Source organism: Eleutherodactylus coqui, chromosome 1, assembly GCF_035609145.1.
Source record: "Eleutherodactylus coqui strain aEleCoq1 chromosome 1, aEleCoq1.hap1, whole genome shotgun sequence".
In the NCBI taxonomy this organism is placed as follows: domain Eukaryota; kingdom Metazoa; phylum Chordata; class Amphibia; order Anura; family Eleutherodactylidae; genus Eleutherodactylus; species Eleutherodactylus coqui.
The window spans coordinates 375,386,977-375,675,334 of NC_089837.1; the positions used below are offsets into that span (position 1 = coordinate 375,386,977).

A 288,358-nucleotide genomic window follows, 5' to 3' on the forward strand; every position below is an offset into this window, starting at 1 on the left:
GTGAAAATCCGCTAGCGGAATCCGGAACGCTCGTGTGCAGGCGGCCTTGGCTGGTGATATTTAGTGGAGAGTTTATATTACCCCTCTGCATCTCATCTGGCATTTCATTTTCCTCTGTGAATACACTGGAGAAAAAGCTATTTAATAGGTTTGTTTTTTCCTCATCACCCTCTACAATTTCTCCTACATTATTTATTAAAGGGCCAACTCTTTCAGTATTAATTTTTTTACTATTTATATAGTTGAAGACCAGTTTAGGGTTAGTTTTACGCTCTTTGGCAATAAGTCTCTCTGTCTCTATCTTTTCTGCTTTTATCTGATTTTTACATAATTTATTTTTTTCCTTATAGAACCTGAACATATGTTTGCAAAAACTAGAATATTTATCATTACTGTGAAAACTCACTTTAATATTCTTCCGCTGTATATGCAAATCAACCCGCCTTGAGTCACAGAGCCAGGCAACCTGAGTCACAGCTTCCTACTTACTCTCACGTCCTGAAAGTTGCTCTTCCGCCTTCTCTTGCCACCGATGTCAGCACAAGCAGTGATGAAATCCTGCACTTATGCTGTGTGGTTCTCCTCCCAAGCCTGAAGCGGTCATGTACACTAAAGTGTGCCATTGATCTCAGGGTGTCTATACCTTGTCTTTAGTGGCACATTTCATGTGCACTGCAATATGGGCATTGCAGAGCAACACAGCCAGTGATTCGAAGGCTTAGTGCTCACTCCTGGAGGACCCAGTGGTGAAGTGTAAATTGCTGCAGGATAAATACATCATGGCAATGCTGACCACACTAGTGGGGGTGTGAGAGGAGGCAAGATGCTGTGACTCAGGGTCTAGGCAGCTCCACCTCTGTGGCTTGAGGCGGGTTAATTTGCATACATGGCAGAAGAATATAAAAGCGAGTTTTCACAGTAATAATCAAATTTTTACAAAGATATGTGGAATGGAGGAAGCCTAGTTCTCTGTGGTCTCATTCATTTACTATTACAAGTCTGTCTGAGAAATTGCATGGAAAGAAACAAAGGGTGGGAAATTATCGAAGAGATCATGGAAAGCAGGTGGAGACAAACACTAGGCTCTTCTGCCCTGGGTAGCAAAACCCAACCAGATAATATGGTTTCCAGTTTCATGTTTGCTATGAAGACCCTCTTCTGTGTACACTGCCTCTAATAATGAATAAAAGTAAACTAAGTGCTTTCAGCTACTGACCTCTGCAACTCCGTTAGAGTTAGGCCTCATGTCCATGGGCAGATATGAAGTGCAGATTCTGTGGATATGTCGTCTAACTAACGCACAAGACCGGGACAGGTTCGCAGAAGACCCGTACAGGTAAAAAAAAAAAAAAGTGTTCTCGGCCTTAGTCTGTACAGAGATGATAGAATAGCCCTGAGTCTACTTCCAGGAGACTCTTTCAAAAAATGTCATGCTTCTTGAGAGGTCTGGCCTAAATACATAAGACGTCAAAGAAAAAATAAGACATTTTTGTTTAGAAACTCTGCATAGAAATAATCTAAGCTAAATGAATGTGAATCCAACACAAATTACGATGATTTTTACTGTCAACATCTACATACTAATACGGAGTTCAAGTTGGCCCTGAGTTATGCAAATCTTTTCATATATCATTGAGAGACAAACTATGAATTTCCCTAGAAACAACAACATTATAATAATACACATCATACATTTTACTATATTACAGTTGGACAGTTCCCTTTTTTTATATATACAGACATCTAAGAAAAATAATGTGTCAGTGTTGGTCAAAACATGATCTGATAGGCAATATAGCTATGTCTATGTCATTTAGGACACAATTGTACAGGACATAGGAAGAAAAAAGGCGAGGCAAAAATATACAGCTAATAAATACAACTGAAAACCTTGCTATTAGAAGTTGAAAGAAAGAACAAAAGAAAGAAAATCAGAAAGAAAGTAGGAGTAAAAGACATCGATCACAAACTAAAATGTTGCTACACAAATGCACAGAGCATGGGAAATAAACAAGAGGAATTAAAAGTTCCTAACACAGGAAGAGAAACTAGGTCATAGGCATCATGGTAACTTTAATGGGATAATAAACATGATTGGAATACATGGCTTGAAGGCTAGAACCTATTTATAAGGCCTCGTTCATAGAAGTCATTGGTTTGGCGCAGTATAGGCACGTAAAAAGATCGCGGCTATACTGCACTAAAGATTGCATGAATCAGTGAATTCCAGATATTTTAATTAGCCCGTTAACACGAACGGAGGTGCATGGTACGTGTAATGTAGCTCCCATAGGAGTATATGGAAAGGACGCACCAAAGACAGGTCAGGTCCTATCTTTTCTCGCACCACGGACCTCAGATGTGAGCTTTGCAGTCACATGTCCTATCTTTGATTGGTGCGAGTATTTAGTGCGTGTAAAATTCCTTCATGTAAACACTTTTATAGGAAACCATTGGTTCTTATAGAAATTCTCTTTTCATGCGCTATAACAGCACTCATGTGAACAAGGCGTTAGACTGGAGGCCCATTTACATGCAGCAATTGATGTTTGATTGTTAGCTCAGGTGGGCATGTGTATATGCAAAGAATCTCAAGGCATGAGGTTTTCAATTAGTGTAAAGAAAAAGGCATTGTCTACTGTGGCTTTCAAATTAATCATTTTATTAGCTGGGCAAACAATCACTCCTCCCCTAAAGTGGTTTAAAGGACTGGACGACTGAATAACTGCTGTTAAAACCAAATGACAAGCGAAGGAACTAGCTACTATTATGTATGCAGACTCTAATGACTAACGACAAGTGAACGAATAACGCACGATGGCTTCGTGTTTACACGTAATGATTATTGTACATTTTTGTTTGAACGAATTTTGAGCAATAATCGTTGCTTGTAAATGGGCCATTAGACTTAATAAAAAAGGGAGGCGTTGTTCAATTGTATGCTACGAAAGAATACATCTCCACAGAAATTCACGCTTCAGAGAATAATCATTCTATAGAAATTGTTAGGTTGAGAATACAAGGCCAGAAGAACAGAAAAAGACACCTTAACCCCTTAGTGACGGAGCTATTTTGTTTTTTCCTAGTCCCTTTTAAAAAATCGTAGCTCCTTTATTTATCCATCGACGTAGCTGTATGACGGCTTGTTTTTTGCGGGATGAGTTGTATTTTTCAATGGCACTATTTATTTTACCATATAATTTACTGAAAAACTTTTAAAAAATTCTAAGCAGAGAGAAATGGAAAAAAGATGACATTCCACCATCTTTCGGTGCATCCTGTTTCTAGGGCGCACAAACTGCAACAAAAACGACCTGATATTTTTATTCTATGGGTCAGTACGATTACTACGATACCAAACTTATATAGTATTTTTTTTGCTGTAGTACTTGCATATTTTTTTTAAGATATTTAATTTTTTTCAATTATTTTCTGCGGTCATTTTGTGCGCGCAATACCTTTTTTATTTTTTCGTCAACGTAATTGAGCAAGGGCTCATTTTTTTGCGGGATGTCCTGTAGTTTCCGATAGTATCAATTTGGAATACAAACGACTTTTTGATCGCTTTTTATTGCGTTTTTTCTGGGAGACAGGGTAGCTAAAAAAGTATTTCTGATGTTCATTTTTTTTTCTGGACGACGTTCACCGTGCAGGAAAAATAATGTGCTACTTTGATAGATCGGACTTTTACGGACGCGGCGATACCAAATACATATTTTTATTTTAGGATTTAGATTTTTTAATAATAGATATGGCAAAAGGGGGGTGATTTAAACTTTTATAACTTTTTTTTTTTACAATTAAAAAAAAACTTTTGATTTTTTTTTTTACTTTGAAGTCCCCCTGGGGGACTTTAACATGTGATGCTTTGATCACTCCTGCAGTATGACGTAATGCTATAGCATTACGTCATACTGCTATTTCACAGGCAGCCTATGAAGCCACCCCACGGAGATGGCTTGAGAGGCAGTCTGCTAAGGCAGCCCTGGGGCCTTTCTAAAGGCCCCCGGCTGCCATGACACCTGCACGGCTTACCCGATCTTACCGCGGGGGGTAAGATCGGGCATTTAAAGGGTTAATAGCCGCGACCGGCCGAACGCGGCTATTGCCCACGGGTGTCAGCTGTAATAAACAGCTGACGCCCGCGCTGTATGGAGGGAGATAGCGGCGCAACCTCCTTACACGTATAGCGTCGTCACTAAGGGGTTAATGTGTTATTCTTCCTCCTCCATACATACCACTGATCCATAGGCCTGAAAAGTTCCAGTTTTGTTAAATCACTCCACAGAAAAGAATCCCAAAACTTCAATGGTTTATTAATATGGTTTACAGCATTGGATTTTTTTGTGCTTTTGGGCCAGTAGAGGTGTAGGTCTTAAGACTTTAATTATAAAGACCTCCGGGCCGGTTTCACATGGGCAACAAAATCGCACAATTTTCTCCGGATGCAACAGTGCTACAAATTGTGATTGTTCTCAGTAAGAGAAACCAAGTAATCTTGTAGATATGATACCTTTTAATTGCTAACAAAAATACATTATGTTATAGCGAGCTTTTGGACCTCTCAGGGTCCTTCCTCAGGTAAAATGGAACACATTTACAGACTTATTTAATAAATACACATGATCACATGGGAGGCATGGACATGGTAAACTTATTTTGCCCTAGATAAATACCAGAGACAGGGGGTAAGACATGTTGGGATTAATAGCATTTACATAAATAACAGGGATGACCATAACAATAATTAGTCCAGTGACAAGTCATGTGAAATCTCTCCTTCAGACCTGCAAACAAGGAAAATGGAATAATACCTCTGCAGCGCCACCTATTGGATGGCAGCATTCCTTCAAATCAATGTATGAGTTTCTATTAAGTCTGTAAAACAATGATTAGGAATAGCACCCCATCAGGGAATGACGTTGTCTCTCACCAAGGACAGCACCAAGAAGGGGTGCTATTCCCAATCATTGTTTTACAGACTTAATGTTTTCCAATGGGTTCTTCCACACCAGCGATGTTTTGTAGCCTGCTACATTGCGAGAATACAAAATCATGGCATGCTCTATACAGCCACCATTTGCGATGTTTTGTAGCCCATGTTTCCCTATGGACCCTTCCTTTGTGTTACATTACATAGCACGAAGACACGTTTTTCATGCGGTGCAACTTTTACAGTAGTAATACCCACTGTAAAAGCCCTAAAATAAGTCCTAGTTGCATCAACCCCCCCCCCCCCCAAAATAAAAACAAAAAAAAGCAAAAAACAATACATCACCTAGCAGGCGCCATCGGCTCTATCATGCGTCTGCACAGCAGCTCCGGCACACTTGCTTGTAGTTTTTAGTCAGCACTTCCTGGTTTGCAGGTTTAAAATCCCCGCCTCCAGGAAGCGCTGGCTGTGATTGGCTGAGTTGCGGCCTGAAGGCGGAGATTTTATACCTCCAAACCAGGAAGCACTGACTGAAAAATACTAGCAAGTCTGCCGGCGATACTGAGGAGACACGTGGCAAAGCAGACAGCGCCGGTTAGGTGATGTATTGTTTTTGGTTTTATGCAGCCAGGATTTATTTTCAGGGTAGGGCTTATGTTTCAAGCCTCCCCCCACCCACCTGAAAATCATCGCATAAGAGCGCTACAAAGTCGTGCGACTTTGTAGCGGCACAATATCGCTGCGAGAAAACACAGCGATATCGCATAGAACATTGATGCGATATTGCTGCAATTTTCTTGCAGCAATATCACTGTCGCCCGTGTGAAAGAGGCCTAAAGGTTTAGTATGCACCTTAATGTGCAAAAAGAAACCTCAGTACCTGCTGCCATCAACTCTTTCTGCAGGTATTTTGAGGGTTACCACTTACCTCTTCAGAACTCAAGTGGCAGCTGGAGATAGCTTTCTGCCACGTCCGGGTAGCGTAGCCAGTGTTCCTTTACCTTTAAATTTGTGAACTAGGCTTCCAACTGTATCTCTAGGAACATTTAGTGCCTATACTATCTTTTTGTATGTTTTTCCTGGTTTGTGCAGGACAATCACATCTTCTAGTAACTTTCTAGATCACTTGTTTGACTTATTTCTAACATGCAATCAAACCCAATCAACAAAAGCCAGTCCAAGTATTTAAATGTGTTTTAATTCAAGAACACCTTCTACAAATTGTAACAGGTGTACTTAAGCCAATACCTGATTTCCAAATGTAAGCTCTTATGACGGATACTTATTTGAAGGTTTGAATAATTCTGAGACTACATTAGTCAAAGTGTCATTTTGTGTTGAATTTGGAGTCCAATGGGTGAGAGAGGGAGCCCCCTTCCTGTCCACCCTCTAACATGCCGCAGTCGCACTGACAGCTATTTAACCTTTTACACACCATGGCATGTAAGTGGGTGACAGGGGGAGGCGGCTCCCTCTCTCAGCAATCGGACCCCCACGATAGGATTGCGGGGTCCTGATGGGTTGCTATGGCACACAGAGGCTTGGATATAGCCTTGGATCTGCCAGCTACGGTGATCTATGATTCTCAAACTCTGGATGACCTCATAGGCTCTCTAATGCACTACTATACTTAAGTATATTAATGCTGATAATGAAGTCCCCTAGTGAGATAAAAAAAAGTTAGAAAACTATAAAAATAAAATAAAATACGTCAAAACCACAGATTAACCCCTTTAGGGCTCAGTCAGACAAGCTTTTTTTTTGCGCTCAGCCAATCAGACATAGCCCTTTCCGGAGGGGGGAGATTTTTAAAACCCCAGCAGTAGAAGCCGCTGCAGGAGAGTGCCGGGGAAGCCAGCGAAAAGACGCCCTGGAGCCCTGACAGCAGCGGCGAGGTGAAGTTTTTTTTTTATTTTTTACAGCAGCTAGGGATGATTTTCAGGGAAGGACTTATATTTAAAAATCACTGCAGGGGTTGCCTGCATCTCATTGCTTTCAATGGGGCCGGCATACGGATGGACTTCGAACCCCAGGTTTCAATATATACCTACTGTATATACCGGCGTATAAGACGACTTTTGAACCCCGAAAAATCTGCTCTGAAGTCGGGGGTCGTCTTATACGCCGGTAATACAAAAAAAAAAAGGGTAAAAAAAAAACCAACAAAACAGTACTCACCTCCCCAGGCGTTCTGTCGCGCTCCGGCAGGCTGTCACTCCCTCCTGGTCCCCGGCAGAGCATTGCTTTCTGGACGCAAGGCTTGAAATCCCCGCCTCCAGAAAGCTAATACTGTGATTGGCTAACTCACACAGCGTCAGCCAATCACAGCCATTCAATGACATCATTGAATGGCTGTGATTGGCTGAAGGCGCACGTGTGTTAGCAATCACACCCATTCAATGATGTCATTGAATAGTGTGATTGGCTGAAGCCACGTGTGTTTTAGCCAATCACAGCCATTCAATGATGCCATTGAATGGCTGTAACTGGCTGACGGCGTGTGTATTAGCTTTCTGGAGGCGGGGATTTCAAGCCCCGCATTCAGAAAGCAATGCTCTGCCGGGGACCAGGAGGGAGTGACAGCCTGCAGCTGCGCCGCAGAACGCTGGGGGAGGTGAGTAATGATTTTTTTTTTTTCTCCACTGTATTACCGGCGTATAAGGTGAAAGTTGGGGGGGTCGTCTTATACGCCCCGTCGCCTTATACGCCGGTATATACGGTAATAAAATTAAGTTTTTCTATACTGTGAAAAAAATTTGCAATGGGGGTTGAATAATTATTTCAACTTAATGCAATTAAAGAAAAAAATCCTACTAATTTTACCTCGATTTTTGTTGTTGCTTCATGTTTAGAAAACAATGCAATAGGCTTAAGAATTACTGCCTAAACTTTGAGAAAGAAGGCAAAGTCATGAATGCAGGAGAGCCAGAAGCCTGAAATGAAATACAGCTAAAGTTTGGTAGCAATTCCTAATACATCCAAGGAACCTACGCCACCTCTGGCAGTGGTTCTGGCTTTGAAAGATTAGCTACTACATTTTGTACTAGTATGTCCAGCTCTGGGTTCAGTGATAAAGTATCACCATAAACTGCTCTGTCAGGTTTATGTTTTCTCATGTAGCCTCAGAGAATATGGCATATTGAGAGGAATAGTGCAAAATAAAGCAACGGGTTTATAAAGTTCATCTAATGTAGATGTACATATAAAATCACATTATAGACGAGTTAATAATTAATCATAATAGTTTAACAAAATGCAAAACACAAATTAAAGAAAATTAAAAGAAAAAAAAAAAAAGAAAAAAATCAGAATTTTGCATTTCCTTTCACTGCTGTAACATCACATGCACAATTAAATTTGACAATTTACAAATCAGATTAAAATATACTAACAGATACAGTCAGGATCTTTTTATTACTTTGGAACCTTTTTCTTTTCCAAAAGGGCCAAATTTTACAAGAAAGTCAATGATATAAAATGAATGAGCCAAGCATTTGCATGCGAACTTTACATTGGTGCTTTATTGCATTCGACTGACTTGTTCAAGTAGTATGGCTTATAAAACACTTTAGAAACACTAGCAATGCAAACATTGATTTCAAATGTCAAACCAGGTTTACAGAAGCAGCATTACAAAGTATGGAAAGGATATGAGCCTGTAGAAATCAAGCACATACATAATAAATGCAGAGTAGTACCATTTGATGGATATTACATTGAATTAGTCTGCTGCAGCCAATGAATTGGTATGATTGCCCCATGTATTCATTTGTGATGCTAGAGAAGTCACAAAATTCATGTATTCATCTTCCTTTCAAATGTTAAGATTTGCTTGAAAAGCGGTAAAATGGAACAGTTCCACTGTAATTCTAAAAAGATTTACAGATCGTAATTTATTGGATCTTCTAAACGCACCATTCAGCACCATCTCCCTGGTAAAGATGACATTAAGCTCTTTAAATTATTTGGTAGTTTGCACCAATGTACAAAGGATGATCCTGATTTTTTATGTAAGCTTTTCCTCGTATACATGTTCTAAGATCACAGAAGATTAAAAGATGCCATATCCAAAGTAATTCGGCTTAGCTATACAATGATATCAAAATATATCTGTAAAGGCAATTGTTCCACAAAAATTGTATTCATTACACATTCAAATGCAGTTTAGCCTAATACAAAATAACTCTCAGTATGTCAGTAGTAAAGGCCACTTTTTTTGCAGTATTTTTGGATAAATTAAAATGTTGTACAAAAAGATAATAAAATATAGAGAATGAAAAGCATTTTCCAGAATGCAATGAGGTCAGAAAGTGCTGCTGAACGTCTACAACACAAAGTTATTCATTATTTAAAAACATAATAGAAAGCAAAAACTAGAAAAAAACAAAAAACAAAAAAACATACCAGCTTGAAACAAGATAAAAAAATAATTCACAGATTATTTTAGGGAATGAAATAGGCTTTCCTATATGTATAGAACATATTTTCCAATTGTCCAATTGATGTTTTTTTTAAGTCTTTTGATTTGACATCTAACCAAGTAATCTTGGATCCAGGCTCGTAAGCGTTGTCCTGTTTTGATGGGGAAAAGAAATGCTGGAATGACAGTTTTAAATTAAGTTGATAAATGAAATCCATTCATCTGCTTCGCTCCACGAGTGAAGTCTTAAAAGCTCATTTTGTTATAGGTTTAATCGTGGACAGACTGGAGGAGGGCAGCACGCAAATTCTCTAAGTATGCTTCGGGCCACATCTACATTATTCTGAGCGATTTCCAAAGCCCTTTTGACTTCTTCGAAGGAGTAGCCCTCGCCCATTAATTTAGCTATTTTTGCATCTACATTCTCTGTTGAACAATCAGCGCTGTAAGGTCTCCTGTGGACAATCTCAGGTGCAGTTCTGCGGGGAAGTGGTTTGGGTGGTCTGGCTGGTACTTGCGGACAATCTGTAAAATGTATACACAAAAATCATTAGACAAAGGTAAACCTGATAGACGGTTTTAATAAATAAGGCCCAAGAGAAACATAGTTATCGCCTATAATAACCATATTTTACTACAGCAGTTTCAGAAATGAAAGCGGAGTTCTAATTGGTTGCTATGGGCAACAAAGGCCATTTTTCTTTTAGAGAATTGTCATCAATGAGGCTCAGTCTTAATTTTAGAAATCTACATAAAAAAAAAGACATAGCAAGACTCACATTATCTAGTATAATGCAAATGAATAGCAAGATAAAAACACTTTGGAAAACTGAGTTAGGGCGTGATTCTTGTCCGTGTGCTAAATGGAGTTCATAAGGACCCATAATAGCCAATGAGGTTATTCACACAGATGGATGATGAAGACGACTGTAGCACAAGCTCCATTCTGGTCCGCTTTCATGGACGGGAATAGCCTATAACAGAACACGGGCATACCCATATGAATAAGTTTCTAATAGGGTTGTCTACTTTGGATAATCCCTTTTTCTTATAGGCATCCCTTTTGTAATAAACTGATCAGCTGTAGTCTGTGGGTGAACCCAGCAATAATTTCCCTGCAACGCCATAACAGAAATTAAATTTTAAAAAAAAGACACTATTCAAATGAAAGTCAATACAGTGTTTGGCGTTCCAACATGAGGGACCCTAATGGAGGTGGTCAAGGCTCTGGCTAATAGAGAATATCCAATATTACCTAGTACAGCAGTATCTCATCATAGAAAAGCAGCTCTTATATTCTCCATAGTGTGGTGTTCTTTCAATTTAACTTTATTAACAATATGACATCTTCTGGAGACAGTTTGTGTGTGTTTTAACAGTTTTTGTTAATAAAAATTAACAGTTGAAAAAACACACACCCGTTTCCAGATGATAATAAAATTACATGGGGTGAAAAAAAATGCCACTCAGAGGAGATGAGGAGGCGACTATAAGAGCTGCTTCTACCTGGACCCTGACAAAGATGATGAGATGCTGTGGGTGGTAATACCGTGTGAGTTCTGATCCTCAGTAATCTACTATTCACCTATTAGATATCTAATCAGTGTCAGATGAATACTAGGGGCCACATGACAAATGTAAGAAGTTTAAACATATGTATTAGAAAAATGGATGATTCCCTGTTCTATAATTGAGTAAAACTGTAAAATAAATGCAGAAAGTAGACAATCCCTTTAAGAAATAGTTATCGAGATATAATTTATTGATTACATTTTTCAAGGCTAGAAGTCAATTTAGTAGAAATCCAGTTGAAGAGAAGAAACCTACTGGCAGAAGGGGAGCTAAGGACTGGGAGACAGCGGCATCATTTCAATGCGAGGTTTCCCAAGCCATCTATCTTATTTTTCTGTGAAGTGTGCTGATCTATCACAAGAATGCTTCCTGTAGATCAATGTACATTTTTAAGCTTATCTAGTTGAAAAATAATTGCAATGTCAATAAAATAAGGGGGGGGGGGGGGGTGAGTAAAAAAAATATGAAAAAAAAAAAAAGACTATTTGCATGCCTACATTTCCAGTAGTTGCTAGATGCTTCACACTTTAGTTTTTAGTTCCTTGCTATCTGAGTTCCAGGGATTGGATTCTCATATTTGCAACAAAAGCGATTTTTTGCCACTGCCTGCAGGTTAAGCTAGCACATGCAATTTCTCCTTAAAGTGACAGTTGTCCCATATATATATATATATATATATATATATATATATATATATATATATATATATATATATATATATATATATACACACATATATATATATATATACACATACACACATACACACACACACACCCACCCACCCACCCACCCACCCACCCACCCAGGATATCATGGGACATTCGAGCTACAAACTGGGCAAAATTTAAAGTGAATGAACAAAATAAACTAAATCAAATTACTATTTGGTGTGACCACCTTTTGCCTTCAAAACTGCACCACTTCTTAGAAGGAATGTGGCAGGGAGGTTGCTCCACACATGTCTGAGAACTAACCATAGATCTTCCGTGGATATAGGCTTGCCCAAATCCTTATGAAATCCCAGACTGACTTGATGCTGATGAAATCAGAGCTATTTGGGGGTCATCAAAGATTTCACATTTTGACTCATCAGTCCAGAGCCCCTGCTGACATTTTTTTGCAACCCAGTTCCCATGTTTTTGGGCATAATTAAGTTGCGTGGCCTCGTTTCTAAGTGAAAAGGTATGGCTTTTTGGCCACAATTCTTTGGACAGACTTCTCCTAAGAGTAAATGAATACACCTGGGTCCCACTAGTTTCTGCTAGTTCGGAGCTGATGGCACTGCTGGACAACTTTCAATTCTGAAGGGAAGCAAGCATGATTTGTCTTTCATCTGCTGCACCAAGTTTCCTTGGTTGACCACTATGTCTATGGTTTTCAATGTTGAAAGTTTTTGTGCTTCTTTAACAAAAAAGCTTGAGCAGCACATCTTAAAATCAGAGTTTGCTTTCAAATCCTTGTCTGGGAGAGACCTACTGATGCAGTATAACCTTGTGTCTTGTTGCTGTGCTCAGTCTTGCCATGTTGTATGACCTGTGACATGAAACTGTCACCCACAACCTCACCTCTGTAGCAGGAGTTCGGCTGTTCCTCACCTAGTTTTAATTAAGCCTCCTACACAGCTGTTTCTGTTTCAGTTAATGACTGTATTACAACCTACATGTGAAAATTATGCTCATCATCACCTGTTTGGCATAACTGGTTAATTATATATCTGACTATAATCCTACAAAATCCCTGATTTTGTGCACGTTTACCTAAAAGAATTGTTGTTTAATTTAGATATCCTTTTTGCTTTTTCACTTTGCATTTTGTTAAAAATAAAACTAAAACTAAACAACTCTATTTTTAAAGTGCATCCCTACTTTGCAGCATTTTTCCGTGGCGGAAGAACGCAGCTATTAGCTGAACCTAATAGCTCAGTCCTCACATGTGGGATTCTGCCGCGGATTTACGCTGTGTGGGGTGACACGTTGGATAGGCTCTGACAGCAGAGAGGCTGGCAATATACAGTAAGAGAACCCCGACGGGCGTCTGCCAACATCGGAGCTGTACAGCCTTAAATCATAATGTCTTTAGGAGGTCAGACAGTGGATTGGAAAGGGTTAAGGGAAAAACTCGGTAAAAAGCCCATTTTTCCTAAATCGCCAGCGGGGACTTTTTAAGTTTATCCCCGTAAGATTACCATGGCGTAAAACCGCTGGCGTATACAGCTCCATCTGTGGGCATGAGCACTAAAACGTTTGCACAGTACTGTATGTGTATGTTAGCCATACATTTCCACAAACCCGGATCAGTTTTATACATGTGCTTAACAGTGTATGTGTTTGTATATGCTTTTTTAATGCATGTTTAACATATACGTTAATCATACTGTACATTCAAAATGTGATGTGGACAACTTAAAATTGAAATTAGTCTAACACTCCCGCACCTATATGTATATTATATAATATAACTAAGTGAAGTATCGGAGTTCAGCTCCTGCATTTGGTAGAACATTTGAGGATATTGCTTTAAACAGATTTGTAATTCTGTATGATCAAAGAGAAAAAAAAAACATTTTTTGAGATCTCAGAAGTTCAGTGGTTTCCAATAGGATATAGATTTTTTCCCCGTTGGATTAGAAGACTGAAGGCAAAATAATTTTTGAACAATTACTCTAACAGCCGTTTAGTCCATTGTGGCATTACTATGACAACTATAGCATGCATGCTGATATTTTCTTTGCAGTCTTAAAATACTGCACTGTACATGTGGTATTCTGCTGTATTATTCTATGGGTTAATCAGTCTACTAGAGCCGAACATTTAAAAGAAAAATTACCTTTTATATTAACCCCTTCACAACCGCATAATGTAAATAATATGTCATGTGGTTGCAGGGTTGTGTGTGCTATGGAGCAGGCTCCTGAACTGAGCCTCCTGCAAACCAGGCAAGTGTCAGCTGACAGCCACCAGGAAAGTATAGAGAAAGTAGAGATCAGTCCACTTCCCCAAAAGTAGAGCTATAGACCGTCACTCTTAGGCTGCCATTACATGAACGTTAGAGTTTTCTTCATAATTGTCAGGCTGCACCTGCAAGTGTGGGGGTCATGGAAGCGGGGGGCCTTCTGCAAGGCCCCAAGGCAGTCATGGCAGAATGCCATTCCCGTAGGGTGGCTTGATAAGACTGCCTGCCCGATAGTAGTATGGTGTCAAGGCCCATTTACACCAGCCGATGATCGCTTGAAAGAAAAAAAACAAACAAACAAACCCAAAAAATTGCTAATCAGCGATCGTCTTAGTGATAAATCGGTGTGTGTAAATGTGTGCCCATTGTGCGCTTTTAGGGCACTACTGGCTGATTGTTAAATTCACTCCAACCTAAAAATCATCTTTCACTCTTAGCAGTTCTCCACGGGGAGTGCTGATAGCATTGTTTCCCTGTGGAGAACAAAGGATCTGGGCACAGATTAATAGCCTCAGGCTATTAACTGTGTTCAGGGAAGGCTTCATTTGCACACCTAATTGGTACTTAAGTAGCTGAGTAGCTACTTAATACTTTATGCAAAATGATCGCTCAAAGCTGTCACTCAAACTGCCGTTTGAGCGATCATCTGCTGGTGTAAATGGGCCTTAATGCTATGGCATTACATCATACTGCAGGAGCAATCAAAGCAACGCTAGTCCCCTTGGGGACTAAAAAAAATAAAATAAAAAAAAAGTAAAAATAAGAGCAATAAAGTTTTACTAATTATTAAAAAACAAAGTAATAAAAGTTTAAAAAAAAAACCCTTTTGCCACATTTATAATAAAAGAATCTAAATAAGACAGAAAGACATTTTTAGTATAGTTGCGTTTGTAAAAGTCCAATCTATCACCCTCATGATGAATGTCATCAAAAAAATATAGAAGGCAGAAATGCGACTTTTTTGATCACCCTGTCTCCAAGAAAAAATTACAATAAAAAGCGATCAAAAAAGGCGTATGTATTCCAAAATGGTACCAACACAAACTATAGGGCGCCCTGCAAAAAATGAGCTCTCTTACAACTATGTCGACAGAAAAATAAAATAACTATTGTACGCAAAAGATAAAAAAACAAAACAAATGCATCTTTGAAAAAAAAAACAAACAAACAAAAAAACCAAAAATATAAGTTTGGTATCAAAGATGGTGGAATTTAATTTTTTTTCCATTTCTCTCCACTTGGAATTTTTTTAAAAGTTTTTCAGTACATTATTTCGTACATTAAATAGTACCACTGAAAAATACAACTCGTCCCGCAAAAAACAATCCCTCATACAGCAACGTCGATGGATAAATAAAGGAGGAAAAAAAACGAACATGAAAAAAAAAAAAAAGCTTGGTCACTAAGGGGTTGATATGTTAGCATGGCAAATGAGAATTCCAACACAACTCTGAATGTATATACTGGATCAATTACCGGAGCATGATGGCAGCTGATCATATTCTTGGGAAAGTCGATTTAGCTTGACATCATTTGTTGCTCTGCGAGTAGGTGGTAAAGGCGCTTCTAAAGAAAAATTCATATTAATATTTTTAAATTATTAATTCTTAATTAATATTTACGGCAGTTGTAATTTAGCTCTAGCATTAAACAAGACGACAGAAAAGGCATATGGAAGTCAGAGAGGGGTCATCCTTAAAGAGCCAGAATGGAGAGCTGCTATATAAGACACAGCATATCTCAGACATTACAAGACCAGCGGAGCGTAATGCCAAATTTCCCCTGCACGTTGAAAGAGGTGTCCAGTGTTGTGTATATCCTGGTTACTGCGTAATGAAAAGTAATATCTAATAGATTTTAGGTTTTAATTCCTCATCATCGTCAAGATGCTTGCACTCTGTGAAAGGAGACATTCATCCCAGAGATGGGGAAGGAATCCTGACCTACTTCTGATCATACAGCTGTGGCTTTCTTACGATATTTTCATTCTAGGCAAAGCACACTGAGCTGAACACAGAGGCATCACACAACGTTCCCAGGCTTCAACACCAGGCTGATCGCTTTTAGCTGAAATTTGTCATAGTGCATAAGTGAAAATGGGAGAACATAGGACAGAACGGATATTTCAGACTCTGGATAGAAACAATGGGGTTCCTATTCACTGACAGCAAGCAATCATAATTAAAAATGGCTATTAAGAATTAACAAGGATGTTAGAAAGATGCACAACCTTCCTTCAGTAATGATTAAAGCAGACTTAAAGGGGTTTTATGGTTACTGGACAACATCCCTAAAAAAGCGCTCACTGTAGTAAAACAAACTGATCAGTACTTACCCCTCCTTCGCAGCCAGGATCCAGCGCTGTAATCCCGCTGAGATCCCAGTAATATAGTAGGAATCAAAAATAAGACCAGAAGAAAAGCTACCCTTGCGCTACTGGTACATAAGAGAATCATATACTGAAAGAAATGCTGAACCAATTAGAACTTAGTTCACTGAGGGGGTTTGGACTACAGCCAACTCCCCCCTCAAGTCCAGGTTCGCCAGGGAATGGAGAAGGAGGATAGTGTCATGGGTCTTCATCAACGGATTTATTTAGCAGTACAGGGCAGTATACATACAGATACAGTACATATACTGGCTATAATGGCAACGCGTTTCAGAGCGCAATATGACACTTTTTCAAGCCTCCGTGATCCCAGTCTCTATTGTGACAGCCAGTCTCTGCTTGGCTGCAGCAATCACTTGACTTCCAGGGATGTCAACTGTCACAACAGACATTGGGATTACGGCAGGGCTGCAGCGTTGGATGCTGCCGGTAGAGAAGAGGTAAGTACTAATCAGTTTGTTGTTTTACTACAGTGAGCACTATTGAAGGGATGTTGCCCTGTAACTGGATAACCTCTTTAGGACCTTGTTCATATGGGCTAAATACTGTGAGAGCCACATCAGACCTGACGGCTCAGTCTGCAGAACTCCAAGGTCGTGTGATTGAAGCCTAAAGGAATCTTTCTGAGAGTGTAAGAAATTAAAGTAAGTGGGCCTACACGACATCACTGCTGCAGGACAAGTAAACAGATTGCCGGGGACCACCAGAGTAATGCCACTGCAACGAAGGGGAATTTAAAAAAAGGGATGTCCTATGAAAAACATCATTCATAGTAAATTCCAGCCTAAATATTTTTTGTATTTACACTCATTAAAATAGTTTCTATTCCCTATCCTATATTCTAGGATTACTGTTAGACTAGCGCCACCTGTTTCTATTAAAGAGTCTGTGTCTGATTCACCTCCAAGGTAGTCACACACGTTCAGTGTTGCTTCTCTGGGTGTCTCATCTCTTCTCTGATGTCAGAGGAGATGCTGAGCAAATGTTAAGACGTCTCAACAGAAACAGCTGTTTACCGCACTACGGATCCCTCCTCATTCCCAATGGAGCAGAGAAGCAAGACTGAGCATGTGTGACCACCTTCGAACGAATACTTAGGTGGACACAGAATAGAAGCAGCAGGTGGCGCTATTCTAATATTAGTCCTGGAATATCTGAGGTTATAAACATTTTTTCTTAAAGGGGTTGTCTCGCGAAATCAGGTGGGTCTATACACTTCTGTATGGCCATATTAATGCACTTTGTAACATACATCGTGCATTAAATATGAGCCATACAGAAGTTATTCACTTACCTGCTCCGTTGCTAGCGTCCCCGTCGCCATGGTTCCGTCTAATTTCGGTGTCTTCTTGCCTTTTTAGACGCGCTTGCGCAGATCCGTCTTCTCCCTTCTTCTCCCTTCGGCTCCGCTCGGCAGCATCGGCATTTTGGCTCCGCCCCTTGTACGCATCATCGCGTAGCTCCGCCCCATGATGTGTGCCGGTCCCAGCCTCCTGATTGGCTGGAATCGGCACGTGACGGGGGCGGAGCTACGCGATGATGCGTACAAGGGGGCGGAGCCAAAATGCCGATGCTGCCGAGCGGAGCCGAAGGGAGAAGAAGGGAGAAGACGGATCTGCGCAAGCGCGTCTAAAAAGGCAAGAAGACACCGAAATTAGACGGAACCATGGCGACGGGGACGCTAGCAACGGAGCAGGTAAGTGAATAACTTCTGTATGGCTCATATTTAATGCACGATGTATGTTACAAAGTGCATTAATATGGCCATACAGAAGTGTATAACCCCACTTGCTTTCGCGAGACAACCCCTTTAAGTGTAAATACAGAAAAGTGCGCAATAGATTTGACTATGATCTATACTTTTCATGGGACAGCCACTTTAACAAGTGAATGAAAGTTTTTGTTTTATTTTAGAACCTTTCCTGCAGCTACTTTAATTTCTTAAACTCTCGGACATCCCCTTTAGAGGATCAATGGTAATAAAACTCCATATGAAAATGTGGAACAAAATTAAACCTTACAAGTTAGGAAAGCACTACTTGATCCAACAATATCACAGCTCTAAGCTCACAACTCCCCTGTGATGATTAAATTGCGTTTTACAGTGCTGCGAGGAACAGGTTTCCTGATATAAATATCTGGACTTTGTAGAACATGCAGTATTAAAGGTTTTGTGTTCACAGAGTGAAATCATCTGATGGCTATTATCTCCCAGGAAATGGCTTACTTATTAGTCTACATTCACGCCAGGGGCACAGAATCGGATTTATTCTACTAAATATAAAAATTCTAATACCATTACAATTATCCCCCAGGTAACACTTTAACCATTTCTAGACTCTTCAACTAGGATTACAAAACAAGAAACAAGCAAGCTTATAACCTTTATGCTACAGAATTTGGCTCCAAATCCTAGACGGAATCAAGATGACTCACGACAAAAATTATGGTTCATTATGTACATATACGCCACCTCTAAAATGTGATTCCTACCACATAAGATAGACAATGGACAAGAGTGCACTTATTTACATCAAGATTATCATTGACATTCACTAAACCGTATAGGATTAACTCTTAATTCCTATTTACTCTCAAGTAAACAACTGAAAAGTGTTGTTCGAAATCTATCTTTTTCGAACCCTTTGCCAACAGAGTTTTTAATTTGTGCCACTTCAATAGTTTCTTATGTTGTTGATGTGACCCACAGACAAATCAATTTTCTGCTTATTTTCCCTAAATAGCCATCAGAAATTCACAAATGCGGAGAATAAGCACCTCTTTAGTGTGCCAGTTTAAGGCAAGTGCCTCTAAGTGGTGGAGATTTAATGCAAATTTTAATGTTTTTTCAATTTAATGCATGACGGTATCTGACATTCCAGAAAGGAATCAATAAAGTACATCAAATGGAAAATGGTTTTCCACTTAATTTGTTTTTTTTCCTCCTCTTCTTATTTACTTGTACACAAAAATCTTACCCATAGGAAGAAGAAACAAGTCCGAGGCAGAGTTCGGTCTACTCCCTGACGCAGTGGATTTTGAATGTTCTGAAATGCAGGCACGTGCTGGGGGTGGTGGTGGGGGTTGTAGAGGAGGGGAACTGTCAAATGAATCGTCACCTGCATATGGATAGAGATCACACGTCTTTAAGCTTCATTAGCTATATTAATCACAACCACAGATTTACATTTTATGGCTTTTTGATTTGGTTAGAAAATCAGGAACACAATTTCATGGCAGTAATTAACCCCTTCACATCAACATGGCTATTTAAGTTGTCAATTTGATGTCAGATTTCATTTTAACAGAACACTGCAATTCTCCGGACCAGGCTGCTGCAATAATCAGCTGAACTTACTAATGTGAAAAAGTGGTGGACTTATTGTGTTTGTTACCAAAATAGCAAAAATGGTGCCAAATGTCAAAACTAAAAATAAAAACACTTTTCTCCTTTTTATAAAAAGAAAACAAGTCACAAAAAGAAAACAAGTCACAAAAAAAGGACCGAAGAATTTGAAAGAACGTACTGCAGATGCCCTAGCAGAATGCCCCTGTTTGATATCAAATTCGGCCGACAGTGTACAGAATGGAGGCTTCCCAACTACATGACATATAATTCCCATTCTCCATTAATGCACACTGATGGGCAAATACGCCGAAATAACTGTCTGTGTATGGATTCTGGCTTGGCTTTCAATTCCCAGTCAATGTTACAAGGCTTGTATAAAGAGTCTAACATTGACTTGTAGGAATACTGCCTTCTAATAGGTGGCGCTGCAGAGATTGTTCCATCTCCCTTATGTGCATATTACCCAGAGGAGCATGAATGGCCTTATAAGTCTCCTCACTCACTCACCTATTAGGAGCTCTCCTTAAGGGTGCCTTCACACTTGTGATATCACTGCGTTTTTAACGCGAATGTCAATAGGACTTTCTAATGTTAAAAACGCATCGAACAAGAACCGCAATAGAAAGTCCTACTGGCACTCGTGTTAAAAAAAACACAGCAATATCACGATCACAAGTGTGAAGGCACCCTAAGGAGAAAAGATAGCGTTCCTGACCCATTAATGCATTTACTGTCTGCTTCCTATGTGCTCTTAATTTTTAAAAAAGGGGGGGGGGAAATAAAGAAAAAAAAAAAAGAGGTCCCCAAGTGCCTTACTACCTTGTACAGAGAGAATGTAAGGGAGAGAGAACTTTATTTTGAGCAGTAATATTGACATCAGTTATCAAGTAATGTGCGCATCTCTTGTATCTTTATACTAGGGAGAATTAGAAGATTAAGTTATATGGTACATTTAATTGATTTGTTATACCAACTATCTTCCTATAAAGATCCAAATGATAAATGCAATTGTGTTCCCAATCTCCATATATGCATGCGAAGGTTGGAAACTCAGGAAGGCAGTTAGAAGGAAAATTGATGCTTTTGAACTCTGGTGGTGGAGAAGAATACTGTATATACCGTGGTTGGCAATGGTCACCAACTAGATGGGCCTAAAGCGAATCAAATGAAAAATATCGCTAGAGGGCAAAATCACCAAACAGCGGCTCTCATATTTAGACATATCCTGTGAGCCAATTCTCTGCAAACAACACTAATGCTCGGTTCAATTAGTGGGTCACAAAGAAGAGGACGACAAAGAACACGCTGGCTGGACGCAATCAAGGCGGATACAAATATGTACATGGAAGAACTGAAAGAAGAGGTCAAGAATAGGAAAGCATAACAAACGATAATCCATAAAGTGACCAAAAGTCAGCCTAGACTAAAGAGATAATCATCATCACCATCATTATCACCACCAATTTTATTAAGTGTACGAAGGGAAAGAAATGAGGAACGTTGCATTTTTCCCCAATTTTGTGTCCATTTCCTTATGAAAGTGGAACAAATCAAACAAATATGATCATCTTTTGATCCTTTAAGGCAGGCCTGAATGGTTCCACAAATAAGAAAAAGACTAAGTGTTGTCAGTGATGTTTGTGATGCGAAATGAAAATTGCTTAGTTCAGCTGGCAATTCTGCATCAAAATCAATGAGACTTTTGATGGAATAAGGTGCAAATCTGCTATTCAAAATACAGAATATACGAGGGTCGTACCAAAAGTGATGCAAAACTGGTCATAACTTCTTTATTAACTGAAGTAGATTTTTCAAACTGCACATGTAGTTGGAGTGACTCTTCCTCTATCCAGGTGTTTCACAATCTTTTTCTTCCTTGCTGGTGAATAATGGATTCCAAAGGTGGAAATCTGCTCTGATCAGCTTGAGGGCTCAGTCACACGGGCACATTGGCACCCGTACTTCTGGCGCCGATGCGCCCGTGTGACTGACAGTTAGAAGACGGCCGTACCTGCAGACGGCCGTCTCTCTCCAGCGCTAATGAAAGAACACATAATCGGCAATGAAGCCGGTCACATGTTCTTCCTCCCAGCGCTGCAGAGCGACGTCAGTCTTCAGGTACGGCCGTCTGCTAGGTGCAGTTACACGGACGCTGATGCGCCCGTGTGACTGAGCCCTCAAGTGTTTAATGCCAATGACATGTTTTTTCTGATCTGCTGAGAGGGAATGAAACATCGGTGTATCTTTATGATCAGGAAACGAAGAATCAGTCATGCAATGGCACCCCTTTTTTCCAAGGCCTAAGTAGTTCAAGAGCCAGCGATCAGCACAGAACGTCATGGTGACTGTTTTTTGGGATGACAAGGGTGTCATTCTCCTTGATTTTCTGGAACAAAGCCGTACCTTTAACAGCAAGAGGTACGTTACGCAAATACATCGCTTTTAATGGAGACTAATTCTTATAGAGCAAGAGTCACTCCAACTACATGTGCAATTTGAACAACCTAAACACGCACACATTATTATAATACACACACACACACACACACACACACACACACACACACACACACACACACACTCTATCTTCCCAGTGTCGCACAAACATGAAATCTGAACAACCATTCTTTAGGTCCTAAATAGGAAAAGTAAGAGGGATCACAACTCTATTATTCAATGCTATTTGCAAAAGTAAGTGCACCCCCATGTAATGTAACTTCTTGGTGTCGTACAAGCGTGAAATTTGGCGTGAGCATTCTTTAGGTCCTAAATGAGGAGACTGGGAGGGGTGGCGCATTCTGCAGAGTGGCATCCGTACATGCAGCCTGAGGAGAATCTAACGCTCCTTTATGTGTATACATATTTTATTCCTCGGTTACTCTAAAGTGACCATGACTTCATGAAATTTTCCGTGCAAACACGTAAACACCTGTATCAAATTAGCTTGGGTTAAGCCGGGTATATCAGTTAGTCAGTTAATAAAGAAGTTATGACCACTTTTACATTACCTTCAGTACAGAACCTTGTAATTTCACCTGTGTGAAAGGGCCCTGTAATATCCAGCACGAGCCCCGTCCAGTTCAAAAGACTGATGGAAACTAGGTGAGCCGCAGACTGTCTCGCATATTGGACCCTACGGGTCCATCCGCTTTTGTCCGTATGCAGTTTTCTACATAGAAAACGGGATTGGGGGGGGGGGGGGGGGAGGGGGGAGACTGCACTGGCTACAAGAACGCAGTGTGAAAAGACCCTTACTGCAAGAAACCCATCAGCAGCACACGTCTCTCTGCCATCCATAGTTTCCTGCTTCAGTGCATTTAGCATTCGTTAGCTTGTAGCCCGGGTGATTTAGCTCAGAGGATTGCTTAGTCTGCTTCACTTATGTCCAGTCTAAGACCATTTGGCTTTGCAGGCTCTGGATACAAACACTAATGTTTCCTTCACTAACCTCAAGCAAGTTGAGGAAATAAACTGCAAAAGAATTAGAAAGATTGACAACTTTTCATTACACAATGAATAAACTTGGTTTCCCGAAAACAAAAGAGGATTCTGTACTATGAACAAAGGGAATAAAAAAAAACAAAAAAACCTCAGTTTTACAATACCAACTGCTCACCTAAAACAGACATTTTAGCAATGATTTCCTAAAAGTGACAGATAAAATAGAAGCTTTACAGAAAACACACTTTCCTCAGTAGCCAAACATGATACAGTAGCACTCTTGTAAATAATCACACAGCACGGGGAAATAAAGCAACTGAAACAATGCAGTCAGCAAATTCCAAGACTCAAGCATTAAAGCGAAATAAAGCACTTAAGAAGAAAAAGAACAAGTCCTACTTTTAGCTGTCAGGAGTCCTTGGAGAAACCTTATCTAATCTTATTGTACTGCTGCATTTGTGGCTTACAAAAAGAAGGATATAATTTTCATGAACGTATCAGCAAAGAAATGAGGAACTTGGTAAAGGATTTAATATTTCAAGTGATGTGACACTTCTAAACATTGTACAGGTGTGATAAGCTTAAAGAAAAAAGAAAAAAAAATTCGGAGAGTCAGCAGTCAACAGAAGCTAAGAAAGCAAGGAAGGAAAAAGCATGAAGCTTCAGTCACTTAAGCGGTTTAACAAAACACTGAATGTAAAAAACGAAATCCGAATCCTCCTCTTGCCGTCAGCTGACTGACCGTGCAATGAAGTCCTTATGTGATCACTTCATTATAGTGTGTTCAATATAGTAGGAGAGTGCATGCAATAGTAACAAAAACCTCAATAACCCTGGATATTATTATAATCATTACTTGTTCCACTGCTAAACCGGGGAAAATCGGCATCAAATATTGCTGCTTGCAACCCAGTCAATATGGAAAGTCGCATTTCCTTCCAGCTCTGAGTCAAATACACGGGGTGGCCTCACACGAGCGCAATTGCGGCCGCAAAATCCGCACCCACAACCTCTAGAACCCCTTTTTTTAATGGGTACCCACACAGGTGGTGTTTTGTCAAACACATTTCGAGTGTGGGCAAAAAATAGACATGCTCTATGTTTCTGCGCAATTGTGCACGGAAGGCTGCCGTCTGCCCAAAGTGAACTTAAATGAAAACACCTGGGTCCAACGAGTCAGCTGTCCTGCTTTCAAGTAGACTGCCCCACCTATTAACTAGGTGATCCGGTCTTGGCAGCGCAATAAAGTACAGTAAAATGCACCGATCCTGGTGCAATAGCCTATGATGGTGCATCATGCATAGCACATATACGTCCTGCAATAGCGAGCGTATATCGCTTACGCTTGTATGAGGCCGCCCTTAGTGGCTGGTTTATCCCGACTACCTACTTGCTACTAGGTTGGGTCCCCTTTTCCCGTGTTACACATCGCCTAGCTAATTATCAGCGAAATACATCCAACATTACTGAGCAGGTTCTCATACATACTAACAAGATCATAACGAGCTCCAAATGCTTTAAGAAGAAGTAAAAATGGTAATTATTTTCCAGCGCTGTATAACCACATGTACAATGAAAATCAAAAGATTTTTAAATAAATGGAATAGATGGATGACTATTTTGCATCAGGAGAGAAAATAAAAGCTCAAAAATTAAAGTAAACACTTGTGTTGTGAATTAATATTCAAGAAGCATACATCCAGTGTCAAACTTGGCCGCATTCATTTTTTTCTTAAACAAGGCTTTCTTTGCCAGGAACAAAAAAACAACGGAAAAACACATTTTTTTCTCAATCCATGTTTGTGTATTTAACTAATTGGATGTTTTTGTTGAATTATTTGGATATGATCATCATGGAAGGTTAGGATTAATGCTTAAAGTCTCTTCCAAGTTGCTGCAAATGCTAATTAACAGTAACAATTGTTAGCAGAATGTTATTGTTCTCAGTAAGAGAAACAAAATAATCTTGCAGCTATGACACCTTGTAATGGCTAACAAAAAGAAATGATGTAACAGCAAGCTTTCGAGGCTACTTAGGCCTCTTCATCAGGCAGGATACTAAAGTCCCTTTACATGGACCAACAGACTGTGAAGTGACTGCACAAGTGCTGATGTCACAGCCAAGGTCGTTAGGGCTCGTGTAGTGCTTTCACACTGAAAGACTTGCCGGCGGCTCGCTGGCTTCTCGTCTGCTTCTTTGCTCCCAGCTTCCTATGGGAAGCGCTGTGCGGGGAGCTTTCACACAGCACAAGCCGCCAGCGAGTGCCAATGGGGTTGTTTAAGCTGACAGAAAAGTCAGCTGAAATGACCGCTAACGACAAGTGAAGATAGTTGTGCTTTCACATGTAACGATTATCGCTCTTGTCGACCATTTGAACGAATTTTGAGTGATAATTGTTGAGTGTAAAATGGCCTAAAGCCTGATGAAGAGGCCCAAGTAGTTTTGAAAGCTTGCTGTAACTCAATTTCTGTTTTTCAGCCATTAAAAAGGTATCAAAGTTCCAAGATTTTGTTTGTCTTAGGCATCCCTCCCATCACAGTATAACGCTCTCATTGTTTTCAGTGGGACTGCTCAGACAGCCGCTCGATCACAGCGCTTTTCAGCGCCATGATTTTTAAGCAGTGTCTGTTCTAATTGAGCGTTTAGCGCTCCTAATCAATGATTTAAATGCAGCGCTTACTGCAACGCCTGTGTGAGGGAGGCCTCAATGAGAGCAATAATAGTTTTATTGGCCAACATGATACCAGTTTGCCTTTTTGCATGTTGAGGGTTGTGCTGCTTCTACCTGCCCTCATGTATTAGTACATTGTTATTGTATGGCTGCTTTATGTCATTTTTTTCCGTTTATTCCTTGTTCAGTAATTTCTAAAATGATGCCAAATGAAGGATACCAGAATGTACCACACACAGATAGAACTGAACCATTAGGAGGTATTTCTACAAGATTAGTTTCTTTCTCTCACTTAGAGCAAGAACACTTTATTCGATTGGCTAACACAATACTAAACTTTTTTTTGTTTTTGAGCTTGTTGAAAGGAGATTAAAAAAAAACGTGCCAGCATTTTAAGGTAAAAAAAGGTCACAAATTGTGGTGTACTCTAAATTTGTGGCTTCTCTAGCCACTTGGACTAGGGGTTAGCGGAGAGGTGTTGGCGAGGCTAGCAAGTTTCTTAGAGATTTATCATTATAAAAGAATATGGCAACAATTGTGGCTCAAAGTAACTCCTGTTCATATAAGTCATAGATTTAAATTTCTGCTATTAGACCAGTTTAAGGCACACCATATAGTACACTTGGCACGTGGTTTCACTGAACTTCAGCTTAAGACTGGTGTATGAAAAAAAACATTAAAATAAATCTTTTCTAGTGGCCATGTCTATTTGGTTGACTTAGAACAAAGCTGTTGCTACCGCAAAGGGTAGGTTTATGCATATCTTGTAAAGTTTTAAGAGCTCTGCAGCTTTAAGATGTCTGATCAATGTTATCCCTTAGAGGAAAGAAGGTTTCATCACCAACATTCACTTTACTGTAAGAGCAGTGAGACTGTGGCACTCTCTGCCTGAGGACGTGGTGATGGCAGAATTGATAGAGGAGTTTAAGAGTGGACTGGAGGTCTTTCTAGAACGCTGTGATATTACAGGATATAAACATTAAATACCCAGCGGGTGGTTGATCCAGGTCTTGGAGTCAGGTAGGAATTTTCAAACGGTGATCCAGGAAATAGTCTGACTGCCATTATGGAGTCGGGAAGGAAATTTTTCCCCCACATGGGCTAAATTGGCTTCTGCCTCATTGTTTTTTTTGCCTTCCTCTGGATCAACAAGGGGAGGTGGAAACAGGCTGAACTAGGTCTTCTTTTGGCCTAACCTTCTATGTTACTAGATGGAAGGAGTTCCAAAGTTTGTTCCCAAATAAACAGATAGCACAGTTTTCACACTTATCCTAGTAAGACCAGTACAGGTCTCACAGTAAGGAACACCCTTCAATCCAGCTTCTATATAATGTACGGCTGACGACCATTTAGGGACTGAGGCCTCATGGAATCTGAGCGGAGAATGGTGTTAAAACCATTTTGGCTCATTAGGTATGGGCTGGGGGGATTTTATCTATGTCTTTTTGAGTTCACTGTAGGGTCAGTTGTGAGCAAGCTGGAAAATGCTAGAAGTCACTGGCGAGATTTCGAGGCCTGGTGATGAACGATGATTGGTCTAATGGAAATGGCGAGAAGAAGCCTGGAAGAGATGCTACTGAGCTTGGAGCCTAGCAACAGAATCTGATTGGTGGGAGCTGGTGGTGGCAGGAGAGAGAAAGTTAATAAAAGAAGGTGCTGACAGGATGGGAGCTTCAGTTCTTTCACAGCACCACAAGCTTTGTCCGGCCCGCGGTGGGTATAAAGATGGTTTTAAATTGGTTATTGGTGTAGACTTGAGTGGTTAGGACTGAGTCTACCTATTATATATATGGTTATGATTTTGTTATAAGGCCTCATGTCCACGGGCAAAAGAAGAATTAAAATCCGCAGCGGATTTTAACTCTTCTCCTGCACGCGGATCCGCACCCCATAGGGATGCATTGACCACCCGCGGGGTAGATAAATACCCGCGGATGGTCAATAAAAGGGATTTTAAAAAAAATGGAGCATGAAAAAATCTGGACCATACTCCATTTTCGTGCGGGTCTCCCGCGGGGACGGCTCCCGCGGGCTTCTATTGAAGCCTATGGAAGCCGTCCGGATCCGCGGGAGATCTAAAATAGGAATTTAAAAGAATTTACTCATCCGGAGCGGACCGGGAAGGTCTTCTCTTCCTCACGGCCGGATCTTTCTTGCTTCGGCTTGGCGGATGTGCCCGGCGCATGCGCGCGGCACGTCGGCGACGTGCCGCCGGCGTGACGAGTTCATCCGCCGGCCGAAAAAGAAGATCCGGCCGTGAGGAAGAGAAGACCTTCCCGGTCCGCTCCGGATGGGTAAATTCTTTTAAATTCCTATTTTCGGCGCTCATGTCCGCGGGGCAGGAGGGACCCGCTGCAGATTCTCCATGTAGAATCCGTAGCGGGCCTGATTTTCCCCGTGGACATGAGGCCTAAAAGGTCATGGTAACCCAGTTTACAAATAAATGCTGCGGCCTTAAAATGTCACACCTGTGTTTGTCTATTTATTTCAGGTATATGTTAAGTAATGTTATACAGCATACGATTCCATACAGTATAAAGTAAGCTGCAGAATGTCTTTCACTAGCAGATTTGTCAATAAGTCTTTGGGCTTAGTTTCCAGCCCTTCCCTCTTCTCTCCTGAAGTATCGTTTTAGCTAAACTAGGACTAAAACAAATTTCACCTTTGCTGTGGTCATAGAAAAGCTGATGAGAACAGTCAGAAGAAAAGAGAAGGGCGCATGAAACCGAGCTGAATCTGTTAGTGAAAGGCATTCTACAGCTTCCTATATACTGTGATATAAACAAGCTGCAGAAGTCAAAACTGTGCAAATTTTTAAAATGAAAGCCTGATGCAAAAACGCTATACAGTCCAAAATACATGTAAAGTAGAAGAATTGCCCCAAAGGTGTGCATAGCCTTTAAATCGATTGACTCATTAGTTTTATATCCTAGGAATTAGTGAGGCGGCATTTACAGTTGTGGGCAAGTACGATATCCGTCTGAGAAACTCGGACCAATATCGCACTTGCAAAGCTGCAATTTTTTATGAGAGTGTGATACGTTGTGTGAGAAAAACGCATCACTGCAAGTGACAAAAATATATATAATTGCCCACTATTCTCTATGGGAGCAGGAACACATCGAATGAAATTCGCACTGAACATGCAAGTCTGACACTTTTCTTTCTTATGCTCTCATAGGGAAGATTTGCCAAGTCTTAATCAGAATCACCCAAAAATAGGATATTCTGCAATTTTTCTCTGCAAGAAGAAAACAAAAAAAAAAGAAAAAACACACATGTAAAAAGACTCATTAAAATTAGGTTATTTTCCTATGCACCTCGCAATGGCCCAAATCGTGTAGGAAGCTCGCTTGTGTAAATGCACCCTAAAGCAGATGGCACTTTACATTAATCCAGCATATCTATAGCTTGCACTTACCAAGATCTGGAGTCTTTAGTTTTTTCATTTCAGAGGTGTCATTGTGCATGCCATTGGTCAAACACTGGCCATTCTCACATAACCTAAGACAGATAAACAACCCAAGCTTAGTATCACTTAACTGTATAGGCAAGGAGACCAATCGTCCACCAACCAGGTAGACAGCCATTTATAACATTCTGGGCGTTCTTTAAACTTAGAATAGCCAAAGTTAAAATCTAGAGATGAGCGAGCGTACTCTGCCACGCCCCTTTTTCGCCCGAGTACCGCGATTTTCGAGTACTTCCGTACTCGGGCGAAAAGATTCGGGGGGCACCGTGGGTGAGTGGGGGGTTGCAGCGGGGAGTGGGGGGGGGGGGGGGGGGGGGGAGAGAGGGGGCTCCCCCCTGTTCCCCGCTGCTACCCCTTGCGCCGCCACGCCTCCCCCCGGCGCCCCCTGAATCTTTTCACCCGAGTACTGAAGTACTCAAAAATCGCGGTGCTCGATCGAGTAATTACTCGAAACGAGTACGTTCGCTCATCTCTATTAAAATCCATTGAGAATCCGTCCCCACTTCTATAATGTGCTAATGAGGCTGACCATAAAACACTCCCTCAGAGGCCCAATGGGGCTGAGATTTTGGGGACAGCGAAGCATTGTTTTACCTACATGCAGATGAGCTTCTCGTACAGAATCCTAAACAATGTCTGGGTCAGTTAGGGCTCTTCACTTGTCAAATAAGTAAGTGTGTGTTACACATTACTCATATTAAAATAGAGCCCCCCCCCTTCCCCTTAAAACCTGAAGTTTTAACTCCGGGTACCGAGCCCTACAACAGCCACTAATGGGCCAAAACAACAATGGCAGAGGCAGGAAATAGCGACGTGCCATGAGACCTGCACATTCCAAAATAATGTATGAGAAAAGCATTATATAGGACAACACCATTAAATAAACACTAAAATCCATAAAAGGAAAGGAGACATCACCAAGACCATCAATCAGTATGGAGACACAGCAGACAAAGATAGGGTGAAAGCAGTGGCAATAGATGGTTCTGCACAAAGGCACTAATTTCATGCTACATGAATAAAACATAAGCCCCTGCGGATGATATATCGCACCAAGCCCACAATAAATAACACACAATTTGTCACAAGGTACATACCAAGTAGAAACATGCACTGAAAACAACAGAAGAGCGGAGGGTGCCTAGTGAAATGGCTGAGACCTCAGGTAAAAAATTGTTCAGAGGTTTGGGCAATCATTAGGCGTTACCATTTCTTATCCCCTTTTACATGGGCCGATTCTCGGTTGAACATGCTCATGAGTGAGTCACGTAAGCGCTAGTTGTTGGCGCTCGTGCAGAATGTTCAGACAGGTAGAAAATCGCTGACTCCTCGCTCAGCGCTCCCATTCCTATGTGAAACACTGAGTGGGGAGCGTTTAGACCAACAGATTTTTATGCAGGCTAAAACTTAGCGACAAATAAAGAGCAAACAAAAAGTGCCCGCTGGCTCCATGTTTAGATGTAACAATTATCACGCACTTTCCTATGTTAAAGCACATTTTGAGCGACAATTACTCCGTGTAAATGGGCCTTTACCTGATGTCTCGGCCATTTCACTAGGCACCCTCCGCTCTACAGTTGTTTTCAGTGCATGTTGCTGACTGCTATGTACCATCTGCCGAACTGTGCTTTAATTATTTGTGGACTTTGTGTAACACAGATATATCATCATTAGGGGCTTGTGTTTTATTCATCCAATATGAAATTAGTGTCTTTGTGCAGAATTATTTTTTGCCGCTGCTTACAGCCATCTTTGTATTGGCCGCTATGTATTCATATTGAGTGATATGTTAGGGAATCTCTCCTTACCTTTTGGATTTCAGCATGTTGAGCTAAATAAGACTTATCATACATTATTTTGGAGTGAGACTGTCTTATGCCGCATTGCATTTTCCATTGATATAAAGCGCTGTGCAAACCCCAGAGTAGCAGCTCAGACAAGATGGCCGCCCCAGAGTCATGTACAGCAAACAGAAGTAAAAAAAAATAAAATACAACCAGAAAGTAAGACTAGGTTTCAGCGTATAGTTTTAATTAGTACACAATGAGTGATACTTTTATTTTAAGGACTATGTTCTGTATTTACTTAAACAATAACCCCAATAGTAAAACCCCACAAAACTAAAAGAAACTATTTTTTACCTAGAAAAGGATTTAACAGTATGACAATGGAGAGGCAACGGTCTTGAAGACACCGGGTGGGAGGATGGCATTTTGTATTCACTATCATCTTCTATAGGATGTCTTACTTTATCTGACAAGGAATGTAATGATAAAGGACACCTATGAAAAAGGAAAAAGATTTCAATATCTTTGCAGGTTAGTGCTGAACGCCAGTTCTCCATCTTTCAGTGTCAATGTCAAGCAAAGAGTCATAATTCACATGCCGTTCTTTAAAAAAACGTAACCTACTATTGAAACATTTTAGGCCTCTTTCACAACTGCGTTTTTTGATCCGGACAGCTGACTGGAAACCAAACGGACCCCCTTATAGTCAATGGGGTCTATTCGGCGCTGTTCAGCTCCATCTTGAGTTGGATCCGTTGAGCCGACGCAGATGTGAAAGCAGCCTTAGTGCACCAAATTATGTACAGCATAGGAATAAGCTCTATTTATGGTCAGTTATTGCACTTTGAGATAAATTTATGAAAACTTCAGGAAAATGTATTAATGCAAGGGTGGAACTTAAAACAGCAGATAAGAGTCATTTGAGGTTTCTTCCACCGTCACATGGCTACAGAGGTTCTCTCGTTAGAGATATATGGTTAAGAAGGCAGTAAAAGATGCAGAAAAATAATTCATTCCCACCAAGCGAACCTGTAACTTTACAGAATTTTTGCTTTGAGCTGACTTAAGTTTACCTTTTTTATTTATTTATTTTTTTTTAAAGTTACAAAAGAAAAGGGGCCATTCAGACCCAATTAGTGCTGTGGGCAACACCAATAATTCCATGTTCTTTTATGATGTGCCAGATGAGATTTCTTAGGCTAAAATGATTGCTCCTGAGATGGGACACATTAAGATGAATTACAAATATACTATATTCTTTCCAAAAATCAGGTTCCCAAGGTGTATCAGAATTCAGGAAAGCTTATATAAGCCATAAACTAATTAACCTCAAACGTTGGCACTGTAATGATCAAATTGGCCAGTCCAACCTTATGGAGAACAGAGCCTAAGACTAAAAATTATTGTAAAGATATAAGACTAGACAAACTTACACAGCGTTACTTAGGCCTCATGTCCACGGGGAAAATCAGGCCCGCTACGGATTCTCCATGGAGAATCTGCAGCGGGTCCCTCCTGCCCCGCGGACATGAGGGCTGAAAATAGGAATTTAAAAGAATTAACTCACCCGCAGCGGACCGGGAAGGTCTTCTCTTCCTCACGGCCGAATCTTCTTTTTCGGCCGGCGGATGAACTCGTCACGCCGGCAGCACGCATGCGCCGGGCACATCGGCCAAGCCGAAGCAAGAAAGATCAGGCCGTGAGGAAGAGAAGACCTTCCCGGTCCGCTGCGGGTGAGTGAATTCTTTTAAATTCCTATTTTAGGTCTCCCGCGGATCCGGACGGCTTCCATAGGATTCAATAGAAGCCTGCGGGAGAGCCGCACGAAAATGGAGCATGGTCCAGATTTTTTCATGCTCCATTTTTTTTTTAAATCCCTTTTATTGACCATCCGTGGGTATTTATCTACCCGCGGGTGGTCAATGCATCCCTATGGGGTGCGGATCCGCGGGCAGGAGAAGAGTTAAAATCCGCTGCGGATTTTAATTGTTCTTTTGCCCGTGGACATGAGGCCTAAATCTTTTCTTAAAGGCCCATTTACACAGGACGAGTGTCGGGCAAACGATACCAGACACTCGTCCCTGTATCCCCGCGTTCCTGTGCTCGTGCACCTGAGCTAGCACAGCTGGCTGGGTCACAGAGCGGCCAGCGGGAGGGGCGGGGCAGTGCAGGAGATTTCTCTCCTCTCACTCCCCCGCCCCTCTCCATTGAGATACACGCGGCCGTTTGCTATGGAACGGTGGCTGTTTAAACTGCAAGATGAGCGATGAACTTCATCGCCGATCTTTCATGCTGCATAAATGATGAGTGATAAAGCTCATCGTGTAGTTTAAACAGCGGTTGTTCCATAGCAAACGGCCACTGTGTTAACTCAATGGAGAGAAATCTCCTGCACTGCCCCGGCCCCAGGCTGGCCGCTCCATGTGCGAGCCAGCTCTGCTAGCTCCCATGCAGGAGCATGGGAGCGCAGAGACATACGGACGAGTGTTGGGCATCATTTGCCCGACACTCGTTTTGTGTAAATGAGCCTTTAGACTAGACAGTCAAAAGCTATACCTAATTAATGAGCTAAGTTTGACAAAATAATTTGCCAAAATTTGATAACAATTTTCTTTACAACATTTACACACCGTGCCTTGCTTATTCAACTCCCCCTTCCTTCCATTTAGGAACATTCCCTCCTTCACAATTAACATTGTTATGTTTGTTTCTTGCTTATGTAGGTGAAGCTATATTTGCACAGGTGGCACGATATGGGCCTGAAAAACTCGGACTGATATTGCACTTTAAAATTGCGATTTTCTCTGCGAGTGTAATGCACAAAAAAGACAATAAACAAAAAAAAAACCATAGGAAATAATGGGTGAGTTTTCTAGAAAAAAAAAAAAAAAAAAAAAAAATCACAGAAAAATAGAACATGCAGTTTCTTTCATCACTGCTGCGAGAGAAAAGTTGCACATGTAAATACACACACTGAAAAAAAATGGGTCTGTGCAAGTTTTGTGCGTCTTGCCATGCACAAAACTAGCATGGGAAACTCACCCATATAAATACACCCTAATTGTTTTGAATTGTTCTACCAACGGGCTTGCAACCCCAACTAGTTTTACTTGTCATCTTTAAGACATACCATATTTTATGTGAAGTAATTGGCAAATAGCTGAACAGAAGTTTCTGTACTGTAATTTATTTTTTGCTTCTAGCAAAAAGAAGAAGTTTATGAGCAATCACAAACCTCAACCAAAGTTTGGAAGACTTCCAAATAGATACACAAAAAGTTGTTCTTTGGAAGACTTTGCTTACTCAAAATAGGTTCAACTGCTCCTGGATGGCAGTGTTGGATAAAGCATCCTTTCCTACCCAACAAGGAATAGCCAACAAACTTCTGACAATCCCGCATTATAAAAGGAAATTACCTCTAAATACACAATTACAGCTTGAATGCAAAGAAACATTTGTTCAGTGCAGCAGAATCTAAATTCATAGGATTTACGAAAAATAATATAACGAGGAAAACAAAGCTCAAGAACTGAGAGGCAAAGAGATAATAGGCTGTCCTACATCCAACAACGTGTGTCTGACAGATAGATAGAACTCTTCTTAACAGACGACAAGGACGACAGAACCTCTCTTCCAAATGATGAAATATTACCTCTAACAAACAGTGAATGGACTGCACAAGAAATGGGCTCACTGGCAGACCAATTTCAAAACTAATGGAAGAAGAACTGCATTTTATCTTCCCTTTCTCCTAGTAGGCGTAAAGAGTGGATCTTAAAGAGACGGTCCTTAAAATGGTTCGGATGCTGTTCTAAAAACACAAAAGTAGTTTGACACAACATAAAAGAAACTAAACTTTTCTTCTCTTTCTGGTCACAAAATAAAAAAAATAAAAAGCAGCGCATATAAATTAAGAAAAAAAAGTTTTGTTAGTACTGCACAAGGAGAAACTCGGTTCACATTTGTAACATGGCAAAAATATCAGAAGCCTGCCAAGTGGGAGTGCGGTGGATTTAGTAGAGACATACACTATACCGTGGCTGGGAGTGCAAATTAATTTTTTTTGCCTGCTTTTTTTTAAAGCCTTGCCAATTTCTGTTCAAGTCAACAGATCAGATTCAGTAGAAAAAATGAGACCGCAATTGGACCTGACATTTCAATAGTGGTTGTACAGCCAATTTCAATGGTCAGAAAGAAGCTAACACAACACTGAGCAAAGACCAATAAAGGTTCAAAGAGAGATCGCATGGACAATGAAAATAGATTTTAAAAGCAGTCATTTGAAAATGTTAAAAAGAGGAACAATGCCATGGAAACCAGTAGAATAAGGTTTCAGTATTTTCTAGATCAGTGTTCCCCAACTCCAGTCCTCAGGGACCCCCAACAGGTCATGTTTTCAGGATTCCCTCAGTATTGCACAGGTGATGTAATTATTGTCGGTGCCTCAGACATTGCCACAGGTGTTCTTACCATAGGATATCCTGAAAACATGACCTGTTGGGGGTCCCTGAGGACTGGAGTTGGGGACCCCTGTTCTAGTTTATCTTTTTTTACATTCTTATCCAAAATCCATCTTTTTTAGAATAAAGGCCTGTAACCAAATACATGATTAAGGGCCGGTCTGAGAACAGTCATGGGGATTACAAGGATTCATTAGAAACCTGCATGTGTTTACCGCTCTGATAAGGAATAGACCCAAACATGGAACTCTACTTCAGGGCTTCTAAGCATCCTGCACATCTTACAGCAATGCCGCAAACAAATTAAATAGACCTTCGGAGGATCCATCGCAGATGTAACATGACATGGCAGACGAAAAATCTCTGTACACAAGACTTTTTTGTCTGGTAAAACCCAGAGGGTTGAATGAAACCCAGATGAACCCCATTACAGTCAAAGGGGTCCATTCAGTTAAGTCATAATAATAATGTTTATTTGTATAGCACCAGCTTATTCCGCAGTGCTTTCAAAACATAGAGGAAAACAAACATTACAACAGTTACCGTACATATAATACTTAAATTAGTGGGAAAAAGATAAGGGTGGGGGACCTCCACCAATGGGCTTACACACAACAAGGAGGCGGTGCAGGAAATGTACACGATAGGCAAAGTGGAGAATGAGGGGTGCCATAGGTAGACAATGGTCCAGGCGTGCAGTGGCAGGGCAAGGAAAGCTTGATGTAGGGGTTTAGTTTAGGAGATTTGATATGCTTCTTGAAGAGGTTAATTTTTAAGGCACGTCTGAAGTTCCGTGCGTCGGGGATTGTCTGGATGTTTTGGGATAGTGCATTCCAGAGGACCGATGCTGCTCTGGAAAGGTCCTGGAGGTGGAAATGTGAGGTTCGTATTAGACGGGCGTTAAGTGATAAAAAGGATCCGTGCAGCTATGGGATTCCCCTTACCTGGTCCTATAACGGATAAGGAACATGGAATTCCCTAATTCAGTCCTGAACATAGTCTACTACAAAACACAGAAGGCATCTATAGAACAAACAATTAACCATTTCTTTTTCAGCCCCGAGGCCGAGCGCTTTTATTCCTTACTTCAGTAGACAAGTTTAAGATCGTTAATCTCTGAATGTTCTAGAAGTAAAAGATTTCCGGGAATAAGTTTACCAAACAGCTTGTAGAACAAGAATAACAAATTTCCCTTTATTTGGTGCCCAGAGATAAGCCATGTTCATTCCTCTACCCTATTAAATCCTCATTTATGGATAGTGAGCTCAGTATACACTTGTGTGCTGGCAGACCTCTCCTACCCTTCTTATTTCCCCTTTGGGTCTTAGCTTTTCTCCCTTGTATTAACATGTATCACCATTTTATACTTCGCTCTTCTCCAGTGCTGCTAGATGACGCATTGGTAATGCTCTTTTGTACTAATACATTGCTTCTCAGAATTTTATTTAGAGGTGATCCTTCTCACAGGTTCACCTGGTGACATTTTTACTAAGCAATTTAGATTTACATTCTTACTAATTTTTGATACACATTGTACAATGACAAATCCTACCACAAAAAGGTCAGAAGGGGGCTGTAAAGGAGAGAACATTACGGTGTCAATCATAACCTGGTCCTGTAAAAATAAACTATACCTGTTAAAGCAAAAAGCAACTATATAGCGCTGCAGAAAGTTCAATTATATTTGTCAGTGCTCTACAAAACAGACAGCTGCCATGAACAATTGTGGAGGAGTAATGAAAATATTGGTTTCTCAGTATGCAATCACATGAAGAGGGAGCTCTAATAATACCTAACAATGCATGCCACAAATCTACAATTTTATTTATAGCTGTCATATTTGAAAAACTAATAACCTAAATTGCAGCTTTTCAGAAAATTATAGAAAATATACTTTGATATGCATAGAAACAGTATATGTATAGACATGCGGGACTGTGTCAGTCTGTTTGCAATGCCATGACTTGTTCTAAACAATATATACAATATACTCCCAAATACAATGTATCTTATCTGTTTCAATCTTTCTCTTTCAATGATGTTTATGGGTAGTTTCAATAACATAACATACAAGTATATTTGTAGTTACGGACAACAGTAATAATTACGAGTTATAGACTATACATTCTTATACAGCAAATGGCCCATATATAGAGATTTGTTGGTAAATGTATCAGTAATCCGTAATGTTAGGATTGTTTGATTAGTAACATTGTTAACATTTGGAACAAGAAACAACAAGTAACCAGTGTATATCAAATTAATAATTGAGGCTTGGAGTTTTGATGGAAGGGGGCTAAGGGGAAGAGTTATGCTTTTAAATTGGAAGAGGATAATGGATAAGCCAAATGTTCCATTTGTCGGTGAAGCCGTCCAGTTTTCCACCTTGAATGGCTATAATTTTTCCGTATAGACAGTTGTTTAAACTATTAGTGTGCTACCTTCTATGGAAGATATTCTATTTCCAGTGTCGTAAGACGGGAAACATGGGGAGAACATGGCATGTGATAAGTTCTGAAATTCAGTGGGAATTGTTGGGGTTGCCTTGTGGGAAATTCTGACAACAGTGTGCTATAGTGGACAGTGCAACACCATGGAATAGTATTCTGGAATTAACTTATGTTACACAAGGGCTTAAAGTAGACACATTCACAAATGGGTATGTTGTGTGGTTCTAAAATCACATCAAATAGTATCTTCATGTAATAAGCTTGATCCTGATCCAAGTTTGTAGTTTTAATTGCAAAGAAATAGGATAAAGTACAGTACTACTTTTGATCAACATTGGCTACATATTACATAGTAGGTACGAAATGGAACAGCTTTGTAATTCTCGTTTTCCAGGAAAATTAATTCATGATTCCAAGGACAGACCTTCAATGTGTGATTAGAAATGGAGTACCGTGGCCCTTCGGTATTCTAGATGGTAGAGCATTGGTACACATAGTAGTGCCAGCTACTGCAGCTCAGCCCCATTTGAGAAAGACATTTCTGGAAATCTTTAACTCTCGTTTATTCTGTTTTAGTTTCCTGTTACTTCATACAGTACTGAACAAATCTGTTTTCACCTAGAAAATGTAAATCACGCCAGCTGCTGATCAGAGATGGTAGTACTTTTAACATGTTATAGGAAAGTGTTAAAACTTTTGATCAGTCTGAGTCACAGTGTCAAAACCCCCACCAATACTTCGAAACCCCACCAATAAAATCGAAACAGCGGAAGCACCGAGTCAAGTGCCTTCTCTGCTTGCTAGCTGAAGACAAGTTTATAGACTTTCCGTTGAACCCATCTTCAGCTACCAAGCAGGTACAGTGTTCAGATGAGGGCTTCTACTGCTTCATTCTAGAGATCGGAAGGGATCTCAACACATGAGCATCCACCAATCAAAACGTATGACACGTCTCTATCATATGTCAAAAGTTTTTTTAAAGTACTGTTACACTTTATTTCCCTGCTCATTATGATGGATCAAATCACATTTCCTACTCATTTCAGCAAGGCCCAAACTTCTGACTAGTGTGCTCGTATTACTTATCAATTTGAATTGGTCTTGATAAATTATTTCTATTCTATAGCAGTAATCAGGTCCGTTTTTATGATCATAAGTTGGTGATAGGGCATTGAACGTTTGTCAATGTGTCAATAGTTTCTTCAAGTGGCTGGCCCATAAACCTTTATCACTGATTTACCTGATGTGTTACATGTATGATCACTAGGCGTCTGACCAATGGGTTCACCGCTGATCATAAAAATGGAGCCTAGAGTTCCCAGCGTGGATACAGCAGTCATCACATGTGCACAATCACGCTCTATGAAAGTGATGGAGATAGCCAAGCTCTTTACTTGACTATCTCACTCAGTCTCTTAGACTGTGAATGGCGTAGTAAGGGTGCATGCATGTTGTTTTTGAAGCAACCCTTTTAGGAAGTTTAGATCAGTTGTGGGCTTAAAAAACATCCAAAAATCTAACACACACCACCATAGATCAAATTAGACTCACAGCAAGTTCATACCAATGTATCATTAACACAAAACACATAATCCATCTATCCACCTATCCAAACCCACCCACCCACCTACCTACCTACCTACCGCAGATCGTTGAGTTTCCAGGTAGCAGTGGTATATGTTTTACTACCTTGCACTGCATATAAAATAACAAAAAATTAAAACAATCATAAAGACTATAAGATGCAAAATTCTACACTGGTTAGTGATGAGAGGGATGCAATCTCCGCACAGAGCTGTGGAATATGTTGGTGTTATATAGGCAATAGGAAATAAAGTATTATAGCATAGCATAGATTATGCTCATATAATATGTAATATTATAGAATATATTATAATATATAATAAATACTATATATTAGTATTTGTAAAATAACTGGTAATGGACACTTCATATTACAATAGCCTGTTACTTCGTTGCAACTACTATCAGGCTGCCTTGACAAATGTTTATGAACTACCATTATTGTCAGCATAATTACAATATACAGATTAACTGCAAATAAACATGGCAGCTCAAGGCAAATTCCTTTTATTGACCGTGCAGAACTGTAAAATGTAGCAGTGCTTAGCCAAGAAAACAGAAACACGGCAGAAATAAGTATGTAGCCAATTGTAAGGCATGGGGGATAGTTAAGCTAATGTCAGTTCCACTTAGTTTCTGTAGAGGGAGCTAAAGTACATCTGAAAGTCATAAACTAACCTGACATGACGAGGACATGGGAAGAGGAATTCACATGCAGAGTGTTCTTGCATTCATCTCCGTATAATAAATCAAACAAAACATCCTAAATATCAGTATTCAGCTAAGATATGGGAATAACTATTGTGCCATCACACGCTGCAGAGATGTCTCGGCTCTGTGACTGCTACAATTACAAGTACTCAAGGTCAAACCTCCCAATGCACTTTTGAGGCAAATCATGCTTGGAGCTTATTGTGCATCCAGGCTCATTCAAAAAGTAATGTGAAGTACATAAAAGTTAGTGAACTTCCATGTGTATGGAGCCATACAATAACATTCACCTCTCTTGTGAAGGATCCTACTACTTTACTTCACTTGTTTCATCTTTTGCACATGATAACTCTGAAGCGGTTATCAGATATTGCAATAACATAACCGTGAATGCAAGCCGTCTAATGATATCCTACATACACAGGTCACTTCTGCACTGCCGTTTGGCTTGTACCGCAGCGTATAACTTGCCTTAAAATGAATCAGCCGTTATCTGTGACGACCATTCTCAGTTTCATGAAAGGAATAACTAGTTGTCACTATTAGTAACGATTTATAAAGATACGGGAGAGTTCTTCCAATTCCTGTCAGTGGAACCCTCCGAACAAAGCTCAACCCTAACCAAACTAATGCCCATCTGATTTACTTGTATATGAAAAGCGGAGTGTACCGCAATGTGTTCACAGAGGAGATCTGCAGAGTGATAACAGTTTCTGAGCGTCAGGAAGGATATCGTTTCTCCTTAGGGAGAGCACCTAGAAGGTGTGAGGAGACTTCTAAGACCATCCATGCTTCTTTTGGAAATACGCAAATAGAAGATGGAACAATACCTCTGCAGCACCACCTACTGGAAGGCAGCATTCCTGCAAGTCAATGTCAGACTCTTTAAAGCTGGCTTATTTAAAAACTCTGGCATTGACTTGCAGGAAAGCAGTCTTCCCAAAGGTGGCGCTGCAGAGGTATTGTTCCATCTTCCCATTTGCATAGTTTCTGAGCAGCACAGGCATAAGGAGTTTTAGTACAACCTATTGCATCCTTAGCTCACCTTATAATATAACACACACACATCCTGACTTCACCTAGTAAGCTAGATTTTTTTCTTTCCCAGGAGGCAGAGGTAGAATTAAAACACAGGTTAGAAATTACATCATTCAAATACTATCCCTTCTGCAGTTCAACTGCCACAAGTATTGGGGGGGCTGCGAATCCCACTCTTTGATGACAAGCACCCACCATTTAAAGAGGTTGTGTCACGAATTTTAGATTTACTCTGCGGGATCACCAAAAATAAAGTTTACAATTGGAATAATTTTTAAAAAATGCTTTCGTGTCTGGATATTGCTGTTACCCATTAAGGCGCCCCTGGTATTCCTCTTGATTGCCTTTCAGAGGGTCCGCTGAATATGTTTAGTTCTGATTAAAGTAGCGCTCTGCTTGTGTACCTGTTAGTATTGAGAGCTCTGCACTGTAGCCAGAACCACAGGAGGCTCGGGGTGGTGGGACTGAGCTACATAGCACCAACACCAGGGGGCGTCGTAAGTCTGTAACAACATCTGGATATAGGAGTTTATTTCTATTTAAAAAGGTTTGTTCTTTTTAAGCACCCCAGGGCTTTTCAGAAAAAGCTGCAATTTGTGTGCACATGAGGAACAACACTTTCAGGCCATTATATGACTTGCATCCTGGATCTTTCCCCAGTGTTCCCCTATGCAGGCTGCATTTCTAATGTTCAGTTATCTTCAGCAGCATGTCAGTGAGCCTCCCTCCTCCTCCCCACAGACTTCAATGGGCAGCATGAGTCAGCATCCCCCTCCTCCACTTCCTGTTATCCATCCTGTTAGTATAGAGAAATTTGGAATGACAACTAGAGTAGAGAGTAAATTAGAAGTAAAGGCCCATTTAGACAACAATTATCACTCAAAATCAGCTCAAAAGCCGTCTTTTGAGCGATAAATCGTTGTGCATAACTGCACTGACATTGTGCAGTTTTCGCTCTCCCGTCGCTCATCGTTGTCTTTCAGCATGCTGAAAGACAACGATAAGCCTTATCAGGGATTCACAGCGGGATACAGCTGATACTATGGTTTCAGCTGTATCCCCCTCCCTGATGACAGGCTGGGTATGAAGAACAGAGCGGTCCAGCTCTGATCTCCATACCCGGTACGGAGCACTTGGCTGTATAACAGCCGGGCCCTCCGTGCAGAAAACATCTGGATGCAGAAGACAAGCGGGGACACCCGGCTTGTCTTCTGCATCCTCTGCTCAGAGTGCTCAGCTGTATAACAGACAGGCGCTCGGAGCAGAGAACAGCTGGATGCAGAAGGCAAGTGGGGACACTCAGCTTGTCTTCTACATCCTTCGCTGGCAGTGCAAGGTGATCGCTCATCTTGAGCGATCATCTTGCGCTGTAAATAACACAACGATGATCGCTCAAAAGTCGCTTAAGCGATTATCGTTGCGTCTAAACCAGACTTAAGACAGACTGATAGAGGCCAGCAATTTAGGCTCCTTTTACCTTGAGTGATAAATCATTCACATGAGCGAACAAGGTAGATAAATCGTTTGTCAATGCGTTCACATATCGTTTAGTCATTTGTACTCACTGCACCAGAGAATGAGAGCAACTAAATAGCCATTTACATGCAATGGTGTGCAAACAAGTGAACGATTATTTTTATGCCAACATTAAATGAGTGCCAAACGATTAGTAACCCAATTCTCATTAGCCATTCAAGTGTTGGCCATTTTGAAACGACATAATTCTCACGATCCAGCGATTTTTTGAATGCTGATCGTTGCATATAAAAGGGCCCTCAGAGTAATTTTTCAGCACAAAAATGTCATTCTAGGCAAGTGATTTACACTTTTCCCAGTGGTCATGCTGCCCACCATATTAACACAAGTTCTCTCAAAGTGCATTGACCGTTCAGTGATTCAGAAAGTAAGTTACATGAACTGAATATTTAGGAATCAAGTCAGATATCTATTTTTTAAAGAATTGCTCAAAGTAGAGAAAGAATAAAAATAACTTAAGGTTATCTTAACTGCAAATGGATGGCACCTGCAGAGCAAATCGTTCATTTACTAGCTTTTTGCTCAGTCTATGGCATCAGCATGCACAACATTGGAAAGGACTTTTAAAAGGATCTGAACTCTAATAAACCCGCTTGTCAGACACAAAAGCCCTACAACTGAATTCTTTGAGCAATGAATAACCATGACCCAATATTGCCAGTTATTTGGATCTTGTTCTAAACCCCTATACGTCACTTCTGCCAAGACCTGGATACTTTCCCAGACAACTGTGCCATCCACTACAGTGGAGCATTAGAGGGCTGCAGCACTTTGTATAAGGGTTTTCAAAGCTGCCTAATTTTCTCAACTTGGGCAGGACACACCAATGCTTTGATTCTTAGAGCCATTGTGTTCCTAACAAGGCTCATTAAGAGCAAGTGTGCAGCCAAATACACTACTGGACTACAGCCACCATCCTGGCACCAATCCTGGTACACAGCAATGACCTGGCACAATCCTCCCTAGCTTTCTCCTCTTCTGTGTCCCTTTAAAACTCCAGCTGGCATCCAGTCATTTGGAACCTAATCCTGTTAGCGGCCCACAACTACAGCTGAACAGAAGCAGATTTGCAAAGTGCTGGAAGAATAGTTTACTTTAACAATACAATCACACTGGCACAAATAAAACGTAAAGAACATTCCTGCTGCTGCTCTAAGTGAAGTGTCAACAACTGATTAAAATAATCCATGTCCTAGCCATTCCAGAAGCAGCACGGGGAAGGGCAATTAATACGCTGAAAACTTTTAGATCCCTTTTCAATATGCCATAAAGCAGAGTCTCCATGTGTGGACAGGACGGGAGGTTAAATTTCAATTAAAATGTCCAGAGATCAACTATTTCCACTCACTTGGAAATAAAAGTGCTGGCCATGAAGTCATGCAGAAGAGCAAAAACAGGGAAATTTAGTCCGCCTATCAAACTACATTTGTTTTAATATTTCAGCCTTGAATAATTAAATAAAGCAAATATAGAAATATGTAAGTCCTCAGCGTCTCCACCGATGTGCAGTAGAGCAGGGTTTCCCAGCTCCAGTCCTCAGGAACACCCACGAGTTAGGTGTTCAGGATTTCCTCAGGTGATGTAATTACTGTCAGTATCACAGGTGTTCTTACTATAGGATATCCTGAAAACATGACCTGTTGGTGGTCCCTGAGGACTGGAGTTGGGAAACACTGCAGTAGAGCACTCAAGAAAAAATACCATCCTGGATTTAACCAATTGATTACAAAATAATCAACAAGTATGTTTCTTTAGAGGGCATCTGTCACCACCCATGCTGTATTCTCAATATCTTTTCTTACCGCAGACACGCTAAAAACGCTTATTGTTGCCCTCATCCACTCTCGGCTCGATTATTGCAACTCGTTGCTGATCGGCCTCCCCTGCACCAGACTCTACCCTCTCCAATCCATCCTGAATGCAGCAGCCAGGATCACCTTCCTGTCCAGCCGCTACTCGGACGCCTCTGCCCTGTGCCAGTCACTGCACTGGCTGCCCGTCAAATAGAGAATTCAATTTAAACTCACTACCTTCATCCACAAAGCCCTCCACAGCACAGCGCCCCCCTATATTGCCTCCCTCATCTCAATCCATCACCCAGCCAGGGCTCTCCGCTCTGCTAACGAAACTAGACTGCGCCCCCCCCCCCCGCCCCTAATTTGGACTTCTCATTCCCGCCTCCAAGACTTCTCCAGAGCAGCACCAGTCCTCTGGAACGCACTACCAAAGGATACCCGGGCAATCCAGGACTCACAAAGCTTCAGACGTGCTATTAAAACCCACCTCTTCAGGGAGGCATACCACATTCCCTAGACAAACCCCTCTGTACGCTGCCTGATAACATGCTCCCTGACCTACTGACTGCAATCCTTGCCAGCCACCATCAACTGCCCCTGCAGTCATACCGATTCTGCAGTCATACCGATTCTGCAGTCATACCGATTCTGCAGTCATACCGATTCTGCAGTCATACCGATTCTGCAGTCATACCGATTCTGCAGTCATACGGCTAAATGTCTGACCATTGTCTGTGTGTATAGCATCCCTCACTCTCCACCTCGCCATACCGTGCACATCTCCAGCCCCTTTACCTTCTGTATCACCCCACTACTCGTAGTATGTAAGCTCGTTGGAGCACGACTCTCACCCCTATTGTTTCCATCAACTGATTACTATGTAACCGTGGTTCTGTAATTTTTGTACTTTTGTCTTCCTGTATTCCCAGTCTTTGTAAGCGCTCGGAATATGTTGGCGCTAGACAGCGGTCAATCATTGGCTGTGGGGTGGGTGAAGCTAGCATGCACTATCAAGGACTACTTCCTGTAGTCCTTTGAGTGTGCTGCTACTGTTAAATGTAAATTTCTGCTAAACTCCTTTACAGATACACAAGACAGACAAAGGATTGTCCTAGATAGACCTCAACTATATAGTATATACAAAAGGTTCCCAAATTCAGCACTCCTCTCGATGGTTATGGTACGTTAACACATTGCTTGGGAAACACTACATTTAAAACAGATGGTATGTCAATTATATGGAATGGCTTATTTCAGCAGATACGAAACAGGATGCAGTAACCAAAAATGGCAACAGCACGCAAAATAAATTTACTATCAGAGGTATACATACCTATAATCAACACTCTAACCACATTAAATAATGCAAGGAATAATGCAAGGTTCTTGGTATATAATTTGATCGAATTACATTAGCCCATCTACCAACGTCTAGGTGACCAAGCTCTCAGATGGGTCCTAACACTAATACCAGGTGGTAAATCTCAAACTGGGAAAGTTGGGTTCCTACCTCTCAGAATGCTCCTCTCTTGGGACTAAGCCTACAAATAAAACCAGGGGAGGTAGGATACCATTCATATGCTCCAGTAGGAGGGTCAGAAGGTAAATGGGCGGCAGGTGTGCACGACCAAGTGAAGGCAGCCAAAACTTTACAATATTTGTACAAAAAAAAGATAAAATAGGTCAGCACTACGCAATGGAAATATATCTCAATAGAAATATATAGGTGCACGTTAAACCATGGTTGCAAAAACAGGATGCACACACTCTAGTAGACATGCCATATAGAAGGGTTTATAAAATAACTCCTATCAGTCCGTGATCATTACGATTTGTATGGCACTGTTTCCAGGTGAGAAGGCTGTCAATGAAATCCGTAGACATTAGAGATGAGCGAGCATACTCGGAAAAGCACTACTCGCTCGAGTAATTTGCTTTATCCAAGTATCGCTGTGCTCGTCCCTGAAGATTCGGGTGCCGGCACGGAGCGGGGAGCTGCAGGGGAGAGCGGGGAGGAACGGAGGGGAGATCTTTCTCTCCCTCTCTCCCGCCCGCTCTCCCCTGCTCCCCGCTGCGACTCACCTGTCAGCCGCAGCGGCACCCGAATCTTCAGGGACGAGCACAGCGATACTCGGATAAAGCAAATTACTCGAGCGAGTAGTGCTTTTCCGAGTACGCTCGCTCATCTTTAGTAGACATCTTAGTGTCTGGAGGCTTTCCAAATACCAAGTGAGACAATACTTTGGTATCACGGACATAACAGTTCATCACATTGCTAGTACAAAGCAAATTATTAATACAATGGCAATTATCAATTGGCGAAATATTCCCAAAGTCTATACCAGTAAAAATTATAAAGGACAACCAGTCTGACTGCTTCCATTTTATATAGGCCTCTGACTCAATACAGCCATTCGGGGCTCCATTTGAAGAATTCACCACATCTGCATATATAAATTACTGATATCGCCAGAATTGTAATCCATCACTACTGGTGTGGAATTACAGGCTGCACCATAAACTGCTCATACAGTTCCTGAGCACAAGTAAAATGCAGACTTCCAAGTTCTTTGGAAAGTAAGGAGAGCACTAGTATTGGTTGTCAGTTTTGGCTGCAATTAAATACAAATAGTCTAATAAAAATTTCAAAATGTACACTGCCCTAAGAAATATGAACGTCTCGATCCAATCTGGAGGTATCGGGTGCTTCTAAAAATGTGACATGGAATAATTGCCAATTATCCACTGTGAACTAAAGGAAACTGATGGAACTCCAGTTTTTCGGTTCAGATGCATTGTGGCACCTGCAGCTGCTGGAGTGACTTTAATTAAAACGTTTGCTAAACAGGCATTGTCTTGTGTTCATATCTTACAGCTTGTTCAGATGCATAGATTCATCTGCAGTACTTACTTTATTGCAGAGTGAATAGAAATAGAAGGTGGGGGCGGAGAAATCCGTGGAGGCACGTCATATTCTTCCATTAGAACATTTGATAAAACCTACAAAAAATATAAATTAGAATTTTTGGATATTAAAAGCATCTATATTTAAATATAAAAAAGGACTACGTTTTCTCAGCAGCCAGTGGAATATGTGCTTTATTGCCTAGCACAACACCAGTAATTACACTACATTCACAGAGTTGCTAAAAGCTTACACTACAGTGTTCTTCATATTTCCAAAAAAAGGCAAAAATACCATACAGTGTGCATTGATTTCATCAATTATATTCCGATTCTAGCACCCGACACAAAAGGAAACAAGATCCTTACCCTAATATTTTCTGAAGGTAATTCGTGATGCTTATATTGTTTGTGTGTTAATCGTGCCTCTGAATTCAAGTGTCTGATATGTCTCCCATTTAGAACGGAGTTAACAGTTTTCCCAAGTTTTGGAGAGCTATCAAGTGTTAACCGACATGCAGCTATGTGACTGGCACCAGAAATGTCTCTTGGACACCAGGCTTCAAGGGGCATTGGCTGGTCTCTACAAGGCACGTTTTCCGTATGTTGTCCATGTCTACACATTCGACTGTCAGGTGGGATTGGAGGTGGTCTCTCTGGTGGGGGTGGCGGTTCTCTTAAAGGAGGCGGTGGCGCAGGAAGGGGTTTATCTTGCTTTCGGACCATACAAGGCGATGACTAAAAAAAAACAAAAAAAACATTACATTACATTAACACATTAGGCAGTACTATGTATCTATTCTAAACATACAAAATATGTTATGCTTATATCTAACAGGAAAAAGCAACCATTTTTCGTTCGCCATCTGTATCTGAGGCTCCATTCAAAGCCTCCAGTGCAGATCTGGCACAAAATAGCACAGTACGTTGCACTAATTTGTTCGGTAAAATGCTGGGTTGGGGGGTGGGGGGGGGGGGGGGGGTATGACGGGAACCTGATGGATACAATTATAGTCAGTGTAGTCCTCTGGACTCCATTCATGCCATTCTTATGCCAAATCTGGCACGTCTTTCATTTTTATTGCTCTGTGTCTATGTCTAAGCTGAACAATGGAAACGTTGGGTGCAAGTGAAGATTCTAATACATATCATCCATTAGGGCAGGCATAAATGGAAACTTTTACAACATGGAGTGTCTCACAGTTGAAGTTGCATGATGCCACACAGTCCTGCTGAATTGGTGTAGCATAGCACCATTGTTTAACAGCTGTAAAGCAATAACATTCAAAGTAATTCTAGAAGTGGTCTACCTTATGCCAACTCTACCAAACTTTGCTTTAACGTCTGATATAGAAGTTAATCTTCAACTTCAAAGCTTTATGCATACATAGCTTTATGCGATATCCTTAAGATTTAAATGAGTGTCCAAAACCATTATCCCTGACGTATAAAATACTAGCGAGAGGCTGCCATGACTTCCTATGTACAGTACGCAACTCGCAACACAATACGATCCTCACCCCTTCTGAAGTTTACCTTTGGTGACCCGGTAGGACTGGCACAAGGGGAGCGAGCTGCTCCTTTATGAATGAGATCCAGTCGAGGAGGAACTGGTGGTAGGTTGAGGTGAGGAATTTGTAGAGGATCAGGAGGTGTTTTTTTCCTTTGGGAAAGGGGAGAAGAACCTGGAGAGGTCACCGGTGAATTCTGCCTTTCATTCATCTACAATGGAAAAAAAACAAAACTGTATTTACAAATCGTTGGCACAAGTTGTGAAGCACTTTTGAAGTGTTTTGAGTGATTCATCGATTTTGCTTTCAAAAATCTAATTCATTAATACAAAGCCCAACATTCGGTAACATTCCTAAGGAATATGTAATTAACTTATTAGGAACTCTTTAACACAACATACGTGCTCCTCTTTTGCACAGGACATTTATAAATTTCATTCAAAGCATATCTGCCATTTCATCCAAACATGAAAAGCATGTAAGTGCTTATTACTGAACAGTTATGGCTCATGTTCTACGTTTTTGTTCCTACCTGGTTTTTCACCCCTCACAGTGGCCTGATCCCTGAGCAGTGCTTCTTGACTTCCACTTCACCATATTCTGTATGATAAGCTTGTCAGTATTATGCATGCAGAGCGCACTTCCTTTCCATGGATTCCCAGCATGCAATGTGCCTCCATGGGACAAGCACTGAACAATGTGAAGCTAGTCTGTGCAGATACCAATGCTCTCGGATATTGCTCAACGCAGTGTGCCACCGAAGAGAGCAGCAGGAATCGCAGTCCTTGCTATGGCTAGTGTGCTGCAGATAATCTTGTATAGTGCAATCATGGATTAATATACAGATATACAGCTGACTACATATGATTATATCAGGCTGCAGAAGCCTTGCTGGATGTCAACCAGAAGGAGGCGTGTGATCATACAGGGTGACCATAAGGAGTAATATATAGGATGGCGGTTTACTTCACTTGCAGGGCGCACTGTGCAGAGGCTCTGTGACAGGCAATGTGAACAAAGTGTGTTTGAATGCTGGGAGCATGCCTGATATCTACTAAACTCCACCCCCCATCTCCTATAGTCAACCTCCAGGTCTGTTACTAGAGACGGATTTATCATAACAACAGGCAGTGGACAGCAAGTTACACAAAAGGTAGATACTCTTCAAAAAGAATTTTAGGTGGAAAACAACATTTTTGGTAAAAAATTTGAGAATCATTACTTTGGCCATCATTAGGGAGCAAGTGTCTGGAAATGACAGTAACCATTTAACTCCGAGCCTTCTAATATGAGTGCAAATGAATTACAGAGTTTTCAGAGCAGCAGAAAATAGATGTCTACATCATATCAAATAATGGGAATTTTATATAGGTGATTTATCAAGAAAATTAGAACCAGACTGGAGAGCAAATCCTTATCCCAGTAATAAACCAAAGTTTTGTGATACCGTGCAATGTGCTACAATTAGAATATGTGTAGAATACAGTTCAGGAATGATTTAATATTAACGGCATTACCTTTCTCACACATGCAAGCCGGGTCATTATCAAGCATTCATCCCGGTCGTCGTCATCGTCAAAATCAAGCATGGGTGTACATAAATCAAAATTAGCACTATTCCTGTTCTCGTCTCTTGGATCAAAAGGATCCACTATAATTGGTTCTGTACCCTTGATTTCACAACGGCAGAAAGGACATCCTTGTCCATCAGATTCCTGCAAAAGAACAAAATCAATAGTCAGAAGACTCTTATAAAAGTCAATTCCAATGTACAAGTTTTAAGAGTATACTGGCATGGACTATAATTTCCTTTTAAAAGAGCGGAATTAATTGCCTCTAGGGGAGAAATTGGTCCAATACACAGCGCTCAATGCAATAGGCTGAGATTTTAGCCTCTAACGTGGACCGCTTGTGTATACCGCATATTTCATACAGTGGCATGAAAAGTCTGATTGAAAAAGCAAGAAAACCGTAAGGGCTCTTTGAAGGTAATGCAGAATATAATCAGCAGCAAATTTAGTGCTTCTTTATACTAAATGTACTTTATATTAAGCAATTTCCAATTTTGAACAGATAGGAATTTAAAAAAAAATTCATACAAAGACCTTATTCATTGCATCTAGTTAGAGAAATTAGTATTTCTATGTGCCCAAGACATATCTTGTTCTGGCAGCTGCATAGTTCAAGATGTATGTAAACCAGAAGATTTAGGATTTTTTCACTGCTTACAGTGTTACGCTATGCTTCGTCTTCACAGGAATTCCAATACATGAACACAAGAAAATCCTTCCTTCCATTACTCCTTTTCTATTACACAAATGGTCTACAGACTTACAGTATTTTTTAGACTATAAGATGTGCCCATGCTTTAGGCCCAATGTCCACAGAATTGTGGAATCCACGTGGGGCACTTGCGAAGATGCGCAGTTCAAGCCGCCCATAGGGAAACATGGGTGTCCGCACCTGAATAAAAGCATGCAGATTTAATTTGCGGATGTTTGGATGCGGAAATCAAATCGCAGCATGCTCCATTTCAGTGCGGTTGCTGCACAGACGACTTCCATTGAAGTCAATGGAAGCTGTCCGATCCGCGGCACGTCCGCAAGAAAGCAGGAGTTTTAAGAAAAAAAAACCTCTACCGCGCATGTGCGCTGTACAGGCACACAACGATTATCGCTCAAAAGTCAAAAATCGTTGTGACTAAAGCAGGCTTTACTTTCAGTGTAGTCCTAGCTGTGAGAACTAGACAACTACTGAAACGTTTCAGTCTACTATGAGAATCAATGGCCAGAGTTAAAACTGCAGAATTTTGGGATTTTGTTTTTAATATACTTAGTGAAATGGTAAATTAAAAAACAAAATTTATGTTGAACATAGAAAAAAAAAGGTATTTTAATAGGTCATTTGATTTTGATCCGTCCCCTTTACGAGGAAGGCACTGTTACAAAGTCTCTAATGCTGAAACTGATCTCCTGCCAAGTCTCTAAAAGCTCCAGAAAATGTAGAATTTATTATGCTATTCTTCTTTCCTGCAGGCCTAACAGCAGCACATATACATATGGGGATTTATTTCCCTACCACGCGCTTTGGACCGATGACACAAAGTTCATTCATGAACCCTACCTGATAGGGGGGGCCCTAGCTTCTGCATCCCCTTGCGATGAAGAGAAAAAAAACCCACTTTATTTGGAGGGTAGATATGTGCTGCTGTTAGAGCTAAAGGTTAGGAATAGCATAATAAATTCTACCTTTCTTTGGATAGATTCACAGACACTTCTCCATGTCTAGGGTCCGTAAGTGCCTTTCTTCCTCTGAGGGAGGTTCAGAGCAGGAGGCTGGCAGGACCATCACCTGATTTGCTTTAGAAAAAAAAAATAGGACATTGAATAATGCCTGGATAATGCCTGGTTTAGACAACAATTCTCGCTCATAAGTCATCTTTTAGGCGATAATCGTTGTGTGCATTTACAGGGCCAGGTGATCGCTCAAAATTCGCTCTAACGGCGGTTTGATTGACAGTTTTGAGCGATCACTTTGCGCTCCGAGCGGGGTATACAGAAGACAAGTGGGGCAGTTTGTCTTCTGTATACTTCTGCTATCTTCACGCAGCGCACAGCTGGTATACAGCTGTGCGCTCTGTGCGGGGTATGCAGAACACAGCTGGAGTGCTGTCTTCTTTATACTCTGTGTTCTCTGAGTGGGATAGCAGCTGAAACAATAGTATCAGCGGTATCCCGCTGAGAACTCAGTACATGGCACTGATAAGGCTCATCGTTCTCTTTCAACTTGCTGAAAGACAAGGATGAACGACTCGTTAACAAAAACTGCACGATGCCCAATGATTCTCGCTCAAACGACGGCTTTGCGCGAGAATCGTTGGGTCTAAATGGGCCTTAAAGGCCAAGTCCCTAATCTTATTTTATCGTCAGAGAAGAATAGAGAAGGTTCTTTGACAGCCAAGGCTTGTAGCTTGCTGATAGTTTGGCTGATAGAATTGCCACCAGAAACACCACCTTTATTGACAAGAATAGCAAGTCAGTCTCCTGTAAAGGGTCACAGAGCTTTGCGATTTTACAGAAGAGTTGACTTAAGGTGTCTGTAGTCTCTGAATGGACAGTATGAATGAGTTTGTCAGAGGGTCTTTATCTAGAAACTTACCTTAGCCCTTTCTCCAATCCATCCTGTGGAAAATAGAGCATCGCTCCTAAATATGGTTCCTCTGCTAATAGCCTTTGTTCACAGCATTTATGAAAATAGACACTATACAGGTATAGGCACCTTTTGCTGCCATTTCTTGGATGGCAAAAGGGTTGAGGTTTCTGCTTCTGAAAAACCCATGTTTCTTAGCAAAGCTCTGTGAATCCTCATGCCATCAGGCTGAATGCCTTCAAGTTCTGGAACAGCCAAGTGTTCTGAAACATCAGGTCTGGTCTGAACGGAAACCTCCCACAGATTCCCTGACTCATCCTTCAGTGTAGGGGAAAAATCACGCTCCCTTAGGCCAGATTGGTATGACTACTATTAAGTAGGCTTGGTTTTCCCTGACTCTAAATAGGATTCTTTAGACCAGTGTTCTCCAACTCCAGTCCTCAGGGACCACCAACAGGTCATGTTTTCTGGATTTCCTCAGTGTTACACAGGTGATGTAATTATTGTCGGTGCCTCAGACATTGCCACAGGTGCTCTTACTATAGGATATCCTGAAAACATGACCTGTTGGTGGTCCCTGAGGACTGGAGTTGGGGACCCCTGCTTTAGACCACTGGCACTTGTTTGCTCACGCCACCTACTGAAGGTGGACACTACGTGAGAATAGACATTTATTGTTGCTCTTCAAGTGGCAAACAGGGTGGAGAATACTGCATTTCATTCTTAATGTTCTTTAGTTAGGCACTGCCAATTTCTATATTTTCAGGCCAATCACTTGAGGTTCTAAAACAGCTGGCTGTTCTGAAACAGCAGGTTCTGTTTGAGCTGAAGCCACCATAGGTTCCTTGACTCATGCTCTGGAGCAGTTCCAGGACTCTTTAAACCATATGCACTTGGTTTTTCACACTTTGTCCTGATAGTGGAAATTATACAGCCATAGGCCGCCTGCACACGGGCGGAAATCCCACGGTGGGATTTCCGCCGCTCAAAGCCTGCATAGGAGTGCATTACAATATGCACTCCTATGCAGATGGCCGCGGTTTGGCCGCGCAAAATGTCGCGCGGCAAACAAACCGCGGCATGTCCTATTTTTGTGCGGGGCTCGCAGAGCTGCCGGCACATGAAAGAGCCAGGGCCGCCGGGCGCGGGTGAGTACGCGCTCGTCTCTGCAGGCGCTCGGGTCGGGTCCCGCGGCGAGAATTCTCGCCACCGGATCCAACCCGCTCGTCTGCAGGCGGCCATAGGCTTTGTTTGTTTCTGTTCCTGCATCTAATAGGTCAGTGTTCCTGATTAGGGCTCCTCAATTTCGATGCGAGTATGATCTGGTTCTTCGACAGCTTGGCTGTTCTGAAACACTAGGTTGGACCTAAGCAGAGCCTCCATAGGTTCCCAGACTCATTTATAAAAGTTGGGGGAACTACACTCAAATTGATCAGATGGCTATAAAGGGAGGCTTGATCTTGCATGACCTTTGCCAGGACTGTTGAGACCATATGCCCATCCATGCTGTAAGGTCAAAAACCAGCAGGTTCTTGGACAGCTGGCTGTTCTGAATCACCAGGTTCAGTCTGACTCATCCACAGGAACAGAGAAAACCATGCTGTCCTGGGCAAGGTTGATAAAACGACTATTAGTGAGCCTTGATCCCCTGAATTTGAAGGAGGACACTCTCTCTTTGAAAGTCCAGAGCCAGTCACGGGCACCCCATCCTCTGATGGATGCATCAGTAGTGAGGAGTACTATCTGTGGGTGGAGTCTTGCTCTTATCCTTTTTCAGGTTTGTCGATTAGAGAAGTGAGCTCCTGGTTTGCTGACTCAACTTGAATGTCTGAAGCAGGTAGTTGCTCTGCTGGTTGCATGTCTCCAGCCATTTTAACCGAAGAGGTCTGAGATACCACTTGTCCCATGGAACGGTCCACAGCTATAACCACGAGGTCAAGTACTTACATAATTTGGCACATAAAAACAGGTCTATGTTCTACAGATTTTGCAAAGATTTCCGTGGACAGCTTTAGTGCTGAAATGCTGGCCAGGACACACAGTTATTGCACCACTTTAGTGCTGAAATGCTGGCCAGGACACACAGTTATTGCGCCACTTTAGTGCTGAAATGCTGGCCAGGACACACAGTTATTGCGCCACTTTAGTGCTGAAATGCTGGCCAGGACACAGTTATTGCGACACTGTACACGTTTGCCACTTTGAATTACCTTAGGAAAATGTGCGGGGCTTGCTGCGCTGGCATGGTAATAAACCTGCCACGGAAGGGGTTAAAAAGAGAGGGAGGCAAAGGGTGGACACTAATATTTTCAGGTCTTGAGTTTAATACATACCATAAAGCACTGTTTCCTACACTTAACTAGCCTCAGATATGGAGCTAAATGCCAATTATTTTGATAGACGTTGACAAGGTCCTTCCCAGTTAAGATGGTAGCCAGGTAGCTAGGTTTTGAAAATCAAGCAAGCTCTCAGAGTGTATGGGCTATGATCTGACTGATCATTACGCTGGCAATGAACACCCAAGCATAATACAAAATGTCACCACCTTTGTTACATATCCAATGCAAATATTTACTAATGGGCTTTAATAGGCTTAGAACATAAATAGATGAAACCTTCTTACTGTTTAATAGTTACTTCTGAGGTGCGGCAAGTTACAAAAACTTACAATGTCGTCACACAAATACATACCAATTGCTACCTGTAGCGTCCAGCCATAGAACACTGCAGGGAAACTCCCAAGAAGTCAGAGCTGAACACCACACAGCTGAGGTGTCTGTGCAGTGTGTACAAGAGTTTGGGAAAATCACCTGCATAAATACATGGGCAAGACATAACCTTACCCAAATCCAACACTAGTAGAAGGGTATAAAACAAACTCAGAGAGAGGAGCAGCCGCCTGTCCGTCTACACTAGGTAGGACAATACAAATGCACAAGGGAGGAGGAGATAAGGCCCTTCTTATAGGGGTTGTTCAAAATTTGAATTAACTTTGTCATTCGTCCAAAGCATGTTGTTGGGGAATAAATCCCCATATGTATATGTGCTGCTGCGGTAGGACGCCCGGGAAAGAAGATGCAGCCACGGAAGCACAGTTTCCCTATCCCATATAAAGGGAATGGACAAAAATATGGAAACGCCATACGAAATGGCTTAAATTACATGGTATTATAAATCATATTTCAATAAGACCTGTAGAGACCGATTTTAAGTGGAGGTAATATGACACAAATGATGCCGGTCAGAAGTGAACATCTGCCTGAGCAACAAGGTTCCAGTGGTCAGGGGTTTGAGCCACTCAGCTACTGTTACCAGCTGGCTCCCAAAACCACCCAAAGCAGGGCAAGAGGTTAAGTAAACACAAATTTGGTGGGAAAGCTCTCAGCCAAGCAAGGGTCTAAAGAGCAGCTCAGTGCTAATCCCATGCATTTCATACGAGGTTTCCATATTTTTGTCCACCCCCTGTATGTCTCAGGCTTCGGAACACCTGCAACCCAGTTCTCCTCCCTGATGCTCTTGAACCAGCCTTTGATAACCTACCCTGGCATCTGCATTATACAGAACAGTAACCTGTTATCCCATGTGTCTCCAAGTATAAATAAAGAATTGTAAATGTTAAGGGGTTGGAGGAAATCTAAAACTGCCCTATTCCCTCTCCAAAATCCTCCTGAAGAAGTTGTAATGAAGGGGAAATTTACATTTGTGTACAGTTCTTTAAAGGCACTGTGCCAACATCACAGCCCTTGTTCATACACCCTGTTAGGGAATGTGAACATCACAAACCAGGATTTCCCCATATAATACCACCTCCCACCCCCTCAATGACTTAGAATGGAGAGCCGCTCAGTAATAACAGCTCCTGTTCTGGCAGACTTCATGCTGTCTGTGAATTACAATATTGCCATGCAGGTAAATGGCCATCCTGTAATATATTCCCCCAGCACCAGGTAGATGGGGGTTCTGGGAGTAGGACCCAAGGCACTCAGAGATTCACCCTGGGTATCGCTCTATGGAAGGGGTTGTGTCTGATAGCACAACGGTTCTATGACACTAACCCAATTTTTAGAAGTGGCCAAACAAGGGCAAAATTCCCAGCAAGTAAGCAACAACAGCTTCTTAGAGCCCATGTTTCTTTGAGTGAGGCAGAAATGATATTTTCTGCAGGTTTTTGTGCTGTGTAAAACTAATTTCTGCAAGATTCTGTTCACAGTTGAGGAGTTCATGAAGCAAAGTGTCTGGAAATGGAGCATATACTGTAAACGCTAACAGATAATATTTTGGTAACAGTTTTCCCATATCTCATTAAATGAATTCAAATTCCTATTAAAAAAATAAGCTACCAACATTATTTGCCAAAATTTTCCAAAATACTTTATAGTCAAGGTAACCATGAAAAGATGGAAAAAAACCCTAACACCTAACAATGTAAATGTGACAGTAGTTAAACACAAATGACAAATCTGCTGACATAAAGTCGAGAATTCTTCAATTTTAAAGTTCACTGTATGTGTAATGTGTAATGACAGTACCTGCCAAGACGTGAGACATGAAGTACACATCAAATGTCCACATGGCTCAATCTTCACATCTTTGTCATTTTCTGCACATATTTTACATAATTGAAACGTTGAGCCCATTTCACAGTACAATTCATATTGTTCCTGGAAGGAAGAACAAAATGGTCAAGATATCAGTACAAGAATAGTGGCTACATAATATCAATCAACGAATTGCAAAATACGATGTAATTAGTAGAGGGAAAGCATTCCTGATGCAAAATATATGACACCCCATACCTGGGTAACTTTGATGTGATCATGTGGCGTGGGCTCGCAGAGACCTGTCAAGTCTGGATTGTAGCTCCGTCCATCAGGATATAGGTAACTGAAGATGTAAAACCAAGTTGGTTAATCACAGGCTATTAGAATCCTACACAATTCTAAAAACACTGAAAAGACATTTCTTTATCTTACATTTTTATAAAAAAAAGGAGACATTCTGTAAATGCACTAGTCATTAGTAACTGAAAGGGGTGTTCCAGGGCTTTGTTTAAAAAGAAAAAAAAAAAAGTTTTCTATTGATGGCAGACAGGAATCAGCTGATCGGCAGGGATCCCAGCAGTGGGTTATCATTGGCTATCAATAAATAAAAACATTTTTTTTTTAAAGTCCTGGGATATCCCTTTAATGAGTACATAGACGCTACTCAACTGGCTCTCAAATTTTCCTTGTGGCAATCCATTTGCTGGCAGACCTAGTGCAGTATCATGGGAAAAAGGCTGCAAAAAAAGCTCTCCTCCTCCAGAAGTAAAATAAAACACAGTTGTTAGGTGCCACCTATACGCTGTTACCCTGTAATTCAATCTGAAAGCACTTAAAAGGGTCTTGAAACCAGATTAGTATCATCAGCCAAACCAGAGACACATGTGTAGACTGCAATGTTTGACATGTTGCTCCTCAGTGTAGAGTAGGGTTCTGGTTGACTATGTGAGATGCCATATGCACTGGATCTCAGAAGCTACAGATTTCGCTTGCGGAGACCCAACTAGTACCAGGTCTTTAGTGCACTGTTCCCCGGTTCAAAAGGCTACTCCATTGAAGCACGTTTCTCCATCCCTGATCGTTTCACCTGATTGCCTGTCACACTCTGCAGGTCTCCACTATGTATTGTAGTAGAAATCATGTAGTGAAGCCCTTTTTGATGCTTACCAGGCGCCATCTTGAAGGCTGAGATTTTTTTTTAACTTTGTTTCACATCTATCCCATGATGCATCAGCACAGCATCAGCTAGAGGCTATACAATTTCTGCCAGCTGGGTGGACATTTTAATTATTACCTTCTATGTTCTTCTAAATAAGCTACAGACCATAAGTATACAGTTAGCAGGATGAGCTGTGATCTCCTCTACTATGAATAACAGGAACTATGTGATCATCATCAGTAGCTGTGATGGAAGACCCCGTGCCCTGTCTGCAGGATTTATGCAACATCATAACCCAAAATTGAGCAATTGACTACAAACTTCACACAAACACAAGTAGATCTGAAATGACCATCTGAGGAAAAGGTTTCAGCTACAGAGAAATAACTAACCAATGTAACACTAGCTCACTTATGTATAGTGGGAAATAGCTACGTAATGAAGGAAGAGAAAAATTACCAGAGTGGTCCTTTAAAAAGAAAAGCAAAACAAAAACAGCTATCCTACAGAAGGTAGAAAACAGTTTCTCTTGTGGCACCTATGTGTGTACCTTCTCAAAATGTGCTCTTTTTATGTATGGATATTGTATAGAGATAGGAGACTAATGGCCCATTTAGACACAACGAGAATCGCTTAAATCTTTTGAGCGATTCTTGTTGTGTCTAAATGCACCGACATCGTGCAGTTTTCGTGCACAAGTCGTTGATCGCTCACTTCGAGTTTTCTTGAATTGAGCGATCAGCTAGCAGCACAGCCGGCTGTGAAAACAGCCGGCTGCGATAAGATTCTCTGTGCTTGTGTCCTGCTGTGAATTCACAGCGGGGCACAGGCTGTAAGCCTGAAGAATACAGCTGTTTCCTTATGCAGAACAGCTGTATTGTTCTATTAGCGGGGACGGCTGTGTCCTGCTTCGGCTGCATAACTGTATAGTAGCTACTATAAGGTATGCAAAGATGATCACTCAAAACTGTCACTCAAACTGTCGTTTGGGTGACTTTTGAGTGATCATCTGCAAGTGTAAAATGGGGTCCAGTACACTCTAATGGTAACTGCCTGTTAAGCCCGAACACTGATGTGAATGTGGCCTCTGTTCGGGATTCCATTTTCCTACTTGACTATGGGAGCCTAACAGATCTGCACTATTACGGAATCAAACTGTGCCGAATAGATCCCATTAGCTTACTGTGCCATTTCAGCTAGAAAGTTATGTCAGCTCTTCGCCGTAGACTCTAAACGGAGCCTCCAATGCAGAGGTGATTGACGTCTCAGTTATCTCATCCCAACCACTGTCATGTTGTCAAGCTGTCTGGCTGGTTAATGATGATCATTAGGTCTATGGACATTTTTTTGCCAGTTATTCATCAGGTAATTAGACAGTTTACATGGATGGAATTGGTCAGAAATCTGCATGTGTAACTGCAGCCCTACATTTAACAACAGGTTTCAATTTTAGGCTCTGAGGTGTATTCACCTTTATATTTTCAAACACCTTTAGGTGGTGTATGGTCATCATACAGAATAAGGGTGCACTCCCACTTACATTGGGGTTTAAAAATCGGCAGAATTTTGTTTCCCTGTTCCATTTTGTTAGCAGAAAAATGGAATTAAGCATTTTCGTTTCCACGTTACTTTCAATAGGTTTTCAAAAAAACAAATGGGAACCTAAAAAACATTATGGAAGCAAACTGACAGCGATCCATTTTTTTAAAACTCATTGAAAGCAATTGGGAAAAAACGTTTAATTTGTTTTTTCTGCTCCAAAACTGAAACATACAGAGTTGTGACTGAAAGCCCTAACCAAAGTGTGACTGGCCCTAAGAGTTATGGTTATAAGATTCATATGAAAGATTTATTCCGTATTTAATATGGATGTTTTACTACCAAAGAGGACTATGTGATAGACTGCAGTTTGTCATAAATGACAGGGATCGTTCTAGCTGAGCTTTTAAATATGTTTTCTGGTTTTATATGAATAAAACTTAAAATCACCCTATAAAAAGGAAAAGTTCAACAACTTTCTAATCTACTTGTTTTAATATACTAGTTTGCTGTAGGGGAATGAGAACACTGACATAACATAATTAGTCCCGCTGAGAAAGGCATACAGCATTTTCTGTCTAGGCAATGCTCGGGACTTACACTGTAGCATGCTACCCATTTCGGCAGCTGCTGCGGAAATGCCAAACACTAACTAAAAGAGCCATTTTTATCCATAAAGTAAAGATAAAAATAAAAAAAGTTTATTACAGAAAAATGTCTCTACTGACATGCACTTATTCCCTCCCTCAGAATATTCTGACAAAATCCATACAAAGATATTCATACACTGAAAGGTCAAAGCTACAGCTCTAGCTCTTTGAAGTCTATGGAGGGTGGAGGTAGAGAGACAAAAACAGATGCCATGCTACTGCAGCATCTAGTAAGCTACACTGCTCCTTACGGCTATATAGGGTCCTTCATGGTGACAGTATACAATAGAGAGGCGGTGTCCATGCGATTACTCTGGAGAGCCCAGTGGCTTATGATTCCTAGGCTCTGATCCCAGACATTTAACAGGCTAAAATGGGGAGAAGTCATAAAGCCCTATAGTGACAAAAATTAAAAAAGAAAAAAAAAAAAAGGAGGGAAATTCAGATTGCTCCCCCCACCTCGAAGAAATAAAAACTAAAATTTCTCTAATAATTTAAATTTGCCCAGCATTAAAAAAGGTCATATTTCGTACTACCAAAATCATAGCTACCAATAGAATAAAGCTACTTGGCCTTTAATTACTGTAGTGTAAACAACAAAAACAAACAAAAAAAAAAGAATGCAAAAAACAAAAACCAACATTGCAGGATTTTTTTCAGCCTTCACACATAAAAAAGGTGCGAAAATCAATAAGCTATATGTACTCCAAAAATAGTAACAAAACCACACACCCGCGCACACACACACACAAATATAAGAAAGCCCTGATATGGCCATGATGACTTCTAGCAGTGCTTTTTAATACACCCCATCATTGTGATGAGTAAAAAGTGCAAAAATGCGCAAAAGTAGAGCAGGCAGCGCTCAAAAATCGCGTCCAACGCAGTGTTCGAGTGCAAGTCTGCGACGCCCCATTGAAATCAATGGGAGCATTGCACTGCGATGACAGCAGTGTTCAAAAAGCCACGGTAAGCGCGGTAAAAAGTGCATGTGTGAGAGTGGCCTACATGCTGGAATTGCTGTTTTTTGCATTACTCTGGCCACAGCGTCACATCCCTCAAGATCCTGGCATCATGCGGCCTAGAATGTGTGTGCTAATGCCAGCAGTACAGATGAAGACGCTGCAGCCTCTGATTGGCAGCAGTAACGTGGTCGCGGCCTCTGATTGGCAGCAGTCACGTGGTCACGATAAAGCCCCTTTAAGCAAGAAGTCTAATGATATTCATGATATGTAACATTCTTGCCCCCAGCCACTGATTAATAGCAAGACAGAGAAATCTGTGAATTTGCAGGGAGCATGCATGTCACAGGACTTAATGCTGGAAATACACCACAAATATTAACATGCAAGCTAAAGCTGCTGCACAAACATACCAGTGACAGGCTGCAGTCACCACCTGCCACTAGACATAGGTAACGACTCGTTAGAAGATGCAGCTCTGGTAACTGTATTGGACTGACCAGGACATATTTCCCAAACAAGGACGGTTTCTATCAAAAGGACTGCAGATAACTTGTGTATCGGTTCATCATGATTATTTTCTTGCATACTGAAGTTACATAATTTTCCAATATACACAGCTCAAAAAAAAAAAAAAAAAAAATTAAGTTGGACATTTAAATTACACATTGGATCTCGAACAAAGTATTCACATTGACTCCTTCATGACTGTCACATGTTCAGCGTGAACCTGCTCTTATTCTGTGAAAAGAATGGGCGCCAATGCCGATCCTGCCAAGACTCCAATCAATACCAATCGAGCTGCATGGTGGTGGGTTATGAGCACAGGTCCCTATGCAGGACAGCAACCACTCATGGAGGCAGTTTCTCAGAGTCTTGTCAGAAACTTGCAGACCAGTAGCTCACTGGAGCTCATCTTGTAGAGTTCTGGCAATGCTCTTCCTGTTCCTACTCATAAAAAGAGGCAGATACCGATCTGGAGGCTTGGATGATGCCCTTCTACAGCCCTGTCTAGTAGCTCCTCGTGTAACGACCCCCCAGTCCAGGCATCTGGCTCCATGCTATTGGGACTGGACTGGGGGGGACACAGCAAACCTTGCACCAGCAAGTATGTGGCATCCTAGAGGAGAAGGACTACCTGTGTTCCCCAATGGGGTTGCAGATGCTGCCTAATGCTACCAAGAGTGACAAGGACACTAACCAAGTGCAAAACTAGTGAATTATCAGTCAGGAAGAATAAGGAGAGTAATTGTCTGTGGCCACCACCTGCAGAACCCTTCTCCTTTTGGGTGTTGCCTTGCAGTTATCTCTCCAGTGCACCTTCTGTCACTTTCATTTGCACCAAAGCAGATGTTGAGTCAATCATTCATGGTTCCTAACTGGACAGATTGACATCCCTGAAGAGTAAGTAACTTGGGGTTATACTGTGATGCTTACGTTTTCTTTTAATTATTTTTTTTGAGCAGTGAGGTTTTTTAGTTTGCTGAAGAAGTCATAACCCTTAAAATCATGGCTCCTGGACTCCTGTAGTCCACAAGGTGGTTTATAGTGGTTCATTGCCTTTCCTATGTGAGCTTTTATATTAGGAGTTGCTAGATACGGAGAGGCGATTTTTCTAGGATTTTTTTTCCTTAAATGGAGCCTAATCTAACAATCTGTAGAGTACCAGGGGAGAAAAGGGGGGATACCAGTACCTAAAAAGGTACATTTGCTTTCCTAAACAGTTGCGCTTGGATTTCCAGCACTTCAGAATATTAGAAAGATGCAACTGTCTGAAAATTGTACATTCTATAAAGAACATAATTTATAGTTTGATATCTTGTGGTCTACAGCTTTGATATCAGTATTTGCCCTGAAGGTTTGTACTTGGGTTCCATTCAGAAAGCAAATAGAAACAGAGATGAAAGCGTAAAATACCTGGCAGGTACCACTTCACGCCGCTAACTGGAGAGATCACATTCTCGCTGGAAATCTTGAAACTGCGAATGATTTAAGTACTATAGATACAAGTATAGACATACACAAACACACATTAGACCATCTTCACATCTGAATTCGGAGGGCCCCACCAGTCAGACGTCTAGGCGATGAGGGTTTCCTGGTACAATCTCTCTATGAATTATTAACCGCAGTATAAATTCACAATTTGATGGCGATAATGGAGGGGTTTGCCTTTGTACAGCAAACGCCATGAAGACCTAGTAAGACCTACTGTTCAGGACTTCCTGTTTAACATCTACCAGAACTGGTAGAACTATACAAGTGTTTTTCAGTAAACACAAACAATATTCAGAACAGAAGTCCAATGAGGAGTACAAGTGGAGTAGAAGTACAGCATGTACTCTAAGGGTACTTTTAGATAAGCCGATTTATTGTTTGAACGAGCGAATGACGTCAGAGTTGGCTCGTTCGCTTGTAGAAGGCAGATACATCGTTGGCTTGTTCAAACGAGAATCTTTCAGTCTTTCACAATCCCTGTATAATTGAATGAGAATGACCGAACGAGCGCGGTTTAAACCGAACCATAAGCAAACGAGCCAACAATGATTTTTAGGTCTGCAGAAAATGAACTAGGAGTGAAAAGTGATTACAGTTTGGTCGACGGCACGTTTAGACCAAATTATTATCGCTCCATCTCAAAGCACGATTACATCGTTCATGCCTATTGAAGAATATGGTATATAAGAGGTCAGTCTGTCTCTGGTGGTGTTTAGCACCACTTTTCTGGCAAAAGTAATCAGGAGTATGGAGTGTAATTTGAAAGCCCCCCCCCTCCCCATGGTTGTACTGAACTTACGGATCCGTGTATCCCTAGGGGGCTTCAGGTGCTACATTAAAAATGTAAAGCGTCACATAGGTCTACAATATACTTGTCTTAATAAGGCCTTGATATAGTGACCAAGCACAAAATTAGAGGTCTATTAAGGAAAACATCATTAATCCAGTTTAACCCCCTTCATTGCCAAGGAGTCTCGTAATATTTATGACCTTTTTGCAGAGGCTAAAATATTGGGGCTTGGTTTCATAAAGCCATAATCTGCATACTGTAAGGATTATAAACTTGGACGGAACACGGACCTAAAACTCACCTGGGTGTAGAGGGCTTTAGAAGGGGAGGGAAATTTCAAGTGACATCACAGTCCAATTAGATTATATGTGCAACTGCTCATCTTCAATCACCCCTGCACCTCATCGTTACCTTTCTTGACTAAAACATTTGTGCCATTGAGATCTAGGAGACTTTTGGCATATTTAATTCAGGTGAATATGTGAAGCTATATTAATGTAGACATAGGCAGAAGTGGTATGTGTCAACTTTTTTTAAAATTTTCTTACATCTTTAAGTTTTGTTCCTACACCGGGCTCACAAGAGTATCTCACAGTGGGCTGCGAGAGATATGCACCCAGCACGCAGCCAGTAGCAATGACATGTGTAATACATGCCAACACAGAACATGCTGAGATTTTTCGTGTGAGATTTTGTTACAGCATATTACGTACACAAAACCCATGCATGTAATATGCTATGACCATACACTCGTGCAAGTTCGGCCTAGGAGATCTTTGATGTCTCAGGCTCTGCATGGGTCGGAATTTAAGCAACAAACATCAATGGTTTTTTTTGTGAAAATGCCACGTTACACGAAAGCATAACTTTTTGTTTTTTTAAAAAACAAAAAGCGTGCCAGGCCGATCTGAGTATAAGCCGAGACAATAAGTTTCACCACAAAAAACTGGGAAAAAAGTTATTGACGCGAGTATAAGCCGAGCTATACTCGAGTTTATACTAGGTAAGAAAGAAACCTCCATACTCACCTCCCAGCCCGCGTCTGTGTCTGTGCGGCAAGCTGGTATCCCCCGCCGTCCTCTCTGCTCGGCTCTGTCAGTGCTGTGCAAGTAAGTGCTGTGATTGGATTGAGCGCCAGCCAATCACAGCTGGCACTCGATCCAATCACAGCGCTTCCTTACACAGCACTGACGGCAGGGGATTTGAAAGCCGAGCAGGGAGATGACAGCAGGGAGAATTCTAAAGCAGCTTGATTGGCTGTGAATGATCGAGCACTGGCTGGGATTGGCTGACGCTCGATCCAATCACAGCTCTTACTTACAAAGCACTGTTGGCGGGGGATGACAGAGCTGAGCAAAGAGGATGGCAGGGGATAACAGCAGAGAGAATTCAAGCCACCTGCCGCACCGCCGCCGGAGACAGACGCCGGCTGGGAGGGGAGTATGGAGGGTTTTTTTTAAAGCCTTCCCTGACTCGAGTATAAACCGAGGGGGGCTTTTCAGCACAAAAAATGTTCTGAAAAACTACGCTTATACTCGAGTATATACAGTACTTTCAGAAAATACACCGGCATGCTAGTATAAGGCCGCATGCAGACAGCCAGAATTCACTGTGAGGCACGCAGCAAGTAAGCATTGACATTGTGTAGTTGCTTCACACTGCCAGTCGGCATACACTATCTTGGCATGTATACATGCATGCTTAATACATGCCAAAATAGAGTACGCTGTGGTTTTTCCTGCATGTGTTTTTTTGCACAATTCAGGTGAGCGTCAACATGGCGGCAAATGGGACATTGGTACAGCATATTCCACATGCAGTACAAATCTTCCACCTCATTGGGTATCTTTTTTACTTCTTCTGGATCAATGGGGGGGGGGGGGAGCAGGAAAACGGAATCGCTGCAGCAGACGTGAAAGCAGCCTTACAGGATTTATGTTATAGTTTTAAATTTTGTGTTTGTCAAAAGTGTGAAAATTGTCCCTTATAAAGGGTTAATAAGCGATTATCTACAAGTCTGCCAATACTATAGTTCAAATAAGATTACAAATCTCCAGAAGATACAGAAACAAGTAGAATGTGGCATCAGCTCCACTTTCAGCAAGTGAAGCCGTCTCCGCTGCCAACACGAGTCGTCACTTCAGAGGCCAAGTACAATTTATTTTGCATTGTGATACAAATCTTTGATATTCTGCTACATTGTACATGATAGGGACAGCTCCCAACCAGGAAATGGAAGGATTCTTTTTTGTGATAAACCATGTTAGATTTTACTTTTAATGCACAGTTTAAACAAGCAGAGCAGAAACATGTTCTTAATCACCGTGTCTACAGGAAACAAGGATGAAGTGAAACCTTTACCCCATCCACGCAGGCCATTAATATTAGTGACATTTCTTGCAGTGGATGGACGATTAGTACTCCATGTGAAGCTGTCCTATAATAAAAGGCAGCATAGAGAGAACAAAGTGGAGTGTGAGGGCAATTATTTACGCATTTATAATTTCAATGATTCTTGATCACCAATTTCAAAACTCATGAAAAGTAATGTGATCTGCAAATCTAGATGAGGTTTTTTTTACAAATTTGACACCTCTGGTCATGGAGACGCTTTATATAGTTCTAGTTAAAAGTCTTCTGAGTTTTTTTTTTTAATCCATCTGCTCATGTCTAAAATGAAAGGCTATATTTTGCCTTATGGCTACCTGTAACCCCAGCACCTCACCTCCATTCTTGCAGTCAGGTTTGTGTTTACAAGCAGTTTTCAGCCCGTTTATGGGATTTCATGGGCTGTGGCAGCCAATCATAGAATGGTAGAGTTGGACAGGACCTCCAGGGTCATCGGGTCCAACCTCCTGCTCAATGCAGGATTCACTAAATCATCCCAGACTCAGAGGTCTGTCCAGCCTGTTGGTCTATGACCTTAGTCTATTACTAAAATCTGTGATTGGCTGTAGCAGCCCGTGACATCCACTACACTTGCTGACTGCACCTGTCAACACAGACCGGGCAGGTAGAACCATGCTGGGGCGCTGGTGCAACAGGAAGGCAGGACAGGAGAGTTTAGGCCAATATTACTGTAGATAATCTTTCTATAGGATTTCCTCAAACCATAAGCTATCGTGGGGTCTTGAGGACTCGAGTTGGGAAAAGCTTAAATATTGATCCTCTAATGTAGGGTTTACCCAACTCAAATTCTTGTGACCCCCCAACAGATTATGGTTTGAGGATCTCCTATAGAGAGAACACCTATGGCAATGTCTGAGGAACAGACAATTACATCACCTGTGCAATACTATGAAAATCCTGACCGGTTGGGGGTCCTGAGGGCTGGAGCTTGGAAACACTACAACAGAATGAATCTCCGAGTGACAGCTCATTAGCTTTTAGCACTACACAAAGCAATAAATTAGGGTCAGTGAGATAATAAAAAAAAAATAAAAATATTTATATACCTAAAATCAGGTTACAATTTTGGCAGCATTGTCCCTCCAAGTACCTTGATACAATCATAAGAACCACAAATGGAAGAACCCAGTGTACATAGCGACAAGTGTGCAGCGGCCAGGTGTGCCTTGTGCACACATGTATAACAAAACGTCTTTTTAATATAAAGTCTTTATTAACTACAATTCTTCCCATATCATATACGGTACATTATACAACGTGCCCAGTGCCAACTTCAATATGTCGGATGCACAAATAGACCCTAGAAAAAATAAGGGATAATTATAATCCTGGATACCACTTTTTATCAGAGGCGTCTAAACACTTTTTATATGTGCAGAAGGGCAAAGTTGACAAAAAGAGGTGGTAATTGGCAACAATTATTTAGTCCAGCTTTTTGGATATTGAATCGGATTTAGGATATAAAACAGATTTGTTATAATCTATTAAAAACACAATAAACATATCTGTGTATCTATATCTATCTGATAATACACTTATTCCACTCCATTCACTGCCAAAACTAGGAGGTGTATGGGAGACGTGTTCTTTCCCTTCCTTTTGTGTATATCAAGGGAACAGTGCAGTTCACGCATATGCCATGAAGAACCATTAAGGTTTGAAGCGTATAAGCCATTTCTGGATATTCTTTTGTATCTAAGTTTTATTTGACGATGAAATACAGCTGCACGTTTTATCCACATAGAGCGTGGGCTTTCTCATCTTCAGAAGCTAGGAAGTCACGTTTTTACACAACTAGGTTTGAGGTCCCAGGAAGTGATCTGTAACCTTCTAGAAGTTGCCCTGAGACTTTGGTTAGAAGTGTGATTTTGAACAAATTTAGATGAGAAGCCTTGATATGCCCACTATCTCACCGGCTTCGGAATAGCATCATTGCCGTGTCATTGACAGTGGAGGGTTAAGGGCAACTACTTCTAAAGTTTTTAAAAAAAATTAATATTAAGTAAATGAAATTGTACAAACATGTGTAGTAATGCAACTCCAGTTAGAAGTAAGTATTCTCTTGCTAATACAAGTCTGTGTTCAATCAACAAATTCCCCTGCTTTCCTAATCTATGAGGATTATGACATGATCCGCACCGAGCTCATGAGTTTTTATAGCAGTAGAGTCAATAAGGAAGAAGACATAATAGAAGAAAAAAAAATGAGCTGATAAAAGACAGGACTTTAAAGAAAAGTGTTTTAAAGAGCAAATTAAAACATTGCAAGAAAAAAAATGTTTAACTGAAGTGACAATGTGGAAGGCTCTGTTTACATCTGTAATCGGAAGCCATGAGGCATTGCTGAATCTGTCGCACTATAAACAGCAGCTGCACCGACAGACCCCACTTACGTATTAAGGGTTGAACGCAAAAGCATCCATCATTTTGGTGCATACAGGTTTTTTTTTTAAATGCCAAAAATGCAACAGAGGCTCTGACACACATGTGAACATAGCCTAAGACATATGTACTTTGTAGCACTCCGAGACTGCATTCACATGTCCGCGTTTTACCTGTGGACATTGGGCATAAAACGCATCAGAAAGTACACGAACACCTGTCCCCGTCTCCCGTCCATTTTTGTTCATGGACAGTAATAAGGCGTGCAGCTATTTCTTCTCTTTTATCCATGCCAAAAAAATGGCAGTGTGAATAGCTTCATAGGCCATTATGGGTCTGCTGCTGTCCATGGAATTCAAGGACAGTATCTGACCCCAAAATCACAGTTGTCTCTATGGGTCCTAAAATCAGGCATATGCTGAAAGGGAGGCGCATAAATGGAAATAAATTTTATATTTACACCTCTGAAACTACCACTTAGCATGCCCCTATCGTTAACAGCAACCTCACATGAATACTATGATCAGAAAGAACAGGCATCGTCTGAGCAACTACGCTACTCAACATTACTAATACCCCTTTAAAGATAAGAAAATTATGATACTGAAAGGAAATTTCAAGTTACAAAGCCATAGAAGAATTTGGGAATATAAATTTATAACAACTTTTGACACTTTCAACACAGGGCTAAATTCTTCACGAGGATTCATGCGTGAATGGGAGGTATGATAAATCTATAGCAGACAACACTGCTGACTTGGTGACCCCCTAACACTAATTCAGGGACCATAAAACCTTCACTCTCTTATTAGTGACTATTTGAAGATGTTTGTATTTCTGTGGTAGTATTCTTTTAACCCCTTGAGTGGCACGCCCGGAAAATTTCCGGGGACGAGCTCCACTGCTCATAGCAACATAGCCCGGAAGATTTCCGGGCTATGTATCACTATGGGAGCTGCAGAGCACAATGCCACAAGCTGTGACAGTGTGCTCTGCCTGCACAGACCCACACAGAGCAGTGCAAGGGCTTTGAAAAAACAGCAGAAGATATTGCCGACATGTCGGCAACCTCCTGCTTTGTTTACAGGTTGCCATAGAGACCATCGGCTTGTCAGAAGCAAGCCGATGGTCTCTGTGGCAGGGAGAGCTGGTTGTTAGCTGTCAGAGGACAGCTAGGTACTAGCTCTTACAGCAGAGATCAGAGAAAACCTCCGATCTCTGCTGTGTTAACCCTTTACATGCTGCAGTCTATGTGACTGCAGCATGTAAAGGGTTGTCACTGCAGCATGTAAAGGGCTGTCATCATCGAACCCCCGGAATGTGATCAGGGGCCCTGATGGGTCCCTGTGGAAGTCCCCTAAAGGGACAAAAAATAAAAAAATTTAAAAAAAATTTAAAAAAAAAAAAAGGAAAAAAATTATTAAAAAAATAAAAAAAACACTTGTCTCCCTTTACTTTGTAAAAAATCAAAAATACAATCACACATGTGGTATCCTTGTGCGTCGTAATGACCCAGAGAAGGAAGTTAATACATTATTTAACCCCTTAATGACATGGCCCCTTTTTTTCTTTTTTCCCCATTTCTTTTTTTCCTCCCCCCTGTTTAAAAAATCACAACTTGTCCCGCAAAAAACAAGCCCTTATATGGCCATGTCAATGGAAAAATGAAAAAGTTATGGCTCTTGAGACGCAAGTGCAAAACTAGTTGAAATTCAATGATTAGACCATTTTAAAAAACCTGCCCTGGTGGGCACGACAGGGTGGTAGAAAACCTGCCACTCAAGGGGTTAAGTGTAAATTATTCACATCCTCGTCTGCGCCTTGTCATAAGTAGCTGTGTATAAATATGCATGCCTCTTTGGATCTATTTCATTTAAGCCTGAAGAACCACCCTGTGTTAGTTCGGAAGCTCGCACTAACATCATGTATTTTTGTTAGCCAGTAAGGCCTCCTGTTCAGGGCGATATGTCACTGCGTTATTCGCGGCGACAATCCGGCCGCGGGGTAACACGGTGAATGCTTTGCATAGACTTAACTATGGAAAGCACGGCTCGACGTCCACGGGGGGAGAATCATAGCAATTCTCCGCTCATGGGATTTTAACGCTGCATGCTGCGATTCTCCACGGTGAGCCTATCTATCTGATAGGCTCATTGCAGAGACATGTCAGTTCTACCCCCTGCTCCCCCGTGGCGTAATATCGCTAGCGATATTCCGTCACGGTCCTGGACAGGCAGCCTAAAAGGTATCATATCCACAAGATTACTTGGTTTCTCTTGCCAGGAACAATCACATTTTGCTCCAACGGCTAACAAGGTGCCAAACTTTTTTTTATAATACCCCTTTTAAACTGGACCATTGTCGTTTAAATGAACGCACGAGTAAGAGGTCACCGTTCATTGTTCACGCTCGTGCAGAATGTTTAGGCAGGCAGATCATTGGGGAGAATCACTCCCTTCTTGTTCAGGGCTCACATTCTATATGAAATACTGAGTGGGGAGCGTTTAGATGTAATGAGACATAAGCGAGCCTGCGATGATTATTATGCAGGCTGAACTTGAGCGACAAAACTAACAAAAAAAGTGCACAATGGCTTTACGTGTAGATGCAATGATTATCGTGCACTTTTGTCCATTTGAGCGACAATCATATGTAAATGGCCCTTTAGATGGGAAAATCCTTCTTTACCCACGAACAGATAACCCACTTCTTTAGAAGCAGATTTGTATCATACTATGTGGAATTTATCATTTACTTTCAGCTCTCTTTAGTGCCTCCTTATCAGTCATGAAATTACTAATAACCATTTTAGAACTTTAGGTCATTAATTTTTCTAATTGGATATTTCTGCATAGATGAGGAAAAAAAACAATTAGTTTAGATACTGCAAAACCAATTTGGTCATTTAACGGCCAAGATGTTCCGAGTTCTGAGCTTAAATCTGCTACATCTGTATATTCCATGGAAGTACTTACAAGCCTTCTCGACTGCCATCAATCAGAGCCTGAAACAGGGGCTTGTTATGAGGTATTGTCTGTAGGATATTCCCATCACTAGTCACGTAGCCAATGGCCCACTGTCCCAGCCGTGTGCAACTTAACCTAAAAATGTAACTGAGGTACAGAAAAATAAATATGAAGGCCAAATAGGAATGAAAACTCAAATATACATCCACATGTAATAAACTTTAACAAAGTGTAGAAAAAGAGCTTAGAATTTACCTTCCTGGCTTGGTGCTGTACTTCTGTAAACGTGCCTTGACTTCATCATAGGTTAGAAAAGCCATATAGCCTGGATGAGTCACTGCTAAAAAGTTCCAGTTCCTTAATATGGAGCCCCAGGGCTGAGGGGAAGAGAAACAAGAGAGGTGGTAACATGAATCCCAAACATTTCTTATGTGCATGCATCTTAGGAGGAGATATTGCACATTTTTTTCTTATAAAAAAGGTATGGAAAAATGGAGGGATTGTAAAAGGTTAGATAAACCATAACGGATTTCTTGCAGAAACAGCACCACACCTGTCCATGGGTTGTGTCTGGTAATACAGCTCGGCTCCACTGAAGTGAAATGTTCGGAGTTGAAATAATACAGACAACCTATGGGCAGGTTTGGTAATTTGGAGGAAAGCAGCCATGGTTTTGTGGCCCTATACAACCCCTTCACCTTGAACTAGAAACATGACAACTGCAAGCTCAACAGTTCCTATACACAATGCAGTTCATACAGACACACTGGGCTTTTCTTTGAACCAAGGGCACTTTTAAATGGGATGACTGTTGGGCGTTTAAGAGCCCAACAGTCGGCCCAGCTATTATCTCTAATGGGCTTTTCCAACAGGAGCGATGATTGCAAAGCGAATAGAAGTGGGGCGGCCGACAATCTCTTCCAGTCGCCCATCTCCATTCACAGTGAACAGGTAGTCCGTCATTGATGAACAACTGCCTGTTTACATAGGCAGATCATAGATTGATTTTTCTGTCTGCACAAACTGAATGGCGAATGATAAGTGTACACTGAATGATTACATTAGTCAACCGTGAAAATCTTTCCGACTTGAAAATAGCATTTCTTAATCATTTCATCATGGAAGAAACAAAAGGGATATTGAAAACTTTGAGTTCGCTCTGGGCTCTGAGATGTAGAGCGATTCCATCAGGATAGATCGAAAATGGAACCATGTCATCAGGAAAAATGGAAGCTTCTCTGCTTGTGGACTATGGTTGGACAGTGACAAGAGACGCCCCAGAAAAGGAGTACAAGCGACTAGCAAATATAATCCGTTTAGGTGATTACAAACCAGAGTTAGACCTACTAAACTAAATATAATGTCACATTCATTTCCATCCATAGAAAATTAGGGTAGTTTAGTTATTTTGAGAAAAGAACGAACTTCAAAGCGTATTTTTTAGTATTTTGATTTGACATTAGTATAGCTTATAAACCAGAGCTAATAAACAAAATCTAATGTCATATTCATGTTTCTTGACCCAAACTTAGGGTAGTTTATCTAGTTTGAGAAAAGAAAAAAAAATTTCATTTTTGTTCTCCCGTGTTATCATTCAGATTTGCGCGATCGCCAATAAAACTATTTTTGCCCTGCTGGGGGATTCTATATTTTAACAGAAATTGCCTACTGTCAAAAATGAACTACAACATCCAACATTGCAGATAAACTATCTTCAGAGATATCTGCCCACAATTGGTATCCATCATGGGCTGTGTCTGTCCAGATCCACACATGTGCGTTACTGCTTTACCTGTGGCTCTGTGTCTATAGTACATACTAGTTAGAAGCCGTGTCCACAGCCCATTCACCGAGCAATGTATTCCCAGAGGCTCCTTTTATACAAAAAGATCACTAAAAAGATTGCAGATATTAGCAAGCCCTTAACATTGGCACAACTTGCACTTAAGTTAGAATAACTTATTTTTGGAACCAAGACTGTTCATTTGATCACCTGTCTCTCCTCCTCGTCCGTCATAAGCTCGCTACACGTGTTTACACTTGACAATACTTGTGAACGATTACTGAATTATCATCCTGTGTAAAAGGCCCTTTCCAGGCAAAATACTATTGATGGATAGGTCATCAATAGTTGATCAGCTGATCGGGTACAAAACCTCAGCACTGCAAACACACAGGGGTTGGAGCAGAAGCTGCTGCTCTGACCCGCATAGTGGCCGGCCCATGTAACTGCAGCTCTCACTGAAATTAATTGAAGCAGTTACAAGCACCGGCTACTACACAGTGGTTGGATCATTAGCTTTGGCCAGGGCCAGCATATTGAGGCACTGGCAGTGGGCACCCAATCAACTGATCGGCATTGGTAACTAGCACCCCAGCCGATCAACCACTGATGACCTATTCTGATGATATTGGCCAAATCTAAAAACAGCCAACTTCATTATCTCTCCTGTGACTGGGAGGACATAATTAGTTTTACTGGCCAACAACAGAAGAGGGCAATGTAGTTCTGCACAATGCAGGAGAGCTCATTGTGAGGGCAGGTTGTGGTACGGAGAGGGGTACACCATTTATTAGATTACTAACCTACCATTTGGAAATTGGAATTATAGGTGAACATTTAAGCACTGTTGTTGATACAATTTGTGAAAAACATGTTACAACATCACTGTCAGACACCGTCTGAGGACACTCTCCAACATAGTTGGAGCATTGCTTTTCTATGTCTAAACTTTTCACAACTTTTACCAATATTCTAAAAGCACAGGACACAGAAAGAAAAAAAAGATATTCTAGACACGGGAATAGATGCCTAGATGACAACAACTGCTAAATCTGTTAGCCTTGGCTGGAGTCATCTTATATTAAGCTAGACGTACAATACTTAGAAAAGAGAAAAATTACTCTTAGCAGAATGCCCCTTAAATCAGCTTAGTGGAAACGCTGGTCAAGATGTGTTTAAGAGGAACAAGCAAGCTAGGATTTAGTAGAAATACATTTAACAAGCTTCTGCCATGATGGTCTCCAAAGTGGATTATTTTTATCTCCACTGCAGAAAGGCAAAGTTAAAACACCAACTAAATCAGTCAGCGTATTCTCCGAAAGATAAACAGTGCGGCCTTAATTCTGTAACAACAATAGTCTGAAACGCTGCAGCCAATTCTAGAGCTCCTCTTTTCACGAAGCGGGAGGGAGGAATAAAAACACATTAATGGTACCGTTCCAATAGGCATGCATTTCATGTGTAGGAATGAAGAGAGAAAGTCTGACAGCTTTGCAGCAATTATTTTTGGCTATTTCCATGATACAGCTTAAGCGTATTAGGTAAGCTCTGCCAATTATATATTTTTAATTGATTTATTGTAGACGCTTCTTTTTCATAATAGGAAGCAGGCTATAAAAACAACTGTAGCTTAATTTTACTGCTTATTCCCTAGAAAAAAACAAAACAAAAAAAAACACATGCCACTGGTTTTAGCTGCATACGTTTTCTTTCAAAGTGTAAAAGTGGACGCCAAAAATTTTTCTTTAAAATCATGCAGTGTAGGGTTAGGATGAATGCACATAGGCGAATTTGCATTGCAGAATCCGGAGCGGGCCTCCGGATTCCGTGTCAAATCCCACACATATAGCATGCTATTGAAAAGGGATTCTTCATGCACACGAGCGGGAATCAATTGCGGTTTCCACTCGCAGATGAAAACTCGTAGCATGCTCCATTTTTGCGTGGATTCGGCATGGACTGCTTCCATTGAAGTCAATGGAAGCAGTTTGATCCGCGGCCATTTCGCAATTGACATTGCGGAAAGGTCGCCGATTCCAATAAAAGGAGTTAAAAAAATAAAATAAAATCTGTACTACCTATGTCAGACGGCGAGCCTTGCAGTTCATCTGCGGTACAGAGAAGAGAAAAAGAAAGCAGGTATGCGCAGATGCGAGGGCTGGATTCCACTGTGGGATTCCACATGCTGAATCCGACCCACCTGTGTTCATGCAGCCTTAAGAGTCTGCTCAATGGATCAATCAATACAGGTGTACATTTTCTGTACTTTGGGCAATAATGTGGTTCAAATACCTTTCCTGATAAAAGGAAACAGATTCATCAATTAACACAAATCTGTATAAATAGAGGCCCTTTTACACACAATGATTATCATTCAAAATTTGTTATGTGAGCATGATCATTATGTGTAATCCTGGACAGTTTTGCACTATTTGTTTACTGGTCATAAGCTGGGGTTTTTTAGCCCACATGAAAACTATTGCTTGGCTGTTCAAAAGAACTTCTTAACAATGTACTCATTGTGTTTGCTTTGCAGGCACAATGAGTACACTGTGTACTCATGTGGAGAGAATACAATGGAAGTCTCCCAGCCAGATAACCCTCATGTAAACACATGCCCAGCTGAGTAAATATCTGCTACTGAGTTTATTAGCTACTAAGGGAAAATAGAGATGATTAGGGGTCGAGTAATTTTATGCAAAAATATCACCATTTCGTTCAATCGTTCGGCCGTTTAAGTGGTAATCATTGCATGTAAAAGGGCCTTAAAGACAAAAGTTGACCAAGTACATTGAGCAGACAACCACCTAATGAAGGATGCTTACACAGATGCAGCTATACACGTTTGAGACCATCATAATTGTTCAAAGTCACCATACGGTACATATTCAAAGATACCGCTTGATGAACAAATGTTTTCTCTGGGAGCATTATTTCATAGGCAACTCTTTTCCAGATGATGACAGACTATCATCCAATAATGATATTATCAAATTCCACCTGCATGACCATTTTGGATAATCTGTCCGGAATGATCAACTTTAGACTGGACTAATGTGTATGGCAACCTTTAGGTCGGCGCTATAGAGAAAATCAAGCCGGGTGCAGTTCCTTGCACAACTGTATGGTCAAGAGCGTCAAGAAAAATTAGAAGGTAAAAAAACTGCGCTGGTTTAGCATTTACTCGCAGGATGGCGGGGTCCCCATCAATATGCCTTCACTTTATTACATGAGAATTGGCTAACTCTTTGGTAACTGCTGGTTGCAGACCAACGTGTAAACATGTTTTTGCTTGTAACTGTTGCATGAGAAATATATCAAGATGTGTGCAAGTTGCACAGAACAATAAATCTATGTATGACACTGGCTGAACAGGAACTATTCTGTATTCCAATCTAACTTCACTAGGACAGCCTGTAGTACCAAACTGGACCACTGAATAATGTACAGCGCTGTCTGCCTCCTGCAGACAACCCATTTAAGCAATGTAATGACTGTCACATCATTAACAAGCCATATTACAGCCTCTTCGGACATCCACAATAAAACAAAAATACGGTTAGCTTGAGATTTTTAGAAAATGTTTGGTGCACAATGTCTGGCAGATTTTACCGTGCTGGGTAAAGGATGAATAAGAAAGTGTGATATATTTTAATATGTTATACAAAAACACCATACAACTGTAAAAGTATCAATGCATAAAGATAAAGCATAAAAAAACAACTTTGTGGCTATGAGAACTGCTGTAATAAAGAAAAGGGGAAATTTGTAGTAATTGATGAGCAATAGAATCTCAAATGGAAACCGCCTGCAACTTCCTCATTCAATTACTTGTTTCTGTATTACTAACTTACTTGTATTATACTGCTTCTGACAAACTGAAATGGATCATCAAGTTTAACGTGGAGCTCTACCTTTGGGGTCACTTTAAACACGACAGAAAATACTAACGATAAGAAAATTGGCCTAAGCAGAAGAAAGGGTTATTCTCATGGGAACCCTACTATCAGTTGAAATCCGCAGATATTCTGGTAGTTGGTGCGTAATTGCCTGCAGATCCATAACTCAGTGCCCATTGGAATGTCTGTGTAATGTACAGATAGACCAGGTCCTCTAGCCTGCAGGCATACTTACCTGTGACCAGCCATGCCTACTATGCAGGATATTCACACACGATTGTCTGGGTCTGCTCATGTAAGATAAAGAGCAGTACCCAACACAAGAGCAGAGCCAGAACTAACAGTACTGAAGGTGCACCGTGTGCTTGGCAATCTTGGTGGATACTGTGTCCGCTACTGCTATGTGAATAGCACAGGTATGGTGAGGTTCTGTAGGAGGCCATTGTAAATAACTTAAGGGCTCAGTCACACGGGCGTTCGTACGCGCAAATTTTTAAACGCATAACTGATGCGTTCAAAACTTTGCGTGACCTAAGCGGGCGGCACGGCGGAAAAAACGCTGCTGGCAGCATTTATCAGCACAAAAGGGCTCAGTCACACGGGCGTTTTGACGCTCAAAAAGAGTGCTGCCCGCTATCCTCTGCCACAGAGGAGCGCGATGTTCTCCCGTTGAATTCAATGGAACTGGCAAATACAGCCGGCTCAATTGAAAGCAATAGGATGCCAGCAAGCGCTGTAATAATTTTCGGGGGAGGGCTTAAAATATAAGCCCTTCCCTGAAAACCATCCTAAAAATGTGTAAAAAAAAAAAAAAATCAATCTATACTTACCTCTCTGTAGCTGCCGGGGCTCAGCCACATCCAGCCGGCTCTTCTCTTGAACTGCTCTCAGTAGTATTCAGCAGGCAGGGATTTAAAATACTCGTCTACTGAATGGGTTTCCTCTGATTGGCTGAGCACTGTGACCCATCACAGGCAGCTCTCCGCTATTGAATGACAGCTGAGAACTGTCTCTGATTGGTCCCTACGCTCAGCCAATCAGAGGCAGCACTCACCCATTCATGAATCACAATCACGATCTTCAGTATATGTTCTCAATGGGGTCGGCGCTGCTGCCGCCTGCTCCATTGAGCGCAAGGTGAAACCCCTAGATGCAACAACATGTAGGGATTCCACATACACAGAACACCGGTTTGCTGCAGAACGCAGTTACATGCGTTCTGCGAATCGTTGTATTCTATAATTTTCACCGCAGGCGTTTTTCCGCATGTTAAATTCGCACATATGACCGCTGCTATTAAAAAGCATTGGTTCTATCTAGTGCGAATTTTTTGACGTGCGGAAAAACGTCCGTTACAAACGCACGTGTGACTGAGTATCATGTATACCATTTTCTTTTAAACTAAAAACAGACAAACAGAGAAACATTCAATTTTTAAAATCTATTTTTATTATCAGATTGCAGATTTATTTTACGCTCTTGTCTATACATGAGCCATGGGACAGCCATCTTGTCTGAGCTGATGTGCTTTATAGCATAACTCATGGGCAATCCACACAAGGGGAAGATACACTGACTTCTATGGCACATTATCCTAGGCATGCTGCATGACCTTGCAAAGGTCATTACGCAGGGAGTGGGAGGAGGTAATCATCACCTACTGAGTATTCTAACTTGTCTATACATACTGTAGGTGTCACCTTTCCTTGTAAAACTACCTGTGATCGACTGCTGAAAAGTTCTCTCTAAAAAACAAAAAGGGTCAAGACTATTAGGCTTATTGGTCAGTGTGAAAACGGCAGAATATTAGGATTCTTTTTCTTTCAATTATAGATGTGACCTAAAATGTAATGATTTTCAAGAATATGTTTAAATATGAAAAATGTATACAAAGATTTACACAAAATAGATCATTTTGTGATGACATTTCCCTTTAAACAAACAATGCAGTAAATATAATCCCTAGTGCTGGCCTAAAGACTTGTCTACATGGCATGATTATTGTGCAAACCACCCATTAGATTAAGGGGCTTGCATGAGAATTATGCCATGGGAATGTATGCAGTGAAAAACCGATCAACGATAAAATCGCTGATCCGACCTTTCTGGCAGACCATAAAATCATTGTTGGTTTGTTGCTGCATTTTTCAGTTGAAACAGCCAGTCATTCATTTATGTACAATTGCCGTGATCCCCAATCTGCTCCACGTCCCTTTAACCCCTTCCCGCTCCAGGGCGTAAGTTTACGTCCTGGCATTGGGTTACTTCCCGCAACAGGGCGTAAACTTACGTCCTGGGGGTAGCGCGAGATCATAAGTGATCTCGCGCTATCTCGCAGCAGGAGCCGGCTGTCAGTCATAGCCGGCCTCCCGCTGCAACAGCGGGGTTGCATCGGAGATGCACCCCCTGCTGTTAACCCCTTCCCTTAGCAGGCTCCCCCTGTAGCCCTGCCATGTCTTAACATAGCGATCATCAATGCCTCAGAGGAACACAAACCGTGTAAAAAAAAATAAAAAAATAAAAATGTACAAAAAAGAAAAATGTAAGAATTTTTTTTTTAGAAAAACCCTTTTTTTGTGCTTTGTCATATTAGCATAAAAAAAGTTTTAAAAAAATGTAAATCCCACATATTTGGCATTGTCGCGTCCGTAACGATGCGTACAATACGTTGCACATGCTTTTGACTCGCACGTAAAAAAAAAACCGCTAAAAAACTGAGGCAAAATGCTAATGGTTAGCATTTTGCCTCCCTAAAAACACAATAAGTGATCAAAAAACCCATATGTACCCCAAAATGGTACCAATAAAAACTACAGCTCGTCTCGCAGAAAATAAGCCCTCACAGAGCTCAGTACATAGAAAAATAAAAAAAAGTTACAGGATTTTAAATGCAGCAATTTAGAAAAAAAAAAATTTGCGAAAAAAAAAAAAATGCACCTGAAAAAAATGATTATAAATGCACCGTAACCTTGCAATTAAAGTAGACTGTGTGCCAAACGATGTGTACCTCGTGATTGAGGATACAATACCACTGTTGAAATTTTTGAACTCGTTCATATTATGTTTTCGGTCTAATTAAATAATCTCTTAACATATATTTTTCATATATTTTGTAGCAAAAAAGTGTACTTTATTGGATATGCTGGCTTCATGTCAGTAGCAAACTAAGTTTTTAACCACACACACACACACACACACACACACACACACACACACCTGTAGAGAAATCATATTCCCCAGGATGTTCACTCAGCATTACCAGCAAGATACAATTCTGTTCGAACACCACAAGTTGTAAGCAACACCTCCATGGCAATGGGAGGGGGCAAGGGAGAACTGAATTGACCCACAAATCACTCCTAATTGATACATAAGGCATGGATATAAGGAAACTCCAGATATTCTGTAAAGACAAAATTTACTTCTGTCTGGAAAACAAGTTACAATGTTTCATGGAAAACCATTAGAAGAGGGCGACATCAAACTGTAGCAAGAAAATATAAAAACAAACGACAAGAAAACACAAGCTATTCAAAAGGGAAGCGGTCAGCAGTTTCTAATCTACTAAACTACGGGACCAGAGAATTACGGCAAATTTCCTGAACTGTACCTTTTGAAAGGAGATGTTGTAAAACATCTTTTAAGGTCTTCTGTGCTGTATGTGAATGGATGAAGACTCTGAAACCAAGGTGGGTGGCCAATTCTGAAAACTCCGGCCAGAAGACACAATCTGGACCGGCACACCAGCCCATTGGGTTTAAAAGAATATGGCGCAGGAAATTTTTAAAGCGGTTTTACAAAAGGCAACACATTTATGGAGCTTGGTGTAATTCTTTAGTCTGCTCCTGTAGTTCTATTAGTAGGGTAGAACCATTGACAGGCTCCCTTTAACCCTTTCCAATCCACTGTCTGACCACTGAAGACATTATGATTTAAGGCTGCACAGCTCTGATTTTGGAAGACGTCTGTTGGGGTTCTCTTACTGTATATTGCCAGCCTCTCTGCTGTCGGAGCCTATCCAATGTGTCACCTCATACAGTACTGGCTTTAGCCAGCAGATAGCGCCATTGTATAACAGCAGAAAAAGAGTAAGCCCCCAAGGAAAACCAGGATACAAATTGGATTGGAAAGGGTTAAGTGTTATTGTACGATCTTAACTTACCTGAAATAGCCTTGTAAAAATATCAAACTCGAATACAGATATGTAATCATTGCATGTCAAGTCAATGGTGGACTTAAGGGCCATTGCTTCTAAGCCTGATGTAATCTGATGAACTTCATGAAGGCACTGTCTAAATACCTTCCAGGGCACAATGGTTCTGTGAAGGAATGAAGAAGAAATGAGACATTATGTAAGACAATACAAGCCGTGCACATAGGTACACCGTATTCTGGTACATAGATCACAAATCATATATTACTGAGAACAAAAGTATCCCATGTAAAATACTACATACATAGGCATGTATCAGTCCGGGCTCACACAGGCGGATTTGTATTGCGGATTCCGAGATATGTGGTAAAACACGGGCATTGAAAGGCATATATTTCCAATTTTTCATTCCCACTCACGGATACGAATTGTGGATATTTTACAGCAGAACCCGCGCAGATTGCCTCTATTGATGTCGAAGGAGGCTGTCCGATCCACAGCCCATGTGCAATTAACATTGCGTATAAGCTGCATGTACCAGCGTCTTCGCTAAGCAAAAGCGCGGGAAATGCAGACAAAAAAAAAATTGTCCTGTGCATGAGAATTATGCAGTTGTTCAGTTTCTGCATGCAGAAAACTGAACAATGAGCCGTTCGGTGTGAACAAGCAGTCAGTCAGTCACTTTTGAACAACTGTTTACTTACAATCAATGAAGAACACTCCCCCGCCTGCTCCACCTCTATGCACTGAACGAAAAGGGAGCGATAACTGCACAACTCTTAATGCGAATTGTGTAGTCTGAGCAGGCTGCATGAGAGCGAATGAGTTGGTGATGACGTCAATCGATCACTTCTCCTTCTGTCTAAGAGGAGCCTAATCAAGGAATTCATTGGGTGTGTTTTGAGATAAAACTGGCCAGGGTTTTTATTTACCGATGTGTGATTGCATGTTAGAAAGGAGAGTGGCCCAAAAAATCTAAAAGAGATCATTGCCATATGGTACCTTTACATGGGCAGATAGTGGCTCGAATGACCTTTCAAATGATTATGAGCAACTGCTGGTCCGTTTACAAATGGCCCGACAGTACAGATTCTACAGATACGCGTGGCTGGGAACATGTTCGGACTCTGCTGCGAGCTCCCGCATACGGAATCCATCCATTTTGCCGCGGAGGACGGGGGGGCGCACAGAGCGATTTGAGTCCCGCGAGCAGAGAATCACTATGATTCTCCGCTCGTTGACAGTGGGATACGCTTTCCATAGCAACACTATGGAAAGCGTGCACTGCGTTACTCGCGGCCGGGTTATCGCCGCGAGTAACGCAATGCACTATCGCCAGTGGACAGGAGCCCTTAAGAGGGGTTTCCCAAATATACAGCTGGCAAGGCCCCCAAATAATTAACCTACAGTATACATTCCTGTTACATGACCTTAAGGCTTTAGTGCTCAGTCTCCGTTCTGCCTGCTGACTGTTCACACGCTGCAGTCTGTTGACAAGACATCAAAGGCTGCTGCAGCCAATCAGACCTCAGCGGTTGATCAGATCAGTGATCATGGCACGGGTGTGTGTATGAGGCCTCGTGGAAATTGTAATGTGTATTTACAAGATATTAAAGTGAGAATTTAAACCAATGACTACAGTTCTCTACAATAAAAGTTATGGGACTGCCAAGTGTCAGAGTTTTGAGTCACTATAGCCCTTTGACTTTTTGCATGCACTGAAGAGACCATCACAAAACCTCTGCAAATAGCTGCATCACCTTAAGTTCACGTGGTGAATTCATAGAGGCACTACTTTTATGAACCATTAGCTAATGACATAGATGTCCTTCGTGTGATAAACAGGAAAACCTCAGACTGCTTTAATGAACCACAACAATAATGGTTTGTAAGCTGCTGACGTCAGACACTCGGGCAAATTGCATTTTCACGTCAGCATTTTTTCCCTTTTCTTCTTAAAAGCTTGCAGTTACCACCACTACTTATTTACAGCATTTAAAAGTATTTTCCCGTTTTGTTGCATTACAATTTGTAATTAAAATGGATTTTAATTTAGATTTTATGTAATGGACCTGACTAAACAGGGGTTTTTTTTCATTCCACTGTGACAATTTCAACTGTTTTTAATAAAAAGTGAGAAGTTGAGTGTATGTGCGTATACCGCCCATGCTACAAACCCCCTAAATAAGGTCTGATCAAACCAACTCCCTTCAGAAGTCACATAATTAGTTGAATAAGGTGCCCCTATGCACAAAGTGTATAAATACACCAGTTCTGAAAGGCCCAAGTCTGCACCACCACTAATGGGACTTGAGCATGGACGACTTTTCCATCCCATTTTTTGGACAGATTTTTTTTGTATGAAAATCAAACGGAAATTATTAAAGCCCATTAAAATAGAGTTTAAAAATAAATAAATCACAGAATATCTTATTCTTGTCTGACTTCTTGTGAGAATAGCGCATGTACACATCGGACAGCACACAGAATGGGCCCGGTGTGCTGTCCGATGCGAGTTGTGCCCGGGGAAGCTCTGGTGCAACTTTAAATTTGTCCGTGTGCAAGGAGCCTTAGAAACAAAACTTGAAGACCAGGGAGCTCTGCACACAGTCTTGGAGAGGTGAGGATCAGGGTTGATTTATATGAAAATATTTTAAAATTTGAACATCCCACAGATTACCATCTAGTATAACACAATGGAAAAAATACGGCACAGCTTTAAAGCTGACAAGAGACGGACGTCCACCAAAACTCGCAGACCAGGCAAGTTGGGCATGAATTAGAAATTCAAAGACTCCAACCATAACTCAGAGAATGCTCCAAAAATTCACACTGGTTTCTACTTGTTTGATGGGAGGCTGGGGGGGGGGGGGGGGGGGGGGTGAGACAAGAAAAAATATAGAGATTTTTTACACACACACACACACACACACACACACACACACCTTCTATGGGGGACGAACACAAATGGAAGGTATCCTATTGTGTTCTGTTAAATAGAACTGTGCAAGTACAGTTGTAAAACAGAGCTACATTTCAAATCGAGCAGCCCAAAGAAATAACTGATCTACTAAACTGATCAAAACGGATACTAACTGAAGCCAATCATCCTTTTTTGCCTGATGTGTTAATTTCAGTTTGCATCAGTTCACATTAGGGCTTCAGTCCGAATTCAGTTCCTCTGCTCAGTTTTTGGAGCAGAAAAACTGAATTAAAATGGAAATAAACTGATACGGTTTTCCCTAACTGATTTCAACAGGGTTTTTAAAAACCTGAAAGCAAATGAAAGACTGTCGTTTAGTTCGGTTTCCGTTTCTTTTTAGCGTGTCCCGCAGTGTCATTTGCTCCATTAAAATTGGAAACCTAATTTATTAGAAGGAAATGGAATCTTTCCATTTGTTTTAAAAAAAAAACCCCACTGAAATAAATGGGAAAACCACAGACGGGTCTATTTCCATTTTAATTGCATTTCTCTGTTTCAAAAATGGTGCAAAGAAACGGAATTATGACTGAAGCCCTAATGCAGACGTGAACTGAGCCTTACATATCTGTGGGATGAAAGAACGCTGATGTGAACCCACTCTAAGCTGAACTTTTTGGCCATTGTGAGAAATGCAATGTGTGGCACACCAACACCTGCCATCACCCCAAGAACGTCACAGTGAACTATGCTGATGGCGGCATCATGCAGTAGGGATGCTTGTCATCAGTAGGGACCGGAAAGCTGGCCAGGATGGAAGAAAATATGGATGGCAGAAAATACAGAGCAGTTTTCAAGGAAAACCGGTTTTAGTCTTCCGGGGACTTGAGATTGGGACAGAGGTTCATCTTCCGGGAGAACAATGACCCTAAACATAGTCTATCAAAGCCCAGACCTCAATCCAATTGAGAACTTGTGGCATCACATGAAGATCATGGACACAACACAACCTTCTAACTTCAACGGGTCGGAGCAGTTTTGTCTGGAAAAACAGAACAACATCCCAGAGTCTAGAAGTGCTAAGCTCACTAATAAGAGACTTGTATCTGTGGAGCCACCATAGCTGTAATTACACAGTATTAACTTTCACGGGATGAATACTTACGCACATTACAGATCTGTTTTTCTCTTATTTGAGTCCCCCAAATAAACAAAAACAGAAACACATTTCGCACCTTCAAAGTGGTAGGTATGTTGTGTAGATTAAATAGTACGAATTCCCCCAAATGAACCCATTTTAATTCTAGGCTGTAATGCAACCAAGCAGGAAAAACATCGGAGGAGTGAATACTTTTACAATGTACTGTAACCAGAAATCTATTCATGAAGGGTTTAGTATTTAATACATAAAAGGGTTTTCACGCCGAGCGGATATACGTCGTCTCTCTCTGCAGGGGGGGGGGGGGGGGGGAGCCTGGAAGACCCAGGAGCAGTGCTCTGAACTCCCGCCCCCTCTCTGCCCCTCTGCACTATTTGCAATGGGGAGAGGCGGGGCAGAGGCGGGGCTAATTCTCAGAACTTAGCTCCGCCCCGTCTCGCCTCCTTTCATTGCAAATAGTGCAGAGGGGCGGAGAGGAGGCAGAGAGGGGGCGGGAGCTCAGTTCCTGCTCCTGGCTCTACCATCCCCCCCCCCTGCAGATGAGGACGACATATATCGGCTCGGCGTGAAAACCGAGCTGATATACGTTCGTGTGAATCCAGCCTAAAACTAAAAAATGTTGGCGTAAGATGTGCCAAATCCAGAGGTGCACAGATCTTAGTGAATTTGGTCCATAGATCAGAAACTAAACTATATACCAGTTTATGGCAGAAGGCTGGCTCAAAGCCTTAAAAAATTCCCCCCCGAGTGTTCTTTGGATTATTGTCCTCTATAGCAGTCAGCCATTCCATTACTTACTTCTCTCCAAAAAACTTTCTCCAGAACTCTGCAGCATCTGCTTTTGTGATCCTGAAGGTATCCCCCTGAAACTGTCCATTAGGGAATATGGCCTTGATTTCTGCCAACATGTGGCTAAATATTAGGGACAGCTTTGTAAGGTTTCTCCTGCAATGAAGAAAACAAAAGGGTCACATATCAGCTCTGAAATTACACAAAGAACACATTTTCCAGTATTAACAGTTTACCCGCAACAACTTTTGTTTGATCTAAATGAACATTATGTGAATAAAAGCTGCGATCAAGGATATTTAACCCATTAAATGCTGCTGCTATATAACAGAAGAAAACAGTCCTATAAAGCCATCAAATCTGGAAATTGACTGAGGCCATAGGTTTAATGGAAGCAAGTGCTTGTTAGTTTCTTCTGTTGTGTGACAAGAGGCTTTTTTTTTTTTAAATTTAAAAAAAATTTGGAAAAATGCGTAGAAATAAATGGAGCAATAAATACATAAAAATCATCAGAGTTTTTCTATAGGCAACCAAATTGAACAGAAGCCACTAAAAATCTATTAGTGAGGCAAATCAATGAAACAGCAAATCACAATGAGGTATGGAAGACCTCAAAACTGCACTATTTTTACGTCCAAACCCCCCCCCCCCCCACAGAAACCTGATGGGAGTGACATAAATCATTGCTCTTTGCTTGCTTTTTTTTTTTTTTTTTTTTTAAAACACCATTGAAATCAATGAAGGAAAAAAACCCAAATCAGTTTTTTCCCATTTTATTTCAGTTTCTCTCCAAAAAGGAGCAGAGATGGAAACCCTGAACCGAGCCCGAAGGCAGGTGTAAGAAGGAGCCTTGGGCCGGGCTTACATGACCATAACCGTAAAATGCTGCATGTAACACATAGTGTAGCGTCTTACTGTTGCGGAGCTTATCACTGCGTATGGCAGCGATTTTGCACTGTGCCTGACGATGTATCTTACACACGTAGTCATGGGCAAACATACTGGTTTCTTTTTATGGTTCAGATTTCGTACTCTTTTACGGTAACCTTCACTGTTTAATTTAATTTGCGAATCACTTGTAATGCCTAATTAGAAAAGTCAGATATTCCAATAAATCACCACCTATATGTAAAACTACAAACACACTGAAGGTTCTTACCAGCAATGACACAGCCACATACCACTTCCTGACACTGTGTACTTTGTAACTGTCACCTTGTCCTTTATCTGTTTTTTTCTACTTCCCCTACATCACATATCTCAGTGATTCACTGTACTATTCTCTTCTATGCAGATCGTGAAAACACACTTACAAATATCATATACACTTCCCAAATGTATCTGTGCAACCCGGTTCACAAACTGTATTGTTAGTATATGGAGCCTTCAACCCTTATAACTATTGTATTGTGGGATCAAACTTAAATGGGATGTATCATCAGAAGATGACATGTAAAGTCTCTTCGACCCCACAATCAGCCTGCAGATTTAGCGCAGCAAAAGGGGATGTTATTTATATGGCTATTATATTATTCTTGAGCGTTATATTACATCTTATAACCATTAATAACTTCAGACGCATTGTTGATCCAGGTATTGTTCAGATTGGCAGATTGGAGTCGGGAAGGAAGGTTTTTCCTCATGGAGGGACAATTGGCTTCTACCTCATTGAGGTTATTTTTGCGTTCCTCTGTATCAACATTGGGGGGGGTAATGGGCTGAACTGGATGGACAAGTGTCTTTTCAGCCTTACATACTGTTACTATATTACAAGCCCCTCTATATGGCAAGATAAATTGGAACAAGCATGCGACCAGGTGTGACAAAGTCATTGTAGATCGTTCGCTTGGCCTACATTTACAATGAACAAGAAACAGGTAGTTTTGATGCATAGAGCTTCAGTTGATAGGGGCACATAATTTATTATTTTGAATGCCTCTCCAACTACTGCCATCTGCTGCATTTGACTGTCACTGGTCGGTGTCTAACATTCTACAGGCCGAAAAGACAGGTGTCCATCTAGTTCAGCCCATTACTTCTCGAATGTTGATCCAGAGGAAGGCAAAAAACACATCCAATCAAGTAGAAGCCAATTTTCCCCATTGACTAGAGAGGATCATAAGCATTCCTCTAGTAAAGCCTTCTGGTCACTGCTTTCTATTTGGTACATTGTTCGATGCCTGTTTCTACTAAGTAACACAGTAGCAGACCAAAGAGGATTTTCAGGTCTGCATGAAAGATTCAATCAGTGATGTGATAAACGGTTTCACTCTGCACACATTTATACCTAATTCTAGTGCAAACCCCTCGCTCTAACGAATTATTTGCATGATAACTGGGCCATGTGAAAAGGGCCTTAAGGCTGGGTTCACACGGGACGGAATTGCATGGAAATTCCGCCGGCAATTTTAAGCCTGAGATTAAGCAGCAAAGTGGGTGAGATTTGTAAAAATCTTGTCCAAAAGTTGCGGCCAGTCCGTCACGGCCAAGCCACGCTGAAATTGGCATGCCGGAATTCAAAGCGTGTCAACTGTATCGCCATCTTTGCAGCGGCCATCGCTCCTCTTTATGGGGAAGAGACAACCGCAGGAGGTGGCAAAGCCGCTTCAAAACCAGTGGCGAACGGCGCAGGATTTGAAGCTGCATTTATGCGGCAGAAATCTTGCAGTAGTTCCATGCAGTCATTCTGCAAGATTTATGGGGGATTTTGGTCCTGTGTGACCGTGGACTAAGAGATAAGTAGTCTCTGATATGGCTGCCAGTAGCTGATAATTTGTTTTTCCTGTCTCATTTGCTTATTGTAGCCATACAGTTTTTGCTCAAGGTCGTAGGGATGATAAATTCGATAAAAGGGTTCAAGAAGGGCCTGGATGCCTTTCTTGAGCGTTACAATCTTACATGTTATCATCAATTACTTTAATATGGTTTTTGATCCAGTGATTATGCCGGCAATAATCCGGCCGCGGGGAACGCAATGCCCGAATTCCATAGCAAGCGCAGCCCCCCTGTCCATGAGCGGAGAATCATAGTAATTCTCTGCTCGGGGGCTGCAAATCGCAGCATGCTGTGAATTGCCATGATTCTCCGCAGTGAGATAGGCTGACCGCGGAGATCCGTCTGCCGGCTCCTGCTCCCGGGTGGCGGAGATCCACTGCGGGATACCACAACGCCCGTGGACAGGCAGCGTAACACATGAAGGTAGAGAGCAAATGGCAATTCATTATTTTAACTTCTAACATTACACTCCTAAATGACAACTTTTATAGTCTAACTGTGACAAGCCTGCGAAAATAAAAAATGAATAAAAGTTATTTTCCCCCAAACTAGTCTATGTTGGGAAGCATAGGAAATCAGGATATGTATAGAATATATAAAAACACATTAATGTGCCTATGAGCAAGCTCTCCCTCCCTTTAGAGACACTGTAAAACGTATGTAGAAATAAGGTATTCTCAATTATGGCTTCAGACTTGGAGCTTTGCTACTTTTTCTTTTCAAAAGCGAATGAACAATGTGGAGCTTTGAGAAACGTAGGTGTTCTTTTTTTTTTTTTCATGCACACTAGTTTCTTAGATGCCAGTAGCAATTATATTAAGAGGAGCTCCACAGGGGAAGAAACTATTATTAGGACCTGCAGGTTTCTTCTAAGGAAGTTGGTTTAAGTTAATTACATTTTAATTGAAAGAGAAGGTGGTTACACATGCTGAAGAGCAACACAAACGCTCCAATTTTAGTTGAAATAGGAATAGAATGCAAAACTCGGGCAAGCGGCATTCAGACTGTGGGCACAAAAAAAGTTAAATAATTGAGCAAAGGCAAAAAAAAGTAATGAGCAACTGAAAAGACGAGGTCCCCAGGGTAGAGTATGAGGAATAATACACCCAAACACTAATAGTTTGGTGAATGTGGAAGTATAGATCTTCAATACTCTCACAAAGAGACAGTTAGAGAAAGAGCAGTCTCAGAAAGATGATGTGGGAAGGTCTTGCTTGTTTGTATGCCTTTTTATAAATGCATCACATGCTGTCAAGTAAACAAAAAAAGAAAGAAATGAAACGGGAGCTCTTCACTAAAAGGCCCCTTTACATGCGATGACTGTCAGGCCAGAAGAGGCCCATTTAGGTTGGTTCAGAGTTATACTAAAAAGTTAGGGCTTTTATTATACACTTTTTATAGGTCCTGCAACACTTTTTTGGGATTTTGTACATTATTGGAACCTATTGAAAACGTCAATAAAAACAGATTGAACATAAGCACCTAAAAGTCATCCCTGCGACTACTGCTCCTGTGCCTTTTCACAGGAGTGATAGTCGTTCTGGGAATGGAGGCAGAGGGGTCACACACACACACTTTTTTACTATTCCATTTTTCCAATCAGTTTTTATTTTTTCATTGTAGATTTATTTTCTACTGTTGTCTGTGCATGACTACGGGGACAACCATTTTGCTCGAGCTGAGATTAACACCATTATGAGTTCCGTTGTTGAGCATCTCTAAAGCAACAGGAACAAGGTACAGAAGGGGACCTAGTGACTTCCATGGGAGACTGTTCTTGACATGTTCTATGACGTGTGCAAAGCTCATTGGGTAGTGAGGAGGAGGTGGTGACTTGTGACCATCTGCTATGGTGGACGCAGTTATCTATATAGACTAGTTAGCTTTCACTGTAATCCTGCCTGTGATTATTATGAGATGACTGCTGAAAAGTTCTCTCCACAGAACAGGAAGCGTTACTGGTCTTAAGGGCTAAGGCCCACGTCTGGATTTCTGCCGCTTTATACGCGGCATAAATACGTGTCTATTAGGTTCGATTGTACCTAACAGCTCAATATTTACGCAGCGGAATTCCGCAGCGTGAAATAAACCCATGGCATGTTCTAAATGCCGCGGGAATACGCACGGTCGGCTTCCATTGTAGTTCATTGTAGCACAGCGGAAGTATCGCGTGAATACGTGTCACCGCCAGTCACGTCATCTGACACTGCTTGCACGTCATGCGCTGTACTGCGTGTGCGCGTCGGCCCTTCATGCGTGACGAGTACGGTGGATCCGGAGTGGTAAGTATGGGGGTTTGGGGGGGCGCCGTAACGGACTCCGCTGCAATATTCCGCTGGTGGAGCCAGTCACGGCCGTGGGCACGAGCCCTTACGGTCAGTGTGAAAGACGGCAGGAGTCTAGAATATTTGAAACCATACACCATGATATTGAAAATAGAAAAATAAATTCACCATAAATTCTTAAAAATGATGTTTAACATAAAAATTTGTTTCATACAATAGTCTTTTTTTTCCAATAGCACATTCTGTGAATATGAATCAATTCTACAGTCTTCGAGGAGTTAAAGGAGTTCCATCTAGTTTATGCTGGGAGGCATATAAAATGAGGATATGTACAGAATATAAAAACATTCGAGTGCCTTAGAGCAAGATTCCCCTACTTCCTTTATTGACACAGTAATTTGCACATAGAACTAAAAGTATCATCAATAATGACTCGAAACTTCGAGTTTTGTTACTTTTTCTTTTCAAATACAAATAAACAATTTGGAGCTTTGAGAAACCTAGCTTTTTTTCTTGATGCACAGTTTAGATGCTAGTAGCAAAAAAAAAAAGCCGCCAACAGCATGTGTGATAAAAGAGCAATATTCACCCGTTTAGTCCACAACTACTCTAGCACCAATGCTTTTATTGCCCTGGGTCAGACTTTGCTTACTTGGCATCAAGAATATGACCACCAAGAACAATCCAATGCCATACACACAGTACTTGGACAACAAGAGGAAGCAGGACATGCAGGTCCTATCACATGCACTTCACATATGCTGCATTGTTACTGGATAAGGCTAGTTTCACACGAGCGTTTTAGCGTGGTGATTTTGCCGCGATAAAACGCCGGCCGATAATTGCGACTATCTGAAGCATTGGATTCCAATGCATCCGTTCAGATGGGTAATTTTCCGGCGTGTAAAAGAGGCTGGCTAAAATAGCGCATAAGGTTTTATGCGCTATTCACCAGCCGCTTTTATGCATGACTGGAAAAGATAGGACTTGTCCTTTCTTTTGTGGGAACACGCCGGCCGTTCCCATAGACTCCTATGGGAGCAGTCAGAAAAGGAAAAGGCAAAGGGAAGGGAGTTTAGCAACGGCTCACGCTGCTAAAGTCCCTCCCCCTCCCCTTGCCAGTAGCTGGGGAGGGAGTATAGCATGACTAGCTTTGCAAAGCTCCCACCCTGTCTCGCCCACTCCTCTTGCTGGCAGCCAGCAAGGGGGGGGGGGAAGAGGGGGAGGAAGTTTAGCAGAGTTAGTCTTTGAAATTGTGGCTGAGCCGCAGATTTTGCGGAAAAAGCAGGAGTTTAAAATAAAAAAAAATAAAAATCTGTACTGCACGTCAGATGGCGAGCCGTGCAGACCATCCGCAGTACAGAAAGGAGAAAATGAAAGCAGGTACACGCGGACGCCATTGCTGCCAGGGCCGGATTCTGCATGCACAATTCGACCCGTCCGTGTGCATGCGGCCTTAATTAAAATCCACAAGTCCTTTTCCATGTCAGTATTAGACCATTTAGTGTGTAATGCTGACATGTAACTTCCCTGCCCATGTGCATAACCTTACATTTATCAGTGTTAAACCTAAATTTGCCAATTTTCCACCCAAGCCCCTAATTTATCCAGACCCATGTGCAACCATATACTGTCCTCTCGTTTTAATAACTTTACAGTTTTGTATCATCTGCAAATATTGATATTTTACTGCATAGTCGTCCTACCAGGTCATTAAAAAGCCCCCAAACTGACCCCTGTGGTACCGCACAAAGATCAATATTACTACTATACAGTGACCATATAGCAGTAGATATGAGCTCTAAATAAGTCACAACCTTTCTGCCCAACCCTGAATTTATCCAGATCCGTTTGCATTGTGCTCTCGTGTTAATTACTTTACATAGCTTTGTATTATCTGCAAATATTGATATTTTATACTATATTAAAAAGAATAGGAATACCTCTGTTGTACTCCATTAGCAACGGTGACCCAATCAGTATTTACTAGAGATGAGTGAGCATACTCGCTAAGGTCAATTACTCGATCGAGCATTGTCCTTAGCGAGTACCTGCCCACTCGGAAGAAAGGGTTTGGCTGCCGGCGCGGGTGAGAGGTGAGTTGCGGCCACTTTATCGCTCTGCATGTCATTTTCTTGAGTGAATACAATGGCAAAAAAAAGTAATAACAGATTTGCTTTCTCCTCATCACATTCTACTATTTTCTCTCTTTTTAAAGGCCTAACACTTTCAGTTTTATTCTTTTTTCTATTTATATGGTTGAAGAATAGTTTAGGGTTCATTTGCCCCTTTATTTTAGCAATCAGTGGGCTGTCTCAGCACCCAGGACCACACTGATCAAAACTTTTGACACATTTTTTTTTTGCCTTTTATATATACCGTATTGCATTTACTCTAGGTTTTGGGAAACAGGACAGTTGTCTCCTGGGATGAATGAAGCACTTGCATCAAGCACACAAGACAATGGTAGACTACTCAGTTGGCTTGTAGTGCAACTGGCAGGTTTCAGTTAACAGAAATAAAACAAGAATGAAAAGCATATGTGACTCTCCGGCTCTAACTACACTATCTAACATAGTGCAGACCTAATACCTGGCACAATAAAACAGAGTTCATCCAACCTGCAATGTTTCAATGCTCTCACAGATCCACAGCATCTGCTTCTTTTCCCAGGCTGAGAGTGAGACTCACAGTTTCAGCCTTTTTCAAAGAGCCATCATACCTGACCCTTAGGCCGACTGCACACTACTGTTGAATTGCAGATCCAGGATCCCACATAGCGAAATCTGACCCTGTGCCCGGCCGGTGCCCCCGAGTACCTGTCTTTTCTTCTTATCTGTACTGCGGGATGGTCTGTCCGGTGAGCCATCAGACATGCTCATTACGGATCTCCACGAGTAGAAAAAGTGCAATTGATTTCCACTCATGTGCAGGAAGAAGCTATTTTCCATAGCATGCTGTAGGCGGTATTTGCTGCAGAATCCGGAGTCTTATGGCCGCTCCGAATTCCGCAAAGCAAATATGCGGTGTGCAGCCGGCCTTAATCAATATCCCAAAACCAGGACTGTCTGAATGAAGCTGTGGCCCATTCTTCTTTGCTGGACGAATTCCCCGATTACCTTAGAATCTAAGGCTTAGATAGATGAAGCTATAAGTCTTGGAGAAATATACACTCCACCTCCTACTTCTTTACCTATCTGTCACATTTTCTCCTTCCTTGTTTCAACCTAGTGGCTAGAACACAAGGTCCAAAAGCAATGAACTCTACGTCAAACATCTGCATTTCCCATTCTGGTTCCTGCTTTAGAGCGAACATGTATTCCTGCGCAGCTGAGAATCATCTGTTTATTTTCACACATCCAGTTAAGTGGGGCACGATCTAGGACCAATTCAAACTGCTGAAAAGAAGGTAATAATGCAGTGCCTCTAGTGCCCACTTAATAGCAACGCAGTCTTTTCCAACTATGGACTATTTCTTTTCATGATCATTTAGCTTCTGACTCCGATATAGTATGGGATGTTCTTCACCATTTTGTACCTGTTAACGGACTGCCTTCAGGCCAACATCAGAGGCATGTGTGTAAAAATATCTCATTTGTATTACAAAGTCCTCTAGTGTTAACCATAAAAGTCCTTCACTTTGGTCAAATCTGTCATAAGGAGCAGCAAGGGAGGCAAAATTTGGAATAAATCTTGTATAGCAACCTGTAATTCCTAAGAAAGCATGAACTTGCTTCTTGTTCACAGGAGGTGTCCATGCATGAATGGCTTCAGTCTTATTTGGGGCTTTACCACGGCCTATGGTATGACCCAGGGACTTGGCTTCTTCTAACCCAACAGGACATTTTGGGGGATTGGCAGTGAATTCTGCTGCAGCCAGGGAGTTAATAACAGACTGTACTCGGGGTCAATAAGATTTCCAATATGAACTTTGGAAAATTAAATCAAGGTAAGCTGCGGCATACTGTTTGTGGGATTTTAATATTTTATCCATTAGCCTCTGAAAAGTTATTGGTGCACCATGTAAACCAGATGGCGACACAAGATAGTGAAACAAGCCAGGAGTAGCAAGATTTTTATTTTTTTGGCTTCTCCAATTAAATCTAGGGTTGTTATATACCGAACATTCCCTAGTCTGTCAAGGAGTTCATCAACCCATGGCATAGACTAAGGATCAAACTTAGAGATAGAATTTAATTTACGGAAGTCACTGCAAAACCTCCAACTGCTGTGTGGCTTTGGAATTGACACTACTGGGCTGCATTACTGACTATTGGATTCCTCAATTACACTGGGATCTAACATTTCTTTACTTCTTCGGAAAGAACTTCTCTCTTGCTTTTGGTATTCTGTATTGCTTCAACTTAAAAAGGGATTCTCCTATCAGATTTATGCTGGCTGAAACACGGGCAGCATGAAACAGACAGAGAAGCCTACTGTCACTGCAATGCTGATGCGTTTCAGACTACGATGTGGGTCAGAAGCGGTGTCGTGTCTCCTTAAGGAGAGCAGCCAAAAAATGTTTGGGGACACCTAGGGGGTAAGTGGATATGGGGATGGTATAGTCTCTCCCCAAGGAGAGCACCCAGAAAGGATGTGGAGACACCTAAAAGATAAGTAAGGAGACTTATAAGGCAAAGCTCCTCTGGGAAATTTATGCAAATCAGAAAGATGGAAAAATACCTCTACAGCGCCATCTATTGGATGGCAGCATTCTTTTAATTCCAAGTGACTTTATAAAAAAAGGTCTACAATGATTGTTTTTTTTTTTTAAAACCAAGCCAGAAACCATGCATATACAGACCGTTTCGGGGTGTTTGCCCCTCATCAGTATCAGACTACAAGGCACCTAGAAGTTTGACTCCATGCTGAGCTCGGAGTCATGAGGGCGAGCCGCTCCGAACTCTCCCCACCCACTGCATAAAGATTAACAGCTCATCTCCCGGCTTGTGAATAGAAAGAGAGGTGTCAGTCTTCATGCAGTGGGTGGGGAGACTCCAGCACAGCCTGTCCCAATGACTCAAGAGTTCAGCTCAATTTTTGGCTTGTCTCCTAGGAGCTTTTGGTGCACTTTGGTGGCCTCCTGTTGTGATTCAACAGCCTGGAACACAGCTATAATCAGCTCACCAATTTTAAAGGGGCAAAGTTATAGTCATTTTTGCAAAGCACAGCAGCAAACGGACAGGCCCTTTAAATTGCACTACAGCAAACTTTGTTGCATTTTGTGCCCATGTATGGAGATCAGGTAACAGGACAGTCATCTCTTTGGCTAGAGGAATCCCTCTGCATCAGCCCCCACAGACAGCTTGTAGTGCAACCCACCTCAGCCAGTTTTATTTGCAGATTTCAGGGAACAGATCTAAAACGCCGGAAAAAAAAAAAAAAGCCCATGTTTCTTCGACTCTATACATGAGGTAACACCTACCTAACATGGTGCAGACCGAATACCTGGCACCAAACAAATACGGTTCATCCAACCTGCAATGTTGCAATGCTGTCACAGATCCACAGCATCTGTTTCTTCGGACTGAGAAAGACGCACGGAGTTTAACCCTTTTTCAAAGAGCCATCAATGTCCCAATACAAGGACTGTCTGGGTGGAAGGGGGGAATGGGGTGTCTGTCTAAATTCCTGATTGCCATAGAGAGATGCAGCTATAAATCTTGGAGAAATAGAAGCTCCATCCACCACTTCTCCACCTGTCACAGTCTGATAAGTATCACACACCTACCAACAACAGGCAACACTAATTATATAATTTTGCAATGGGGGGATTTCTTGTTTTATAATTTTCTAGCTCAGCGACATTTTTCACTACAGCGGTCATTCTTCTAGAATAAACAACTTTACAAAAAAGTTTTGCATAACAAATTTATTCCACAATGCGGCCATTATTTATAAGAGGAACTAGAACTTAATTAGCATTTTTTATATTATAACAAGCACATTGAAAAAACAGGAACATGATGTTTAACGGTAGCATAGAGTGAAAGCAGATTTTAGAGTTGTGAGGAGTCATGGAGAATCTCTATCTTATTACAAAATAGGCAGTATAAACTGGCAAAGTACATACATTCTGTCTTGATAACTTTCTTCTCAGGACTAGAAAAATGTGGAGCACACATGCTCATACAGGGAATGAGTGGCATGAATAGCCTGGTAGGTCTACTTTTAAGGAGTTTTGCATTTAACATAAAACCCTGTCCCCCAGCTGAGCCCTGCCTAAAAATGAAGGAGGGTATGCGCTCCATGACGCCAGGAGTTTGGTCATGTGACAAGGTAGGTTTTCAAGTTCTTTTGGAAGCTTTCCAAGTTGGTGGAGAGTCCGAAATGTTGGGTAGCGAGTTTCGGACCCTCACTAATTTTGGCTAGATACATCTACAATTCTTGAAAAACTTGCAAATATCAGAACTCCTGCAGTACACTTTATTCTCTTTAGTAACCAATCATACCATTTACAGTCTCCAAACAATAATAAGCCATGATAAAGAGAAACTTTCAAGTAGCAAAGACTCAATTAATGATTCATTAATCCATCGTTACTGGAAGATTCTCATTACATAATGTTTGTATTTTACGATAAACCTAATGGCAACCCAGTTTAGAAACGTGCGTTCCAGTAGCAACTTCCTGGCATTGTTGCCTACTTGGCTCCGGCCCGGTATCTGTATTAAGTCATCCCATTTGTTTACCATACTGTTTTATAAGCTGACCTCAATCAACCTTTTTCTGGACAACTCAGCTCACGATCAGACAGCCAATAATTTAACAAAGCCTTTAAAAAATTAAAAATTAATGCATCTTAATATATTTTTACAAGGCGTCTGTGAATTGATAAGTTTGTTGGCTATTGATATAGTAACTGAAGAGTTACAGCCTACTCAACTTTTTAGAATAATCAGCCAAGTGCTTGTGCATGAGGAATAACATGTCCGGTTATTCTAGGACCTATGGACTGCATTTTTCTCTCCATTTCCCCTCTGCAGAGTGTACATGTGATTCTAAGTCCTCTTAGTACTGCTGTACTATATTCTATAGAGGATACACATGTACACTAATAAATCTTGCTGTACACACCTACATGATCAGGTTATGTCTGTGTAAGGCCAGGCTCACACGACCAGATTTGAATTGTGGAACCTGCGATAGTCACCTGCGCGGACAATCCGCGGTATTACGCACACATTACAAAGACAGAACATTCACATATCCGCTCAGATGAGTGAATAGCGATTGCAATTTTCTGCGAGCGGAAATTTAAAAAATAAATAAAATAAAAAAAAAAATCGCAGCATGCTTTATTTTTGTGCGAACTCCACACAGACAATGGAAGTCAATGGAAGCAGTCCGCCCTGCAGCCCATCCGCAATTGACATTGCGGATAGGGCGCAGGTACCTGCATAATTGCCCAGCGACAGCACAGGAAATACAATTTAAAAAAAATCTCTACTGCGCATGACCGGAGAGCGTCCACAGTCATTCGCAGTAAAGATAATTTAGGTACGCAGGGTTGAGAGCCAGAGTCCGGGCTGGATTCTGCTGCGGGATCCCACCAGTCCGTGTGAGACCGGCCTTACAGAGACCAGAATCTCTGCAGTTCTGTGTACAAACAGCAGCAGATATCTCAGCATTAGCTTCTGCAGCATGTCTGTGTGTGAATCTCTCTCTCTCTACCACCTCGCTGCATACATTTCAATGACCAGGATGATCCATCCCTCTACTCTGTCAATCATGTGGCAGCAGGAAGTGGACAGGAAGTTGTTTGAAAAGTTAAGTCCCGTTTAGACAACGATTATCCCTCAACAAATCGCTCAAAAGACATATCTGAGCGATAATCGTTCTGTCTAAACGAGCTGCCATCGTGCACTGTTCGTGCACTATTAGTTCATCACTAACTTTTAGCAAGATAAAAATCAGCAACGAGCTTCATCAGTGCCACGTGTCGAGTTCTCAGCGGGATACCAGCTGAAAGCTCCGAGAACAAAGCAGCTGTCAGCGCTCCAGCTGTCTTCTGCATACCCCGTTTGGAGCTCTCAGTCTTCTACATACAGCTGGAGCCTTCATTTACACACGAATAAGCTCTGAAGAAGCCAATTAGCTACTTAAGAGTTTAGGCAGAGTGATTGCTCGAAACTGTCACTCAAACTGCCGTTTGAGCGAATTCTGAGCGATCATCTTGCTGTGTAAATGCACCCTTGGTGTCCATGTAAATTTCCTTTCAGTGCTTAAGTTTTCTTTCTTCGTGTTAGGACTCTCTCATATGAGTGTAATGCATAACTCCGGTGCAGGAGACCGCAGCAGTAAGCAATGGGTAACAATCCCCATACACTCTCTTGGCATGTATAATACACGCCGTGCATGCAGTGTTTTTTTTGAGCGCACATTTTGTGCAATGTGCTTGAGAGGCACAAATAAAAGTAATGTAAAGATTGGTACCGCATATTAAGCGTGCAATACCCAATAGAATACGCTTGTGTGAGAGCCCAAAGTGTGTATTCTCTGATATGGCCTTGAGAGTTGTATTCTGGAAGCCCAGTTATTACCAGTAGTAGATATACGCTAGATACATCTTTAAGCTCAGTACTAGAGATGAGCGAGCATACTCGATAAGGCAAACTACTCGAGCGAGTAGTGCCTTATTCGAGTACCTGCCCGTTCGTCTCTAAAGATTCAGCTGCCGGCACGGGTGACAGGTGAGTTGCGGCGGTGAGCAGGGGGGAGCATTGGGGGGGAGAGAGAGAGATCTCCCCTCCGTTCCTCACCGCTCTCCCCCGCCGGCACCCAACTCTTTAGAGACGAGCGGGCAGGTACTCGAATAAGGCACTACTCGCTCGAGTAAAGAGTTGGGTGCCGGCGGGGGAGAGCGGTGAGGAACGGAGGGGAGATCTCTCTCTCTCTCTTCCCCCCAATGCTCTCCCCTGCTCACCGCCGCAACTCACCTGTCACCCGCGCCGGCAGCTGAATCTTTAGAGACGAGCGGGCAGGTACTCGAATAAGGCACTACTCGCTCGAGTAGTTTGCCTTATCGAGTATGCTCGCTCATCTCTACTCAGTACACATCCGGGTTAGAGCTTCAGTGAAATTCTGTTTCTCTACTCCAGAAAAAAACGGAGCAGAGAAACTGAATTAAAACGGAAACAAAATTCTCCCATTGCTTTCAATGAAACAAAAGCTTTTCATTTGCTTCTGCTCCATTAGATTTCAGTTTTTTAAAGGAAGAAAAAAAAAAGATACACACTATTTACTCCACTATAGAAAATGAACCATTTGTTTTTGTCTTAATTCCATTTCTCTGCTCCGAAAAATGCATAACAAAGAAACAGAGTTATGACTAAAGCCCCAACGCAGATGTGAACTGAACCCTATTTAACAAAGTTATTTACTGTATACACTTCAGTATTAGCAGACCCGAGTAGAAGCCGGAGAAACGCAAGCCATTCACAGCCGGCGCTCAATAAACCAATTACAGCCATTCCGTGAATTGCTGTGAATGATCAAGCGCCGGCTGTGATTGGCTGGCGCTCAATCCAATCACAGCGCTAAGTTACACAGTGCTGACTGACGGGGAATTCAAAAGAGAGCCAGGGAGATGAGAGCGGGGAGACGTCTGAAGCAGCCTGCTGTACCGGCGGGGAGAGCATTGCGCCGGGGATACAGATTCCGGTTGAGAGGGGAGTACTGCTTTTTTTTTTTATTTTTTTTTTTTACTTCACTCCAGTATAAGCAGAGGGGGGCTTTTTCAGCATACTTTTTTGTGTAAAGTATATACGGCACTGCATCCTTCCTCAATGTATACATACCTTATTCTTCCTCAGCCAACTATGGCAGAAGTGGAACTTATTTAAAACATCAGGTCAATAGAGAATGGAGGCAAACTGAAAGCTATCCGTTTGCTTCAGTTTTTCATTTCCGTTTGATTTCCGCTTAGCTGCTCCCACAGGGTGACGGAAACAAAAAAAAAATGCTAGTGTGAACACAGCTTCATTTGTTGAGTGTAAGGCCACTCTTAGGCCACTCTCACACAGGCGCTTTTTAACCTGATTAGCATGGCGTTTTGAACATCACTGTACAACACTTCCATTTAAATCAATGGGGCCTAGCAGGCATGCGCTCAATTGCAGTGTTTCCACCATTAAATGGATCCAATACACCTTTTTTGTTCTTCTGTTCCATGACGGAAAAGAAAAATGTGCTTAATGCAGTGTATTAATGCATAATATGAAGCAAATACCAGAATCCGTGTCCTTCCTGTCCATAAAGAGCACATCGTTGCTGGAGTACCTGGCAGCCGCGCAGCTCCTCCCGTTATTGCAGCAAGCATACCGCCAGTTTATTAATCCCTGTCTATATTACCGAGTCTAATGATTATGATGAGACAGTAATAAAACGCAGCTGAGAATTAACAGCGCCGGCCTCAGAAGTGAAAGAAATTGCATCAGACAAGATTTAGAATTCAGAGAAGTTCTGAATATTCCCATCCAGACTGTATGACCAAATGGAAGCAGATGAACAGCCATTACTACCTTCCCATCTCATCATCTTCTCATCATCACTTTAGTTCATGCCTGCCCTCCGACTACTATATAGTTACACAGAATATCCCCCAAATCAGCGTTTTAATGCGGTGTGCACTGCATATAACTTACTAATAAGCCGTCCGATAAGCGGTGCCCTAGTTGGGACCAGCCAGTGCTCTCTCCGTACGGAAACCTCTCTTCTTGCCTAGCGATTAATATCTTTACTAGAAAAATCACACCTTCCCGCTTTCCATTGGTTCTATACTTGGCATTCACTAATTAAGCACATAATAATTTACTGCCATACTAGTTGTTAATGACCCCGCCAACTAGAGGGGCAGCTGCTCATTGTGCTCGTCCAAAACACCGGTATAAAAGGTACAATTGAGTAGAGAATGAAGGATTCCGTACCTTCTCCTTATGGGCCTCATGTCCATGAGCACGCGCAGATGCCGCATGGGGAATCTGCCAGTGCCCGGTGACCCTGCGTACCTGTCCGTCTCTTGAAGTTCTGTACGGCAGATGGTCTTCACGGCTCGTCATCTGGCATGTGCAGTACAGATTTTTCTTTTTTTAAACTCCTGCTTTTCCTGCGGAATCCGTGATCCAGCTGCAATCTCAATTGAAGACGGCCCACGGACCAGACGGCTTCCATTGACTTCAATGGAAGCTGTCCGTGCGGGAACTGCAGTAAAATAGAGCATGCTGCAAGTTTTTTTATCCGCGAGTGAAAACCGTAATTGGTTTCCGCTCGTGTGCATGAAAAATAATTTTTCCATAGCATGCTATGGAGAGTTATTGCTGCGGAATCTGATGCGGAATGCCCACTCTGGATTCTGCAACAAAAACCCGCCCGTGGGCATGAGGCATAAGGCTATATGCATACGAACGTTAATCTCATATGATTTTTCTGCGTTGTGAGAAGTACAAAACTCATGCGAATATGAACTCCATTCCTTTGAATGGAGTACTACACCCCCGCTCCTCTCTGCTCTCCCCCGTGCATGCTCGGAAGAGAAGGCGGTCACTAACCTTACAGAATGTGCTCGCTCATCTCTACTAATAAAGCTTGCAATAAATAACCACTCTAGTTACCAACAACACGGGCAACAGAGGGGTAGCTACTCATTGGCCTTGGGCTCATTTTTGTGGCCCACTTTGTATATTCATAAAATCTTACTAATGACATTAATGAACATTTCAGCTAAAAGAAATATCACTGAAGGCGCCTAAAGTTAATGTGCCATTTGCGCAGCGCCTCAATCAAATTTTTGGCAAACAAATGATTTGGGACCAGTGCAAAATGGTGTAGTGACATCAGTTATTATGTACAAGAAGAAAAAATAACTTTGAAAGCCCAATTCTCAGTAACCAATCCCTGCACTTATAACGCTGTGCAACGCACAGGTATATCACCTAGTCCAACATTAACGTGTATGCTAAAATTGCGTTTCTGACAAGCGCCATCTATACATCTCTGTATAAAAAGCAGCACCAACTTTCACCAATTCCTCCAAAAAATAATGCAGATTATTTCCGAGAATAAAACCCATGCAGAAATGATCATATTCGAAAAATTCTGGAATATCTGCACTTTCCTCCAGCGAGTATAAGGAAGCAGCGTCAGATGTAGTTTTGGGAAAACATTGCATTAATTTACAAATCAGCTGGTTATTCAATAAAGAGATAAGAAGCTGCACGGCGATTAGATAGCAGGAGCTCTGAGAAGGCTGATATGACGAAGTACAGACACACAGGAAGACAAATGTGATACATTTAACCAAAGCGATACCGAAATCACACTACTGATGAAATTAGACATAAAAGACGCCTAGAACGGTGAACTGCCTCCCACTAGAAGGCTTTATGTGGTTTTAAGTCAGAATACATCTGAAATGGGAAAAACAAGTCATTAATATTGCGCTATCCGTTACGGCCACCAACATCGTAGCTCTATATTCGGAGGACGTTGGGTGGTTGGAGCAGCAGCGACCAGTAACAGAATTATCTAAGACAATCACGCCGTCTGCTGCGAGGCTTTCCCATCAGAATACAATCAATGGCCGAAACAACGTTCAACGTCACAAAATTGGCTAGCAAATGTCTCCGGTCACCATTAAAGTAACCCGACTTTCATAATATGCTAAAGGAATTCTAAGGACGCACCTCTCCTGTGATTGCTCCTCGTACATTCGCTCTTTTCCTTCTTTGAAGAGTCTAATTGCTCGTTTTGATTTTTTCATGAGACTGTCAATGTAGATTTTAAAATATTCATTTTCACTGAGCTGCATAAGTTTCTGGTAGTCCTCATACTTGCTCAAAATAAGTCTCAAATGCTGATATGTGTCAGGTAAAATATCAAGTATATAAGGAGGGCTGTTCTTCAGCTGAAGCTTCGGACTTTGGCATAATCTTACCTAGGAAAAAAAAAAAAGAGATATCAACAATTAAATGGAGACATGAAGAATAAGACTGGATACAACAAACTACAATATAATTTGTACAGCCTTCATTTATAAAAAATGGTGCTATATACACATTACGATTTAGTGTGATCACTGGGCCAAGATCTTCGGGATTGCACTGTACAAAGCCATTTACACTTCTGCCCATACAACTATGGATACACTGAAGTCTTTCTATACCATCACTGGTGCTACAACTTTTTACTAAGCTTGGAGTTGTTGGATCCAGAAGAGAAGAGCTTACGCCCCCGAATGCCTGTGGCACCGGAATTGGGTTACAGTGTTAACATTTGCCATTGACTATGGGAAAGCCCTGCAGCTTCACTCCCATTTAAACCAATGGAAGTGCAGCGCTGCAACTCAACTCCCTGCTTCTCTCGTGGTCAAGACGTTACATCCAGTCCTGACCATGAGAGAAGAGGGAAGTGAAAGAGAAGCGTGGTGCTCCCACTGATTTCAATGGGAGTGAGCCCGGCACTCCCATTTTCTGATGACGACATCCAACTCCCTGCACTGGACAGTAGGTCAGACGATCAGCTGATAGACAGAGGTCCCAAGCGTTACCTCCCATCCATCAACTATTGAAGACCTATCCAGAGAATAGGTCATCAGTTAAAAAAAGGGCGGAAAACCCACTTTAATAAATTTGGCACCACTTTGTTGGCACAATTGATGCCTGCTAGGGAATAACATGACAGACCATTGGATGTGATCAGTCTACACTGCTGCACACAAACCATTCTAGAAAAAAAATCCAACAAGAAAGGGGTTTTCAGCAGCCGTCTGTCCCATGTCAGCCATCATGGATTACTCACATAGTCTTTTCACACAATTGCTTGATTTCCACCCAACATGTACACAACTTAATCACAAATAGCAGTTATTTTAAACATTACAGAATGTAAATGGTGAAGTAAATGGTTATTTTACTCTGGTACGGTTGTGTGTTGCAGGGGACAGCTGAGCCACTGAGTGTTAGTTCTCATGTCTTATACATGCAGACGACTGACCACAGTCTTGAGGATGGCAGAACATAGGACAGTGAGCAGAACCCATGTAGTAAAGTTTAACTTGTGTCTCACTGTAAGGCCGCCTGAACATGACCGGCTTTGCATTGCTGAATCTGGCGCGGGTGACCGTCTCCGGATTCTGCAGCAAATACCGTTCATAGCATAGTATGGAACAGAGATTCTTCCTGCACACGAGCGGAAACCAATGGCCGTTTCTGCTCGCGGAGGAAAAAAATAAATCGCATGCTCCACTTTTGAGCAGATTCCATTGAACTCAATAGAAGCAGTCCGATCCGTGGTCCTTCCGCAATTGGCATCCGCAGTACAGATGTAAATGAAAGAAGACAGGTACACAGGATCGGCAGCCGTGGTCAGTGCCAGAATCTGCAGCGGGAACCCGCATGCGGAATCTGTCTCTGCCATGTTCAAGCAACCTAAAGCAATTAAAAAAGGGTAAATAAACTAACACAGAAAGTTTTAAAACGCATAAAGGGCTCATTAACATGGGTGTACATGTATTTCAGTCCCATAAACACGCAAAATATTTACGCAGCTAAAATACACATATTCCCTTTGTGTATTGCAGGGTTTTTTTTAAGTTTCTAAAAGAAATAAATTCAATCATGCCCCCATTGATTTCCATGGGCAACTGAATTTATTATAGGCTATTTTGGCGTGTAATGCGAACAAAAAGAGGAAATACTGCGTTTTTACATGACAGAATTATGCTGTGTCAATATGTACATGTGAATAAACTCCTAGAAAACCAAAAGGTTTTATTCACTGTGCAATACACTGCGTATTTGAATGAACCCTAAATCTCAATTTAAAGTTTGCTACATCTGTATCTAAATCAATAGGTTTTATTCAATGCTTATTAGGCGTGTAATGCGCTGCGTATTTACGCCCCTGTGAATAAACCCTTAGCACCTTCTTGTAGATAGTGCTCAGGACAGAAAAAAAACACAACCCTGATAACTACAGATGAAGCGTATGTATGCATACAAAGTGGCCTGTCCATGACAGCAGAGGGGAGGGGGGAGCATTCAACTAATAAATAGAGAGGGCTCCTAACTGTGTCCGCAGTATTCTTTCAGCAATCCTATTAGTTAAAACGCCCAAAAAGGTGACATTTGGCTACTAGGCGAGAGAATCTGTAGTGATAACATGCTGTCCGCACATAGACAATATTCAGCTAGCAGAGCTACAGATTAGTGTGAGGAAAAGACGCAGCATAAATTACAGTAGCAGCAAGCAAATAGGATGAGATTTTTAACAAAAATCAATATGAAATCAACTCCCAACACAGATATTACATCTGCAGAAGCTCAATTTAATTCGCAGTGCAGATCTGACACCTTCAGAAAGAGGGATGAAATCCGGCACATAATCCATATGTAATACATGCGAATTTTGCCAAGACTTCGCTGTGGATTTCTTATGCCACAAATGACTTTTGGCTTGTATCTGATATGTTCCTCTCATTATACAATCTCGTAAAAGCAATGACTGGGCAGACGGATATAGGCCTAAAAAAATGCTTGTATAACAAATCTGATAGCATCTTTATATAGAGAGTCTAGCAGGCGCGCGATAACTCCGTATTCCATAACGCTATTCTGGACGGATCCAAATACACCTAGTGGCACCGCCGTAATTCACCAGGTTTTCATCATAAAGAAAAGCAGCCATCCCGTTAAACTAACCCCCCCGGTGCCAGCCGCTAGTTTTACAATCCCACTATTCATAAACTAAAGTTACCCAGGATGTGGGGGCGTAATAAGTGTGCAGCGAGTAAAAACAACCCCCACACAGCACAAACATCAACATTCATAAGTTCAGAAGATGGGCCTCTTACTGCAGATGGTAACAAATTGAAAAGATGTATTACATTAAGGGTGTCTTCACACTTGTGATCGTGATATCGCTGCGTTTTTTAACGCAGATGTCAATAGGACTTTCTAATGTTAAAAACTAGAGATGAGTGAGTATACTCGCTAAAGGCAATCGCTCGAGCGAGCATTGCCTTTAGCGAGTATCTCCCCCGCTAGAGACTGCAGGTTCGGGTGCCGGCGTGGGGGAGCGGTGAGTAGCGGCTGTCAGCAGGAGGGAGCGAGAGATCTCCCCTCCGTTCCGCCCCGCTCTCCCCCGCAGCTCCGTGCCCGCTGCCGGCACTTGAACCTGCAGTCTCGAGCGGGGGAGATACTCGCTAAAGGCAATGCTCGCTCGAGCAATTGCCTTTAGCGAGTATCCTCGCTCATCTATATTAAAAACGCATTGCACAAAAATTTCAAAGCACAAACTTGCAATTTTTGTGCAGTGCGTTTTTAACATTAGAAAGTCCTATTGACATTTGCGTAACAAAAACGCAGCGATATTGTGATCGCAAGTGTGATGGCCCCCCTCAGGCCGGTCCCACACAAGCGTAATTAATTGCGTATTACGAGCGCAATATAAATGGCGAATGGAGTCAATGAAAATACATTGCTTACAATTGATCTATTCACACTTGCGTATATAAAAGGCATAAAAGGAAAAGAAAAAAAAAAAAAGGATGCAGCATGTTCCATGCTACCATGTATATACACGCGCAAGAGCCTATTGTTCTCTATGGGCACATATATACGTGCACCCATATACAACGGCGTGAGGAAAAAAAAAAAAATGTGTGCATGAGATACGCTGTCATGGGCAATACAATTTCACTGCCTAAGGCCTCCTGTAGACGTCCGGGTCGGATCCCACGGCTTACCTTCTCCGGCGTCTCCTCTGCTCCGCTATGTGTCGCCTGCCGCCCAGCGAGCACATGCACAGAGCAGAGCTTGGGCATCAGCCGTGACGTTTCAAGGAAGTGCCGCGATTTGTTTACCGCGCGAGTTTCCACGCGATCAAATCGTGGCTGTCTGCATTAGATAATGCAATCCTATGCAATCTTAGGCAGCGAGCATGGGCGGAAATTCTGCAGAAAATCCCGCCGTGGAATTTCCGCCCGTGTGCAGGAGGCCATATGCTTGGCCAGCTCCACAGTGGTAAAACGCAGCATTTTACGCTTACGGCCGTGTAAGCCCGGCTATAGTGTTGGAAACAAAAGCAGTAAAATAACGTTACCCGTTCAACGTAGGCAAACAGTAGAAAAGGGCTTCAGGGCAGTCAGGGCAAGTAGGTAGATGGCGTCAGACACTGAGTTACTGTCTTTCAATCACAGGAGGATCTTGGGGTGCATTTAGACAAGTAGTCATGCGTATACAGACAAGTGCTGGAGTTGGTGTACATCTCACCTAGGTGCGATAAAACTCCAGTCCAGGTCTTCCTCTTGGGTCCCTGTGAGCTCAGCTGGACCCACTAAGCTCATCACTGGTACATAAAAAGGCTGCAAGGCCAGGCAGTCCATGCTGGAGCCTGGGACTGTGCACATCTACATTGTGAGTGGCTGTTGATTTGCTGCATACTACAAGTAGGTGAGAAACCACTGTGTAGTTAGTGCCCTGCCGGGCAGGTGTTTATTTTGCTTACACGTGCTGCCAGTGGCTGTTTTCCCACTGAGGTTTTGTTTTACTGTTGCCGAAACTAAAAAGAAAACTGGTTGGACTTTTATACGGACTGAGTCAGCGCCTGTGTCCTCGCCGACCCCAATCCCCATGCAGACATTGCCACAGTATATATAAAACACTAACATACTGGGCACAGGTGCGACTGTAAGAGACCAAATTACTAAAATATGTTTATCCTACAGCTAAGGGAAAAAGCTTACATCAAAAAAAGGTTGTTGCGCTTCTTTTTGTTTTCTTTTAAACAGCTGTCCATGACCAAAAACAGAACTGGTAATACTCCCCTCTGCTCTTCCCTTAGTAAGTAGTGGAACGGGTTCCTGCTGCTCTCCCAGTCCTTATAGAGGATGGCTGGTGAATGCTGCAGCTGTCACACACTCTTGGCACATGGCACCCAGGGTGTGAGCACCAAGTCAACTTTGTCAATAGGATATGTCTGTACACAATCAGATGCTGTCAGAGTACAGGGACATTTCACTAAAATAATCACATCCAGTTGTCAATTTATAGATTTCCAGAAGAAATAAAGGAACGTTCTAATATATAATTCGAAGAGAAGATGTTCCAGAACTGTTATTTTCTGGGGCATACAAGTGTTCACTAAAACAGACCCGTCGGTAGTGGTGATCGCTCCTCTAATAGCTATGTATTCTGCCTGTCATTGTGCCCGATTACTACTATAGGTCTGCAGTGTGAGAACTCTGAGCTTCTATGTACAACTGCTATCTGATCCCTATATGGTCACTCGATGACGGTATTATGGGTCATATTGGCGGTAGCATAAATTTATCCTGGTTTAAAAAGCAAGCGTACACCTGTGTCTGTGCAATTAGTTGCTTCTATATTATACTCTTGGGGCTAAAGCCCACGGATGGATTTCCACAGTGTTTCACTGCAGCTATTAGGTTCTATTAAACCTAAAAGCTCGATGTACGCGCTGCAGAATTGCATCGTGGAATTCTGCAAATAAAATAACCCGCAGCATGTCCTATTTGCCACGGGAATACGCGTGGACGGCTTCCATTGTAGTCAATGGAAGAAGGCTGTCATGCTATACTGCCACTGTAGCACAGTGGAAGTATAGTGTAAATACACACCACGGCCGGCGCGTCATGCGCTGTACTGCGCATGTGCGCCGGCGCGTAATGTGGGAGCTGCATAGTGGATTTAGAGGTGAGTATAGGGTCTTTGGGGGGGCTGCGTGACTCAGTCCACTGTGGTATTTCGCTTGCGGAGCCAGTAACGGCCATGGGCATGAGCCCTTAAGCTTCCTCCTTGTGTTGAGACCGTGGTGTACATACTTGAGGGCATTGAGAGGTGAGGTCAAGTACATTAAAATAGGCTGCAGAGGACATTGCGTTTTGCAATTTTGATGCAGGGATGGCTAGAGTGTATGTGGGAAGGTAGGGTTTGTGTGTCAGGGCTGCTTTTAAAGGGCAACTATACTTTTTCAGTAACTTGACATGTCAGAAAGATACATCAATTGCTTTGATCATTGATGAGCGCCCCCCCCCCCCCCCCCCTGAAAATTGCTAGAAGGGGACTGCAGCACTCACTCCTCTCCTCCTGGCAGCTAAAAACTGTCTGCATGGAGGTCCATAGTGCTTCTACAGACCTCAGTCTTCAGCTGCCAGGAGGAGCCAAGAAGGGGAGGGCACAGCTATCAGGTGAGCATTAGAGCCACTCTGTTCTAGCGATCAGTGGGGATTTAATTGAGCAGACATGCCAAAAGTTTCTGAAAAGCGTAGTTATTCGAAGTCTCCGACTGGCCCGGTCATCTTTGCACAAGTCCCAAAATGCACAATGCAAATTCTGTACAAACCTTGATTCAGCAAAGAATGTTGAGAGTTCATCATTGACACTCCCAGAATCCTAAATACAGCTCCAAATAATATGGGAACACCACAAGATAGATAAAGGCAATGCAGTTCCAAAGTTACTAAAAAGGGGTATTCCAGAGGCGGGACTCTGGTAACTAGGTCCCGTTTACCCATTCCTCTTCACTCACGAGTGACTTTGCTCACCCAGAATGAATGAAGTCATTGAATGAAGTGCCGGCTGCTCCATTCATTTCAGCAGGGCTGACAAATTGAGTACAAAGTGACTGGCTATCTCCAGCAGTCCCCATGAAAACGGAGTACACTGCTCATGTGTGACGGCCGAATCACTCAGTCTCCTCCTCTCTGCGAGCCTGTAATGAGGAGAAATAGGATGACCCATTCTCGGGATCGGTGGCGGTCTCAGAGGTCGAATCTCCGCCAATCTATCGGTTTTTCACCCATCCAGTGGATGAGTGAAAGCGTCAGGTCTCAGAACAACTCTTAAAACTAGACTAATGTGGTATGTGAACATGGAGCTACTAGGGGAATATATATGGAAGTGTAAAAAGTTTTGAGAAGTTTGATTTTTCACAAAATTGTCCAACTTCCAGAAAAAAGGTGTAAAAATAGATTAGAAGGCGTGTGCATTAACACAATAACCACTAGTTCAACCACCAGCTGTATGCCATCATGGGTAGCTCTGTTCCAGAAAATACAAGGGGGAAAAAAAACAAACTAGTGCGATTTCTAAAGATTCAAAGGATTGTTTTCTCTAATTGAAATGCATTAATCGAAATCTGCAATGAGAAGATTTTCACCTTAGACGGGATTAATTACAAGGTCACCACTCCATCATAACACTGGCTCTTCTGGACTAGACAGATATAATGTGCATGTTAACTGGCTGTGGTTCAGCTCGTCTGCTCAGAAGCTTAAACTGCCCGCACTACATGTTCTGACAAACAGCAAAATGTTGACTCAAGACAGATCAAAAGCCCTGAAGCCCCCCTGAGAATGGAGCTGCTACAAGAGCAAGAGAGTCCCTATCCACACAGCTCATGTAATCACTTAGCTGGAAACTGTACAACAAAACCGGACACATATTAAAGGTTGTTTATCTGGGATAAACAGATGTAAGTGCGGGCCGACTGTTACCGAAAACTCGGAAGATCAGACAAGAGGCACGGAAAGAGACTTGCTAGGTAACTATTAGAATACATCAAGTAACATTCCACATATTTAGCATCCATGATTGTGTGCGACTTTGTAAGATTTTACATAATTAGTTACACAAATCAATGTTGCAGCCGGAAACCGTACTAAAATACTAGAATTTAAAGGGATTGTCCAAGAGTGGCGACAAGTAAAGGGGCACGCTTTTTTACTATATGCAGGCATTGTAGTACAGCCCCATGAAAGTGCACAGGGTAAGGCTGCACATGGGCAATCCAGATTCCATATGCAGAAGCCCACAACGAAATCTGGCTCTGACTGCAGCTGGTGACCCTGCGTACCTTCTGTTTTCTGTATTGCGGATGACTACGGACGCTCATCGTTGGTCATGCGCAGAACAGATTTTTTTTTTCTTTTAAAAAATCCAATCGCTATCCACTCATCTGAGTAGACATGTGAATGTTCTATTTTTTTCAATGCGCGCAGAATACCGAGAATCGTCCGCGCGGGTGACTATCGCCGATTCTGCAATACAAGTACGGTCGTACACAGCTGGCCTCAACAGACATGACTGACTGTGGGGCTGACTTTCTAATATTGAACTAACCACAACAGCATTCCGGAGTCTTACCATGAAATCTAATAAAGCCCGAAGGTATTTCGTTACAGATGCTAGATCCTTCTGTGTAGTGTCAGACAGGGGTACCTAGGGCCCACCAGTTGAGTTGACTCTGGGAGCCCACCCTACTATGTGTGATATAACGCCACAAGACATTGTGTATTATACTTGGGATGCCATATGTTGCAGTTTTGGTTTTTTTTTTCATCAGGGACTTTAACAGACGAAATTCTGCCATATTCCCTTCATTGTTTGGTTGGGCTCACACGACCATATGGTAATACAATGCGCAACAAAATTGCAGCGTTTTACCAGCGTAAGGAACTGCGTATTTTCAGGTTTTTAATAGAGGATGCCTGTGCATGTATAGTATCTTATGTGCGCTATTCTGCACTGTCTTAGAGAATAGGGCTCTATAAAGAATAGAGCTCTATTAAACGTAAAAAGCTGTAAATTGGCACAGGTTGCATTTTTTTGACGCAGTTTACTGCAATGCAAATAGTTTCATGTGAGCCCGGCCTTAGACAGATTGACTTGTCAGTAGTCAAGAAATGGGACTGAGCTGCAGTGCCAACCACACTTACAAAACTGCTGTAGGGGCATGGTAAACCATGAGGGGGACTCATTGTGCCAAGTGTAAAAAGGATTACCATTTTGGGTTTCATATAATTTGTCGTTTGACTTGATAAATTTTAGCAATGGAGTGCAGCCTTTCTTTTACCATTTTTGATATGTGATATAAATGCATAGTTTTATCTATATCCTCATGCGGCATGTAAGTGGCTACATGGCCATTACTGTAATTACAGTATCTTCATTTCCAATCGAAGAGTGGGAAGTTGGCTTTAAAATTACAATAGAAGAAAGTTTACTATGTAGATATGGTACCAAAACCCAGCTTACAGCATGTATACAGTACCAGAACAGAGCTTGCTACATAGATACAATAGCAGAACAGAGCGTACCACATACCAGTATTGAGCTTACTGCTAGTTATGGTACCAGAGCTTAAAAATTGGTTGCAATACCTGTATCAAACGTACTACATAAATATGGCATCTACTCCACAGACATGGTAAGAAAAAAAGCTCACTGCATAGCTACGGTAATAGAACCAAGCTTAAAGAGAACCGGTCACCGGGTTCATGCTAACCAAACCACAGGCGGCATCTCAGGATAGAAATGCAGAGCCTCGGTGCAGGTTTTATTCTGAAATGCTGTGACGTTTAAGAATAAACATACTTTGAAATTGTTGACCTTGAGTCACAAAAGGTAAGCCGGGCCAGATTCTGCCCGCCCGTAACATGTGGACTGACGGGCTCTCTTCCCTTTTGTGTATACGAGATGCATGATGCGGCCAGGGAGAGGCCGGCACGCCAGTTCTTGGAAACGCCACTCCAGCTCCTTCTCGAGCCAAACTTCAAAAGTATTTTTTATTCTGAAATGCCACAGAGTTTCAGAATAAAACATACATTGGTGCAATATTCATACCGGTCTTGGGTTCATGCTGCCTGTGGTTCGTTCAGCACAAACCTGGTGACATTCCCTTTGACGCATACATACATGCATATCAAACCGTAAAAGGTTACATTTGTACTGTCCAAGTTTCACTTTGTTGGAAGAAAATGTATTCACTTCCAATGTAAAAAGGAAAAAAAGATCTGCTATGGGAACAGCCAACAACTATTCATGGATTGTAAAAATATACTGCTGGCAAAATAGTACTTTTTTGTGGTATGCGCGACAAGGAAAAACCCAAAAAACAGACTAATTATAAACTTAATATGCACTAACAACTTTTAGGCCAGCTTTTTTGTGCCAAGATTGCTTTGGGCATTCCACAACTGAATACCTAGAACAATTCTGCTGTAAGTCCGCAGTGGATATGAAGTCTACACACCTCTTTTTAAAATGTCACGTTTTTGTCATGTTTATTAAAAAAAAAAAATCCAAAAAAAGATGAATCATTTCAGGTTTACTTCCACCTTCAATGTGACTCATTATCTGTACAATTCCACTGAAAAATAAAACTAGAATGTGGTAGCATAAGTGACAACACCCTTTTATATTTTGAGATGTGGTTGTGTGAATTAGCCAATCACATTGAAACTCCGCTGCCATCATTTACAGCGATTCTGATCCATTTCATATAAAGTTCAGCTCTTCTAGTAGGATTTTCCTAACATTTTCTTAGTATTTTTTGGCAAAAGCCGTGGTGCTGTAAGCTCTTTACGGACATCGAGGAGATTAGATTGTTGAAAGTTGTCAGTCAGAAGGGGAACGAAAAACTTCCAAAGCATTCCATATACCGTGGAAGAGTCTTCAAATGAACAGTTTGTTACAATGTTAGCCAATAGAGCAAAATGTGATTGTTCTCAGCAAGAGAAACCACGTAATCTTGTAGATATGATACAGTTTAATGGCTAACAAAAATACATAGTTAGCTTTCGAACCTACTCGGGGTTCTTCCTCAGGCATAATGTACTTCAATTTTGTGACGTCCCTCAAAAATTAATGAAAAGACCAGAAGGAAATTGGTCTGTGAGGCTGCCAAGAGGCCTACAGCCACAATAAAAGAGCTGCAGGAATTTCTGGCAAGTACTGGTTGTGCAGTGCATGTGACAACCATCTCCTATATTCTTCACAGGTCTGGGCTGTTTGGTAGAGCGGCAAGACGGAAGCCTTTTCTAACAAAGCAAAACATCCAAGCCCCGCTATATTTTACCAAAACCTACATCAAGTATGTAGGAGAACATGTTATGGTCTGATGAGACCAAGGTTAAACTTTTTGGCCATAATTGCATACGGCATGTTGGGTGTAAAGCCAAACCACCACAAGAACATCATATCCGCAGCGAAGCATGGAAGAGGTAGCATTATTTGGGCTTGAGCTTGTTTTCTTCTGTTGGAACTGGGGCTTTAGGCCCAACATCCATGGGGAAAATAAAATTTTAAAAGCTGCGAGGGGTCTCCCACATGAGTGATCTGTGCCCATAGAGCGCTCATTGGGCACCCGGAGATAAATAAATTGAAGTCAATAGAGGGCATCCACCCCGCAACACAGACGCAGCTGACACTGTTTGTGCTGCGCGAAAGCAGGAGTTTAAAAAAACGCAACTGTATGGCACATGCGCCCGGCATGCCGCCGGCGTCCTAAGTGCATCCGCTGAGCAGAAGAAAGAAGATCTGGCCTGCACAGAGGAGAGCCCGGCAGCGTCCGAACAGGTGAGTATAATGTATTTTTTGGCCTCATGTCTGCGGGCCAGGTGGAATCCGGTGCAGGATTCTGCATGGGGAAACCATGCGGGCCCGTGGACATGAGGCCTTAGTCAAGGTTACCTTTATATAGGCAGATTCTCGTTTGCACAAATGGGTGACGTCACCGCTAGCTCGTTAGCTCTCGTGCAGCCTGTCTAGACAGGAAGATTCATTGGTGACTTGTAAAATGTTCAACGAGAATTGTTCGTCGTTCACACTAACTAAAATACTGAACAATCGCCGTTTAAATGGAACGACAAGTCAACAAGCCAGCAATGATTTTAATCCCTGCATAAATTCAACAAGCAAGAAACTAAAGATTCTCGTTAGTTGTTCAGTCATTAGCTCGCATATAGACTGATCAATTATCAGTCAAAAAGTTGTTAAAACGAGAAAAAGTGAGTGATACATTCCACCCAAACGGATTTTAGTTTCTTCTTCAATGGAATTGTACAGATAACGGGTCCCATTGAAAGTGGAAATAAATCTAAAAGGCTTCATATGTGTCTGATTTTTAACATTGCACACCCCTGTTAGACCGCCATGTTTTTTGTCGACTTTTCATATCCACTTTAGGGGCAGATTTAGCCACTGTTTTAATAGGGGATCTGCTGCGGGATTTTACCCTTGTACTTTAAGGGTTGAAATCCACTGCATAAAATAATCATGCTACAGATTTAGGCAGTTTTCAAAGTCGACAAGATTGTGCGAAATTTGTGCGTTGCGACACACATGAACCTCATTCTTTTAAATGGGGTCATACACGAGTGATCTCCTCCCCCCCCCCCCCCCCCCCCAACGCATTGCGATGCAACAAATCGCTGCGTGCTCCATCGTTGGGTGTGCCCTCGCATCGCATCACCCATTGTTTTCAATGGGGCTGGTGGCAACATCGTACCACATGCTAGGTGAACGCAGTGCAATCCAGGGTCTCACTGTTGAAAACAGCGGGAGAAACTCTGCGATCCTCCGCCACGGCTGATATCACTACTTAATGCTCAAATGCAGAATATGGAATCATAGGCTATAACATGTTAAAAAAACAAACTGGGACTATTTCCCAATGTTTCCATCCCTTTTTCAGTCTCCCCTTTAAAAAACAAAAGGAGTGGAAACCTTGTGAAACAAGAGACCGAAGTAGGCCCCGTTTGACCCAGGTGATCTACCGATTTCCCGGTGGGCCAGTCCACTTCTCATTCTGGGTGTTCCCAGAACATCTAGGCATCCCTTACCATCAGGTGAGCTGGACAGTTCTGAGTTTTCTTACACATAGAAAATGTTGCGGATTCCTCCCCTACAGAAACCTGTAGATTCAAGCTGCAAACGTAATTATGCCATGTGTGAATTCGCCTTACTACTTCATTCAATTTAGCGCCACTTCAATCATTTTCACCCCTTTCATAGCCAAGTCATGACTTTAAATGCTTTCCACAGCTAGAATGGAACTAGTTCAAATGAATAAGGTTGGCTGCAAACCCCCTTTATACAAAAGCTAGGACCTCGCTACATTTCATATACCACAGCTGGAGAAGACACGCCTGCCCTGGAGCTGTAAGGGCATGTTCAACATCAATCCCTTTCCCGAATAACTAGGTAGAAGAACACATTGCCGTTTTGTACATTTTATGCAACTCAAAACATAAATGTGATCTTGGCATTCTGCAAGATGATAGTAAAGGGTAAGAGGGGTACTCCCATCTCAGTCAGTCATGGCTTTGGGCATACTCGTCTCGAGGAGTTTTTCCAATTAAGGAAACCTCCAATGACAATGACCCAGTTGCAAACCCACCAGCTATGTATTCAGAGCCTGGTGCCAAGCTGTGTCTGTCGCAAACATGAAAGAAAGTCCTTCCTAAATCTGGATATCTGAAGTAGACAGACACTCAGCAGTGGATTGCAAATAATCCTCAATCAACTTGGACAGTCCCACTAAATTGGTGTACCACAAATGACGTGTCGGCGAGTGCTAAATCTCTGAACCTGAAACCATACCGAATTGTATTGCTGTGGGAACAGAGGAACCTGGAGACTTGTTTCTTCAGAAAATGAGGTTTTTATTAAACACCTAGTGAACTCTCATTCCAAAACTGGGTGCCCAGAACAAAACGGGAGTTCCTTATATAGCAAAACTTACTTCTACTTTCTCATGCAAATATGACGCATTATGATTTGTTTGCATGTTATCACAAACTTCTGTTGCACCTTAGTTCCCATATTTAGGCCTCCTGCACAAGGGTGGATTCAGTCTCCAAATTCTGCAGCATATACAGCCCATAGCATGTTATAGCAAAACGCGATTTCCTGCCCACAAGCGGAAATAGACTGCAATTTTGTGCGGGCTACACACGGCCAGCTTCAATTAAAGTTAATGGAAGCAGTCCGTCCCGCAGCCATTCTGCAATAATCATTGCAAAATGACGCAGCTCCGGTGACCATCAGCATAGCAACGGCCTGGCTCACTCTAAGCAGTGGAGGACAACCGTGGAGCGGTAAGCTGGGGTCATCGGACAAGCACAGGGTCGATTTGCATTGCAGAATCCTGATCGGGCATCTACCTGCATATTCCGTCCATAGCATGCAAAGGCAAAACACTAGTTCCTCTACACAAGCAGAAACCAATTGCCTACTACTAGTGTACCTGATGCTGCGCACCAATTTTCTTCCAAGTCAACTGTGAATACCGCAGTTTATCTGAACGGGTTTGAAAAGTTTTCCAGCCAACACACACCAGGCGAAATAATGTACTGCTTTTTGCAACAAGTTGGGCAACATGACACACCTCTCACCATTTACTGATATGGGGTCATAAATTATTTACGGAGGAGTAAACTGTCAGCAAAGGGGTTATGGCCACCGCATTCCCGGACTTAATCGACAAGAGATTTTTGTATTTGCATAAGTTTAAAGCAGAAAGTGCATGCCAATAATCCACATACCCTGGATGAACGCAAAGGAAAACATCCCAGACACCATCCACACCATCACCATTGAAGAGCTGCAGGCAGTATCAGCCAACATGTTGTGACGTGCCCACAGGTGCATGGGAATTAATGACAACCACTTCCGGCATCTGTTTTAACGTAGTTAAATTTCTAAAGCTTTGGAAAACCAATGCACTTGCTTGTTCTTCCTCTTGAAGTATTGTCAGAGGAGGGCTACTTTTCTGTGGCCCACCCTGTACTACAGAAGTAAATGTTACAGAAACATCGGACAGAGAACTCATTGAGATGCACGATTTCTGTAACTTCCATTCTATGGCAAGTACAGAAACCATATAGTACAGGCTGTTGCCATAATCTCGACCACTGTATACAGCTGGACGAGGACAGGCCTGGAGATGGGGATGGGTCCCACCTCTGGGAGCGCACCTAGCAGACTTAAAGGGGTTGTCCCGTGGCAGCAAGTGGGTCTATACACTTCTGTATGGCCATATTAATGCACTTTGTAATGTACATTGTGCATTAATTATGAGCCATACAGAAGTTATCAAAAGTTTTATACTTTCCTGCTCCGTTGCTGGCGTCCTCGTCTCCATGGTGCCGACTAATTTTCGGCCTCTAATGGCCAAATTAGCTGCGCTTGCGCAGTCCGGGTCTTCTGCTGTCTTCAATGGGGCCGCTCGTGCAGATTGCCGGCTCCGTGTAGCTCCGCCCCGTCACGTGCCGATTCCAGCCAATCAGGAGGCTGGAATCGGCAATGGACCACACAGAAGCCCTGCGGTCCACAGAGAGAGAGGATCCCGGCGGCCATCTTCAGCAGGTGAGTATGAAGACGCCGGACCGCCGGGATTCGGGTAAGTACTACCCGGTTTGTTTTTTTAACCCCTGCATCGGGGTTGTCTCGCGCCGAGCGGGAAGGGGGGGGGTTTAAAAAATAAAAAAAAAAAACCGTTTCGGCGCGGGACAACCCCTTTAAGCCTGGTTTAGACATGATTACTGAGTGATAATCGCTGTGCTTTTTTACAGCGCAAGGTGATTGCCCAAACGTTGAGCAATCACCTTGCGCTCCAAGCGGGCGAAGCAAAAGACAAGCGGGGCTGCTTGTCTTCTGCATTCAGTTGTTCTCTGCTCGGAGCGCCCGGCTGTTATACAGCTGAGCTCTCCGAGGGGGGGGGGGGCTGCGAGGGACAAGCGGGGTGACCCCGCTTGTCTTCTGCATCCAGCTGTTCTCTGCTCGGAACGCCAGCTGTTATATATCTGAGCTCTCCGAGGTGGGGGGGGGGGGCTGCGAGGGACAAGCGGGGTGGCCCCGCTTGTCTTCTGCATCCAGCTGTTCTCTGCTCGGAGCGCCCAGCTGTTATATAGCTGAGCTCTGAGGGGGGGGCTGCGAGGGACAAGCGGGGTGGCCCCGCTTGTCTTCTGCATCCAGCTGTTCTCTGCTCGGAGCGCCCAGCTGTTATACAGCCAAGTACTCAGAGCGGGGGATGCAGAACACAGCTGGACCGCTGTCTTCAGGGAGCTTCTGCATCCAGCTGTTCTCTGCTCGGAACGCCAGCTGTTATATATCTGAGCTCTCCGAGGTGGGGGGGGGGGCTGCGAGGGACAAGCGGGGTGGCCCCGCTTGTCTTCTGCATCCAGCTGTTCTCTGCTCGGAGCGCCCAGCTGTTATATAGCTGAGCTCTGAGGGGGGGGCTGCGAGGGACAAGCGGGGTGGCCCCGCTTGTCTTCTGCATCCAGCTGTTCTCTGCTCGGAGCGCCCAGCTGTTATACAGCCAAGTACTCAGAGCGGGGGATGCAGAACACAGCTGGACCGCTGTCTTCAGGGAGCGGGATACAGCTGAAATAGTATCAGCTGTATCCCGCTGTGAATTTTCTAATAACTGATCTTTCAGCATGCAGTTAGACACGATTATCGCTCAAGATGGCGTGGAGAGATTTTTGAGTGAATATAGTGTCTAAAAGGGCCTTTATGGTGTATCTGCAAGCTACATTACAAAAGTTTGAGATAGGAATGTCTCTTTAAAAGGCCTCACACTTTAACATGACAGACTTTTTAGTAGGTGATGGAGTCCTCACGGGTAACGTATGGATGCATACTGCACAATAAAATCAGGTTTTTCTCCAAAAGAATCCCGTAGCATTTTTGTTTTTCTGTACGCGCTGTTCTATGTAAATGTAAACAGGATGTGCCGCAGCAAAAGGTCAGGAGAGGAAAAAACACAAGGACTGTTGTGTTTATGATGCGGAGCTCAACACGTGTGTTCACCAGTCTGTAAAAACCACTCACAGATGCTCCCTAGTGTTTCTTAATAACGACTTAATGTGACCTTAACCCTTTCAGGGAAGTACATACTTGTGCACTAGGATAACGGTTCGTATAGGGTCTACTAATATTTCATAGTTGAGCTTCACGGTTCAAAAGCCAATAAAACATACTAGCATTAGCGTATAGTTCCTTCATGTATAGGGGGTGCATGAAGTAGGTTATTATAGGGGGCAAGTATGCAGGGCATAGGTCTGGAAAGAAGCGGTGCGTGTGTGGGGGGGAAAACACACTTTATCTCCTGCATGAAAAGAAAAAGACACTTCTAGTGCATCCGCAGCAGAAATCCATGTGGGCCTGATTTCCCTCCCCTCATGGACATGAGGCCTTAAAGGGGTTGTCCCGCGGCAGCAAGTGGGTCTATACACTTCTGTATGGCCATATTAATGCACTTTGTAATGTACATTGTGCATTAATTATGAGCCATACAGAAGTTATCAAAAGTTATTCACTTACCTGTTCCGTTGCTGGCGTCCTCGTCTCCATGGTTGCCGTCTAATTTTCGCCGTCTAATGGCCAAATTAGACGCGCTTGCGCAGTCCGGGTCTTATCTTCTCAATGGGGCTCCGTGTAGCTCCGCCCCGTCACGTGCCGATTCCAGCCAATCAGGAGGCTGGAATCGGCAATGGACCGCACAGAAGCCCTGCGGTCCACCGAGGGAGAAGATGCCGGCGGCCATCTTCAGCCGGCAAGTAAGAAGTCACCGTAGCGCGGGGATTCAGGTAAGCGCTGTGCAGATTTTTCTTTAGGTCCCTGCATCGGGGTTGTCTCGCGCCGAACGGGGGGGGGGGGGGGGGGGGAAACCCGTTTCGGCGCGGGACAACCCCTTTAAGGACTGCTTCAGGCCCACTGTCTACAGGCGTTGCGGTATCCTGCAGCGAATCTCAGCCGCGGAAGCCACCACCCGGGAGCAGGAGCCGGCGCTGGCAAATTGTTCTCCGCAGGTCAGCGTATCTGACTATGGAGAATCAGGGCAATTCGCAGCATGCTGCGACTTGCCGGCCGCGAGCAGAGAATCACAGTGATTCTCTGCTCGTGGACAAGGGGACGGCGCTTTTCATAGCAACGCTATGGCAGGCTTCAGCCAGCGTGAATCGTCGGCGAAATCACTGCTGTGGACAGGGGGCCTAAGGCCCAAAGTCCACAGGCGGATTTGATTTGCGGAATCCACATAGGGCAATCGCAATTCAAGCCGGCCATAGAGTAGCATTGGAATCCGCACATGAATTAGAGCATGCGGATTTGTTTTGCGGATGTTTTGATGCATTTCACTGCGGTTCCCACGGCCTGTCTGCAGGAAGAGCAGTAAATTTTAAAAAAACGCTGTACTGCGCATGTTCGATGGCAAGTCGTGTGGGCTATCCGCAATACAGATGTCCCGGAAAAATAGGGATCCGCCACCTGCAGAGACAGGTACGCAGGGCTCCCCATGCAGAATCCGACCTGCCCATGGACATGAGGCCTTAGTAATGTGAAACTGTACGGGAAGTGAACCATTCATCGATCTGCTGGTTAAATCCTATGTGAAACATGGAGGGGGGAGTTTTTGAACGTAACGATAAGTCAACGATTTTTAGTTCTACTGAAATACGGACGGGAAGTGCGCACTTCTCATCCGGTCGTTGGCTTGTATTTCATTCACTTTTTTTTTGGATGGCTAATCATTACATCTAAAGGCATTAGAAGTCAGCCGTCCTCTGGCAGTCAAGTAACGATAGTCTTCTGTCAGTTTGATGTGCTGTAATGATCACAGCCAGTACCTGCCTGTGTACATGTACGGCCGCGGGCCCCGTGCTGTAATGGTCCTGGCCAACAACTCCACTATTAGATTTGCCATTTTAATCCGCAAACATTAAAGATGCAACATTTTATCTCGGAGCACACCTTCTCTTAACTATCCCCAGGAGTAATCCTGTATGAGAGCGACTCCGCGGCACACGTTTATATGGTTGCTATGAAAACAGCATGCAGCCTTCAGATGGAAACGCATTAATTATCTGAAGTAGTTATGTAGGAGTAGTTTATGAAATCCAACACTGTTTGAGGAAGCGTTCTTCAAACATCATTCTCCACAGCACTATTATCATAGTCTATGCATCCAGCAAATTACGTGATGTATTTCTAGCCCCCGCTGATAACAGAGATATCAGCTGTCCCCAAGGTGATTATCTTCTAGGAAACTTTACCGAAGTTTCTTCAACAATTTCTTCCTAAACAGCCTTTACACAGGCAGATCGTCCTAATTTGTATACCAACCTGGGGGATAGCAAAAGATGAGAGGGGGGACATGATAGAAACCTCTATCGGTTTAGGTATAAACAAGGGTCGGAAGGGTTTAATAGGAAGTTAAACATTAGAACAAGGGGATACAATCAGAGTAGTTGGGGGGGGGGGGGGGGAGAAGAGAAGCAATGTCAGAGAATACAAGGTTCAGTAAACTTCTCTTAGCCGCACTGCCTTATCAAACTTTCCATTGTAGGTCTCCTTAGTCACTGCTATGCAGGTTCAAACTCGTTATGTCAGTTAACTTGTGACTGCAGTGCAAGAAAAAAAGAATACAAGCCCCGCTTGCAGTTTGCACATAAGAACAGCATGCAGAGATTCGGTTTTTTTGGCCTGAGAATAAACAGCCAACCAAGATGCAGAAGTCAACCATCAGGTGGGAAATTTATGCTTGCAGTTTTCTGCGATTCTTAAGGGCCAGTATCAGAACATTATCAAGTGACACTTTAGGGAGGATGCTTTTAACACAGTCCTGATCTTGCCCTGTTTGGTCCCCTGAAAGCAGTGCTAACAGGATGAAGATTTACAGATGATGAAGATAGCGGTGTGTTTTTTTTTTTTTTGTTTTTTTTTTTGAGGGAATACGAAAGTTTGACAATGTTTGTCTTTTTTGAAGGTTGAAAAAAAATCCTATGGCCAGAGTGCAGATAATTTTTGATTCTACCAAGTGTAGCAAATACTTGGCACTAACTTCCAGCAAATGTGGTTGGAAAAGCAGCAATAAACACATTCAAATTGCCAAAGATTAGCATAGTTCTATCCTAAGGCTGGCTGCACATGACCGGATTTGCATTGCAGAATCCAGAGTGGCAAATGCCAACCATAGCAAGCTATTGAAAAGCGCTTTTAGGCCGGGTTCACACGGGGTAGATTTGCCGTGGAAATCTTGCGGTTTTGCCGCAGCGAAAAACCAGGTGATTTCCGCGGCTTTGTCACATGCTTTTCCATTGCAGCGGGCTGTCCCATAGAGGAGCACGGCCGCAACGGCAAAAAGAAGAAAATTGACATGCTGCATCCCGGGAATCCGCGACTGCTAATACCGGCTTTGCCACGACAGGTGTGTCCGCCCCATGTGGTCGAGATTGTCGATAAATCTAGTCCACATGGCTGGCTAATTCAGACTAGCATTTGCCGCAGCAAAATTCTGTTGCAAATCCATCCTGTGTGAACCCAGCCTTATCTGACACATGACTTATTTTGGAGCGGTTCCCATGCAGATGGCTTCAATAGGCGATGAGACGGGAAAAGCAGGGCTTTAAAAGTAAAAATCTGTACTGCGCATATCCAACGGCAAGAGGCGGCCAAATGACAGGTATGTGCGGACGCCGGACGAGCATAGGGTCAGATTCTGCCGCGGGCTCCCACGTGGAGTCCGACCCAGTCGTGTGCAGCCAGCCTTACAGATAAATAATCTAATGGCAGACAAGATGGATGATGTGGTCTTTCTGCTGTCAATTTTTTATGAAGATAAACTGGACTATGGCCAATACTATATAGTCAAAGCATACCCATGTTTTCAAAAAGTTGTCTTTTATATACACCTGGTTCTCCCTAACCACTTATTTACTGCCATTTCAATACCATTTCATGTCTGCAAGTTCCTATTTTCAGGTGGTCTTTCCCATTTTCCTGTTCTGAGGTTTACAATCCACTTTCATGCAGAGGGTATATAGCAAGCATAGCATTCTGCCAGCAGTTCACTTCCCTGACTTCCCATGCTGTATTGCGCAGTCTGTGGTCCTATCAGAGGAGAGGCAGTAACTGAATACCCGCCTCACAGCTTTTCCAGAATGACTATGAATAACTGAATCATTCAGAACAAATTTGGTAGTAAACCCACTATAATGTGACACACAGCTGCTTTAAGTAGCAGGAGAAGCAGGAGATGGTTATCAGACTGACTGCAGATCTGTCAGCCTGTGCAGGGGAGCTGCCTGTGAAGATAGCATTTTGAGGATGGGGCTGGGGCTATGAAAAAGTTTGTATCCTCCATACCCAACAGTGGATTGCAGAAAAGCTGGAAGGGGACCACTAGTGGCAGCCACTTCAAAAATCTGACTTACTGCTGTAAAGCAACAAAGTGCAAGTATATTACAGAAATGATGAGGAAGGCTGGCCCACACAACTGGATTTGGATTGCATAATCCGCAATGGTCACCCGCGCGGACGATCTGAGTCATCCGAATCCATAAGCCAGAAAGGAGGATAGGAGTGTCCGCTCCCATGAGCGGACAAGAGACTCAGATTTCCGCTCGCGGAAATAAAATCCCAGCATACACTATTCTTGTCCAGAATCTGGACTGACAGCTTCCATTGCAGTCAATGGAAGCTATGCAACCTGCAGCCCTTCCGCACTTAACTAGGTACCAGCCTAGCGATGACTAGGAAAAAGCAGAAATGTAAAAAAAAAAAAAAAAATCTTTAGTGCCCATGCCTGACAGCGAGCCGCGCGGACCATCCACAGTACAGATATTACAGTACACGCGGACGCCTGCTGGGAAAAGGGTCTGATTCCGCTGAGGGCTCCGGCCCATTCATAGGAGACCGGCCTAACACAAGATAGTAGAGGAGCAGAAGTAGTCTGAAAAATTAGTGCTGCCTTAAAGGGGTTGTCCCGCGCCGAAACGGGTTTTTTTTTTGTTTTTTTTAACCCCCCCCGTTCGGCGCGAGACAACCCCGATGCAGGGGTTAAAAAAACAAACCGCTCAGCGCTTACCTGAATCCCGGCGGTCCGGCGTCTTCATACTTACCTGCTGAAGATGGCCGCCGGAGTCTGCTCCCTCCGTGGACCGCAGCTCTTCTGTGCGGTCCATTGCCGATTCCAGCCTCCTGATTGGCTGGAATCGGCACGGGGCGGAGCTACACGGAGCCGGCATTCTGCACGAGCGGCTCCATTGAAGAGAGCAGAAGACCCGGACTGCGCAAGCGCGGCTAATTTGGCCATCGGAGGGCGAAAATTAGTCGGCTCCATGGGAACGAGGACGCCAGCAACGGAGCAGGTAAGTAAAAAACTTTTTATAACTTCTGTATGGCTCATAATTAATGCACAATGTACATTACAAAGTGCATTAATATGGCCATACAGAAGTGTATAGACCCACTTGCTGCCGCGGGACAACCCCTTTAACACTACCCCAAGGACAGAATTCAAGCAGTCATTGAATAAGTCTGTCACTACTATTACACAGTACTTGAGCCAGTTCTGAAGAGGTCTAAGCTAGAGAGTGTGGAAAATAAAGGAGTCAGACGGTTGGCTTACCGCCTCCACAGCCTTGGTTACCATACGCCATTTATTACATCTCTCCAATCAATAAGCTTAGAATTTATATTTTGCATGAGTACCACCAGTTATCTCAAAAGCCAAGGGACTGAAATACATATCCACTTGCATTCAGTTCTTTCCATTTACTTTGCAGCAAACAACTGAAAGGGTCCTTACTAGAGATCGTATGTTCCTAAAAATCAGCCCCTAAGGAAGATGGAACACTACCTCTGCAGCGCCAGCCAGTGGATGGCAGCATTCCTTCAAATCAATGTGACTCTTTATACAAGTCTTAATGATTGGGAATCATTGTCAAGACTTGTATAAAGAGTCTGACATTGATTTGAAGGAATGCTGCTATTCAATAGGTGGTGCTGACGAGTTATTGCTCCATCTATCTTATTTGCATATTATTCAGAGAAGCATGCTTGGCCTTATAAGTCTTCTCACTCACCTTCTAGGTGCTCTCCTCAAGGAGAGACAATATCCCTCCCGACAAAAATCAGCCCTTAACAGAAAAGGGTTTGAGGTCCTTGACATTATCTATGCATGGAACAGAGTCACGAGGGCGTATTTTTGCAATCCAACCCAGACCGTGCTGACCACTACCATAGCCACTGCTTTGCCACAGAGCAGTGACCCACAGCTTTGGTATGTCACTTGCGTTGGGGGAATCTGATGAAGACACACGGGGTTGGGTATAACAAACTGGAGGAGTTACTCATGAAGAGTAACGTGTTTGGTTCTATAGAAAGCTCCAGCTTTCCTCTGCACTAATACAATACAGACATTTGTTATATTACAGGTGGGACTTCATGTAACGAAGCAACTGTTTTTTTATTTTTTGGACCATCGTATAGGTTGCTGGTTCCACAAACCAATAGCAGAACCCTTTCCGCACTCCCACTGCAGTCTGCCTTGGCAACTATGTGACTGCAAGAATGGACTATAGGCTTATAAGCTGTTAAGGCTGCACCACTTCTCCTAAAAGCTACATTAAAGTATCAGCTGACATTCTTGGTAGTACTTAGTGCTCAGCTGCAGAATGTAGCAGAGTTTAGCTTGTAATAGGGCTGCAATGTATGACTGTTACTTCGCATTCCACATGTTAAAAAAAAAGTTTGCATCTTGGACTCCGAAAAAATAAGGAATGATTCATGCACAGTATAAACCTCAATATTAGAAGAAAGTTGCACAAGACAGTGGGCTACTTTGTTAATGCAGTCGCTCACTACATATAAGCATTACGTAGACAGGGACATGGATTTGTGGTTTCCCCGTATGCACAAATAATCTATTTTCAGGTTTTCTCTGACTAATATGAAATCACAAGTATGTTTACGGCGCGTCCAAGCAGCCCACGGAGGGCATTTAGAAATGCCTTGGGTACTGTCATACATAGCGGTTTTAAGGAAAATATGCTGTTTTCCCCCTCAGCTTTTTTTTTTCTCTTCCATGTACAGACGCAGCAAAGTCCAACATGATTTAATTACTTTACAATTGCTTCTGTTGTGTTAAATAAGTATTCCCATCTCAGGAATCCTATTTCAATGTGTTCAAAATTGCAAAACAAGCAGCAGTAAACAACCAGAGGGCAGAGGAATCAATATTTGCAATATCTGGAGAACGGAGCATTTTGGAAATAAACATCTTTAGGGCGAATGCATTGGTTTGCGATTTCCAACACCGTGAAATAGGATTCCCAAGACGGGAATACACCCTTAAGATATGATTTTTTTTTTTTTTTTACGGGTTAAGCAAAGATAACTTGTTGCAAGAAGTGGTCACACATGTTAGGGCTCATTTGCACGACCTATGCGTAAAAGGCTGAATGTATTATGCAGCGTTTTACTGTGGTTAGATACTGTATGGCAGCGATTGTGCACGGCCCACAACAGTGTATGTAACGCACGTTGTCATGTGCAGTGTGACTTGTTTCTCTTATTGAATTCCCCGCTCTGTCTAAGGCCGGTCTTACCCAACCAGATTTGTATTTCAGATTCCACGATCGGCGTCCTCCCAGACTATCCATGGTAAAACACTGGCATTAAAAACACATGCATTTTCCTTCACACTCATGGATAAAAATTGTGTATTCCGCGAGCGGAATAAAAATTGCAGCATGCTCTATTTTATCGCGGATCCAGTGCGGACGGCCTCCATTGATCCACTGTACCAGCGTCATTGCTAAGTGACGGCACGGAAAAAAAACAAACGGAAAACCCTGTACTGTGCATGACCGCCTGTGTGACACAATACAGTAAAGTGCCGTATGCAGGGTCACCGGCCGGTCTCACAGGCGGAATCTGGTGCGGACCTCCCGCATGTGGAATCAGATCTGCTCGTGTGAGCCCATCCTAATAGTGGTGTTGGATATTAAATGCCACACATGCGCAATGTATTGCACATGTACAGTGTTTAGTAAGCAACCCTTAGGGCCCATTTACACACACGATTGCTCAAAAGAGGTCATAAACTACTAATTGGTACTAATGCCAGTTAGTAGCTTATTAATGCGTGTAAGCCGCTGGGCGCTATATTCGGAGAGCAGCGCATGGTCTGTTTCCTGAATACATTCCCTTTGTTCGGCCGCAGGCTGATGGCTGAGAATGTTATCAGCACTCCCCGTGGAGAACACAGCCTGAAGTCCCTGCTATCAGCTCTCTCTGCCGAACGATGGATCTTATGCCGAACATAAAATTGTTTGGCAGAAAAGTGAAAGATGGGCACATTTACACACAACGATTATCACTCAAAAGATGGCTATTGAGCGATAATCATTGTGTGTAAAAGGGCCTTTAGAGAATAGGACTATATGTGCATAATGCATGATGACATAGAACCTGCTGCATTCTTTTTCACGCGCATATTTTTTGCAATGCATATACGCAAATGTGACTGGATCAATGAAAGGCAATGTACTTTTATTGACTCATTTCATTGCATATTACCACGCCTGTGAATGAGCCCTTAGGCTAATTTTACAGGGGACGCCTAACAGTCGTCCTAGCAATCATTGCTTCTGTGCTTTCACACAGGACTGATTATAATCTCTCACTAGATGGAGGTGAAGTGTACCAGAGATCTCTTCCAGCCGTCCACCTCAGTTCACAAACAGGGAGATCCTAGATGACCGAATACATGTTTACACAGGCTAATAGTTGTTTGCTTTTTAGATGACCTAAAAGTCAAGCAACTCTCTGTAAGTTAGCAATTCTTTTGCTCACTCGCCCTATTAGGCCTCCTTCACACGGGCGACACTGCATCGCTGCGAGAAAATCGCAGCGATATCGCATCGCTGCACTGTGCAATATCACTGCGATTTTTCTCGCAGCAATACCGCGATTTTGTAGCGCTACAAAGTCGCATGCGACGCTACAAAATCACGCGACTTTGTAGCATCTGCTACTGTCAAAGTTGCATTGCATCGCATGCAAAGCGCATTTACGTGCGATGCAACAGAGAGGAAGGCTCCATAGAGAAACATAGGCTACAAAACCTAGCGTGTCGCGGGCATATCGCCGGACCTGCGAGGTTTGTGTGTCGTTTTGTAGCATGCTACAAAACATCTCATGTGTGAAAGAACCCATAGGAAACCATGGGCTTCTCATACATGCGATTGGTAGCATCATAGCAATGCTACAAAATCGCGCGACTTTGTCGCCTGTGTGAAGGAGGCCTTAGGTCCTGTGATTTTTAATGAGCCAGCAGTCCCCCATAATAGTTCTCAGGCTACCTGTACACCAGTGGATTTTTGCTGCAGAATCCACAGCGGGCATGCGCATCGTGGATCTGCAGCAAATACCGTCCATAGCATGCTATGGAAAAACGCTTTTTCCTGCACACTTAGGCCTCCTTCCCACGGACGGATTTCCCCTGCGTAATACGCGGCGAAAATCCATTGCGTTGCCCGCAGCTATTAGGTTCTATTGAACCTAATTGCTCGATGCTCACGGTGCGGAATTCCGCACTGTGAAATCTCCCGTCGTCACCCGCATGCTCTATTTGCCGCGGGTGTACGCGCAGCCGGCTTCCATTGTAGTCAATGGAAGCCGTCCGCTCATGCTATCTTCCGCTGTAGCACAGCGGAAGATAGCGTGAAATCGCCTCTCCGGCCACCGCCGCGTCATGTGACGCTGTGGGCGTGTCTTGTGACGTGGCCGGCATGTCACATGACGCTGTGACGCGCCACGCCGAAGCGTCATGCGGGACCCAGGACGCTGGATCCGCTGGTAAGTATGGGGTCTCTGGGGGGGTGCCGTGACGGGCTTCGCCGCGGAATATTCCGCGGCGGAGCCAGTCACTGCCATGTGCAGCCGGCCTTATGGAAACCAATTGCGGTTTCCACAAGCTATGGAGAAAAAAAAAAAAAAACGCAACATGCTCGACCGCGCAGGAGAAAAACTATTTAGAGCGGTCAGAGCCGGAATCTGCTGTGGGAACCCTTAGGCCTCCCTCACACAGACATTTGCAAAAAAAACCACTTTACTGCGGTGTCAGCAGCAATGGCATGCATTTTGCCAGTGTTTTGAGCACAGCTGAAAACTCAGCTGAGGAAGCTGCAAAAAAAAAAAAAAAACCTCACCTAGCAGATACCATCCTGGTCTCTCAGCTGTTTTCCGGCGCTCCTGCAGGCTTCAGTGCAGTTGTCAGCGCCACAGAACATCTTTTGCTGGTAAGTGGGATTGAAAACCCCGTCTACAGCTAAAGATTGCTCCGATTTGGTTCTCAGCCAATCAGAGCCAGCACTCTATGAACCAATCACAGCCATTCAAGGAATCCTGCAGGTACGCCAGAGAGCAGCGGAGGGACCCGGACGGCACCTGTTAGGTGAGTATTTTTTTTTTTTTCCACATGTAGCTAAGGCATTTGGCGCTGTCAAAAACGTGGCACCAAGATGTGCCACGTTTTCAGCAGTGCTGAAAATTCTTCCTATTCATTTCAATGGGTGACGTACAGCGTCTAAAAACACTGAAATGCCCCAAAATAGAACATGCATCGCTCGAAAAATCGAGCAGCTGTCGGCACCTGTGTGAGCGGTGTTATTAAAACAATAGGAGTATTGTACAGTGATTAGCGCGGTGCTGAAAGCGCCACGCTAATTGTGGTAAAAAGCACCTGTGTGAAGGGGGTCTCGGGGTACTTCTTGACGAGCTGATTTATTGTTTGAATGAGCGAATGACATCACGAGTCCCCTCTCAGGCAGCCTGTTTATACAGGCAGATACATTTTTGGCTCAAACGACACTCATTCAGTCTTTCACATTTGCTATACTAGTAAATGAGAGCGACCGAACAATTGCTGTTTAAACCGAACAATAAGTGAATGAGCCAATGATGATTTTTACGCGTGAATAAAATGGACGAGCAAAAAGCGAACAGCTATCGGTTATTGGCGCACATCTGGACTGAGCGATAATAATCATTCACTTTCACTCGTTTGTACAATTTTTTTTTATTTTCTAACAATCGCTCTGTCTAAAAGCACCCTTCCCTCCGCTACAGCCGTTTTCCTGAAAAATTATTGCCAGCCATTAGCAGTCAGTCGAGAGATATAAAACTGACTTGTGTCAAGTTTTCCTCACTTTTGGTGCATGGTTTGGGTTCATAGTTTATTTTTAAAAAGCAGCAAGTTCCAGGTATGGCATTTTCCTACATACTTCTTTATTGGAAATATGAAAAAAAAAAAAAAAACCGCTGATGAAAAAAAATAAACCAAATGAGAAAACACGCATGTGTAGGGGGGGGGGGGGGGGCAGCGTCCGGGAAAATCTTTTTGGCTCATAAGATATTCGGCCAACAGATATCTAAAGAGTATGGTCCTCTTTAGACCATTTTAACCTGGCCACAATACAGTCTTACTTTAGGGCCTGAATTACAGCCACCAGACCCAGATCAGTGGGGGATTTAGATTAACATACTGTCAGATTTTGCAACCAAATTGGGGATGCTACAAGGTGGCCGTAGTACTGTTAGCTAAAGGAGTAGCAAGTACTGATCTTCACCCTGTGGCTCTCTAACTCCCAGCAAGGAATTCGAGTTTTGCAACGGCCGGAGAGATAACGGAGACAGTTGCCATAACACGTTCTGCACAGTTCATCCAACTGCTTCTGTTTAGAGCCTACTCTGCATAATGTGAAGAAGTAGTCGGTAATAATTTATTATAATGACACTGTCATGCCAGGTACAGGAAAGCATATTTTTACAGTTTTGTGCGCGTGTAATTATTTCCAATGCTGATGAAGCATTTCTTTATAAGAGCATATTAAATGTTCTAGCAATTTCTACAACATATGTTCAGTCTAGGTTTCCTTCCAGACAGAGTTGTTTGAAAACAACATTTGTCTTTCATTTGCAGTATAACCAACATTTGTGTGTTACAGAATACACCTAGCAGGCTCCTGCCAGAAATGGAACGATTATGGGAGAAATCTCTAAAATGGAAAGGCTTCCAGGCTCTGATGAGATGTTCTGCTCTTCTTTTTATGGTGAAAGTGAGAAATAACCGTATATCCACAGGACAACCCATTAAGATCTGGTATGGAAATACAAAGTGTTCAAAGAGTAACTCTCCTGGACAACTTTTTAAAGTGAAGAAATACAATTTCTCAAATTATTTCTGGGGTTTAGGTCACGTATGGCATTTCCCTGTGAAACCATTTTTTAACCCATAGAAAAGTAGGGGAAAAATACATAGCACCAACATCAGCAATAGACCATGCTGAAACCCAACACAAGACATGCAGAAAGTGCTAAAGATTTGGGTATACTACTAGATCACAGACAGGATTGTGTTGGCCTTTTGTACTGCTGCAATACACTGTTGACTCATGTTCAGGGATGTATTAAGAGAAGCACAGAGTCTAGATTATGTGAGCTAATTATCCCCCTCTACTCTTCCACCTAATCTGGAAAACTGTCTCTAGTTATGGGCATCCCAATTTAAAAAAAAATAAAATAAAAAAAAACCAGTTAACAAACTGGAGCAAGTTCAAAAAGTTACCAAGATGGTGAAGAGTCTGAAAACCTATGAGAAATTGGGAATGTTAAGGGATCAGCCTTATTCTCAACTGCACAAGGAAAGACTAGAAGCAATGGGGTGAAACTGAAAGGCAGAAGACTCAGATTAGAAAAAAAACTGACAGTGAAGGTGATCAATGAGTGGAACAGGTTGCCGAGGAAGTACTTAGTTTTCCTTCAATGGAAGTCTTCAAACAGAGGCTGGACATGGATGACTTGGTGATCCTGCATGATTTAGTGATCCTGCAGGGGGTTGGACTAGATGACTAGGGATGAGAGAGTATACTCGCTAAGGCACTACTTGCTCGAGTAATGTGCCTTAGCCGAGTATCTCCCCGCTCGTCCTGAAAGATTCGGGTGCCGCCGCGGGGCGATCTCTCTCTCTCCCTCTCTCCCGCCCACTCTGCCCCACTCCCCGCCGCAACTCACCTGTCAGCTGCGGCGGCCCCTGAATCTTTCGGGACGAGCAGGGAGATACTCGGCTAAGGCACATTACTCGAGCGAGTAGTGCCTTAGCGAGTATACTCGCTCATCCCTAGATGACCCTGGAGGTCCCCTTCAACTCTACTATTCTATACTTATAATTCTCTGTGCAAAGGAAGACCTCAGTACAACTCCAGTCCCTTGATCCTTGTAAATCTTGTATGCAAGCACTGGCACATCTTAAACAGACGCCAACTTTTCACACAACTCATTGTTTATTTAACAGCCTACGTGTGTATCATCAATCTTGTAATATACTTGCTTTGCTTTTTTTTTTTTTTTTTGCCATTGAAAATCAAGTTTGCAGTGTCTGCCAATAGGAGTCTCCATTCCACCCCCTTTTGCATCCACTGCCTGTGGTTGGGCATTTGGCTTCCCTATTAACAGGAATGTGGGGGTCACTGCTAGTTACCATATGCAAAAGAGGGGCGGGCATTCAGAGGCTGACATGCAGCGCATTGTGGCATGGCTATACAAGACAACATGGGAGAGAAAGTCCCAGCCAATACAGTATTGCCAACCTGGGTGGTTTAGAACACATCTCTCCATCTGCAAGTGAATTGCAAACAGCAGGGAAGCAGAATTAATAGAGCTCAAACTGGGTGCTGATAGCAGCTAATGAAGACCTGGGCTGCTTTTGAAAACTCAGGTACTCTGGCATATGTATGTACTCTACTCAGGTACTCTGGCATATGTATGTACTCTACTCAGGAAAACTCAGGTACTTGTTTTAAGCACAGATTACAAAAAGGAAAAGTAATTGCAAAGTTACTTCGTTTGCCCTTAGCAAGCACATCTGTGCCATTGCAGTTGACTGGAAAAGAGCTATGCAAGGCAGCATGAGAAGTATGAGGGGAAGTCGCAGCCATTATAGTATTGGCAGAATAGTTGCTTAGGATATATTTCCCTACCTGTAAGTGGATTGCAAACAGCAGGGCAGCAGAAAAACAGGAAAATCTACGTGGAAACTGAATTGATAAGAGTTCAAACTGGATACAAAACAGCAGCCAATAAAGTCCTGGCATCCAGTCTGCAGAGTCTGCTAATGAACCATTTCTAGCAGTAATACACAGTAGTCACATTGGGGTCAATGAGCCCGATTGTGGGATGAGCCTATATGGCTATATATATATATATATATATAATCTAATACCACCTCTTTGAAAATCCCCCAAGACCCTTAAAAGGCTATCTGAGCTCAGTTTCATTTTCTTAAACCTTTTTTGTAAAACAAGAGGTGTGATTGCATATATGGCAGAATTTTTCCTTTTTAGCCAATTTTCCTAAATCTGCCCCAATGGTCAGCTCTCTGTGGCCTGTGCATGCAGCTATGCATTGGGTTTGTCAGAAATTAGAAAAACCCAGATACAACAACCTGGAAAAGAGCAGTCAAAGTTATATAAAGAAGGCTACCTTAATGGCCACCTGCCCACGGCCGAGCCGGATTCCGCAGGCGAAGACACACAGCAGAATCGGACTCTGACAGCAGCGGCATCCGTGTACCTGTCTTTTCTAGTCTTCATCTGTATTGCGGATGGACCTGGCGGCTAACTGTCAGACATGCACGGTACAAACTTTTTCCAATTTCCCCCCCACCCGCACCGGCACTAGGCAATGACGTGGAATCTGTGACCTGTCCGCAATGTTAATTGCAGACTGGCAGAGGGTCGTCTGACTTTCATTGACTTCAATAGAGGCAGTCTGTGCAGAATCCACACAAAAATAGAGCATGCTGCCAATTTTCTGCTTGCGGAAACCACAATTTGTTTTTGCAAGTGTACAGGAAAAAGCGCTTTTCCATAGCACGTTAAGGATGGCATTTGCTGTGGACGCCTGCTGCAGATTCCACAGCAAAAATCCACCTGTGTTCAGGTGGCCTAAAACATGTCTAAGTTGATTAGTGCTCGATGCTTTGTTGTGCCAAAGCTGATAATACACCTGAATGAAGCCCCTGAAGTGCCCGACATGCGTCCCAGCAATGATCGCTTGTGTGCTTCTACACAGGAGCGATAATCATACAGTGAATCGTTCCAGCCTGCCCGCCTCCCTTCACAATCAATAGGTCATAGATGAACCCCAGCTTTCTACAGATGGTAAATGCAGCGGCAGACCAACAATGCTGGTCTGCATGAAAGACCTGATCAGTGATTTACACTGCAGAATTGTGCAAACCGCTTGAACTAGCGACTGGTTTGCACGGTAATCGTCCCATGTAAAGGGGGCTTAAGAAAACAATATTTTGGGCAAAAGAATCATTTCAGCAGTACCAGAGAACTACAAGCATGGCAAGCCTTAACTGCAAGGACAATCCAGCAACGATTGTGTTCCATGGGATTGAATGCTTGAAAAGTGCAGAACTAGCCTTTGCTAACAAAGGGCAATGAAGAAGGCCCTCCAGTGGGCTCACAAACATGATCATGGACTGAAAGGCTGGAGACGCGTATAGTTTTCAGATGAAAACCAATCTGGTCTTGGCAGCGGTGAACCGCAGCTTGCCTGCTACCACAGATGAGAGGATGCAATGAAAGGTTGCTTTCAGACAGTTCTAACATGGGTGCTCCAGTATTGTGGGCTCAACACCCAGACCTCCAGTGGTTCATCAAAACCAGAGTTAGAGGATCATAGAAGTACCAACTCCAGTTTTGATGACCCAAAGGACATTTGTCCATTTTGCCCATAACGCAGTAGTCTAAAAACAGCTTTCCAGAGCAAGCTGATAAGGTAAACTGAGGAAGCACTGTAAGGCCTCCTTCACACGGGCGACAAAGTCACGTGATTTTCTCGCGTTGCTACAAATCGCATCTATGAGAAGCCCATGCTTTCCTATGGGTTCCTTCACACATGCGATGTTGTGTAGCATGCTACAACCAGACACAAAAACCTCGCGGGTCCGGCGATATGCCCGCAACTCGTGAGACTTTGTAGCCCATGTTTCCCTATGAAGCCTTCCTCCCGGTTGCATCACACAAAAATCATGCTGTCAAAGTTATAATCTAAGCCCTAGCTGCAGAAAAAAAAAAAAAAAAAAGACATACATCACCTTAAAAGCGCTCTGCGGCAGCTTCTCCTCGGGTCCCAGCACTGCTTCTCTTCTTCATCTTCTTGCCAGGGATTGAGAAATACCCACCTCCTTGGAGCACTTGCTGTGATTGGCTGACGCTTAGCCAATCACAGCAAGTGCTCGATGAATGGCAGTAACTGAACCAATCACAACCATTCATCGACCACTGGCTGGTATTGACTAAGCGTCAGCCAATAACAGCCAGGACTTCCAGCTGCTGGGGATTTTTCAATCCCCAGCCAGATGATGATCTGGGCCAGGCCCCCGGGAGAAGCTGCTGCTGCGCCCCAGGCAGCGCAGGGGAATTAGTGTATCTTGACGCCACCGGAAGTACTGGTGGAGCCAAGATAGGTGTTTGATAGGTGTTGCGCACCCCCTTTCCCCCCCCCCCCCCACCGTTGCTGATTGGCAGTCCGGCTGTCTCCCCTCACAGGTCCTGTAGGCACCCGCTGTCCACGACAGAGGAAGGATGAGAGGCGGCGCTCGACAGTTATGAGCGCTGCCGCCCAGCAAATGACGTCGTGCAGGAAGGGGACAGCTGACAGTCTGCATTTCACAAGGCGGCTGTGCCAAGGAGCGGTAAACGGCGACTGTCCGAATTTAACAGTGGTCCCTAGCGCTGAGCCACGGTCAGTGCTGGGGAGTTCAGGGAGCTGCTGTGGGCTGCAGCAGTCAGCGTTGTCAGTCGGCACTTGACTGCTGTGTTGTGGCACGTAGTGCAGAGAGCCGCCGGTCGCCGCTTAACACCCATGCACCGCTGAGCACTGCAGGGCAGCACGAGGGAACGCCCAAAGATAGGACATGTCACAATTTTTTCCTGCACAGCGATGCAGGGGAGAGAAAAAAACAACTCGTGTATGGCTCTCTTGCAAAGCATAAATCTCACGCGATTTTCGCGATCATGTGAAAGTGGCCTTAGCGTTAAAATATCTGATACGGCCCAAACCATAAGGGAAACCAGCTGCCCTACAATGTAAAGTTTTACCCCGGACCCCATCATAATCTCAGTTAAAATAAACTCCAACATAAGTATTAATACACCTAGAAGAAGGTAACACTAAGCACCTTTAATACGGGGCGAACATGAAGTAAACATTATATCGAGCAAACGTTCCCAATCATTGTCCACTGTAAACACGTGCCACAATCCCACCACTGGCAAGTTTGCGCATGCCGTTGATTAGAATTTTTAGGTAATCCTAAAACTTGGTTTACAGGCGCTATACTAGATCCCCTCATGTAAACTGGCATCAGCCAGCGGTCAGCAGGGCAGACAATGATTGTTGCATATAAATACATATTTATTTAAAGGGAAACAGTCAGCAACTATAAAGGTGCATTTACAGTGCAAAGATGATTGCTCAAAAGATGGCTTTTGAGCGATCATTTTGTATAAGCTACTACTTGGCACTAATGCCTATTAGTACCAATTGGTAATGTGTGAGCCACTGGGAGCTGGATTCAGGGAACAGACCACCTGCTGTTCCCTGATTACACTACCTTTGTTCTGCCACAGAGCTGACAGCTGAAAGAATGTAATCAGCTCTCTGCCGGCAGAGCACAGTGTGCAGTCCTGCTTATCAGCTGTTCTTCCGAACCATGGTTTTCAAGCAGAAATGAAAACCATCGTTCGGCAGAAAACGGAGAGATGGGCAGACTTAGACACAACGATTATCGCTCAAAAGATGGCTTTTGAGCGAATTTTGACCGATAATTGTTGCATCTAAATGGGCCCTATGCACCACAAAAGTATGGTGCTTATAGCCAAGATGACCTGGAGTCCGGGGAGCCCATTTTCATGCTCAGCCACTTGCCCGTTTCTGCACTTACACCCCCCTCCAGTGAATTTAGCAGATGCACATCTCTATGGAGACCAGGAGAATATAAGAGGCTCCACTCCATGTCATCCAAACTATGAGCAACATTACTTAGTTCCTTTTATGCATTAAGGCCTCTTGCACATGGGCAACGCGATATTGCCGTGAGAAAGTCTCAGCGATATCGCATTGGTGGTCTGTGCAGTATTGCTGCGCTTTCTCGCGGCGATTTTGTGTCAGTACCAAGTCGCACGTGGCGCTACAGAGTAGAGTGACTTTGTAGCGATCTATTGCTAGGAATTTCGGGGAGGCTTGAAATATAAGCCCTACCCTGAAAATAACACTAGCTGCATAAAAAAAAAAAAAAAAAAAAAAAAAAAAAACACACACGTCAGCTCCCAGCGTGTCTCCCCTGAAACTCCGGCAGACTTGCTAGAAGTCACAGCTGCTCAAGGTGGCTCTGATTGGATAATGCAGCTAGGGCTTAGTTTAGGGATTTTTACAGTAGGAGTTCCTACTGATAGAGTTGCATCACATCGCACGAAAACCACGTTTTTGTGTGATGCAACACATAGGAAGGCTTCATAGGGAAATAAAACATTGCAGTAATTAGCAACTAGTGATTTTTTTTTTTTTTTTTACCTCAATGTCGCATGCTACAAAACATCACTCATGTGACGGAACCATAGGAAAGCATGGGCGTCACATACACGCAATTAGTAGCAGTGTTGCATCACGAGAAGAGTGCGTGATTTTGTCACCCGTGTGAAACCGGCCTTAACCTCACGATATTGTCAATCGGCTTCCCTGCCTCTGAGCCCGCACCACGTGGTGTGGAAATACAGGTAGGGAAAACCGTGGCGGAATCCCCTCTCCCTCAATGCAAGAGCATTGAGAGGGGAATGGGCGAGGAGAGGGGATTTCCCAGTGGAGTAGTCATACAAATTAGTTACTCCCCGACTTGCGAACAGGTTCCGTTCCAGGAGCCTGTTCGCAAGTCAATTTGTTCGCAAGTCGAACAAATGGTAGTATGGAGCGGGATCGCGGGTGGATCCCGCTCCATACAACGTTGGATGCCGTCTGTTCTTACAGCGGGCACCTGGCGGCAGCAGATCCGACGAGCCGCGCCACTTGTCGGAACTGTTAACACTTTAAATAACACTTTAAATACCGCTGTCTGAGCGGTAACAGTTCTGACGAGCGGCGCGGCTTGTTGGACCCTGTACAGTATGATGTAATGCCATAGCATTACATCATACTGTGCAGGACAGATAGTTCGTATCTAGCGAAATTCGTAACTCGAATGTTCGCAAGTCGGGGACTATCTGTATAACACCAAAATGAAGTACAATATGTATTGCAAAAACAATGTCAGAATTTGCGCAGTTATTCTATGTTAAGCTGATGTGTCAGATTTCTAAAGTTTGGCCTGGTCATTAAGGTGCAAACAGGCCTGGTCACCAAGTGCCTCAGAATCACTTTTGCGTTTCCATTGCTTAGTGGATAAAATCTAGGTTTGACATATAGGAGAAATTGAGATTGGACGAATTGTCCGCCCAGACGAGCCTTTCCTTGGACAGACCTATGAAAGGACAAGAAATCCTGAACCAACTGCCCTCAAACCTAAACGGGGCTTTACACACCTAGCTGACAAAGAGAAGCCCTCCAGCCTGAGCTTGTAGCCTCTCCTCAGGCTCCTCAACAAGTAACTCCGCTCTATTAACACAGAATTCACAGATACTTGAAAATAAGTTTACTTATCTCCCTTTACCTGGAGATGAATCTTCATTTTACTGTTAACGAGTAAAATAGGGCAACAAGGTCACAGTTGGGCTTCTGAAAGAGCGCATACAGTCCTCTGTAACACCCTATAGCCTGTGGGTGCCTGCTCAAGTACAGTATATAGCTCCCACGTTCCGACCTCCGCTCAGGAATCACACGTGGTACTTCCCATTTAGTGAGATTATTATCAGGAGCTGACAACATCAGATCACGCATCAGCCATCACTACGCCATCTGATGTGACATTTCAGTGTTTGAAGTGACTGCTATTGAACGACTGACGGAGGTGAACCTTGAAGCTCCTGGGGGCTGACGCGGTATCCGTACCACGGCACCAATACACGCTATTAATGTTGACAAAACAGCATGTCACGCTTCATGACAGACTAAACCTGACAGTAATGAAAGATACACGCCGACGTTAGCCACACGTTTATGCACCAATCTATAGTAGGAAAACAAAAACTGCTTACTGGCACCAGGGTGACCAATGGGTCATCTCCTTCAATGTTGAACGAGTAGTCCCACCTGGAGAGGTCAAACATATGACCCCTCAGTGCATCTTCTGATTGAGTACGTGATGCAATATTGTGACCCACAGATGTGCCCACCAGCTCATCAATCTTATAGATGTCCTACAAGAAAAATGTCTGCTGGGTGACAGAAAGAAGCAAGCTACTTGACATGAAGATGGGCTTTGCATACTTTCCTTCAAAGTATCTTGATCAGCATCTTCTTACTTTACACATATACCTATAATACAAATACTTCCATGTGTCTGCTTTATTGTATGCCTATACCAATATTACAGTACAAGTACTTCCATGTAACAGGACGGGTTCATTCACGGGCCTGTTCTCTCTCGCCATAAAGACCTACTCCCTTTTGACCAATGCTGTGGAAGTGAAGCACCAATACAGTAGCCATCTTGCTTCTGATTGGTTAATAAAGTTCAGGTACACCAATTGACTTAGACAACTAATGGGCACATGTACAGTACTTCATTATCTGTCTGGCGGCAGACATCTTTTTAAAAACAGCATCTACTGCATGAAGTGCACTCTACGTTTCTCATCTCTGGCAGGATAAGCAGAAAGGTTACGGTAGGATGAAGTCAAAGCCATCAAGAAGCTTATTCTTACAAGCACCCACCACCATCTCCAAATGTTTCATAAACTTGTAGCAAATGAGGCCATATAGTATGTGGACTTTCTTCAACTTCAGTCCCAAGTTACAGATGTAGCAGAATTTAACTTGACTTTTAATGTGATATAACTTCCTCGCCAAAGTTTACCATTAGAATTGCTTCATCAATGGTTTTTGTTGCGTTAACCTAATAGATTGTAAATGGCATAAGATAAGTTGTCGCAAAAAGTTATCCCAGTCAAGTTAAACTTTGCCTACTCCAAATGATCCTCCTACAACTTCCTTCTCCTCCTCCAGTGTTTATACACAACACATTCCACTTTCGCAACTGAATATCACATGGCATGGATAGTTATTACATGTTGTGCGTGGGTAGAGCTCTTCAGTTGTATGTGCTGGGTCAGTCATTGTAGTTACATGTAGAGGATATTGGTGTACTGTTACATTGTAATATACAAAAGGGGATAGTGTTATACTGCTACATGTAGTACATAGAATTAGTACATGTATTGTTCCATACACTGGACAGTTATTACATGTAGTGGCCACTTATATGATAACTATGCAGTGCATGTAATGGCATAACAATATCCCCTACACAGTACAGTTATTACATGTATTATGTTCTTATATTCTAGTGGATATTAAGCCAATAAATGTAGTGGATTTACTACACGTCATGGTAATGTTATTACATAGAGTACATTTACTAGCGAGTAGTAGAGTTCTTACACACAGTGGATATTGTGTCGTTACATGTAGTGAGTGGCTTTATTACACATAGTGGATGGATTACATATGTAGAATTGGAAACTGGAATGTTATATGCAGTGATGGATTTGTCACATGTAGTCAGTAGGGTTAAATATTATGAGTAGGGGATGGCTTTATTACATATATTGAGCGAGTAGAGTTGGATATTATGTTACATGTAGTGTATTTATTACATGTAGTGGGTAGATTACATATGTAGAGTTGAATACTGGAATGTTATATGCAGTCATGGATTTATTGCATGTAGTGAGTAGGGTCAGATAGGTAGTCACATGTAGGGAGTAGGGTCAGATAGGTAGTCACATGTAGGGAGTAGGGTCAGATAGGTAGTCACATGTAGGGAGTAGGGTCAGATAGGTAGTCACATGTAGGGAGTAGGGTCAGATAGGTAGTCACATGTAGTTGATAGATTACATGTAATGAGGGAGTTGTATGTAGTGGGCATGGGTATACTGTGCCCTCTGTAGTCCCAGCCATGCCCCCCATTACACAAGTCAGCTCTGACAAGTCCAGCAGGATATAAAGTTTGGGACAGTCACTCTACCGGCAGTGCACGGGTTAATAAAGTTTACTAGAAGAGGGAGAAGCGGGGGAGGTTAAAGATCCCAAAGAGTGGTGTGTGCCCACACGGCTCCTGGCACAGGGTGCCCTCTCTTACCACTTTGTCCATCAGTTTCCAGGTCTTCTCCACTGTCCGCCGGTCGGCCGCCGCCTGCTTCGGGGGTCCCACGGCGTCCTGAATGGCATCGATGAAGCCCTGGATGCGGGCCTTGCGGGGGTTGGCGCTCCGGGCCCCCAGGATACGCCCGGTTGGGGCGCTACTGATTGCACTATTGCTGCCTCCACTGCTGGCCATGTTGCTGCAGGCAGGAAGAAGGAAGGAAGCGCGGCCTGAGGGCGACTATCCACAAGGACACAAAGGAGGGCAGTGTGCGGGCGGCGGAGACCCCCGGCGCCGTGAATGTGCCCCCTGTGCCCGGCTCTAGGAACTCTCTGTCCCCTCCTTCCCGTCTCATCCGAGCTGCAGGCTGAGCTCGTAGTGAGGTCACCGGAGGAGGAGGGAGGAAGAGCAGGGCACGGCCCCTTAAAGCGCCAGTGTGCCCCTCTGTGCCAGCTGGGCTGCTAGGTTCACTTACTTACTGGGGAGTAGTCCGGTCAGCCACGTGACCATATGTGTAGCGTGCCAGAACGCTCCCCCACCAGGGGCTAACGAGTTAATGATCAGTTCCTGATTCAATGCCATTTAATGTAAGAGAAATGTCATAAACATCAAACCGCTATTAGAGCGCCATCAAGATCCTTTTTTTGACACGTAATAATCTTTAGCGCCAACATATTCCGCGGCGCTTTAGAAATAATGGAGTAAATAGCATACATGTCAGTTATGTATTGGCGCTAAAGAAATGTTCTGATGAGTGAGCCACTTTGTGATTCGTGGTAGCCAATTGTTTCCTCACGTTGTTACTTTTTACCCATAGTTAGAATTTGGAATTACAAGCAGAAAAGTTGCAAAAAGCGTGGCACCTGCTCAGGAGGGCAGCGTGATCTGTGCGCCACAAACTAAACCGAAAATACCGCAACTTTTTAAATAAAAAAGGCAACAAAGTTAATGATTTTTTTTTTTCATTTTATGGCGTAGCTATCTGGAGCTCCTGTTGTCTCAGTTAAGGGCTTATTTACACGAGCGTATATCGGCCAGCACTTTTGCGGCCGTCTGATATACGCTTCCATCTAAGCAGTCCCCCCTTCCCTCTTCCTCACCGGCTCACTGCCTCTCTCCTCCACTCTCGCATTTGAAATGGGAGGAGACGGGACAGGGCGGAGCTAAGCTCCTCTCTGTCCCGCCCACTGCTGGCTATGGACAAGTGGCAGGAGTTTAGCTCTGCCCCCTGTCCCGCCCACTCCCATTGCAAAGCCCCGGAGGGGAGGAGAGAGGCAGAGAGCCGGTGAGGAGGAGGGAAGGGGGGAGGGACTGCTTAGATGGAAGCGTATATCGTCCGGCCGTGAAAACGCCGGCCAATATACGCTTGTTTAAATAAGCCCTAAGGCCGGCGTCAAATAAGTGTATTTTTGCACGCAAAACTTGTGCGCACTATACCCAGAAAACAGAACCCATTAACTTTACATGGGGGTATTTTTCAAGTGAATTTTGGTCACGCTAAATAAAACAGTGTGCTGTATTTTCCTGCACATTGGCGCACCAAAAGTGCCAATAGAAGTCAATGGGAATGCGGACAAAAGTCCCTAGCAAATGCGTGAAACACTGCGTAATTGCAAAGGAAAAAGAGCACATCTGGAACTCAGTGCGTATATTTTTGCCACGAGTGGGGGAGAGAGCGATCCCCGTCCTGCTCTGCCTCCATTCACAGAGCAATCGTTGCCCCTGTATGAAAGCAGAGGAGCGATCGCTGGGACGGCTGTTGGGCGCCGAAGTGCCTGACTGTCATCCAGTATAAAAGGACCCCCAGTAACTAAAAACACACAAACAGTTGTGCCGTCTATGGCTTTTATTGGGCACATTGAGAATCCATAGTGTCCATCCTATCCACAGTGCAAAGAGGAAAAGTAAGTGAACCTCTGTGTTAATAAATTCTCCAAAAGGTATTTCATTTAGAGTGATCCTCCGGTTTCAGAACAAAGTTCTGTCCCGGGACCAGAGGGGGGTGTTGGTACCTGCAGTTGTTCTTCTCTGCCGCCCCTCTGATCCGCCTGCTTCGGGTCTCTTTTTAGGCTGTCCGAGATGGTCATTACAATTTTCTAACTACGGTATGTAATGCATACTGTGCACTACTCTCTTTGGCCAGCACTGATCACATGAGCAACCCTGGCCAATCAGAGAACACTAAGCAATTCACTGGGGGATTTCATAGTCTGAAGATTGTGCCAGTCATCTTGGATGGCCTGGAACTGGCAGGTTGGGGGGGCTGGCAGAGAAGAGTAATATATCACCATCACTTTCAGTTGCTATACTGAAAGCCGCGCCGGAGGATTGGCAAGTGTTTCCCATTGTGTTCAGTGGGAAATCTCGCATCCCGCTCACATGCACATCGCATGCCGTGCAATGTGTTCTCTTGTCCCATTAAAAACAATTCCGAGGAACGCAAAAATATAGGACATGCCGCGATTTATTTCCCACAGCATTCTTTATACTCACATGAATGCGCATTGTATAAACGCACGTAAAAAAAGAGCACACGCAACCGCATTGATTTCATGCGGAAATACACAGCGACTACGCGGGTTTCCTGAACAGACCAGACCTTATGCGAATCCCAGACTGACACATATGATTTTGCTTATTTTGTTGACATCTGGAGTCTGAGTAGTACTGGCATTTTACAGATCTCCTCTAGTCCACTTCACACCTCCTGTCACTCAGCGGGAGCACTGTACATGGACTGGAAAAAATACTGCATTCTAATTTATTTTAAGGATTTTCTGGGAATCTTAAAATACGATGATGCCATTCTTTGGGGGGATTCCTGCCTCATTCACATTTAGGGCTTATTTACACGTCCGTGTATCGGCTGGGCGTGAAAACCCTGTGTGCCTTTCTGCAGGGGGAGGAGGCGGGTTGGCCCGGGAGCAGTGCAAGGCTCGCACAGAAATAGCACATGCCGCAATTTGTTTACCGCACGAGTTTTCACGCGGTCAAATCGCGTCTGTCTGCATAGGTTGGCATAAACCAATGCAATTCTATGGCAGCGGGCACAGGTGGAAATTCTGCGGGAAATCTCGCCGCAGAATTTCCCGCCCATGTGTAGTCACTAGAGATGAGCGAGCGTACTCGGAAAAGCACTACTCGCTCGAGTAATTTGCTTTATCCGAGTATCGCTGTGCTCGTCCCTGAAGATTCGGGTGCCGCTGCGGCTGACAGGTGAGTCACAGCGGGGAGCAGGGGAGAGCGGGCGGGAGAGAGGGAGAGAAAGATCTCCCCTCCGTTCCTCCCCGCTCTCCCCTGCAGCTCCCCGCTCCGTGCCGGCACCCGAATCTTCAGGGACGAGCACAGCAATACTCGGATAAAGCAAATTACTCGAGCGAGTAGTGCTTTTCCGAGCACCCTTAGACCAGTTTACTAGAAAAGGTGACGTTTCTTGCAGCGACAGATGGTGAGCCTTGGACCATTCCATGTGGAAGAGCTTCAGCAGGGCAAAAAGCACACAGCTGGATAACTTGCTGCCTGCAGCACCATATTGTGAGTGCATTCGCCCCTTACTCTCTCCAGCAGCCATATTTACTCTGACAGCACGGCAGGCATCCTAAAAGGAGAGCTGCAATAATACACTCATTGACAAAAAAAATAATGCACCCAGCTAGAAATATCAGATCGCTGCAAAACTTTGACAGGCAGTTATGTATCAAACTGATGTGCAAATGATTAATTGTGGTCTGATTGGACACTGCGTCTTGCCGCCAGAGGCCGTAAAAGTACAATCAGGAGGCTGGAATCGGCAATGGAACACACAGAGCCCATGGTTCACCATGGGAGAAGACCCGCGGTGCACCATGGGAGAAAACCACAGTGCATCCCTGGGAAAGGACCGGCGGCCATCTTAGGGAGAAGATTTTTTAAAGTCCTTATTTCGTCGGATCGGTAAGTAGCAAGCGGTTTAAAAAACCGCTTTAATTTGCTATTTTATGCCAGGGGGGTGACAGGGGGAATGGGGTAAGGTAAAATTTTGAGGTTTGCCACAAGACAACCCCTTTAAACTTTGAGAGGGGTGCCCCATTGGAATGAGAGAACCAGGACGGTCGTTTCGACAAATTGCCTGCTGTGTAGGTCATTCTGACCAAGCTGTAAGGAGGTGTTGGGTTCCGTGAGGTCACACACAAATGGCAAACACGCTCTGGATGGCCCAGACCGACCACCAGTACGAGAGGTTTCTTTAATACACTATCAAGCACAAGCAGATCCAACAGTTTTGTTGTCCACCATCCAGACACAGGTGCCACCTTCTTTACAGACTACCGTCTCTGCCTGGACCAATTTCAGGTGCTTAGCAGAAGGCAAATTGGTGTCACGGCACCCATTACATGTCCTGCCATTAACATCCCAATACCATCGTCTTTGTTTGTAGTGGTGTCATGATCTGGACTCCTCCAGACTGAATCCATATCGTCTGGAATCACAGTGATGATTCCAAGTTCTGTTTGTGAGCTGATGACGGTTGTGTTTGAGTATGGAGTCCTCGTGGTAAGTGCTTCAATTGTGTCTCAGCTATGGAACAACGTAGTGCCCAACTGCTGGTGTAATAATCTAGAGAACCATCACATACAATAGTTGGTCACTCCTAGTAGTGATCAAGGAAAACTAACAACCCAGTGATATGTACCGGGAGTCCTACGACCACATGTGTATGCCTCCATGCCCAACCATATCATGCAGCGCCACCTATTGCATGGCAACATTCCTGGAAATCAATGTCTGACCCTTTATACAGGTCTTTAGAGCAATAATTGGGAATTGAAAACCAAGCCAGAATCTATACACATATACCTGTTGTGGGGTGTTTGCCCCTCATCCGTGTGCAGTAGGATTCTGGCTTGACTAGTGAGAGAACTATGACAGGCGTTGGGAGGGGTAGCGTCACTCCTTAAAGGGGTTGTCCCGCGAAAGCAAGTGGGGTTATACACTTCTGTATGGCCATATTAATGCACTTTGTAATGTACATTGTGCATTAATTATGAGCCATACAGAAGTTATCAGAAGTTATTCACTTACCTGTTCCGTTGCTAGCGTCCTCGTCTCCATGGTGCTGTCTAATTTTCAGCGCCTAATCGCCAGATTAGACGCGCTTGCGCAGTCCGGGTCTTCTTCTTTTCTGAATGGGGCCGCTCGTGCCGGAGAGCGGCTCCTTGTAGCTCCGCCCCATCACGTGCCGATTCCAGCCAATCAGGAGGCTGGAATCGGCAATGGACCGCACAGAAGCCCTGCGGTCCACCGAGGGAGAAGATCCCGGCGGCCATCTTCAGCAGGTAAGTAAGAAGTCACCGGAGCACGGGGATTCAGGTAAGCACTGTCTGGTTTTCTTGTTTAACCCCTGCATCGGGGTTGTCTCGCGCCAAACGGGGGGGCTGTTGAAAAAAAAAAAAAAACCCGTTTTGGCGCGGGACAACCCCTTTAACACTTAGCACTAGAAGGTGAGTGAGGAACATGAATGGCCTTATAAGTCTCCTCACTCACCTTCTAAGTGCTCTCCTTAAGGAGTGACACTACCCCTCCCAACCATATCTTATCATGTATTCAAGGTAGAGGTGACCCAACAGCAAACTAGAGCCTCATTTGAACTGTTCAGTTTTCCACAATAAACATATCCTTTCACTCTAATATTCTAATATCTTTCATATAATTTACATTCATACATATAGTTTCATCTGACTTCAACTACTCCTTTAGGTGCCATTTTTTTGTCAATGAGTGTAGTTTGAATGAAGGAGCAGAGAAGGCCATTAACGCTTGTTGCATAGACACCCATGATTCCTTATAATTAACCCGAAACCACCCAGAGTGAGTATTCATATGTCAGAGAAAAAAACCTCTTGAGCACAATACATAATCTCCCTTTAGACTTAATCTCTGGCCAGGGTGCACTTTTGGGTATAACCATCAGAAAGACTAAGGGGGTTGTTCCATCTCAGCGTTTCATGGCTGAAACAGCCGAGGCATCAGCCTTATTGGGTTTCCGAAGCTCCCACTGAAGTGAATGGGTGTTATGGAAACAGTTGTCCTACACTGTTTCTTCAACTTCCATTTACTTCAATGGGAGTTACAGAAATAGCGTACGATCGCCGCCTCGGCTGTTTCCACAACACCTGGCAATGTGGTTGGGGAACCAGCTGCAGGTTTTTTACTTCAGCTATGAAAAGCTGAAATAAGAATATCCCTTTAAAGAGGAAAGGATATTATTAGGGCACAAAAACAGTGTGGAAGAACTTTGTGTCTCTGTTATATGAAAATGATAAGATTGTGAACACCAAATGTCATTGCAGTATTATTTCAGTTGCTTCAGTAAAGGGCTGTTAATACCGTTCTCCATACCCGGCGTCATATATTGTACCTGTAACACACGGCCAGCAGATTCTTGTCTTTTACTTCGACTCTAAAAAATCCCAATTACATTTTATAGCTTTCTTTCTTTATTGACTTTTCAGCGTGTTTGTCTGTTGATCTGCAGAGGATATATGAGCTGGGCCGCCCCTGTTCTTAATAAGGTCACAAAATAATTCTTGTTTGCACAGAAACATGTATTATTTAAAACTCTCACAGTATAACTATTTTCCACCCTTTAACAATGTGAATATAAAGTAGACCTGTGAATGGTGTTTCAGTGTTTTGCAGACATAGTGTCCATAGTGCAAGTAAAGTAAATGTAAGGCATACATGTTATGTATTTATTTATTCAGGCAAATGATGAATAGCAGCATCCATTATTTATCTTACATTCAGGATCCTTACTAAGCAAATGTTCCTTACCAACTTCTATCAGCCAAGACAACTGCTATACTGTCTTGAAATGAAGCAGACACAGGAAGGAGACACAAAAACAACAAACAAACCGTGAAGTAAAAGGAGGGGGTGACCTCTGGTCAAACTACTAAACCCTTCACTTCTGGCACATTAGCAGAGTAATCTATATCATAAGGCCATAATATTGCTAGCAGATTTACATAACCTGCTCCATTCATATCTTACTTGGAGATATCAATATCTTATGTGATAGAAGACAATTGTGCATTACAGAAAAGTATCAATTATGTATCGATTTCAAGATCACAAGCAGAACAAAATAAAGGTTATGTGTTAGACTATCACTGTATAGAGTATTCACTATTATTGTAATTTTCCCCTTCACAATTTCTTGGGGTTGCCTGGAAAAGGGGAACACACAGCTGAGCCAAGATGTCTTTGTCAATGAAGATTCCCAAGAGAAACATTCACAAAAGGCTGTAGACACGGGCTCAGCAGGCAGACTCATGAGTGATAACTGAGTTTAATGAGTTCAATTCAGACTGCATGTGTGACAGGGTCATAACCCAGCACATCACATATGGAACAGAGGAGCCCAACATTAGAGAAAAGCTGAACACTCCATGGCCATGTCATCCTGCATTTATATTATGCAGACCTTTCATTGAGCTCTAGGGTTTCTTATGTACATAGTGCGCGAACTATAGAACATCCGCTAATAATGGAAGGTATAGTATGTATTGATCAGTACAAACATGCTATTAGCTATTCTTAGGCTATATTATGCTAAAAAACATCCTACATGTAAGAGATGTAGACAAGCGTCTATGATATTTTGCATTTGAAATCCATAGATGTTTATATTGCAGCTATCAGTTTTAGAACAAAACAAATAATAGTTGATGTGATTACATATTTATGTCATATTGTTTATTTGATAACATATTGTATATACTTTATTTTGCTGTCATATTATGCATTACATACAAGTGGGGCTAGGCAGTCACATTCAGCTCACAACCTCTTTTTTACTATGTAGGCAGTAAATTTGACATTTGTGTAATAGATAACATTAGAACTACAATATTAAAAGGGTCGTGCCAAGATACACAATTCCTTTCAGAATCCGGGGTCCATAGTGAACAACTGAGTGCTCCGTGTCCCACTTCCAGGACTCCCGGTAACTGACTGATTTTGCTGGGGTAGGGAATGTGGTATTACAGGACAACTACTCACATGAATAACCATACTGTAATATATGGACGGCACAAAGTCCACTAGAATGAGAACCATTCTTACAGAGCATTTCTACCTTATGGGGCATAAGAGGGGATCCCAAGACTCCAGTCTATTATGTTTGTATGGCCTTCCTTTGGATCAACATGGGGCGGTAATAGGCTGAAATAGAAGGACACGTCTTTTTTTAGCCTTACATACTATGTTAATATATATATATCAATATGGGTTTTATTCCAGGCAAAGCCTCTTTAAAGGGGTTGTCTCGCGAAATCAAGTGGGGGTATACACTTCTGTATGGCCATATTAATGCACTTTGTAATATACATCGTGCATTAAATATGAGCCATACAGAAGTTATTCACTTACCTGCTCCGTTGCTAGTGTCCCCGTCGCCATGGTTCCGTCTAATTTCGGTGTCTTCTTGCTTTTTTAGACGCGCTTGCGCAGATGGGTTTTCTCCCTTCGGCTTTGCTCAGCAGCATTGGCGTTTTGGCTCCGCGTCATCGCGTAGCTCCGCCCCATGACGTGTGCCGGTTCCAGCCTCCTGATTGGCTGGAATCGGCACGTGACGGGGCGGAGCTACACGATGATGCGTACAAGGGGGCGGAGCCAAAACGCCGATGCTGCTGAGCAAAGCCGAAGGGAGAAAACCCATCTGCGCAAGCGCGTCTAAAAAAGCAAGAAGACCCCGAAATTAGACGGAACCATGGCGACGAGGACGCTAGCAACGGAGCAGGTAAGTGAATAACTTCTGTATGGCTCATATTTAATGCACGATGTATATTACAAAGTGCATTAATATGGCCATACAGAAGTGTATAACCCCACTTGATTTCGCGAGACAACCCCTTTAACCCTAATATTCTGTAGATCTCCCTCATGCCACCAATAAAATCTGACTCATTGAGCCATGGACTTCAAAGGTGTCATGTGGTATCTGGCACCAAGACATTGGAAGAAGATTGTATAGGCACTATCATTTCAATAAACTTTGCATAAATCAATATTGGGATTATTTAGTTTAGAAAAATGCAAATAAGAAAGATGGAACAATACCACTGCTGTGCCACTTCTCGGAAAGCAGTATTCCTGTAAGCCAACTATCTGCGAAGTGTTATAAGGCTTATATAAAGAGCCTAACATTGGCTGGAAGGAATGGTGCCTTTTAAGAGGTTTAGCTGCAGAGGTATTGTTCCATCTTTCTTATTTGCATATTTCCCAGGGGAGCATGCATGGCCTTATAAGTCTTCTAACTGACCTCCTAGATGTCTCCTCACACGCCTTCTAGTTGCTCTCATTAAGAAGGTGATGATACCCCTTCCAACCCTTAGTTTAGAAAGAAACACGTCTGAGGGACGACCTAATAACTATGTATAAATATGTCAGGGGTCAATACAAGGATTTCTCTCATCTATTTACATCCAGAACTGTGACTATAACAAGAGGGTATCCTCTACCTCTAGAGGAAAGAAATTATCTACAAGGACATAGAAGTGAGACTTTGGAACGCTCTGTCTGTGGACGTGGTGATGGCAAACTCACTAAAGGATATTATGAGGGGCCTTATAATAGTTATAGCGTTATAGCGTTATAATAGTATATGTTATAATCACTAATAACTTCATAATGGTGGTTGTTCTAGGGATTATTCCGATTATCAGACTTGAACTCAGAAAGGAATTGTTTCCCCTAAATGGGAAAAATTGGCTTCTACCTCATTGGGAGATATCAGTATTCCTCTGGATCAGCATTGAGGAGTAGGGGGGGAGGAGTGAATAGTCTAAATTGGATGGACATATTTCTTTTTTTTGCCTAACATACTATGTTAATAGTAAAAGTGAATGTAATAAACTTTGTAATATGCATTATTAGAGAAAAGTGCCCTTCTCCACTATTGAGCTACTTCAGCTTTTCATCCCATCTTCTGCACTGATGATTCACTCTAAAATATTGCTAACATCCATTTCTTGATGGGTCAGCTCACTGATGCCTCAGATTACATGCTGCCCACAGAGGTAGTAATTGTGAGCAGGTGTAGAATTGGGCTATAATTTAGCCAGTTTTAGGCGTAAATCATAGTGACTCTGCCATTACATGTAAGGCCCTATCTTTCCCACTTTTTTGCCACTTTTGATAAATTGCAGCATAAGTATAAAACAGCAGTAATATGTTAAATCCTACAATATTATTCTTTTGCTTACTTTTTTATCATTCTAAAATTCTATCAGTGAAAACATATTGTCCTTTTCTATATATCAGATTAGCGACTAGTAATAACGAATTGTGATATATGGTGTTAAGGCTTTATATTACACACTTTTATTTTACCGTGCTTACTTTGCTAAATGTCTGTTCAACCTAATCCAGTTAGACAGCACATTTTGTATAACATCAGATACTGTAAAACTAGTGAAGTGAATCAAGCACGCTCTGAAGCACTGTGATTCCCAGTGCTATTGCTATAGTTTCACTCTAGGATCAGAACGTGTATCTAGAGTTACTGGGCTGACTGTTAATTTGAAAGAAGCTAACTTCATCCACAGCCATGCATACAATTCTCACTCCACTTCTCCTTGCATTTAGAAACTTCATTCTTAAAAAGGAATGTAGTTAACCCTTAAAATTTCTGCCCCATTCTTATACTAGTCCTATATTTTGTTAGAATCATTTTTTCACATTTTTTTTTCATTTATTTAATGTGCTTTTACACAGAATGACATGGATCAAAAAAAATCGCTGAATCATTTGAACTTGAACGATAATTGTCCAGTGTAAACACAGTCAACAACTGAATAATGAGCGAATATTCATTCGCTTTTCATTCATCTCATGTAAGATTAAAAATTATGCTGGCTGGTTTGCTAAACATTTGGTTTAAACTCCGATCGTTCAATTGTACCTATTTCGACTGCCCGAGCGAATGAGTAAACCGTGATATCGTTTGCACATTCACTTGAGTGAACGATTATCACTACGTGGAAAAGTACCTTAGGTATATAATAACCATATACAGTATATTAACTTTGTCTGACAATGACAAACTAAATTCTTTTTAATAGACTAACTTTTTATACTAAAGAGGTTTTACAGGACTTAAAGGGAACCTGTCCGCTGGTGAAGTCCATGCGTGATTTGAAAATCTGACTCTTTTAAGACTGCCATGCGCACCCACAGCTTTCCTGGAAAAAAACTGCAACTATCATGGGCCATTAAGGCTAGCCACATGAGCGAGCGTAATATGGCGCCATCCATGTGAAAGTCCCGTGGATGCGCAGGATTTTCCTCTGAAAACACCCTCGCATCACTGCGGGGATGAAGGGATCCTCTGCCGTGGCTGTCACAGCCACAACAGAGGATCATGGAGTTCTCACATTGCTTTCAGTGGGGCAGGCGCTGCTGCTGCCAGCTCCATTGAAAACAATGGGACTGCGATGTGAGATTACGCAGCCAGATAAACCATACCGCAATTTGTTTCCTGCATAGCATCGCATTGCGGTGCCATACAGGAAAACATTGCTCATGTGTATGAAACCATTCAAAAGAATGGGGTTCACATTTGTGCATCTCGTAACGCACAAATCTCACGCAATTTTATTGGCCATGTGAAAACGGACTAATAGTGCATATGGAAAGATAAAACAATGCCTTTACAGTACCACCTATTGGAAGGCGGCATTCCTTCAAGTCAGTGTCAGATGGTGCCTGTGAGCCAAAGCCGGACTCTTCTCCCGAAGAAGAAGATTACCATGTACAGACAGCTGTTTCTGGGTTTTTGCCTCTCATCAGTGTGCAGTTGGTTTCTGGCTTGGCTAGTGAGAGCCCTATAGATGTGGGTCAGGAAGGGTATAGTTTCTCCTTAGGGAGAGCACCTAGAAGGTGTGAGGAGACTTACAAGGCCATCTGGGAAATAGGTGGTGCTGTAGTGATATTGTTCCATCATTTGCATATTTTTCAGAGCAGCATGGATGACCTTACAAGTCTCTTCACACCTCCTAGCTGCTCTCCCTAAGGAAACCTTTCCTGACCCACATTAATATTGCATGTGACCACTCAGCCAATCACAGGCTTCATAAGTGATACTGCCATGAATGACATGTGGCCACTGAAGCCTGTGATTGGCTGATTGATCATATGCACAATGCATGGCACATGACTGCTAAAGATTCTTCCCGGTCTCCTGAGCTGGACCAGGAACCATTTAACTGATGAATGTCTTAGTTTTTATTTTACAATATCCCCTGCCTATTAGAATTTTTATAATGATCAGTGTGAAAATCAGTCAAACTGAAAAACTGTAATATTGTCCATGCAATACTGCCAGTCAACTGTTTAAATCCTCGGGGGAAATCAGGCCCGCTACGGATTCTCCATTGAGAATCCGTAGCGGGTTCCTCCTGCCCCGCGGACATGAGCGCTGAAAAGAAGAATTAACTCACCTCTCGCACGCTCCGGATCTTCCCTTCGTCGCGGCTTCATTTTCTCTCCGTCGCGGCCGGATCTATTTTCTTCGGCCCGGCGGATGTGCACGGCACGTCGGTTGAGTGCCGCGCGCATGCGCCCGCTCGAAGAAAAAAGATCCGGCCGCGACGGAGAGAAGATGAAGCCGCGAAGAAGGGAAGATCCGGAGCAGGTGAGTATATTCTGATTTTGGTCTCCCGCGGATCCGGACGGCTTCCATAGGCTTCAATAGAAGCCTGCGGGAGACCCAAACGAAAATGGAGCATGGTCCATTTTTTTTCATGCTCCATTTTAAAAAAAATCCCTTTTATTGACCATCCGCGGGTATTTATCTACCCCCGGGTGGTCAATGCATCCATATGGGGTGCGGATCCGCATGCGGGTGATCCGCTGCGGATCCTAAATCATATTTTGCCCGTGGACATGAGGCCTAAGGCTTTGTTCACATAGCGGATTTCACTTCAGATTTGACATGGAAGCTACGCCTGATTCCGAGTGGATTCCACATCAAATCCATGCAAAATCCATGTTCAATAATGACCTATTCATGTAAAGGGGATTCTGTGTCGCAGTGTATATTGGAGCGGATTGTAAATCTGCATCACAGAAAATAAAAGAGGTGACATTTCACTTCTTAACATGGACTCTGTGCGGCATCCACGTCAGGTTTACTGCATGCGTATTAGCCCCACTAATAAATGTGGCTAAAATCCATGTGCAAATCAGCGGCAGCAGGAATGCAAAATCCACTATAGAAATCTACTTTAAAGGGGTTTTCTAGGAAAAATACTATTAATGACTTATCCTGAGGATATTTTACCAATAGTTGATCAGCTGGAGTCTGATGCTGATCGGGCCTTCACTGCAAATACACAGGAGTCAGAGCAAAATCTTCTGCTTCGACCCCTGTATAGTAGCCGGCGCTTGTAACTGAAAACGTAGCGCCCATTGATTTTATAAGTTGACATGCTTGTATATACAGTTACAACCAAAATTATTAAATCGCTATTGCAAATCAGGTTTACTCAACAAACATACAAATTTTAGGCTGTTTGCAAAAAAATCCAAGAAAAACTATTTCAATTGCTCAACACGACTAATATAACAATTATTCGGCCCCTTCATGACAAGCCTCTTTAGAAGATGACCCCTTTTGAATCTGCCAAAACTTCTGAAATCAAGCCTTGATGGACTTTAAAGGGGTTGTCTCGCGAAAGCAAGTGGGGTTAAGCACTTCTGTATGGCCATATTAATGCACTTTGTAATATACATCGTGCATTAAATATGAGCCATACAGAAGTTATTCACTTACCTGCTCCGTTGCTGGCGTCCCCGTTGCCATGGCTCCGTCTAACTTCGGTGTCTTCTTGCTTTTTTAGACGCGCTTGCGCAGATCTATCTTCTCCATTCGGCTCGTCTCGGCATCACCGGCATTTTGGCTCCGCCCCCTTGTACGCGTCATCGCGAAGCTCCGCCCCCGTCACATGTGATTGGCTGGAATCGGCACATGTGACGGGCGGAGCTTCGCGATGACGCGTACAAGGGGGCGGAGCCAAAATGCAGGTGATGACGAGACGAGCCGAATGGAGAAGATAGATCTGCGCAAGCGCGTCTAAAAAAGCAAGAAGACACCGAAGTTAGACGGAGCCATGGCAACGGGGACGCCAGCAACGGAGCAGGTAAGTGAATAACTTCTGTATGGCTCATATTTAATGCACGATGTATATTACAAAGTGCATTAATATGGCCATACAGTAGTGCTTAACCCCACTTGCTTTCGCGAGACAACCCCTTTAAGTTATGTTTAGGTATCATTGTTCTGTTGGAAGGTCCAATGACGCCAGAGCTTCAGCTTCATCACACAAGACATGACATTTTCTTCTAGGATTTCCTGATACTTAATTGAATCCATCATATCCTCCACACGCTGTAGGTTTCCATGCTTCACTGTAGGCAGTGTTCTTTTCAGCCAATGCTTTAAATATAACTAATGTTCTTACAAAACGTCTGGCATATCATAGTGACATTTCAGACGTTTTGATTGGTGGGGGTTCAGTACTGCGATTCCCACAGATTGCCCAAACAGGCAGCAGCACTGTGTCCATTTGACTGTCACTGCAAGTGTTGTATAGATGCCATAGACTTGATATGGAGCCGGTATACCACCCCGAGCAGTGATGAAATCAGCAGAATGGGCACAGAGCTCAGATGAGCACTTCTGCCTTTTATTTTAGTGACAGGTGGGAATCTCAAATTGGTGCGGGTACCAATAAAAAATTCTGATAAGTTTAATTACCCTTTAATTCTTCCTTCTCTTGATATGCTGCTGATCCATAGGACCGAAAACTTCTGTGGCTTATTTATAAGGTTTTGAGCACATGGAAGCACATTTTTTTGTGGTTAAGTGCCTGACAGCCATCTCAATGATTACAGGAGCGATGATCGCTCAATGAATGGATGCAAAGTGTGCCAGAGATCTCTTCCTAATGCCTGTCTCCATACAGAGTAAAGAAGTTGAAATGTTAGTTATGCTTTACATGGTTACTAACATTTCAAACAGCTTGTGGTTTTGTGATAGGCAATGTGATAACTAGCTAAAGTGCATTTTACATTGTTTACCTAAAATGATGTTTTTGTGCTGAAAAATCCCTCTAAAGTAATGCTCACTAGGGGTCTCCCTCTCACCTAACTTGTTGTCCAATACCTGTTCTCAAGTGAGTGATGTTATTTGACATAGCACGCATGATGGAGAACAGAAAGTAAAGGATGGGGATGTGTCATCTTGCTAATTGAAGTCTATGAGAGCAGAGGGAAGAGGAAAGGAGGGGGGGGGGAGAAGCAGAGATTCATTAGAGCTAATGGTTATTTATTTACTGTTATTTATTTACATCTACACAGTTTAGTACTGCAGTACACAGTGGTACGTCATGATGTAGGTGTGTATTGCATACAGCTAAGGAGCAGGATATGCAGTTCTCTGTGCACAGTGTGTAGAACACAATACAACAGACAGGCTCCTCTCACCAGTTTTAATATAACAGAAAAAAATTAGAGCCTGCATATGGGAAAAATGCTGATAAATGTCAAATACAAGTCACATAATGGCTGTCACGTTGTGCTCCTGGGATGTTCTGCAGGTATGTTTGATGGTTTGAAGTTTTCCAGCCAGCCAATCACCATCGGTCTTACTAGAGGGTGCTGGTCATTCAGTCATTTTATCCATTTTCCTCTCAGAACTGTGGTGCTTGGAGTCATGCATGTTCTGTTTTGGTGTAAATTGCATGCATGAGGTTCTGTGTGGGATTTCCTTGAACAGTGACATGTTCAGTGTCTGTTCAGATATTAGATGTGAACAATGTCTGGTTCGGTGTGGTTATGTCTGTAGGTGTGTAGACAGACACCTGATGAGTTTTATGTACTATGTAGAATTAGCATTTATGGTAAGCCAGGCCCCTAGGTTCCAATGTGGGTCAGTTTCTATTGGGACGATCTCCCCACTTGTAAGTAGGATTCCCTTTTTGGTGGTTTAGTTGTCTTGGTAGAGTAGGGACTTACAAGACAATGAGGACCCTTGATGTGGGCTTGTGAGCTTACGCATTCTAGCCAAAATACAGACCAATACCTCATACTTATTAACAATTCCATCTGTCTATGTGTATTTGTCCATTGGTAAGTATTTGGCCACCTACTCTTGTTGTTGTATGCACCCTTGGTTTATGTTTGTTGTTGGTATCTGATTGAGTTCATATTCTTTCCGTTTCTCTTCCCTCCAGCCCCTATTTACATTGTGTTCATGTAGGTCGTTCTTCCCACAGCCTGCACAGACGAAACAATGGCTAGAAATAGTGATATTCCTCATGCACACACATAAAAACTAATTCTGAAAAGTTATCAAATAGGCTAGGTACTCTTTAAGCTCTTCAAAGGGGGGTCTGTGACCATGCAAACAGCTGTGGCGCACATATAAAGCATACTTGTGTCCATGACTGTATTATCACTAGTATTAAAAAAAATCCTATTCTCCTGCACACCACTGTCACAAGTGCCCTGAATGCACTCCTATTCCCTAAAGTGCTCTTGGCTGGCTCCAGAACTCTAATTGACAGCTGTATCATCCAACCAAGATACTGTTACATACATTTTTTCATACTCGCCCTCTTCCTGGGTGTAACGGTGCCCACCTGTAAAGTCCGCGCTGGACGAAAATCTGACTACTTACTTGTACACGCACTCTCTTCTACAAGTCTATGAGGAAGCGTGTATATGGAACACTGAAAAGAGGTAGATGTTTTACCAGTGCTCAGACCTTACACAGGGACATTGCAGGAACTAGGGGGATATGAAAAATACCTCACCGGCTCCCTGTTGACTGCCCTAACAGCACCATAAGTTAGTTTATGGTGCATTAAGCAGGTGACATTTTCCATTTAATTTCCTCGGTGCTGGTGATAATGCAGTCATGGACATAGGTAAGTTTTATCCCTGCTCCATGGCCTCTAAATAGCTCTGTCAGCTGTTTTGCACGTTCAAAACTGCTAACACACCCCGTTTCAGTCTTCTCTGAGTTTTATGTTTAAGACCTTCTACTGATGTTCTCATTACATGTCTGGCAGTTGTTCTGATTTGCATCCAGTAGAACAGTCAGGAATTCAACATTTCATTTTACTATGCGCTACCTTCAACATACATTTGTGTATTACGATATACAGCCCTTCAAACTTGACTGTAATAAAATCCCGGTAGACGTTTTATGCCTTCATGAGAATAAATTTAGATATACTAATACAGAGAATTACACATTTCAATGTGATCCACCTGAATCAGATGAAGTCCCTCAGCACTCTAATATCTGAGGTTTAGCAACCATACAGAATAATACTGTAAATACAATAAACCACAATGAATACCCGATTTCCTGTAGAACACTTCACAACATCGATCTTCAACCGAATATAATTTGCAGCTTCCTGAGTTTTAACCAATGGGAGTCTGCTGCTATACACTACAAGAGGCGAACAGATAGGTTCACACTGTAGTATGATACACTGTGTATCTTCATCTATATGTCTATATAGCTATTTAGGGTAGTAAAGGCTTGGAACAAACATCCAGCAGATGTGGTTGGAAAATCAACAATAAATGAATTCAAGCATCGATCTATCCTAAGAGAGACATAAAAAGGAAATAATATAAGGGCGTACTAAATGGGTCGTATGATATTCTTCTGCTGTCAATTTTCTATGTTTGTGTGTTTCAATTTACTACATTTATGTATTGAATATATATTAACAATGCACAGTTCCAGGTTGATGTTTCTAGTAAAAAAGTATTGGAGATACATAGTAATACATTTTTAACCCCTTAATAGCATGGCCTATTCTTAGGCCATAACCTTTTTTATTTTTCCGTTAACCAAGCCGTTTCAGGACTTGTTTTTTGCGTGGCAAACTGTAGTTTTTATTGGTACCATTTTTTGGTACCAACAGGTCTAACATCGTGGATCAGTGTTCTCACCGATCTCCGCTGTTGCAGCAGAAGGTCTGCTATCAGTCGTAGCTGGCTTCTGAGTCTGTGCCATCCACAGATGTAAGTTTACGTTCTGTCGCATTAACTGCCACCCTGCCAGGATGTAAACATACGTCCTGTGGCATTAAGACCCAATGTCCACACGCGGGTTTGATTTGTGGCACCCACGTCGAAGATCTGCAAATCAAGCCGCCCATAAAGAAACATGGGCGTCCACAAATAAAATAAAGCCTGCGGATTTGATTTGCTAACCTTTTGGTCCAGAAAACAAATCGCAACATGCACCATTTCAGTGTGCATCCCGCACGGACGGCTTCCATTGAAGTCGGAAGGCATCCAATCCGCAGGAAAACAGGAGTTAAAAAAAATGCACTGCACACCCGCAGACCAGGAAATAGAAGACCCGGACAGTACGCAGAAGACCTGGATAGGTAACGTAGTGTCCTCGGCTGCGAGCAGGGTCGGATTCTGCTGCAGGCTCCCTCATGCGCAATCCGATCTGCCCGTGGACATTGGGCCTAAGGGATTAATACTGCCTGTAGATGAATTAAATACATCTCCTCCACTTGCTAGGGTGCTAGGTGGGCGAGGTGTACACAATTAACATTTTTGTATGTGTATTACTATTTTTTTTTTTTAAAGAGAGAAAACCCCAGACAACTTGTTTAGAGAGTTTGTACCATCAGAAAAAGATCTAGTGTATAAATTGTTTTTATGTTAAGCACATTTTTTAAAATGAACGCTGTACGACAATTCAACTAAAACCCTGTCCCTAATCGACAGGGCAAGGAAAAAGAGAGTCCCACTTTGCCTGCTATCTGTCGACGCCGAAAAAGCGTTTGACAGAATTAGCTGGGGATTCCTGGAGGCGACCCTCGGGAAGATAGGACTGGGACCTAGATCATTATCTTGGATACTAGCATTATATCATCGCCCCTCAGCCCAAATTAGAGTAAACGGCAACTTGTCTGCCCCCTTCGGGATCAAAAACGGCACACGACAGGGGTGTCCCCTATCCCCAATCCTCTACATATTGGTGATGGAGACCCTCGCCAACGCCAACAGAGACAACGCCTCCATAAGGGGAATGCAAGTCGGGAAGAGTGAACACAAAATCTCTTAGTATATGTTACCGAACCCCGAGTAGGTCTTCCTAACATTATACAAGAATTCGCTGTCTTTGGAACACTCAGCAACTACAAAGTCAATGCACAAAAATCCGTGATTCTCAACATTTCCATATCTCAACGGGTTGTAGGTGACATGACTACGGCCTTCCCCTTTCTATGGAAACATGACTCATTAAAATACCTAGGGATACAGATCCCGAAGGACCCGACTAAGTTATACGAACTAAACTATAAACCTCTCCTACTAACTCTCAAAAAAGACCTAGAGAATTGGGAAGGAATTCCACTATCATGGTTTGGTAGGATGTGCACAATCAAGATGGACATCCTTCCCAGGATCCTATACATTTTTTCAGACCGCTCCATGTAGCCCCCCAAAAGCCTTTTTCGATAGTTTACGTAGTCAAATTCTCCGATTTATCTGGAAAGGTAGCTCCAAGAGACTCAGTCACGAGCCTAACCAAACAAAAAGAAAAAGGGGGAGTGGGACTTCCTGACTTTCGACTCTACCACAAAGCGACAATAGGGACCTTCATACTAGACCTTTTTCACCATAAAACAGACAAAATTTGGGTGCAAATAGAGAACGACAGTAATACCTTCGAGATACGGGGGGCATTCTGGGTTCCTGGATGGGCAAAAGGCGAGAAGACTGAGGCCTCGACCCTCATGAACACACTCCTGGGGGCCTGGCGGGGGGGGGATGCAAGTTGTCGGTCCCAGGATTTCTCACCCCACTTGTCGGAAATCCACAGCTTCCAGCAACTCAGTCCACACACAGCCTAGGGTTCCTGCCTCATGGAACAGAAGCTAGAGTTGGGGAGGTGCTAGAATCTGGGAACCTACGCGATATAGCGGACATGCGCGGGACACCGGAACTACCCCCGGGCTCATGGATGCAATTTCTCCAGGTCCGTAGTTACCTGGGGAAGATAAAACCTACCCAGGGCTGGAACATGAATCTCACCCACTTCGAGAAGCTATGCTGTGCATCAGAGATACCCAGATATACCGTATCGCTGCTCTACAACCAATTACTGGAGGAACGATTGGGTGATCACCGCCCTAGGTGGATAGGGGCATGGGAGGGGGTCCTGGGCCGATCAGTCCCCGAGGAGCTCTGGACCAGGGCCTTTCAGCTCACCCACAAGATGTCCATTGCAAGTAAACTACAGGAGTTAAATTTCAAAATCCTATCGAGATGATATATGACTCCGGAGAGACTGCACGCCATTTTTCTCTCGACCCTGAACACCTGCTGGTGTTGCTGGGCGGGAGTTGGCTCAATGCTGCACATCTGGTGGGACTGCCCCATGGTAGTGCCCATCTGGCAAGATATGAAGAGCTTATACGAGAGTACGTGTAGAGAATCTCTGGCCTTAACACCTGAGGTGGCACTTCTGTCCATCCCCCCCAACACCCCATCGCTCAAAAAAGGCCTCCTAAAATTCTTCATCATGGCAACGCGGCTGGTGATCCCTAGATTCTGGAAGCAGAGCCAGGTGATTCCCAGAGGTGCATGGGTGGGGGCGATGGACGAAATAGCTCGGATGGAGAAGTTGAGACGGGCCGACGATCCACAGAGCTACGATAGCTTCTACAGAACATGGGCAGTATGGATTGACATGCGTAACACACCTCCATTCTCCAGCTGGCTACAAACCGGTTCATGTGTATAAGCCATTTAAACTCTGGTCAGTGTCAACAAAATTGACTCTAATACCTGAATTGCCCCCCCCTCCCTCACACCCCTTTCCCTGATGTTTTTCCCTTCCCCCGGTTGCCCCACACCCCACTTTACCCCCATGTTTGTCCACGTATTAAAACACATTTCAAGCAAGTATTCTTCACCTACCAAAGAAGTTTATTAGTGTATACAATATGGTATATTTTTTCACTTCCCTGACATTATGGACATCTCTTCACTGTTACTGTTTTGTTACACTGTTAAAACCCAATAAAAATGTATTGAACAAAAAATGAACGCTGTACAAGCAGCTCTACCCCAGTAAAAATGCAGCGTTTTTACTATTGCCTGAGGCTGACTTCACACGGGTGTGAAAATTGCGCAACATTTATGCATTGCGAGATGCACAAATATGAACTGCATCCTTCTGAATGGGGTCATATACATGAGCAATTTTTTTCTTGCATGGCCCCATGATGCGATGCAGGAAACAAATCACGATATGCCCTATCTCGTACGTGATCTCGCATTGCAGCTCCCATTGTTTTCAATCGGGCCGGCGGCAGCATCGCACCACATGCAAAGTGCATGCCTATTTCCCCAAAGTGATGTGAGACTGTTTTAATATTGAAACGCCTCGCATCCTTGGGGAATTTACATGGTGAGGAGTGTGATATGGGGCTGGGATTCACTACCCCATATCACGCTCGCCCGTGTGAACAAACCCTTTGGGTCACTTCACATCAGTGTTGGAGGTTTAATTTGGAGCCTCCATCATTTCATTTGCTAAAAAAAAAACAGGACAGAATAGTGCAGCATGCAGCTCTACTTCATCCTGTTAAATGCAAGACTGAAACCAAAAAGACCCCGTTATAGTCAATGGGGTCCGTTCGGTTGATCCATTTGGGATACTGCACCCCAAACAGAGCAGGGAAACACTAATTAGCACTAATGAGAATGAACCCTAATATGTGTAATATGTATTGCATGCACACATAATATGTTGTGAATGGAGGGAGTGAAATTCTATGGACTTCCATTGTTCCATGCACACCAGCCTGTAGACACTCTATATTAATATGTAAGACAAATATATTGCAGCATGCTCTTTTTTTCTGCCAGCAGAGTGTATGGGCTGTAATGCAAAAATGCTGTGGCAGACACGCAGCGTTTTATGCATATGGCTGTAGGCATGAACACTCTAAGAGAAGTTGGGGGGGCCCAAGATGAACTTTTGTACCAGGGCCCATCAGCATTTAACTACGCCCTTTGTTCAGACCCATGGTAGCACCATCTAAATCATTCAGCATCATATGAATATGAACCCCTATCAGTAGGTGACATGATGTACCTGAAGTCCTCTTTTAAATAGGCTGCCAGGACTCGTGCTGGGGGTGGTGGTTTGTGAATGGCGAAGTGAGCAGTAAACCATGTGAGTTCCTGCTATACTACGGCTCAAACAATCATACCAGGCACCTTACCTACACTCCTTCACCTGGCAGACACAGTATGGTAAGACTAGTAGTATGAATAAAGTATTATAATTGGGGGCCCTGTTACAGATTTTGTATTGGGGCCCAGAAGCTTCAAGTTACGCCTCTGCCCTACAGATAAACTTATCGAGATCAACCACATACAAAATCCCCAGACCCGAAACGCCTAGAGATCTCATTTGTTGTATTACTTTCTGTGAAGACAAAGACGCTATTTTGAGATGTGCCTGAGAGTCGACGAATCTACAATATAAAGGTACTCCCATCATAACCTTGCCTGACTTGGCAAGACGTAGCCTAAAATTATGCAGAGCCTTAAACCTTTATTGGATATCCTAAAAGAGAAAGAAATATCCTACCGCTGAGGATATCCTTTCCAGCTCACGGCTAAGAAGGACAGCAGAACGGCAATAATTTTCCACTGTGAGGGACTTGCCTAAATTTCTAGGCACTTTTGAATTAACCATGATTTTAATTCCAGATTGGCAATCTTTCCCTTCTCTTCCAGTCGCTTAGATCTCAGAACAACAAAGGGCACAACGATGCCCAGGAGACAAGAAGACCTGATTTAAAAAGCCTTTGTGATAGCGTTTGATCTTCTACCATTGTTTGTTTTCAAACTCCCTGAGCGGTAAAATATGTTACTTGTTTCATGTTTCAAGTCATTTTTCTAGAGTAGATAATCTAATATGGAAAGGACAAAAGAAAAGGCTCAAGGTCCCTGTTACGATCGTGTGGGCAAACTAGGCACGGGGCCCACACGATCATGACCAAAGGGGACTGGGTGTGCACACAGGTTTCTGGCAAACTGACCTTGTGTTACTGGAAGGTTGACCTGGCCCTACCTAAGTGGGGACATTGCCCCAAGAAGGGCAGCCCAGCGGTCTTCGGATCTGGGCCCAAGCTGATCCTAGGAGTCGTGCACCAGAACAGGACGCATTCACATACCACATGACAGGGACTGAACCACGGGACACACAGAGCCAAAATACACAGCATACAGCAGCCACAATGCAACCACTAGTAACAGATGGGAAGCTGAATATAAATACCAGGTATTAGTTGACATTTTGTACAAGACGTGGAAGCTAGAGGCCACTTCATGGCTCCTGGTTATACTGCTAGTCCCTACACTAACCAGAAGTCCAGCAGAACCAGACACAGTTCACACAGCACGCTGCAACCGGACATTACACAGATCACAGGTCACACAGCAAGCTTATCCAAAACTGACAGAATTTAAACGTACAAACGGACATGAACCAGCAAGACCCAGATCACACAGCAAACTTCAACAGACAAGGATTCATGACTGCTTACCCTGAACTCTAGACACAGACTGACCAAGAGCTGGGTTTATATGGGCTGAAGGCTAAAGGGAATTGGCTGCTGGAGATTACCACACCCAGCCAGCTCAATTAACCCTTAACCACCTGTAGCTGTGCTGCTAGGAAGCCTAGAACTACAGATCCCAGCAGCACACGTAACAGTCCCACTGTAATCAATACAAAACCAATACATTTGCCAAAAGCAACAACCCTTAGTGGATCCCCTTAAAAGTAAACTTTTATTAATCACATCCTCATTATGCTATAGGGATAAAGCTCGAAGGGGGTTTTATGAATATGGAAACAAATGTGGTCACTGGTTAGCTAGGGCCACTCACCATAAAATATCGCCATCTTATATATTCTCTATCAATTTCCCTAAAACAGCTTTAGTTCACTCAATGTCTGACATTTTAGAGAACTTCTAGTCTTATTACCAAATCCTTTATAATATTAAAGGTAACATGGGGGAACTTCATACTCAGGCTGTTGGGAGTATTGAAAGATATCTAGACAGGTATCTAGACGGCTATGCTCAATATAGATACAAATTTGTTCTCTTAAATTCTAGGCTCTCGATTAAAACCAATTATACGTCTTTTAATTCACAGAGAACAGGTGGGATTTTACCCTGTCTGTGAGGCGAAAGACAACACTATAAAAATCCTATGTTGCAGGCACGCAAATCCAGGAATCCATTGTGTCAGATTATCCCAAAATTTTTTAAATCACTATCACCTCCTACAAGATTGATGTGGCTGGAAGCTCTGGACCCCATAACGTATATGGAGGAACTAAGTGCTAATGATGACAACAAACACTCTAGATTCTACGCCATCTGGGCATCTTGGATCCTATTTCACTCATCTCCCCACTTAGATAATTCGCTACTTACTGGTTTTCTAACCTAACTTTTTAGATAGATGAATGACCTTTTATATTGGTTATGCTGCTTTTCCCCAATTATTTTCCTTTCCCTCCTACACTTCTTCATTTCTCTAACTCTATTATTCCATTTTACTCAAATTCTGGCTGCTAGAGTTAAAGTCCCAGTCCGCTTGTTTGCAGCAGGAGACTTTCACATATACACGAATTATTAAAGGTGACAGCTACTTTTCATGTGCCATATAGGGGAAATGTATTTTGACTTCAATAATATATACTCTATCAACATGATGTAAAGCTGTTCCTTATTGTGAATGTATCCAATAAAATATTTTTGAACCATAAACAGGCCGCCAGGGTCTGATGTTCTTATCAAACGCCATTGCATTGGTAACTTAATACCAGAAGAGGACAAAGCCAGAACAAAATCCAGCAGGGCTTCAGCAAAAGGCAGCAGCCATTGTTTGGGCAGAGGAAGTATTGGTTGCCTAGAAGCATCTGCTGAGCACGATAATTTGCCACGGGAACTGGATGAAATGAGTAGCAATAAAATACAATATGTGTTGTGAATTTCATATTTTTCTATTGAGCGAAAGTAAAGATCTGGACGCTGTATTTTTTTGCTTAGAAAAAAAAACTGAAAAAAAAATGTCCACTGACACAGCTCTTAATATTGCGTGTTTCAACCAAGCCTTACAGCTATTTAATCACGTAGACTGGATTAGAATCCACAGGGCTGATAGTTTATAGTGTTTACAATTCCAACTAGCAATACTGTTGGAATCTTGGGGGGATCTATCCAGGAATGAAATAAAGATGTACCTGTATCCTAACCACGGAGTACCTATATATGGATGTTGTTAGCCTCTACTGTTACACTGTATCACATTCAAAGCTGTTAGAAAATGAGATGTTCAGCTGTGGTGTCGAAAATGTGATAGCTCACTCCAAGTATATATGACCATATTCATCCGAGCCTAACATCCTTTTGATTTCCAACAGATTGGCATTTAGAAATACGTCTGAAAGCGCAAAGTTAGGTCAATAGCTTAGTAACTTGACTGAGACACCTGTGTATGTATAATGATGGAAAGCTGTCTTATGATTAGTACTATAACTAGCACATCTGCTCTAGCATATTAAAGGGCAGTTTCCATTTCTTCATGCTGCTCTTCTGGCAGTTCACCGAATGTAGGCATATGCAGTTAAAATATTCATGACTGCAGCTGTATTCTACAATCGACCACTGAGTATGTGAAGGTATTTTTACTGTTTGGGAGTCGGCAAAGTTACATGGAAAATGTTAACCAATATTACTGTATGCGTAACTGGTGGTATGAGATTAGTAATTTTTAAAATGTTCCATTGTTATTTAGCTGTCTTTGAAGAAGTGTATCGTTGGTTCTGCTTTCAATAGACATCATATCATAAATAACCCACACAGTGGAATTAAATACAGTCTTAAAGGTGAAGTATGATATTGAGTGAAAGGTATTTCGGACTTTCCCTGAACACATAAAAAATGTATGTTATAAGATACAGCTGTTCAAAACCTTCAGCCAAAATACAAAAAGTAATGTAAGAATATCTAAAAGATTAAATGTATGGAATGTTTTGTAGCTGTATGTTATCCATAAAGCTTATGTATCTTAAATGGATTTTCTGAGTTATTTATTTTATATAGTTTTGGGCTCTCTGTGCCTAAAACTATATAAAATAAATATACTCACTATAGTGCTGGACTGTGAGTTTAAGCAGTCTGGCACTGCGACATCTGACAGGTGATGTCACCTGGCCAGAAGACCTGGTGAGGTCCCAAAATCTATCACGTGGGTGTATAAAGTAGAAGCCCCCAGCAGGTTTATGGGATGTTATAAGTGACGCTCTATCAGGCCTTCTATTGTCTGCATCAGTCGTGTGGGGAAATAACCCGCATGACAGCTGCAGGTCTTGTAAAGAGAACAATGGAGCAGCAGTGATGCCGGGAGCTTTCCTTGCAAATCATATTGCAGTCGCAGTGGAAATTACATTTTTCCAAGTGCGATATAAGTCCGAGTTTCTCAGACCCATATCACGCTCTCCCATGTAAATATATACTTAATAATATATCTACACAGATCTGTCATAACAATAAAAGAAACAGCCTAATATCGTGTAGATCCCCCTCATGCTACTAAAACACCTCTGACCTCCACAAGACCTCTGGCACTAAAACATTAGCCGCAGACTCTTTTAAGTCCTGTTAAGTTGTGAATTGGGGCCTCCATGGATGGAACTTGTTTTTCCAGCTCATCCCATAGATGGTCCTCTACAATGTTTAGGCGGGTGATACATGTCAGCATAACATCCACACGAATGTCATGACTCAAGATTTCCCTGCAGAGCATTGCTGAAAGCATGACTGTGTTTGTATGAGCTTGCCTTCTTCCCATAATGCATCCTAGTGCCATCTCTTACCCAGTTAAGTGACGCACATGTACTGTCAAGCTGGGTGGGACATCACTTCTGGGACTAAGGGATATGGGACCCAAAAGTGCTGGTGGTACCAGAGATGGAGATGGAGACAGCAAGAGCAGTTTGCTCCAGTTCCATCAATGGTACCACTAGCACTTTTGGGTCCCATATCCCTTAGTCCAAGAAGTGATGTCACACCCAGCTTGACTAAAGGAGTTCTCCCCGAAATGTGTAGACTATGTTGTTTTTTAAAAATACTTAATAAAAGAAGTTGGATAATACATCCTACGGTCCCACCATCTTTTCTTGAGAGTTGCACTTATCCAGCAGTCTTTTCTTTCTACAGCTTTTCACACATTCTAATAGCCCTCGAAAATTAACTCGGAGACTGTCCCAACAGGTTGGTGTATCATAAATGACATGTCGGTGATTTGTGCAATCTTTGAAAATGAAACCATTCTAAATAACATATGCGCAGGAACTGAAAGAGCTTGACAAAACTAAACATGTAAATTACTGTACATGATTGCTGGCTATGATTGCTAGAAGACTTTTGGGTCAGCCCATTTATGCATGGCTTTTAATGGATACTAATAACGATTTTCTATTTTAGTCCATTTCTTTGAGGGGCTGGAGGAGTTTTGGACCCATTGCTGTACTTTATGATGGATGAAGTGTGGTTTTATTTATCAGGTCATGTGAAATTATAGAGTATGAGGTAGTGGTCTACTGAAAATCCCCACCTGAACAGTTTAAGGAAGAGTGAACTGTAAGCAAGGGTTTAGGTTTCCTGGAATTATCCACATGCAATTTCTATGTGTGGGAAGATTTAATTCAACTTGTTTTTATTAAAAGGTTTTCCTTTTAACAATTGTACAAAACTTTCCTTTGCATAAAAGTTACATGACAGTAACACTATGTTCAAGGCAATTGTAATAGAGGTTATGTTCTGAGGGATTCATGACATATGCCCATCAAACAATCCTCTGAGATTCCAGAACTGTGTCTCTCATAGTTTTCCAACCTGTATTGTATGGAAGGAAAAAGGGGTGGGGGGGAGGGACATGCGGAGGGATGGAGGGAAAGGGGAAGAGTGGAAAGGGAGGGAGGAATTAGAGGTGGAGGTGGTACCAGGGGGAAGGAGAACTCTTGAAGCCAATTTCGACAGCATATATGACAATAAACCAAGTTGACACCTCATTTGTTAATAGTTCGACTTCTTGCTTCTCTTCTCTCTCGCATATACTCAGGTGAGCCGGAGTTATAGCTCTCAATCATGTATCTCTAAGCCAACACACAGACTCTCCAAACCTCCTAGGTCACGTCACACCCCCTGAATCAGAGGGTCCCCTGACATAGATCTCTCCATATACCATGTAGACATTCTAAAAGATTCCTCTATGGCCCTCTTCACTCTGTTTGGTAGTATGTTTATAAAGCTCTCTCATACCTTAAATAAACTTTTCACCTGTGACTCTTTCTGAAGGGAGGCCTCAACCCAGTCCATCTGCATAAGGAAGGAGAGCTTCTCCAGAAATAGTTTGAAGGGAGAGAGGGCTGCGTCAATCCATGTCTGCAGGATTGTTTTGACCCAGGCCATGGCCACCATGTTTAGGAGCTTTTGGCTTCAAAGTGAGCATTTTAGTTTGTCCGGGTCTACATATCCAAAGATTGCCCAAATAGGATCAAATGGAGCTGCTAAGGTTAGGTTTGTGATGGTAAGGAGATACACTCTGGCCCAGAACCACTGGACTATGACGCAATCACACAGACAGTGGTAGAGACCCGCCCCCTCCTCTAAGCACCTGAAGGACCTATCATTAGGATATGTACCCATTATATAGCCTCTCGGGGAAGGGGGGGTTATATATGCTCTGTGGTAGAGTTGTAGGTTCATCTCAACATACCTACTCGAAGGGAGGGAGCATAGGCTATATTTTAGCACTTTTAGTAGTTGTGATACTGCCAGTTCAAGTATATTTTTGGTCCATTTAGTGAGTGCTGTTTGGGAGACTTCGTGGTCTATTTGAGTGCTTAAGGAGTGGTAGAATTTAGTCATGTGTTTACGTGCGTTAGTGGAATGTTTTAATTGTGACTGGTTTGACTCTAGCCATTCGCTTAGGGGTATTTTCAACAATACTTTGTCCACATAGCTCCTTACCTGTAGGTACAGGAATAATGGTTATGGGGACTTGTGGGTACTTGGCTTGTAGTTCTCCTATTGATAGTACTTCATACGTGTTTTTGTGTAGTAAGCACCCAACATGGGTTATCCCCCCCCCCCTGCCCCCTTTCTGGGGCAAGATCAGAATTCTCCATGTGATGTATTTGTCTGAAAGTGTGGGTTCTTTAGCAGTGTTAGATATGGTGAGAAGTTTCGGTGTAGAGAGGTGGCTCTTCGAAGTTTCTGCAATGCCTTCCATTTAGACATCAGTAGGGGGTTGTCGCTGTATTCTTTCAGGAGTGGTTGGTATGTTACATGTAGGAAGTTGGGAAGAGCAATCTGAGGGATGAGTTTCTGTTCTATTTGTATATCCGTGAAAACAGATGTTTGTTGTAACCAATCTATGGTTATCCTGGTTATTGCCGCGACATTGTATGTTCTTATGTTGGGGAGGTTTATTCCGCCATTTTGTTTTGATTGTCTTAAAATATTGAACGGGATTCTGCTTCTCCCGCCCTTCCAGATGAATGTATGTAAGAGGTAGTTTATTCTTTTCTCATCCGTGGGGGTGAGGTATATTGGCAATTCCACTAAAGTTATGAATGGCAGCAGTACAGCTCTGGTGCTTTAAAACAGATCCTTTATTCCATCTTCCAAATAAACATAAGCGACGTGTCGACCATTCCAATAGTCTTTATCAAGACACAGAGGTGTACTGCTGCCATTCATAACTTTAGTGGAATTGCTGAGGATTGGGGAATTGGAGCCCATTTTCCAGACTGGCTGTGCAGGCTTTACCTCCCCTAAACAGGATTTTACTTCTATTGTGCTGCTGGTAAGCTTTCTTTTGGTGAGGTATATTGGGAGAGTGTGTAATCTATATAAAAGACATAGGCATTCCACCATTTTGAACAAGTGACATCTGCCTATATATGAGAGTGGGAGTTTCCACCATTTTAGGAGGGTTTGCTCCAATGCTGTTATGTACAGTTTTATGTTAGCCTTGTATATTTCATGGTATTTTCTCGGTATATGAGCCCCTTAGTAGTAATGCTTCCATTTTCCCCAGGTTAAGAGTGTATCCTGACAGCGGACCTAGTTGCTTCAGATCTCTGAGAATTTCTGGGAGTGTGTTAGCTGGGTCTTTGATGCAAATTAGTACATCATCTGCAAAAGCAGTTACCGAGATGTTCGGGCGGTATGTGTGAGGAGATGTTGATTATGAATGTGGTTGTAGGTGGAGTAGTAAGGGGTCCAAAGATAAGTTGAAAAGAAGAAGTGAAAGTGGGCAACCCTGTCTGGTTCCCTGGAACATGTCTATCAGTTGTATGTTGTGTCCATTTACTGTCCGAGTGGTTGAGGTGTCATTTTGTATATTTCTGACAAAGTTACAGAATTTTGAGCCAAAGAGTCTCTTTTGTAAAGTGGATTGAAGGAAAGGCCATGACACTTTATTAAATGCCTTTTCTGCATCTAGACTCAGCCAAAGCATCTGAGGAGCATGCAAATGGATAGAGTCAATAATCGCCACTGTTAGGCTGGGTTCACACAGGGCATATTTCCGTCGGAAATCTCGCGGTTTGGCCGCAGCAAAAACTGCGAGATTTCCGCCGGGAGAACCGCCGCGGAAAAAGCTGCGGCGGCTTTGAAGCGGCCCGGCCGCTCGCTTTTCCGTTGCGGCCGGCACTCCCATAAAGGAGAGCGCAGCCGCGACGTAAGTAAATAATAAACAGACATGCTGCATCTTTTGAAACCGCAGCCGCGGTTTCAGCCGGATTTACCGCAGCGGATTAGCCGTCCCGTGTGGACGAGATTTTTCAGAAATCTTGCCACATGGCTGGCTAATCCCGAGATTAGCGGCCGCGGGTGAATTTGCCGCGGCGAAATTCCGCGCGGCAAAACCGCGGCAAATCCGCCCTGTGGGAACCCAGCCTTACTGTTCAGATATTTTTTGAGGCTTGTCTACTGTTTACAAAGCATCTTTGTAATGGGTGTATGATATGTGGGCATATTGTTTGTAAACGATTGGCCAATAACTTTGTTAAGAACGTATAAGCACTGTTGAGTAGAGAAATTGCTTGAAACGACTGTGCCAGCATCAGGTCTTTATCTGGCTTTAGTATTAGGACAATTTTGGAGTCTGGTAGTGTGTCTACCTGGATGTTTTGGGTGTAGATCTCATTATACAACTTAGTGAGTGTTGGTACTAACTCTAGTTGTAACATCTTGTAATATTCGTTCCCATACCTATCAAGGTCTGGAGTTTTGTTCTGTGATGTCATAATCACCTCCCTCACCTCAGTCTCAGAGAATGGCTCTTCCAGAGCCACTCTCTGTCAGTGAGTGTGGGTAGCATCAGGGAGTTTTGCCAGTTCTCAATTCTAGACATGTCTGTTGGGGGTGCTCGACATAGGTCTTCGAAGTAATTAGCTAGGATATTTTCTATTTCCTCTTGTCTCAAGGTTTTACTATTTGTTCTTGGGTCAAGGTAAGACAATATGGGGTTTCTTTTAGATTTTGTGCTTGCCAGGCGTGCTAGAAGATGACCTAGCCTATGGGCTTGTCGGTAAAATTTATTTTGGTCCATTTTTGTAAGCCAAAGGGCCTGACTCTGGACATAAGATTCAAGAATTTGTTTTGTTTGGCTGTATATGTTTTAGTTTTGTTGGGATAGGGATTGGGCGAAGTTTCCTTGTGCCAACGTTAGGTTATGCTGTAACTTAGAGAATTGCTGTCTTGTTTGTTTTCACTTATATGAGGTATAGTTTATTATATGGCCTTGCATTACTGTCTTTAATGTTGTCCAAAAGAGGGCAGTGTCGTCTACGTGCTCTATATTGTCATCAAGGAAATTCGCTCAGTGCGTTTTAAGGTAGTTGCCAAAGTCCTCAGAGTGGTATAAGAACATATTTTTGTTTTCCCTTGAGTGTCCCTGCCCTGGAATCATATGGTGATTGGGGCATGGTCTGATATTTCAATGGGCAATATAATGGTGTCTATACGTTTCTCGAAGAGTGTCGTTGATGGCAGAAAGTAATCCATCTTGGAGAAACTTTGTTGGGCCAAGGAATAGTGTGTGCATTCCCTTGAGTCTGTGTTTAAATTGTGCCAGGGGTCACAGAGTGATTGCGTCTCCACCAGGTGAAGTACATCCCTGGAAGCCTGCGTATGGGTATTATTTTGCAATGACCTGTCCAGGGGCAGGTGCATAGTAGTGCTTAAGTCTTCACCCATTATCAGATTTCGGTTTTAGCTCTGCAGCATTAGGGAATTAAGTCTTGCCAAAAAATTGGAGTTTGTCTGTTAAGGGGCATAGACGTTCAGTAAAGTGTAATCTATGTTGTGCCCTGAGTAGTAAGAGTCTGCTTTCTTTGTCTGCCAGTTCTTCCTCTATTAAGTACATCAGGCACTTGCGGAAAAAGGATTGCTACCACCCCTGTTCTTAGACATGTAACGTGCTCTATAGCAGGAGTCTAGCCGGGGGGTGGGGTGGTGGCTTAAAGTGGCTTCCGAGTCCTGTTTCCAGTGTGTCTTTCATAAGTATATGATCTCAGGGCAAAGACGCCTCAGGTGTGTCTGTGGGGAAATTTAAAGCAGACTGTGTATGCTATAAGTCAGTATATCCTGGATGAAATCAAGGAAAACATCACATACACCTTCTGCAGCATCACCATTAAAGAGTTGCAGACAGTATCAGCCAACATGTTGCTAGGCACACAGTGATGCCTAGAAGCAAACAGGGATTGCTTCCAGCATCTGTTGTAACAAGATGGTAAATCAATACATTTCCAACCTGTATATTATAACCTAGCTTAGGTTATTTAGAGAATTTGCAACCAGGGCTTTTGGTTTTATCTTGCAAATAATTAATATGTACAGTATATAGACTATGTGATATGTTCGTGTGGGCTAGTTAGCTCCGGGCCCACATGAATGTTACCAAAATAGGGAACACCAAGTGAAACAACCGCCGATTAATACATCTCCCTATCTTCTACAAAGGAAGATAACCAAGGACCTACCTGAGCGGCCCAGTAGTCCTTGGATCTGGGCCCTTGCTGCTCCTAGAAACTCATGCACCCAAGCTAGGATGCGTACACATGCCACCACCGACAAGAACAACTGGACAGGATAAGAAGACACACAGAGTCAAAATCACACCAAACAGCAGCTAAAATGCAAATATTAGTAGCAGATGTTAATGCTATAAATGCCAACTATTTGTTGACAATTTGGCCAAAATATGTAAGTTAGTGGGCCACATCACAGCTCCCAGCAATATCGCTAGTTCATACACTAACCAGGAGTCCAGCGACATAACCAAACAAAACAACAACACACAAACCTTTCTTGCAGCAACCACACATAGAACCTGCTCACATCACACATGGAGAGATAAATAAGAACAGAGAAAGCTGACCACACACAAACCTGGGAAGACCGCTTTTATGTGTACTGGCCTGGAGTGATTGGCTGACTGGAGACACACACGTTCAGCCAGCACAATCCCCCACACCTGAGCAGGAAAGCTCCAGAGAACCTGCAGTACAACAGATCTCAGGAGACAGGCGGTGACACTAAGTTAAATAGATATTTTCATCTTAAGGTCTACTTCATGCAGTAGGTCTTTTTTCTTCTATTAACATTGTTCACCACACAGCTCCAAATTTCATGTTTGTACGACACCGGGAAGTTAGAGAAGTAGATTAGGTACATAACATAGGGGGTCACTTACTTTTGCACTTAGAATTGAACAATCAAGTTGCAATCCCTTTACTTTTTTACTACGTAGGATTTAAAGAAGGGTTGTGCCAAATTTCACATTTCTACAACACAGGGAAGTTACATAATATAGGGGGTCAGTCACCTTTGCACTTAGAATAGAATAATCATTATGAGCCCCTTTACCTTTCCTATTTATCGCCTACAAAATGGTCATGGCAAATTTCCTGTTTGTATGACATCGGGAAGTTAGAGAATTAGTGGCGAGTATGTCAGTCAGTCAGTTTGTAAGGGCTTTCGCCTTTAGATTGAGAGCTTAAGAGTGTTGATATAGGAACAGATAGGATATTCTTAGAAATACCCAGCTTATCCGGAAACATTTAGGGCTTCTTTAGGGGTGTCAGATTGGGTCATTATCAAATTTATCTGACGCAACAATAGACCCTAGCACCCACTTGAAGTTTTCCTATCAGGCCAGCGTCTTTGTAGTGCAGCAACTACATTAGATTATGGTCAGTATGCATGCAAGATTTCGCTATGAACTATTAGTACACTGTCAATGTGAGGTCGGTGCTCAAATCTGCATCTGGGTGTAGGCACATGTTCACATTCTTGATAAGTGATGATGCCTCACTGTGAATTATTAATACACTGTTAGTGAGAAATTAGTCTCCCATTATAAACCTACATTCGCATATGACAGGTGTCCTTGTAATAAATAATGAATGCTATTTACTTTACCTTTAATTTTATGGCTAATCGTGTATGTAAAAAAAGAGAATATATTTAGCATACATTTGACTAGTTTACGACTCAACTAGGTATGTATTTTTTAGGGTACTGTATAATCTAGTCAGCTATACTGTTTGGCCCTTCATCCAAGTTTACACTACTGTGAGTTTTAGTTTCTATTATTTTAGTATAATTAAAGTCAAATAGCAGACAGACAGACAGTAAATAAGTAAGAAGGGGGGCTGAGGAAGTGAAGTGCAGACTGTATATGGGTTTGCTTGTTGTATGTTACTATGGGAACACGTAGGTTTGCAGAGGACCTGTAAAAACTTTTACATTTTAGATCATTTGTAAAGTTGCTTGATTTTTATGTTAGATTCATTGGGAAAATAAAATATATTCCAAATCTACACATGACCTTTAGGTATAAATCACAACACTTTCTGTAAAATTCTGGAGCAGTTAAAACGCTGTTTAAAATATTGGTTTTCAAGTATATGGACACTTTGTGGCCTGTAAACCTGACCTTTTTGTGGAGACTACGGGTCATGGTATTTCGAATACCATATATAATATAATATCTATGTCATTATTTGGAATTTGAAACATTAATATTTGGGACAAAGTGAAAGCTATTTATGAGAAAAAAAAGACAAAGGAGAAAACAAGAAAAAAGAAAATTGTAGTAGTCTAGGAGTTTCAATTTTGGATGGATGAGCTCTTATGTTTGAAAGTCAAGGCCGAAAACAGAAGGTAAAATAAGTTATCTATGAAATAAAGAATGCCAAACTGTATGTAAGGAAAATACTGTATGACGTAAATATTTTATCAGTTCTTAGGTCGAATATCATTAATAGAGATGAGCGAACGTGTTCTTCCGAGCTTGATATTCGTGCGAATATTAGGGTGTTCGGGATGTTCGTTATTCGTAACGAACACCATGCGGTGTTCTGGTTACTTTCACTTCCTTCCCTGAGACGTTAGCGCGCTTTTCTGGCCAATTGAAAGACAGGGAAGGCATTACAACTTCCCCCTGCAACGTTTAAGCCCTATACCACCCCCCTGCTGTGAGTGGCTGGCGAGATCAGGTGTTCGCCTAATATAAAAGTCGGCCCCTCCCGCGGCTCGCCTCAGATGCCGTGTGAGTTAGATGAGGGACAGTGCTGTTTGTACCGGAGCTGCTGTAGGGAAAGAATTGGTAGTTAGTGTAGGCTTCAAGACCCCCAAAGGTCCTTATTAGGGCCACTGATAGCTGTGTGTTGGCTGCTGTTAGCAGTGGCAAATTTTTTTTTTCTCAAAATCGCCTCTGCAGACCGTTGCACCTGGCATTAGGGACAGAAGTGCTGCATAGGCAGGGAGAGTGTTAGGAGTGAGTGTAGCCTTCAAGAACCTCAACGGTCCTTTCTAGGGCCATATTTATCCGTGTGCAGTACTGTCCAGGCTGCTGTTAGCTGTGCTGCATTCTTTTTTGCTTCTCAAAATCGCCTCTGCAGACCATTGCACCCTCCATTGATACTGCAGGGAAAGAATTGTATAGGCAGGGCCACAACACAGTTATTATTCATAGAATATACGCAGTGCTGCCTTTTGGTGGAAAAAAACTGAAAACAAATCTATTTGTCCAGCCTCTGTCCGTCCTAAGGGCGGTGGACACGTGTGAGCTGCTTGAACAACATTGCTAAATCAGACGCACCCAGCTACGCTTTACTGCTGGCTTCGCCATTTGCTTTCCTTAATTGGGAAAAAAATACCTGCTCTCCAAGAGTTATAATAACTCTGCTACCCTCACGTTCTGTGACACATAAGCAGGGACACAGCACAGTTATTAAACTTCTCATGTTCATTGAATATACGCAGTGCTGCCTTTTGGTGGAAAAAAACTGAAAACAAATCTATTTGTCCAGCCTCTGTCCGTCCTAAGGGCGGTGGACACGTGTGAGCTGCTTGAACAACATTGCTAAATCAGACGCACCCAGCTACGCTTTACTGCTGGCTTCGCCATTTGCTTTCCTTAATTGGGAAAAAAATACCTGCTCTCCAAGAGTTATAATAACTCTGCTACCCTCACGTTCTGTGACACATAAGCAGGGACACAGCACAGTTATTAAACTTAGATAATTCATTCACTAGAGGCAGTGGGGCCTTTCGTTTTCCAAAAAGGGCAAAAATTATATTTGGCCTGCAGTCTTGCGCCAATTTATTTCCTGCCTGTGAAATCAAATCACTGGTAATACAGCATGCTGAGGGGTAGGCCTAGAGGACGTGGACGCGGCCGAGGACGCGGAGGGCCAAGTCAGGGTGTGGGCACAGCCCGAGCTCCTGATCCCGGTGTGTCGCAGCCGACTGCTGCGCGATTAGGAGAGAGGCACGTTTCTGGCGTCCCCACATTCATCGCCCAATTAATGGGTCCACGCGGGAGACGGTTATTAGAAAATGAGCAGTGTGAGCAGGTCCTGTCCTGGATGGCAGAAAGTGCTTCGAGCAACCTATCGTCAACACGCAGTTCTGCGCCGTCCACTGCTGCAAATCCGAATCCTCTGTCTGCTGCTCCTCCTTCCTCCCAGCCTCCTCACTCCACTACAATGACACCTGCTCAGGAGCGGGAACACTCCCAGGAACTGTTCTCGGGCCCCTGCTTAGATTGGGCAGCAGCGGTTCCTCTCCCACCAGAGGAGTTTATCGTCACTGATGCCCAACCATTCGAAAGTTCCCGGGGTCCGAGGGAAGAGGCTGGGGACTTCCGCCAACTGTCTCAACAACTTTCTGTGGGTGAGGAGGACGATGACGATCAGACACAGTTGTCTTGCAGTGAGGTAGTAGTAAGGGCAGTAAGTCCAAGGGAGCAGCGCACAGAGGATTCGGAGGAAGAGCAGCAGGACGATGAGGTGACTGAGCCCACCTGGTGTGCAACGCTTACTCAGGAGGACAGGTCTTCAGAGGGGGAGTCAAGGGCATCAGCAGGGCAGGTTGCAAGAGGCAGTGCGGTGGCCAGGGCCAGGGGTAGAGGCAGGGCCAGACCGAATAATCCACCAAGTGTTTCCCAAAGCGCCCCCTCGCGCCATGCCACCCTGCAGAGGCCGAGGTGCTCTAAGGTCTGGCAGTTTTTCACAGAGACGCCTGACGACCGACGAACAGTGGTGTGCAACCTTTGTTGCGCAAAGCTCAGCCGGGGAGCCAACACCAACAGCCTCACCACCACCACCATGCGCAGACATATGATGGCCAAGCACCCCACAAGGTGGGACGAAGGCCGTTCACCGCCTCCGGTTTGCACCCCTGCCTCTCCCCCTGTGCCCCAACCTGCCACTGAGATGCAACCCCCCTCTCAGGACACAGGCACTACCGCCTCATGGCCTGCACCCACACCCTCATCTCCGCTGTCCTCGGCCCCATCCAGCAGTGTAGTTCAGCGCACCGTTCAGCCGTCGCTTGCGCAAGTGTTCGAGCGCAAGCGCAAGTACGCCGCCACGCACCCGCACGCTCAAACGTTAACCGTCCGCATAGCAAAATTCATCAGCCTTGAGATGCTGCCGTATAGGGTTGTGGAAACTGAGTCCTTCAAAAGTATCATGGAGGCGGCGGCCCCGCGCTACTCAGTTCCCAGTCGCCACTACTTTTCCCGATGTGCCGTCCCAGCCCTGCACGACCACGTCTCCCGCAACATTGTGCGCGCCCTCACCAACGCGGTTACTGCCACGGTCCACTTAACTACGGACACGTGGACAAGCACAGGCGGGCAGGGCCACTACATCTCCCTGACGGCACATTGGGTGAATTTAGTGGAGGCTGGGACAGAGTCAGAGCCTGGGACCGCTCACGTCCTACCCACCCCCAGAATTGCGGGCCCCAGCTCGGTGCTGGTATCTGCGGAGGTGTATGCTTCCTCCACTAAAGCACCCTCCTCCTCCTCCTCCTCCTCCTCTGTCTCGCAATCAAGATGTGTTAGCAGCAGCATGTCGCCAGCAGTCGGTGTCGCGCGGTGTGGCAGCACAGCGGTGGGCAAGCGTCAGCAGGCCGTGCTGAAACTACTCAGCTTAGGCGATAAGAGGCACACGGCCCACGAACTGCTGCAGGGTCTGACACAGCAGACCGACCGCTGGCTTGCGCCGCTGAGCCTCCAACCGGGCATGGTCGTGTGTGACAACGGCCGTAACCTGGTGGCGGCTCTGCAGCTTGGCAGCCTCACGCACGTGCCATGCCTGGCCCACGTCTTTAATTTGGTGGTTCAGCGGTTTCTGAAAAGCTACCCACGCTTGTCAGACCTGCTCGTAAAGGCGCGCCGGCTCTGCGCACATTTCCGCAAGTCCCACACGGACGCTGCCACACTGCGCACCCTGCAACATCACTTTAAGCTGCCAGTGCACCGACTGCTGTGCGACGTGCCCACACGGTGGAACTCTACGCTCCACATGTTGGCCAGGCTCTATGAACAACGTAGAGCTATAGTCGAATACCAACTCCAACATGGGCGGCGCAGTGGGAGTCAGCCTCCTCAATTCCTTTCAGAAGAGTGGGCCTGGTTGGCAGACATCTGCCATGTCCTTGGTAATTTTGAGGAGTCTACCCAGGTGGTGAGCGGCGATGCTACAATCATTAGCGTCACCATTCCTCTGCTATGCATCTTGAGAAATTCCCTGCAAACCATAAAGGCAGCTGCTTTGCGCTCGGAAACGGGGGCGGGGGAAGACAGTATGCCGCTGGATAGTCAGGGCACCCTCCTGTCTATTTCTCAGCGCGTACAGGAGGAGGAGGAGGAGCATGAGGAGGATGAGGAGGAGGGGGAAGAGACAGCTTGGGCCGCTGCTGACGGTACACCGGCTGATTGCCTGTCATCCTTTCAGCGTGTATGGCCTGAGGAGGAGGAGGAGGAGGAGGAGGAGGAGGATCCTGAAAGTGATCTTCCTAGTGAAGACAGCCATGTGTTGCGTACAGGTACCCTGGCACACATGGCTGACTTCATGTTAGGATGCCTTTCTCGTGACCCTCGCGTTGCACGCATTCTGGCCACTACGGATTACTGGGTGTACACACTGCTCGATCCACGGTATAAGGAGAACCTGCCCACTCTGATTCCCGAAGAGGAAAGGGGTTCGAGAGTGTTGCTATACCACAGGACCCTTGCGGACAAGCTGATGGTAAAATTCCCAGCCGACAGCGCTAGTGGCAGAAGGCGCAGTACCGAGGGCAAGGTAGCAGGGGATGTGCGTAGATCGAGCAGCATGTACATCCCAGGCAGTGCAACAGTCTTTAAGGGCCTGGCCAGCTTTATGGCTCCCCACCAAGACTGTGTCACCGCTCCCCAGTCACGGCTGAGTCGGCGGGAGCACTGTAAAAGGATGGTGAGGGAGTACGTAGCGGATCGCACGACCATCCTTGGTGACGCCTCTGCCCCCTACAACTACTGGGTGTCGAAGCTGGACATGTGGCCTGAACTAGCGCTGTATGCCCTGGAGGTGCTTGCTTGTCCTGCGGCTAGCGTCTTGTCGGAGAGGGTGTTTAGTGCGGCTGGGGGAATCATCACAGATAAGCGTAGCCGCTTGTCAACCGACAGTGCCGACAGGCTAACACTCATCAAGATGAACAAAGGCTGGATTTCCCCAGACTTCTGTTCTCCACCAGCGGACAGCAGCGATACGTAAGCAATACGTAGGCTGCACCCGCGGATGGAAGCTACGTTCTCTCTCACCATCCAAAACGGGGACATTTCTGCTTCATCAATCTGTGTCTAATATTCCTCCTCCTCCTCCTCCTGCTCCTCCTCCTGAAACCTCACGTAATCACGCTGAACGGGCAATTTTTCTTAGGGCCACAAGGCTCACTCAAATAATTTTTCAGAACAATTTTTATAAGTTTCAATGCGCTTAAAAGTATTGGAACTTTAACTTGAACCAATTTTTCGTTACACTGGGCTGCCTCCAGGCCTAGTTACCACTTAAGCCACATTAACCAAAGCGATTAATGGGTTTCACCTGCCCTCTTGGCTGGCCATGGCCAATTTTTGGGATGTACATTAGTACTGTTGATACAGCAATTTTTGTGGGCCCTCGCCTACAGTGTAATCAAATTAATTTTTAGGCCACCTGCATTACAGCTGACGTTACCTCAGCTGTGTTGGGCAATGCAATGGGATATTTTTGTGTACCGCCGGTGGGTTCCAGGGAGCCACCCATGCTGTAGGTGCACACTGAGTTTTTAATACATCTGTACACTTCTAAAGAACCCGTCTGACTGGGGCATGCAGTGTGGGCCGAAGCCCACCTGTATTACGCACGACATTACTACCTCAGCTGTGTTGGGCAATGCAATGGGATATTTCTATGTACCGCCGGTGGCTTCCTGGCACCCACCCAGGCAGTGGGTCCACAGGGAGTTTAACCTACATGTGTCCACTTGTAAAGAACCCCAGTCTGACTGGGGCATGCAGTGTGGGCCGAAACCCACCTGCATTAACCCTTTCCAGTCCACTGTGTGACCTGTGAAGACATTAGGGTTTAAGGCTGTACAGCTCCGTTGTTGGTAGACGTCCGTCGGGGTTCTCTTACTGTATATTGCCAGCCTCTCTGCTGTCGGAGCCTATCCTACGTGTCAGCTCATGCAGTACTGGCTTTAGCCAGCATATAGCGCCGTTGTATAACAGCAGAAAAAGAGTAAGCCCCCTAGGAAAACCATATACAAATTGGATTGGAAAGGGTTAAGCACAACATTACTACCTCAGCTGTGTTGGGCAATGCAATGGGATATTTCTATGTACCGCCGGTGGCTTCCTGGCACCCACCCATGCTGTAGGTGCACACGGAGTTTTTACTACATCTGTACACTTATAAAGAACCCCAGTCAGACTGGGGCATGCAGTGTGGGCCGAAGCCCACCTGCAATAAGCACGACATTACTACCTCAGCTGTGTTGGGCAATGCAATGGGATATTTCTGTGTACCGCCGGTGGGTTCCAGGGAGCCACCCATGCTGTGGGTCGACAGGGACTTCACAATAGGGAGTTGTACCTGCCTGTGTCTATGAATTAAAAAGCCCGGTCTGACTGGGGCATGCAGACACCTTGACAGAATGAATAGTGTGTGGCACATAGGTTCCCCATTGCTATGCCCACGTGTGCAGCTCCTGATGGCGGTGGCACAGGATTCTATTTCTCATTGCTTCTGTACAGCATTGTGGGCTATCGCTCCGCCACTTTTAAAGAGGGTCGCTGCCTAGCCGTGCCAACCTCTGCAGTGTGTGCCTGCGGTCCCTCGTCATGGCAGACGCAATTCTAAATAGACATGAGCGTGGTGTGGCATGAGGGCAGCTGAAGGCTGCCCAGGGACACTTTGGTGTGCGCTGTGGGGGGGAGGGGGGGCGGTTGGGCAGCATGTAACCCAGGAGAAGTGTCAGTGGAGTGTCATGCAGGCAGTGATTGTGCTTTGTTGGAGGTAGTGTGGTGCTTAGCAAAGGTATGCCATGCTAATGAGGGCTTTTCAGAAGTAAAAGTTGTTGGGAGGGGGGGGGGGCCCACTCTTGCCGGTATTGTGGCTTAATAGTGGGACCTGGGAACTTGAGATGCAGCCCAACACGTAGACCCTCGCCTGCCCTATCCGTCACTGTGTCATTCCCATCACTTTCCTGAATTGCCCAGATTTTCACACATGAAAACCTTAGCGAGCATCGGCGAAATACAAAAATGTTCTGGTCGCCCATTGACTTCAATGGGGTTCGTTGTTCGAAACGAACCCTCGAGCATCACGGGAAGTTCGTTCCGAATAACGAACACCCGAACATTTTGGTGTTCGCTCATCTCTAATCATTAAACTTTTTAAAATGTAAAATGGGATTTTGTGTAGTTTTGATTTATGCCAAAAAACAGTTTTTATTAAAAATATAGATTATTAGGCCATAAAAAACATGCAAGACCCATATAGTAAAATAGCAAGATATACTCCTAGAGAAATGTTATGCTATGTTACATGGATGGAAAATGTAAGCAAAGCTGCAGGACTTCGGATGCCCAGACTGACGGAAGCCTCAGTTTCTTCATGTTTGTTACAGACCCGGTTTGGCGCCATTTCTGAACCAGGCTCTGAATACAATGTTTAGGTGGGTTTGTGGGTGCTTAGGTGGGTTTTAGGTGGGTACTTGTCGGCGAAGGCCTCCTCCGCTTCCCTAATTGATCTGCTTTGTAGGTATCCTTCCACAATAAGTATTCGCTGTTGCAGGAAGAACACCATAAGACAGATTTATGAAAACATGTCTCAAAAAGAAAATCTGTCTTTGTTTCCCATAGCAACCAATCACAGTACAACTTTCATTTCGTATACTGCTGAGGTAAAAAGAAAGTTGTGCTGTGACTGGTTGCTATGGGTAACAAGGACAGATTTATTTTTAGACCGCTTTCATAATAGTGTGGTGTTAGGGGTCAGAGGTGGGCTACTTTTCCATGGCCCATCCTGTGTTTTGTATTACATTAGTAGTCATTGCTTTTTAATGCATTAGCAGACACATGTACAGTGGTACTGCATTAATCTTTAAAAGGGGTTATACCATAAAAAATATTGTTTATCTTTAAATCCAGACCATGATTATTAACATTTTTTGAATTTACATTTATTAAAAAAAATATTTCTACGCCTAGATATTTCAGGACTAATATTCGAATAGCACTAATTGCTGTTTCAATTGAAGAGCCTTTTTGTGTACAATCAACCACAGTAAATGAGGGCATACCTGCTCAGGCCTGCTTCTGTACAGTGGAGCAGAGAGAAAAAGCAAGATCAAGCAGGTGCAATGATTACTGAGGTGGTCACAGAATACAAGCAACATGTGGCGCTTTTCTAACATTAGTCCGGGGATAGAAATATTACTTTAAGGCCTCCTTAACATGGGTGACATGGTATCGCCGTGAGAAAATCGCAGCAATATCGCATCGCTGGTCCGTGCGATAACGCTGCGTCTTCTCACGGCAATACTGCGATATTTTTTTAAATTTATTTTTATTGTTTTATTTATTTTTTTTAGCGCTACAGAGTCACATGTGGTGCTACAAAGTCGCGGAATTTTCGGTGGAGGCTTGAAATATAAGCCCTTCCCCGAAAATAAGCCGTATCTGAAGAAGGACAAAAGAAATACACATACATCATTGGTTCAATCACAGCCATTCATCGAGCATTGGCTGTGATTGACTAAAGTTAAGTCAATCACAGCCAGCGCTTCCAGAAGGCAGGGATTTTTCAATCCCTGACCAGAACAGAAGAAGAAGATCAGTGCTGGGACCGGAGGAGAAGATGCAGCTGGGCTGGCAGCACGTCTAAGGTGATGTATGTGTATTTTTTTATTTTTTTCTACAGCTAGGGCTTATTTTAGGCTTCTACAGTAGGATTTCCTATTGTCAAAGTTGTATCGCACCGCAAGAAAACCACGTTTTTGTGCGATGCAACAGAGAGGAAGTGTGAGGGTATATGTACATATTGCCATATGTTTTTTATGCTTTTATACCTGTATGCAAGTTCTATTCAAAGTTAAAATGAGAAAAACTTATATGTCGCCTTACATCAGATATTCCAAAAGTTTGCAAGGCTGAGAGAGATGTGTCCAGAAATTCAGAGATGATACAGAACCGAACACGAAGGCCGCGTGCTTGGCTGTCTTCCCAGAGGCGCCGTATCAAGATAACGACTGTTTAACTACGTATATGACTATCAGTGCCTCAGCCGGAAATCCGGACTTAACATATATGGTTATGCGGTGAATTTGAGCCAATGAGCCCATCACCCATTCCTAGTGATGAGACCAAAGGGTATAAGATCCCATGTAATCTGTAATAAAGTGCGCAGTCATGTCCCCGTGTGAGGAGCTATACCAGACCTCCGTGTGTGGTGTCTCTTCTTTACAGCCGGCAGCGGGGCATTGGGGTGGGCCTGATTGGTGCTGTACGCAGAATTTTCCCTGACAGAAGGCTCCATAGGGAAACATGGGCTACAAAACCTCACGTGTCGCGGGCATATCGCCGGATCCGCGAGGTTTTTGTGTCGGGTTGTTGCATGCTACAAAACATTGCATGTGTGAAGGAATCCATAGGAAAGCATGGGCTTCTTATACATGCGATTAGTAGCATTGTAGCAACGCTACAAAATCGCGCAACTTTGTCGCCTGTGTGAAGGAGGCCTAAAGAATACCTGCACTTCCAGAAAACTTTTGACAAGGTATTGATCAGGGAGACCCACTGCTGAGTTTTCGGATGCTTTCAACAGCCGAAGATAGCCTCATAGAGGCATATAGGAAGCTTCTATACGTGTGACCGTCTTCAGCTGCCTGAAAAAGAGCGAACATAGTGCTCAGGTGAGCGCTACAGCCCCTCCATTCTAGTAAACAGCAGGGGTCACAGCAGTGTGACCCCCACTGATTAATACTTTTGACATGTCTCTATAATACGTGAAAAATGTTCAGGTACTCTTTAATAAGTGTAAATACAAAGCATGTTTAGAATTATGGGCTGGATTTAACTATAAACAACATTTTCCGTAGGACAACCCATTTAAGTTACTGGGGAAAAAAATTCACAAAATTGTAAGCAGTTTTAAAAAGGAATTAAAAAAGGGAATTTGACAATTTCTGAAAGCAAATGAAACACATGATCAAAAGATGCAATGCTAGATCAGAGCCAGATTATCAACAATCAACACCTATCCTACACAAAGAAAACATTAAGTACACAGATGGCAAGTCTTAAGAAACAAATTAATGCTGTGGTGAAAAATAATTATCGGAAACCCCAGGACGCCGTGCCATGTGGACTTCGGCAGATGTGCCCCAGACAACTGACCCAAGATAATGTACAACATACATTCCTGCTAATTTGTTTCACAATCATCAGTCAGGACAGATCAAGGGGGCTCCATATAAAAGAGAAGTGCGTTCACTAATGTGTAAATGTGCTGCATGAACCCACAGCATTAAGAACAGAATGCTCGAAGAAATAAACTAGATCTTGAAAATGACTTGAAGATCACCATGAGGCTTTTACCTAGAAATGTACAAAATGATCACAAGACCTTCAAATGTAAAAATAGACTTCTGCTACATAAAATCCATGAAAATCTCATGGGAGTTAAAAGGAAAATTCTTTTGAGCATAACCGTCTCTGTGACGCTAATGGATTTTGTTAGGAAATAAATACTGTGCATGAATCTTAGGCAGGTGTGAAAAAAATGCTGCAAAGTACAAATGCTTTCAAAAATAGAAGTGTTAAGTGTAAAGTAAATGACCAAAAGAGAAATGTAAATCAAATCAGTATTTGGTGTTACCATCCTTTGCCTTCAAAACAGCATCACTTCTTCTAGGTAAACTTGCACACAGTCTTTGAAGGAACTCGGCAGGGAGGTTGTTCCAAACATCTTGGAGAACTAACCACAGATCTACCTTGGATGTAGATATGCTCCTTCTGTCTCTTCATGTAATTCCAGACAGACTCTATGATGTGGAGATCAGAGCACTGTGGGGGCCATATTGGAGCCCATCAGACACCTCCTTGATTATAATGCATGATGGATAAGTATTTGCCCGTATTTCTAAGCATTAAGGATGCCATTGAACAAACCCCCATTAGCTGAAATGCAGCCCCAAATTTAAAAGGAACCTCCACCATGCTTCACTGTTGCCTGCAGACACTCATTATTGTACTGCTCTTCAGCCATTCAGCAAACAAACTGTCTTCTGTTGCGGCCAAATATTTTAAAATTTTGACTCCTCGGTCCAGAGCACCTGCTGGCAATTTTCTGCACTCCAGTTTCTAAATTTCCATTCATAGTTGAGCTTCTTGGCTTTTTTTTCATTGAAGTTATGGCTTTTTTTTCGCAATTCTTCCATGAAGACCACTTATGGCCAGACTTCTCCAAATAATAGATGGGTATACCTGGATCCCACTGGTTTCTGCCAGTTCTGAGCTGATGATACTGCTGGGCATCTTCCAATTTTGATGGGAAGTAAGTATGATCAGTCTTTCATCTGCTGCACTAGGTTTCATTAGCAGACCACTGCGTCTTCAGTCTTCAGCATTGTCCATTTCTTTGTGGTTCTTCAAAAAAGCTTGAAAAGCACATCTTTAAACCCCAGTCTAATTTCCTGGGAGATATTTTGCTGATGCAGTATAACCTTGTGTCTTGTTGCTGTACTTCGTCTTGCCATGGTGTATTGAGTTATCCTTCCCATCCAACCTGATTCTTACCCTGCCAGTCTGTCTAGTTCCTTCTGGGTAGAGGATAAAAGGGGAGTAAAGTTAGCTTCTGTTAAACTGTTGGGTGAAGGGGTTAATACAATTCCTAAATACAGTATTGATTTGGTGTATCACCTGTGACATGAAACTGTCTCCCTCAACCTCACCTTTGTGGCAGAGTTTGGCTGTTCCTCACCTAGTTTTAAGCTTCCTACACAGCTGTGACAGTTGATGACTGTATTTCAACCTACATATGAACATGATAATCATTATCAACTGTTTGGCATAATTGGTTAATCATACACTTGATTATTATTCTTCAAAATCCCTGACTTTGTGCAAGCGTACCTTGAAGAACTGATGATGTTTTTTTGTTTCCTTAATTTTTATTGGTTTTCGTAAACATAGTTGCATACAGATTTGGCAACACACATTAAAGAGATACATTGTAGCAGTGATACTGCTTAATATTTGTGCTTATTTACACGTCAGCAGCAAGAAAACATAATCAACAACTCTTAGGCCGGCTGCACACGCCCGTCATGGCGCCCCCCAGAGACCCCCAAACTTATCTGCAGATCCGGCATCCTCGCTCCCGCATGACGCTTTGGCGTGACGCACCACAGCGTCATGTGACACGCCGGCCATGTCACATGATACGCCCACCGCGTCACATGACGCAGCCGGCCGTGTCATATGACGCGCCGACAGGCGGGGAAGCGGTTTCACGCTATCTTCCGCTGTGCTACAGCGGAAGATAGCGTGATGGACGGGCTTCCATTGACTGCAATGGAAGCCGTCCGCGCGTACACCCGCGGCAAATAGAGCATGCCGCGGGTGAGGTCGGGTGATTTCACGGTGCGAAATTCCACGGTGGAATTCCGCACCGTGAGCCCTGAGTTATTAGGTTCAACAGAACCTAATAGCTGCGGGCAACACAGCGGATTTCCGCCGCGAATTACGCGGCGGAAATCCGTTCGTGGGAAAGAGCCCTAAATGTCTGAAGAATATATTCCTAAAGGGAAAGCAACTAGGAAGGGAAGGAACAAGTTGGGAAGTTTGCTTGCCAGAATGTTGCAGTAATGTAACTTTAGAGGGCAAATGTAATGTGTGTAAGAGGTGTATATGAAGTGTGTACCTTCAGGTAAAGAGGTTTCTTGAAATAATTGTATCAGTATAGGTCTGTCGGCTTTGGCACAGTTGTTGAAATGCGTCAGCCTGTGAAGAATAAATAAGGGAATTATCAGTGATTAGAAGGGTGAAGCATGAACTACGTTTCCCAGTTGTTTTGGAATTCTTTCACTTTCCTCTTCTTGCTTGCTATCAACTTTTTGTATGAGCCGTTAATGGAAACAATAGGAGCAAGGTCTTCTATTGATGGAACAGATTATGATTTCCAGTTCCCAGCAATCATGAGCTGTGTAGAATGGAGTAAATGCCAAATTACTGTCCTGTGGTTTAATGGAAACGTTTCAATGCCCAGAAGAAAATAGCTAACCCTGGGTCAAGTTTTTGTAAAGCTTAGTGTTGAGATCAGTGAAAATACAGAATGCCATAGCTTAAAAAGGAAGCAATACCAAAATATGTGAATAAGAGTGCCTACTATGCCGTAGTTTCTCCAACGGTACGGAGAGGCTGAGCCATAGATACAAGGTAATCTCAAGGGAGTATAGTACCATCGCAAGAGTAATTTCTGATATTGCTCCCTATGAGATGCGCAAGATGAGGATTTGTCAGCACAAGTGAGTGCTTTACTCCAAGCTACAGACAAGACTACTCCCGACAGGCTTTTTTTTCCCAATTAACAAATTGTGTTGGTTTTCTAGCAAGAAACTATGTAGAGGTCTAATCCCTTTTTTATATGGAGTGGTCACAGATTGTGGTAAATCGCCAAGAGCTGGTGGTAATGTTATACAGGTTTTGGGGTTAGATGTTAAAAAGCTTGTTATATGCATAAATGTGTAACAATCAGATTAGGGGATTTTATATTTATCCTGGACTCGGGAGAAGTGAACGATAGTGTTGTCATGGAATAGTTGTGATGTGATTTTGAGCTCTTTCCCAGGCCAGGCTTCCATTGATATGTTTTGAATCTGGAAAGGGAGAGAAGATATTAGGATCAGGAGTGCTATAGCTGGGTGAAAGTTGTTTTTGCCGGCATGGGTGGATTTCAAGACTAGTAAAGAAGCTAGTACTGAAGGGGAGATTGTGGTTAATGTTGTGAGAAGCGAATACCATGATAGTAAGTAGGCTTGCCAGTCATAAATTTGTGCCAGCTTTGATTCTAGCGAAGGCAAAGTTTTGTCACAGTTAAAGGTTAACCAATATCTCCCCTGATCCAAAATAAAAGCTGAGTGGTATACGTTAAGAGTGGCTATGCCCAAACTGCCATGCTGCATTTGTTTAGTCATACTTGAAAATGATACCCAGGCCTTTGATTTTGGACAGATAAATACATTCCTCTTTTTGTGTAGTGCTGTAAAAATCGAGCTCGGAATGCAAATTGGAAGTGCTCTAAGGTATTAAAGTATGCATGGCAAAATGAGCATTTTGTACAGCGTTATCCTTCCCATCCAACTTGATTCATACCCTGCCAGCCTGTCTAGTTCCTTTTGGATAGAGGATAAAAGGGGAGTAAAGTTAGCTTCTGTAAAATTGTTGGGTGAAGGGGTTAATACAATTCCTAAATACAGTATTGATTTAGGGCTCCATTGGAACTGAAATCCATTAATAAGTTGGCTTTTCAGATTTATAAAGAGATTTATATCCATCATTTCAGATTTTGAGGCATTAACTTTGTAGTGAGATATCAAGTTAAACTTGTTTAATACTTCAACAACTAATATTGAGAGAACATTGGGGGTTTGTGATGGTGAGTCTTACATCATTGGCAAAAAGGTTGATATTATGCAAATGAGATCCTGTAGTAATTCCTCTGATAAGGGGGTGACTTCTTATTACTTCTGCTAAGGGTTCCATTACCATGGAGAATATCAGAAATTATAATGGACAGCCTTCTATGGTGCCATTTGTTATATTAAATGGGTTATAAGGGATACCGTTCAGTAGCACTGTTGTTCATGGTCGCATATACAATGCTGAAAAGATATTACCAAACAGACTGAAGCTTTTAAGAGTCTCACAGAGGTGCCCCCAGTGAACTCTGTCGAATGCCTTCTCTGCATCCAGGGAAAGAAGCAGAGATAGTGTCAGAGACGATGGAGTACCTGCAATAAGATTTAGCAGCTTTCTCGTCCTGTCTGGAGCTTGGCGGTCTCTAGTGAAGCCAACTTGGTCATTTTTTGTGACGTTTGGCATGATAAAAATGGTCTATTTATCTATACTTTAATGTAGAGTTTGAGGTTGAAATTTAAAAGCGAGATCGAGCGAAAATTCTTTGGGGAGTTTCGCTCTTTTACCGGGTTTTGGGAGAGTTATTTTTGCTTGTAAAATCTCTTCTAAAAAGATATCTCTTTCCAATTCTAAGTTGAATATTGATAAAATATTGGGGAGGAAAAAGCTGAAAAAGTTTCAGATACTTGTTAGAAAACTCGTTTGAGCCAGGAGATTTGCCCACTTTCTAAAAATTGCTGAGAAGATTTAAAGTTCTGTGATGTGTTTTATTTAAGGTTTAGATTTTCTCTGGAGTAATAGAAAGAAGGTTGAGATATTATGGTGTAGGTTGAGGAGTGTTGGCGTCTAAATGTAAATTATATAACTTGTGGTAATATTCCCAAAATTCATCTGCAATGGCTTGAGGAATGTGTGATTTTTCCATTTGGGGAAGAGAATAGTACTAAAAAACTGGCAGCGGAGAAGGCGCAACATTCCAGATTAAAGCAAGTAGGAAGTGACCAAAGGTTTTGGAAAAATTCTCCTTTTATTTAATAAAGTACGCGATCAGCTTTTAAGCAGGAAACTCTGGCCTTGGCCTGAGCTAATTTCACCCATTAGCTTCTTAGTCTATTTACACTGGAGAACAAAAATGTACTTTGAAATTTTTTCCTTTCTCAAAATACTTAAGCGACCCTAATTTTGGATTGAGAAACACAAATATGGCATTATATTTTGTTTATTAGCTCTGATTTTGAAGATATACTTATCTCAAATCAAAATATTAAAATACGCTTTGAAGTTCTTTCTTTTCTCAAAATAACTAAACTGGTCCAAATTATTGGGATGGTAAACGGCATTGATTGTATTGTTTTATTCAACCATCCACGTAGGTTCACAGCACATGAATTGCAGACGATATGCGATGCCCAGTGCTTGTCCTAATCTCCTAACTGGATACCGAAATATTGGCGATATGCAGTCTTTATGATTAGAGTAATTTGACATTTCTGGGCAGAAAATGTCACCTCAGCTCACATGTAACAAAAATTTTCAGAAGGGTTTTTACAATTGCGTGGCATCCTGGATTCTAACCTGAAATTACAAACGAAAAACCAAGTTGGAGAACACTTAATTGCATTTTTTTATCATAATGTATACATATCAATTTTAAGATTTAAGCATTACGATATCTGATTTACATTTTAGTTATTCAACTATTTTACTAAATATATTTTTGTTTATTTAATGATTTCACTCATCTAACCTTGTGGATTTGAATAAAGGTACATATATTTAATTTAAATGGGCTACATCTCAGAGCCAAGTTTTCAATGTCATTTTCGTTTTTTCCATAATGAAATGATTAAGAAATACCTATTTTCAAGTCAGAAAGATTTTCACTGGTGACCAAGGTTATTAGAGTTGTAAAACGGCAATTTCAGCTTTTTCACTTGTTTGTTAAAATTCAAAGTCACAGACTTTTTAAAGAATTATGTGCCTCCCTAAGAGATTTTGACACATCAGGGGAATAGTTAGTTTGGTGTTTCTTTAGCTTTGCCACTTAATTTAGTAATGTCTGAGTTTCGTTTAATCGTTGCTTTTTAAATCTAGTGAAATGTTGTATGAAAAGACCATGGAGATAAGCCTTATGGGTGTTCCAAAGGGAGAAATGGTCCTGTGCTGAGTTCCTGTTGATTTCGAAAAATTCTGTTACTTGGGTAGAGAGAATGTCTTGGACTTGTTTTAAGGTCATGATGTGTTTTTTCTCCAGATATATTTATTGCGGGGCAAGACTAGAAATTGTGTAGTTAGAGTTATGGAGCGTGGTCAGAACACGTGACGTCGTGTATATCATATTGGGAGATATCTTGTAAAAGCCATTTACTAGTGAGAAACATGTCTATGCGGGTGTACACATCATGTCTGTGTGAATGTGAATAAAATGTATAGTCTCTTTTGGAGGTGGACATACATTGCTACACATTAGATAGATCTTGTTGCGCAAGCCAGGAATGCAGTTAAAGAGGAAGTTTCTTGCTTGAAATAGAGATATCCATTGTTGCATCTTGAATTTTATTAAAATCTCCACAAGAGATAAGACTGTCCTCGATTGTCTTCTGAAGTCTTCCTATTAAATGGTTGAGGAAGCAAATCTCGGAAAAATTTGCATCCTAAACATTAATGATTTTGAATTTGCAATTATTTATTGTATAGATGTTACATCCATCCTTCCTTTCACACTCAAAACATGAACTCATCATATGCATGCATAACCAGGTGGAATTGCTATAATAAGTACAAGGTATTAGTTTGTGGATTTGCCAAGTCACTTAAGCCTGCAAGCTCACTTCAAGGGTCTTTATTGTCTTGAGGGACCCTACTCTAACAAGATAACTACCCCCAGAAAACCTGCCAGCAAGCAGGGTGATCATCCCAAAAAGGACAACTCTACACTAAGGACTTAACTTGCCTAAAGATGGTAAACGATCCACAGCAGGACAGGACATAGTTCACACCAGGAATTGAATGCAACCCAGAGCAGAACAGTTCATACCACATGTCCGGCCACCTGCACAGACATACAGAACAAATTGATGTTCACACCACAGAAATCCACACCCAGCCAGCTCAATTATTCCACACCTGTGGAGGTGTGTTTCTGAAAACCCGTAGAACAACAGGTCCCATCACGCACACCCTGACACTACCTCCCCTTTAAAAAAAGAGACTCTAGACCCTTAAGTCATAAAAAGCATTTTAGCAACTCCTCCAAACGATGCATGTGTACAGGATGGATCTAAAAAGGCCCTGACACCAAGGAAAAGAGGACGAATAGGAAGGAGTAACAAATTGAACACCTCTAAATAGAACCTCTGTGCCTTAAACAATCAGCGTCAGTCACTGAAGTCTGCAAAGAAAGTACACACATCCAGAGGAAAAAAAAGATGGTAACCATCCCTACTGACACAAATGTTGCATAGCTCTTAGGGCTTAGTCACACGGGCGCATCAGTGCCCGTGTTACTGCAGGAAGGAGACGGCCATACCTCAAGACGGACATCTCTCTGCAGCGCCGGGAGAAAGAACATGTGACCGGCTTCATTGCCGGTCATGTGTTCTATCTTCAGCGCTGCAGAGAGACGTCCATCTTGAGGTACGGCCGTCTTCCTCCTGCAGTGAGGGCTCAGTCACACGGGCGCATCGGCGCCTGTGTACGGGTGCCAATGCGTCCATGTGACTGAGCCCTTATCTGTACAGGCCTAGTGCAGATGCAAACGTGTTAGATAGGATGGGAATAAAACACTGGTTCATGCCACACAGGAATCTGACCCAAAAGGTAAGGCTGTTCATTACATTACATCCACCGGGCACACCATCCCTCAGCAGAGACCAAACAAGAAGCAGTATGAACAGCACAATTAGGTGCAATAATAAAAGTTTACATCTGCATGGATGTCACTTTATTTTTCATTGGCATAAAAAACAGGCGACGTTTCGACTGCACAGCCGCAGTCTTTGTCAAGCTCACATAAACAGTGTACAGCCTGCCCTTTTAACAAAATCCTCCACCAATTACATACTAGCTCATACCAATCAAAGATTAAAAACACATGTGTGCTCATACCTCTACCATATCAGACTCCTGGATTGCTCCCCCTCCTCCATCTTGCCAGCATCTGTTCAGGTTACTCTGCGCATGTGTGGGGATTACAGGCATCGAGAGAACTCTCTCTGTCTCGCTCCGTGTTGTGCTCTCGGCCCCCACCATTGCACTTACTCTACTGGGAGCCGGAAGGCAGCGTCTGGTTGCAATGGATGCAACAGTCACAGTGTGTGCATCGGAGTGCCCATATCCTGCTGCTATCAGCTGTTGTTTGGGGGACTGGATCCAACTCCGTTTTTTGAACCTGCACATGTTTTTGCCAATATTGGCATACCCTGCCTGAAATTAGGTGCTGCTGTGGAACCCTTTATCCACATTGTATGCCTCAGCACAGATGTGTTGTATCCATCACCCACAGATCTCACACAAATGTGCACACTGAACACCAAGGGACAGCAAACTATAGAATTACAAATGGGACTTGGGGGCGGGCATAAACCAAAGACTGACAAAACAATGTACAGGATTTATCCATACGGGCCTAACACAGATACACATATGACAGACAAGGAGAAGGCACAGAACAAAGGCACAACCCACATGCAGAGAACTGGTGCAAATGACATAGCTGTTCAATCTGCCATGCATACCTCCTACGTGAGAGGTGTATGTTCTGATACGTATATCTGTCCTTCCACACTCAAAACACAAACCCATCATACCCACACACATAACCAGGTGGAATTGCTATAATAAGTATGAGATATCAGTTCATGGATTGGCCAAGTCACTTAAGCCCGCAAGCCCACTTCAAGGGCCTCATTGTCTCATGGGACCCTACGCTATTGAGACAACTTCCCCTTGGGAAACCTTCCTGCAAGCAGGGTGATCTTCCAATAAGGACAACCCCCGTACTGGAACCTAAGGATCTAACTCACTCAGAGATGGTACATGATCCACAGCAGTACAGGACACAATTCACACTAATGCACACTAACACACAAGGATTTGCATGCAACCCAGAACAGGACAGATCACATTACATGTCCAGCCACCTGCACAGACATACAATACAAATCGCTATTCACCCAAAATTAAATGCAGACCACCTGGATCAGCCCTCGTATTTAAATGCAGTCCCACAGATCAGGCCCCTGTAATTTATACAGACCCTCAGATGAAGCCCCATAATCTATAGAGGCCCCAGAGCAACTTCCAAAATTTATACAGACCCTACCAATCACCCACCTGAATTTATACAGACCCCAGATTGGTACTGGTGTATCTTGACGCCACCAGAAGCAAGGGGCTGACCTGGCTTTCCTGGGATTTACTCCCCCTATCAAGCCTCTAGCCTGTGATTGGCTGTTAGTTACTGACTTGTGGAGTTATGTGTGGCCTCCCTGCATTTGTCCCGGAGTCACTCTGGGTCCCTGGCATGCTGCCTGCTGTGACTGTCGGGCCGGCGTGTGTGCGGCTGCCCGCAGTCACTGTTGGGCCCGGCATCTGTGTGGTCACTCTGCCATGTTCCCCACTGTCACTCTCAGCCCTGCACAGGGCTGGAGCTGGGAGGAGGGGCTGAGCTCCGGAAAATTCAGTGCACGAGCAGAGGCGGGGGGAGGTAAGGCAGCGCACTATGTAGTGCGCCAGAGCTGACAGCGGAGCGAGGGGAGCAGGGAGCAGAGGTGGCTGGAGCTGAGGCACCCATAACTAAAGTGCCGGAGCGGACAGCAGAGCGGGGGGAGCAAATGCAGCGCACTAAGTACTGCGCCGGAGCAGACAGTGGGGGTGGGGGAAGCAGAGGCACCGCAACACAGCGGAGGAGCACGGAGTTGAGGCGAGTGGAGCTGAGGTATCCATAAGTGCAGAGTTGGAGCGGAGACCACAGCAGCAGCAGCACCCGAAGGAACGGCTGGTGAGTAACACAGCTGGAGGGATGGCACAGCACACTGACAAACAGCCAATTGGGAGTTAGGGGTGTGACAGGGCCGTCCCTCCATCCAAGGCCTGTCACACCCCTAGCTTCCGGTGGCGTCAAGATACACCAGTACCCCCCAGATTTACCTCCATGATTTATACAGACTTCAGTCCCCTGAATTCATACCTCAGACTATACCAACAAAAAAGTACTCACCTCTCTGCTCTCCTCTTGTTCCACCACACTGGGTGCTTTTGTAGTAGTGTGAGGAACAGCCAGTGCTACCACTACTCAGGGTCGTCTTCTTCTCCGGGTACCACTGCACACTAAGTCCTGATGCTGAGCGGTGTCAGGATGTATGGCAGGCTCAGGACATGGAAGAGCAGTGAATGGTTATTTACACTGTGCTTTTTAGGTCTCCTGTCGCTGATCTTCAGGTCTCCTATAGCAACAAGTGCTTCCTGCAATGACGGAAGTGCTTATTGCCTAGAAAGATGAGTAACGTAAGACTTTTTTTGAATAAAATTGTGTCCCAACTATTTCAGAACACCACCACGGAGGTGAGGTGGAGCTCTGGGTGGGTGCCTAACCCTTGTCCTGGCTCTGGTTTTCATCTAAGTATATAATTGGATGGTGTGTTCTGAAATAGTACAATTTTGAAAGGAAAAAGAATTGGGCTAGAAAAAAAAAGATCCTCTGCCAAATCCCCTAAATACTGTATACTTTCACAAATTTAACAGAGAAGCAATATATACAACTGTTGCATCTCTGTTTGAGGTTTCAAAAACGTTGTAATAGGGAGTCTAATGACACGACAAGCTGAATATATTTTTGAAATAATTGGCTTTGTAACCAGTGTGTCCTGGATACCGGCTTTGGTATCAGCATACGTCTCCAACATACTGTCAGGCTTATATTTCACCAATGAATGAACAATAAATATTCTCTTTTATCATATAACATGTTCAATGGAGATATTCTTTTTTACCACCATCAAAAAGCAGAACTTTGTTAGCAGCCTGCACGTCTAGACTTCTGCATGGAATGCTTAGATAATAGTAGTTTCTGCTTCCACTGTTATTTAAATACTTGCAATGTATCAGACAGCTGATATACAGTAAGTAGCACTGTGTCATGTTTTCATAAAAGCATTGTGCTTCAGACATTGTCAGTTTTTAAAGATCTGAAGACTGCAGTCTGCTTCCTCGGGGCATATCTGTACTGTAGTGTACTCTGATCCTGATTCTGGGAACATCACAGCCACTATAATTGTAATATACATTGGTGTCAGAGGTGACATCATTACACTTGTATTTGATTTGAATTACTGTTTGATTTCTTCTACACAGGTCATTTTTGGGATAATAAAATCATTAGAGACTAACATGAATGCATCGAAAATTTCACATTCTATTTCCTTTCATTTGTTTATATGAATGAGTGTTGTGATAATGGATTTGAAGATTATTTGGAAGAGAAAATGGACACACTTTGGAGGTAATTTAATAAATTAGAACTCATCGTTAAGCACGGCAACCTCCTTAAAAGGATTACCCAGCCTTTAAAATTTGATGCCTTATCCTCTGGATAGAGCATCAATATCTGATTGGTAGGGTCCACTGCTCTGAACCCCTGCTGATCAACCAATTTAAAGGTCCTGTTGTACTCACATGAGTGCTGCAGCCTCTTTAATGTTTACACCTCAGCATAATCATGTCAGTGCTCAGAACACAGTCAAAGTGCGAACGACCACTTGTTCGTCAATCCGTGTGTGTGTGATGTGTGAGCTACATGCAGAGCTTGACAGCACCTGTGATGTCAGTTACCGGCTCTTAGCTCTGCCCCTTAGTCAGATGATGGTGACGTTATCATAGGTCCTTTATCCTCCTCCTGCACTGAATGAGGAATTATGGGCAGACTACAACCCAAACAAATGCCTGTGGCCTCAGTTGCTATGGATACAGCAGTACTTAGTCTGGCAGTTTGTACCTGGTTGTTGCACATCTGTGTGGAGACTTTACTAAATGACACCTCACAAATTTATACACACCGGCTCTTAGCTCCGCTTCATGATCACATTATGGTGATGTCATCACAGGTTCTTTATCCTCCTCCTTCACTAAATGAGGGATTATTGCCGGACTACATTCCCAACAAACCTCTGCGACCTCAGTTGCTATGGATGCAGTAGTACTCAGTCTGGAAGTTTGTACCTGCTTGTGAGACATCTGGACACCTGTGTGGAAACTCCAATAAATGACACCTCACAAATTTACACATACATACTGTGCTTCCCTGAAAATAAAACCTACCCTGATTTTTTGGGGGGCTTGAAATATAAGCCCTGCCACGAAAATAAGCCATAGCTATCCTACATGAAAAAGAAAATAGTCACTTCACAGATGGCGTTCCCATACCTTTCACTGCTCTCCAGGTGCGCCGGCATTCTTCCTTGTCGTCCTCAGCACTGAAGGAGTAATCTCTTCATGGTAACATGGGTTGGATACCCTGCCTTCAGCAAGAGAATGCTGTGATTGGCTCAGAACTGCAGCCTGAGCCAATCACAGCCGGCGTTCGATGAGCCAATCACAGCCATTCAGGTAAGGTAAGTATAAGATACTCCCCAAAAATAAGACAGTGTGCATCTTTTGGGGCAAAAATTAATATAAGGCAGTGCAGTATTTTCGGTAGTTCGTGTGCTGACAGGACCTGTGATTATGTCACCGTCATGTGATCAGTCACATGGTCTCTGAGCTGAATGAGGAATTGTGGGTGGACTGCATCCCCCAGAAACCCCCATGGCCTCAGTTGCTATGGATACAGCATTATTCAGTCTGGCAGTTTGTAGCTGGACACCTGTGTGGAGACTCCAATAAATTACACCTCACAAATGTGCACATACATAACTGGCAATGCATATTGACCAACAACATTGAAGCATAGTTTACAGCACTATCTTCACATCTCCTGAACGTGATATTATGTCAACTCAAGTGCTAGTGCTGCTAACACCAGTCCAGCCTTCATCTAATTGTTAACCGTTCTCCAGTGTTGAAACTAACAGTTGCTGTCATGCAAACATGTCACCACAGAGGGTTCAACACCGCCGTAAAACTAATGCAGCTTACATGACACAGCGACAAGCCACGATTTCACCTCAGCCACCAGCTGTAGTTCGTAAAACACATGCAGCTCATGTGCGAAAGCCACGAGTGAACGTGTCTTCTCAGCGAGCTGCTAAAGTTCATAAAACACATGTGTTAGGTGGGTACAGAAGAAGACTGGGAGTCCCTAAAAACCACCCACTCCTCTGACCCTACCTACTTGCCTCACCCTGGCTAAACCCAGGGGGACAACTGGGCGGCGGTCCCTATACTGTCTAGGGAACCCTGATCCTAACGGGGAAAAGGAGCACAAAAACAGGGAGAAACTGGAGACTGAAAAACCTATAGGAAGGAATGGAGAAAGGGTGGAGAAAGGGTGGAGAAAGGGTGGAGAAAGGGTAGAGAAAGGGTAGAGAAAGGGTAGAGAAAGGGTAGAGAAAGGGTAGAGAAAGGGTAGAGAAAGGGTAGAGAAAGGGTAGAGAAAGGGTAGAGCAAGGTTTGAAGCAAGGTTTGAAGCAAGGTTTGAAGCAAGGTTTGAAGCAAGGTTTGAAGCAAGGTTTGAAGCAAGGTTTGAAGCAAGGTTTGAGGACCAGAGAGACCTAGTTAACCTCACTAGGTACAAACAAACACTAGCAATGAACCTAGCCAGCTGCTGCCTTTTATCTCTAGCAAGGGGGCGGAGCCAATGACATGCTGGTGGGTGGAGGAAGAAGACTCACCCACTCACATCAGAAAAGACTCTCAGAGCTGCGCTGCCGCCCTAAGGGAACCAGCACCGGACCCGGAAGGAAGAACGTCGTGCCTGGACCCCAGCAGCAGGACTGGCATGCTGTTGAGACCCGACCGCGCTGCTGGTAAGTATCCTCCTAACAACATGCTGTTCATATGCGAAAGCAATGTGTGTTGGTGACTTGCATGTAGCAGAGCTATAATTTCCTAATAATTACTAGTAATATTTATAGAGGACAATCTGAGTGCTACAGGCTTGTCCCATTCATTTCAACGTGACAAGCTTGTATTCTCCAGAATGGGCACTATAAATTATAAGTACGAACAAGATCATACTCAGATGTTAATATTGAAGAGGCCACCGCTCTCACCTGAGCACTTCAGCCCCTTCAATCAGCAGATCTGTTGGAGAACGAAGTTCCAGATCCCCTTATAGGCCATCAATTTTTAAAGGATGGATAACTCCTTAACACCCTTAAGGTAACTTTACACGTGACATCTATCAGCCATATAATCACTTTAACAAGCAAATTCAAATGATTGTCGCTCAGTATTACTACAGCCACCAACAGGGTTCCAAGCAGTAATTCGCTAATCATTTCATTTCAGCTTACGAAAAAAAGTTGCTGGTTGATCAAAAGTCTGGTGTAAAGTCACATGGGATCTAATGCATTATTGCCATATAACCAAATTACCCTTGATTAAAGGCTGCAATCTTTTATTAAGGTGTTCCCAAAGGGGGGGGGGGGGGGATTCTCCCAACATGATTCACCATAAACCAAATATCAATCACCATGTACTAACTCAAACCAAGACGTTCCAGACTCTTCCAGACTCAAGTAATCATGTAATTGTTGCAGTTGTGCTGGGATTGCTGCCTTGCTGACAAGTCTGGTGCTGGTTTTGGAGATGGTTCTACATCTTTTGGCTCAGTGGGTGTGGTATTAGGTGTGACATGCTGAGTTGCACCTGTGGGTAATTAGCATGGCTATTTAACCTGGCTAGATACTGAGCTAAACTGCTGTTGATTGTCAGTCTCTTGCTGGCAGAGGGAAAGCTCAGAGGCTTACATCAGGGAGATTCTTGTATTGAGGCGTTCTGCGCCGAGTTTCACCATTGTGTGACAGAGACTAAATAGATTGACCTTGCTTTGCGAAGCCAGTTTTATTGTAGTTTAGCAGATAAAATTAAAGACTTATTGATGGCATATCCAGTGCCTCAAAATTTTGATGAGGCTATGTCTTTAGCCATCAGAGTAGTTAGACTGGTTAGAGAAAGGCATAATGAGCTTTCCTCTACCTTTGCTTTCATGCCTACTGATGGTGAGGAACCCATGCAACTGGGTTAATTGGCTGGCAATGCCCGTAGAAGGAAGAGGGCTCAAGGCAGAGGACCGTGTTTTTTCTGCAATCATACTGGACATTTTGTGCAGAATTGTCCTTGCTGTAGGTCGCAGTCAGAAAACTAGGCAGCCTAGAGGTTAGAGGGGAGGTTCATCTAGGTCCACAGATTGCTTGGATGTTGTCCTCCAGGCTAGTTCTTCCTGCTGAGAGACTCGTTGGGGCTGGTATTGGCCTGATCAAAGTGTTTTTGGATTGTGGAGCTGGTGTCAATCTAATCCATCAAGAGACGGTCAAGTTTAGGTAAAAGGTAAAACCTCTGGATTCACCCATTCCTGTCTGCCATTGATGCCTCTCCATTATCCCAGAGGTATTTGACGTTCTGTGTTCCGAATCTTTGTCTAAAGATTGGATTATTTCATTCTGAAATTATCACCTTTTATGTCATGGAATCCCTTCTTACACAAGTAGTCTTAGGTTTGCCTTGGTTGCAGTTGCATAATCCTGTGGTGGATTGGGAGAAGGGAGACATTTCAAAATGGAGCCCTTACTGCAAAAATTGCTGTGTATCTGTAGGGGTATTCTCTGTGCAAGTGGATAATTTACCTGAATACTTATCTGATTTCATTGATGTCTTTTCACAAGAAGGGGCAGACAAATTGCCACCTCACAGAAAGGGGGATTGTTCTATTGAACTCATCCCTGACTGTAAACTGCCAAAAAGCCGTATGTACAGCCTAACCACTCCTGAGAGATATTCTCTAAAGGGTTATATTCAGGACAGTTTAAAGAAAAAACACATATGTTCCTCAAATTCTCCACTGGCCGGTGTTTTTTTTTGTCAAGAAAAAGGATGGGGTCTGTTGCCCTGTCTTAATTTCACAGAGTTAAACAAAATCACTAAATGTAATCCATACCCATTGCCTCTCATTCCGGATCTGTTTGCTCAGTTGAATGGTGCTAACTGGTTTCCATTCATCCCCCTCCTTAATCCAAATCAAATTGTATGCCCCTCGTAGATCTAACTTTGTAAAACTGCTTTTAACACCCTTGAAGGGGATTTGAGAACTTGGTGATGCCGTTTGGTTTAACAAACGCTCCTGCAGTTTTCCAGTCCCTTATTAATGAGGTCCTCTACAAATTTATTGGCTGCTTGAATCAGTTATATCTTGATGGTGTTCTGATCTTTTCATCAGATTTTGATTCACATGTTGCTCATGTTCATCATGTCCTCCATGGTTTGCGTGATAATAGTTTGTTTGCGAAAAAGGAAAAATGTATTTTTTCCGTAAAGGAAATCACATTTCTGGGACACATGATACAGGAAATGGTTCATCTCCACCAGCCCCAATTTGTAGTTGATTGAGATATTCATTTTGAGATAAATTGCATAGTGGACTCTCGTCTAGTTAGGAAATCACTACAAAATTAAGTGCATTGGCATGGCTGTGGTCCTGAGGACAGGACATGGGTATCAGCAGCAGATGTCCATGCGGATCGTCTTGTGAAAAATTTTCACAGACTAAATCTGAATCGACCTGGTCCTAAGGGTCCTGGGGCTCCTTCTAAAAGGAGAGGTACTGTTGCAGTGGTGTTGGTATTGCGGCCTTGCTGACAAGCCTGGTGCTGGTTTTAGAGATTGTTCTACATCTTCCGGCTCAGTGGATATGGTATTAGCTGTGATGTGCTGAGTCGTAGCTGTGGGTAATTAGCTATTTAACCTGGCTGGATACTGAGCTGAACTGCTGTTGATTGTCAGTCTCTCCTTCGCTGAGCTTGCAGTCAGAGCTTGGTCCTGGATTGCTCAGTTACCTGCCGCATCTCAAAGCTAAGTGCTGCATTTGTTTTCTTTTCTGTTTTGGTATTGTTGTGTCCTTTCCCTTTCCCACGTAGGTACAACTAGGGGCTGTGGCATGCGATCAGGGCCATCCTTATCGGGATGATCGCCCTGCTTTTAGACAGGGTCCTTCCCTAAGTTTTGGTTATATAGGGACAGTGTTTCTCATATTTTGGTTCTATTTTTTTGTTTTGACATTTTGTTCTTTTGCATTTGTGAGAGATCTGCGGGTAACAGATCCAGCGCATCCAGCTTGAATACGACAGTAATAACCTAAATGAGGACGTCATCTTCCAGACTCCAGTCCACATACCAAACAATAAATTTAAACACCAAATCCACGCACATTAGCGAGCAATGTCCCACAATACTGTGACAGCATAAATCAAAAGTGTAGGGAGGGTGGGGGAGCTTTGACTTGAATTCTTCAACTGCTGATGAATCACTGAACTCCAAACTTCTTATAGCTCCACTCCTTCCCGTAGTTTTACCGCCATCCAATCAGACCTTGTTACAAGGCCAGCTGTTCTTCTGCTCTTCCTCCTGCCATTTTAACACTAGCCAATCCAACCCTCTTGTCAGAGGCGTAACTTGAAGCTCCTGGGCCCCAATGCAAAACCTGTAACAGGGCCCCCAAATATAATGCTTTGTTCATAGTACTGGGCTCCCTATATGGAGAAGAGAGGTCTTATGGGCCCCCCAAGGCTCCTGGGCCCGGGTGCAACCGCATCCCCTGCATCCTCTATAGTTACGCCCCTGCCTCTTGTCAAACCTGCTGTTACTGAGGCAGATATTCAGGAATCTTCCATGGATGATCTCATTTGACCTTGAAATGAACTCAAGCACAAGGTGAGATACCTAAAATGCTCATTACTGGGGGTATATCTAAAAGACATACAACCATTAAATGTTCAGAGCACATGCTGCTTTTCTGCCTAAGGCCACTCTCACATACGGCATCAGCAAAATGCTGCAATTTTGATCACAGTTTTTTATCATGATTTTTACTCTAATTTTCTAGAGCAAGTCACGGTGTTCACAACCCTTTTTAAAGCACCCCATCATTGTAATGGCTGATGAGGTGCATTACAAAGCTCGAAAACACACCAAAATAGAGCAGACAGTCTTAGCACTTACTGAAAATAGACAAAGTCTTGCTGAGTTAACTTTCTTCCAAAGTCTATGCAACACAAATACCAGGAGTCCTGGAACAATTGCCAAATTGTACTCTCAATTTTCAACACCCTCAGATAAACTCCCATATATGCGGAAGTGGGAAAAGGAGTTGGGGAGGAACTGCCAATCTCTGAGTGGCATAAAATGGCCATCTGTACCATAAAACTCTCTATTAACATAGCTATTACAGAGGTGGGCTATAAACTTTTAATGCATTGGTATTTGGTTCCAAGAAGAATAGCTAGTATGTTCCCGGCGACGTCAGGTTTATTTTTCAGAGGATGTGAAGGGTTCCTTCCGACACATTTGGTGGAATTGCCCAAAGCTTCGTAGATTCTGGATCCAGGTATATACTCTAATATTCTCTATTATGAATTTATCGCTACAAAAATCGCCTTAGGAAGCTCTATTTGTCAAACGGATCCATGACATCCCAAAGTACACAACTAAATGGATATCCTCTTATTTCCTGGCTGCGCATATTTCAATGAGAAGTTGGCAGATATCCTTATGGATTGTGAAGTGTTGTATGAAAAAACTTGGTCTTCCTGATATCATTATTCGCAGTCCATGCATCTATGGAACCCAACAGCTAGAGCTTTGTCCCCCAGGATAATCCAGTTTGTCATCAAGCATCTCATCTACTCCCCCAATGGATTTATGAGGAACATGATTTCTGACCAGGTCAGTTTAAGCGTTCATAGTAATCTCAGGTTTACTAAGCCAAATCACAGCCTTAATCCTTTCTCCCCTCCCGACATTCCCTTATGTGTTCTTCCCACCTTCTTCGTCCAGGGTTACAGTTTTTGAAGAAGTAGAAAGTGAGTATATTTATTAACTATACAAGAAACAATTTCAGACAATGTAACTCTTGATTTATTACTTCACTTTTTGCTGCATCAGACTTTACACATGAATGTATTGTTGTAAGTTTTGATTGATTTGTTATGATCATTATGAAATCAATAAACTTTTTGTTAACCAAAACAGAGCAGACAGCACTCGAAAATCATTTGAGCACAGTTCTGCGGGGCCCCATTGAGATTAATGGGAGCATTGTAGTGCGATTACCATGGCGTTTAAAACGCCGTGGTAATCGCTGAAAAAAATGCATGTGTGAGAGTGGCCTAATCGTTATTCAGGCTTACAGTTGTTTGTATTTGACTTGAAAATAAAATTGCACAGAGATTCCCTCTATGAACAATACAGATGTAGCAGAGTTTAACTTGAGACTTATACCCCTTTTACTAGGGCCAAGAACTTCACAATTCTCATTTGCCCAAGTGGATGAGCTGGTTGCGTCATCAATAGCTCGTCCGCACTCGGGCAGCGTGTTTAGACTACTTGATTCTCATTAGAATCATGCAGTACTTGTGTACTAATCTTTCAGTGTTTCCCATCCTTATGTAAAACTCTAAACGATCAGTGTTTCAACTGCATGACAAGTGCCTGAGCCGGCGTTGAGTTTTTTTCCCGGATGAAACTGAATGACGAGTGAGAACCTCATGATTCTCACTCATCGTTCAGTCGTTGGCTGTGTTTAAACTGAAAGATTATTGTTCAGTTTCGCTCATTTGAGCAAATTTTCTGAATGCTAATCATTCAGTCTAAATGCAGCATTAAGGCTGGTTTAGACACAACGATTATCGCTCAAAAAAATCTTTTGAGCGATTATTGAGCAATAATCATTGTGTGCCCTTTTACAGCGTAAGGTGATCACTCAAACGTTGAGCAATCACTTTGCGAGTGGGGGATGCAGAAGACAAGCGGGGTGCTCCCACTTGTCTTCTGCATCCAGCTGTTCTCCGCTCGGAGTGCCTGGCTGTTATACAGCCGAGTGCTCCAAGTGGGGGATGCAGAAGACAAGCGGGGCCGCTTGTTTTCTGCTTCCATCTGTGCTCTGCTCAGAGCGCCTGGCTGTTATACAGCCAAACACTCCGAGCGGGGTATGAAGATCACAGCTGGACTGCTCTGTTCTTCATACCCCGCCTGTCTTCAGGGAGCAGGATACAGCTGAAACAATAGTAACAGTTGTATCCTGCTGTGAATTCCTGATAACTGATCCTTCAGCGTGCTGAAAGATCAGTGATGGCTTATCAAAAACTGCACGATGTCAGGGCGGTTAGACACAACAATTATCGCTCAAAAGATAGCTTTGAGCGATTTTTGAGCGCAAAGCATTCTGTCTAAAAGGACCTAAAGTGCGTTACAATAACTATCTGTGCAAAGTTTGTTTATCATTTTAATTGATTTTGTTATGTTAAAGTAAGAGAACAATAGTTTTTTAGTAGCTTAAGATAAGATAAATTGCCACAGAGAGTTATTACACTCAAGTTTTAAACTTCGCTACGTCGGTATCTTGACAAACAACTAATGAACAATCATCATTGTGTGTAAAAGCCATTGATCGATTATGGTTCGTCAATAGCTTTTTTGAAAGAGTATCTGAATGATAGTTGACCCATGTAAAGGTATCATTGGGTCTAAATGTAGATTGCGCTCAAAGTTTGGCCAAAAATGAGCGATAATCGTTCCATGTAAATGCGGGCATCATGCACTTTTCGTTTGAACAATGGATTTTGTTTTACCTAAACTACATCATTCAGCCTCTGAAAGTCTGAGCAAATACATATGATTAGCAGTGAGGAGAATAATGCAGCAGTTTGCACAGCTGGGAGTGTGTTTAAGCATACACTGGGCTCTGCAAACAACTCCTGCAGGTTCTTTTACATGCTAATAAAGATGATTAAGTGTTAATGTCCATTAACATACGCTGCCTAACTACAGCCATGCTGTTGCTATTACATTTTTTTGTACAATGTATAGACAGTACTAAAAGCAATCCGTGTAATATGCTCTTCATTGTGCTGCTATACTTGTTGGCTTTGTAAGCTAAAAGTTTATTATCAAATACAAAGTAAAAAAGAACAAACTGGTATATTTCATGATGTGGCAATAGAATTGATCCATGCTATTAGTAGAGCAGTAGCTGCTGTACAGTATTTCTCATGTTTGTGCTGTAATTGTCACAACAATCTAGACTGAAAATGCTAATACAAATTCTTCTTAGTCTAGTAAAAATGAAATATGGTTTTAGTCTTTTATGGCAATATATTTTGTATGAAGGCCAGAGTTGGCTTTTTAATACAATTCTCCAAAATATCAATGTAAAGATCAGATCTCCAAATATGACTGTTTTAATAAATGCTTACGTTTCCCATGAAATAACAATGCTGGAACATCTATTCTTAGAACTTTGTATTGTGTTGTTGCTTTTGGAAATATATGAATAAATTGAAAACTGAATATTACCATTCCCTTTATCAAGAGCGGGTCCCTTAATTCTACTCACTAAAATATTTCACATGGGACAGAATTATGCCGCAGGACGCACTCTACCTGCGGATTTGGACGTGGAATTGAAAATGGCTTAAAACCTGCCTCCAATTCCACATCAAAATCTGAAGTTAGACCTACGAATTTTGGCGTGGAATTCTGCAGCTGTGGATTTGGCTGCGTCCTGCGGCGTCCCATGTGAAAGGTTCCTTAAACACACATCGGGAGGCAAAACTGCAGAATTGCATTGCTTCCATTTTCTAAATGAATGGTTTGTTAGTGGTGATAGTGACGTGTTTCATCCTACTAAAAAAAAGGAGAAATACGTCAGCACTTCCCAATAGAAATCAATAGGTGCAAGTTAAATATAGATGAGTGAGTATACTCGCTAAAGGCAATTGCTCGAGCGAGCTTTGCCTTTAGCGAGTATCTCCCCCGCTCGAGACAGAGAGTTCAGGTGCCGGCAGCGGGCACGGAGCTGCGGGGGAGAGCGGGGCGGAACGGATGGGAGATCTCTCTCTCCCTCTCTCCCCCCTGCTCCCTCCTGCTGACAGCCGCTACTCACCGCTTCCCCGCGCCGGCACCCGAACCTTCTGTCTCGAGCGGGGGAGATACTCGCTAAAGGCAATGCTCGCTCGAGCAATTGCCTTTAGCGAGTATACTTGCTCATCTCTAATGTTAAACCATGCCTGCAGCATATAATAGAAGCAGAAACCAAAAAGTGGCAACAGCACGCAAAATGCATTTACTATTAGAAGTATACATACCTATAATCAATACTCTAACCCACATTAAATAATGCAAAATTCTTGGTACATAATTTGATCAAATCATATTGGCCCATCTACCAACATCCAGGTGAGCAAGCTCAGATGGGTCGTAACGCTAATACTAGGTAGTTTATTCTTAACCTGGGAAAGATGAGTACCTAAATATATGAGTGCTCCTCTCTTGGGACTAAGCCTACAAATAAAACCAGGGAAGGTAGGTTACCATTTATATGGTCCAATAGGAGGGACAGAAGCCGCAACTCCACAATATATTTGTAGAAAAAAAGATAAAATAGGTCAGCACTTCCCAATAGAAATCTATAGGTGCACGTTAAATCATGGTTGCAACAAGATTAATCCACCTTTTATTAGCGTTAGGACCCATCTGAAAGCATGGTCACCTAGACGTTGGTAGATGGGCCAAAGTGTTTCGTCCTACTGCCTAAATGTCCTCTGCTTTTCACAGTGGAAACATTATTTGATTTTGTTGGTAAATCGTGGACATTTTTGGTGGATAGGGAATTCAGAATCAAGTAAGATATTGCTGAGGGCTCAGTCACACAGGCGCATCGGCACCCATACACCGGCGCCGATGCGCTCGTGTGACTGAGCCGTTACTGCAAAAAGAAGACGGCTGTACCTGAAGACGGACGTCTCTCTGCAGCGCTGATGAAAGAACACATGACCGGCAATGAAGCCGGTCACATGTGCTGCAGAGAGACGTCCGTCTTCAGGTACGACCGACTGCTACCTGCAGTAACACGGGCGCCGATGCGCCCGTGTGACTGAGCCCTAAGGATGCAATGAATGGTAGAAAACATTTTATCGGGGGAGAGTCTCTTCTAAACTTCTGTCATTTCCCAAAACAAAATGAAGATCAACTGGCTAAAGTTCTAGTTGAGATGAAAAAAGTAATTATTTTCTGCTTGATTTTCACAAATCAAGATCCAGTTTAATGCAAATGCAACAGTCACCAACAATGCCAAGGAAGACAGAGCAGATATCGATGTTAACACATCTAGTTTAAAAGGAGGTCATTTGAAAGTGTACATATCTCAATAACAAAATAGATGCTAAGATTTTTCCCTTTTCCAAGAATTTGGTCATCAAAGGAGTTACCAGTAAAACAATCAAGTAAGAAGTATGTACCCAATAATTTTTTGGTCTTCTAAGTGATCTGCAGGTATGTAACAATCCTAGATTGTATCATTTAACACTTTTAGGCCTCCGTCACACGGGCGACTTTTCGCGCGATTTGCGCATGTGACCGGCGATTTTATAGAACCATTGCTTTGCAATGGTATCGGACACATGGGCGCTTTTTATGCGCTTGTCCGATAAATTAGAACAGAAATCGCAGATCGCGCCTATCTGCGATTCCTTGTGTTCTGTATATGTGCTCAATGGGCCCGGCGGCAGGAGCGCCGACCCCATTGAGAACATATACTACACATATACTACTACTTCTCTGTGGCAGAGAAGAATGATGTTTGCTCATTGAATTCAATGGAGCCGAGAATACATTTTAAATCCCCGTCTGCTGAAAACTACTCAGAGCAGTTCAGGAGAACTGCCGGCCGGCCGCGGCTGAGCTCCGGCTGCACGGACAAGGTGAGTATATATATATTTTTTATTTTTACACATTTTTGGATGATTTTCAGGGAAGGGCTTTTATTTTTAAGCCCTTCCCGAAAATTCATCCTGCGCTCACCGGCAGCCTATTGCTTTCAATGGAGCCGGCTGTATTGCCGGCTCCATTGAATTCAATGCGCTGGACAGCGCTCCTGTGCTCCGGCCCGTTTCAAAGGAAACGCGGTTAGGAGCAGATTTTTCCGGCGATTTTTCGGCCCCGGTCACGAGATTTGCGGATGCGCATCCATCATGCGATCCGCAAATCGCGGCAAAAAATGCCCGTCTGACCGAGGCCTTAAAGGGGTTCTGTCATTAAAAACAAAAAATTTATATACTTACCTATTGCTCCCCAGGCAACCTTACCTCTCCTCTTCTCCTCCCAAATCTTCTCCTGGATCGTCTAGCAGCTTGTGTCACGTGACCTGCAGCTGCCTGATTTAGCTGGATCCGGTGATGTAACGTACATTGCGCTACATTCTGCTTCCTGCAGGTCAATGTACGCATACGTCACTAGTGACGTAGCGTTCATTGCCCAGGCAGGAAGTGCGGTATGCACGGCTGGTGTCCCTTTTGCCATGGGAAGTAGTGGGCTGCTTGACAGCCAGGTGACGCCCCCACTTCCTCATTGGCTGGGCGCATTGATAGGGGGATACCGGAAGGCACAGGGGAGAAGGCACAGCAGCGGCAGCGCAGAGGAGCATCAAGGGACAAGGCAGAACAGCGGGCCAGCAGCAAAGGCTCCTGCGACACAGGAGCTTCAGCGTGGGGGTCCTTCAGCGCCGGAGCATCAGGGGAGAAGGCAGAGCAGCGGTACAACAGCGGAGGCTCACAGCGGGGGAACGACACAGCCGGAGCAGTGGACCAATAGCGGAGGCTACAGCACCCCAGGGGAGCGTGAAAACAGGGGACGGAGAGCAGAGCATCAGCAGGGCAGATCGTTGTCTGCAGGGGGGGAGGATGGAAGAGCCAGGAGCAGGAACTGAGCTCCCGCCCCCTCTCCGCCCCTTGCCACTATTTGCAATAGGAGGGGGCGAGACGGGGGCGAAGCTAAGTCGCTTAGCTCCGCCCCCGCGCCGCCCCTCCCATTGCAAATAGTGGCAAGGGGCGGAGAGGGGGCGGGAGCTCAGTTCCTGCTCCTGGCTCTTCCATTATCCCCCCCCCCTGCAGACAAGGACAGCATATATGTATGTATGTGTACACACACATATATATTATATATACACACACACACATACATATGTTTTATAAATATCTAGTGTGTGTGTGTGTGTATCTCTATCTGCGTCTCTGCGGCTACTCATCTCTCTGCTTGTGTATATACAAGCATATACATACATACATATGTGTGTGTGTGTGTGTGTATGTATATGCACATCACAATGCATTGTTCTCACAAAGTGCATAGCACTTGCATATTTGCCTTGCGCAATGTTGGACTGAAATAGTGCTCACTTATGTAAAATCAGCCAAAGGGAATGAATGTAACATCACCAAAGACATAAAGCAATATTTTGTCCTCTGTTCTCAGCATGCTATTATCGTGTCCCTCAAGTGTCAATGCATAATGCATCCCATGTGGCAGCGTGCCCGCCTGTATCACATCTTGTGTCCAAGCAAGAGGTGGTACAACAGGGTACTAGAGCCTCCATGCCCCCATATTACATCTTGTATCCAAGCTAGAGGCGGTACAACGGGGTACTAGAGTCTCCATGCCGCCTGTATCACATCTTGTATCCAAGCTAGAGGCAGTACAACAAGGTACTAGAGCCTCCATGCCTGCCTGTATCACATCTTGTATCCAAGCTAGAGGCGGTACAACAGGGTACTAGAGCCTCCATGCCCGCCCATATCACATCTTGTATTCAAGCTAGAGGTGGTACATGAGGGTACTAGAGCCTCCATGCCCGCCCATATCACATCTTGTATTCAAGCTAGAGGTGGTACATGAGGGTACTAGAGCCTCCATGCCCGCCCGTATCACATCTCGTATTCAAGCTACAGGCGGTACAACAGGACATACATACATACAATAAGACCAGCTTTACACAGATGTAAGTGCAATTACGCACACTGCTGTGCACGTTTTTATCTCTCTGATGGTAGCCGTACACAGGTGTAATCGCATGTATGCTCTCTATTGCGGAACGTACATGTCCTATGCAGTGTGTGTGTGTGTGTGTACGTGTGTGTGTGTATGTGTGTGTATATATATATATATGTGTGTATGTATATATATATATATATATATATATATACACCTTGATACATATACGCATAGATACATTTATATATACATATACTCATACAATACATTGCATGGGGAATATTCAAAGGGAAAAAAAGACACAGGTATGTGTTTCCTGTTTTTACCATGTGGAGTGACTGCTGTGAATGATTGCTGTGAGTGATTATTGTGAGTAACTACTGTGAGATTGTAAGGAAGATCTGGAAGCCCTTGGGAAGTGTTGGGTGTTCAGGGACAGAGGCAGGGAGAAACACTATCAGATTTTGGTGGACTGCAAGCTCTATTCACTGCACTGGATCACTAGATGGGCGGAAGTAGCTTTGTGAGGGCGGAAGTGGTCAGCACAGCAAGGGGTGCTGGGAGATTACCTTCTAGCAGGAGGGACTGAACATGTAAACAGACCATGGAGGTGAAAAATGGAGCCAAGGTAAGTACTACTTCTGAAAAAACGTTTTGTATGTGTTGTTGACAACAGCCTGTGCCAGCAGGGCAGATTTACTGGAGAAAAAAATACAGATTGTATTGACAGAACCCCTTTAATGCTACAGGATGTACATTTATGTCATGGAGGTTCGGGGTTTGCATGGAGGGCGATTGGGTGTTGATCCCGCTCCATGCAATGCAGGTGTCGGCTGTTACTTACTGCCGACACCCGCCTGCAACAGCTCAGATAAGCAGCGCCACTGATTGGAGCTGTTAACCCTTTAAATGCCAACATCAAATCTGACAGCGGCATTTAAATGCCCCAATCAATACTCGGGTGTCCGGCACTGTCCCCTGTGATGAGATTGCGGGGTGTTGTACCATTGCCATGGCAACCAGGGGCCTTCTGAAAGGCATGGCTTTATAAATTGCCTGTCAGATTGCGGTATCATGTAATGCTATGGTATAACAAAATGTTTAAATTAGTTTGAAAAAGTTTTATTAATGATTTTAAAAAAAAGGTAATAAAAGTAAAAAAAAACAACTTTTGCATGTTTGTAATAAAAAGGAATCTAAATAATAAAAAAGCAAAAACATATTTGGTATTGCTGCATCTGTAAAAGTCTGATCTATCAAAGAAATGCATTATTTACCACGCACAGTGAATATCGTCAGAACCCCCCCACCCCCCACCCCCCCGGTCAGAATTTCACTTTTTTGGTCACCCCATTTCCAAGAAAAAATGTAATAAAAAGCAATGAAATAGTGGTATGTACTCCAAAATGGTAGCTATGGAAACTATAGAACGTCCCTCAAAAAACGAGCCCTTTCAGAACAATGTCGACAGAAAAATAGTTATGGCTATCAAATCCTGCACTGAGCAGAGGTTGGACCAGTTGACCCTGGAGGTCCCTTCCAACTCTACCATTCTATGATTTTATGATTCATTCTATGATTCAAAAGATGGCGGCAGAAAATAATTTAAAAAAATTAAATATCTTTGGAAAAAATAAAAGTACTTCAGCAAAAAAAAGACTATATACGTTTGGTATCGTAGTAATCATACTGACTCATAGAATAAAGTTATCATTTCATTTTTGTTGCAGTTTGTGCACCGTAGATACAAGACACACCCATAGATGACGGAATTTCTGGGTTTTTTTTCATTCTGCTCCACTTAGAATTTTTAAAAAGTTTTTCAGTACATTATATGGTGCATTAAATAGTATCATTGAAATAGACAACCTGTCCTGCCAAAAACAAGCCCTCAGAAATCTAGGTCAATGGATAGATAAAAAAGTTATGATTTTTTTTATAAGGGGAGGAGGAAAAAACGAAAATGGGAAAAAAAAGGCAAAAAAATCATTGTAACCATCCAGTTAAAAAAATATATAATTATACCCTCAGCACTTAAAAATGATTCCTACTACAATCTATTCAGTTAGGTGAGAGTCACATGGGCATATTTGAGTTGTGTGCGAATAACTTTGGCACAACTTGTATCAGACAGCACATGGACCCCTGTTTATGCGCCCTCCGATCTCCACGCAAACTGCATGTTTCAAGTCCTACTCTCATTGGCTGAAAATAAGACATGCAGCAATTTTTTCACACGGGACTATAGGTTCATGTGAAGAGCTTTTTAGGCTATAATGGGGCTGTGCGCAGTCTGTGGAATACACAGCAATCATATGGCCATGGGAATTGGCCTCTAGGCTTGTAATCATGTAGACTCTGATCAGTGTGAAAAGCAATTCAATCCCTAGCTGCAACATTATAGGAGGAGGCTAGGTCTGTTGGACTGTGTAGTGAGAGAGATGGGCTCATTCCCACACCCGTATGTCTGAAATGCTGCATGTATCACTGGTTTTGTTTGGCCTGATTATCACGGCTGCATAATGGGGCTAAAACACGCCCACAAGCTAAACTGAGCTGAAAAGGGATCTAAACCAGAGATAAATATATGGCCACATTTTGATCAAATTTATACAGAAAAAGTAAAAAACATTTTAGCAATACTGTATCTCCTTTTATGCCAGAGTAACAAAAGGGCTGTATAAATGTTATTTTTATCTGCCTCTTCGATATTCAAAGCTATGACTAGTGTATTTTTTTTTCTTCTTGTAATTTTAACTTTACTCCGACAAGAGGCATTGTCATTAGACAAAATTGCCAATTCTTGCATTCTTTGCCATTTCTGTAAATTCCGTTTAGCAGGGAATTCTCCTGGCATTCATCTTGGGTTTTATTTTATAAAGAATTATGTCAGACAATTTCTGTGAAGTTTAAATCAAGATATATGTGATACTTTTAGTGCTCTAGATTTCATGGGGGACTTTTAGGTTTCTGAATTTCAATTTACTCTCATCAAAGCTGTGACTTTTAAATGGATTAGAACAAAGTTATGTTATCCTTTAAAAAGAGCTCTGGCGGTAAACTTTGTGGTATGAACTTAAGATAGCACAAATGTCATTTTGTAGTCAAGAACAATGTATGTGTCAAATGTAGCAAAGAAGACACATGCTGTGCATATTATTCACCCCCCAAGCAGCTCCTCAAGCTCCATCCTTGCACTATATATCCTGTATGTTGTCTCGTGGGCCAATTGTATTGCATATATTGCAAGGATGGAGCTTGAGAAGCTGCTGGGGGGTGAATAATATGCCCAGCATGCATCGTCTTTGCTGCATTTGCAGTATACCTTGTGCTTGACCACAAAATTACATTTGTATCTATCTATCTATCAATCTAATATTTATCGATCTATCTTTCATCTATCTTTTATCGATCTAATATCTATCTATGTATCTCATATCTATCTATCTATGTATCTCATATCTATCTTTATAGCTATCTCATATCTATCTTTATATTTATCTAATATCTATCTCATATCTATCTATCTAATATCTATCTAATATCTATCTATCTCATATCTATCTATCTATCTCATATCTATCTATCTATCTCATATCTATCTATCTATCTATCTATCTATCTATCTCATATCTATCTATCTATCTGCATATCCTATATGTTGTCTCACGGGCCAATTGTCAACCCTGCAGACATTATATCTCCATGAACGTAAACACATTGCTGCTTTAGGAAGCAGATTGTGGTGATGATATCATACAGTAAAACACAAATACTTTTGTTCTGCAGATATGCTGAGATGCAATGTAACTGGCCTGAGGAAGGTACCATTCCAGCACTGAAACGTGTTGCCAAATAAAGCCTTTTGCATTTTCATCTTAAGCTTCCTTGATACTTCCAGCCAGCAGCACCAATCTGGTTTTCTACATTCCTCCTAACTTCTTAGCAATGCCAGCTATTGACACATTTATAAAGTAAATGGCAAGCTTATCAAGGGATATATAACTCCATGGAGTTGAACTATTAGTACATAAATGACAACGTCCGTTGAGTATTGGGAAAAGTTTTAAACTATGAAACTTCCACGGTGCATGTCCTCTTTAGGGATTATATTTTAGGGGCATAGATGTGTATTAGTAAATAAAAGTTTTGGACTCCTAAATATAGCTGAAATTTCTTACACATTTATTACTGCACAACATGCGGTAATAAATCCTGCTCTGATATACTGGTGTAACAGATGGTACAGGATGCGCGGACAAAATAACTTAGAAACTGTCATAATTTAATAACTATTCATCTATTTATCAAAAATTCACCGTTTTATAGCATTTTCATACACATGCTATTTTTTCAGCATTTTAAAACACTTGTAAATAATAGCATGAGTTTGGTATAACATTTGTAATAAGTGTATGGATTTTTCTGGCAGATTTGACGTCCAGTAGAGCAACCTATAGGAGAAATGCCAGAAAAATGCCATAGCCAGAGCATGCTAAAAATTTGAAAAAAAAAGTCACAAATCCCCAAATCATCATCAGAATGCAACAAACAAAACCATGTGTGTATAGATAGTTCAAGACATTTTCTATAGACTACAAAAATGCAATCCGCGCAGATTTCTGCTACAGATTCCGCGCGGATTTGCTTTTAAATGGTATTTTTTTTTCATGCGGATATCCGGGAAAGTGGGGAGCAGCGGGGGAAAGCAGGGAGGAATGGGGGGGGGGGGGGGGGAAAGATCTCTCCCCCCCCCCCCCCCCCGCTCACTCCCGCAACTCACCGCTCATCCCCGCCGGCACCTGAATCTTTTGAGACGAGCGGGCAGGTACTCGCATAAGGCACTACTCGCTCGAGTAGTTTGCCTTAGCGAGTATGCTCGCTCATCTCTAATGATGAGTATTAGGCTGCCCTTGCACTGTGCAGTCTCTGCAGCAGGTAGCTCAGTTGTTTTACTGCTAACTAACAGGCTGCACATGCATTTGCCATTGTTTGTAGTATAAAGGAAGGTGCAACCTGGCAGTTAGCAGTATGATTTGTGCGCTACACATGGTCCTTAGAAGTGCTGAATAATTTTGTTTGTAAATATGTTTCCTTTTAAAGTAAAACTCTACTAGAGATATAATTAAAATAGAGTATCAATACAGGCATTAATAACACATCAAGATCTAACTTCTCTTGCTGTGGTGGCCGAGAGTGGACCTTAGAGGGGAGACAGCAGAGAAACAAGATAGTAGTTAACGGTGGCTCTGCTGCTCCTCTGAAGGTAAAATGCAGCCTGGCTCAGCTGCACAGAGTAGTAAAATTAGGCAGTTCTTATAACCTGCTACCCATGGAGTTGGGTAGAGTAAGATGTTAGACTGTCGTGATGTTAGACTGTCGTGACGCCAGCCTGTCTACGGGTAGGGACCCGTTCCAGGCAGAAACAATAAATATAAAATGTGAAATATACAAAGGTGAAAGAGCACAGCCTGTCAAGTGCAATGTTATGAGTTGGGATCTGGGGCTGTATTTATGTACTGTGCTTGGTTTTGGTGCCGTATTTATGTAATTAACTGTGTTTTAGTATTAATAATTAGAATAACCACTTAAAAACTATTTTTCTTTACGCAGTTGTATAAGGGGTTGTTTTTGCAAGCAAATTTCTTTTTAATGGAACCATGTAACATGCCGTATAATGAATGGAAAAACTTAGAAAAAGTGATACGAAGTGGAAAAAAATGCAATTTTACCATATTTGGGGGGTTTTGTTATTAGAACATTCACATGGCAAATGAGATGTTAATTTATTATGTTTTGCTACTTAAGAACACTTTTAAAATTTTATTTTTTGTAGTCACATTCAGACAGCCATAATTTTTTGTATTTTTCCATGCTGGTACTATGTATTGTGATTTGTACTTTTATTGTTTCTTAGAGCTCCCATCTAGCAACATAATTCAATTTTAAAAATAGTTCATAATTTCATGGATGTGTGATACCAATTTTGTTTATTTTTATTATTTTGATTTTTTCTAATATTAAAAAAAAAACAACTTTTCACTTATTTTTTAAGCTCCCAGGGACTTGCAATTGTCTGATCACTTATACAATACACTGCATTACTTCAGTATTGCAGTTTATTGTATTTCTTCAGGCACTCTATTAAGCTAAGCCTATATCATGGAAACTTTACATGAATGTAAATCTATCAGGTACAGAACCTGCTGTGAGAAATTTGAAACCCCAATGCAATCGCAGCAACTCACATCACACTTCAGGATTTTCAAATTAGACTCAATAGTCCTTTTTATGCGCGCCAAGGTATAGGAGTCAGAGCCACCAAGCCCCCCAAGTAGAACATCCAGTATACGAAGAAGAACGATGGCAGCATAAAGGTGTAGCAATTTTCTTATATTTTTTTATTCCTCCATAAAGACTGCAACGTTTCAACCCTCTTGGGGTCTTTGACAAAGACCCCAAGAGGGTCGAAACGTTGCAGTCTTTATGGAGGAATAAAAAATATAAGAAAATTGCTACGCCTTTATGCTGCCATCGTTCTTCTTCGTATACTAGAAATTTGAAACCCACGTCTGCAAGTACCTCCTCCTGACCAGCATCAAGACACTTTGTGCAATCTGGTAAGGCCGGAGTAGAAAAATATTACCATGATCTATTGGATTTACCCAAAATATAACAGCAATGATACTTTCAGGTCAAAGATTAAAGAAAAGCCATTGAAGCATGCATTGTATGCCACAATTTTTCTTTAATATAGGGGAGGTGGTCCGTAATTCATGTGGGCTGGAGGGGGTTCAAGGACTGCTTTTAAATCCCTGTCTGGCCCTGACAAAACACCCCCCAAAGTGGAGATTACTATACTTAAACAGTTAGACTCAAGGTAATTTTTGATTTTACAATTCCAATGAGAAGAGTTTACAATTCAGTAGATGAAATCAGCTGACTGTACACAGCTAACCATAACTATAAATCCTATTCAAATTCTTAAATGCAATTATTCCCTGATGATAATGTATTTTTTGGTTGTAAAGTTTTTTTAAGCCATGCACCTCTGGAGCATGTAGGGGAAGCATGCACCCTTTTTAACTAAGAAGTTACAGTCTATATAAAAAGGAAGGTGTTCCCTGTAAGTGTGTAGTTGCGCAGCAACGCTGTGGAAAGTGAACGAAAATTGAGGCCTGCAACTGGTTTGGTTGACCAAGCTAGAGGTCCCTGGATGGAGTGCATCCAGGAAAAGTAAAATTTTTTAATGCTGCATCCTCAGTCATTCTGTACCTGCACCACAGCATCCGAAAAACCAAAAGCCTGACTTAAAGGGAATGCCTGCTAACTGTTTATTAAAGTTGACGTTCAACCATATCTCCAGAGAGGTCACCATTTTAACCTGCCAGTAATCCACACTGTACAGCCACCAAGGTTTCTCGCTATCCAAACTGATGGCTTACTATTTGGTAGAAGTCCCCATCAACCCATCTCTGCTGAGCAGCTGAGCAAATTTAGTTGAGGTATACCCCTTGGACTCCCTCCTAACATTTGTAAGGGTTATTGTTATTTGTACATCTGTATTTGGTATTTTCCTATTTGGAATGATTTTCGCACTTACTCGCATTTAATTCATGTGTTTTTAGTTTTACTAGCCTCGGCATTAAACAAAGAGAGGACTCGCCTTTCTTTCTAACTGTGCAGATATGTCATTTTATGATCACCCTTAACATCATAATCATTTGTTTACTTGGAGTTCAAGACCTTATTGAAGGGCACATCATACTGAAAGAACCTCAAAACACAGGGTGCATAAACTCTTACATAGTGCTTGAAATGGCAAGATACACATCAAGCTGTGACGGGGCAAAACATCCATTATATTATAAGTACTATTAAAATCCCCTTACACTCGAATAGCTTAAGAAAAAAGAAATAATTCTCAAAACAGAGGCCTATAATTAAATAATTATTAAATGTCTTTCCAAGCCTTGTAACAGGCTGTGTTATAAACCTTATCTCTAGTTAAAACTTACACTATTGTATAACTGTATTATTTAAGAGTAATCATATAAAATGGGTCATGATGAGTAAATCTGAATTTTCATTGTTAGCAATGAATATAGTTGATTGACTTATTGGAGAAAATCTCTAACATAACTGTTGAATATTTACCACTTAACTAGTTTACACAACATAACATTTTTCCAATTAAATTGTTTTTACTCTAGGATTCTGTTCTTGCAACACATCATTAGTGCTTGTACCTTCCATTTTACAGTAATGAGTTTTGCTAAATTTGTAGACTGGCGATGCAATTTAATGCATGTGCATTTGAGTTACTTTTTACAAAACAACTGTTACTATATGCACTACTAGAAAGAAAATATATTTTTACAGCTACTAGCTCATATGATACACCACAAGTATTAAAAAACTCCATTTGGAAAAGTTAAGGGGATTTTACACCAAAATACTAATGACGACCTGTCCGTCCGTGTGTGCGTGCGTGGGTTTGTAAGTGACTTACATGCTGCTCCCCTGATCACAAGACTGTGACATCATCAAAGGTTCTTCATCCCCAGTGGGGGAGTTAAATGCTCTGCCCCTGATCATGTGACAGTGACATCATCACAGGTTCTTTACGCACACGTCTGCTATCCAGCTAGGTGTTCATTAGTATTCCACAGCAACTGAGGCCGCAGGTTGTTTGTAGTCTGCCCGTAATCTGTACAAGGATGCAGGACCTTTGATGATGTCACCGTCATGTAATCAGGGGCGGAGCATGTAAGTCATTCTTTTGGGATGAGTGGCACCATCATGTGATCAGGGGCAGAGCGTGATGGTGATGTCATCACAGGTTCTTCATCTCCAGTGCTGCTTCTGATCACCTGTCGTATGGGATGAACAATGTATGTAGCAGTGCTGTGTGTGACGTGCATGTAGTACAGCTGTGTGGCGCATTGCACCACCAGAAACACTAGTACTATAATTACCTAATAATTACTAGTACAAATACTATTGATGGCATATTCTGAAGATAGGTCATCAGTAGTTGATCTCAGCTGATCAGCTGATCAGGCACATGCTGTCAGCGACAAAATACACAGAGGTAGGAATGAAAGCGGTTGGGTCCAACCCTGTATAGTGGTCTGCGCTTGTATTTGCAGGTGCAGCTCTCATTAAAATCAATGACAGCTGCGCTTGCAATTATAAGTGTCGGCCACTATACAGGGTTGGAAAAGCAGCTTCTGCTCTGACCAATGTGTATTACAGTGCTGAGGGAGGGCTTCTGATCAGCTGATCGGCCAAGGTCCTGAATTGCGGACTCCAGACAATCAAATATTGATGACTTATGGCTCGTTCACAAGACCATCTTTTCAGTGCGTATTACGCAAATGGACTTTCATTGATCCATTCACATTAGCGTGTAAACACTGTGTGTAAATACGCTTACAGCATGCATTACGCAACGAGAGCGGTATTCTTTTGTATGGACAGCATATGCAATACTTGTACAAAAAAGAAAAAAAAAGAAAAATAGGTCAGCACTACCCAATAGAAATATATCCCAATAGAAAGGCATAGGTGCACGTTAAACCATTGTTGCAACATACAGTAGAAGCAGAAACCAAAAATGGCAACAGCACGCAAAATAAATTTACTATCAAAGGTATACATACCTATAATCTATACTCTAACCACATTAAATAATGCAAGGTTCTTGGTATATAATTCGATCGAATTACATTGGCCCATCTACCAATGTCCAGGTGACCAAGCTTTCAGATGGGTCCTAAAACTAACCAGGCGGTAAATCTCAACCTGGAAAAGCTAAGTTCCTACCTCTCAGAATGCTCCTCTCTTGGGACTAAGCCTACAAATAAAACCAGGGAAGGTAGGATATCTTGCATTATTTAATGTGGTTAGAGTATTGATTATAGGTATATATACTTCTGACAGCATATGCAATACTGTCCATACACAATACATTGTGAATGGGTGGCGATTAGGGATGAGCGAGCGTACTCGGAAAAGCACTACTCGCTCGAGTAATTTGCTTTATCCGAGTATCGCTGTGCTCGTCCCTGAAGATTCGGGTGCCGGCATGGAGCGGGGAGCTGCACGGGAGAGCGGGGAGGAACGGAGGGGAGATCTTTCTCTCCCTCTCTCCCGCCCGCTCTCCCCTGCTCTCCGCTGCGACTCACCTGTCAGCCGCAGCGGCACCCGAATCTTCAGGGACGAGCACAACGATACTCGGATAAAGGAAATTACTCGAGCGAGTAGTGCTTTTCCGAGTACGCTCGCTCATCTCTAGTGGCGATACATACGCAACCCCACTATAAGACAGAATGGAGAATTAAAAAAAAAAGTCACACTGCGCAAGACCACGTACATGAGATTTGTAGTCATGCGCAGTGCACTTGCTGCCATACATGGCCGTAGCCGGCTTTCTGCCACCTCTGCTGACAGCACACAGACCCGTAAAACGCTGCGAGACCCCCACAGCGTTTTATGCATATGGTCATGTAAATGAGGCCTTACGAGGAAAGGTCATCAATAGTATTTACGTGTAAAAACCTTTTAAATATTTGCTTTTTATAATTATTCTTATATGTCCTATTAGGCAATATGGATATAACAGCGGTAAGTCCTCAGTTTGGGACCATCTTATAGTAACTGGAGTGGAAAATCACTGAAAGAGCGCTTTACACTTATAGTTGCTGTGAGGTGCCATGTAAAGCTGAAAGGGGTTGTGCTAAGGCCCCAGGCTGTCATTATATGGGCCAATGGGAAAACCTCCGGCGAGCTGCTGAGATGCCATGGCCACGATAGACCACAGTAGATAAGCAGTTAAACGGCCACATTCAGAGCTAGCTTCGACCCTATTGCCAACCACTTTCAGCTGTCAGAAAAAGCTGATGAATGAGTACTATGAAGCAAGCTCTGCTTCGTAGCCTGCTTCATACAAACTGTGGTGACCAGTCATAGGTTATTAAATGACTTAGGGTATGTTCACATGTAGCTGAAATGCTGCAGATTTTTCTCAGTGGAGAAATCCACAGCACTTCCATATTAAAAACTGCATCAAAATCCGCACCATCACTACAGATTTTGACTCGGTTTCAATTGCATATTTCAGTCTGCCATGCTGCTCTTCTCACTTTGGAATACTGAACATTTACTTAAGTGCACATCATTCACGTAGCAACAGAATTCCGTCACTGGTGAGGTGATGGGCCCACTTCCGCATTACCTCACTGGCCGTAGTGGCACTTTGCAGTGATTGCCTGGTACAGGATGTGCACTGCAGTTAGGGGTTAGTGTAGTGGCCCGAAGTCTATATATCTGACCCCTCCATAATTGTCATACATGTCATATCTTCAATGTGGATGCACTGTGCAGATTATCTTGTCTTTAGTTATGTGTATTGCACATCTGCAGCATGTAAGAGGTTAATGTCTATGAATGTCTAGGATATGTCTGGAAATTGTAACCAATTGTCATGTCACATGGGTATGAAACGTGTAAATAGGAGTGCAGTGTGTGCGATGGAGAGTTCCTTTTCTTCTATGTTAGAGTGAGGAGGGAGATGGGGGTACCTTCAACCCTCATGTGGTGAAGAATGGAAGCCGAGGAGAGGTACCCTGATGTTTCAACTCTAGGACCCCTACCTTGAGTGAGAGTGAGAGAAGGAGCCCACCATGCAGGGTCCAAGTATCCACCTGCAAGTGAGTGTCAGTGGAGTGTTGTGTCCTCCTTCGGTGTGTCCAGGAGCGGAGTCATACAGATAACTATGACTGTAGGCCCAGTTTCATCTTGTGTCCCGGAGTGTGTGTGTCCAGGAACGGAGTCATACAAATAACCTAGACTGTAGGCCTGGTTTCATCCTGTGCTCTCCTCCCTGACCTCGTTGAACTGTCCTTCCTGCACTGGTGTGTTAAGTTGTAAGGTGGAGAAGTAAAGTTCCAGTCACTGTCCGTTCCCATTGATTGAGTTTTCCTAATTCAACTGTGTGTGGACTCTCTTATTCACCCGTCGGACACCCAACAGAGTAAAGGAACGGTGGAGTCACCAGTGACAACTCTTCAGGTCCACCACACCACTTATTCAGGTAACTGCAGTCACAGCATTGTCTGAAAGAGGACTAGTGCTGCCTTGGCTGAGGTTACGCGCGTCCCTCGTGGGAGAAGTTGGTAGAACCACTGTGACAAGTGCCATCTCTACCCCGCCATCTCCTCAGTGTGGGCCTCATGCCTTGGTTGCTGCAGGACTTTGCATTAGTATGTGAAGAGAGGAACAGTGTTGCAGGTTCAAATCAGTTGCAGGTCTGGTGCAGATTTTGATGTGTTTTTTGATGTAGAAATGCTGCAAATTTTGTCACTTGTCAGGTGATGTGCCCACTTTCGCATTACTTGATCAGCGGTGGCAGCGGAGGGCTCAGTAGCATTTGCCGGATGAGGGATGTGAGTGCTCAGTATGGTGGGAGGAGCAGTGTTGCAGGCTAAAATCAGCTGCAGAATTGCAGCTGAAACCCAGTCAAGATCCGCACAAATGGGGCAAATTGTGACTTGGTTTTTAATGCAGAAATGCTGCAAATTTTGCTGTGAATTTTTCTATTGTGGAAGATCCGCAGCATTTCCGCAATGTGTGAGCATAATCTAAAAGATAATTGCCTCTGTAAACGTGTTTGATAGTTTTATCAATCTACAGTGAGGTATTAAGAGAAAAGACAGGTCAACAAAAGGGTTACTATTACAAGAATATATTCATATGTGGCAGATTTGTTGCAAAATGTGATTGTTCCCAGCAAGAGAAACCATGTAATCTTGTAGCATACACTAAAATGGGGATGTGTCAATGGCAAGTACATGGATTCTGCAACCCCTACTCAGATTAATTGGAGGGTCACAGAAATTTTTGCAACATATCTGCTGCATTTGAACATAACCTTAGAGAATCGTAGAATGCAATCAAATATATTGAAACATACAGAAATAGAGTTCTTACCCCACTGTGTAAGATTCAGAAGTGCATTGTTATGGTTCTCTTGGTCCTACTATAATAATACTACAGTATGATAGTGCCTTAGGTGAGACCCTGTTTATTCCTCTTCACAGTCCTAACAGTACTGTGTGTTTTTAGATTAGTTTAGAGCTTCTGCTCATTTTTTAAATTATTATCAGAGCTACATTTGATTGCTCTTGTGTAACTTACTTACTTTTACTACATTTGGTGGAGCAAAGATGGAAAGAGGTTCATCAATGTGTGAAAAACTGTGTCTTCTAATGGTGGGACAATTCAGAAAAATGTTCAATGTAAAATTGCAAAGACTTTGAGTATCCCACCTCCTACAGTACATAATTTCAACAAAATGTTCAGAGAAATCCATGTGCACAAAGGACAAAGCCGTCAATAATGGATGCTAGAAATATACACGGTCAATATAGGATGCTGAAAATTTACAGGCCCTCAGGTGTCACTGCATTAAAAACAGGCATTATTCTGTAATACAAAATCACTGTATGGGCTCAGAAATACTTCTAGAAATTATTATCTGTGAACAGTTTGCCGTACAATCTAAAAATGCAAGTTAAAGCCGTATCATACAAAGAGGAAGCCATATATCAACACAATCCAGAAATGCCAGCGTCTTCTCTGGGACAAAGCTCTTTTAAAATAGACTCAGGCAAAATGGAAAACTGCTCTGTGGTCAAATGGATCAAAATTTTAAATTTTGGGGGGAAAACATAGAAGTTGTGTCCTGCGGACTGAAGAGGAGAGGTGCCATCCAGTTTGTTATTGACACATAGTTCAAAAGACTACATCTCTGATGGTATGGGGTTGCATTAGTGCCTGTGGCATGGGCAGCTTGCATATCTTGAAAGGTACCATCAATGCTGAGCAGTATACAGCAGTATATAAAATATATATATTTTAGAACAACATATGCTCCAATCCAGACAATATCTCTTTCAGAGAAGGCCTTGCATATTTCAGTAAGACAATGCTAAATCCTAAAATACATCCATCATAACAGCATGGCTTCGCAAAAGAAGAATCCGGTGCTGAACTGGCCACCTGCAATCCAGTCCTTTCACCAATAGAGAACATTTGGTGTGTTATGAAACAAAAAAACAAAAAGATGACCTGGGCCTGCTGAGCAGGTAGAATCCTACATTAGAAAGAATGGGACAACATTCCCTTCCCAAAACCCCAGCAATTGGTTTCCTCATTTCCTAGATGTTTACAGACTGTAAAAAAAAGAAGAGGGGATGCTACACAATGATAAACATGTGCTAACTTTTTTGAGACATGTTGCTGCCAGCAAATTCTTAAATGAAATTAAAAAATGTCTTGCTTTCACCTTCTGATATGTGTTCTATATTTTATTGTAAATGAAATATGTTAATATGAGATTCCTTTACATTTTACACAGCTTCCCAACCTTTTTTTTATAATTGCAGTTGTAGTCGCTAAACTACATTATGCTATTTTACATTATGTCATATGTGAGAACGTGTGGTTACATGACCAAAATATGCGGGTTCTCAAGTTAGCATTGCTGCTTTTACTGCATATGATATATGTTCCATATTTTAAGGGAGTGGTGATCCTATATATATATTTGTGGATACACTGTTGAGAAGATACTACTGTTGCCATGTTTTCCATGCAGGCATTCGTAAGTGGACTATTACTACAATGTTGTAAGAGACTGTCAGTAGTTGCCTTATCTACTTATTTGATATATAAAAGAGGCTGTACTATTTCTATTGCACCTCAAGTTAAGTTTATCATTTGCTACAATTGAAATATGTTTATATGAAATTTCTTTACATTTATTTACACTTTACACAGCATCTCAACTAGAGATGAGCGAACACCAAAATGCTCGGGTGCTCGTTACTCGGGACGAAATTTTCGCAATGCTCGAGGGTTCGTTTCGAGTAACGAACCCCATTGAAGTCAATGGGCGACCGGAGCATTTTTGTATTTCGCCGATGCTCGCTAACGTTTTCATGTGTGAAAATCTGGGCAATTCTACAAAGTGATGGGAACGACACAGTGACGGATAGGGCAGGCGAGGGGCTACATGGTGGGCTGCATCTCAAGTTCCCAGGTCCCACTATTAAGCCACAATAGCGGTAAGAGTGGGCCCCCCCCCCCGCACTGTCAGCGTAAAGATCGTTCTCCTCTGGCACAGCTGTAACAGCTGTAGCAGAGAAGAAAGATATTTGCCCATTGAATTCAATGGAACCAACAATACAGCAGGTTCCACTGAATGCAATGGGCTGCCGGCGATCGCAGGATGAATGGTCGGGAAGGGGTTAAATATATAACCCCTTCCCTGCAATTCATCCAGAAATGTGTTACAATAAAAATATATACCGGCGTATAAGGCGACGGGGCGTATAAGACGACCCCCCAACTGTTACCTCATACGCCGGCAATACAGTGGAGCAAAGAATAAAAAGCATTACTTACTTCTTCAGACGATCTGCGGCGCTCCTGCAGACTGTCACTCCCTCCTTGTGTTTGCAGGCTCTTGCTCCCTCCTGGTCCACGGCAGATTATTGCTTTCTCTACGAAAGGCTTGAAATCCCCGCCTCCAGAAACACAGCGAATCACAGCCATTCAATGACATCATTGTCATTGGCTGTGATTGGCTGAAGGCACATGTGTTTCTGGAGGCGGAGATTTCAAGCTGGGCGTCCAGAAAGCAATAATCTGCCGTGGACCAGGAGGGAGCAGGAGCCTGCAAACACCAGGAGGGAGTGACAGCCTGCAGGAGCGCCGCAGATCGTCTGAAGAAGTGAGTAATGATTTTTATTCTTTGCTCCACTGTATTGCCGGCGTATAAGGTGACAGTTGGGGGGTCGTCTTATACGCCCCGTCGCCTTATACGCCGGTATATATTTTTATTGTAACACATTTCTGGATGAATTGCAGGGAAGGGCTTATATATTTAACCCCTTCCCGACAATTCATCCTGCGATCGCCGGCAGCCCATTGCTTTCAGTGGAACCTGCTGTGTTGCTGGTTCCATTGAATTCAATGGGCAAACATCGTTCTTCTCTGTCACAGCTGTTACAGCTGTGGCAGAAAAGAAGGATTTGTCTTCTACATGTTCTCAATGGGGTCGGCGCTGCTGCCGCCGGCCCCATTGAGCGCATATAGAGAAGATTTATGGCCTTTAGAAGGACCGTTGGGGTTCTTGAAGCCTACAATACTCCTAACACTCTCCCTATAGCAGCTCCAACACGATAGCACTTTCCCTGAACTAATGTCAGAATGCATCCGTAGCGAGCCGCGGGAGGGGCAGATTTCAATACTCGGGTGACACCTAATCTCACCAGCCACTCACTGCAGGGGGGTGGTATAGGGCTTGAACGTCACAGGGGGAAGTTGTAATGCCTTCCCTGTCTTTCAATTGGCCAGAAAAGCGCGCTAACGTCTCACAGAGGAAACTGAAAGTAACCAGAACACCGCGTGGTGCTCGTTAAGAGTAACGAGCATCCCGAACACCCTAATATTTGCCCGAGCATCAAGCTCGGACGAGTATGTTCGCTCATCTCTAATCTCAACCTCTTTTGTAATTGGAGTTCACTATAACGACTTGCCTGCGCCACACTACACATTGAATATTTAGGGGCGATAGTCTCCAACCATAAACTTATAACTGATTGCCTCCACATCAGGTCATAAAGGGAATTGTCTTCTCCTATAATTTTGAGTCCATTTTGGTGTAAGACCCTGGGCCCACTGGAGAATCCTCTGATACTTTGGTGGGCCAAAGTAGTGTGACCTGGTAATTCTTGAGACGGTTTTCATGATGGGTGTTCATGTGCAGCTTTGCCCCATTTGAATTAGGACAAATCAGCATGTGGATCAAAGGCATCAAAAGGAAAATCCTGTATAAACTTGTATATCGTAAATGCAAACCCCCTTTTGCTATTTGCTTGCCTACTTTAGACTGTGTACTACTTACTGTATTTAAGAAACTAAAGGAAATGCAAATTAGTGTAAAAACTGGAATATGTTTTGCATTGGAATAAAATAAATTTTAATGATGGCCATTTCCTGTCGTCTTTAAGTGCTTAACACAACAGAAAACAAAATCCACTCAAGTATTATTACAAGGAAGGAAAATATTCAAAAATAAGCCAACATATAACTCTAGTGCACTAAAGGAATTACACAAGAATACACTGCTGGCCAAGTATCGGCACAAATCCATTCCCTTTTCCCAGCCCCTCTCATATCCCAACGTCTTGTGAATGAATGCTTCTTTCTTTTTTTCTTTCTAATGCTTTGAGAAGAGCAGGAAGTAGCCGTGACGTGCAGAAGGTTGCTTCATGTCTGTTAGCTTTCTTACAGCATAGCATGAGTAAGGCACAAAGTATTCAGGGTTATCCTTTGCTATTTCGGATGAATTAGTCCCTTTCACCCTCCCTCGTATGACGCTGTTGACTTCCAGAATCCTTTTAAGGACATTTGGCTCCTGCAGTAACTTATCTACAGAATATTGTGTCATACATTCCATTCCATTTTAACCTGCAATTTATAAAGAAATCAGTGTTTGTAACCTTTTTGTCATAAATCTTGCTTTAATACTGAAGGACTGACTATAACGCACAATATTAACCCGTTCCTGCATCATACCATAAATGTACATCATGGTGATACGTGCCTACGCATTCAACGCTGGAGACAAGCTGGAGACTGTTGCTGTAATACAATCAGAGATAATTCATATCTGAGCCCTCTAACCCCTCAGCACTGACTGCACAAATAAGGGGACTGTGGAGCCGGTGGTTGCAATGGCAACAGAAATCTAACAATGGCATACAGGTCAGCCATATAGAGAGGCATATTAGGTTAGGATAATGATAGTCATAGTACACTGCACTACATAAGCAATGTAATAAACTCAATATCAGGATCTTCAGGTCCTCTTGTGGGATTTAGGGCCCATTTACACTCAAATATAATCTTTCAAATAATTGAAAGAGTGAAAGTTTTAGCAATTTTTTTTTTGCATAAAGTGTTAATGGACACTAATGTACATTAACACTTTATCATCTTCATTTGCATGTAAATGGGCCTCCAGGAGCTGTTTGCAGAGCCCTGGTGTGATTAATCACATGCCCTGCTGTGTAAACAGCTGCATGGTTCTCCTCAGGCTGCCAGCAGAATACAATGTAATCTCCCAACACCCATGGAGTACACAGCATGTGGTCTGTTGTGAGGTACTTTATCTCTCTGGGGCTGAATGATGGATTTTAAGTACACCTTAAATTCATCCTTCAGATGAAAAATGCATGATGGCAGCATTTACACGTAACAATTATCACTCATTTTTGGTCATTTGAATGAAGTTTGAGCGATAATCGTTACATGCAAATGGGCCCCAAGTGTTGTCAAATAAATTTAAGAAAATGTTTTCAAGTAAAAAAAAAGGACAACACACACAAAAATCTCCATTTTACTAATAAAGGATGCTTTATTGTGGGAATAAAAGAATGTGATGATGAAAGGATCAAAAAATCGTTGTGTCCTGGAGTCCAAAAAGGATGAGTCCCTAAGGAATTAATGCAAACTTACTAAGCACTTTGAACTCGCTGAAACCTCTGACTGTCAACATAGATCATCCTGATTTTAAAAAACTAGTTTTACATGATAGTAAATGAGTGTAATTGAAATGCTGCACATTTGACTTTTCGATAAATTATTAAAATCTGATTACATGGACTTAACTCACCAAGTACTTGTTTTTTCCAGAGCTGATTTTGCATTGGCAAACAGGGATTTATCCATCTGTGGTATGACGGGTTCTTTAGATGGGACTATGCTTTTAACTGGTCTGGGTCTGCATTTTTTATGGAGAGGGGGCTGTTCATATTTTCCCTTTCCACGAAAATCTATAGGCTATGAAAACAATTACAAGTCACAAAAGACTACTGGGGAAACTTACTCAGACTAGTGTTCAATACACCAGTCTAAATAAAAAATTCCTTGGAGTGAAGTGTGGAAAATTTATTTAAAGGTTCATGTTTCTTAATAAATTTGGTGCATGTCTGGCCACTCTGTGCACCAGACTAAGAGATATACGCCAGCTATGAGCCACAGTGGTTTTCCACTATGATTAATGCCCACTACTGGTGCACATTTAGTAAATCTAGTGGGATACAAATTGCTACGCCTAGTCCACACTTCGGTTTATTTTACAGTGCTTAAGTATGGTTTATTTTTGCTCTCTGACTTTAGAACTTTGGTTTTATCTCCTAGCACCTTTTTACAATGTTAAGCTTGCAAGGTTACTTTCAAATTCTTTCAAAATAATGAATCTGAAACAGGCACACAAACTAAAATGCTAAAACGTGCTTGAGACACCTTGAACCACAGTAAGATACTTACGGCCGTACCTCAAGACGGATGTCTCTCTGCAGTGCTGAATAAAGAACACATGACCGCCAATGAAGCCGGTCACATGTTCTTTCTCCCGGCGCTGCAGAGAGACGTCCGTCTTGAGGTATGGCTGTCTTCCTCCTGCAGAGGCATCGGCGCCCGTGTGAGTGAGCCCTGATGCCGATCAACTGGTCAGTCCTCCCCCATCCGCATCAGTGCGCACACATAGACAGATACGGCATCAAGCACCAGCTGTTGTCAGGCCCCATCTCTTCTCCCTATGGACCTCGCCTCTTAGACATCAATACAATGAACCCCCCACTTCCTCTGCCTGGTTGCTCACTTATGTGCCAGCCCCCTCCCCCTTACCTGGTCGCTGATCCGCTTGACTCCTGGAGGAGCCATCATGAAGATTAATTTAATGATAATGAAGCTGTGGACAGGGCTCTTATAGCTGCCAAAAAGACCATATGAAGTGGGCATCTATACATATTATTTTGTCCGTGTGCGAAAAGTTGTGCAGCTGTGTGTATGTGTAGAAGCACGCCTGCTTGTAAGCTAAAGTTTGTATGAGTGTATCTACCTATATACGCTCTTTGTAAAAAAACAAAAAACAAATCAAGCACTTAGGAGTTGTCAGTTTCCTGCAAAATTCAGCATATCTCAGGTAGATATGTAAATGATTAGAGTTTTGCCGTGATTAGATAATTGTGCTTGCCACCTGAGCCCCTAAAAGTGACCAGTTAACAGAGTTTGAGAGGGGGCACATTATTAAAATGCGAGAAGTTAAATTGCCTTCCACCTGGGCCATTCTAACCTGACTGTTAGAGGATGTTGGGCTCAGTGAAAGTGTGAGGACGTGGACATAAGGTGATCAGCCCCAGGAGGCCTTGTAAAGATCACCAGTTGTCTGATCATCTGACAAACATGAAAACCTCCAACTGTTTCATTTTCTGCCAGCCAAAGACAGGTGGCGCTATCATTACAGGCTCCTGTATGTGTTGGAAAAATTTCCAGGTGCTTGGCTGAAGAACATTTGGACTCACAGCGCACATTACATGCATTGCCTTTAACACCCACCCACCATTGCCTCAGTTTGCAGTGGTGTCGTGTGAAGTACCACACTATCGGTGTGGTTGTCTTGGAGGGCCAAGGCATACCAGAGTCGATTACCCCTACTAGTGGTTTTTAAGGACAATGACAGCTCAGCGATATGTTCAGGACATCCTGCAGCCACATGTGTTGCCTCTCATGCTTCCAAGAGGCATTTCCCAGCAAGGGTATCACAAGAATGCCTCCACAACATTGCTACACTTCCATGGCCTGACTGGTTACCAAATTTATCACCATTAGAACATCTATGGGACCAGCTGGGATGCTCAGTTACGGCAAATGTGGACCTATATTCCGCAGGATACCATACGGAACCAGTATGCTTCCATGTCTGCCTGTATAAAATCTTGCATCCAAGCTAGAGGTGGACCAACAGGGTACTAGAGCCTCCCTTTAAGTGCTCAGTTTTGCAATAAATTATCCGTTATTACTCTGATATTGTAATAACTAACTTACATCAATGTTATAATCACACATATAAAGTTTAAATCTCTGGATGAAGGACAACTAAATAGGTGGAGCTGCTTATGTTTGTCGGACGATTAAACAATCTTCTCTACTGATTGTCTGTCGAGGGCATCCTTAGCCCACTTGCCTTCTGTTTTTGCCCTCAAACATTCATTGGTCCCAACACCTCCTAACAGTCTGGTTAGAATGACCAAAATGGTAGGCAATTCGCCAAGACCATCATTCAGCTTCTCCCATTTCAATAATGTACCCCCTCTCAAACTCTATTAGCTGGGTGATCAACAAGCTCTACAAAGCGGAAAAAGAGGTCCACTATACACAAGTAGCCTCTGAGAGCATTTTTAAAAGCCTAGGGTGGGACCACATTTAGGGCCTCAGGTGGCAAGACTGTTCATCTAATCACAACTCAACTCTAATATTTTGCATATCGGCCCAAAATTAACTAAATGTTGAGTTTTGCAGGAAAACAACAACTCCTCCCAGATGCTTGAGTATAATAATGATGAATATATATATATATATATATATATATATATATATATATATATATATATATATATATATATATATATATATATATAATATACACACACATATGTGATATGAGACTAAAGTAGACCTTTTTTACACATTATACCCTATAGGTCCATCCAGGATTCCATCTTAGTGCTGTTTTAAGTATTTGTGATAGAACCTGGAGACAGAAGGCAGTAACGGAGCTGGACAGAAAATGCATTTTACTTATACACAGAGGCATGGCTATATATATAGGCATGCCTCTGTGTATATGTAAAATGCATTTTCTGTCCAGCTCCGTTACTGCCTCCTGTCTCCAGGTTCTAAACAGCACTGAGATAGAATCCTGGATGGACCTATAGGCTATAATCTGTAAATAAGGTCTACTTTAGTCTCCATTTCACATGTTTTTTGTTCCCTTCTCAGTTTTTTGAAAATAGAAAAGCATTACTCAATAGGGGTAGAAACCTTGTTTTACATATCATACATCATATCATTTAGAAAGACTAAGTCAACTCTACTGGTATGACATATTTTTAATAACATTACTGACTAAAACATTTAACCATCCATCATTGTCCCTACAGTGTGCACAAACTAACATGCCATTGGACTGGTCTCACGTGTCTTGCTGCCTGTTTCTTTTCCAATGTGGAACTTCTTCCACGTGGCTTGTTGCTACTACTGCCACCATCTTTGAGCCCAGGTGATAACAGCCCTCTTGGTGCCATGCAGCCTCAGGTGCTTGCGTCCCCATCTTGCACTGCACTTGGCCTCTACCACAATCTCTGGTCACTTAGGCCCTCTGTAGCTTCTCAGCCTTGGGATGCCACCTGCTGCACTATTCTGCCCTGGAACAGCTGCCTTCGCCATTTCAGCTGGCTGATGCTGCAACCTGCTACTGCTTCACATTGAATAGGGCTGTGTCCCAGTCCCAAGATGGCTGCTGGCACTTCTACTACTGTATCATATTGAGCTACGCAGCCAAAGCTCTTTTCTGAAAGCTTCCTAATATAGTCTCTAATAGCTCCATTGACTTTTATTAGCAATACTAGAGCTCTCTCTTGCGGCAAACATTGATAGTTTGATCTCTTTCTTAATTTAGAGCACGCTGCAGAGTGGCTGATAGTGGCAGTGGATGGGACTTAGCTCTAAAGTGGCCGTGAGCTGCTGTAATCTGTAAGAAGGGAGCAGTGCACTACTCAACCCTCTTACAGCTACATAACTGGATCAGAGCATCTGTAATACAGCAGGTTTTGTGTTCTTGGTATGCTGTGGTTAGTACCCATCAAAAGTGGTCGGAGGAAAGACTTGGACTTCCAATGTCCACTTATGTGTATGGAAGCAATGGCTAGCCAGTCTGGTATAATCCCACAAAAGAGCTATTGTAACACAAATTTCTGATAAATTGTATGTGGGCTGTGATAAAAAAAATATCAGTATACACATTGCATCACAGAGTGCAGCATTTAGGGTTTCATAGCTGGAGACTAATCAGAGTGCCCATACGGATCCCTGTCTACCACCAAAAGCACCTACAGTAGGCACATGAGCATCAAAACTTAGACCATGGAAAATGAAAGAAGATGGCCTCATGAATCACATTTATATAGTTGGTATGGAGAACATACAAACTCCATACAAATGTTGCCATTGGTGAGATTTGAATCTAGGATCCCCAGCACTGCAAGACAACAGTGCTAACAGCTGAGCCACAGAAGAGGAGACACCATCACCATGTTCAGCAGAGATGAACTGCCTGAGATTCAGGAACACCAAAACCCAAACATTTAGCAAAGTTCAACTCGAAACAGCATTTGACTGTTTTGTTTCATACAATAGTTTGCGGACAATAAGTTAATTTTACATTAATGTGTGCTGTTAAGAGGGCTATAATACGCATACCTCCTGACTTTTGAGCAGTGAAAAGAGAGAAAAGTGTAGGCAATTTTTTAGGACAGGCCACGCATCTTTTACGCTAAGCCATGCGCTCTGTATCCTGTAATAGTGCCCTTTCTTGATCCCCTCACACTAATAGCAAATCTGGGATGGTTGGGACACATGCATAATTACTGCAGTCTGGGCCTGGGGTGGAACATGCCTCCTGCTGTCTTGGACTTCTGGACAGCATCCAAAATCCAGGACTGTCCTGCACTATCTGGGACGGTTGGGGGAGCTGTAATGAGGTCTGCCGGGTTTCCATTGGCGTTCCACTGATTTTAAATCCCAGGATTCACACATTTCAAGCATTTATGGCATATCATGAGGATATGAATTTTAAATGCTTAAAGCAACCCTCTGGTCCTGGACAAACTAAGACGGCTGTCCATTAGTATGTATCATTAGTCCAAGGTGCTACATGCTACTTTGATTGGTCAGTGCTGCTGTCATGAACAGCCCTGGCAGTCAGAGCAGCATGTAGTGTCTTAACTAATGATACATACTAATGCACAGTCTATATAAGGTAGTCAGAGAACCGCTGTGGCCATCTTGTTTGTCCAGGACAGGAAAGTCCGGAGAGTCACTTAAAGGGGTTGTCCCGCGAAACAAAGTTGGGGTATACACTTCTGTATGGCCATATTAATGCACTTTGTAATGTACATTGTGCATTAATTATGAGCCATACAGAAGTTATTCACTTACCTGTTCCGTTGCTGGCGTCCCCGTCTCCATGGTGCCGTCTAATCTTCAGCGTCTAATCGCCCGATTAGACGCGCTTGCGCAGTCCGGTCTTCTCTCTTCTGAATGGGGCCGCTCGTGCCAGAGAGCGGCTCCTCGTAGCTCCGCCCCGTCACGTGTGCCGATTCCAGCCAATCAGGAGGCTGGAATCGGCAATGGACCGCACAGAAGACCTGCGGTCCACCGAGGGTGAAGATCCCGGCGGCCATCTTCACAAGGTAAGTAAGAAGTCACCGGAGCGCGGGGATTCGGGTAAGTACTACCCGTTTTTTCTTTTTTATCCCTGCATCGGGTTTGTCTCGCGCCGAACGGGGGGGCTATTGAAAAAAAAAAGAAACCCGTTTCGGCGCGGGACAACCCCTTTAAATAATATGTCCTACAACATGCCACAAATGAAGCTCTAGAAAACTCCACTTTGTCTTTAAAAATATCAAAAATATTACTAGATGTAAATAAATGTCATCGGTTTTCCCATTCTATTCTTATCTTTGTTCTGCTTGTACCACCGCACTAGTTCTCTGCTCTCCAGTATTTTGCATACCCCAGGCGATAAATCTCCAAGATGTCTTAGTGTTACTTCTATCTTCTGATTGTAAGGAATTGACTTCTTTCATGCGTATAAGATGATTCTAAGTCATGTTCTTGCTGTGTATGTGCGGGCTTCATGGTATTCTGGTTTCCTCTCACATTCAGAAAACATGCTGATAGGTTAGTTAGCTTCCGAATAATAGCCCTAAACTAGAGATTTTAGACATTCAGAAAAGTAGATTTCGACAATTTTCTGCCAGCTGATTGAATCTTATTGTGAAAGGGTTTGACAGAAGCCAACCAGATGTAGATATCCGTGGAAAATGTAATCTGCTGCATTGTATTTTTTCAGCCAGTGCTGAGAGCAGTGTTTGGCACACCTCGAAAGTACTTTATGACAAAAAAGATGTGCACTACTTATTGAATAGAAGCCCAGCTCATATCATAAAGCAATGCAGAGATTAATATTACGCATATAAAACCCTATGTAGTCTAATTTTACTGTCATACCTTTCATCTGTTCCCTGCTTTCTGCTACAGTATCAAATATTCAGTAGTAATGCAAGAAGTTAGGGACAAAGGAACAGAGTTTGTTCGTAGTACATAACCATGGAGAAACATATATTTAAATTGAAGTTGTAGACACAGAATAATATTTAACCAATTAATGACAGACATTTTAGCCTCTAATGACCAACTAACTTTTTTTTTTTTTATTGTCGCATTCCTAGAGCCATAAATATTTAATTTTCTTGTCAATATAGCCATGTGAAGGCTTATGTTTTGGGGGCAAGTTGCGTTTTTAATATCTTCACTATGTATAATGTATTGTACATCTTTTTTTTGGAAGAGGGTGGGAGGGATTGGGAAATAAAAAGAAATTCTGCTATTGTTTTTTGGATGTCATTTCTATGAGGTGCCACATGCAGAATAAATAATGTGATATAACATGATTCTCCGGTCAGTATGATTCTGCTAATACCAAGTTTATATACAGGGGTTTTTGTTTTGTTATTTTTGAACACTAAAAATAATTTTATTTTTTAAATATCTGTTTTAGTATTGCTGCAATCCAAGAGCCATAATATTTTTATTTTTTTATCAACAGAGCTCTATAAGTCCTCGGTCAGACGAGCAATTCTTTAGCGCATGAATAGGCACGCTTAAAAACCAGCTCTATTAGAACCAATGCTTTCCAATGAAAGCGTTCACACGTACGATTTTTGGAGGCGCTAGATAATCACACCTGCAAAAGATAGGAGATCCAAATGTAAATTCACATGTTCACGCGATTTTTCTACCCGCAATGGGTGATTATTTTTTAGCACGGCTATTCATGCGCTAAAAAAAAAAAAAAATGAATGTCTGACCAACGCCTAAGTGCTTGCTTAGGCATGAGGGCTAGTCTTGATTTATCCCATTCTTGAGAACATAGATTTTTGATCACTTTTTATTCCAGGATTAACAAAATCTGCAATTCTAGCATATTAAATTTTTTTTTTTCTTTCACAGGGTTCACTGTGTAGTGTAAATAATATCTTAAATTCATTCTGTGGATCAGTATGATTATGTCAATATCAAATTTGAATGTTTTTTAACCCTCTCCCGCCCCATGACGTAAGGTCATGTTATGGCAGGCTAGTACTTCCTGCAAAATGACATACCCTTACGTCATCGGGATAGCGCAAGATCATGACTGATCTCGCGCTATCCCGCAGTGGGAGCCGGCTGTCGGTGATAGCCGGCCTCCCGCTGCAACAGCGGGGAGCATCGGAGATGCGCCCCCCCGCTGTTAACCCCTTCCCTGCCGCGATCTAAGTAGATCGCGGCAGGGAAAGAGTTCACAGAGGGAGAGCGCTCCTTTTGTGTCTCCAGCCGATACTTGCAACCAGGCAGACCTGACACATTAAATGCACAAACTTACTTACCACACAACCTCGCACACTAAAGCAGATGGTAAAGCTTAATATAAAAGCAAGGGATTAGTTCGTACATTGGCCAATGAGCTTAAGCTGCAAGGCCCCGACAAGGCTCCTTGTGTCTTGCAGTCCCTACTCTAGCAAGACACTAAACAGGCAGCACAAGACACCAAACACCCAGCAATCTGCAAGCTGACCAGACACTACACACACAGCAAACTGCAAGCTGACCAGACACTACACACACAGCAAGCTGCAAGCTGACATGACACGAACACAGGCAGACAAGACTGAGGAGAAATAGCTTCCTCTTGCAGAGGGGCTGGGGTATATATATACCCCAAAACTCAGGGGATTGGCTGACCAGAACAACCACACCCAGCCAGCTTAAATATTCCTCACTTGTGCAGGTGTGCTCCTGGAATCCTGTAGAACAACAAACTCCAGCAGCACAACCTAACAGATAGTTCCTTTCTCAGAAACCATAAAGTCTAGGGAAATGATTTGTATACTGAGAAGAATCTACCTCACCTCTATGTGTATATACTGAGCAGAATCTAATGCTGCTCTATGTGTATATACTGAAAAGAATCTACCTCACCTCTATGTGTATATACTGAGGAGAATCTACCTCACCTCTATGTGTATATACTGAGGAGAATCTACCTCACCTCTATGTGTATATATTAAGGAGAATCTACCTAACCTCTATGTATATATACTAAGGAGAATCTACCTCACCTCTATGTGTATATACTAAGGAAAATCTACCTCACCTCTATGTGTATATACTGAGGAGAATCTACCTAACCTCTATGTGTATATACTGAGAACAATCTAACAGACCTCTATGTGCATACACTGAAAGGCTGTAAAGTACATAAGTAAGCGGCCATGGACAGCAGGGATGGAGCATGCCTTTAAGGCTAAGAAAGGGCTGGGGTTAAATTTGAATAAAAAGGGGTATTACCTTTAAAGGTAAAAAGTGAGGAGAATGGGAGGGGTGGCACATTCTCCTGAGGGACATCAGTACATGCATTCTGAGGAGAATCTAATGCTCCTCTACGTGTATACATATTTTATTCCTTGGTTTCTCTGAAGTAAGCATGACTTTATAAATTTTCCACGCGAGCAACAGATAAACACCGGTATCAAATTAACTTGGGCAAAGTCGGGTATATCAGCAATTGCTGAGAGCAGTGTTTGGCACACTTCAAAAGTAGTTTATGACAAAAAAAAGATGTGCACTACTTATTGAATAGAAGCTCAGCTCATATCATAAAGCAAGGCAAAGATTAATATTACGGATATAAAACCTTATGTAGTCTAATTTTACTATCATACTACCTTTCATCTGTCCCCTGCTTTCTGCTACATTATCATATATTCAGTAGTAATGCAAGAAGTTGTGGACAAAGGGACAGAGTTTGTTTGTAGTATATGACCATGGAGAAACATGTATCTGAATTGAAGTTGTAGACACAAAATGATATTAAACCAACTAATGGCATGCCTATTTTAGGCTCTAATGACCAACCAACTTTTCATTATTTTTTCATTGTTGCATTCCTAGAGCCATTACTTTTATAATTTTCCTGTCAATATAGCCATATGCTTTTTGGGCAAGTTGTGTTTTTAATGTCTTCTAAGTATGATGTATTGTATAACTTTTTTGGGGGGGGGGGGGGAGGGTCGTGGGATGGGGAAAAAAAAAGAAATTGTGCTATTGTTTTTTGTATTTCAAGCGATGTATATCAGCTAGTATATTATATCGGCTTATGAAACTTTGCCTCTGGCTGAGCATCATAAGCCACCATACATGACAGATCCAGAGGCCATCTTCAAGTATCCTGGTGACATAGGAACCCATTAGCACTTTGCGATCACATTGCAGGGGTCCAGTGGGTTGCACACAGCCGAACCACCATTTCTATAGGCACAGGAGACCCGTGTCAGACTTTGGCTCTCCTGCCATAAAAAGACACGTGCATTGGAATAAGGCCAGTTATCGACCACAGTACAAAGGCATATGAGTAGTCAATAAGGGGTTAACAATTAGAGATGAGCGAGCACCAAAATGCTCGGGTGCTCGTTACTCGGGACGAAAATTTCGCGATGCTCGAAGGTTCGTTTCGAGTAACGAACCCCATTGAAGTCAATGGGCGACCCGAGCATTTTTGTATTTCGCCGATGCTCGCTAAGGTTTCCATTTGTGAAAATCTGGGCAATTCAAGAAAGTGATGGGAACGACACAGCAACGAATAGGGCAGGCGAGGGGCTACATGTTGGGCTTCATCTCAAGTTCCCAGGTCCCACTATTAAGCCACAATAGCGGCAAGAGTGGGCCCCCCCTCCCAACAATTTTTACTTCTGAAAAACCCTCATTAGCAAGGCACACCTTAGCTAAGCACCACACTACCTCCAACAAAGCACAATCACTGCCTGCATGACACTCCACTGCCACTTCTCCTGGGTAACGTGCTGCCCAACCCCCCCCCCCCCCAGCCCGCACGACCCAGTGTCCACAGCGCACACCAAAGTGTCCCTGCGCAGCCTTCAGCTGCCCTCAGCTGCCCTCATGCCACACCACCCTCATGTCTATTTATAAGCGCGTCTGCCATGAGGAGGAACCGCAGGCACACACTGCAGAGGGTTGGCACGGCTAGGCAGCGACCCTCTTTAAAAGGGGCGGGGCGATAGCCCACAATGCTGTACAGAAGCAATGAGAAATCCAATCCTGTGCCACCTCCATCAGGAGCTGCACACGTGGGCATAGCAATGGGGAACCCATGTGCCACACACTAGTCATTCTGTCAAGGTGTCTGCATGCCCCAGTCAGACCGCTGTTTTTTATAAATAGTCACAGGCAGGTACAACTCCGCAATGGGAATTTGGTGTGCACCCACAGCATGGGTGGCTCCCTGGAACCCACCGGCTGTAAATAAATGTATCCCATTGCAGTGCCCTGGACAGCAGAGCTAACGTCAGATTAAATGCAGGTGGGCTTCGGCCCACACTGCATGCCCCAGTCAGACTGGGGTTCTTTAGAAGTGGACACATGCAGTTACAACTCCGTGTGGACCGACAGCATGGGTGGGTCCCAGGAAGCCACCGGCGGTACATAAATATATCCCATTGCAGTGCCCTGGACAGCAAAGCTAACGTCAGGTTTCATGCAGGTGGGCTTCGGCCCACACTGCATGCCCCAGTCAGACTGGGGTTCTTTAGAAGTGGACACATGCAGTTACAACTCCATGTGGACCGACAGCATGGGGGGGGGGGGGGCCCTGGAACCCGCCGGCGGTACATAAATATATCCCATTGCAGTGCCCAGCACAGCTGAGGTAATGTCAGGTTTAATGCAGGTGGGATAAAAATTAATTGGATTACACTGTAGGCGAGGGCCCCAAAAAATTGGTGTACCAACAGTACTAATGTACCTCAGAAAAATTGCCATGCCCAACCAAGAGGGCAGGTGAAACCCATTAATCGCTTTGGTTAATGTGGCTTAATTTGTAACTAGGCCTGGAGGCAGCCCAGTTAAAATAAAAATTGGTTCAGGTGCAAGTTTCAACACTTTAATGAGCATTGAAACGTATAAAAATTGTTTACAAAAATTATATGACTGAGCCTTGTGGGCCTAAGAAAAATTGCCCATTCGGCGTGATTACGTGAGGTTTCAGGAGGAGGAGCAGGAGGAGGAGGATGAATATAATACACAGATTGATGAAGCTAAAAGGTCCCCGTTTTTTATGGTGATAGAGAACGATTCTTCCATCCGCGGGTGCAGCCTACATATTGTTTAGGTACCGCTGCTGTCCGCTGGTGGAGAAGAGAAGTCTGGGGAAATCCAGGCTTTGTTCATCTTTATGAGTGTAAGCCTGTCGGCACTGTCGGTTGACAGGCGGGTACGCTTATCCGTGATGATTCCCCCAGCCGCACTAAACACCCTCTCTGACAAGACGCTAGCCGCAGGACAAGCAAGCACCTCCAGGGCATATAGCCCGAGTTCAGGCCACGTGTCCAGCTTCGACACCCAGTAGTTGTAGGGGGCAGAGGCATCACGGAGGATGGTCGTGCGATCGGCTACGTACTCCCTCACCATCCTTTGACAGTGCTCCCGTCGACTCAGCCTTGACTGGGGAGCGGTGACACAGTCTTGCTGGGGAGCCACAAAGCTGTCAAAGGCCTTGGAGAGTGTTCACCTGCCTGCGCTGTACATGCTGCCTGATCTCCGCGCCTCCCCTGCTACCTGGCCCTCGGAACTGCGCCTTCTGCCACTAGCGCTGTCGGATGGTAATGTTACCATCAGTTTGTCCGCCAGGGTCCTGTGGTATAGCATCACTCTCGAACCCCTTTCCTTTTCGGGCATGAGAGTGGAAAGGTTCTCCTTATACCGTGGGTCGAGCAGTGTGTACACCCAGTAATCCGTAGTGGCCAGAATGGGTGTAACGCGAGGGTCACGAGAAAAGCATCCTAACATGAAGTCAGCCATGTGTGCCAGGGTACCTGTACGCAACACATGGCTGTCCTCACTAGGAAGATCACTTTCAGAATCCTCCTCCTCCTCCTCCTCAGGCCATACACGCTGAAAGGATGACAGGCAAGCAGCATGGGTACCCTCAGCAGTGGGCCAAGCTGTCTCTTCCCCCTCCTCCTCATGCTCCTCCACCTCCTCCTGCTCCTCCTCAACATGCTGAGATATAGACAGGAGGGTGCTCTGACTATCCAGCGACATACTGTCTTCCCCCGCCTTCGTTTCCGAGCGCAAAGCGTCTACCTTTATGCTTTGCAGGGAACTTCTCAAGAGGCATAGCAGAGGAATGGTGACGCTAATAATTGCAGCATCCCCGCTCACCATCTGGGTAGACTCCTCAAAGTTTCCAAGGACCTGGCAGATGTCTGCCAACCAGGCCCACTCTTCTGTAAAGAATTGAGGAGGCTGACTCCCACTACGCCGCCCATGTTGGAGTTGGTATTCCACTATAGCTCTACGTTGCTCATAGAGCCTGGCCAACATGTGGAGCGTAGAGTTCCACTGTGTGGGCACGTCGCACAGCAGTCGGTGCACTGGCAGATGAAACTGATGTTGCAGGGTGCGCAGGGTGGCAGCGTCCGTGTGGGACTTGCGGAAATGTGCGCCGAGCCGGCGCACCTTTCCGAGCAGGTCTGGCAAGCGTGGGTAGCTTTTCAGAAGGCGCTGAACCACCAAATTAAAGACGTGGGCCAGGCATGGCACGTGCGTGACGCTGCCGAGCTGCAGAGCCGCCACCAGGTTACGGCCATTGTCACACACGACCATGCCCGGTTGGAGGCTCAGCGGCGCAAGCCAGCGGTCGGTCTGCTCTGTCAGACCCTGCAGCAGTTCGTGGGCCGTGTGCCTCTTATCTCCTAAGCTGAGTAGTTTCAGCACGGCCTGCTGACGCTTGCCCACCGCTGTGCTGCCACGCCGCGCGACACCGACTGCTGGCGATGTGCTGCTGCTGACACATCTTGATTGCGAGACAAAGGTTGCGTAGGAGGAGGAGGGTGGTTTAGTGGAGGAAGCATACACCGCCGCAGATACCACCACCGAGCTGGGGCCCGCAATTCTGGGGGTGGGTAGGACGTGAGCGGTCCCAGGCTCTGACTCGGTCCCAGCCTCCACTAAATTCACCCAATGTGCCGTCAGGGAGATATAGTGGCCCTGCCCGCCTGTGCTTGTCCACGTGTCTGTTGTTAAGTGGACCTTGGCAGTAACCGCGTTGGTGAGGGCGCGTACAATGTTGCGGGAGATGTGGTCGTGCAGGGCTGGGACGGCACATCTGGAAAAGTAGTGGCGACTGGGAACCGAGTAGCGCGGGGCCGCCGCCGCCATCATGCTTTTGAAAGCCTCCGTTTCCACAAGCCTATAAGGCAGCATCTCCAGGCTGATCAATTTGGCTATGTGCACGTTTAACGCTTGAGTGTGCGGGTGCGTGGCGGCGTACTTGCGGTTGCGCTCAAACACTTGCGCTAGCGACGGCTGGACGGTGCGCTGAGAGACATTGGTGGATGGGGCCGAGGACAGCGGAGGTGAGGGTGTGGGTGCAGGCCAGGAGACGGTAGTGCCTGTGTCCTGAGAGGGGGGTTGCATCTCAGTGGCAGGTTGGGGCACAGGGGGAGAGGCAGTGGTGCAAACCAGAGGCGCTGAGCGGCCTTCGTCCTACCTTGTGGGGTGCTTGGCCATCATATGTCTGTGCATGCTGGTGGTGGTGAGGCTGGTGGTGGTGGCTCCCCGGCTGATCTTGGCGCGACAAAGGTTGCACACCACTGTTCGTCGGTCGTCTGCACTCTCAGTGAAAAACTGCCAGATCTTTGAGCACCTCGGCCTCTGCAGGGTGGCATGGTGCGAGGGGGCGCTTTGGGAAACAGTTGGTGGATTATTCGGTCTGGCCCTGCCTCTACCCCTGGCCACTGCACTGCCTCTTCCAACCTGCCCTGCTGCTGCACTTGCCTCCCTCTCTGAAGACCTGTCCTCAGTAGGCTTAGCAAACCAGGTGGGGTCAGTCACCTCATCGTCCTGCTGCTCTTCCTCCGAATCCTCTGTGCGCTCCTCCCTCGGACTTACTGCAATTACTACTACCTGAGTGATAGACAACTGTGTCTCATCGTCGTCGTTCTTCCCACCCACTGAAAGCTCTTGAGACAGTTGCCGGAAGTCCCCAGCCTCATCCCCCGGACCCCGGGAACTTTCCAAAGGTTGGGCATCGGTCATGACAAACTCCTCCGGTGGGATAGGAACCATTGCTGCCCATTCTGGGCAGGGGCCCGAGAACAGTTCCTGGGAGTCTGCCTGCTCCTCAGAATGTGTCATTGTAATGGAGTGAGGAGGCTGGGAGGAAGGAGGAGCAGCAGCCAGAGGATTCAGAGTTGCAGCAGTGGACGGCGCAGAACTCTGTGTGGTCGATAGATTGTTGGATGCACTTTCTGCCATCCACGACAGGACCTGCTCACACTGCTCATTTTCTAATAAAGGTCTACCGCGTGGACCCATTAATTGTGAGATTAATCTGGGGACGCCAGAAACGTGCCTTTCTCCTAATCCCGCAGCAGTCGGCTGCGATACACCTGGACCAGGAGCTCGGCCTGTGCCCACACCCTGACTTGGGCCTCCGCGTCCTCGCCTGCGTCCACGTCCTCTAGGCCTACCCCTACCCCTCAGCATGGTGTATTACCAGTAGTGCAGAAACAGAACGCTGTAATTAAATGTGCCGCTTATTGGCCTGTGGTTGGAGGCTGACTTCGCTTACGGAACACACAGCAGAGCCAGGAAAGAATTTTGCGCAAGCCTGTAGTGAGACGTAGGTGCGTATGACTGAGCTAGTGGAATTCACAGCGCAGAAGCAGTCAAGTGTCCAAAGGCCACTAGTAGGCCTTAAGTGTTTTGCTTCTATTTTTTTAAAGGCTGAGCTGAGACAGCAGACAGATACTGTAGGCAGCGTACATATGTATACTGTTTCCCTCTGGACGGGATGACGGCGGTGATGTAACGGGCAACGCAGAGCCAGGAAAGAATTTTGCGCAAGCCTGCTGTAACCCATAGCTGCGTATTAATTAGGACTACTACCCCCAGCAGAGACGCAGTACACTGAGGATGGTCACAGGCAGCCCAAATATATTTTTTTTCCCCAAATTTGTTTGAAAAAGCCCACTGCCTATATAGACAGTATATCTCTTTCACCTTTCCCACTGTCCCTGCCTCACCACCACTGGCCCTATACTATGTAAAATTACTGCAGACTGAGGACGCAATGCTCTGCACGGCCGATAAAAAAAATAAATAAAAATATGCAGCACTGCTAAAAGCAGCCTCAACAGTACTGCACACGGTGAGATGTGGCCCTAAGAAGGACGTTGGGGTTCTTGAAGCCTAAAATAACTCCTAACACTCTCCCTATAGCAGCTCCAGCATCAGCAGCACTTCCCTGATCTATATCAGAATGCATCTGTGGCGAGCCGCGGGAGGGGCCGATTTAAATACTCGGGTGACACCTGATCTCGCCAGCCACTCACTGCAGGGGGGTGGTATAGGGCTTGAACGTCGCAGGGGGAAGTTGTAATGCCTTCCCTGTCTTTCTATTGGCCAGAAAAGCGCGCTAACGTCTCAGAGATGAAAGTGAAAGTAACTCGAACATCGTGTGGTGCTCGCCTCGAGTAACGAGCATCTCGAACACGTTAATACTCGAACGAGTATCAAGCTCGGACGAGTACGTTCGCTCATCTCTAATAACAATGTATTATTTATTGCATATTTAGAATATATAACCAAGACTTTACTTCACTTGCTTAATTTCTTCATTTTAGATTCATCAAAGCATTAAAAAAATAGTTACATCGGAGTACCTTTAATGGGTTAATGGATTTCGAATGAAGGGTATAGTTGGTGTCAAATATTCGAAAATAGAAAAGAACTATCTGCAAATAAAGTATTTTACTTATGTATAAGTAGCTCTGTACTACAGATGTTCAGTGAGGTTTCATTTTATCCTATTTATTTAAAACCTAAAATCCAAATCTATCCAACATGAAAGAAAGGCTTGAATAATTTCACAGATGATTATTGGATAATCTGTTGATGCTTCTTTGTATTGAACATCCGTACCAATACCTTTTTCAGCTTATCATGGTTGATGAAGAGATTTGCTGACATTTGCTTCTAGTTATAATCTTATTTTATACAAGTCTGCTATTTTGAAAAGATGATACAAAGTACCTCTTTTATATGTAAGTCAGGTTACATGAGATATTTCTGTGTGTCTTATAAAGTGATATACGAGTCGGGCATATGGATTCATTCTATGGGTTGAGTTTTTATTTTGCTTTTTTATTAGTATGTACTGTAGATATAAAATAGTATTTAAGGCTTGTGAGTTTTTACTTGAATAAGGCCTCCAGATCATCATCATACATGGGGCTGTGTGCGGTCCGTGTTAATTCATAGGCAGCACATGACCCCATTATAGCCTATCACGCTATGCAGATTGAGGATTTTCCATGCAGACCAATGGTAGGCATAAAAAAACTAATCCCATGACCTATTTTTCTCTGTATGAGTGTAAATTAATGCAGGCTATTGATAGGTGATTATTTTCAGTATGCTGAAGCCAAAGGAATGGATTCAAAAAAGTTTTATTTCAAATCAGCAAAGTTAGGATTTTCAAGGCTCGCAGACCTCTTTATCAGACAGACAGATTATTATTAAGATAATATACTAATTCCTCATCATCCGATACGTGAAGAAGAACATGCAGTCAAACCGGGAACATTGGTGGCCAGTGGTAACAAATGGTCAGTGGCAGGGCAATGTTGAAAGAACTCTCTCTATTCGATGTCAACCAGCATATTAGGCCTGCAGCACCCACTTCAAACCACTGTTGTCACATCTACTGAGCCAGTGATGGCAAACCTTTTAGAGACCAAGTGCCCAAACTGCAACCCAAAGCCCATTTATTTATAGTAAAGTGCCAACATGTCAGGGGGCGGGGCTTATCATGACATATGATTTTACTTCCGCTACTATACAAAGGACAAGTCCACTTCAAAATAGACAGGGAGGAATGCTTTTTTTTCTTAGCTGGAGCATTAGTGTACCATTGGTGCAGATTTTGACTGGCAATCAGCTTCGTACCCACAGCTTATTTCATACTATGCGGTATTCCTCTCACCTCCTCTGAAGGCTTTCCACTGTCAGTGCACCTTGGCTTCTGGTTCTCAGCGGGCTGTAGTGGCCTCACCTGACCAGGCCGCTGGGACTGGCAGCTGGGCAGCACTGACTGTGGGAAGCCTTTGGAGGAGGTAAGGGGGAGTGCCACATAGTATGAAATCAGCTGTGGATATGCTGTTGATTTCTAGTCAAAAGCCAATCTAATGGTGTGGATTTTGACAGATTTTTGTGTGCTGCAAAATTTGACAGGGAAATTTCCGCTGCGGACATTCCACAGCATTTCCGACATGAGTAAATATACCCTAAGTCAGCTTGAGGTATGTTGCCACATGCAGAGTGGCCTCAGTAGTAATAGTGTCCCCTATATCGGCCTCAATAGTAATAGTGACCCCCACAATAGCCTTAGTAGTAATAGTGACCCCCACAATGGACTCAGTAGTAATAGGGATCCTCACAGTGGTCCCAGTAGTAATAGTGATCCCCACAGTGGCCTCAGTAGTAATAGTGACCCTCACAGTGGCCTTAGTAGTAATAGTGACCCTCACAGTGGCCTCAGTACTAACAGTATTTCCCACAGTGGTCTCAGTACTAACATTGTCTCCCACTGTGGCCTCCGTAGTAATAGTGACCCCCACAATGGCTTCAGTAGTAATATTAACCCAACAGTAACTCCAGTAGCATTATTAGCCCCTCAGTAGCTCCAGTAGTATTATTAACCCCCTCAGTAGCCCAAAGTAGTAATATTAACCCCTCTCAGTAGCCCCAATAGTAATATTAACTACCTCAGTAGCCTCAGTAGTAATAGCCCCCTCCCCAACCCATACACTTACCTCCTCCTTGTAGTCAGTGCCACTCCTCCTCTTCTCGGCGCTGATCCCGAGTGCACACAATGACAGCAGTGTGTATGTCCAATACATTTCCTCCCTTGGAGAGGTCAGGGGAGGAGGATCCCAGGAGCATACACTTAGGTCAGAGTGTGCACCCGGGATCAGTGTCACTAACAGCGCCGCTGAGTAATTACTGGCTGGGGAGCTGCAGCACCCCGGCTGGTAATCATTATCCTGGTGAGCAGCCGGTAGCGTGCTTACCAGCAGAGAGGGCTCTGCGTACCCTCTCCAGCATGCATGCCATAGGTTAGCCACCATGGTCCTAGGTCATGTTGCACTTGTCTGCCTTGTGTGTCACTGATTCCTTTACAAGGGGGCTTTTCCCCACTCTGCTCTTATGTTCTATTACTGTCCGTATCATGGATGAGGAATAGGACATGCTAATGTATGTCTATGCCCTCTGTCAGTGTAAATCGGACAGCACACAGATATAAGTCAAAACCAGAGTCTTCTCCAGAAGCAAAGAACAACCATGAACAGACAGGCTATTTCAAGGTTTTTGCCCCTCATTAGTCTACAGTTAGTCCCTATTAGTCTGAGTGAGAGGCCTATGATGTGGCTCAGGAGGCGTACAGTTTCACATTCTGGAGACCAACAGTGTGCAGTATGCTGTTGTGGTAGCACATCATGGCGAACACAATGGCGTTTCTTACATCTGTAATTGTCAAAATGTATTTTGATTAAGAATATACATTTGAAAGTGGAAGTTTCACTCGTGCTTAAAAGGTTCATAAAATTAAGGCACGCAAAGCCTGGTTATTGACAAATCTGTTCTTTTCTAGAAATATTAGTTAGCATGAATATAAATAACTTTCAGTAAACCTCAAAAGATGATTGAAGCTGGAAAAAGCTAGAAAAACATTGCTAAAGACCTGGGTAAAAATTAATACATGGTTAAACAAATAATATCATGAAAATTCAGGACTGTTGCTACTCTCCCTAGGATTGGGCAGCATCCTGTTTAGATCACTCCAAGAGTACAACAGAAAATCCTGAGAAAGGTAAGGCTCCTTTTACATTGAGTGATAAATTGTTTGCACGAGTGAAACAGCGAACGCTGACATAATTTGCTCGTTCAGCCTCTTTATACAGGCGGATAAATCTTTCGCAATTTAGTTTGCATATCGATCGCTGTTCACGCACAATGACGTATGAACGAGCGAACAATTATTTTTATGGCTACATAAAAAAGTTGTTGAATCATTGGCTGTGTTTACACTGAACCATAATTGTTCCATATAAAAGGGCCCTCAGAACTTACCCAAGAGTAACAGCAAAAGAGTGGAGAAAACTCTACAAACCGGAAAAACTCTGTTCATGTGTCCATTATTATAAAAAATAAGACACACTGAACAAGAATGTTGTTCATGGCGACACCATGAAGAATGCTGTTTTCAAAAAAACATTTTTGCACTCAGGTTTTGCTATGACCACCTTGATGTTCCCATAGGGCTCAGACAGCACATAGATGTTTGTTCTTCTGCTTAGAGTTACTATCCTACACACCAACCAACCCTCAGCTCTGCCACCTGGCAGTTCATTGCTAAAGAAGTAACCCTCCGTGACCTGTGGTTATGGAACCCAGTTTGCATGAACGCTACTAATGCTGTCCGTAAATGTCCAGGCTCTTAATGACCCATTGATAGCTCACTCCTTACTGGTCAAACCCTCATAAGATCCCTACTGTCCAGGACTCTCCATGCAATGAAAATCATCATTGGGGAGAACTATATATATTGGGGTTTTCCTATATATATCCCTAATTTGCACTTATCTCATAAGCACTGGATCATTTTTTAATATACTACTGTAATAATATTGTTTCCTGGATTGCTCAGCTTTTTGGCAAACTGGTGTACCCTCGATCCCTCTGTGCTCTTAGCTGTTTGAGGATTTTTGAGATATTGGGTTGGTAATTCTGTGTGTTCTATGTACACATTTTTTATGCCGATTTTGTCGTTCTACGCATTTACCTATATTCTTTATGGTGAGCTCTATTGTAGCTCCCTAATATAATTACTTTTATTCCAATTATTACCAAGAGCACTGCCCTTTAACTTATCGTTATTACGCTTAGAGATATTACTCCAATTCATGGATGGCCACAAGCAGGTACTGCAGCCCTGCAGCTGTTATGTTTTCTAAGCAATGGTTACACATGCGCACCACAACTCTTGAACTTGGGAGACCGTGGTTCTACCGATTGGCGTGGCTCCCAATGGACATACCCTGAACGATCAGCTAGATATCACCTATCCTGTTGATACTGAATAGCTTCATTTAGTAAGACAACCCTTTTTAAGAGGTTGCTTCACTGTTACATTTTACATTTCTAAGTCAGATCACATAAACCTCAACAGTTTATAGAGCCCCTGTTGTTCTTTTGATTGCCTCTTAAAATGTTAAATAAACGTGTCCAATGCCATGGAAGAAGCCACTTCTACTGTGCAGGTACAAATTTAGTACAATTTAAGTTATTTAAAGGGTAAACAAACTGTGGCACAGAAACTTATTATAATGTGTTAAAATTCATGTTAAACTTTGCTGTATCTGTACTTATTGATACTGACCACATATGAGAGATCCAGGTGGTAGAACTAAAGGAACCTTTACACGGGCCGATAGTCATCCAAATAATTGCTGAAACGAGTGATTATGAGTGACTGTCAGCCCATGTAAACGCAACCCCCACAGGGCACTGAGCAAGAAGCCTCTCAGTTGCTGCTAGTCGTTGCGTTTCAGTTCACTGAAGCAGAACACCTACTGAACCGCTTCTAGCTCAGTGTAAACAGGAGATATTTAGTCTTTGAATAACTACTGTTTACTGTGAATAGAAGCAGGCGGCCAGACGAGATCTCCGGCTGCTCTACCTCCATAATCTGATTACCTATCGTTCCTGTGTAAATTCATGTATAGGTACCTTAAGCTACTGGGGATACTGTAAGAGCACCAGGACGCATCATACCTAGCACAAGTAGCGGCAATGTCTAGATCCACAAAAATCAGCACTTTTGGCTGAGTTTTTCTTGTGTATAGGCACCGCTATTAGACAACTGTTATTTAAATCTTGATGCAATTCCGTAAACTAATAACTAGAGATGAGCGAACCTACTCAGCCACGCCCCTTTTTCGCCCTAGCGCCGCGATTTTCGAGTACTTCCGTACTCAGGCGAAAAGATTCGGGGGGCGCCGTGGGTGAGTGGGGGGTTGCAGCGGGGAGTGGGGGCGGGGAGAGGGAGAGAGAGAGGGCTCCCCCCTGTTCCCCGCTGCTACCCCCCGCTCCGCCACGCCTCCCCCCGCCCCCCCCGGCGCCCCCCGAATCTTTTCACCCGAGTACGTAAGTACTCGAAAATCGCGGTGCTCGATCGAGTAATTACACGAAACGAGTATATTCGCTCATCTCTACTAATAACATTACAAATAGTTCGCATTTTATTTGTGGAAACAATAGCATCTTTGCATGCATGTATTTGTGTCTTTCTGCTACAGCTAGTCAAAGTTACAACAAATATTCATATAGCTGCTGGCCAAGATTACAAAATGTAGTGTTACATATTAGACGTCTGGTAAAACAAACACGCGCCGAATCAAAAGTTAATTAAATATAGTTAAAGTTAATGAAATCAAATTAATTATATTTACTTATTAGAATGTGTTGTCAATTTAATTAAATACAATAAGATAGATTTATTTACTTTTACTCCATGTTCAGTTTAAAGGAACAATACACCTAAAAATAAATGGAAAAAAAGATAGAAAGTACTTGCCTACTGGTCAGTTTGAGGAGGACTCTGCAAGTTCTTGAAAAAAATTGAACAGAGAAACAGGAGATCTTATGCAGGATTATTTTTTTTAATTTCTTTCAAAGCAGGCACCTGAAGGGAAGAGGGTTTACATAGGCTCATGGTTTAATGTGGCTTGGTGTTAATGTCATCAAACTGTAGGGTGCTTTCCAATGTCTCCTAGATAGAGGTAAAGCAGAGTGGACTCTAGTTCATGGCCTGTCTGGTATGGTAGCTCAGCCTCTTTCAGGTTTTTACTCTGGATTGCAAATAGAATAGTATCAAGTCTATCACTGGATTATTGTTGGTGTGTTTTTGTTCTTTGATTTAGCTTAAATGGAATGTATCAACTATTTGATACTGTCAAAGCTGATACTGGCATGGATATCAACCAACTGAAAGAAGCAGTGCAAAACCCGAAAAACATGGAGGCGGCTCGCCTTTAGGGTGAGCAAGGGTCATGAACGACGAAACGGCTAACAACAACATCACCTATTTTTTACTAATTAAAACCAGATAGTGATATGCATTACATTTTTCTAATCAGTTTTTATTTTCTCATTGTAGATTTTTTCATTCTATTACCTGTACATGACTATGGGGGCTGCCATCTTGCTTGATCTGCATTTACCATCATTTGCAGATATGTTGTGATTAGTGGAAAACAGCAGGATATTAGAAGCTTTTAAGTTATAGGTAGTAATATTGAAGAAAAGAACAAACTAAAAATACTTAGCATAAAAACTTGATTTTCCTAAAAAGGAATAAAATATTATATTTTTTCTTCTAAGGCCTCGGTCAGACGGGCATTTTTGCCGCGATTTGCGGATCGCATGACGGATGCGCATCCGCAAATTGCGTGACCGGGGCTGAAAAATCGCCGGAAAAATCTGCTCCTAGCCGCGTTTCCTTTGAAACGGGCTGGAGCACAGGAGCGCTGTCCAGCCCATTGAATTCAATGGAGCCGGCAATACAGCCAGCTCCATTGAAAGCAATGGGCTGCCGGCGAGCGCGGGATGAATTTTCGGGAAGGGCTTAAAAATATAAGCCCTTCCCTGAAAATCATCCAAAAATGTGTAAAAATAAAAAAAATATATATACTCACCTTGTCCCCGCAGACGGAGTTCAGCCGCGACCGGCTGGCAGTTCTCCTGAACTGCTCTGAGTAGTATTCAGCTGATGGGGATTTAAAATCCCCGCCTGCTGAATGGGCTGCCTCTGATTGGTCACAGCCCTCACCAATCAGAAGCAGCTCTCACTCACCCATTCATGAATTCATGAATGGGTGAGTGAGTGCTGCCTCTGATTGGCTCAGCGCAGGGACCAATCAGGGGCAGCTCTCAGCTATTGAATGTCCCCGCTGAACTCCATCTGCGGGGACAAGGTGAGTATATATATTTTTTTTATTTTTACACATTTTTGGATGATTTTCAGGGAAGGGCTTATATATTTAAGCCCTTCCCGAAAATTCATCCCGCGCTCGCCGGCAGCCCATTGCTTTCAATGGAGCCGGCTGTATTGCCGGCTCCATTGAATTCAATGGGCAAACACCATTCTTCTCTGTCACAGCTGTTACAGCTGTGGCAGAGGAGAATGATTTGTGTAGTATATGTTCTCAATAGGGTCGGCACTGCTGCCGCCGGCCCCATTGAGCGCATATTGAGAACACAAGGAATCGCAGATTGCAGATAGGCGCGATCTGTGATTTCTTGTCCTATAATTTATCGGACAAGCGCATAAAAAGCGCCCATGCGTCCGATACCATTGCAAAGCAATGGCTCTATAAAATCGCAGATCGCATGCGCAAATCGCGCGAAAAATCCTAGGCCTAAATAGGTTCAAAAGTGTGCTGAAAAAATTCCTTAAAGGGGTTGTGTCATTAAAAGCAAAAAGTTTTTTAAGTCTGGCTATGTGATAAAATAAAAAAGCCAGCAAAGTCGACGATCTTCAGTCCCTGGGGCACAGCTAAGTGGCTCCTGTTGCCCCTCCCCTGACATGGACGGCTGCTGGAAGCCAAGTGACCACTATGACTAATTAGAGGCTGCAGCATCACTGTCCAAACTCCTGACATCAGCGCTCACATCATGGGCGTCATGATGCTGGGAGTTCATGGTAGTGACACTACAGCCTCTGATTGGCCACAGGGTTCACCTGACTTCCAGCGGCCATTCACTCTAAAAAATGGGGACATGGCAGTGGGAGCCATTCAACTGTGCCCTGGGAGGGGCAAAGACAGGCGAATATGCTGTCTTTTATTTTATCACATGATCAGCCTTTAATTTTTTTTTCTTTCAATGTCACAGATCCTTTAATATATCTTTAGAGCAGTCAGAACTTTGTTTTAACAATGCTAATCTCTATTGGGAGATTCATAGGGTGAAATGCTTTTACATGAGTATTTTGGTGAAAAAACAGAAATATTGACGCATTAATAAATCAATCAGAAAAGACATTTGGACCTAAAATGTACATGGATCTAAAATGCGGACATTCACTATAACCATCCCTTTAAAATATAACATTCTAGGACAAAGTTTGATGATTTGAAAGTTGTACAAATACAAATACAGGGATTTATGAAATCAACAAAAGTCCATTCTAAAAAAATAAAGAAATTTATAATTATTTCAGAAGAAGAATAAAACTATTCACATGGTGCAGGATGGCCTTTTTTTTACTGATATCTAACATGCTGTGATAAATGCATATGAAATAATAACAATGTGTGCCTTCCATGTGGTGGAAGACTCTGACAATATATCATTTCTCAGTGTGACTGCCACTCATGCCTTACAGGGTATTGAACTGTGCTCTGCAATTCTACACTACAGTCAAGCTTAAGTCATGTCTATCATCTTTCATAAGCTTTCTGTGTTATCAAGTCATTGCAGCCTACTGGGAGTTGGGATTTCTTGCCACAAAACAACTGCCTTTCATTAATTTATAAGAATCAGAAAGACTAGTGGGAAACCAATCATGTGTATGCCAATTAGCTGAAAACAAATAGAAAACATCTGCTGACTTGAGGAAATGAGTGTCTATCATTGTGCAGTTGTATGCATGGGATAGAATTAGTTGGATAAATACAAATACGGTACAAAAGTTCTCTTTCTACAATGCAATTCACTAGAGGGGTCATGTATAAAAAGTCTCTTCTGCAAATCTTTTTCTTGTGTAAAGTTTTTGAAAATTATACATAGATATATTCTTCCTCAGGAGAATTGCATTTGTATGTCTCTTTATGAAATCGGAAGCATATGGAGATACGGTAAAAAGATCATTGACTTCTGTTGAAGCCTTATAACAGCTCCATATACATAGTCATTGTCCATGCGTCCTAAGGCTAAATTCCCACCATGTCCAGTATTGACAGTCAGGTAGACTTTCCGAAATATATAGACAGAAAGCTGCCTATTTAATTTCATATGTCTGCCGCAGTCTGCAAAATAAAATATAGCATACTTTATATCCCAATGTACTTTAGTCAAGCATATGCTAAATGGACAATCTTTTGAGTGATGTTTATCTGTTAGGTTGTTCTGCTGGGACCTATGGTACTATGGTTTCTAGGAGCACATTTCCACAGGTGTGGCATGATTGTGCTGGCTGGGTGTGGTGATCTCCTGCTAGCCAATCCCCCTGGTCTTTGCTCACATATATACTCAGCTCCTGTCAGTGCCTGTTTGGTATCCAGGGTGAGCAGTCATGTTTCCTTCTGTGTTGCAGCTTGCTGTGTGACTTGTGTCCTCTTACTTCTGTGCTGTAGCTTGCTGTGTGACTTGTGTACTGTTGTCTATGCTGTTGCTGCTTGCTGTGTGAACTGTGTCCAGTGCTGCTGGATCAGGTGTCTTATTAGAGTAGGGACCACAAGACACGAGGACCCTTGATCACTGGGCTTGCGGCTTAAGTTTATTGGCCTATGCATGAACGAATCCCTTATATTTATATAACAGCAATTCCATCTGCTTTAGCGTGTGGGGATGTTTGGCAAGTGTGTTGGCTGTTTGTACTATGTTATGGCTGTCTGAGTCCAGTCCGCAGTATGCAGTTCTCTGTCCAGTTGGTGTTACTGTCAGTACGACCAGTCTGAAATCTGTTTTAGGTCCCTGTGTTTTTGATATCCGCGTCCTTGGGCACGTTCGTATGGGCCTTGTGCTTATTTGCACACATGAACATAACATTAACTCTATAGGCATGTAGGTATATATATCATCAGATTGTCTCAGTGTATAAACCAATAGTACACCATAAACATGAATCAATTCCACTATACAATGTTATTTTAGGAATAAATTGACATATGTCATGCATGAACCCACTATTGTCCATTTTCACTATGTTTGTGTACTTTAAAAAGTTTTAAAAAAAATTCTACATTTGTTTTTGATAGAAGAGTCCCAGTTTTTTGACCCATCTTCTGTTTTTCTTCCCAAACCTTGTCTCACATTGCAGCTATAATTGGCTAATAATTGATAATAATACACAAGGAAGGTGATGTCCTCTGATAAAACTGAATGAAAACCACTCACTCAGTTAACACTTTTTATACGTTTTAATAAAATAAAGTGGACTTTGAAATTGCTTCAAACATAAGTTCAAAATGCTGACACAGTTATGTCTAATACTTGAGTCATTCACTAACCTTTGTTTTAAAGGAAGCACATTTGGCAGACACAATGTCTGAATAAGAGTTATTTTTGTAGAGTCATATATAGACTGGAGTCGTTTTCATAGCAGAGACCACTAGTGCATTATTCTTCCACTTGATAGGCAGTCAGCTATGAAAGACATGCACAGGGAATTACAGATCACTCTTGGCACTGCTTTTTTTAATTACTTTGGGAAAATGTAGCCCAGGGGTAGTTTGTAAAGGTGATTAACATATTTATGAATTGAGTTAAATTAAAAGTAAAAGGGAGATGTAAGTGTGGTAAGTGTTCCCACCACGTAAAATGATAGAAATACAATTAGCTCTCTGATCTGTGACTTGAACACGTGGGCGTTTGATGAGAAGGAAGCTGATTTACTTTGTGTTACCAGGAAAAAATGCAAATGACCCTTTTATTCTAGAAACGTTGCTCTACAAAAGCTGTGATCGAAAACTGTGTTTTATGAGTGCTGTGCTGTTAGTAAAAGCAACATTGTGCAGATAGATGTCACACATGTATGCCTGCAGTACTAAATCTATAGTTATGTCTACAAACACATTGACAATATTACATTGTGATTATATGAAGCGCTGCACATATAACTTTTTGGAACCAAGTGAAATGGCTCCATTCAGACTTATAAAAGTATCCACCAGAGTTGCTTCAAATAAGAACATTGAGTTTGAAGATTATAGTCTTTAGGTGTCCATACATATAATGTTAGCAGTGAACAATGTGACTGCAAACGTTATTGTGAAATACTTAATTTCTGACCATTGGAAGGCTGTTCAATCAGTTAAAACAGATGCTGCAGTCAATCCACCCACTAGACTCCTAAATATAGAAAAGACAGGGTTTAAATGAATAAAATTCTAGTAAACTGACTGCGTTTCTGTAAAATTATATCAATCTGCTCAGCTGTTCCTGCTGTATAACAGCAGTTTCCCAGTGACAGGTTCCCTTTAAAGGGGTTTTCCAAGCACAAAGTGGAAATTTTGAAAATGCAGAAATTTAGGAGGTACAGCTAAACAACCTGTACCTAAACATAGTAACATAGTAGATTAAGCTGAAGGGAGACAACATCCATCTAGTCCAGCCTATTTCCACCCCCCACCCCCCTTGTTGATCCAGAGGAAGGCAAAAAAAAAAACAAGTGAGGAGGCAGAAGCCAATTTAGCCTGTTTGGGGGAAAAAATTCCTTCATTTATAATCGCAGTCATAATAATCCCTGGATCAACATTTTGAAAGTTCCTACCTGACTCCAAGACCCGGACCAACAACCCCGCTTGTTATTTAATATCTATATCCTATAATATTATAGAGCTCTAGAAAGGCACCTAGTCCACTCTTAAATTCCTCTATCGAGTTTGCCATCACCACGTCCTCAGTCAGAGAGTTCCACAATCTCACTGCTCTTACAGTAAAGAACCCCCTTCTGTGTTGGTGATGAAAGCTTCTTTCCTCTAGACGTAGAGGGTACCCTCTTGTTAGTTTTTATCTGCTGCCCTGGATCCCTTTTCATCCCATGTAGCTGCCAATATGCTGCTGTGTTTAAATGCATCACTTCCGCAGTAAATACTACAACAGACTGTTACCTACAATTTTCAGCATACATGGAGCTTGTCTCCCACCAGTGCCGTAGCTCTGCCCACAGGTCCGAAAACTTACCAGCACCAACCTTCCCTTCAGAGGGCCAGAGAGAACCTGATGCAGCAGACAGACAGGACCGTCCAGCACTCTGAACTGCACATGAGCAATACAGCACGGTACTTCCACCACTGTCCTCCCATCATGCACTGCTCACAGGAAGTTGGAGGCTATGGACAGGGGAGAAAGTAATAAATGTGGACAAAATGTCAAAGGAAATGAAGAAAGTAGCTGGACCCGGTATAGTGAACCTATTACAAAATTCCTTATTGTGATGATGTACATTAGATTTTAAAATGTTAGTCTCTACCCAGAAAATCCCTTTAAACTCTTATTCCAAACCAGTATAGTCTAAATAAGCATAGTAGAACAGAAAGGCAAGTGCTGTCATCCTTTTCACTAACCCTTTGCCATGACATTGTTAACAAGCTGTTTGTATCCATATGGAAAATGTCTAACATTTTTAACATAAAAAAGGATACATTCTTTTATAGTACTTAAAAAAAATATATAAATGCAGGCTACCATGGCGACAGACATGGGTAGAGAAAGTGATGTTATAAAACACTATTACATGGACTGTTTATGTTGTGCCAGATAAACCATCTGATGCCTTCATTAACTAACAATCAGATTATATGAAATATTTATAAGAAGAGCAATACATCAATTAGGCTCTTCAATAGTTAAAGAGGCAAATGGTCAGCGAAAGCCGAGTCATGGTTATAAATATGGAATGCCCATGTAACCTTCTGTCAAGATGACAATATACCAATGTGTAATCTGCATCCTACTCACAAATCACTTGGGATTTTACTTGCTTATCATTTTGATGAACTTTACCATCTGGAGCTCTACACATAAAAACAATGAAAGAACTACAAGTATGTTAATAAGATTGATTTTTCTACTGGGATTAGGATTACCATAGCCAAATAGGCCAATTTACCACGCAGACAATGCACATTCAGAACCAATGTCAATGGCTTATTTACTTTAAAACAAATGGTATACATTGTTCCAAATCTACATGCATAGGTAATAAAGAAAAAGGTTATATAATAATATAACCATAAATATAATTAAATATAACCATGTGATATATTTCAGGCAGATGCATACAATTTTAAATTAATTAACTATATATGTCAGGAAATACAATATTTGTCACCGTGACAGAAAGGAAAACCCTGTGTGTCAACAAGCCTATCACCGAGGTAATCACTAAAATATAACTTTTATTAGGTAAAGATAAAAATAAAAATGTATAAAAGGCGTGGACTCTTATTCCAGTTACACTCCTACTGGACAAGTAGATATTCTAACAGTAGTAAGTCCATATAAGTATATAGTTTGTGAGATTTTATAATCACCAGCAGCTACGAGCAGCTAAACTGAAGAGGGTTCAATAAGATGTATAATGAACCCTCTTTGTCAGTAACTGCTGCATTCACTATCACCATTTAAGCATAGATAGCCCGATATACAATGATGTGGACATCTGTGGCATGTCAAGCACAACAATAAGGCTATCTTAGGCTGGCTAACACCATCTACGTGTTTCCGCGGTCCTTAATGCAGTGACCGCATCATCAGGATGGTGAGTCTAGGTTATAGTCTGGTGATTATAAAATCTCACAAACAGCGGCATTCATCTCTAGTGAAGCAGTGATCAGCTGTTTTTATTAGCTGCACTCAGCAGTGTTTAGTCCATGTGACAGGGTCTTATGAGTTAATGACCCTGGTCTAAGACTCTCCGCTGTGTCTGTCCCTAATGGGAATGTGGTAAAATAAAAGGAACGTTTGGTGCTGTAATATGTCCTTGCACCATTTAACTCCTAGTTACAGACCACTCAGCGCTGCAGTCTATTTGCCAGCTTTTATATAAACTAGATAAACACGCTAAATGACGTCAGTCAAGCGAGTCACTATATAGATGAAATTAGTGACCGTGTTTACTATAGCTGGTTATCGCATCAGGGTATAATCCACCATAATAGGGGATATACCACATAGTATATACCTGATTGATGCTATATTTCCTGGGCATTAATATATGCCTCAATACTCTGCCAGACGGGGGTTACATTTATTATTCTGGCCTTTACCCATTTATCGGCTCCAACGTATAAATACAAAAAATATAACCTACATTGTGCTTTGTTAGCCCTTGTGGCCCTTTATACACGTGGAGCTGTACACAACCATAATATATATCTCGACCCATGCACCAACAATATAGATTGGGTCATTGTGGTTGTGGAGTTAGAACTTAGCGCATCATCTGGTATATACTTATATGGACTTACTACTGTTAGAATATCTACTTGTCCAGTAGGAGTGTAACTGGAATAAGAGTCCACGCCTTTTATACATTTTTATTTTTATCTTTACCTAATAAAAGTTATATTTTAGTGATTCCCTCGGTGATAGGTCAGGAAATACAATGTACAATTTTAGTTAAAATATTTAAAGGGGTTTTACATGTATGACAGTCCCTTTTTGTTAGAAAGGTCCCTTGATGATATGCCGATAAGAATTCCCCCCTACCTGACTCTCAGTGTTGTGGTGTAAGTCTAGCTGCACCGCGGATCCACAGAAAATATACTATTGAAAAGTGCTTCTTCCTACACACTCACGGAATCGAAATGCGATTTACGCAAACAGGGTGAAAAAAAAAATAAAAAATCACAGCATGTTCTATTTTCTATTTTGAAGTCAGTGGAAGCCATCTGACCCGTGGCTCATCCACAATTAACATTTCGTATAGATCGCGGATACCCGCTTCATTGCCTAGCAACATTTCGGAAAAAAAGTTTTGAAAAAAAAAAATTGTACTGTGCATGTCAGATGGCGAGCCGTCCAGATTATCCACAAAACAGATTTAAACATCTCCGCAAGTCCACCATCCGTGGTCGGAACCGAATTCTGCTGCAGACTTCCGCATGCGGAATCTGATCAGTCCATGTGCAGCCGGTCTAACTTGTTGGAAAACTGTCAGCAAGTATTACCTCAGGTGAAATTAATCATTACTAGAGATGAGCGAACGTGTTCTTAACGAACACTTACGCACCCGGACACTGGCTTTGCCGAGGACTTCAGTGTCCGCGCGTAAAAGCTTCGGCGGGCGCCGGGGGGCGGGGAGAGGCGCGGCGGCGCGGGCGGCAGCAGCGGGGAACAGGGGGGAGCCCTCTCTCTCTCCCTCTCCCCCCCACTCCCCGCCGCACCCCCCCCCCGCGCTGCCACGGCGACCCCCGAACTTTTTTCGCCCGAGCACGGAATTGCTCGCAAAGTTCGGTGTTCGGGCGAAAAGGGGCGGAGCCGAACACGTTCGCTCATCTCTAATCATTACACAATGTCCAATTAAATCAATGACCAGATTCCGAATAGACTGCAATCCAGCCTTCTATGAGAGATATACATCAGGCAATTTTGGAATGAATACCTCCAATGGAGGCGCTGATGTAACTTTCAATGATAATGATTATGTGGATCCACTTTGCCATACACTGATTCAGCTTAGGGCTAGTTCTGGTGGCAGCACTTCGGAAACCCTGTTTTCCATGCTTGACCCCTCAAATTGGGATTTGGTCTTAACTGCAGGGTTCCCAAGTCATTACTGACAGAAATAGTCTCAGTGGTGTGGACAAGGCAAGGTCGGGCTGACACCATAAACCTAAATACAAATATGAGACAGTGGGTCAGGGTTGGCAGAGCAGGTGTAATACGGTAATACTGTCTGGATCAGGGTGTATAGTAGACAAATAGTGTGGTCTAACAGTGCCAGTGAAGTCAGGAATACGTAAGTAGTCAGAATCAGGCCAGGAGCTAGGAAATCAGGAAATTACTCTCTTGCTGCAGGCTTAGGCCGGTCTCACACGACCTGATTTCTATTGCAGAATCCACGATCGTCATGCGTGCGGACAATGAATAGAACATTCGCATATCCGCTCATATGAGCGGATAGTGATTGCAACTTCCGCAAGTGGAAATAAAATCGCAGCATGTTCTATTTTTGTGTGGATAGATAGGCCATGGGTACCCACGTTATTGCCTGTAAACGGCACAGGAAAAGCAAACATTTAAAAAAAAATCTGTATTGTATATTACCGAGGGCGAGCTTCAGCGTTCATCTGCATTATTAGAAATTCAAAAGGTACATGGGGTCGCTGGCCCGGGGACAGAGATGAATTCCGCTGTGGGCACCCTCATGCGGAATCTGACTCGTCCATGTGAGAATGGCCTTACGCAACTATTGTTACACAACTTCAGCATCCTCCTTAGGGGAAAGGTGTCCAATGTAGTTAGAGTTGAAAGGTGATAAATAGAGGACTAGTTAATGGAGCATGCACCGGCCCTTTAAGTCAGAAAGTGGATATACACATGAGTCTTACAGGTTGAAGCAATTGACTGTCTACAGCAGCGAGGAAGTAGCTTTTTAGCGGTATACTGGGGTTAAGGGCTTTAAAAGTGCAATGTTTGGGAAAGTTCACTACTGACTCATATTGCTATTAAAATTCCAGTCTCAGGGTACGAAATGGAGAACGACAGTTCGGCTAATATACGAATATCTACCAGCACAATGTACATAACATCCTTTCAGAAAGTACTTTCCTTTGTACGTAATGGTAATAATTGCAATGCCTGTCTGAAAAGAAGGCAGCATTGTAAGGCCAAGAAAGTCCTTGAATAGTTTATAAAAACGTTTTGCTCATCCGTTTTTATATAGGAAAAAATAAAATAGATGGTCTCATTTCCTAAGGGCTCATGTCCACGGGGAAAAGAAGAATTAAAATCCGCAGCGGATTTTAACTCTTCTCCCGCGCGCGGATCCGCACCCCATAGGGATGCATTGACCACCCGCGGGGTAGATAAATACCCGCGGATCGTCAATAAAAGTGATTTTAAAAAAAATGGAGCATGAAAAAATCCGGACCATGCTCCATTTTCATGCGGGTCTCCCGCGGGGACGGCTCCCGCGGGCTTCTATTGAAGCCTATGGAAGCCGTCCGGATCCGCGGGACACAAAAATCATATTTTACTTACACGCTCCGGTTCTTCTCTTCGGCGCCGCGCCATCTTCTCTCAGCCGCGGCCGGATCATTTTGCTTCGGCCCGGCGCATGCGCGGGGCACGTCACCGACGTCATCGTGTACATCCGCCGAGCCGAAGAATGAAGATCCGGCCGCGACGAGAGAAGATGACGCCGCCGCGAAGAGAAGAAACGGAGCGGATCGGAGGTAAGTTTATTCTCATTTATTCTTATTTTCAGCGCTCATGTCCGCGGGGCAGGAGGGACCCGCTACGGATTCTACATGTAGAATCCGTAGCGGGCCCGATTTTCCCCGTGGACATGAGGCCTAAGCTTTCAGAACCCCAAAATATCACTATTGTAATGATGGTTGCAACATATGTCATATTTATCTAATAACAATATTATAGAATTCTGTGCAGCAGACTAAATACTATATATTATAAACATGCATAGGTCGGCAACTTAAAACTCTACTTTTAATGATATTATAATACAAAAAGAAGTTCCCCAATGCAAAACAAATCACATGCAAACTACAGGCTTCTGAAACTTGTTAGTATTGCATAACACCATAATTTCAGTTTGCTAAAAAAAAGAAAACTATACAGTTTCAGCCAATTCAATGTTGATTTAAGGCATCAGCTTGGATCAATGACCATAGGTAAACTTTCCAAATGCGAGGGGGAAGTCCTACGGAATGTCTTGCTCATGTCCAAGATGTTGGGAAAGTAAAAGGGATAACTGCTCTGAAAAGGGCAACCCCACTGGTCATCTGCCCTAAGTATTCTATACTCTCAATCTCAAATCAAAGCATTAGTATTCTTCATGTAAAATTGTATAAGCCTGATTTTTTTAAAAAGAGGAGTGGCATATCTAGTGCTGTTAAACAACAAACAATATGGAAAAAAATTACAGTTAGTAATGAAAAATAAAATGAACATTATTGAAAGTTTAAAATTGTCATAGAATTGACCCAACTTTACAGCCCCAATACTATATAAAACTATCTATAATATATAAAACTGTTTTACTAGCTGGATCTTTGCAAGAACGATCATGACCTTTCGAGAGTCAGTGCACTTGGCATCTCACACAGCCAATCAGAATTAATTTTTTTCACCTATCCATAGGATAGGTTATAAATGTCTGATAGGTGGGGATCTTACCACCATTACTCCCACCGATCTTGAGAACAAGGGTTCGGTGTCTCCCTTTCCTACTCACTGCGGGTTTTCTACACTCCCTTGTAGGGATGTCACATTGAATGGACATGCTCCACTCCATTTCAATGGGGCTCATAAAAATTTGCTAAGTACAAGCGCTTAGCTATTTCCTTAAAATGAATGGAGTGGCATTGCACATGTGCGACCACTGCATCATTCAAACTGCTCCATACTATGAGAGGTATAGTAAGCCTGCAGTGAGGAGGAGAGGGGCACAGCAGGTGTTCTTGGGATTGGTGGGGTCTTAGCACGAAATACTTAATGGGGTTGTACCAGAATAGGCATCACCTATTCATAGGATAGGTGATAAGTCTATTCTTATACAACCCCTTTAAGTATATTTTGTGCTAACATTTTTTATACATGAGCTCAGCAATGTCTATTGAATAGTGAAATCATTATCATATAGGAAAGCAATGTGCATGCCATAAGCAATACATTTTAGGATAATTAGTATAATATTTCACACATGCATTGTACTTCGATAATGTACATTGCATTGACATTCTTTATTTACCTGTAAGACATGCATCACTGCATATAAAATGTATGTGTGCGCATCTGGTTGTCAGATTTAAAATGTTTTCTAATATATTGACTGCTTACCTCCCATTAATTATAAGAATCCATAATGAAGTATACTTTAATATAAACTATTAGGAGGGAGCCATAGGCTTGTACATTACTAAGAAGCTTTGTACATGAGCAAGGCTTATAAACTGCTGTTTATTTAGACTTTCAGTGATAGTGCCACTATGTCATCAGTAAAGGAGTGTAAAATTAAATATTTTATAGTATTGGCTCTTCAGAGATACAGTTTTATGTTTAAACTGTTACTCGCTTATTCACCACAAATTTAAGATCTTTACTCCATCACCTAACAACTTAAAAATCCCTTCAGATTATATTTGCAACTTGGGTAAGAAGCATTTACTGGATTTGCAGTAAAATGTGAGCATTGGGTCATGTAACACTTCTGTGCCATTTGAACAGCTTTTTTTAATAATTTAAGATTTGCAATGTAGCTCTCTAAATGACCAAATATAAGAAGCTGAACAAATACACTACATAGAGCACGTCACATACGTTATGAAACTTCTGTAAATAAATTTATTTCAGGCTTTAGTTTCTTTTCTTTTAAAGAATCCTCTGATTAAAATAAAAAAATACCTTTCTTCAGCTGCCGGGGCTCAGCCGCGTCCAGCCGGGTCTTCTCCCTTCACTGCTCTCAGTAGTATTCAGCAGGCGGGAATTTAAAATCCCCGCCTGCTAAATGGGCTGCTTCTGATTGGCTGAGCACTGTGACCAATCAGAGGCAGCTCTCAGCTATTAAATGACAGCTGAGAGCTGCCTCTGATTCGTCCCTGCACTCAGTCAATCAGAGGCAGAACTCACCCATTCATGAATTCAGCAGCCGCAGCTCCATTGAAGGCAATACACGGACCTTCATACACTCGTGTTTTTGTACGTGCATAGGTGCGCACCTATGTACGTACAATAACAAGCTTGTGTGAAGCCACCCTTAGGCCATGAGAGGTAATAATATCTTATTTAGGCCATGAGAGGCATTACTACTTTTTCCTGACTGTGCGATTCATTATTAATTTATCTGGGCCATGAGGAGCATTATTACTTTATTTAGGTAATGGGGTGCATTATTACTGAGTGGAGGCCTTCAGGGGCATTATTACTATCTGGGGCACTATGGATGGGAAGATTCTGTAGCGGTTTGAAAAGCAAAGCCACAGGGCTGGAAAATTGAGGAGTTAAAGATGTTTATGTGCCAAGTTCTGCTGACAAAATGTGACCCAGAGAAGACATCATGGCATTTGGGCTGGATAGAGAAGACAGGAGAAAGTGAATGAACAACTCCAGTCAGAGAGGATGTAATCTGTGATCAATGGATTTAACAGTAATATATTCACTTATATGGTCTGTAGAGTGTTTATGAAGATCTGGTATGTACCACTGTATGGTCATTGTATGGGGTAATATTGGTCTTTGCATAGTGGTTTTTTAGTAACATTATAGTGGTATTATGTAGGCTGGGTGTATAATTTCACCCCCACGTAGTGTTATTATTAGTAATATTTATCTTTGTAGTGTGCTTTGTTCAGTATCAATATGGCAGTATTATTCTGTGTTGGGTTTTTTACTTTCACAAAATAAAACAATTTTTTTTCCAAACTGTGTACATTTTTTAATAAACTATTTAAACATTTATTTTGTATTTTGTCCCACCAAGGTGAAGGGAATGAAATTATGCTGTGTCAAACAGGGACATTTCACATTATACAATCTATGCTGTATGGCCTTCTGTTCTCACATATCATGCTGCTCAGGGATTGTGGCTTATTTAGTGGGTGGTAGTTTTTGTTAAATTTAAAACAAAAAGAAACACAAACATGGAAATAGCAAATACACATAGTGTGTGTCAGTGGCCTCAGACGTTGTTCAATCTCATCAGTCCAGCCACTACAAATTATTTGCAGGCCATACCCAGCTAGTAGTGGTTTTCTACAAAGTTAACTACAAAGTTAGCTCATAAAACTATACTACAAAGTAAACAAAGAAAAGAACTGAGGCAGTGGTGGAAGTGGTAGAGGATGGGCCAAGTTGGTACTTCAAGTGACTCCCAGCTTCACATTGTGCAGGAGGCAAGGCAAGCTCATTTCCATTTCTTGGAAGTGTTTCTGGCCAATTGTTGCATCCGAAACATTAACTACAGAGAGCCAGTTTTGTGTAGGGGTAGTAGCATGCCTTCTTCTGGTCCCTCCTCTACAAATGATGACCGGGCTCCAGGAATTTGAATTGGATATCAGAAATAGAGCTGCCGCCATCACCACCACTTTCACCAACATTGACATCTGTCCCATATTCCAGCGTGTCCCAGGTCAGAAGCCAGTTCTCCATACCCCAACTTTGGGGACATAAAAAAATACCACTCCAACCATCCACGAGTCTAAACGCAAGCCTTGCACAGTTTTTTGTAGCACCTTTCAACATCCTTCACATCAGCATAGATGTCCGTATGAGACATAACCAGCCTCTATACAGTGCTGCTTGTGGTAAACACCAACACCAACCTAAAACTACTATACACTATATGGACAAAAGTATTTGGACACTGCAGAAAATCAGCAAATATGCAATAAATGTGTTTGCCGAACGGTATCCTGGGAAGGGCATGGGTAAAACAAAAAGCTGCTCATTTCGTAATAACTATTCATTCATCCGATCGAGCCCTTGTTGGATGAACTGGAGTGATAAGTACGACACCGCCACCCACACCCATCTTCACAACAATCTCTTCTTACAGCCTGGCATGAGGAATGGCGAGCTATTCCTGCCCAGACTTACAAGGAACTTGTGGAAAGTCTGCCTCGACGTGTAGCCGCTGTAATACAAGCAAAAGGAGGGCCGACACCTTACTAAATAGAAGAATAAAGCACTTTTTCTGAAAAACATGCATTGTCAGGAGGGTTGCAGCCACATGACTGTAGACCTATTGATGGCTTTGCAGGCTCAAGCTGACACATGGCTGACCCTGCACAATCTAAAGCCAGACAAGATTGTGTGTGACAATTGGGCCAACCTGCTGGCAGCCCATCAGTTCAGAAATCTAACACATGTACCTTGCCTGGCCCATATGATAAAGCTGTTAGTGCAGTGCTTTCTAAACAATTAGGCTGCTCTCACATGGCCTGCTTTTTAAGCTGGATAAGTGGCCAGAACTCGCACAACATACTTTAGAGGTGCTTGCCTGCTCCACTGCCAGTGTGCTATCAGAAAGGGGTTTTATTGGATATGTTGAGATACATAAAGTTTGTTGGAAATGCTTGCATGTTAGATTCTCAAAGAGAAGAATATGATTATTATAGACTGTCATGTCAAAGAATTGAAGATGTTCCCAAATTTAATATTGCAAGCACTTACTTTGATATATTTAAATGTCTACAAAATTTCAAAAAGCAAATGTTTTTTTGTATTGAAATGTTATTATATAATTGAATTGAAATTTCAATATAAAAGAGATTTAATAAAAAAAGAAAGGGTTTCAGCACAGCTTGGTTTGTGATAACTGACAGATTAATTTGCCTGTCCACAAACAATGTGGATCACTTGCCATTTCAAAAAATTAACCATAAATATTCTGAACACTACCACAGGCTTCTCTCTAGTAAAGCCAGAATGCTGCACACTGATGAAGGGCAAATACCCTGAAACAGCTGTCTGTGCATGGAGTCTGGCTTTGCTGTCAATTCCCGGTCATTATTAAAAGGCTTGTATAAAGAGTCTAACTTTGACTTGAAGGAATGCTGCCTTCCAACAGGTGGCACTGTGGAGGTATTATTCCACCCCCCTTGTTTAAAAATGAACCAGACATAGATTTCATCTGACTTCTGTACCCCCAAGGCAGATTCCACTGATTAGTTAGCATGCTGACAATTTTTACTCACACATGACTGAGCATAGATTTATATCAAAGACCCCACTGTTCCTTCGAGGTGCTGTTGCTCTCTTTCTCCAGCTTACACCATGTTTCCTCCTACTTCCACACCCAAATGAGAGCAATTAGTGAACCAGATTTTTACTCCTATCGACTTTAATGGGAGTTGGAATCGACCGTCCCAATTCACAATGATTTTGGTGAAACGTGCCCTATCCCAATCCCAACCAACTATTGCACTAATCACTCATCACTACACCTTGGTACCTTTTAGCCTGTTGTCCACCTAACTAATATAACATTAATACTGAATTAAAGCATTTTTCTGATGCTTACAAAACAGTTCCTAAGGGCACGGGATGCTACAAAATAACAAACTGTGCAGAATACACTATTCAATTGTGACAGCTTCTGTAGCTTCAATCCCAGAAACTGCTGCAACGGTCAAATGCCATTCATCATTCATATGTATGCCGCAGCGTTAATTTGTGCATAGTAATCCGTAGTTTGTTTTTTTGTGCCTCCCCTTTTTAAATCTTGGAAAACCCCTTTAAGTTCTCCTTGGGATACATGTTGGCAAAAAATGTTCAATGTATACTTGTCTCCAAGATGTTCTTTGTATCTGGTTGCTGTGTTAATAAAAAGTGTAATGCCTCTTTTAGTTTTAGGTGTCCTCAAAAGGATCATTAGTTCTAATCACAGCTTAACAAATAGTAAAAGGGGTTATTATTAAATGAATTGCAGGCATGAGAACGTATTTTATTTCATGTCCAGTTTCAAACAGAATCCTGTAATCTCTTGGAGCCAATACTTTCCAATTTGTCCAGACTCATTATTTTTCAACTTCAATCAACTAACAGTGAAGTAAAGAAGCTTTAAAAGTTCTCAGGCCTTGAAGAATGTAATATATCCGAAACTATATTGAGATTTGCTGTGTAGCTTGGTTAAATCGATTCTCCTATTTTATCAGTCATTTCAGGGTTGGGAGAAGATGACTAAAGTGTGTTTAGAAGGGTTACTGGACAGTAGTTCTAGAGTGGAAGAAAATATTGGATGCTAAAGCTTTTTCACTTTAATAAAAAACATTTCTCTGGTCACAGTTATTATATACATGGCACTGATCCGTGTAGTTACACCTGCAAAAGATCTGTCACAGAAAACCGCATTAACCAGACTTCATAGAGCAGCAGAATTCCAGTTGAGATCTGAAAAATAAGCTCTTGAGACCCCTTACAAACAGCTGATATTCCTAGGAGTGATGTATCCAGTTGTATATTTCCACCACAGTGGCCACTACAGGGGAAATGTTGTATAACAGGTGGCTCTCCACTCATGCACCCCTCTCTACGATGTTTATATGAGCTTATAGGGCATATGGAAAGGAGCTATCTGTATAAGACTGCCTTTTTATAGTCTAAAATACACTCCCTGTCTTATCATTAGATAATAAAGCTGCCATGTCCCTCCCTTATGCTTTATACTGCAGCTCTGTATGCTCAGGCTGCCTGCTGTGTGTAAGCACTATAAACCTACCATAGGCTCACTACGAATTCAGTATACATCAAGATAATCTTCTGAGAACAGAATGGTTATAAATTTCAGGCAAGTAAATCAACAGTGTGTAAAAAAGCCTGTCATTTACATACACCTCTGCCCGTGACATCTCTGCACCTTTCCTCCAAAACATCACCGACTGTCTGTCCGCTATCTCTAACACTATGTCCTCTCTCTACCTAAAACTAAACCTCTCTAAAACTGACTTACTGGTATTTCCACCCTCCACTAACCGACCTCATCCTGACATCTCCATCTCAGTGTGTGGTGCCACCATAACTCCTAGACAACATGCCTGCTGCCTTGGGGTCATATTTGACTCTGATCTACCATTTACCCCCTACATCCAATCTCTCGCCCGAACATGTCAGCTGCACCTCAAGAACATCGCATGAATCCGCTCTTTTCTCACTGTGGACACGCTAAAAACGCTTATTGTTGCCCTCATCCACTCCTGGCTCGATTATTGCAACTCGTTGTTGAACTTTTCAGATAGAGGAAACAGACAAAAATCGACTCAGATGGGTGGAACAGACAAGACAGAACTTAGACATCCAATCACCATTGAATGTGTGGTGCAAACAAGACAGGACTTTGATCAAATATAGACAACACCAGACAAACATCCATACAGCATGCATGCACACAGCAGAATAGCCAGCACCCATATGAGGGCGGAACCTGAATAAATACACACCAGTTTTGGCTGATTGGCTGGCTAGGCAAAACTCTTCCCTGTCGACCAATCAGTCCACACATCACAGAAGACACTGAAGCAGGGAAGAAAAGAAGGAAATCTAAAACACAGAGTGATTCCCAAAAGACAACTCCCAAGGAATACACCAAGCGATTCCTGACGAATGACTTCTAAAGGAACCTGTGCAATAACAGGAAACCCAGAAGGATTTTCGACAGATGACACCTAAATGACCTGCTGCGACAGAAAAAAGGCGTTCAATAGTGCACAAGGGGCAATTATGTGGACCAGGCAGATGTAGAGGCAGCACCCCAATTTCACACTCAGACTGCGGCTGGCACACCGCAACACTATGAATAATTGATCGTTTGTGTTCCCATCTATCCCCAACATTTGTCCAGTGTAAGACATCCTTAATAAGCCCCAGCTGACTTGCTATATTGGCCATCAGCTCCCGCCAGCAATAATTTATCTGCCCATACAAAAGGACCTTAAATGTGCATGTTTTTCACTGTGTATTCTTAGATACTTTTCTTAATGTTTACATAAGCATTAGGGTGTTTCATTTTGTAAAGCAAAAAAAAAAAAAGTAACATTTTTGCAGACTTTGCTTTCGCCTCGAGTCTCAGAGACGTAAAAGATATATATGCAAAAATTCAAGAAGATTGGATAATATTTAGAGGTTGCACACTTTGATCAGTTTTGTAAAAGTAGGCAAAAAATACGATTTTTCAATTTTGAATTCATTTTTTTGGGAAAACTAGAAATCACAAACTTAAAATAATACTAAGACTAGACACTAAGGCCTAATGCACATGGCAGGATTCTGAATTCCACCGCGGAATTCCACAGCGTGAAATTACCCGCGACATGTCGTATTTGCCGCGGATATACGCGCAGACAGCTTCCATTGTAGTCAATGGAAGCCGCCCGTCACACTATACTTCCGCTGTAGCACAGCAGAAGTACAGCGTGAATACACGCCCCGCCCACTGCGTCCTATGACGCTGCTGGTGGCTCATGCACTGTACTGCGCATGCACGTTGGAGCGTCATGCAGGACTTCGCATAGCAGCAGATCTGGTGGTAAGTATGGGGGCTTTGGGGGGGCACCGTCACGGACTCCGCTGCGTATTCCGCTTACGGAGCAGTGTACATAAGGCCTTCAATTGATAGGCAAAACATGTGTTATATTATGATGCAATCCCTTCTTTTGTTCACTTGGTGATGACTTTTCTGTGATGCTCGACTACCCTCAACAAGAATTGTTTTTGTTGTTCGTCCCTAACCGATTCATTAAACTTTTTTATCAGAGCAATTCCTCTTTATGCAGTATCATTGACCACCTTAAGAGCGTTCACATGGCTTCTTAGAGAATCACTGCAGTAATCTGGCACGTCGTGGATCCCAACGAATTCAAAGAACGTCTTTGTTTTATTAGTAACAAAATGGCTCAGGTCTTTTCCTTCAAATACTAGGTTTTTACCCTCTAATCGTTTCATTTCCTTTTTCTTTGCAGGTTTAGTTTCTAAATTTTTAGTCATATTTTCCTTATCAGCCTGAGTAATACAGTCGTCCAAAAAAAAGCCAATCCTATATTTGTTTCTGACAGTCACCAAAGGTGTCTCTTAGCAACTATGAGAGCACTTTTTTGACGTCTGCATCCTGGTAAGTGCTCAGAAGCTGTAGCATATCCAAATCATTCTTTGGAGCCCATCCACTTACAATTGCCTTGTGCCAAAAGTGAACATATATGAGGTTGGAAAATGTGCCACCCGTTTCATTCCTTTCAATTCTCGTTGAGGAATATTCAACTGTTTAGTGAAGAGGACAATATTAAGTGCATATATTGCCTTTGCCCTCCACCTTGCTTGATGCAGAGCACTATTTTCACTCATTGTTGTTCTAGAAAGCCTTGAAAGGGACTTTCTTCATCCAGCATTGTCCTATATGAATGACTTCTTATCAAGTGAAGCCCACAGACTTTGGAACTTCTTAAAAATCTGGATACCAGGACCACTTGATGGTATGCTACAACACTCCTCAAACACTCCTTTTAATATTAGTTCATGGGTGTGATGACAGCAAGCCAACCACAACCATGTTCGTCCGAATTCCCTTTCAATTCTTGTACATGTCCCTTGGATCAGTCCTGTATTAGATGCTATAGTATCAAAAGACATACCGATGATATTGTCATGTAGCCCAAATCGGTCGACTTCCCGAATAAATGCGTCAGAAACAGCAGAAACGCATCAAACCACGGAACCATAAAATCTTCTATAATCCTTTTTGAACTGAATAAATGCCAATGTATGTTTTTTTTTGGCTATTACCTGTTGACATTTTGGGGTGTTAGCCTACCCCCTTGATATATCATCTGAGATTACCGATCTAGCAAATTCTCAGTTGGTTCTAATTTTTTGGCACCTTACTGCCCACACAAGGGAAGATATTCAGCGCACACACTTTGTTATACATTTTTTCAAGGGGTGCATCAAGGGAAATAGCCACATATGTGTTTGTCTGTCCTTTAGCCTTCTAATTTTAGAGAATAAATATTAAAAGTTATATTTTAGGATCAAAACTGTGAAAGCATCCTCTAGTACATTTTGATTCCACTGCCTCAGTGAAGCATTAGTACAAAGCACTTCAATATTAGAAACTTCACTACTTTTGAGAAAAAAGTGATCAATGTGTGCAACCCCTAAATATTATCCAATCTTCTTGAAATTTGGCATATATATCTTTTACATCACTGAGACTCGGGGCGTAAGCAAAGTCATATGAAAATCACATCTTTGTAAAAATGAAACACCCTAATAAGCATGCCAAACAAACTTGGGTACAAAGATAAAACAAAGCACAATTCTGCGAGCTGCAACCACTAATGACTTTACTGCAGACTAGTGGAGAGGAAAAAGCTACACATAAGCCTCCTGCTCATCTACTAAAAATTGCATAGAAAACAAAAATTCCTTTTGCCCCACATTAAAATGCCCTTGCTGTTCTTTATAAAACCTTTGATCTGTAGTCTTATCTTCAGCTTCTTCAAATTTAATACACAGCAGTAGACTTTTCTCCAAATCCTGGTCTGTGCAGTTCAATGCCACTCCACTGATTTATATTTTCATTTCACACTTATCTTTTTAGAGGGTACTGAGCTGCAGCCACAGTTGAAGAACAGTCAATTGTATTGCATCAGATTTTTGTCCCAATAGGTAATTTTGTTTTATCTGTAGGAAATGGTTACATTAATGGAATAGGAAACAAATATCAAAATAACTCAATAATGCCTCGAAATTTCAGCACAAGAACAACAATTTAACTGCATCATATCTTGATAGAAAGATACTTTCTATTTACTACACTTGTAGTCTGCTTGCAGTGGCAGACAGTAGATGCTAGACGCAAGAAGTGATTTTGAATGGCTTAATAAACTCAAGGATCCCTGGATATTTACTTCAAAACTTTTATCTGATGTGGAAAAACTGAAGATAAAGACAATGCAATTTCTATAATATAATGTTAACCCTCCCTTGAAAAACAAACATATTCTCAGTGTGACAGATGCTCATGTCAGATATGTGCACCGAAAGGCTTCACACAGGAAATAATCTTCAAATTGTTTTTCACACATTCAGTAATTGCTTTCATATGGTTTCTGCAGGTTAAGATTGCCGAATGTTTCCCAAGTTAAGTGCTGTTAAATTTTAGTGCTGCAAATGATACAAGTTTCTATTATGAAATGTACATTTCACGTCATATATAAAAAAATACAGTTCAAGGTTCCCATAAATACTACTTATTACTAGCAGCAAGTAATTCATGACTTACCGTAGATCAGGTGATTTCTGCTACTGTAGTGTACATGTACTGTATGTTCTGAACTTTTATTTTGTTATAAAAAAATACATATAATTAAGGTCTCTTTCAGGCGAACGTATTTGTGCAGAATTAGCATGTGCTATATGCAGGGAATAGAACCCATTGATGTCAATAGGTTTGTTCTCATTAGCTTTTTTGCACGCATTTTGTGCATGTGTAAAAAATTAGGATCTGCTCTATTTTCGTGCAGATTTGCCCACCAACTGGCCCCATGTAAGTCTATAGGGATGCGCAAATGCATGCACGATAAGCAAACAGATGTGCAAAAAACAGTGTAATTGCGCAGCCACCTGTCAGGATGCTATAAAGTCTGTTGGAAACATGGCAGCCATGGAAGACATTCTGAGCAGGTTTTCAGCTTATTTTCCTACCAAAAATCCCAAGAGGAGTCGATATGGACATCCTGATCACCAAGAAGGAGAACAGGCCAGTGCAGTGGGATACTGCCTACAGTGATTATAATACAAGTCCAAAATTTTTCTGCCCTCTTTGTATCAGGGAATAGAGGTCACCAGAGTTGTTCCATAATATCCATTAGATTCCTAGTGCAACGCGCTGATAAAGGCCCGTAAATGGGCGGAAACGCGTTGCACTAGGAATCTAACAAATGGTTATTATGGAACAACTGTGGTGACCTCTATTCCCCTATACAAAGAGTGAAGGGAAATTTTCTTCTTTGGACCTGTATCTTTATCTTTCCCCATTGTGGTAGTGGGGATATATCTCCTGGCGACTCTCCTGGATATGTGGGATACAGACGGGCTTGGAGGAACATCATTTATTATTTAAGGCGAATCTGGACTTCAAGGTACTGGTTGGGAACTCCATCCAGAACCCCACCAATCATCGGGTAAGTCCTATCATTTTTCTGGATTTTCTGTTGTGATCCTGTAACTACGCAGAGCTGTCCAAGGTTGTTCATTTTTACAGCGATTAGAAGGATCGCCAGAGTAAGGACACCTGCTGGCAAGAGGTGCAGGGTGTGTTTAGCAACATCTGGGACACTGCGGCAGTGGGGCTGTTACGGCACTCTGCCCCCCGAGCGCCAAGTGGGGTGCCCTGATCTTCCCGCACCCCACTGTCCCTGCCTACTTGCCTCGGCCCTGGCTAACCCCAGGCGGACAACTGGACGGCGGTCCCTGCCCTGGCTAGGGACCTGGCGGCTGACAAGAAGAAAGCTACCTAATGGGGGGAACAGAGTGCCGACAGGGGAGGCAGATGGATCAGACCAACAAAACTGACAGGCTGGAGATGGAGCTCACAGGAAAACTGGAAGGATGCTGGATAGCAACTAGTGCTGACTGGGCCAGACTAGAGTAGAGGCTAAACGAACTAACTAGAACAAACAGAACAATAGGGAACCAGAAGGAGCTGACCGGCAACTAGGGACTGGCTGAGGATAACCGCAGACAGACTGGCTAGGTGCATGCAGAACCAATAACTGGCAGTGAGCTCACTTCACTGCCAGTCTTTTAACCACAAGGTTCCACCCAGGGGCGGAGAGTGGGAGGAGGCAACTCCACCCACTGCTGTATAAGAAGAACGGAGGAGTGCGGGCGGCACCCTACGGGCAGACACGCCCACACCGCCGCCCACCGGCCGCCCCAAGCTGCTGGGATAACCTCGACACAGGGCTCCAGGCCGCCGGAGCCGACGCCGGAGCGACGCCCGCCGACCGCGGGACCCCGTGCCGCGCTGTATGGTAACAGGGGCAGCCCAAGCCATTCTGTGAGTATTTTTTTATTTATTTCTGTTGCCATGTAATGTCTATGAAGCATCTTTAGCAAGTCAGGACTCCTTGCAAGGACATGTGCAATGCAAACATTGCTTTATATGCCTAGTCTGTCACTCCTTGTGACACTTTGGTGTTTGAGTCAGCTTTAATTTTTTAATGTGCTTCTTGAAGTGTGCATTTTTGACTTTAATGTACAATGCACCTGTATGCCGATTATCTGGGGCTGGCCTCATGCAAACACCTGTAAAAAGGGAAAAGCAGACAACAACATCATTGTCCCTGAGGTCCTGCAGAGTCTGTTCAAGCAGGTAGACAACAAGGATGGTCATACTGATCAGTGCATCAACACGACTAACCGTTTTTGGTCGTTTCTTCATAGCAGGCCAAAATGGCACAAACATCTTTAATCTGTAGCCACTCCACAGGTGTCAAGTGGCCAACCTCCATAGAGCACCTGCCAGCGGCACACACCATTGCTTATAGAGGCCATCTTGCCTGCACTCCTTTATGTTTTTGGTTTGTAAAGTAATTAAGGTTTCTCCTTTTATTTGATTGTATATTTTGAGTATTTTTTTGTTTTCTAAACATATTGAGTATTAACATAGTGAGTGATGAGAAGACAAGCTGGCGCTCTGCTCAGGATCAATTCCGCAAGGAATATGGTTAACAAGGCAGGAATGGTGCCGGAGGAATGAGCAAAAGACCGTACCACTACAACTGACTACAATAGAATTTCTATGGAGGGTTATTGTCATGCCCCCATAAGTGTCTCAGTTTTTCTTTTCTTCTGTGTTTACATTGGCATTTGTACACTGTGCTTCATGGGACTAAGACTATGTATCATAATGTGCCCTAGAAATAGGTCACAACATGTGGCCCATAGTTATATTTTGTCAGTACTGAAATGTCCCATTGGTATGGTTTGCCTTTTGCAGTTGAAAAAGAATGAACGTTGTGTGGAGCTACTAGTAGGCTAGGACATTGCCGATATTCATTTGTCCTTTAAATTACCACACAAACATGATGTAAATGGGCTGCTCCCTTTTGTAAATTGCATAGAGTATTTGTGCTTTACATCTGCCATGAGGAGCACACTGATAGTTACTTGTGTTTATTAACTTTACAGATTTATATCTGCCACTTGTTCAGAACTTTGCTGGAATGCAACAAATACTGTAAATACCAGTTTAATTAAATAGTATTTTTCTACCATTAGGTCCTCCAATAACTTTAAGGAATATAAATTTGAAGAAGGGAAGTTGACGGTGCCTGCTGGTGTATTCTCTCCATGCCCCATCACGACAGAGCCCCTGGAAGCTTCGGAGGATCTGGGCCAGCCCTTGACCTTGGCTACAATGACCTACCAAGCAGCACCAAGGCTGCGAGGTTGAGGTGCAACTCTAATCCTGGTTTGCTAGTAAATATAAATGTCCTGAACTACTTGCAAACTAGGAGAAAGGAGGATTGGTCAGATCACTATTGCCGCATCTTGGCACCAGACTTTAGAGATTTGCCAAAGCACAAAGTACAACCAGTGAAGGCTGCACTAGCTACCTTATTCGAGGCCTGTCAGCCACCTTATGAAACTGATGACTGTTTTATGCCCTGGACTGATGAAGGCACACAAGAACTTTGCTCCATTAGAGTACTTCCTGACACCTCCAGCACCTCTTCCACAGAAATACTAGTGGTATATGCCATATGAAACTGGCCATGGGTCTCATGCTTCTTTAGAGCAAACCCATGGCCAGTTTCAGAGGCAGGAGGCCTATTATACCCCGCCCCCCATTCTGGCCCTCCTCCTAACTGCCCCTCCTTGATGAAACACTTCACCCCGCAGCCTGGCCCCAGCACACTGGCCAGAAGCCAAAGGTCTGAGCCCTTTGAGCCACGGGACCCAGAATATTATGTTCCTGATTAGTGAAAAATTTATTTATTTCGTCCATTTATGTTTTATATTTGAGCACAGTTATTTACTATTATTACACTTGGCAATAATGTTTTTATCATCAATAAAACTATTTCTGTTGAGCAAGCTGCATTATAGTGCTTTATTCATCTGACTTGCTAAATCGGTGCATGTGTACAGTGTAGCTATTATCAAATGGCAGCGTTTGTGGCAGTTATCATACAGTGGCACCAATGTATGTTTTCTGACAATATAGACACACTAACACATGGTTAAGGCAGGCTATTACATTGCTTTTATACAGTGTTCTTCCATGTAGTTTCCCACAATGCCTGAAAGCAATAATGCACCTGCAAACAGTAGGGTAGCAGCATTGCACTACTGTGCCTGACAGCTGTTAACGGCACTATCACAGCTGTCCTACACATTTCTAATCAAACATTTTTTGACACACAGCACATTGTTTTCTTGAAAAGAAAAGACAACGTGTCTTGTTTACCATTGTATTTATTGTCAGATTTTTGGGGGAGGGGAAAGCCATAGCAAGATATTGGTTAATAATATGGCAAACTTCCACAGTGGTAAACTAACTAAAGTGAAAATCTTGTTTAAAGAAAATCTAACGTGTATGAATTTTGCCAAATCATTTAAAGCTCGAAACAAGAGATAACGTACTCGTTAAGGGCAATTTCGCAATCGAGCATCGCTATTTTCGAGTACCTGGCTACTCGGGTGAAAAGATTTGGGGGGCGCTGGGGGGCAGCAGTGGGGAACAGGGGGGGAGCTTTCTCTCCCCCCCACTCCCCTCTGCAAGCCCCCGCTCACCCCCGGCGCCCCCCGAATCTTTTCACCCGAGTAGTCATGTACTCGAAAATAGCAATGCTCGATTGCAAAATAGCCCTTAACGAGTACGTTTACTAATCTCTACTCGCAACCCATGTCAAAGGTCCTCATTGTCTTGTGAGTCCATAAATAAACGTGTCAACAAGTATCTAACTAAACCAAAAAATGAAAGCACAGACGGCTTAAAAAATGAGGCTGTTTGGAGAAATCAGTTCATCTACTTCCTTGAACATTGTCTGTCTGCCACAGAACTGCCCCCTGAATCTGCGAAGATGTCCCTGACTCAGAGAGCAGATGCTATGTGTTGCGTTCTAATCGGACGAACGGCGTACACAAACGAAAGAATAAGCGCAACTGTGCATAACACAACCAATAAGCATGACCGTGCAATGAAAATACAAAATGAAACTAAGGGAAAACTCCCTATCCCAGGAGAGACCCCTGCCTAATCGGCAGGCCAACCTCTCTGATAAGTGCGGGCCCACACATGTACCTTCGCCACTAACAAATCCCTACCAGGGAGCCCTGAACACAATAATAAACAGTGCAAGGTAACAAACTGTGGTACTTAGCTGGTGCAGTAGTCTTACCAAGAAAATGAAGCTCCAGAGACCGACAGTACTCCTCACCAGAAATCCAGGCACAAACTGAATTGACCCACACTGACATCAAATCTAAGTTAGACTAAATAGGGTAAGGCAACTAGAGACAGGTGAGAACTGACATCACTCACCCGACACCACACCCCTTAGCCCCAGGAAAGACACAGATACTGCTAAAACCTGGTCCAGCCTGAAAGGAAGGCAAAGATCTCAGAACTGCTGTAACACTGTGGGTCTGCAATGGAGCCTGGGGTCATCTCCAACTTCCGATGGGAGAGCTGCAGGTTCAGACTCTTCTGCATTCCATCCCACATCATTGCCCTGGCAAAATTATGCAGAACCATTCAGGCTCTAATTACTGCAGACACATTCTCAAGTTTCAGCTGAAGCATGCTGTGGAAAACTCGACACTCGTTGGTGAGAATGCCAAAGACATACTCTATAAAATGCCAGGTATGTGTGAGTTGGTAATTAAATACTCACCTCCTGGTGTCCATGTCCCTGTGAGCAAAGGGATGCAGAACATGATTTGTCAAGCCAAATCCCTCATCTGCCACAATGACAAATGGGCAAGGTAGACCTGAAGAGTCAGGAAGTTTCTCTAGTTCTGGCAGGGACAGCTGGTCAACTCAAAGTTACTGATCCATTATGGAAACCCTGCAGCACCTCCATAGGACCAGCAAGCACTACCGAGAACTAATAACCGCGGTTACACAGTAGTGATGACTGCTAACATAGTTAGCAGACAATCACTACTTGCAGGCTGGGAACCAATCACAGCGGTCCTGCCCCCACGATCGCTGTGATTGGTCAGTGAAGCGCTCATTGACCAATCACAGTGCAGCAGCCCAGATCATGATTAGAGATGAGCGAGTATACTCGCTAAAGGCAATTCCTCGAGCGAACATTGCCTTTAGCGAGTATCTCCCCCGCTCGAGACTGCAGGTTCGGGTGCCGGCACGGGGGAGCGGTGAGTAGCGGCAGTCAGCAGGAGGAAGCGAACCTGCAGTCTCGAGCGGGGGAGATACTCGCTAAAGGCAATGCTCGCTCGAGCAATTGCCTTTAGCGAGTATACTCGCTCATCTATAATCACGATGCTTACAGTGAGATCTCTCTCTGCAATTACCACAGTGTTTTTCTGGGGGTTGTAGAAAGAGATCCCTCTATGCAAACTAAGAAAAAATATGGCGATTGTCATTAGTGTAGTGTAGTATAGTGTAGTATCGTATAGTCCAGTGTAGTGTAGTATAGTATAGTGTAGTGTGATCTGATCTATAGTGTAGTGTAGTGTAAGTATAGTGTAGTGTGGTGTGATCTGATCAGTACTGTAGTGTAGCTGTGATGCGTGATGTGTAGTGCGGTGTGCTGTGATCTGATCTCTAGTGTAGTGTAGGTATAGTGTGATCAGTATATTAGTAAATAAGAGAGATGGAATAATACTTCCACAGTGCCACCTATTGGAAGTCAGCATTCCTTCAAGCCAAAGTTAGACTCTTTATACAAGCCTTGTTACAATGACTGAAAAACAAAGCCAGACCTCATGCACATACATCTATTTCAGGGTATTTGCCCTTTATCAGTGTACAGTAGAAGTCTGGCTTTGCTAGTGAGAGGTCTGGGATGGGGGGCAGAAACACTATCTTTTCTCCTTAGGGAAAACACCTAGTGCTCTTCCTAAGCAGTATATTAGTGTAGTGTAGTGTAGGTGTAGTGTGATTAGTATATTAGTCAGTGTAGCGCGTGGTTAGTCAGTGTAGTGTCCGTGTATCCCTCAGTGTAAAAGAAAAAAGTTTCTGTTGTATTGCCATTTCATAGTCACCCATGTCGTCATTAGTCAGCGTAGTGTGTGATTAGTCAGTGTAGTGTGTGGTTAGTCAGTGAAGCGTATCCCTCACTGTAAAAAAAAAGTTCCTGTTGCATTGCCATTTCATAGTCACCCATCCCGTCATTAGTCAGTGTAGTGTGTGGGGAGTCAGTGAAGCATCAGCGTATCCTTCAGTGTAAAAAAACCCCCAAAAAAATTCCTGTTGTATTTACATTTTGTAGTCACCTATTCCATCATTAGTCAATGTAGCATGTGGTTTGTCAGTGCAGCATTTGGTTATACACAATACAGTCCTGTCAGCAAATAAGGGAGATGGAATAAATCCTCCACAGTGCCACCTATTGAAAGGCAGCATTCCTTCGAGTCAAAGTGGGACTTTTTATACAAGTCTTCTTACAATGACTGGGAATCAAAAGCAAAGCCAGACTCCATGTACATACAGCTATTTCCGGGTTATTGCCCATCATCAGTGTACAGTAGGAGTCTGGCTTTTGCTAGTGAGAGGCCTGGGACAGGGGTCAGAAACGCTCTTTTCTCCTTAGAGAGAGCAACTATATACTATAAACTAAGTGAGGAGACTCAAATGGCCATTTGAGTCTCCTCACTTAGTTTATAGTATATAGTTGCTCTCCCTAAGGAGAAAAGAGCGTTTCTGACCCCTGTCCCAGGCCTCTCACTAGCAAAAGCCAGACTCCTACTGTACACTGATGATGGGCAATAACCCGGAAATAGCTGTATGTCCATGGAGTCTGGCTTTGCTTTTGATTCCCAGTCATTGTAAGAAGACTTGTATAAAAAGTCCCACTTTGACTCGAAGGAATGCTGCCTTTCAATAGGTGGCACTGTGGAGGATTTATTCCATCTCCCTTATTTGCATATTACCCAGAGGAGCGTGCGTGGCCATTTGAGTCTCCTCACTTAGTTTATAGTATATAGTTGCTCTCCCTAAGGAGAAAAGAGCGTTTCTGACCCCTGTCCCTGGCCTCTCACTAGCAAAAGCCAGACTCCTACTGTACACTGATGATGGGCAATAACCCGGAAACAGCTGTATGTACATGGGGTCTGGCTTTGCTTTTGATTCCCAGTCATTGTAGCAAGACTTGTATAAAAAGTCCCACTTTGACTCGAAGGAATGCTGCCTTTCAGTAGGTGGCACTGTGGAGGATTTATTCCATCTCCCTTATTTGCATATTACCCAGAGGAGCGTGCGTGGCCATTTGAGTCTCCTCACTTAGTTTATAGTATATAGTTGCTCTCCCTAAGGAGTCCTGTCAGCAGCACACAAAGATGAATAAACTCAAAAGGGTGGGGCTTACAGAACTTCATATGACACGCCACTAAGGAGTTTGAGCCATGACTCCAATACAAATCCGATTATATACAAAGATAGTGGCAGCATAAATAGTGCAAAATTTTCTTTCTTTATTCCTCCATTAC

The 288,358-nt window shown here is 42.9% G+C and overlaps 1 protein-coding gene across 1 annotated transcript; it reads right to left on the bottom strand.

Moving 5' to 3' along the window:
- Window positions 1-8,334: 8,334 nt before the first annotated feature.
- CBLB (Cbl proto-oncogene B) lies at window positions 8,335-144,608 on the bottom strand. The gene is made up of 17 exons (XM_066578668.1): window positions 144,245-144,608; window positions 104,971-105,221; window positions 87,237-87,383; window positions 82,369-82,525; window positions 72,780-72,901; window positions 72,534-72,671; window positions 57,926-58,013; window positions 57,659-57,790; window positions 50,498-50,695; window positions 49,006-49,191; window positions 47,839-48,207; window positions 47,477-47,565; window positions 31,345-31,485; window positions 29,153-29,235; window positions 19,248-19,388; window positions 15,357-15,446; window positions 8,335-9,878 (listed from the first exon to the last, which is right to left on the bottom strand). Exons 1-17 carry the CDS (start codon window positions 144,440-144,442, stop codon window positions 9,616-9,618), a joined length of 2,793 nt encoding a protein of 930 aa, XP_066434765.1. The 5' UTR covers window positions 144,443-144,608; the 3' UTR covers window positions 8,335-9,615.
- Window positions 144,609-288,358: the final 143,750 nt, after the last annotated feature.

What these genes read in the sequence shown, in the direction of transcription:
- CBLB (XM_066578668.1), bottom strand. Translation starts at nt 144,442, where the DNA reads ATGGCCAGCAGTGGAGGCAGCAATAGTGCAATCAGTAGCGCCCCAACC. An exon ending in TTTTTACAAGGCTATTTCAG is followed by an intron (nt 72,902 to 82,368) that starts GTAAGTTAAGAT and finishes TCTTCCCCTCAG; the next exon opens with CCCTGGGGCTCCATATTAAG. An exon ending in ATCACATCAAAGTTACCCAG is followed by an intron (nt 57,791 to 57,925) that starts GTATGGGGTGTC and finishes TCTTCCTTCCAG; the next exon opens with GAACAATATGAATTGTACTG.